General features: G+C 44.7%; 3 protein-coding genes, 1 long non-coding RNA gene and 1 other non-coding gene across 6 annotated transcripts; 3 read left to right on the forward strand and 2 right to left on the reverse strand.

Moving 5' to 3' along the window:
- Positions 1-16,388: 16,388 nt before the first annotated feature.
- LOC122235255 (transcription factor SPT20 homolog) lies at positions 16,389-19,805 on the reverse strand. Its single transcript, XM_042973933.1, has one exon. It carries the CDS (start codon positions 19,578-19,580, stop codon positions 16,389-16,391), a length of 3,192 nt encoding a protein of 1,063 aa, XP_042829867.1. The 5' UTR covers positions 19,581-19,805.
- Positions 19,806-34,880: 15,075 nt separating this feature from the next.
- Positions 34,881-38,285, forward strand: LOC102964465 (transcription factor SPT20 homolog). Its single transcript, XM_042973934.1, has one exon. The coding sequence runs from the start codon at positions 35,106-35,108 to the stop codon at positions 38,283-38,285; it is 3,180 nt and encodes a 1,059-aa protein (XP_042829868.1). The 5' UTR covers positions 34,881-35,105.
- Positions 38,286-45,800: 7,515 nt separating this feature from the next.
- Positions 45,801-114,949, forward strand: LOC102948645. Its single transcript, XR_445809.3, has 5 exons — positions 45,801-45,895; positions 110,907-111,039; positions 111,968-112,200; positions 113,375-113,526; positions 114,523-114,949. It is a non-coding gene; the product is annotated as an uncharacterized LOC102948645 (long non-coding RNA).
- LOC122235610 lies at positions 102,928-103,014 on the reverse strand. The gene has a single exon (XR_006213651.1). It is a non-coding gene; the product is annotated as a small nucleolar RNA SNORD35 (small nucleolar RNA).
- Positions 114,950-122,739: 7,790 nt separating the features above from the next.
- PDK3 (pyruvate dehydrogenase kinase 3) lies at positions 122,740-189,265 on the forward strand. Of its 2 annotated transcripts, none has more exons than XM_042975333.1 (12): positions 122,740-123,506; positions 145,590-145,731; positions 149,499-149,570; positions 153,408-153,592; positions 155,238-155,327; positions 169,448-169,525; positions 177,210-177,286; positions 178,591-178,692; positions 179,073-179,183; positions 182,387-182,500; positions 183,794-183,925; positions 189,029-189,265. In XM_042975333.1, exons 1-12 carry the CDS (start codon positions 123,401-123,403, stop codon positions 189,047-189,049), a joined length of 1,230 nt encoding a protein of 409 aa, XP_042831267.1. In that variant the 5' UTR covers positions 122,740-123,400; the 3' UTR covers positions 189,050-189,265. The 2 variants fall into 2 exon arrangements, with proteins under 2 accessions (XP_042831267.1, XP_042831266.1); XM_042975332.1 differs by having other exon boundaries at positions 122,741-123,506; positions 183,794-183,933.
- The last annotated feature ends 15,581 nt before the right edge of the window (positions 189,266-204,846 follow it).

A 204,846-nucleotide genomic window follows, 5' to 3' on the forward strand; every position in this document is an offset into this window, starting at 1 on the left:
TAATAAAGGGACTCAGAAACTTGGTGGGAGATGCAGACACGTGCCCAAGGTCACGTAGCTAGTGACCGGAAGACCCAAGGCTAGAGTCCGTATCTCCATAGCTTTCCTCTTGTTTGGAACGAGTTGCCCTGAATTTTTGTAGACTATTAATCATTTTCATAATTACCATTTTGGAGCAACGTGTTTTTATTATTTTGGACTTTTTTCCACTTTACTGAGATACAAACCTCTGTGTGGCCCAAAAAAGTTCAGTTTGCACAAAAACATAATCACGGTTTAAGGCTTTAAAAAAGTTCTTCCTTGGCAGTCCTATTAACCATTAGGCAAGAAATTAGAGACACAAACCTGCTGTCTGCTTAGTTCAGCTCTTCACAAGTGTTTCACTTAGGAATATGTGTTTCCATCCCAGAAATGATTAGTAGATGGTTAAATTACAAGAGGAGGGAGAATTCACATTTTGAATGAAAGGGTATATAATGAGGGATTGTGAAGTGGAAGAAAATTGCTCACGGAGAGAGAGGATTTTGAAACTGATCTAGCTATCTGTGTACATTACCAGTTTCAGTCGTTACATTTTGGGGTCCTTTTCAGTTCTGGCCAGTCTTAACCTCCTGAATACTTAATCTTCTACTGTCCAGAGTTTTGCTGGAGTTATACTGCTAAAATTAGACGTACAGGTATCCCCTGCCTTTCAAAACTTTGTCTTATGACACTTCTCTGTTAGGAAAGACCTACAGTAGTACCTGTTTTCCCCAACTGAAAGAAATCCAAAGAGGATTTTAGCTTTTATGGGAAAAAAGTGGAAAGTGAAAAGAGCGTTGGGCATTTATTTGCCAGTGAGCCTGACGGAGGCAGCTTGCACTGCGAGCAGCGAGGACGGCGCCACCCAGCTCCTTCCCCGCGCGGGGGTGGGGGGGCCTCCACTGGGCATCTCGCCATCAAGATCTGAGCTTTGCGCTGGGTCTGTGAGCATGTGTGCGTTATCTTGATTTATTTTGTGTGTATCCATCAGCAAGCTGCAAGATGTGTCCTAAGGAATCAGAAAAGCCTAAGAGGTTATTTTTGGGGTCTGAGAAAGCTAAAAAAAATTCATATAAATTAATAATTACTTCCTCGATTTACGCCATTTCGAGTTAGAAAAGGTTTCATCGGAACGCTCTACTTTCAGATAGTGGGGGGAACCTGTACACTGTCCAGATGGTTTCCCAGGAAGGTGTGCAGCCAACAGGTGGCATAGGAGGAGCCTAGAGCTCATCTGTCTTGCTTCTTTGTTTTATTCCTTTTCTCATTACTGGGCCCAGGGTGCATCTGATCTGTGGGCTCCAGTAAGTGGGGCCACGCACTTACTGAGGGCCTTCACCCCTAAGGACAGAAGATTCTGTGGCCTGGGAGAGCCAGGCAGAACTCTGGCTTATTACTCAAAGAAGCTCTAAGGGGCCACGGGCATCCTCTAGGTAGAGCAGGCAACCTGAGTTAGGTGTAGGGTTTTTCACCACATCAGTATGAGATGGCCTCTTTGAGACTTGATCCTACTTCGTGTGGTGACCGCAGAAATCACCGAAAACTCCCAGGAACAAAATGCTGGATTCCAACCCCCCCCCCCCATTTATTCATTCACCTCTCGCATGTCAAGCAAATGCTTCACATCTGCCAGGCAGGGGACGCCTGTGGGAGCCGCCCAGTCATTGTGGCAACTCCATACACCTGGCACGGTGAGGGGCTCACGGGCAACCGTCGGCCGTGAGGATGGGCTGGTGGGTCAAGACTCTCCTTTTCTGGGTCTCAGGCAGGCTGTTCTGAGGTGGATCCCGTACAGGCCGTCGGGCCCCAGTGTGGATGAGCCGCCACGCCTGCTGAAAGGGTAATTTTCCACAGGGAACGTGCTATCACCAAAGGAGCTGCATTTGGACGGAAGGGAAGCTAAGACTGGATGAAGAAAAACCGGATGAGGGCAAGGGCATAACTGAAACGTGCGTGCCATCAAAAGACGCTGGCAGACACAAAGCAGAAGCAGCCTGTCCCAAACACGGAGGAGGAGATGCCCCGGATCTCCTGGTGCGTCCACGAATGACCGAAATCACTTCCTTGGTGACTGATCCTGCTGTGAGCGGGCAGAATGCCCTAATTTGTGTGGACCCGACTCTACCGATGTACATCCCACAGGCTGACCTAGTCTGCCCTTGGCCGCAAGGAGGCCCTGCGATAGTGAAAAACAGCCCTGCTGGCAGCCGGGTCAATGATATTCTCACCTGAAGCTACATAGCTGTCATGGAGAATAATGTCCAGAGAAGGCCACTCTGTGACTGCTGGTGGAAGTAGACAGAGACGAGGCCACTCCTCAAGCAGGAAAATGATTAACAACCCCCCACCTCAGAGTGACGAGGTTCACTACCGTGCCTTTACCAATGATGACTCTAGCCCCTTATTAATTTTCCCACCTCTCAGATAAAAATGAAGGTCACCCAATTACTGCATTGCTTCTGCCTCTTGAGGACATGGAATTCAGAACATGTCCTCATTTCCTTAAACTCTGCTTAGAATCCAACACCTCTGGGTGGCTCAGTCGGTTAAGCTTCTGACTTCGGCTCAGGTCATGATCTTGCGTTCGTGGCTTCGAGCCCCACTGACAGCTCAGAGCCTGGAACCTGCTTGGGATTCTGTGTCTCCCGCCCTCCCTGCCCCTCCCCTGCTCACGCTCTGTCTCTCAAAAAAATAAAACATTAAAAAGAATCCTTCAACACCTGAAATCCTGCAACAGCCCCTCCTGCTCCTTCCCGCAGTGCCCCACGGGGCCTGGACTGAATCCTTACTGGCCACGGCAAAGCCACCTGGAGCTGCCTGGTTTTGACTACAGGTGTGTTCCTGCTGGTCTTCCCTCGGTAGGCACCTCCGTGGGCCTCTCCGCTTGTTGCCAGCTGTTAGCATTGGAAGACACTCGAAGGAAAAGACGACAAATGCCACCATTTGCAAATGTCTGCTCTTTTTTCTTCTCTCTCCCTTTTTATCTGACATAAATCCTGCCTTTGCCTTTGTTGGATAGAACTGACCTGTGTCGTGGCTTCTTTGTATACGTGCAAAGTAGCGTGCTGGTAGTGCCCTCATATGCGTCCATGAGTCAGTTCATACTGGCGTAGACCGTTCCTGAAGATGTGGCAGTGACGGTGGGGTCTCCCCTGTGGCTCCGTGTAGTTGCTACCTTCCGTACCACAGCACACACCTCTTTGCAATGCCCCTGCGCTGTTGCTGCCAACTCGGGCTCCAGCATTCCAGGGAGCTGCCTCACCCTCTTCTCCTCTTTGCAGCCCCTCCAGAAAACCAGAAGAATCCCCAACCCCCCAGACTCCAAAATGGCCTCAAAAAAAAGCCTCCTACTTGATGAGGCAGAGCAGCTTCTCTCTCATTCAGGTTTCTACCTTTGCTTCTTTGCAGATCTAAAGGCTTGTTTATGAATGAGAAATGGAAACTAACCCAAATATCCAATAATAGAATAGTTAGGTATAGTGCATCAGCCACATAGACTATCTTCCCGCTGTGAAAAGAGGCCATTAAGGCAACCTAGAAACAAGGAAAATTGTTTATGAAACAGTGACTTATGAAAACGAAGCATAGTACGATGGATGGTGAACAGCATGATTACGAGGCCACGATCATCTGTATGGAGCTCAGGGTCTACACTGGGTACCAGGCAGGATTTATACTAAGTACAACGTGATGGCCTGAGCGGTAGGCCTGTCCAGGCTCTATTAAATGAGGGACAAAGGAGCCTGGTGGAGAGGATCAGGGCTTTGGACTAGGGTAGGTGAGCAAGGCACCTGCACAAAATCTAACAGAGTGCCAAGCGAACAAACTTCAGTCATCAAGACAAAAATGACTTAATGTAATATTTAAAAACAATCAGAATTAAGGCAAAAAAACCATGGTGAACACAGTGTCAAAATCCTAACTGCTCTTGTGTGACCTGGAGAGTGCGTGCCTCACTGCCTCACCTCGTCCCAGCCCTGGTAAGGACAATGACTAGCCATGTAGGGCCACTGGCCCCCTCCCACCTCCAGGACTGAACACTCAGAATAAGGGCCACTCCTTACCCCCAAAGGAGGGAGAATCCAGATGCACACTTGGTTAGGTAATGGCTGGTCAGGGGAGAGGTGTTTCCATGTAGTGGAATGTCAAATAGATCTTCCGGGGCCTTGGGCAGGGACAAGAAGACACAGCACATGAAAGCGCCCCGCCATGCAAATCTCCATAAAGAACTACTCCATTCAAGTAACCTCGTTGAGTGACCCTTGGAGATTCTTCGAGTCTGAAACGGAGGCGTGTCTATGAGTCAGAAGCCGCAAAGGACATCGCTACAGCAGCCTGCGTCTCTGGGGTTTCACTGTCCTTGTAAAAGCAGAGGCCGAAGGAGGCGCATTAGGTTTGTGCGAAAACGTGTACAGGACAAAGCGGAACCCGATCAGCTGGAAGTCAGGCGTTTGGAGATGATATTTCTGTACATTCTGCAGGTTGGCGGTGGGGGCTGATCTAGAGAGAGACAGTTTGGTCATTGTTGTACACCTATTGAACAGGCAGCCTGGGGCGGCCGGTGAAAAATCAGATTCTGTATGTAGATATGCAATGAGTAGTGGGTAATGGCCCTAAACAAAAATCACCATGGCAGAAAGAATGAGTATGAGTCGTACGGAATCCTGGAAAGTTTTTCTTAGCGCTTTTATGGGATCTGTTCCATTGATGAAAGAGAAAATGAAGAAATATCACATCCACAAAGTTACCTATGTAGAACCTGGCCCAAACTTAAATGACAATGTCTCACATGGTCATCTGAGCAGGAAATAATGTGCGGTTTTATCAAGGCCAAGGTCATGGCTTTCCTAATGGTGTTCTTACTGGAAAATGGTAGGTCAGTCAGGTTTCTATGAAGGTACAATGCCTGTAGGATGAGGCTTAAAATAGCATTCTGCCTTGAAATTTAAAACACACTAAGAGCAATAAACTATGGCCGGTGATTCTAATGTGTAGCCAAGACTGAGAGCCTAGGAGGCCAGTGTTGTCCAACAGAACTTTCTGCAATGATGGAAATGTTCTACCTGCGCTGCCTGATAGAGTAGAGTGACTCTTGAGCACTGGACTATGGCTAGTGTGCGTGAATTTTGAATGTTGTTCACTTTGAAGTTCAAATTGAACCGTCAATAGCAGCACGTGCCTCATGTGCACAGCTCTCCGTGCAGTGGTGTTCAAAGTTCGGCTGGCATCACAGCCACCTGAGGAACTTGGTAAGAACATAAGGGTCCAGGCTGCATCCCACTTCGACAAGCCTGAGACTCTGTGTTCGTTATTAGCTTGCCAAGAGACTTTCCACAGCAGCACTTGGCAAACTTGGGGATCTTGGCAAAATGCACATTCTGATTCAGTAGATCTGGGATGAGGCCCGAGAATCTGAACTTCTAACCAGCTCTCACAGGTGCCAGTGCTGCTGGTTGGGAGACCATACTTTAGTTGGATGGCTCTAGATTTTAATTCTCCTTGCTTCTTTTTAGGGTAAATTCTGGAGTGGATGCTGTTACCCGTTTTTGAACGTTTTTAAAAAATTATTTATTTAAAAAAATGTTTATTTCTTTATTTTGAGAGAGAGAGAGAGAGAGAGAGAAAGCAAGAAGGAAAGGGACAGAGAGAGAGGGAGAGAGAGAGAATCCCAAGCAGGTTCTACAGTGTCAGTGCAGAGCCGGATGTGGGGCTCGATCTCACAAGCTGTGAGATCATGACCTGAGCCGAAGTTGGATGCCCAACTGACTGAGCCACGCAGGCGCCCCAATCATTTTACTTTTTTTTTTTTCAATATATGAAATTTATCCAATCATTTTACTTTTGATGTTGCTTCTGTTCCTTCCCTTTTTCTGTTTTTATTAAGTTTTATTAAGTTGCTATTTGGTCTATTTTTTGCCCTTGCTAATTTGGACATTCCATTGTATTTTTCCATTCTTTAAAAAAATTTGTTTATTCATTTTGAGAGAGAGAGAGAAAGCATGAGCAGGGGAGGGGCAGAGAGAGAGGGAGAGAGAGGATCCCATGCAGACTCTGCACTGTCAGCGCAGAGCCTGACTCGGGGCTCGAACTTACTAACTGTGAGATCATGACCTGAGCCAAGATCAAGAGTCAGACACTTAACCAATTGAGCCACCCAGGTGCCCCATACTTTTCCATTCTTTTTTAAAATCTTTTTGAGAGAGAGAGATACAGAGAGAGAGAGACACAGAGAGACAGGGGGGCACAGAATCTGAAGCAGCCTCCAGGCTCTAAGCTGTCAGCACATGAGATCGTGACCTGAGCTGAAGATGGACATTCAACTGGCTGAGCCACCCAGGTGCCCCTACTTTTCCATTCTTTTAATGGCAGTTTATTCTCTGGCATGCTTAATTCCATATTTTGTTACCGTTATTTGACATGAGACCTCTAACTCTTCTTACCAAGACAGTTTACTCTTCCTTGCATCATCTACCCCAATAAGATGAGGTCGTCACATTATTTTAGCTTCCCTCCCCCTCTGGCTCTAGCTGAGGAATTTAAAATGCTCTTTCTCTCCTCTACCTCCATGTTCACCACATCAACGCCTAGGTGTCTATGAAATAGTTTAGCTCTAGACTATTATTAAAATTACCATTGCAGCAAGTTCTTTCAAGAATCCTTATGTGAAAAAAAAGAATCCTTATCTCGTACTCATAGTACATATTCCAAGATGTTCATTTATGGTTGATTTAGATGAAAGCACACATTACTTATTCTCGGGAACCCAATCATTATCCATTTAAACTTTAGTACTTAAGGCTTCTGTTTTTGTTCAATCATTGTTTGGTTAGAATGATTTAAGTATGTCTCTCAAACAGGTCTTGTGGCTATTCATATATTTTAATTCTTAAAAAATGAAAAAAAATTGTTTACCTTAATGGATAAATAAAATGCTAGCTGGGTATGGAGTTCTGGGGTGGCAGTCCTGTACTCTCAGAAGTCTCTAGATGTTATGTCAACATCTTCTATCTTCTAGGACTTCCAATGTTGTATAAGAGTAGTCCAATATTCATCCTATTTTCTTCTCTTTAAAAAAATTTTTTAACGTTTATTCACTCTTTTTTTTTTAAATTTTTTTAACGTTTATTTATTTTTGAGACAGAGAGAGACAGAGCATGAACGGAGGAGGGTCAGAGAGAGGGAGACACAGAATCTGAAACAGGCTCCAGGCTCTGAGCTGTCAGCACAGAGCCCGACATGGGGCTCGAACTCACGGACCGTGAGATCATGACCTGAGCCGGAGTCGGCTGCCCAACCGACTGAGCCACCCAGGCGCCCCAGCGTTTATTCACTCTTGAGAGAGAGAGAGAGAGGGAGAGAGAGAGAGAGACATAGCACGAGTGGGGGAGGGGCAGAGAGCGAGGGAGACACAGAATCCGAAGCAGGCTCCAGGCTCTGAGCTGTCAGCCCAGGGCCTGATGAGGGGCTCGAACCCACAGATGGTGAGAGCATGACGTGAGCCGAAGTCAGACGCTCAACTGAATGAGCCACCCAGGCACCCCTCATCTTATTTTCTATTTATAGAAAACATACTCTTTCTTAGCGGAAACTTAAGATTTATTTTTTATTCTTGAGATTTAGAATTTCACCAAGGTATGCCTCTGTATGTATATCAGCTAGCATCACAATAATGCTATGTAACAAACTACCGCAAAAATCCCATCTGCATTAAACACGGAGCATTTATCGGTCACTGTCACTTCGACAAATCTATGCTGGGCTTGACACTAAGATTCAGATTGATTCCAGGTCCACTTGATGTAGTTCTCGTCCTTGAATCAGGAGCCTCCCAAAGCTTGCTCTCCTTGGGGCACAAAGCAGAAGGACAGGAGGATGTGAAAATAAAGGAACCCTTACTTAAAATGGAGTTAGGAAACTATTTTGGGGATGAGCACTGGGTGTTGTATGTAAGCGATGAATCATGGGAATCTACCCCCCCCCCAAACCAAGAGCACACTGTATACACTGTATGTTAGCCAACTGGGCAATAAATTATATTTAAAAAAAAAAAAAAAGGAGTTAGGAAGCCTGGAAGGTGGGGCGGGGGGCTCTCACGCATGTACCACCCACTACCACCTGCATAACCAGCAGCAGGAAGCAAGGTAAGAATTATCTTGACAAGGGAAGGACATTTTGCACATAGGGTTTTCATGATCTGCTTTTCCGAAAGTTCCCTTCCTGCCTCAGCAGTAGTACTAACCACGATTTGTAGCCAATGAGAAATCGCCACAACCTGAAACTCTTGTTCTCTAGTGAACTTCTGTTTCGAACAACCCTCCCCAATTTCCTCTTAAATCCTAATAAATGGGGTGCCTGACTGGATCAGTCCGAGAAGCACATGAGTCTTGATCTTGGGGTCATGAGTTCAAGCCCCACGTTGGGTGTAGAAACTACATACATACGTCCATACATACATATATACCTACATACACATAAAAAAATTCCAACCACCATTTAAAAAACAACCTAATAAAAGCTGACCTTCCCTTTATCTCCTTGGACTTACCTGTGGCTCCCCAGGGCTTGCATGTCCCAAGCTGCAATTGCTCTGCTATTCCTCAGGAAATTCATTTGATTAGTAAAATAACTGGCTTTTTTATTTTTGAGTTTGAAAATGGTGAGCCCACCAAGCAGGTATAATTCAGGTTTCTGCTTGTATTATATCCACTACCAGTCCATTGGCCCAAGTGAGTCACATAGGCGACCCCAAGTCAGGAGCTAGGGACGCACGATCTGCTCACCCATGTTAAATAAAGGAAAGGGAATCAGCACTTGGTGAACAGTAATTTAATCGATGATAATTGGTAGATTATTTGCTGGGATTGTCATGGAATCTATTGGGAACTTGGTGCACTTTTTCAGTCTGCAAACTTGGGCCTTTGTTTTGTTCAAGGAAATTTTCATTTATTATTTGTTTAATTATGCTTTTCCTCCACCAGTTCCCTCTCCTCGATCACCCGTTTTTGCTTGTTATGTCTCCTAGATCTATCCTCCACGAAGACTCTTATCTTTTCCCTATAAGTTCCATATTTTTGTATTTTTGAGATATTATGGTTTGAGATATTTCCTCCCTTCACTCAGATTACTAAGTATGGCTGCAAGAGTAGCCATCCTCTCTTTTAATTCACCTGATGTATCTTTAAGTTTGAAATCATAGCATCTAGTTTCAGAAAGTTTGCATGTGTGGGAAGATATGTGCATGTAGAGGGTGACCAACTTATCCCAGTTGGCCCAGTACTGTCCTGGTATCAGCCTTGCAGGTCCCATATCCCTGGAGTTGTCTCAGTCCCGGGCAAACTGGGGCACTTGGTCACCCTCATGCTGTATTTGAATCTCTTTAAATCCTAGTTTTATTTTATTTAATTTATTATTTCAAGAGTGAGAGAGAGTGCAAGGGGGAGGGGGCAGAGAGAGAGGAAAGAATCCCCAGCAGGCCCTGCGATGTCAGTGCAGTGCAGAGCCTGACATGGGACTTGAACTCAGGAACGGTGAGACCATGACCTGAGCCAAAATCAAGAGTCAGACGTTTAAACTGACTGAGCCACCCAGGTGCCCCAAGTCTTCTCTAGCAATTGTTTTCGCTGGCTGTCTGTCCTGTTTGATCTTTCTCCTTCTGGCTGCTGGGAACTCTAGAATGTCTTGTTATTTCTCTTTTTTTTTTTATTTTTTTTAATGTTTATTTATTTTTGAGAGAGAGAGAGAGAGCATGAGTGGGGGAGGAGCAGAGAGAGAGAGAGGGAGGCACAGAATCGGAAGCAAGCTCCAGGCTCTGAGCTGTCAGCACAGAGCCCGATGCGGGGCTCGAACTCACCAGCTGTGAGATCATGACCTGAGCTGAAGTCGGACACTCAACCGACTGAGCCACCCAGGCGCCCCAAATGTTATTTATTTCTCTTTATCTACTGTGGTGAGGCCATTTGGGTCTTACTGACATATACCGGGGCTTAAAATGAATTCAGTCATTAGCTTTACTGGGAGAAAGAAAAACTTCCAAGGCCAAGGTAGCAAGAGAAGAGAAGGCATGGGTCCCTTTCCTCCCAATATCCGGTAGAGGAGAGTACCAGTGCCAGCGTCCCTTCCCAGATATATAGCGTGGGTCCACATTCCAGCAGAGGAACCTGCGCCCTTACCGCTCTCCTTCAGAACAATCGTGGGAAAACCACCTTACCAATGAAGGGACACACAAACTCCTTGGGTGCCACACAGGCTGGAGTTGGACACTAGATACTTAAAGAGGTTGGCTGGGAATTCCCGCCGCCAGCACCTGCGGTCTGTTGGGAGACATTTTTCCATGGCTTTCTCTTGTTTCTGCAGGTCTTGTGAGCAGAGGCACAGGCAGCTTTTCTTCTGAACTAACTTTCCAAGGAAGTTTGTATAGTGAACAGCCTTAGGAGATAGAGATCGTGTCTCCATATGGAGCCAAAGTAAAATGTGTTTGTTGACTAGTAGGAGAAGGTTTCTCTTTAGGTCAAAAATGCGGCAGATTGCTTGCAGCCCTCTTTAAAATATTGGTGTTTCCAGGGGCACCTTGGTGGCTCAGTCACTTAAGCATCCGACTCTTGGTTTCGGCTCAGGTCATGATCTCAAAGTTCGTGAGTTCAAGTTCTACACTGACAGTGCGGAGCCTGCTTGGGATTCTCTCTCTCTCTCTTTCGCTCTCTCTGCCCTTCCCATGTGCACTCTGTCTCTCTGTCTCTCTTTCTGTCTCTCTCTCAAATAAATAAACGTAACCAAATTTTAAATATTAATATTTCCAAAGCTTGGTTCCTCCCCAGTGACACACAGCCACTGTGCATGCAGCACCCACATGGGCCCACCTCTGTGTTGCCCCAGTGGGATGCGTAGGGCAAGAGAACCAATGCAAACATGAAGCTCATGCTGCCTGTTGTGCTACGAATGTTGCAATCCTTCATCTCTGTCCGACCCACCGTTCTCGTGATTTCTGCCAGCACCCACAAGATGAAAGCAGACTCACTTGTTAGCGTGCGGGCAGGTGGATTCTCGTGCCCCTCGCAGTCCTCCCTGGAGCCTGTTAGAAGTGCCGTCCTGCCCAGTCAGGAAGCCCAGTTCGGTGGAAGCTTCCTCCACTCTGCTCCAGCCTCAGCGGACTCACGGTCCCGGAAAGGCAGAATGAGGTCACTTTGGGATAAGTGTGCTTGCTCATTTCAATACAGCAGGTAACTCGCAACTACAGGGAGGTCAATAATGTGTGTCCTCTATATGGAGGACGTCCCGCCCTATGAAAGGGACGTTTTCTAAGTATGATTTATAAGTGTTTTCCTATGGAAGGAATTTTATAAACAGCATTTGTACATAGTCCTAGTTACTCCCAGACTGACCCTGCAAATGTATTAAGCAGCTTCAATGTGGTTAAGATCATGGGTTCTGGAGCCAGGCTGTCTAGGTTCAAATCCTGGGCCCTCCATCAGCTGCATCAGTCACAGCATCCTCTCTCTCAGCTGTCTCACTTGAAAATGGAGTTAATGGAGGAGAGGGGGGCACCTGGGTGGCTCAGTAGGTTAAGCGTCCAACTTCAGCTCCGGTCATGATCTCCTGGTTCGTGAGTTTGAACCCCGCATCGGGCTCTTGCTGTCAGCACCGGAGCCTGCCTTGGATCCTCTGTTCCCTCCACTCTCTCTCTGCACCTCACCCGCTCGCGCTGTCTCAAAAATAAATAAACATTTAAAAAACAAAGAAAAAAAAAAGAAAATGGAGTTCACAACACTGACCACCAATAGGGTCATTTTGAGGATTAAATGAGTAATGCCTGCCTTGCAAGCAGCTCCTTTCTAGCCTGCCGTCATAACCATTCAGTAATCTGGCCACTATGTACAATTTAACCTCAGCCTTGCTCTGCCCACTCACTTCTCCCGGGATGTCCCTACTCCCATGGCGCAGTAGTATGACACTTGCTTGGCCCAGATCTCAATGACATCTTCTAATATATGAGTGTCACTTACAAAGAGAATATATCGGTGTCTGGCTGTCTTGACTCCTGAATCGCTCTCTCTTTCAGATGGTTCCAAACTATGGTAGAAATGTCAGTTATTAGCTCCCCTCGAACACCAACATATAGTTAAGTGACAGGCTGTAATCTGTCATTTCATCCATATGCCTTGGGGTCTCTCCAGCCATATGGTGAGCCCACTGTGGATGGGTCTATGTCTTGCTCTCAGCGAGGCAGTGGAGACGGCAGTTTGGGAGAGGACATGGTCTCTTACCCCAAGAGGCTTGGGTCCAAATCTGGGCTTTGACGGTTCATAGGTGGGTGAAGAACTTTAGCTACCAATGCCTTATTTTCTCATCCATATTTGCACCTTCCTTACATGGTCCTCTCAAGGGCTGAGTGAGTTAAAATGTACAACAGAACAGTGCCTAGCCTAGCATGTAGTGAGGAGAGAGGGGGAGAAATCCTGTATTTTATAGCCTAGGTGCTTTTCAAGATGCACTTAAAGCAGCTAAGTACATTTTCCCTGAAGCTGAAGTACTGAAGTTCTGGAGATGAAAGATGATTTCCTGGAAAAAATATTTACCTGAAACACTGCTAAGACTCTATCAAGGTTGTCCTCATCCTTTCCGGTAAGAAGAAACGCAGCTTTCTCTAATGAACAGGTGGCCATGGTGCTACCGTAGGTGGCAACACACAAAACCAAAGACAAGACTGGTATCGGCTGGAAGGTGGGGAGAAGTGGGAACAGGACCCTGGAGACAACCTGTCCAGTAAGGAACCTAACATGTGTGTGGCACTTGGAAGAAAACAGAAGCTTCTTAGAATTGGATATTTTCCCCAAGATTTTCTCAAAATAGAAATCGAGAATGGGAGGACAGATTTTTAACTTGCCACTTACACAAAAGTACAATTCTCAGTGCAGAAGTCCATGTGCCTGGACTTCAGGGGCTGAGCAATACTTTTCCATCTAATCGTATCTCCATCATCTCATGGTCTGTGTTCTGCCCTCTGACTTGTGATAGGGTGTGAAGCCACTAAAATCTTGAGCCTTCTCTTTCCCAATCTCTTATTGTGTACTTATCTTTGTATGTTTAACATTCATTATTCTATTGAGACTTTATCATATTGGGAACATAGCTTACATTGCTAAAGGACAAAATGATCTGAGAGTGAATAGGACCTAGATTCTGTAGAGGTGTTTTCCTTTTCCTTGGTGTCTCTGTTCTCCCCATCCCAGCTGGGGCCCTAAGACGGTACAAGGCACACGGGAAGTCCTCCTTACAGAGTTCTGTGAATAAATACATACCCTGGGATTTTACTTGAGAAGTGCTTACCCTTGCATCAAATTGCAGCGGCATCAAACTACCAACCTTGGAGGGGATGATTAGAAAGAAATAACATAGACCACCAACGGTAATCTGATACAAAGCTGAATTTATTTGCTTGCCTAGGAGGGGACTGCCACATTACTCAACCACAAGCTCAGCTATGTCTCCGTGTAGTACAGCTGAACCTTGAACAACATAGATTTGAACTTTGCAGGTCCATTATATGCATATTTCTTCCATAGATAAGTACTGGGCTGTAAATGTACTTTCTCTTCCTTATAATTTTCTTAATAGCATTATTTCTCTAGCTTACTTTATTGTAAGAATACAGTCTATAACGCATATAACGTACAAAATATATTACTCGACTGTTTAAGTGATCGGTAAGGTGTTTGGTCAACAGTAGGCTATTAGGGATTAAGTTTTTGGTTACGCAAAAGCTACACACAGATTTTTGACTTCGTGGGGAATCGGCGCCCCTAACCCCCACACGGTTCAAGGGTCACCACTACAAAAAGGGCCAGATAGAGGGCAAAAGGAAACAAGTACATCGAGTCAGGTGAGATTCTGAGCACGGGTGTCTAGCTGGTTCCCAAGGCCTAGCACACACTCTCCTGAGCAAGTTCACTTCTTCAAAGCGCAGCCACCACACCCAAAGATGTCCACGATGGGTTACACAAAGCTCTCGTGGGCTCCCTGTCACTCACGTGGCACATCTGACTTGTTTGCTTGAAGTTGGCCAAAATCCTCCCTCGCCAGGATCCGTAGCACATTAGTACAGCCGGGTCGATCACGTGGGAGTCACCCACCGGTTACCCGCCTTGTCACTCATCTCTTTTGGAACTGCCAGGCCACATTTCCCTTCTTTCTTAGGGCAAGAGGCAGGGACACATGCGTGTGTACGTAGAAAACAAATTTTATGTGGACAGGTTGCCCTTTGGAAATGGCAAGGGAACAAAACAGACGAAGCTCTCAAACGCCAATGATCCTGGCAACACCGTTCACAACGCCCAAAGGCTGGAAGCAACCTCCGTGTCCATCAGTGGATAACGGAGGAGCTAAATGCGGTCTGTGCTGACAAGGGACTATTATTCAGCCATGAAAGAATGGACGAAGCCCGATCCGTGTCACACCGAAGAGGAACCTTGAACACTAGGCCAAGTGAACGAGGCCAGACAAAAAAGGTCACATACCATTTGACTCCATCATTGGCAAGCATCTAGAACAGGAAAGTCCACAGACCAGAAAGCAGATTGGTGTTTCCGGGGCTGGGGGAGGGGAGGACGGGACCCCCGTGCTAGTGGCTACAGAGATTTCTCAGGGGTGATGAAAACGTTTTGGAAATAGAAGAGGTGGTCGCACGGCAACGTGAAGGCATTCAATGCCACGCGGCCGTAACTTTAAAATGGTTCCTTGTCGCTTCTGTGAATTACACCTCAATAAAAAGAAAGGCGAAAGAGAACGAACTTCGGGGATCTGCTGAGCCCCACTGACACAAGACAGAAGGAACAGACACGAGGGAGCAGGGGCTGCCGAACAAGTGATGATCACCGGGAGGGGACAGGCAGGAATGGGTGGGGGGCCGGGGGGGGGGATTCCACGTCAGAAGTGACCAAGGTAGCAAACGCTTGAAAAGCAAACAAAGAAAACTCATTTTCAAATGTTTAGCTGTTCAATTTCTGCAAATAACCTGGAGTTCTAAAACAAGCAAATGATTTGATAGGGAGAAAGCAAAGACCTCCCACAAGTGCCTTTTCAGGCCCAGTGATTGTACCTGGAGGAGAAGGGCTGAGCTCAGCCTGTGGACCGCCCCCAACACGGGCGCCCCTGAGCCACTCTGCACGTTGGGAGGGCTCCCACATCCTCCATATGAGCCTGACAAGCATCATCTTTTGGTAGTTTTCACAGTTTCTTTCAAAACTAATTCGTAAGGATTGCATTTAATACGCTGCACGCGAACCTTTTTGACACACACCAAACGACGTTCTTCTGAAAGGTGTTTCTCCTATTTAACAGGTCACTTCAGGGGCGGCTGAAGTGGGTGGCTCAGTTGGTTAAGCACCCGACTTCGGCTCAGGTCATGACCTCACAGTTTGGGGGTTCAAGCCCCGCCGTCGGGCTTTGTGCTGACCGCTCAGGGCCTGGAGCCTGCTTCGGATTCTGTGTCTCCCTCTCTCTCGGACTCTCCCCCCACTCGTGCATTCTCTCTCTCTCAAGAACAGATAAACATTAATAGGTCAGTTCAGTACCGATTATGTGCAGTGACACCATTAAAATTTTTTTTTAACGTTCGCTCATTTTTTGAGAGAGAGACAGAGAGATGGGGGCGGGGGGGGGGGGGAGCATGAGCAGGGGAGGGGCAGAGACAGAGGGAGACACAGAATCTGAAGCAGGCTCCGGGCTCCGAGCTCTCAGCACAGAGCCCAATGCGGGGCTCGAACTCACAAATCGCGAGATCATGACCTGAGCTGAAGCCAGACCCTTAACCGACTGAGCCATCCAGGCGCCCCATAAAAACCTATGGCCTTCCCGTCCACGCTACAACGCGTCAAGGGTGAGCCTTGACGGTGACGACGTTACGCTAAGTGAAGTAAGCCAGTCACAGAAGGACACCTCCTGTTCCACGAGTGCACTTTATCCGAAGGCTCTAAAGCAGTCACACTCGCGGACACAGAAAATGATAGCGTGCATGCCTGGGCTGGGGGAGAGGGAAATGGGGAGCTGGTGCTTGACGGGGACAAGAGCGTCGCTTCTGCAGGATGAAAGCAATTCTAGAGACGTGCTGCGCAGCAGTGTGAACGTACTGAGCACTACTGAACCGGGCACTTCGATCACTTTCAGCAAAACGATCCCAGTTTCTTAAATCACTGCCTTGTTTCTGTGCAAAACTCACGAGGTTGTGCTTCTGTACAGAGTTCGTACATCTAAAGGTAAGATGCTGCTGACACATTAAAAAAGCAAAAACCAAAAAACCCCAAACGAAGGAAAACCTCGGAGTTCACCTGGGCCGACGCTCTGGTGTTTTTAAAAAGAGAGGAAATAAGCGAGACTCAGGATCTGGGAGGGGAAGGCGGGCCTCTGTTCCTTTTACCTTCGGACTGGCTTGCGGCCCGCTGGTCCCAAGAAGGCTGAGCCGTCTGGGTGGCTACTGTTGTCACGGCCACCGGGTGCTGCAAGATTCTGTGCTGTTGCGCCTGCTGCTGTGGCCACGGCTGCGAGGCAGGGGACAGCTGCAGCGTGTGCCGAGGGCCGCTCGGCCCGGCTCTTCCCTGGTTCTCTGCAGCACAGCCAAGCAGAGACAACACAGCTGCCTGGGGCTGCAGCAAACTCCCCTGTCCCTGTCCCCGTCCCCGTCCCCGTCCCAGGCGGTTCAGGACAACGGCTTGCTGAGCAGGTGAGGCCGTGTCTGGAGGGGCTGGGCCTCGGGCACCAGGACCCCGTGGCACTGGCTGCCAAGGACCAGAAGCGGAGGCTTGCTGAAGTTGTTCCTGTGGAATCAACTGATAGAGCCGCTGCTCTGGCTGCTGCTGGGCGTTCAAAGGGGGCGAACCTTGCGGAAGCTCCAGCAGAGTCACCGGCTTGAGGCCTGAAGCATTTTTTAAAAAAAACTGAACGCGGACTGGAGACGCAGCCTGTGCTGCAGTGCGCACTGCATTTGGTGGCCGAGCTCCCGAGGGCAGGCTGCCGGGCTGGATTCCCGCAGGATCTGTGGCCCCAGCGGTAGAGCCCTGCCCGGGGCTGGAACCCCTCGCCAAAGCCTGGGCTCCACAGACCGGGCCCGCCAGCTGGATGATGTTGAGGCCAGGGGAGCAGGCCGTGACCTGGGTGGCCAGGCTTCTTTGTGATGAGCCGGTAGTGGGTAGGGTGGCCGCGGGAAGCATGCTAACTTGAGTCACCTGTTTCGAAGAGGGCTTCTGGGAGCTGGCCGTGACCGGGGGGGCCAGGGCTGTCTGTGACGAGCCGGTAGTGGAGAGGGTGGCCGCGGGAAGCATGCTAACTTGAGTCACCTGTTTCGCAGAGGGCTTCTGGGAGCTGGCCGTGACCGGGGGGGCCAGGGCTGTCTGTGACGAGCCGGCAGTGGACGGTGTGGCTGCAGGAAGCATGCTAACTCGAATCACTCTGACAGGGGATTGCTGGGAGTTGGCCGTGACCGGGGGGGCCAGGGTTGTCAGTGATGAGCCGGTAGTGGAGAGGGTGGCCGCAGGAAGTATGCTAACTTGAGTCACCTGTTTCGCAGAGGGTTTCTGGGAGCTGGCCGTGACCGGGGGGGCCAGGGTTGTCTGTGATGAGCCGGCAGTGGAGAGGGTGGCCGCGGGAAGCATGCTAACTTGAGTCACCTGTTTCGCAGAGGGCTTCTGGGAGCTGGCCGTGACCCGGGGGGCCAGGGTTGTCTGTGATGAGCCGGCGGTGGACGGTGTGGCTGCAGGAAGCGGGCTAACTCGAATCACTCTCACAGGGGATTGCTGGGAGTTGGCTGTGACCGGGGGGGCCAGGGTTGTCTGTGATGAGCCGGCGGTGGACGGTGTGGCCGCAGGAAGCGGGCTACCTCGAGTCGCTCCCGCAGAGGACTGCTGGGAGTTGGCCGTGACCGGGGGGGCCAGGGTTCCTTGTGGCGAGCTGCTGCTGGACAGGGCGGCTGCGGGAAACATGCTCACTCGATTCACGTCCACAGACGAATTCTGGGAAAGACTCGGGGGCTGAGGAGCAGGAGCAGGAGCAGGAGCAGGAGCAGGAGCAGGAGCAGGAGCAGGAGCAGGAGCAGGAGCTGGAGATTTAAAGAAGCCGCTTGCCTCCACTGGGGTGAAACTGTTGCCTGACCGAGTCCCTCCTGAGCTCCAGGAAAGTCTGAAGCGTAGAGGTGGATGGCTGACTCCCTTCCCCAGGACTGAAGACCAAACCGACACCGTCTCAGGCTGTGCTGTTTCTTTCCCGGGAGGCGGCTGGCTGAGGCTGGCTGAGCCACTGGAGCCGTGTGACGCGGCGGCGGGACACTTGGCCTTGCGCTGGACCAAGACAGCTGACCGAATGGCTTCCGTCCCAGCATCCGTCTTTGAGCCAGGCCGGACACTGTCTGGATGGTCGTCTGTGGAGGAGTGCGGAGGAGACCCCTGTCCCTCACGTCTGGCTTCTTTGCAGGGCCTTCTTCTTCCAGACAAAGGTGGGTCATCCGGCGGCTGCATGGAAGTCAGCTGCGCTGTCTGAGACTCGCCGCCAGCTTCATAGCCCAATACGGAATCACCTTCTACCTTGTGGGCTGGCCAGGCCGTCGGTGGCGAGCCATCGTATCTGGCGGACTTCTTCCCTCTGGCGTATTTCTGCACGTCCACTCCAGAAGGTACGGCCAAGTCACAGGGTCTCTGTTTCCACATATCGACGCAGTTCCCCGCTTTAGAAATTTTGAGGTCGTGCTGCGGACCTGCTTGCCTTTCTCTGCTTTTCTTGCAAGAGGCCCATACTCTCAGCTCAGGAGGAGGTGGACGATGAGACAGCTCCTGCTGCCGGTTCAGGGAGGGTGCAGAATACCTCTTGAAGCTCCTTTTCATGGGGCCAGTGTTCATCTTTTGCTTGTTATAGAGCAGCCTGTTTGCAGTGCAGGCTACTGATACAGAAGGATCAAGACACAGCGGTTCGGCCGTAGCTAAGATCAGCTGGCTCTCCAGCAAAAGCCTGTCTTCCTGGGTCCAGGTCTGGTCATCGCTGCTCATGGACTGCACGTCGCAGGCTAACGTCTGCATCGTTGGCCGCAGGAGAACATGCCTGCTCGCGTAGCCGGGAGGTTCCCGACTGCACTGCCTGTAGTCCCGTACCTGGGCTATGACACACCCAGAGTGAAAAAAGTTAACCTGAGATTTTTCCAGGAGATCCACCAGAGCAGGAGGTAATTGTTCAGCATCCAAGTATTCGAGCAACTCCCCTTCTTCATAAGGCAGTCGAATGGTCTCCGAATAGGATCCATTTTCGCCCTCGAGCATCAGCGAATATCCCTCCTTTCCTGGGTATAGGTTGACCACTAAGCACGGCAACGACTCTCTCCTCAGGAGCTTCTCCAACAAGTTCACGTTGCTTCTTAATTCCTCCGTAGCCTCAGGCTCTTTCCCGCATTCTTCCACATATAGGTCATAAAGTTTTTCATCCAGAGATGCTCCCCCACTCGCTGAGCCTTTCCTTTTAGGAGGCCTCTGCTGGGCACTGGCAATGACATACTCCGCACGGTCCAGAGCTCGTTCTAAAGCCTGCTGCATCGTGGCACAACAGGGGCCCTAAAGAGAAGGGCAAGCGCAAGTGCAAGCGCCTTGAAGAGCCGGGTGAAGGTCCCGTCTTTCACGTCGAGCTAGAGGTAGAGTCTTGCAGACGCCGCCACTCCACAGTGCAGCCACCAGCCTAACTTCCAAATGGACGGCAAGAAACGCGCGCCGGGAAAGCACCGCACGACATACCTGCGATCTGGGTATCCAAAGCCAACAACACGTGTCGGAGCCGCCACCGCGCGGCTCTGGAGCGGCCGCGGGCTGGGCCGGAAGTGGAGGTGAGCCCCCCCGCCCTCCCCCCGCCCCCCAGCTCCCCCCTCCCTCCCGGAGCAGCCGACTACCCGCTCCTGCGCATGCGCGCTCCCTGCAGGCCGCAGGCGTCAGGCTCAGGCGTCAGGCCTCAAGCCTCATCCTATTGTTGCCTGCGCCTCCGGGCCACGAGGCCCCGCAGCCTGCACTTCCGCTGCTGCCGCAGGGCCGGACCTTTCCTTTCCCCGTAACGCGGAAAGCACGCCACCGAAGCAGAAGCAACGGCCCGACAAATAACCTACTTTCTGCCACGGTTCGAGTCCACGCCAATTCGCGCAGGAATGCGGCTGTCGGGGAAGCGGCGCAAGCTGTGCGCTTCTCTTCTTGGCCAGCGCCTCACCCAGAATTGTGCACGGTTTCTGCGTCTCCCGTCGGGAACGGCAGGGCTGCTCCCGGTGCCCGTCGCCGCTGTGGCACACCCCGCCCCCCACCCCCCACCCCCAACCCCCAACCGCGAGTCCGCGTCCGTAGCTCCTGCCTGCCTACGTGGAGGCTCGCCGAATCTAATCTGGTGCAGGCGTCAGATGTCCTCCTTCCTTGAATCTGCCACTGATCTCCTGCCTGACGGTCGTCAGACGTGCACCTGGCATGCCTTCCTGACACTTAAGTCTTTAACTTGTTACTTCCCCGTGTGTCACAGGAAGGGCGTTTTTACACACGATGCGGTAGGCAAGTCGTATTGTCTGTGAATTGCACTTCAGGATTAAACTATTTGTTGGGAAAGGTGCTTTGCATGTGATGGAGCCGGGGACTGTTGTCCCGGCTGATGGCAGCGCACTTCCGCGATCACCCTCCCTGTGAGACCACCGCCAAGGTCCTAAGGATGGCTTTGGGGTGAGGTGTGCGGGTCGTAGATCGCGGATGGGCCCTTGTTTTCCACTAACGTTGTTGCCTTGAGGTGTGCCGGCCTTTTGGGACAGGTTTTGAAAAGAGTCTCTTGACGTTTGTGTGAGACGTGGCGATAATAGGGGTTCATGGAAAAGCCTCACAAAGGAAAAGAAGACAAGACAGATCGGCGAAAGTCCCGAATTTCACACAACTATGAAATCAACGTGGGTTGGGGCGCCTGGGTGGCTCGGTCAGTTAAACGTCCCACTTCAGCTCAGGTCATGATCTCACTGTTCGTGGGTTCGAGCCCCGCGTCGGGCTCTGTGCTGACGGCTCGCAGCCTGGAGCCTGCTTCGGGTTCTGTGTCTCCCTCTCTCTCTGCCCCTCCCTTGCTCGTGCTCTGTCTCTCTCTCTCTCCCTCAAAAATAAATAAAGATTTTTTAAAAATTAAAAAATAAAATAAAATCAATGTGGATTTTAACCAATGGCAATTATGACAATTACATGAACAGTAGATACATTGTATTGAAAGAGGACTAAAGCCTTTTTCACTCAGAGCTCCTGAAAGATGACCCTGGTTCAGGGACAGACAAGAATACTTTTCTACTTGCATATCAACCATCTTTGGGCAAACGGATACTTGGGGAGCGCCTCAAGGGGGCTTGAAATCAAGTTTAGTCTCTTAACTCTTTTACACATCCTCCCCGTGTCTCTTTTTCCCACCCCCCACCTGCCCGAAATTAGGCTAAGTACCAGACTGGACGGCCAAAGCATAGTTTTCTTTCTTTCTCTTTCTTTCTTTCTTTCTTTCTTTCTTTCTTTCTTTCTTTCTTTCTTTCTTTCTTTCTTTCTTCTTCCTTCCTTCTTTCCTTCCTTCCTTCTTTCCTTTCTTTCTTTCTTTCTTTAAATGTTTATTTATTTATTTTGAGAGAGCGAGACAGAGAGAGAGAGAGACAGAGAGAGAGAAAATCCCAAGCAGCCTCTGCTCTGACAGCACAGAGCCCAACGACACGGGACTCGATCTCACAAATTTGTGAAATCATGACCTGAGGCGAAATCAAGAGTCAGGCGAAATCAAGACCGAAGCTCAGTGGGAGAAGTTGGCCATCCCTTCTCGGTGCTGCAGAGACGCGTGCTCCGTGGTATATCTGGCTGGACGGACAAGCGAAACGGTCCTCCATCCGAGTGAAGCGGCCAGTTTCGTGTGAGTTGTGTGTGTGCCGCAGCGTACGCGCACACTCGCGTCACCTCTAGAGCCACCACGGCCCAAGACGGAGGTTGTGGCCTGCTCCTTACCCGTCATCACGTGAACCCCGAGGCCTCCTGGCCACAGGTGCACTGCTCGAGGTTCTCAGCCTGGCCGCGCGTGTATCCGAGCGTGCGTCAGTTGGCCTGGCAGCGCTTAGCGCGGTTGTGGTTCAGCCATCCCCTTCACTTGCGCCCCCTAATTGCCTGGTCTTGCCACAAGATGGGGGGTTTAAAAAACAATTGCTCTGAGTGCACACTGTCCTTGGAGCCTTCCAAGCGCGTTAATGAGCACACTGGCTGATTATAAGGACTCCGATGGCTGCCCTCCCCTGCAGCCGCCTGACCTAGATGCACACGCTGAGAAAACTCATGGCCAGCCTAAGATATGCTCGTGGAAGAAGAGAGTTCAGTTAATTGCAAGGTAATTGAGCTAATTTACAACTAGCAAACTGGTGTGTGCCATACCCATCGAGGGCTAGCTCTAGATTTTGCCACCTCTCCCCTGCTGCAGCTAGTTAGAGGCACCGGCCAGAGAACAGGGACCTCAGGGAGCACGTGAAGGTGAGGACACGTTGTTTGTTGGCCTCACCTCTGGTTAACCCTCCATCGCCTGCCCTGAGACTTGATGTGTCTTTCCCGTGATCAGGCCCCGAGTCCCATTACAGCAAATCCCTTGGGGATGCTGTAGCTCTGGGAGATCATGTGACTCAAGGCCCCTCCCACAGCCTGTTACAAAGATGGAAAGGCAGCCCTTATTCAGAAGCATCACGACAGGTCTAGGCACCCCTGCAATGGGATTTCCCGGGGTGGGGGCGGGGGGAGACAGATGGGGCTCAGCTCCGAATACAGCATGGGCACGTGGGAACTTGTGGCCAAGGAGCAGGGTGCAGGTCAGTGGGTGGAAAAGGACTAAGAGGAAGCATCGCGGGTATGGGGGATGCTGGCTAAACAGACCCAACAGGATTCTGTACCAAAGACAGGCCAGGGTGATCAGGCATCGCCTGGGGGATGGTGGAGGATGAGAAACGTGATCAGGAATGGAGGTGGGGGGGGGATTCTGGTTAAACGGACTTAGCAGGGTTTTTGCCAACACTGGATTCTACAGGGAAGTGCACAGATGGGCCTGGGAGAAGGTTCAGGGGCCTGACGAAAGTTTGGTCAAGAAAAGAATCTCTGTCACCATCAACTTTTAATTATGGAAAGCTTCCTTATCATAGTAACCAAGTGTTAGATATGCTAGAGGAAGAAGAGAATTGAATTAATTGCAAGACAATTACCCTAATTGCAATAGTAAACCAGTTCATTCCATGCTGAGGTCAAGCATGAATGTTTTTTATTAAGTATCATATACAGAGAGTAAAATTTTCCTTTTTCAGTGTACAGTTCTGGGAGTTTTGAAAAATGTTTTCAATTGTGCAACGCCACTGCAATCAAGATATAGAACTTTTCCATCATGCAAAAAAATAAATTACCTCATGCATATTTGGTGTCAATTCCTCCAGGACCCAGAGGCCATACACTCTGTCTTAATTACTGTAGCTTTATAATGAATTTTGATTCAAGTAGTGAGAAAGCTCCCACTTGGTTCCTTTGCAAAGTAATTTTGGCTACCCTAGTCATTTTGTCTTTCCGTATACATTTTAGAATCCTCTTGTGAATTTCTACAAGTTGGGGGCCTAACCCCCCTAGTTCCCCTAATTATCTGTGCCCTTAAGCAAGTCACTTAACTCTTTTGTGCCCCTATTTTTCATTTATAAGTCAGAATGATGATGATGATGATACTTTGAAGTTTAAGTGGCATAGTCTATGTAAACATTGCCTGGCACATAGTGAGCGCTCAGTAAAGGTTCGTCACTTTTTCCTCACAACCCTCTTATGATTGCCTCAGCACCTTCCTTTTATTCCTTGGGGACAGTGGGGAACTAATGAACAGTTTGAAGAGAAATAGTAACTATTTAGCCTGTTAACTGGAGGTGTGGTGAAGGCAATGGCTAGAACGGGGTGAGATTGGTGACAGAAACAGGTGAGGAAGCGACTGCAATACCATAGTGGCAGCTGATGGTTGGTGTTAGTGAAGATGTCAAAGAAATGCTTGAGTTGAAAAAGACTTGATAAATAATTGTTCATAGGAGTTGAGAATAAGAGTTGAATTTGGCTTGGATTGCGAACTTTAAGAGATTGAGTGGCTTCTGGTGACTTGTATGGTATCATATATAATTCACAATCGTTGTATTTTTGCCAGAATTGTAGGAAGTTGGGGAATGGTGACATTCTTTAAACTTTAAACTGCCATAAGAGCAGGGACTGCTATTTTTGCTCACTACAGCTTACCCAGGGCATAGCACAATGCCTTGTGTATAACTAGGTAGTTGTAGTGGTCAGAGTAATGGTCCCCAAAGACGTCCACATGCTAATCTTTGGAACCAATAAATGTGTTACCTTCCAGGGCGAGGGGGACTTTGCAGGTATGATTAAGCTATGGAGCTTGAGATGGGGAGATTACCCTTGTTCTTCTGGGGGGGGGTCCGATATAATCACAAGGGTCCTCATAAGGGAAGGAGGGAATCAAGAGAGTAAGAGAGCGAGGGAGGCACCAGAAGATGCCTTGCTGCTGGCCTTGAAGATATTCAAATTATTCAAATTATTCAAATACCGAGGAAAGGGCCACGACCCAAGGAACACAGGTGACCTCTAGAAGCTGGAAAAAGCAAGGAAATGGATTCACCCTAAAGTCTCCAAAAAGTAATGCAGCCTTGGGGTGGCTCAGTTGGTTAGGCATCCGACTTCAGCTCAGTCACGATCTTGCGGTTGGTCTGTGAGTTCAAGCCCCGTGTCAGGCTCTGTACTGACAGCTCAGAGCCTGGAGCCTGCTAGGGATTCTGTGTCTCCCTTTCTCTCGGCCCCTCCCCCACTCATTCTCTGTCTCTCAAAAATGAATAAATGTTACAAATTTTTTAAAAATAGAAATTAAAAATAAAAAAAGCAATGCAGCCTTGGCCACACCTGAATTTTTGCATAGTGAGTTCAGTTTCTGACTGCTGACTTCCAGAACTCTAAGATTATAAATTTGTGTTGTTTTAAGCCAGTATGTTTGTGGTAATATGTGCTAGCAGTGCTAGAGAATGAATATCTGCTGTATGTGATGGATGGTGCTGAGAATTAGTGAAGACCTGTATTGCACTGCCCCAGCTCATGGAATCTAAGTTTGCAGAACTCCGTACCTCTCTAACAAAATCTGCTTGTCTGGTATCTGAAATTGTGAGGAATAAAAGATGCACACAAAAGGTGTGTGCAGCCTTTCCCAGAACATCTAATGGCATCCTTCTTTAATTCCATAAAACGTTTTGTTTCCGAAATCTCAGATCTCAGAAACAAATAAGTAAGAGGTTTAGGGTCTCTGGGAATGCAAAACAAACCTAACAAAACAATATGGTGGTAAGAACTCAGGCTCTGAAACCAGACGGGCCTGTTCCATTTTCCTGGGTTTGCTCCAGTTATGTGAGCTTTGATGAGTTTTAAACCCTTTCTGAGTCTCTATTTCTTCAACTATAAAATAGACTTTGAGAGATTAAGGCATGCAAACACTCTTTATACAGTGAGTGCTCAATAAATGTTAGCCATTTTCATTCTCTGAGGTTAACTGGAACTGAGGAGCTGGTAATGTCAGTTTTCGTTAAAAATTTAATTGGCACAAACTCTGTTTACCATCGTGGGATTATCCGTGTCTCTGGTTACACCCAGGGCGGGGAGATGGAGTTGTTCAGGGTCAGCTGTGGATTGAGGGCAGAGAGGAATTGGCAGTGTATGTGCTGGGAAAGTGACCAGGCCAAATGGCCTACGGAAATGGAATATTCCCCCACAGACCATAAGGGAAAATGGGAAGCTAGTGGCCTCCACTTCCTCCATCCGATCATCAGTGGCCTGGAAGAAGCACACTCTGAAAATATCATGAGCAAAATTGGTTGCGTTTGGTTTTAAAAGACAAGCCTTATCTTTCCTCTGAAATGAAAATGTGCTGCTAGAAGCCTTTGGGCTTCCTAACATTTGTATGAAAAATGGCAGATATTGAAGCAAGGACTTTGGGAATGACAGCTTCTGCTTTTTTTCCTATCTCTTATTCTTCCCAAGGTGAAGCACTTATTCAGGTGAGGCTTACAGTTCATTAGAACCTCAAATAGCAGACCCTCAAAACACTAGAAAGAGGAAAATTACAAGAAAATGAACAGGTCCAAAATGTATTCATATCCAGGAGACTTATAATGAAAACAGCATTTAGGATCAAGATCCAGAAGCAAAGCAAGATCAGTGTCATCATTCAAAGACTTAGTTATATCTACTGTACCATAACTGCTGAGGTCAAAAAGCACACTCATGCTACTCCTTAGAAAGATTTGTAAGGACAAGGGCTAAAACCAAAATCTTTTTCATTATCCACAACACTCTAATACCTACACCAGACCATAGATTGCATGGTTTTACAAGAATTACCAAATGTGGCTCAGAAAATAAGAAGTATACTTTGTGCTCAGAAAAGTAGAATTATATTTATATATATGTACGTATATAATTTTATAGCTCAAATTCTAAATTTTTATATGTAAATGTCATTTACTATGTATAAGATATATAAATATGTATGATAAATATAAAGATGTAAAGGAAAATGGTAGGCCTCAGTATACATATAATTTTAGTGTTTATATAATATATTCCTTTATTAAAATTACATGTATTTTCAAACTCACTATCTTACCTTACCTAAAGAAGTTCTTCTAGATTAAGTACCTCTTATTTAGTCATCCTACATTTTGAAAGAGTAAAACACTTAAAAGATTTTTGAAAGAAAAAAATTGTGTCATCAGATCCATTTTAATAAGGCTGACTAATGTTACTAAGTATATAGCACTGTCTAATACCAAATTACAGTCAAAATGCATTACTAAGAAAAGATGATAACCCCGACTATAATTTTAGTTTTGTCAGCTATAAAAGCTAGATATGATTCCTGGCCTACATTTTTCTGGAAATATCGTTCATTATCTGTTCATCTGTCTCAGAGAGTCAATGCCTTGTGCCACCACCATTTTGATACCAATCTGGTCCTAGCAAGGCCGAGGTATAAAGGTGGCATCTCTTAGAAAAACTTCTCACATCCGGTGTGATACTTAAACTCTATGTGTAATCCAAACACTAGCTTCTCCCTGCTCTCCTTAAAAGGGCCTTTTTTCTTTTATTTTTAAAGAAAAGGGGAGTTGTCATCCATCTACTCCAGAGTCATCCACTTGGCACCTCCTTTTCTGCTTTGTGAGTTCCTGCTCTAGGCCACCCCCTGTGGCCATGTCTTCCTCCCTGTGACAATGCTGTCATGGAGCAGGGAAAGGTGATACAGGGTGGGCCACACTCCCTGTAGAGACCTGCCCTCGATTCACCCACAACGGCAGGTGAGAATGTGTTTTAAGACTTTACTGACCAGCTGGGGCTAACCTAATGGCATTATGAGGTAGAAAATACTTTTTAACTAGATGCTAAATATGACTCCTCTCCTAGTCCAAAGGGCATTAAACACTTCATGGAGGAGGGTGGGGTCCTTTTGAGGGCACATCCCAGTTCTCAGCCCTACTCCCGGGCCCACTCTCTTCTGTCCCTTCCAGAGAGAATGTGAGACCCGCTTCTTCAAATATGGTCAGTATACAGCTTTCCTTCCATAGTGGGAGAACTCTACCGTCCGCTCTCAGGGTTGGTGCCATGCTAGGGCAAATCACCTTCTGAGGTGGGTGCTCTTTGAGCCCTGCCCAAGTCCCCTGGGATCCTGTCTACAGTTTCTCCACCCTCTTCCCTTGGCTTCTGTGTGCTTTTGCTTCTAATGGTCTGTACCAGAGACTCTTTTCGGAAGACAATTCTCAGGTTGTTGGAACAGCTTTGAAGAGCTAGAAAGAACCAGGGATAGACAAGGACAGGAGTGTGAAAACCTAGCTCTCTGGCCTTAAATTGGGACAAACTCTGAGGCATAACTCACACTTCAGAGTTCCCCCTCAGGGCTAGGCGGAGGCTGGGTCTGGCTGAGGTCACATCTTCGGCTTCCTCCTCTTCCCTGTCCTGCATCTGTAACCCCTTTACGGTATCACTGGAAGCGCTTAGTTCAAAAAACCACTTGCAGGTGAATCCTCAATTCAGGGCCTTCTACCAGGGAACAGACCTAACGTACCTCTCCACCCATTTTCAGGTATAGTCAAAGGCTCTATAATTCTCTAGCAGTACATTCCCAAAGCCCAGCAGACCAGCCCAGGGGCCCTGGTGTGATATGTCAAATCCTTTTGAGTTCTCTTTCCATCAGAGTGAGGTGAAACTGTGCCCCTTTACGACTCCAGTCCCCAGTGGGTAAATTCTGGGTAAACATTTGTCCCTAGGACAAAAGACACTTCTTAGCAATAGTAGATTTAAATTGTATTATAGAGGACAAACTTTCCCAAAGCCAATGCAACTTGCAAAGAGGTGCTCTACTCAAAATTAGATTATTTAATTAGGCAGAGCTGGTTCGACTTCCCTCCTCTCCCTCCTGCCCAGATACCGGTGGTACATAGGAAATATACAGAGAAAATAAGCCCATTGCATGCCCTACCGGAACAAGCCATCCACCCTGAGGGCCATTTTTATTTTTTTTTTTAACTTAAAAAAATTCTTTTAATGTTTATTTATTTTTGAGAGAGAGAGACTGTACGAGCAGGAGGGGAGCGGAGAGAGGGGGAGACACAGAATCCGAAGCAGGCTCCAGGCTCTGAGCTGTCAACACTGAGCCCAACGCAGGCTCGAACTCACAAACCGTGAGATCATGAACTGAGGCGAAGTCAGATGCTTCACGGACTAAGCCACCCAGGGGCCCCTGAGGGCCATTTTTAGTAGTGCAGAGACTCAGTGGGGGCTCTGAGCTGAATAATTCTCTTTTGTCTGGTCCAGTGGTTCTGAAAATGTGGTGCCAGGACCAGCGGCATCTGGGAACTGGTTAGAAACACAAATGCTCTGGACCCTACCCCGGACCTATTGAATCGGAAGCTCTGGGGATGGAGATGGGCCCAGTGATTTGTGTTTTAACAGGCTCTCCAGGGATTCTGATGCACGCTTTAAGTTGAGAACCACTGCTTTGGTCAAATCAGGCATCTTCTCTCTTTAATCTCTGTAAATATTTTTTCAAATTCTCAGGAGAGATAGTGTGACTGTTACCAAGAGGTTTCAATCCTTGACATAACCATCCCTGTCAAAGAGACAGGGGGAGTAAATCCAGGGGAACTCTGTGAATTAGGAAGCTGCCACGGCATGCGACTGTTGCGTCCACCATTATTCACTGGTCTGGGAGTCACGGACACAGTCATCTGTGAGATACTGGAATACGATCAATGAGGTCTCCATGACAGTGATTTCAAAAAATAGAAATGCAGCAAGTTTCTCTGCTTTAGATTGTTTGGTAGAGCCTAATATTGAGATGAGTACTCCTCTAGTGTGTGTGTGTGTTTTTAACTTTATAAATGTTCATTTATTTTCAAGAGAGAGAGACAGAGACAGAGAGCAAGCGGGGGACAAACAGAGAGGGAGACACAGTATCTGAAGCAGGCTCCAGGCTCTGAGCTGTCAGCACAGGGTTCGATGATGGGCTCGAGCTCCTGGACCATGAGATCATGACCTGAGCCAAAGTCGGATGCTTAACTGACTGAACCACCCAGGTGCCCCATAACTGGAAGTTTGGCCATCTTCCTCCAGTTCCCCATACAATACAATACGATATTCCATTGTATGTATATACACAGCTTCTTTATCCATTCATTCATTGATGGACAAGAAAGGTTTTTCACTGAAATCTTAAATTGATTCTCCCTCACAAAGGAGACGTGTGTGGTAGCTTTTTCCGGTCTCAGAAAAAAAAAATTTAATCATTAAAATCTCTTGTTTTACTGAAAGGAATTTATACTATTTCCTGGGCTCTCTAACCCTTTGTGAAGCTCCAGCTGATGGGAGGACAGGGCATGTTGTGAGGGGAGGTATGTGAAGACTGAAAAGTGAGAGTGTAGAGGGGCCGGGGGAGCAGAAGAAACATGAAGAAAAGGGGAGCTTGTGCTGGGGGCAGGGCATTCTGTACCTTTGCCAAGCAAATACATTGGGGATGGGAAGACAGAGAATGCTATATGCCTGCTTAGAAGGGGTGTTTTAAGTTAAGAACCATTTATTTTAAGAGGCAGAAATGTAAAACTATCATTTCAATCACCTCCTAGGAGTGGAAGCATACAGCTAATTTATAAGTAGAAAAAGTAAGACACATCGAAGGAAACCATAACGTACCACGCCAAAATATGCCACCTTGACATAAGAATTGTTCTGAGCTGAAAGCAGGTAAGAAACTACAAAAGAAGAAATAGTTGTCTGTCCTCCCCACATCCACCTCAAATTAGGGCATAAGTTTCCCTTTGTGGGGGTGTTTCCCCTCCCTCTCCCATTCTAGAGGAGAACAGCCATTACCACTGGAGACAGAAAGTCAGCCCTGAGGTGTACCAGCGGAACAGCCCTTACTAACTAACCCCTATCTTTCACTTGTTGCCCCTATATAGTTACCATCCCACAACTTACTGCTCCCAGAAGCCCAAACTTCTTTTCTTTTGTCTCGTCCCTTTTCCACAAACTCATTTTGTTTTTGTTAAAATGGTATATAAGTTCCTGGGTCTAACTGCCTCCTTGGGATCTTCATTTCTTTTTCGGTGAGGCACCCATATCACGTAGGTAATAAACCTTTCCTCCCGTTAATCTGCCTTTTGCCAGTGTAATTAGCAGGCCACAGACAGAGGGTCTGAGAGAGTAGAGGAAAGGTGTCTCCTTCCCTACAATATTGTTTTGGGTACTAGAGAAGTGGTTTTTCTTCAGGTGTGGGAAAAAACACACTCAAGTTGTTGTTTTAATAAGTTTTGGAGTTTATCTTCCTTTTCTATTTTGTGTGGGTTCATTCTGGGGGGTTTCCTTGATTTTTCCAGTTATTGACTGGGATGATTCAGACCATCCCAGGCTTCCCTGCATACAGCCTTTGGGGGGAACAACGATAAAGGAAATATGAAGACTTTGAGACACAGCTCTAGGTTGAGTTCACTGTTGGACAAGATAGGAAGAACCTGACTAACTCCAGCAGGCTTATGTCCTATGTGACAGAGTCCCCAAACTGTGAAGGAATACTTCAAAGACAACTGAAGCCATGAGGATTTACTCAAATTAGAAACCACACAAGGAAGAACAGCTCACATGGTGACCCTCTTGGACAAAAAGCATGGGTGGTACTTATGGAAGCAAAGCCGGCAAGTTTCCTGAGGGTGGACTGGTTGACTAATACCTAGCTTGTCAGTTCAAGATTGCTTCATTGGAATGAAGCTGCTCAAGGGCCCTTTACTGAATCCCAAGTCTGGTTGTAGTTCTTAGGAACTGTGCTTGCCCTAAGATCTTTTACATACAAATAAGCTCTACGCCCAATGTGGGGCTTGAACTCAAGACATCTAGATCTAGAGACTTATGTTCTACTGACTCAGCCAGACAGGCAGCCAGGATGGCAGAGATTCTTTTCTTGACCAAACTTTCGTCAGGCCCCTGAACCTTCTCCCAGGCCCATCTGTGCACTTCCCTGTAGAATCCAGTGTTGGCAAAAACCCTGCTAAGTCCGTTTAACCAGAATCCCCCCCCCACCTCCATTCCTGATCACGTTTCTCATCCTCCACCATCCCCCAGGCGATGCCTGATCACCCTGGCCTGTCTTTGGTACAGAATCCTGTTGGGTCTGTTTAGCCAGCATCCCCCATACCCGCGATGCTTCCTCTTAGTCCTTTTCCACCCACTGACCTGCACCCTGCTCCTTGGCCACAAGTTCCCACGTGCCCATGCTGTATTCGGAGCTGAGCCCCATCTGTCTCCCCCCGCCCCCACCCCGGGAAATCCCATTGCAGGGGTGCCTAGACCTGTCGTGATGCTTCTGAATAAGGGCTGCCTTTCCATCTTTGTAACAGGCTGTGGGAGGGGCCTTGAGTCACATGATCTCCCAGAGCTACAGCATCCCCAAGGGATTTGCTGTAATGGGACTCGGGGCCTGATCACGGGAAAGACACATCAAGTCTCAGGGCAGGCGATGGAGGGTTAACCAGAGGTGAGGCCAACAAACAACGTGTCCTCACCTTCACGTGCTCCCTGAGGTCCCTGTTCTCTGGCCGGTGCCTCTAACTAGCTGCAGCAGGGGAGAGGTGGCAAAATCTAGAGCTAGCCCTCGATGGGTATGGCACACACCAGTTTGCTAGTTGTAAATTAGCTCAATTACCTTGCAATTAACTGAACTCTCTTCTTCCACGAGCATATCTTAGGCTGGCCATGAGTTTTCTCAGCGTGTGCATCTAGGTCAGGCGGCTGCAGGGGAGGGCAGCCATCGGAGTCCTTATAATCAGCCAGTGTGCTCATTAACGCGCTTGGAAGGCTCCAAGGACAGTGTGCACTCAGAGCAATTGTTTTTTAAACCCCCCATCTTGTGGCAAGACCAGGCAATTAGGGGGCGCAAGTGAAGGGGATGGCTGAACCACAACCGCGCTAAGCGCTGCCAGGCCAACTGACGCACGCTCGGATACACGCGCGGCCAGGCTGAGAACCTCGAGCAGTGCACCTGTGGCCAGGAGGCCTCGGGGTTCACGTGATGACGGGTAAGGAGCAGGCCACAACCTCCGTCTTGGGCCGTGGTGGCTCTAGAGGTGACGCGAGTGTGCGCGTACGCTGCGGCACACACACAACTCACACGAAACTGGCCGCTTCACTCGGATGGAGGACCGTTTCGCTTGTCCGTCCAGCCAGATATACCACGGAGCACGCGTCTCTGCAGCACCGAGAAGGGATGGCCAACTTCTCCCACTGAGCTTCGGTCTTGATTTCGCCTGACTCTTGATTTCGCCTCAGGTCATGATTTCACAAATTTGTGAGATCGAGTCCCGTGTCGTTGGGCTCTGTGCTGTCAGAGCAGAGGCTGCTTGGGATTTTCTCTCTCTCTGTCTCTCTCTCTCTCTGTCTCGCTCTCTCAAAATAAATAAATAAACATTTAAAGAAAGAAAGAAAGAAAGGAAAGAAGGAAGGAAGGAAAGAAGGAAGGAAGAAGAAAGAAAGAAAGAAAGAAAGAAAGAAAGAAAGAAAGAAAGAAAGAAAGAAAGAGAAAGAAAGAAAACTATGCTTTGGCCGTCCAGTCTGGTACTTAGCCTAATTTCGGGCAGGTGGGGGGTGGGAAAAAGAGACACGGGGAGGATGTGTAAAAGAGTTAAGAGACTAAACTTGATTTCAAGCCCCCTTGAGGCGCTCCCCAAGTATCCGTTTGCCCAAAGATGGTTGATATGCAAGTAGAAAAGTATTCTTGTCTGTCCCTGAACCAGGGTCATCTTTCAGGAGCTCTGAGTGAAAAAGGCTTTAGTCCTCTTTCAATACAATGTATCTACTGTTCATGTAATTGTCATAATTGCCATTGGTTAAAATCCACATTGATTTTATTTTATTTTTTAATTTTTAAAAAATCTTTATTTATTTTTGAGGGAGAGAGAGAGAGACAGAGCACGAGCAAGGGAGGGGCAGAGAGAGAGGGAGACACAGAACCCGAAGCAGGCTCCAGGCTGCGAGCCGTCAGCACAGAGCCCGACGCGGGGCTCGAACCCACGAACAGTGAGATCATGACCTGAGCTGAAGTGGGACGTTTAACTGACCGAGCCACCCAGGCGCCCCAACCCACGTTGATTTCATAGTTGTGTGAAATTCGGGACTTTCGCCGATCTGTCTTGTCTTCTTTTCCTTTGTGAGGCTTTTCCATGAACCCCTATTATCGCCACGTCTCACACAAACGTCAAGAGACTCTTTTCAAAACCTGTCCCAAAAGGCCGGCACACCTCAAGGCAACAACGTTAGTGGAAAACAAGGGCCCATCCGCGATCTACGACCCGCACACCTCACCCCAAAGCCATCCTTAGGACCTTGGCGGTGGTCTCACAGGGAGGGTGATCGCGGAAGTGCGCTGCCATCAGCCGGGACAACAGTCCCCGGCTCCATCACATGCAAAGCACCTTTCCCAACAAATAGTTTAATCCTGAAGTGCAATTCACAGACAATACGACTTGCCTACCGCATCGTGTGTAAAAACGCCCTTCCTGTGACACACGGGGAAGTAACAAGTTAAAGACTTAAGTGTCAGGAAGGCATGCCAGGTGCACGTCTGACGACCGTCAGGCAGGAGATCAGTGGCAGATTCAAGGAAGGAGGACATCTGACGCCTGCACCAGATTAGATTCGGCGAGCCTCCACGTAGGCAGGCAGGAGCTACGGACGCGGACTCGCGGTTGGGGGTTGGGGGTGGGGGGTGGGGGGCGGGGTGTGCCACAGCGGCGACGGGCACCGGGAGCAGCCCTGCCGTTCCCGACGGGAGACGCAGAAACCGTGCACAATTCTGGGTGAGGCGCTGGCCAAGAAGAGAAGCGCACAGCTTGCGCCGCTTCCCCGACAGCCGCATTCCTGCGCGAATTGGCGTGGACTCGAACCGTGGCAGAAAGTAGGTTATTTGTCGGGCCGTTGCTTCTGCTTCGGTGGCGTGCTTTCCGCGTTACGGGGAAAGGAAAGGTCCGGCCCTGCGGCAGCAGCGGAAGTGCAGGCTGCGGGGCCTCGTGGCCCGGAGGCGCAGGCAACAATAGGATGAGGCTTGAGGCCTGACGCCTGAGCCTGACGCCTGCGGCCTGCAGGGAGCGCGCATGCGCAGGAGCGGGTAGTCGGCTGCTCCGGGAGGGAGGGGGGAGCTGGGGGGCGGGGGGAGGGCGGGGGGGCTCACCTCCACTTCCGGCCCAGCCCGCGGCCGCTCCAGAGCCGCGCGGTGGCGGCTCCGACACGTGTTGTTGGCTTTGGATACCCAGATCGCAGGTATGTCGTGCGGTGCTTTCCCGGCGCGCGTTTCTTGCCGTCCATTTGGAAGTTAGGCTGGTGGCTGCACTGTGGAGTGGCGGCGTCTGCAAGACTCTACCTCTAGCTCGACGTGAAAGACGGGACCTTCACCCGGCTCTTCAAGGCGCTTGCACTTGCGCTTGCCCTTCTCTTTAGGGCCCCTGTTGTGCCACGATGCAGCAGGCTTTAGAACGAGCTCTGGACCGTGCGGAGTATGTCATTGCCAGTGCCCAGCAGAGGCCTCCTAAAAGGAAAGGCTCAGCGAGTGGGGGAGCATCTCTGGATGAAAAACTTTATGACCTATATGTGGAAGAATGCGGGAAAGAGCCTGAGGCTACGGAGGAATTAAGAAGCAACGTGAACTTGTTGGAGAAGCTCCTGAGGAGAGAGTCGTTGCCGTGCTTAGTGGTCAACCTATACCCAGGAAAGGAGGGATATTCGCTGATGCTCGAGGGCGAAAATGGATCCTATTCGGAGACCATTCGACTGCCTTATGAAGAAGGGGAGTTGCTCGAATACTTGGATGCTGAACAATTACCTCCTGCTCTGGTGGATCTCCTGGAAAAATCTCAGGTTAACTTTTTTCACTCTGGGTGTGTCATAGCCCAGGTACGGGACTACAGGCAGTGCAGTCGGGAACCTCCCGGCTACGCGAGCAGGCATGTTCTCCTGCGGCCAACGATGCAGACGTTAGCCTGCGACGTGCAGTCCATGAGCAGCGATGACCAGACCTGGACCCAGGAAGACAGGCTTTTGCTGGAGAGCCAGCTGATCTTAGCTACGGCCGAACCGCTGTGTCTTGATCCTTCTGTATCAGTAGCCTGCACTGCAAACAGGCTGCTCTATAACAAGCAAAAGATGAACACTGGCCCCATGAAAAGGAGCTTCAAGAGGTATTCTGCACCCTCCCTGAACCGGCAGCAGGAGCTGTCTCATCGTCCACCTCCTCCTGAGCTGAGAGTATGGGCCTCTTGCAAGAAAAGCAGAGAAAGGCAAGCAGGTCCGCAGCACGACCTCAAAATTTCTAAAGCGGGGAACTGCGTCGATATGTGGAAACAGAGACCCTGTGACTTGGCCGTACCTTCTGGAGTGGACGTGCAGAAATACGCCAGAGGGAAGAAGTCCGCCAGATACGATGGCTCGCCACCGACGGCCTGGCCAGCCCACAAGGTAGAAGGTGATTCCGTATTGGGCTATGAAGCTGGCGGCGAGTCTCAGACAGCGCAGCTGACTTCCATGCAGCCGCCGGATGACCCACCTTTGTCTGGAAGAAGAAGGCCCTGCAAAGAAGCCAGACGTGAGGGACAGGGGTCTCCTCCGCACTCCTCCACAGACGACCATCCAGACAGTGTCCGGCCTGGCTCAAAGACGGATGCTGGGACGGAAGCCATTCGGTCAGCTGTCTTGGTCCAGCGCAAGGCCAAGTGTCCCGCCGCCGCGTCACACGGCTCCAGTGGCTCAGCCAGCCTCAGCCAGCCGCCTCCCGGGAAAGAAACAGCACAGCCTGAGACGGTGTCGGTTTGGTCTTCAGTCCTGGGGAAGGGAGTCAGCCATCCACCTCTACGCTTCAGACTTTCCTGGAGCTCAGGAGGGACTCGGTCAGGCAACAGTTTCACCCCAGTGGAGGCAAGCGGCTTCTTTAAATCTCCAGCTCCTGCTCCTGCTCCTGCTCCTGCTCCTGCTCCTGCTCCTGCTCCTGCTCCTCAGCCCCCGAGTCTTTCCCAGAATTCGTCTGTGGACGTGAATCGAGTGAGCATGTTTCCCGCAGCCGCCCTGTCCAGCAGCAGCTCGCCACAAGGAACCCTGGCCCCCCCGGTCACGGCCAACTCCCAGCAGTCCTCTGCGGGAGCGACTCGAGGTAGCCCGCTTCCTGCGGCCACACCGTCCACCGCCGGCTCATCACAGACAACCCTGGCCCCCCCGGTCACAGCCAACTCCCAGCAATCCCCTGTGAGAGTGATTCGAGTTAGCCCGCTTCCTGCAGCCACACCGTCCACCGCCGGCTCATCACAGACAACCCTGGCCCCCCGGGTCACGGCCAGCTCCCAGAAGCCCTCTGCGAAACAGGTGACTCAAGTTAGCATGCTTCCCGCGGCCACCCTCTCCACTGCCGGCTCATCACAGACAACCCTGGCCCCCCCGGTCACGGCCAGCTCCCAGAAACCCTCTGCGAAACAGGTGACTCAAGTTAGCATACTTCCTGCGGCCACCCTCTCCACTACCGGCTCATCACTGACAACCCTGGCCCCCCCGGTCACGGCCAACTCCCAGCAATCCCCTGTCAGAGTGATTCGAGTTAGCATGCTTCCTGCAGCCACACCGTCCACTGCCGGCTCGTCACAGACAGCCCTGGCCCCCCCGGTCACGGCCAGCTCCCAGAAGCCCTCTGCGAAACAGGTGACTCAAGTTAGCATGCTTCCCGCGGCCACCCTCTCCACTACCGGCTCGTCACAGACAGCCCTGGCCCCCCCGGTCACGGCCAGCTCCCAGAAGCCCTCTTCGAAACAGGTGACTCAAGTTAGCATGCTTCCCGCGGCCACCCTACCCACTACCGGCTCATCACAAAGAAGCCTGGCCACCCAGGTCACGGCCTGCTCCCCTGGCCTCAACATCATCCAGCTGGCGGGCCCGGTCTGTGGAGCCCAGGCTTTGGCGAGGGGTTCCAGCCCCGGGCAGGGCTCTACCGCTGGGGCCACAGATCCTGCGGGAATCCAGCCCGGCAGCCTGCCCTCGGGAGCTCGGCCACCAAATGCAGTGCGCACTGCAGCACAGGCTGCGTCTCCAGTCCGCGTTCAGTTTTTTTTAAAAAATGCTTCAGGCCTCAAGCCGGTGACTCTGCTGGAGCTTCCGCAAGGTTCGCCCCCTTTGAACGCCCAGCAGCAGCCAGAGCAGCGGCTCTATCAGTTGATTCCACAGGAACAACTTCAGCAAGCCTCCGCTTCTGGTCCTTGGCAGCCAGTGCCACGGGGTCCTGGTGCCCGAGGCCCAGCCCCTCCAGACACGGCCTCACCTGCTCAGCAAGCCGTTGTCCTGAACCGCCTGGGACGGGGACGGGGACGGGGACAGGGACAGGGGAGTTTGCTGCAGCCCCAGGCAGCTGTGTTGTCTCTGCTTGGCTGTGCTGCAGAGAACCAGGGAAGAGCCGGGCCGAGCGGCCCTCGGCACACGCTGCAGCTGTCCCCTGCCTCGCAGCCGTGGCCACAGCAGCAGGCGCAACAGCACAGAATCTTGCAGCACCCGGTGGCCGTGACAACAGTAGCCACCCAGACGGCTCAGCCTTCTTGGGACCAGCGGGCCGCAAGCCAGTCCGAAGGTAAAAGGAACAGAGGCCCGCCTTCCCCTCCCAGATCCTGAGTCTCGCTTATTTCCTCTCTTTTTAAAAACACCAGAGCGTCGGCCCAGGTGAACTCCGAGGTTTTCCTTCGTTTGGGGTTTTTTGGTTTTTGCTTTTTTAATGTGTCAGCAGCATCTTACCTTTAGATGTACGAACTCTGTACAGAAGCACAACCTCGTGAGTTTTGCACAGAAACAAGGCAGTGATTTAAGAAACTGGGATCGTTTTGCTGAAAGTGATCGAAGTGCCCGGTTCAGTAGTGCTCAGTACGTTCACACTGCTGCGCAGCACGTCTCTAGAATTGCTTTCATCCTGCAGAAGCGACGCTCTTGTCCCCGTCAAGCACCAGCTCCCCATTTCCCTCTCCCCCAGCCCAGGCATGCACGCTATCATTTTCTGTGTCCGCGAGTGTGACTGCTTTAGAGCCTTCGGATAAAGTGCACTCGTGGAACAGGAGGTGTCCTTCTGTGACTGGCTTACTTCACTTAGCGTAACGTCGTCACCGTCAAGGCTCACCCTTGACGCGTTGTAGCGTGGACGGGAAGGCCATAGGTTTTTATGGGGCGCCTGGATGGCTCAGTCGGTTAAGGGTCTGGCTTCAGCTCAGGTCATGATCTCGCGATTTGTGAGTTCGAGCCCCGCATTGGGCTCTGTGCTGAGAGCTCGGAGCCCGGAGCCTGCTTCAGATTCTGTGTCTCCCTCTGTCTCTGCCCCTCCCCTGCTCATGCTCCCCCCCCCCCCCGCCCCCATCTCTCTGTCTCTCTCTCAAAAAATGAGCGAACGTTAAAAAAAAATTTTAATGGTGTCACTGCACATAATCGGTACTGAACTGACCTATTAATGTTTATCTGTTCTTGAGAGAGAGAGAATGCACGAGTGGGGGGAGAGTCCGAGAGAGAGGGAGACACAGAATCCGAAGCAGGCTCCAGGCCCTGAGCGGTCAGCACAAAGCCCGACGGCGGGGCTTGAACCCCCAAACTGTGAGGTCATGACCTGAGCCGAAGTCGGGTGCTTAACCAACTGAGCCACCCACTTCAGCCGCCCCTGAAGTGACCTGTTAAATAGGAGAAACACCTTTCAGAAGAACGTCGTTTGGTGTGTGTCAAAAAGGTTCGCGTGCAGCGTATTAAATGCAATCCTTACGAATTAGTTTTGAAAGAAACTGTGAAAACTACCAAAAGATGATGCTTGTCAGGCTCATATGGAGGATGTGGGAGCCCTCCCAACGTGCAGAGTGGCTCAGGGGCGCCCGTGTTGGGGGCGGTCCACAGGCTGAGCTCAGCCCTTCTCCTCCAGGTACAATCACTGGGCCTGAAAAGGCACTTGTGGGAGGTCTTTGCTTTCTCCCTATCAAATCATTTGCTTGTTTTAGAACTCCAGGTTATTTGCAGAAATTGAACAGCTAAACATTTGAAAATGAGTTTTCTTTGTTTGCTTTTCAAGCGTTTGCTACCTTGGTCACTTCTGACGTGGAATCCCCCCCCCCGGCCCCCCACCCATTCCTGCCTGTCCCCTCCCGGTGATCATCACTTGTTCGGCAGCCCCTGCTCCCTCGTGTCTGTTCCTTCTGTCTTGTGTCAGTGGGGCTCAGCAGATCCCCGAAGTTCGTTCTCTTTCGCCTTTCTTTTTATTGAGGTGTAATTCACAGAAGCGACAAGGAACCATTTTAAAGTTACGGCCGCGTGGCATTGAATGCCTTCACGTTGCCGTGCGACCACCTCTTCTATTTCCAAAACGTTTTCATCACCCCTGAGAAATCTCTGTAGCCACTAGCACGGGGGTCCCGTCCTCCCCTCCCCCAGCCCCGGAAACACCAATCTGCTTTCTGGTCTGTGGACTTTCCTGTTCTAGATGCTTGCCAATGATGGAGTCAAATGGTATGTGACCTTTTTTGTCTGGCCTCGTTCACTTGGCCTAGTGTTCAAGGTTCCTCTTCGGTGTGACACGGATCGGGCTTCGTCCATTCTTTCATGGCTGAATAATAGTCCCTTGTCAGCACAGACCGCATTTAGCTCCTCCGTTATCCACTGATGGACACGGAGGTTGCTTCCAGCCTTTGGGCGTTGTGAACGGTGTTGCCAGGATCATTGGCGTTTGAGAGCTTCGTCTGTTTTGTTCCCTTGCCATTTCCAAAGGGCAACCTGTCCACATAAAATTTGTTTTCTACGTACACACGCATGTGTCCCTGCCTCTTGCCCTAAGAAAGAAGGGAAATGTGGCCTGGCAGTTCCAAAAGAGATGAGTGACAAGGCGGGTAACCGGTGGGTGACTCCCACGTGATCGACCCGGCTGTACTAATGTGCTACGGATCCTGGCGAGGGAGGATTTTGGCCAACTTCAAGCAAACAAGTCAGATGTGCCACGTGAGTGACAGGGAGCCCACGAGAGCTTTGTGTAACCCATCGTGGACATCTTTGGGTGTGGTGGCTGCGCTTTGAAGAAGTGAACTTGCTCAGGAGAGTGTGTGCTAGGCCTTGGGAACCAGCTAGACACCCGTGCTCAGAATCTCACCTGATTCGATGTACTTGTTTCCTTTTGCCCTCTATCTGGCCCTTTTTGTAGTGGTGACCCTTGAACCGTGTGGGGGTTAGGGGCGCCGATTCCCCACGAAGTCAAAAATCTGTGTGTAGCTTTTGCGTAACCAAAAACTTAATCCCTAATAGCCTACTGTTGACCAAACACCTTACCGATCACTTAAACAGTCGAGTAATATATTTTGTACGTTATATGCGTTACAGACTGTATTCTTAGAATAAAGTAAGTAGAAAAAATCAAATGTTAAGGCAATTATTAGGAAGAGAAAATATTGTGTGGCATGTATCAAGTAAAATCTGCATATAAGTGGGCCCATACATTCAAACCCGTGTTGTTCAAGGTTGAACATTTTGCAGGGAGACACCAACTGAACTTGTGCTTGAGCAATGTGATGCTCCCCTCCTGGACAAGCAAATAAATTCAGCTTTGTGTCAAATCACCATTTGGTGGCCTTTATTTCCTTGTAAAGATCCTTCCGTAGGCTGCAACTTCAGCCAGGTTCCCTTTTGAGGATATTAACTGGCTGTGTGTTGTGAAGGACCTTTACATTGATTTGAGTATCTTGAGAGCTTGGAGGCTCTTCCCTCCCCAGGTCAAATTCATCATCTTAGTCTGAAATTAGGTCACGCAGGTTCTGTCTTTATGAGGTCAGGGCCCATCACAGGCCATGGTTGTGTGAAAGTTGGTGGCCTCAGAATGCACAGGGAGCAGAGAAGATGACACAGGAGATGGTCATCCAGGAAAATCCAGGTGAGGCTAGTATAGCAGGACATGTCTGGCAGTTGGGGCCTCTGTCACAGGAAGAACTTTGGCAACAGATTCTATTTTTTGAGGCTCTCTGCAAGTGCAGGGAGGAGTCTGGTTAGGTCACCGCTGTCCAGTAGAAGTATAATTTGGGCCTGATATATAATTTGAAATTTTCTAGTAGTCACATTTTAATATGTAAACAGGAGAAATTGCCCTTAATAATTAATTTTACTTGATAGATGGAAAAGGTTATCATTTCTACATGTAATTAATAATATACTTAATGAGATATTTTACATTGTTTCATTTTTACTAAATCTTCAAAATCCAGACAGTTAAAGCCTTTCTCAAGTCAGATGCTAGATTTTCACCAAAAATACTTGATCTGTACTTAGATTCTACGGTTGAAAATGTAGATTCACCTTCCAAATATACTTAGAAGTTTTCCAATAATTGGGTCAAGGACCAGTTATTAAATTTAAATTAGTAAAAAAAAAATACTTCCTCAGTCTCACTAGCCACGTTTCACGTGGTCAGTTGCCACATCTACCTATGGTGCCAATTTGGTAGGGCAGTTCTAAATTTTTTTTTTTACCGTTTATTTATTTTTGAGACAGAGAGAGACAGAGCATGAACGGGGGAGGGTCAGAGAGAGGGAGACACAGCATGTGAAACAGGCTCCAGGCTCTGAGCAGTCAGCACAGAGCCCGACGCGGGGCTCGAACTCACGGACGCTCAACCGACTGAGCCACCCAGGCGCCCGGGTAGGGCAGTTCTAGAGGGACAAACAGCAGAGCAGATCGTAGAGACTAAGCCTCAGGCATGAACTGGCACCAGTGCTGGAGAAGAGGCAGGAACCAACCATCGGAGCACATGGTTGGAGGGGGGTGACCATTGCTGACTGTGTGTTCCGCCAGAGCTCCCAGAAACGCTCAGGGCTTCTGGTCACCTGGACCTGGAGCCGCGGGGAGAGAACAAGCGACCCCAGCCCTGGGGCAGGGCGGGGTAGCAGAGACCCGGAAAACGGGTCAGCTCTTTCCCAGGGTCTGCCCTGCCAGATTCAAAATGCTAATGAAGGGGGCTGAAACCCTCCCAGCAGTTTATACTCACCCATCCCACCTCTGCCCCTAGAGATCTTGGAACCTTTGGGAATTCGAGGCAGGAGACCCACCCCCTGCTGTTTCACTCTTCTTCCCTGTCCATTTTCTTGATCTCTTGCTCTTCAGCATGGATGAAGTCAGAGCAACCATGACTTGGTAATTGTGGGAGCTGGGGTGATGGGTACATGGAGGCTCACCATATTATTCTCACTACTTTGGCATATATTTGTTTTTTTTAAACTTTTTTTTTTTAACATTTATTTATTTTTGAGAGACAGAGCGCAAGCAGGGGTGGGGCTGAAAGAGGGAGATACAGAATCGGAGGCAGGCTCCAGGCTCGGAGCTGTCAGCACAGAGCCCCGAGATCATGAGATCATGACCTGAGCCGAAGTCGAAAGCTTAACCGTCTGAGCCACTCAGGCGCCCCTACTTTGGCATATGTTTGTGATTGGCTATATATATCCATTTGAACAGTCAAGTTCCTGATGTTCCCACAACCCCATTACACACCTTGCCCCATCCCAACCCTCGTCTTGTGCCAAAGTCCTGCCAGGCCTGGCCCTCGGCTTGCCCTTCCTTCTTTCCCGCTTCACTCTCATAAGCCGCAGGCAGCAAAGGGTGTGCGAGTTAATTGTTAAATTCAGTTCAACAAGTTCCTCATTAGGGACAAATTACCCGAGTTTGAAATCTGCTAATTTTCCAATCAGAGTGAGTGTTTGCACTTGTGATTTGGAAATAATTACCATATGGTAAAAGCAAAACCTATGTGGGGATGAAAGTAAAGGTGAGGGAGGACGGTGGCTTATTCGGGCTTCTTCCCCGGTAACTCGAGTTAGCATATGCAGATTAGCTGCGGTGCCTCTGCGCTTCGGATGGGAAGGCTCACCTGTGGCACTGTTTTGCAAAAGCTGTTTACTTCATGTGCTAATGCTCCTGAAAGGTGACCTTGGCCTTGAAGGGAGAGCGGTGTGGCCTTTAGAGGGCTGAATTGGTTCTGGAAAGAGAAGAGCCTTTTGAATTTAGCTCTTTCATCTAAAAATACATCTATACTTTTGCTTTCATTTGTCATCAGTCTAAAGCTTCTGCTTGAGTTACAAATGGAAACATTTCCTTGGGGGTGGAAGTGGTGGGTCTAAATGTCCTTTGGGTGATTTTGCAATGGATTGTATTGAGGGACAGCACATCTGAAAGCATTTGAAGAACTGTGGGGTAAGAATTGCTGGAGAATACCACCATGCTCTGAAGTGTAGAAATCTGGCCCATCAACTTTCAGTACTTTGGCCCGGTCTCAATTACTAATCTACTTCTCTATTAGTAGTTCAGGGCATTTGGAACCCTGTGGTAAAGAATAGACAAGGTTTCAGGTAAGGTACAAGCCAGTGCGGAAACATTCCTGCTGAGGCTTTGCTTTTCGAATTTGGAGCCCAGAAGAGCTTGTCTCCCCTGAGAAGGCAGCGACCCTGCCCCTTTCTGGTAACGGGAATTGTACAAGTTCTCAGGTTTCCCTTTTCACTTCAGCTGACAGGAAACTCAAAACCAAATGTGAAGCTGGAACCACCACGTTTACATTTATGGTTAGCTCTTCAGCATTCCCTTGCTCTTTAAAATTTTTTTTCTTTCTTTCTATTTTAGTAGTTCTTTTTACCTTTTTTCATAGACTGCTTCAAATTTTTTGTCAAAGGAAACTGGGAAACTAATGCCTCCCTACCATGGCAAACAAATATATAAATACATAGTAGCTTCTCTTTGTTTACATACCCTGCCTCTAATCTTTGAATAACGTTGCCCATTAGCTATTATTATCCCCTGAGGACTGAAGAAACTGAGGGTCAGATAGGCCTGGCCTGAAGCAGTACAAGTAGTAAGTGGCACAGTTGCTATTTTCCGTGTCCTTCTAAATCCATGCCTGTGCCTGGGTGCATGTAACTGATGTGTTGACAGGTCTCAACTCAGTGGTGGACTGTATACATGTAACTCTTGTTTTTTTCCAATCACTGCTTTCAACTGTGTGGCACCAAGCCTCTTTTCCCATTCTTTAATGACACCTTGGACATATCTCATAACTTGGAGGGTTATCTTGGTTGGTAAAGCTGGCCAATCCCAATCCCAATATTATATCTTCTGGTTTTAGGGTCAGAGAAGGGAGACAGAGAACTCCTGTGGATATGGTCCTTTTCCAGGTCTGATGCCATGATCTTGTGAGGTGCCCTGCAGGTCGGCGGGTTGGGGTGGGGGTGGGGGGTCTCTGCCTTGGAGGCCGTGCTGTTTTTCGTCTGGGTTCCTCCTTCCCCGGGGCATCCCTCAGCAAAGGGCAGCTTTGCCTGCTGATTCCCACGCCCTTCTGCCGGTTCTGTCTCCCATCTCCTGGACAGCCCTCTACGTAAGCCCTGTGCTCCTCCACATGGAGCTTTGGGAACTGCTAAGGTCCGTTTCCCAGCTCTGAAGGCTGGGAGTGATGGTCCCATTTTCTTTTCAGGCACATTACGCCTCAGTACTTTTGGAGCTTCTGACGTTTAGATGTTTCTTGACCACCAGGGGGCACCAGACTCCAGGTTCACGCACAACACATCAGTGAGCGTGTTTGTTAAGCCCGGGCAAAAATTCCCTCGCCCAGAGCTCCCAGGGCCGCAGAGTGGGCCTGCGGGTCTGTGCAGCTCAGCGAGGGTCCAGGCAGGAAACCGGGTGCCAACCTGCCTGTCCTGCAGACCTTCCCACTGCCCTCGAGCAGCTCTCTCAGGGCTGTCCCTTACCTGTCTCTCGGTTTGGGAGAGCAGGAGGGCACCGGTACATCTCCTCTCCCCTGGAAAAAGCAGCCTCTCACCAGGAACACTCAGCTCCCCTCCCTGTCCTCCCCGGCCCTGTCGTGTCGACATAGGTTGGTGGGTGGCGAGTGGGGGGTGGAGGTCGCAGGGAGCCGTAATGGGGGCCAGCTGTTCCATTTCTCAGTCTTTTTGTCTGAGAGCACGCGTCTGCTGGGTTGGAAGGCTGGAGCCCCTCCTCAGCATGTAGGCGCACCTGATGCTTCCTGATCGCAGCGTTGGGCTTTAGCAGCTCTGGCACCACCGGACAAGTCCTGTTGCACGCACGCCCACACACGCACGCACACGTACGCGCCTGCACGCACCCACAGCTTCCCGGCCGCCTTTTGTCGTCTCGATCCAGGGTCTCTGGCTTTGCCGTTCCAGTTTCCAATGGGAATGGGCAGAGGTCTATAGCTGGTGGGACAGTTTTTCGAAGGAATGTTTGGGGTGAGTTTTCTAAAGTGTCTGAGACTTGAGTGAGAAGCCCGTGGCGAAGGCGGCGGGGGGGGGGGGGTGGGGGTGGGGGGCGGGGGCAGCTCGGGAAGCTTTCGCCCTCCACCCCTATTACCGCTATGGGGGGCATTCTTTGATATGAAAAAGATGTTCTGGAAGAGTTGTGAAGTGGTACGCAAAAATAGCTTCACAGCAAATCCCTTCATGCCCCGCCCCCACCCAGCAGGCTTACTCTTGGGTTCTAAGCAGCTCTTCACAGAAGTGTTGGAGCTTCTGTGCCAGAGGTGGAGGGGGAAGCGGGTGATTATAAGAAGTGGTATTTGGGGCTATGCATCTTCTTTACACTCTGAGAAACCAGAGTTATTTTGAAATTACTATTTTTGGCGTTGTTTGGAGAGTGTGGCATTTGAAGGTGCAATTATGGGGGCCTATGGTCATCGGTACTGATGAGGTCTAGGGTAAAACCACAGGAGTGGCCTCCTGGTGCAGGTGGTGAACACAATCACTGGAAAAGAGAAGGTCAAGGGAACCAGGGGCCAGACTATTGGCAGGCTCATCTATCTACGTGGCTGGAAATCACCAAGAACTCTTACAGTGTAGTGATGAGCCAGACCCTAGAATCTTCAAGGTGTGCAGGGATGTTGTTGACTTCCCGCAGTGGGGAAGAAGAATGGTTTGGTTTTAGGGGTCAGTTAGACCCAAGATATCCCTTAATACTGGTTGTGGGAGACTTCTTCAGTGTCATCTTTTAAATACTGAGAGCATGCTTACACGCAAGGCCTTTTGCTTCATACTTGGTGGAGTCAGGCACCTGTTCCATCTGCAGTGGGATTAAAGGTTACTCAGGGAAAACAGTTGGTAACTACATGCGGTGATCGATGTTGACTAGACTCACCGCGGTAATCATTTTGCAGTGTATACACATGTCAGATCATTATGTTGTGCACCTAAGAGGAACGTTATGGGTTCTATTTTACCACACATAGCAACCGACTCTGATATCCACGTATCTTAAGAGATAGGTTTCTCTACAAATAACACTCTAAAGGACAGCTTTATAGTAACAGAAAACAAAACAGGATCATGGCCTTTACTCACACCACCATCCTGGCCAGGACGGTGGGACAGAGACTTGAGTAAATGTTCCAGTTCTAAGTTTATGACATGGCACTGGCTTTGTGCCACACAATAGCGTCTGCCTCTCTGTACCTGTAGGAAGGCAACATTTTTTTCTGAGATTTTTCACCAGCAGTTGGGGTGGCAGTTTTAAGATTAAGCATTACAAGTCCAAGAAGCTTAAATCTTAAAATAGAAAAAAGAAAAAGGTCATAGAGAAGTTTAACAAATTAAATATGAAATGGATAACAGGTTGAACCACATGAAATTGGTGATGTTCGACCATTTTTGCCCAATTAAAATGGCAGTTTCATATGATTCAGTTGAGGATCTACAGTTTCAGTCTTGAATGCCCGGTGAGAAATAGGAAGTTAATTTGGTAGGTACTGGGGAGCCACCCCTGGAGGGAAATGCTATGATTGGAGCTGGTTTAACACAGTTGGTCCGGCAGGAATGTGAAGGAGGGACTGGAGGGGGAGAGACTGGATTAAACCTGACTTTCATACCCATTGACTTGAAAGATACCTCTACCTTTGCATCCATAGTACCAAACGATTGAGAAGCTAAATTTGCACTAACCTTCTAAGTTAAAGATGGAGAGTTTAAATGTCTCCCCAGAGATAGGCTTCCGTGGGTGGACGGGCTGTGAGAATGGTTTCTTATGCTCCAGTAGATCCAAATCTTGGCAAACTGTTCTACCAACTTGATTAAAACAACAATAACAACGACAGCAACACTCTCTTACCTACATCAAGGGGGAAAGGAGGCATCTTCGACCCATGGCTCTCCACGATGGCTTTCCCATCGCACAGAGCCCACGCGGCCTGCTGAGACACCCTTCCTGAAATGAATTCTCTTGAGAAACGTAGATTTTGTATCTGCAGATAATACTGTGGATGGAATTTTCAATTTTTAATACTTTTTCGAGGATAAGGCAGACTGACAAAGGAATAAAATCCCATGAGAATAAAATCACAGGGCTTTTTGGGCAAGCTTCCAAGTCACAGAATAGGCAAAATAGCAGGGACTACTCTTCACCGTTTCTCAAACTTTGGTGTGCATCCAGAATCACTGGAGGCCTTGTTAGAACGCGGACCGCTGAGTCTCACCCTCTGGATTTCTGATTCAGTAGACCCGAGTGGGTGGGGCTCGAGAACGTGCACCTCTAACATGTTCTCAGCTGAGGCTGATGCTTCTGGTCCTGGGACCACGCTTCGAGAATGCTGCTGTACTCTGACTGAGGAAAGGTCTGAATGTGCCTGAGGGAGGGGGGCGCTGCTTCCGGAGAAAGAAAGAGAAGCATGAAAGGTTAAAAAAGAAAAAAAGAAGGATAGAATACTCGGGTAACTGCTGTCATCCAGATACATCTGCGTGAGTGAGCCCTGAGAATTAGCATTTCTAGAAAGTTCTCAGATGCTGCCGCTGCTTCTGGGCCAGGGACCACCCACACTTTGAGAACCACAGTCTGTGTGCCAGTTACATGGCAGCCCTCGAGGGTGACTGCCCCATTTTCAGATTTAAACTTGAGCTATTTTTAGAGGAGCCCCTTCAAAAATTTGGGCAGATTCTCTCTGGCAGGTTCTCTGAGACTGTTTCCCAGTCTCAATACCTTTTCTTAGTGAAGTGGGTAGCAGAGACAGAGAAGGACCCCGGGGGAGGGTGGAGGAGGCAGAGAGCAATATGATCACCTAATAATCTCTTCCCAGAGACCCATTGGTTCCCAAATCGCCAGATCTCCAAAGCTAAATATATATCCGTGTGAGTATTTTAAGCAATAGAGAAAATAGAATATCAAAGGTGATGGTCTAGATACAATGCTATTAAGATTTGTTTTTAAACCTGCTGGTTGTTTGTTACATTAAAACCTGCTGAAAGGGAAAAACCGTGATCATTACTCTTTGACCTGGACATTCTTGGAAACAGAAGGGGCCTGGGTTTTACAAGAATCAGTCTGCCTTCTGGAACACCATTTACTTTATAAAAACACCATGTGTGTTTTCTTTGCTATTCCTGGGGAACGAGTGCCAATTTCCAAATCCTTTCCTCTAGTTAAAAATGATGTTATCAAATATCTACTTAATAAGTAACTGTAAAATAATATGTTATTACATCAGGAATGAGCTTGGAGACCTCAAGATGCCAGAGATGAGCTAGTTATGGCAGAGAGTGAGGGCCAGAGTGAATGGAGATATAAAGGCACCTCCATTTGATCACATCTTGAAATTATAGGGTTGTAGGGAAAATATTATCAAGTGTTCCTGAGAACTGGCAGTATTCTAGTTGCTATATATATATTTTTTTGATTTGTTTTTGAAGCAAAGCTTAAGTATAGTCATAAGGAAAGACTCTGGGTCTTTTTTTTTTTCATTTCCTATGATGACTTTAATATGGTAGTCATTCACTGAGGGGATTAAGGGATTAAGTAATGAAGGGGGTAGCGTTTGCCTTAAAATCAACAGCATAGGGGTGCCTGTGTGGCTCGCTCAGTTAAGGGTCTGACTCTTGACTGCAGCTCAGGTTATGATCTCACCATTCATGAGATCGAGCCCCAGGTTGGGCTCTGTGTTGACAGTGCAGAGCCTGCTGGGACTCTCTCTCCCTCTCTCTGCCTCTTCCCCGTTTGTGTGTGTGTCTCTCTCTCTTTCTCAAAACAAATAAGTGAACACTTAAAAAAAGTTTTAAATAAATCAGTAGCATGACCCATAGTACCATTTCTCCCTGTTGCAGTCCTAGTACATAGGACCATGCCCCAAATCCAGAATGATCCTTGACTAAGTTAGGCTTTCTGGACTACTGCTTTCCATCTCACCTCGCAAGAAGATGGATTCAGTTGCAGAGAAATAAGTATGAGTATAGGAATGATAGTACAAGTTTGTCTTTTTAGTCATCAGTTATATTGATTTTCTCAGCCATATTTCTCTGAAAATTGTCTCCAGAAGAACATCAGCCAGGTGCCCTTTCTGGTCAGTATAATGTCAAATCTGCTTCCTCTGGTCATGGGTAGAGACCCTTTCAATCAGACTTTCCATTGGAGGAGTCAAGGTCAATATCACTGAGAATCTGTAAAGTAGGGTTGCCAGATTTAGCAAATAAAAACACAGGACACCCAATTAAATTCGAATTGCAGGTATACAGTCAATAATTTTTTAGTATAACTCTGTTCCACATGTGGCTCTTCAAATTTAAATTAATCACAATTAAATAAAATGTAAAATGTAATCGCCCAGTTTCACTGGCCATGTTGTCAAATGCTGCACGTGGCTAGTGGCTACTGTATTGGACGGTGCAGATTAGCACACTTTACAGAACATCTCCAGCACCAAAGAAAGTTCTGTTGGACAATGCTGCTCTGAGTGAGCCGGGACAATGTTCCAGGAGGCTGCTCCTCAGGCAGATGGTGTCTGGTAGCGGGCCCTCGACATCCCATCTCTTCCTCCTTTACGAACAAAAGTGAAGGTGATCCCCGAAGACCAGAGGGAAAGGGATAGCCCAACCTTGCGCCCCTTAGTGGGGCTGATCACTCAGTACCCGGGCAGAACCAGTTAAATTCTCGGCCTAGCATTGCTCCCGAGAAAAACGGATCCTTCCGATAACAGAGCATTTACCAAGTCTACGTGGGATTTTGTCGTCGCAGTAACTCTGGGTGGTGAGCAGGCCCGGGAGAGAAACGACAACGGGAAGCTGAAACCCACGGCAGAAGGAATTGTCTCCTGCTGCAGTGCAGGTGTCCCACGCTTGGGCAGGCATCACAATCCACCCCCGACCAGGGCTTGCTTCTTCAGATGCAAATTGCTGGGCCCCGCCCCCAAAGTTCCTGATTCGGTTGGTCTGGGCTAGGGCCTAAGAATTTGCATTTCTCACAAATCCCCGGGTCAAAAATGCCAGTCCAGGGACCGCACTTTGTAGACCACTGCTATGGCGTCATGGTCCTACCCCAGCCTAGTGCTACAGTCAGTCAAGGCTTTTCGTTTCTCTGACTTGGCAGACTCCTCGCTCTTTTAGGGCCACCGTGACAAGCTACATCTCTTCGCTCATTTGGATCATTATCACTTTTATCCTTTGAGCGGCTTTTATCCATCTGCTGGTTTGATAATAAATCAGAGTGAAAGCAACACCAGCCGAGTCCAAGTTGATGCTCTCCTCCGTCTTTGCTGTGGCCCTAGTGTGCCCAGATTGTGGTCTGGCCACGCTCACTGGGTAGATCTTTTAAGTGTTCATTTATGTACCCACAAACTAAGCATCAGAAAGGGAAAAAGGAAATAACTGGCCCGGGGTCACAGAGCTAGTGAGAGGTGGAACCGGGTTGCGAAGATTTCCAACCTCAGCTTTGGTACTAACAATGCCTGGAGATTTGTGAAAGTGTTCTGAGGTTGGTGACTTTTTTTTAAATGATAATGGAGTCTGTTATAATTTCAACCGTAAAGGCCTTAGATGTGGACTAGGTGTTTGGGGCAGTTTGTGGAGATCATCTGGACCTGTTTTGGCATCAGTCCCTTGGTTGCTTTATCACCCAGCTGACTACTTAGCCTTACGGTTGGTGGTGTTCACCATTTTACAGCTTTCAGTTATTTTCATTCACTTGTGTAATTTATCATCACGATGGATTATGGGTTAAAGAGAGGAGGCATTATGAATATGATTTAGAATAGAGTGAGCTACTGAACTCTACACTTAAAAATGGCTAAGATGGTGGGGTGCCTGCGTGGCTCAGTCAGGTGAGTGTCCGACTCCGGCTCAGGTCATGATCTCACAGCTTGTGAGTTCGAGGCCCGTGTTGGGCTCTGTGCTGACAGCTCGGAGCCTGGAGCCTGCTTGGGATTCTGTATCTCCCTCCCTCTCTCTCTGCCCCTCCCGTGTTCGTGCTCTGTCTCTGTCTCTCAAAAATAAATAAACATTAAAAAATTTTTTTTAAATGGTTAAGGGGTGCCTGGGTGGCTCAGTCACTTGGGCACTTGGGCATCCAACTTTGGCTCAGGTCATGATCTCTCTCAGTTTGTGAGTTCAAGCCCCGTGTCGGGCTCTGTGCTGACAGCTCAGAGCCTGGAGCCTGCTTCACATTCTGTGTCTCCCTCTCTCTCTGCCCTCCCCCACTCGTGCTCTCTCTCTCTCTCAAAGATAAATAATAAACATTAAAAATATATAAAAAATGGTTAAGATGGTAAAAAACAAATAGAACGATCTAATGAGGGACATAAAAATGATAGTTCTCAATTGTGACCTCAGACCTATAAGGTATATTCATATTATCATTTCTTAATACATCAAGATATCTCTAGCTCTTCTAAACAAAAGTTAAAAGGAGAAATTTGTATCTGATTTTCCTTTTCTTTTATTGGGAATAAAATTATCCAAACCCACAGTGTGTTATTTCTGGAGAAGTACTTGCAAATAGCAGCCAGAAAGTGCTCATGACTCCTCTTTTAGAAACAAACCATGAAAATTACAATAATAAAGTAATTGATTTTTTTAAAGTGCAAAATTCAAGAATTCCAAATACCAGCTCATGGAAGATGTTTGGAGGGCAGTTACACACAGTTAAGTATCAATCTAGATATTAATACACATTTGGTCCCCAAACACAATATTGATATGTCATTTTGAATTTATAGCTAAACCATGCTCTTTCCTGTATACTGAATTGAAAATAAGTAGCATCCCCCGCTTGCTAAATGGGGGAAAGCCAAACTTTGTCCTCATGTATTATGAGTATTATTAAAGGATATATTAAAATAGAAATTATAATACAATCTTTACTAGTATTCAGATCTAAATTCATTTTTAAATTGCTTCCTGTTATATATCATGCTAAAATAACACAGTGATCTAGCATTTTCCTGGAGGCTATGGGATTACACGTTTCTTTCTTTTTTTTTTTTTTTTAGTTTATTTTTTGAGAGAGAGACAGCAGGGAAGGGGCAGAGAGAGAGGGAGAGAGAATCCCAAGCAGGCTCCATGTTGTCAGCACAGAGCCCAACACGGGGCTCGAACTCACGAACTGTGACATCATGAGTCGTGAAATCACGAGCTCCAGAGTCGAATGCTTAACTGACTGAGCCACCCAGGTGCCCTGAGATTACAAATTTCTGTGAATACACTTTATAAGGATCGATACTGGAAGTATGGGATGACCTCTTTGGAGAGAGTAAGGTCGGTTGGTGTGTGTCTGTTTTCTGTTAGGGCTTTTATGCTAACATCATTTCTAGTGCAAGTAACAAATCTAAATCAAGCCAGTTTAAGCAAAAAGAGGGGTTTATTGGCTCAGGAAACTGGCATGTCCAGAAAGTAGAGCTTGTCTCAAGGGCTGGAAGACGTCAAATATATCAGAAGGCTGGGACGCCTGGGTGGCTCAGTTGGTTAGGCGGCAGACTCTCGATTTCGCCTCAGGTCGTGATCTCACAGTTGGTGAGTTTGAGCCCCGCATCGGGCTCTGCACTGACAGCACAGAGCCTGCTTGGGATTGTCTCTCTCCCTCTCTCTGCCCCTCCCTTGCTCGTGTGGGCTGTCTCTCGTGCGCGCTTTCTCTCTCTCTCAAATACTGAGAACAAACTGAGGGTCGATGGGGGGTGGAGAAGGCAGGAAAGTGGGTGATGGGCATTGAGGAGGGCACCTGTTGGGATGAGCCCTGGGTGTTGTATGGAAACCAATTTGGCAATAAATTATATTAAAAATAATAAAAACAGGTGCTAGAAGGAAAGAAAAAAAGCCTCTTCACATTCCTGTGTCCTTTGAGGGCCAGGGACTCAGGGGCAGGTGGGTACCGGCAAACAAAATGGGATGTGCCTGAATGTGCCTGATACACGTTTCCCCACGTGCAGAAGCAAGGCTACAGCCGTGACCTTGTCTGGGAGTCAGACGGGCCAGGAGAGAGGTTCCCCTCACCCACATCCTCCAGCCCACGTCCTAGGCAGCATGTTAGACTTCCTGCGAATCCGGGCAGACGTGAATGGGATTTGAGTAGCAATGTGTAGGAGTCTAGAGAAGCTGGCAAAAGAGAACTAATTTTATTTAGACTTCAAGAGAAAAATCAGCTGTGCCAGCCTCTGAAGTAGCACTCACTCTCCTCTCCAGCAGGACTTTCGACAGTGATGGCGATGCTCTGTATCTGTGCTGGTCCATTCTGGTAGCCACTAGCCACAAATGGCTGTCGAGCACGTGAAATGTGGCTAATGGGACCGAGGACATGACATTTTAATTTAATTCAATCTTAATTTAAATTTAAGTAGCCACGCGTGGCTACAAGCCGCCAACTTAGACAACACAACAATGTCTGCCAAATTATCTTGACTCGCGGCAGAGGACTAGGAGATTTATATAGGGTTAGGTCCTGCTTGTCATCGTGAAGTTAGTCCAGCATATGGGGTTGAGACAAAATCGATCCATATAAAATGCATGGGGAGCAAGACAGGTCAAAGTTAGCCAAACAAATGAACACATGAATAAATACAATGTGATCAGAGGAGGGAGGGATCCAGGTCAGCCACAGATATTAGAACTAGACCGTCTGGATTGATTGCTAGTTCTGCCACTTTCTGGTTGTGTGATTCTGGGCAAGTCGCTTACTATCTGTGTGCTCACTTTCTTTACCATGAAACGGAAATGATAAAATTGCCAATTTTCTGGGTTGCTGTGAGGATGAAATGACATACTATTCGTGGAGTGTTTCAAACAGTATCTGGGATACAGTAAGTGCTAATTAAGTCTTAGCTGTTACCAAAGGGGACAAGAGATGACAGAGGAGGGAAAAGGGCACCAGCTTTCATGATCTCCATGCACGCAGGCACCTTCTTTATTTTTATTTATATAAAATTTTTTAATGTTTATTTATCTTAGAGAGAGAGAGAGAGACAGAGTACGAGTGGGGGAGGGGCAGAGAGAGAGGGAGACACAGAATCCGAAGCAGGCTCCAGGCTCTGAGCTGTCAGCACAGAGCCCAATGCGGGGCTCAAACTCATGGACTGCGAGATCATGACCTGCGTGGATGTCGGACGCTTAACCAACTGAGGCACTCAGGTGCCCCTGTGGGCACCTTCTTTAAATGTAACTGAGGCCCCTTGTGAACAAGTTGGTACTGAGCAGAAATGTTATTTATGGTGTCATTAGCTATTTGCATTCAAAATTTAATCCCAGTGTAGTTAACGTACAGTATCATATTAGTTTTAGGTGTGCGATATAGTGACTCAACAATTCTGTACGTTGCTCAGTGCTCACTGTGACAAGTTCACTGTTAATCCCCATCACCTGTTTTACCCATCCGCCCCCACCCACTTCCCCTCTGGCAGCCGCCAGTGTGTTCTCTGTAGTTAAGGGTCTCTTTTTTCATTTGTCTCTTTTTTCTTTGTTTCTTCAGTTCCACAGAGGAGTGAAATCATGGTTATCTGTCTTTCTTTGACTGACTTACTTCACTTAGCTTTATACTTTCTAGATCCATCTATGTTATTGCAGATGGCAACATTTCATTGTTTTATGGCTGAATAATATTCTATTCTATCTCCATACCACATCATCTTTATCCACTCATCTCTCGATGGACACTTGGGCTGCTTCCATAATTTGGCTCTTGCAAATAATGCTGCAATAAACATAGGAGTGCCTATATCTTCTTGAATTAGTGTTTTCATATTCTTTGGGTAAATACTCAGTAGTGGAATTACTGGATCATGTGGTAATTACATTTTTATTTTTTGAGGAATCTCCATACTGTTTTCCAGGGTGGCTGCACCAGCTTGCATTCCCACCAACAGTGCACAGGGATTCCTTTTTTCTCCACATCTTAGCCAACCCTCGTTGTTTCTTGTTGAGTTTAGCCATTCTGACAGGTGTGAGGTGATAGCTCATTGTGGTTTTGATTTGCATTTCCCCGATGATGAGAGATATTGAGCATCTTTTCATGTGTCTGTCGGCCATCTCAATGTCTTCTTTGGCGAAATGTCTGTCCGTGTCTTCTGCTCATTTTTAATTGGATTATTTTGTTTTTTTGTGTGTTGAGTTATATAAGTTCTTGATATAGTTTAGATACTAACCCTTTATCAGATACATCATTTGGAAATATCTTCCCCCGTTCTGTAGGTTGTCTTTTTGGTTTTGTTGGTTGTTTCCTTTGCTGGGCAGAAGCTTTTTATCTTCATGAAGTCCCAATAGTTCATTTTTGCTTTTGATTCCCTTGCCTCGGGAGACATATCTAGAAAAACATTGCCGTGGCTGATGTCAGAGAAATTACTATCTGTGTTCCCTTCTAGGATTTTTATGGCTTCAGGCCTCACATTTAGGTCTTTCATCCGTTTTAAGTTTATTTTTGTGGGTGGTGTGAGAAAGTGGTTCAATTTCATTCTTTTGCATGTTGCTGTCCAGTTTTCCCAACACCATTTGTTGTAGAGACTGTGCTTTTCCCATTACATCTTCTTGCCTCCTCTGTCGAAGATTAATTGACCATATAATCGTGGGTTTATTTCTGGCCTCCCTATCTTGTTCCATTGATCTATGGGTCTGTTTTTGTGCCAGTACCATACTGTTTTGGTTACTACAGCTTTGTAGTTTATCTTGATATCTGGGGTTATGATACCTCGAGTTACGTTCTCTTTCAACCTAAGCAAGGGGTGATCTTGAGTGAAGTCCTAGCCTCAGAGGAGCTCAGAGGGTAGGTTACACCCCACGAGTTTATCCCAGATGCAAGTAAATCACCTGTGCTTTCAGAAGCCCACACCTGGTAGTCATTGGCTAAGCTCTACTTCGGGGAACCTAAAACCCCAGGCACGTCTGCCCTCCGCACGATGGGCAAAGCACTGTCGGAAGCCAGGAGAGCACGCCGGAACAGTGAAAGGGATGGACTGTTTGGAGGAAGCACCTCCTGTTGTCCACTGAGTGCTATGGCTTTTGCTGAACAAGGGTGAGATATTAAGTCTTTGGGGGTAAACCGATGATGCTGATTGCTGTCTGCTCGCACCTCTGAGCGGCAGATCTCAAACTTCGGACTGTAAAAGGTCCCTTGAGAAATTGTTTCAAATGTAGATTCCCGGACCTCATCTGCAGACATTCTGATTCGGTTGATAGTGCCCAGGCAAGTTCATTTTCAACATGTTCCCCAGGCAATTCAGGTGCAGGGCTCTTTGGGAACCACTGCTTAGGGGCTGGTGGAGGCTGGCAAGAGGGTAGTGAGGGGGAGTGGTCAGGCTGGTCTGTAGGCAGGGTCCCCGGGGGCACTTAATCAGTGCAATCAGGTGTCCACTCAGGAACAGCCATGGAAAAACACGGAAACCACTACACAAGACCCACTTCCTGAGGAGGCGCAGAGTGAGATGGCTAGTCGGGGATTGGGGAAGCTGCACAACAATTGCCCTGACTGGTCATTATGTGAGCCTCGAGGGAAGGGGTGATGTGATTTACACAAGTACAATTAGCAGGTGTCTTAAGCTGAGTTCCCCTCGAAGCCCTGAGACTAGGACTCAGGTGCAAGCGGTTTACCTGGGAGGTGGTGCCGGGAAGCCCCAGCAGGGAAGTGGCGAGGAGCCCCCAATACAGGGTCAGTGATTGGTGTCCGTGAGCAGGTGGCCACTATGCGCCACCGGGCGCTGGGGACATCTGCTGGGGACATCTGGGAGACTGTGTTGCACGGATCTCTGAACTGTCCCACTTGGTAGTGAGAAGCTGGGGTCTTTCGCCGTGAAGTCCCTTTTCTCCGTAGTTGAGGGCTGCCCCTTGGAACTGCTGGCCCCTAGATTTGTGGCGAACACCCTCTGCAGCGGACGAGCCCAGGCGGAGTGATGGACGCTGGCAATGAGAAGCCACCTGCAAGTGCGGGCCTGGTGAGTGCTGAGTCAATCAGGCAGGACACCAAACGCGTCTGCGGTGGGGGCGGGGGGCTGGGAAGTGGTCGTCTCACTGTAAGGACGGGCTCTCACACTCAGTCGCCTGCCACCTGCAGAGTCGCGCTTAGATGGCCCTGCTCCCGTGCAGCCAGGGGGCGGGCTTTGTCCGCGGCGCTGCTCGGTCCCTCCGCTGCAGGCCCTGCTGCCTTCGGTGGGCCTGCTCAGCCTGGCAGGATTTCCAGGCTGACCTCAGCCAGGGAACTGTCAGAGGTCCGGTCCTCCGGTGCATCAGATTCCGGGACCCTTGGGCTGGTGGTGCTCAGAAACTAGTGTCCCCAAGGTAAGGAGGCAAGAGCTTCCCCCCCACCCCCTTGCCGTGTACATTTTCTGTTCACTCCGTGGATGGACCTTGGAGCGCCACCCGGTCCTCAGAAGATGCATCCCTGCCCCTACTGTGCCGGGCTGAGCTCACGGGGAAAGCTGTGAGGTGCAGTCAGCATTTGTGGAGTTCCTTCTGGAACTGCCTTTTCTATCCATTTCTTCCTAGCGTCATCTCTGGTCTTGATCCTTCACCACTGTCTCTTTTGTTTACCTCTCATTACCTCATGGTGCTGATGAAGGCGGGCCCCCTGGTCCACACCGGATCCACCGATCCTTGTCGTCAGTGAGGCGTGATAGGAAACAGGAGAAAATGACAAGGACAATTGGACTTAGTCAAGAAAGGGATCCCCAGGCACGTCCCCAAAGTTTAGGGAAGAAGACTTGTAAAAACGTTAAAGATACGTGGGCATGAGCTCCTGGCCAGAAAGTCCAAGAGATAGAGATGAGCAAGAGAAAACGGGTGCCAAAAAACCTGCTCATGATACTTACCCACAGAGGAAGCTGGAGAAGAGAGAAAATGGGCTGATCTCAGGAACCCATCCAGGCTGCAGAGAGGGCTCTTCTGTAGCCTTCATTTTAAAGGGCTATGTACAAAAACAGAAACCTGGCATCGATAAAGGATAAGCACAAAGCATGCCATAAACGTATCAGAAATCAAAAGACTAGAATAAGCTCAGACTTGAGAATGACACTAATGTGGCCATAAAAAGGCTTTTATGCTATATTTGAGCCAGAAATAAAGTGAGGAAAGGATAGGTCCTCTTGGGGCGAGTGAAATGGTAAAAACAAGTGGCGGGGAGAAAGAACCATACGGCTCCTGGTTTGTTTCCCCCTTTATTATTGTTTACTAACGGGAGCGCTCTTGAAACTGGAAAGGGTAAAAGGCTCTTGGTTAAACCAGAGGTAGGTGCAGAAATAGAAAAGAGTCACTGCGTGTTTGGAACAAGTTCAGGTCAGGCAGTCTGTAGGTGGAAGGGGCTGTTACGGAGGGTGGTGCATTTGGTTTTGTACGTAAAGTTTTCAAAGAACGTTTGTCTCAAAAAAAAAAAAGGAGAGGGCACCTGAGAAACGGTGGATCTGAAAACCATGGCAAATGAAAGCTGTTGGTGCCAGGTGGCTTTAGCCAGGAAATGGGGGAGGGTTGGAAGAAGCACATTCATGCTAGCACCACATGTGTGAAGGGATGCCATTTAGGAAAAACTAGACTGTGCTATGGTAGGGTAGAGAGTGGAATTAAGCCCAGTGGGTTGACATTCCGTATTAAAACTTCGAAATGTTTAGGGGCACCTGGGTGGCTCAGTCGGTTAAGCGTCTGACTTTGGCTCAGGTCATCATCTCACTGTTCCCGAGTTCGAGCCTCGCACTGGGCTCTTTGCTGACAGCTCAGAGCCTGTTTCGGATTCTGTGTGTGTGTGTGTGTGTGTGTCTTTCTCTCTCTGTCCCCCCCCCACTCGCACTCTGTCTCCCTCTCTCTCTCAAAAATAAACAAACATTAAAAAATTAAAAAAACCCCAACTTCCAAATGTCTAGAAGCAATTACCATTGAACATCTGCCCCAAAGCAACGATGTCTCCACAACAGTAAAGTCCAAAGTGAGAGTAACTGAATTTGTCAACGCTGTTGTAGACAGAAGTTTCTTTTAAAAAAATTTTTTTTAACGTTTATTTATTTTTGAGACAGGGAGAGACAGAGCATGGACCGGGGAGGGTCAGAGAGAGGGAGACACAGAATCCGAAGCAGGCTCCAGGCTCTGAGCCATCAGCCCAGAGCCCGACACGGGGCTCGAACACGCAGACCGCGAGATCGTGACCTGAGCCGAAGTCAGCCGCCTAACCGACTGAGCCACCCAGGCGCCCCCAGAAGTTTCTTAATAAAACTATGGGTCCCCTCTACAGGAAAATGCCCATATGTGCCAACAACACACCACTTTCTTTTTTTTTTTTTTTCGGTTGCTGCGTAACTTTCTTTTTTTTTTATTTTTTTATTTTTTTTATTTTTTAATATATGAAATTTACTGTCAAATTGGTTTCCATACAACACCCAGTGCTCATCCCAAAAGGTGCCCTCCTCAATACCCATCACCCACCCTGCCCTCCCTCCCACCCCCCATCAACCCTCAGTTTGTTCTCAGTTTTTAACAGTCTCTTATGCTTTGGCTCTCTCCCACTCTAACCTCTTTTTTTTTTTTTTTTTCTTCCCCTCCCTCATGGGTTTCTGTTACGTTTCTCAGGATCCACATAAGAGTGAAACCATATGGTATCTGTCTTTCTCTGTATGGCTTATTTCACTTAGCATCACACTCTCCAGTTCCATCCACGTGGCTACAAAAGGCCATATTTCATTTTTTCTCATTGCCACGTAGTATTCCATTGTGTATATAAACCACAATTTCTTTATCTATTCATCAGTTGATGGACATTTAGGCTCTTTCCATAATTTGGCTATTGTTGAGAGTGCTGCTATAAACATTGGGGTACAAGTGCCCCTATGCATCAGTACTCCTGTATCCCTTGGATAAATTCCTAGCAGTGCTATTGCTGGGTCATAGGGTAGGTCTATTTTTAATTTTCTGAGGAACCTCCACACTGCTTTCCAGAGGGGCTGCACCAATTTGCATTCCCACCAACAGTGCAAGAGGGTTCCTGTTTCTCCACATCCTCTCCAGCATCTATAGTCTCCTGATTTCTTCATTTTGGCCACTCTGACTGGCGTGAGGTGGTATCTGAATGTGGTTTTGATTTGTATTTCCCTGATAAGGAGGCCAACACACCACTTTCTATGTTCAACTTCGAGGAGTTCACTGCCCCTAAAGCAGGATCATGCTCCTCAGGTTAAGAAGACCACAACTCAAAGGATTCTTCTATTTCTAAAATGTAGTGATTCAAAGTCCTTTCCCTAGAAGCTACATTTTCGCAGATCTCTCCCAGGTAGCCTTTTGTAAATATGTTCATGGCTTCAGACAAAAAAAAAAAAAAGAAAAGAATGGAGTGCTAATTTCATGAAACCAGCTGATTATTCAGGCCAACCCAAGATTTTCTGTTTCCTAAATGCCTGATTTCCACCTTGAGGCAGAACTTTCTCTCAACACCTGTGTGTTTGACACTTAACATAGACGATCCATTGCCAAGTCCCAAAGGTTCAACTTTTTAAATCAGGAAAGGACCGATTCCAAATTGTTTGCCTCTTGATTTCAGCTGTCAGCGTCAGGTCAAAGCAATGTTGTAATACGTAGAAGCACCACCAGATGGCACTCTTGGGAAAGTCTTGCTTCCAGGCTGGTTTCTTAGGTCTGACGTCTGTTCTAAACATAGCCTGGTAAAATGCTTGGGGAAGAGGGGAGAGGATCTGTTAGTGGGGACGAAAAACACCAATGACAGGACAGCCCTTGCGCTTGCCTGAGTTTTGGTATACAGAGGCAAGCCTTGATTACTTTTTTCTACTTCTTAATGATTAGCTTTTAGAGGCTGATGCACAGATTTATGTAATACGTAAGCATTTCTTTCATACACATACATACGTTTTCTGCCTCTTCTGATGCTCCATTTGACTTAAAAGCTGCTCATCATTTGGGGGAAGAACCTGTTCCTCTTTTGGATTATAAACTTGCACATTCATTCTCTTATTGCGTCTGTTCCCTACTTCAATTCCAGTAAGAATATTGAGTTTGCACGGAAGCATCGCAAAAGGCCTTTCTGGGAAGGGAATAGCTTGGTTAGATCAGCTCTCTCTGCTGTGAACACGAGGCCAACTGGAAAGATCAAAGAGAAAGGAGAGGGCAGAAGGCTTGCGTGGAAAGCAGGATTATCCCTGAAACTGACATAGCTGTTCCATCTTCTGTCTTGCTCTTTCCAAATTTTTCTTAAAAAATCATTAAAAAAAAAAAAACATGCTCATGCAACCTTAGGTCTTATGTTTCCCTTTCTTACTTTACTCCTTGGTGTGGTGTTTGCTGCCACTTGATAAGCTTACTTAACTGAGAGAATCATGGCCATTTTAATACAGTTATCTTTGTTGAGAAAGGACCGTCCATTGGTTTGTGGTCTTGAGCAGGCAGCTAGCAGAAATAAGAAGCTCAGAACAGATGCCGTGTTTCTTTGGGGCATGGCTTTGGCCAGCCCTCCTTTCTGTTTTGTACCTGCAAGTGGAAAATCACCACTTTAATGAGCCACATACCCTGTGGGAAAAAAAATGTTTGAAATTACCCAGTAGAGGAAAACCTTCTTTCCAAGATCTGTGAGAGGTAGTGCAGAACCCCACCAAGTTCAAAATGGGAGATTCTTTTCTTCTAACATTTTATTTCAAAGATAATTCTGCTAGAAACCTGGCTTTCTGAGCAAAGAGGCATGAACAGAATCCCAAAATGGTTCAGCTAGGGAAAAGCAGGCATATCATCATTTAGAAGGCGTCTTTCCTGGCCTGGCTCTGCTGGGTGTTACGGGGAACGCAGAGATTAAAGAGACACTGTTCCTCTCCTCTAGGAGCTTCCAACCTAGTGGGAAAGACAAACATACAGAGACCCTATGTTATGCCTGGAATTATACTTGAGTGCCAAAAGCAAAATAAAAATAAAGTACAGCTCTGGCTGGCTGGGCAGGGCTGCAGCAACTGAAAAATCTAAAATGCACACTGTTAGCAAAGTCAAATTGTCCTTTGTCCTTGAAATGTGAGTAACTGGCTGGATGTGGGCTATTTTTCTTCTTTTTTAGACTTTACTGTTCTATGTAAAATTTCTAAAATAAGCATGTTTAGGTGGGTTTTTTTTTTTTTGCCCTCACTATAAAAGCAAGTGGGAGTCTGAAGAGGAAAATGTATACTTATTATTTTTTATTTTTTGCAATACTCTTAGTATGTTAACAAAAGCAAACGCTTATTTGGTGGTTACTATGGTGCCGGGTACTCTTCTAAGTGCTTTTATATATTAACTTGTTTAATTCTCCCAGCCACCCTATAAGAGAGGGACTCTTATTAAACCCACTTTATAGAGGAAGTAATTGAGGCACAGAGAAATTAAGTAGCTTGCCTGGCTTACATCAGGATTTAAGTGGCTGAGCAGGCTGGCTCTAGAGTTTGAGCCACCTAATTTAGTGGACATTATGGAGGAAGAGTTTTCCTCCTAGATTAATTTCTCAAGTAACTGAAGCTTGTCATTCTGTCTCAGGATTGGGCCAGAGAGTGATCCATTCCTGAAGCAGGATGGCACAGGAAAGGAGATGCTAGGATTGGAAAGTCAAATGCAAATGGCTCAGTTACTTGGAGGAATCTCCAAGCGGAGACCAGAGTTTCCAGCTGGTTGCCTTTGCCTGGCTGAAAGAGTTCTGGGCAGTAGTGATTTCTTCTCTAGGAAAGCTGCTGACCCTGGGGAGATAACATGAGGAAGGAGTTGCCGCAGGTGAGTAGAAGACCCTGGAGAAAGGCATTGGGGTTTGGGTTTGGGTTGAGATCAGAGTCATGTAATAGGGCCTGGGGTTAAAGAGCCGGGCAGAGTTTGCTGTTTGGATTACCTTTAGGGGTTTGGGTAACGATTTGAGTTAGGGTTTCTGGTTAGTATTAGAGGTTGGGAGTTAGGGTTAGCTGTTAGGAGTTAGAGTAAGGTGTAGGGTTAGAGATTAGGATTGGGAGTTATGGTTTGTGTTAGAGTCAGGGAAAGCAGTCAACATCCAGCTCTTTTGAGGCTGAAAGCTCTCACCGCTTGCTGGGTCTGAGAGAAGACATGAAAATCTGGGAGGGTGATTCTCAAGAGCAAAGCAAGACCCCACACCCAGGGGAACCTCAGGATTACAGCCTACTAGATGGGGTCTCCTGTATAAGCAGAGCCTGGGCACAAGGCGAAGTCCAGGAACCATAACCAGGATGTGCCCACAGTCAGGTGACCTGCTACAATGGCCACCTTGCAGGATGGGCCCTGGGAACTGAGGGCAGGGTTGAGCTGCAGAGTGAGGTCCAGGGTAAGTTTCTGTGATTTAATTTTTCATAATGACTGTGTTTAACAACTGACCTGCCAAATTCCTGAAAATTTAACAGTCGGCCCTTGCAGGCTGGTGTGTCTGCTATAGCACGCCAGTGGTCTGACCTCCTATCCAATTCTTCGTATACTCACCACAGCTGTCTGTACATCATGGAAGCTTCTAGTCACACTTGAATATCCAGGAGAAATTGGGTTCTTCGACGTCACCCATTTAGAAGGGAAACAGCTAGAAGTATGTCAGTCACCACGTTCTAGTTACGGGCATTGTAGAAACAGGTGTCCTACAGTTTAGTTTGAAAACAAGGAGGCAGATGGATAAAGATGTGTGAGGTATATAGAATATGGAGTATTACTCAACCATAGAAAAGAATGGAATCTTGCCATTTGCAATGACGTGGGTGGCACTAGAGAGTATTATGCTAAGCGAAATAAGTCGGAGATAAATACAACATGATTTCACTCTTATGTGGAATTTAATGAATAAAACAGATGAACATGGTGGGGTGGAAAGAGAGGCAAACCAGAAAACAGGTGAATAACTATAGAGAACCAAGTGAGGGTTGCTGGAGGCGAGGTGGGAGGGGGGAATGGGTTAAATAGATGATAGGTATTAAGAAGGGCACTTGTGATGAGCACCGGGTTTGTATGTAAGTGATGAATCGCTAAATTCTACTCTTGATACTAATATTACACTGTATGTTAATTAACTGGAATTTAAATAAAAACTTGAAAAAGAAAAAAAAATTATAAAAGGAAGCAGAGGGGCCCCTGGGTGGCTCGGTCAGTTAAGTGTTTGACTCTTGATTTCAGCCCAGATCATGATCTCATGGTTTTGTGTGATTGAGCTCTGCTTTGGGCTCTGCACTGATGGTACGGAGCTTGCTTGGGATTCTCTTTCTGTCGCTGCCCCTCCCCAGCTCACTCTCTCTCTCTGTCTCTGTCTCTGTCTCTCTCTCTCTCTCTGTCTCTCTCTCTCAAAATAAATGAATAAACTTAAAAAAAAAAAAAAGGAAGCTGAGAGGGGCGCCTGGGTGGCTCAGTCAGTTGAGCATCTGACTCTTGATTTCGGCTTGGGTCTTGACCTCAGGGTCGTGAGTTCGAGCCCTGTGTTGGGCTTCACACTGGGATGAAGCCTACTTAAAAAAAAAAAGAAAAAGAAAAAGGAAGTAGAGAAATATCCTTAATATTGATCTGTATGTAAATGCATGGGCCTTTTGGCTATGAAGATGATACTCTAGAACAAGTATTTTATCTCATCACGGTGGAGGATGCAGGCTGAAACCTTCCCACGCCCCACTAAATACTTACTGCCAGCTGCTGCCTGTGCCTGCGTGTCCTCATATATCATTCAGCTATTGCCATGATTACGATGTATAATAAAGCACCCCAAAACTCTTCCTCATGCATCTGCAGATTGGCTTATCCAGGCCAGTGATGACTGGGTGTGAATTTAAGATGCAGTTTGAGTCTAGGTCTATTCCAGGTGTTCCTCATCCTCTTTGAACTAGCATGTAGACCTGGGCCGTGTTCTGCTCACAATAATGGCAGAAACACAGGAGAACAAGCCCAACCACACAGGGGCATTTCAGCCTCATTTGCGTTACATTTGCAAACATCCCATTGGCCAAAGCACGCCACATGGCCAAATCCAGTATCAATGGGATGGGGAAATACTCTGCTTCTAGTGAGAGGAATTACAGAGCCTCAAGACAAAGAGTATGATGTGGGAAAGAGTGAAGAATTGAGGACAATAACTGCCATACCACATGTTTACCAAATGGAATCATCCAGGGATCAACTTTTGACCCTGAACTCATTCTTCAAATCTGTTGGCCTAACAAGCCTTGGACTATATAGACAGAGAAGGAAGATAATTGCTATTTTAATATACAATACCACAGAAGATATCATCCCTCAAATCTGGTATCTTAGAGCAAACCTTTTCCAGCTTTTTTAGGCTGTACCCTACACATCTGGGAATGTGTGGGAGTAGGCGCTTCCTCATGTCTCCATCATTGGTCATCTGTTCACTGGTCTGGCCAGTTTTTCTGCCCATTTCCCTTGCCATACACCTGTCATCGATCTTTTTCCACCCATGATGGCCACCCCCTCCTCCATGTTATGGGGTGACAGAGACTATCTACTTGACCAAACTTGGATCACTTTCTTCCAGGTTCTTTTTTTGACTAGGCCTTGGCCTTAGGCTTGGTCCTTGGCCTGGTTAGTCAAGTTGTAGCAAGAATCCTGCTGAGTCAATTTACCTAAAACCCGAATCCTTGGTATCTGATCATCCTTGATCTCTGGTCAGATTTCTCAATCTATACTCTTGATATCTTCTTTTATGATCCTTGCCTGCCTTCAGCAAGAATCCTGTTGAGTTGGTCTAGCTAAAATCCTGCCAGCCTTGATGTATCCTCTTAGTAATTTTCCATTCACTGACCTCGCCTTGCTTCTTGGCTATAAATCTCCACTTATCCTTATTGTATTTGGAGTTGAGCCCAATCTGTCTCCTCTCCTGCAAAACCCCCATTGCAATAGGCCCCTTCTTGAGCAGCCTTCCTTACCATCTCCAACAAGTGTCCAAATACTTTTTTCTTAACAGGGGTGAAGGAAGAAAGCAGGAAATTCTAGGTGCTGCAGTGTCACGGTACAGTGGGCACCCAAATGCTTGGAAGACTTGGGTCTGAAATCCATACTTTTTGCTAATTAGTCATATGAATTTGGAGGAAGCTTTTGTGAATTTCAGTTCCCTCATTCGTGGAGTGAGATAATTCTACATATCTCACAGGATGTTGTGTGGTTTAAATGATCAACATTGTTAATACTTAAAATGATGCCTAGCACATGGAAGGCACTTAATAAATGTTTTTAGTTGGAAGACAACATCACCATTTGTCACACATCACAATGGCACAACATACGTTGGATACATTTTGAAATCCAGATTATAACTTCAAAACCTGTAGAGGTACATTAGACTGTAAGCTATTTTCCAGAAAAATGTCCATTGTCTTTCCTGAAGGTCTAAGGCATAAGTCAGTGTCAAGATGACCTTGAACTGCCCTGTGAAGAACTCGTAACTGGTTTTTCTGCACCTGGAGGATATGCAAGGGTTTTTTCATCCCTATCCTGGTGCTCAGCCTCTACATCTTTCTTCCTGTCCACAGCTGGGTTATGTGACTCTACCCATAACACACACACACACACACACACACACACACACACACACACACACCCCTTTTCTACATATGGCTATATCTTCCAAAATGGAAAACATTCTCACCTAAAGCCCAGGCAAGGAGTTCTGGGAGGTTATGACCTTTAAGGCTTAGAATGACTCCTCACTGACAAATCTGAAATGAACCCATCTTCCACTGCCTTGAAGTGTAATTGTGCCTTTTTTTTTTTTTTTTGGTATTTTTATTTAATTTATTTTTTTAATCTACATCCAAGTTAGCATATAGTGCAGCAGTGATTTCAGGAGTAGATTCCTTAGTGCCCCTTACCCATTTAGCCCGTCTCGTCTCCCCCAACCCCTCCAGTAACCCTCTGTTTGTTCTCCATATTTATGAGTCTTCTGTTTTGTCCCCCTCCCTGTTTTTATATTATTTTTGTTTCCCTTCCTTATGTTCATCTGTTTTGTGTCTTAAAGTCCTCCTATGAGTGAAGTCATATGATATTTGTCTTTCTCTGACTGACTAATTTCGCTTAGCATAATACCCTCTAGTTCCAGCCACGTAGTTACAAATGGCAAGATTTCATTCTTTTTGATTGCTGAGTAATACTCCATTGTATATATATACCACATCTTCTTTATCCATTCATCCATCGATGGACATTTGGGCTCTTCCCATACATTGGCTATTGTTGATAGTGCTGCTCTAAACATTGGGGTGCCTGTGCCCCTTCGAAACAGCACACCTGTATCCCTTGGATAAATACCTAGTGGTGCCATTGCTGGGTGGTAGGGTAGTTGTATTTTTAATTTTTTGAGGAACCTCCACACTGTTTTCCAGAGTGGCTGCACCAGTTTGCATTCCCACCAGCAGTGTAAAAGAGATCCTCTTTCTCTGCATCCTCGCCAACATCTGTTGTTGCCTGAGTTGTTAATGTTAGCCGTTCTAACAGGTGTGAGATGGTGTCTCATTGTGGTTTTGATTTGTATTTCGCTGATGATGAGTGATGTTGAGCATTTTTTCATGTGTCGGTTGGCCATCTGGATGTCTTCTTTGGAGAAGTGTCTATTCATGTCTTTTGCCCATTTCTTCACTGGATTATTTGTTTTTTGGGTGTTGAGTTTGATAAGTTCTTTATAGATTTTGGATACTAATGCTTTATCTTGTATGTCGTTTGCAAATATCTTCTCCCATTCTGTCGGTTGCCTTTTAGTTTTGCTGATTGTTTCCTTTGCTATCCAGAAGGTTTTTCATTTTGATAAGGTCCCAATAGTTGACTTTTGATTTTGTTTCCCTTGCGTCCAGAGATGTGTTGAGTAAGAAGTTGCTGTGGCCAAGGTCAGAGAGGTTTTTGCCTGCTTTCTTCTTGAGGATTTTGATGGCTTCCTGTCTTATGTTGAGGTATTTCATCCATTTTGAGTGTTTTTTTTTGTGTGTGTATGGTGTAAGAAAGTGGTCCAGGTTTATTTTTCTGCATGTCGCTGTCCAGTTTTCTGAGCACCACTTGCTGAAGAGACTGTCTTTATTCCATTGGATATTCTTTCCTGCTTTGTCAAAGATTAGTTGGCCATATGTTTGTGGGTGCATTTCTGGGTTCTCTGTTCTGTTCCATTGATCTGAGTGTCTGTTTTTGTGCCATAATTGTGCCTTATTAAAATACATTGACAGTTGACCTGAAGCTGAGGAAGTTTGAAATAATCCTTGTCTCTCCAACTTCACGTGTAATTCAACTCATTGGACACTTACAGGAAATCTTCAAAGACAGAACTAGAGATCCAAAAAGAAGCATAGAGGTGAGAAAGATTGGAGTCCTGAAGAAAGGTCATTGGGCTTTTCAGAGGTGGTAAACCAGTTGGCTGGTGAAAAAACTGCTGAAGAATATTCTGTGAATATTCCTACATTGATGTTTCTACCTGACTCTATTTCCATCCCACCCTTTCCACAAAAAAGAGAGAAGGGTTATAATTGGTTACTTGGTAAATTTTCCTTCTTACTTCTTCACTTAACTCATGATGTACAGAGTTTGAAGGTTGCTGGCAGGGGGATGGGAAAATTAGCATAAGAAGGCCAAGGGCTTTCTGGAAGGGAAGGTACTGTCAGCATCAAGCTTCTTCTTTAGATTTGGAGTTAAATTCTTTTGAAGCGGACCTAAGCGACACAAGGCACACACTGGAGGTGGAGAATGGCAACAAGGATCCTGCGGTGCAGTTACTGTGCAGTGGTGGGCAAGACTAGAGCAGTGGGATGGCTGCAGCTCTGTATCAGAAATGGTATTCTGTACAACCTCTTACACTAACTTTGGCTGTATTTCTTGTGCTGTACTTTTCATCCTGATGACTTACTCATTCCCTAAGTAGAAGCCTGTCCCTCCCACTCCCCTTTGCCCATTTTGCCCATCCCTCCACCACCTTCCCCATTGTATGGTGACAGATTGTAGCTACACTTGTGATGAACATAGCATAATGTGTAGAGTTGTTGACCCACTATGTTGTACACCTGAAGCTAATGTAACATAGTTACATATAATGTAATGTAGTATAGGTGTGTCACCTATACTTTAATAAAAAATGTTTTAAAGAAAAAAATTAGTGGTATTTCTACGTCTACAGTATGGGGTACCAATGAACTTGTCCCAGTGTAGTTCTGGGGACAGGCTTAGCCTGGTAAAGTGAACACATGAATAGGTTCAAAGAGCCCTGGCCCCTGGATTTGTTCTTTTTCATATCACGTAACTTCTTTGTCTACCCTCCTTCTTTGGCAGCTGTAGTGGGGACAAGTGGTCCCATCAACTGCACTGTTCTTCTGACTTGGTGATCTGGTGGCCAACTGGTGGTGATTGCAGTGTTCTCCAATGTCAGGAGGGTTCTGACTCCCACAAAGGCAGACATTTTCAGGCTGAACAGTGAAAATCCCAAAGGATTCTTATCATATGAAGGGATGACAGGAGAGCAGGAATAGATGGACTTCTATGAATCTGGGCAGATAAAGGCTCAAGTATTGCATTCTAGACAGTACTGAGGGGAGGGGAGGTTCACTTGAATTGGAAATCAAAGTCTGATACCCCAGGTATTGAGTAAATACAGGGCAAGAAAAAAATATCAATATGGAAATGTCTTCATTCATATATTCTCAGATGCTAATGGCATATACTCTTACGGTAGAAGTACATATTGAAGTACAGATTTTTGTCTTTTTTGTCATGGCAAGAAACACATAATACACAATTTACCACCTTACCAGTTTTGAAGTGTACAGTTCAATAGAGTTAAATATATTTACATTATTGTGAGATAGCTATCCAGAACTTTTTCATCTTGCAAAACTGAAACTCTATACCCATTAAAAAACAACTCTTCTTGGGATGCCTGGGTGGCTCAATTGGTTAAGTGTTCGAACTTGACTCAGGTCATGATCTCACAGTTTGTGAGTTTGAGCCCTGTGTCAGGCTCTGTGCTGCCAGCTCAGAGCCTGGAGCCTGCTTCGGATTCTGTGTCTCCCTCTCTCTTCCTCTCCCCTGCTCACACTCTGTCTTTCTCTGTCTCTCAAAAATGAACGAACATAAAAAAAAAATCTTTTAAAAAAACATACTTTGAAGAGTCTGTCCTTCCTCCATTGAGTGGTCTTGGCACCTTTGTCAAAGACGATTAGACCATATAAGTTAAAGGTTTATATCTGGGCTCTCTATTCCATTGACATGCCTGTCTTTATCTCAGACCTTACTGTTTTGATTACTGTAGCTTTAAAATATGTTTTGAAATCACGAAATGTGAGTCCTTCATACTTTTTCAAAATTTGTCCTTTTTGAAAATTGTTCTGGCTATTTCAGGTCCCTTGGGCTTTTGTATGAATTTTAGCATTTTTTTCCATTCATGCAAAAAATGATGTTGGGATTTGGGTAGGATTTACACTGAATCTGTAAATCACTTTGGGGAGGATTGACATCTTAACAATATTAAGTCTTCCTATCTATGAACATGGGATGTCTTTACATTTATTTGTGTCTTCTTTCATTTCTTTCATCAGTGTTTTGTCGTTTTCAGTGTATAGGTTTTTCATGTCTTTGGTTGGATTTATTTCTAAGTATTTTATGCTTTTTGGTGCCATTGTAAATGGAATTGTTTGCCTACTTGACTTTTCAGACTGTTAGTGTATAGAAATGCAGCAGTGTTTCTGCATGTTCATTTTGTATACTGCAACTTTTCTGCCTTTGTTTATTAGTTTTAACAGGGTTTTTTTTTGGTATATTGAATCTTCAGGGTTTTGAATTACAGATTTTTTAAAAGGCAGCCTCAGCATAAGACAAAATATTAATGTCTGACTGAAATTATGGGTCTCTAAATAGTTCTTGTGAAAATAAGTTGAAACTTCACTAGAGAGACTTTGTCCAGATTCCAATAAACCTGAAATTCATGGCACCATGTCTTTTCCCCCTCGAGGTAAAAAAGACTGGACTGATTGCATAATAGTTACCATTGTCCGTTATATAATGGAAGGAAGTGGGCAGACTTTTTCACTTATGTCTGTTAAAAGATTCATGCTTGTGACATTTTTGTTTTCAATGACATTTCTATTCCTTTACCCTTCTAGGGAGATTTATGATAACCCCAAATAGTTTTCATCATGCCAGTGCAGATTATAAAACATTGTATTAGGGCTTCTGGAGATTTCTGATTACAGTGAGTGTGTTGTATATGAGGCAGGCATTTCAGCCTCACAATTAAAAAGTTCACAGTAAGAATCAGTGGTACTAGTAAAGGAAAAGGTCTGACTTTGAGGTTCATCTTGTATAGGTCAGTGCCCGGCATATTCTGGTGATGCTCTTAGACATACTGTGGAAGAAACAGCCAGAAACGTATTTGCAAATCTCATTGCAAAGTAGGGATCTCTATCCTTGCTTATAAGCATTCTTCAGCTTAGAGATTATTGGCATTCTCAGTGATAAATGCACATGTGGAAGAAACAAAAATATTCTTACTTTGCTAAAATTTGAAAGAGTCACTTTTAACTTTGAGAAATATATTCTGAGACATTGATTCTGAACCTTTTGGGAATTGTGGCAACATCACTCGGTTAATTTTAAACATACCCCATTCTGACTCCATCAGAATTTTTACTTGCCAACATCAGAATTCACTCCCTCTAGCTTAAGAGGCTTATTCAAAATATTAAGGCGTGTTTAGAGTCTTTGGGAGGGTCAAAGACTCAGACTTGGAGGCTACACAGGTAGAGAGGCAGGCAAAGCTCACAACTGCTTCGTGCACCTGTTCCACAGGAACCTCCCTGCCAGTGTACTCCTGACCTTAGATACACACCATTCAGCTCTGAGTCCATGACACTCAGCTCGGTTTCTCATTATTTTTTTTAAATGCTGAATTTGGATTTGAAAGCCTTACAACGGTCTTTAATATATAATGGTCTATAAAATTTCCTTTATAACGAGTCTGTTTGAGTCAGGCCAGCTCCTCATATTCAAGAGCAGGAATGGAGACCCAAGTAGCTGACGTGGCTTGTGCAAGGTCTTGATTCTCTGGCTAGTATAGAGGGTGAGGGTGAGGGTGAGGGTGAGGGTGAGGAAGGGATCGGTCTGCTCCAGTCTGTCAGGCGTTGAATGAAAGACATTGTTGGTGGGCATTGATACCATTACTGGACTCCCTTCGCTATTTTGTCCTTGGAAACATGAGATTTAGATTCTCTTCCCTACCTTAACCTGTCTATAACCAACTCAGGGACCTTGGGAAAACCATGCAATGTCTGGCTTCAGTATCCTTATCCCTAGTACCCCTGGAAAATCAAGCTTGAGCCTAATAATAAGCTATTATTAGCTTATTTTAATAATAATAATAATAATAATAGTAATAATAATAATAATAATAATAATGAGTGTTCCACTAAGTACCACATGTAGGCTGGCTCATTTAATCCTCATAACCATACTGTGAAGCAGACATTTTCTTTCAGTTTGTTTTATGGATGAGGAAGCTGGGCATAAAGGGGTTTAGAACCTTGCCCAAAGAGGTAAAAATCAGAGCTCCCATTTGAGTAGAGCCCTGACTAACACCAGGACACATGCTCTTAAACCCTGCCTCTCCATCTTGGGGGGAAAAGTCTAGCTTTGATACTCTGTTGTTCTCTGATTCAACCTTGATACCTCAGTGGGAATTGAATACCCTGTTTGTTTCTGGAAGACCTAGAATTGCCCGCCAAAGTGCGTTCTTTCTGGAATTGGCCCACCATGATGTAATGACACTTGGCCCTGTCTAACACGGAACAGTGTGGAGATTAACGAGGTGATTATCAGTAAGGGTTTTGAGCCTGTTTAATAAAAGCTTGATCTTGTGGGCTTCCATACGGGAAAAGAATTATTTTTAATAGGAGTGAGAAACTGATGAGCACTCAATAGCAAGAAGCATTTTGTTTTTAGATGGCGGTCTCTTAAACCATGAGCTATCATTTTGTTTAATGATTTCCAACCTGAATAAGCAGTATAACAAGTGAGCCTCAAAATCAGTTAGTCAACCAAAAGGCAAACATTTTCATAACCAGGAGATAGGGGAGCTTTACAGCCTTTAAACAATATAATCGGAGAACACCCCCTGCCATCTTACCAACTGGCAACATAAAGAACGTGGGTTTTAATCATTACACTGTGATAGCTGGAACAGCCAGCTGATGGGAAGCTCAAATCTACTTGATTCCCAGGGGAAAAAAGTAAGCTTAAAACTATGTGGTGTGTTTCTTTTATTTGTATGTTTTCAAATCTACTGCAGGGGATTAAGAATTCAAACACTATAAACATCACAGTCCAGTTACACCCTCTCCTCAAAATGATACGCTAAGCCCACTGGAAGATACACATAGGGACCATGGAAAGGAAGTTAAGCACAGGGGCCTGGCTTCCAGCTCTCATCATGTTTGAGGGAGCCAACAACACGCGCTTTGGGCTAGGCCTTAGTTCTACTAACACCAATTCCATTCCTCCCTGGGACATTCATTGCTTTAGACATTTTGACGTTCCCCACGCATACCCCAGTCTCTATTAGGTCTCTCCTGCTTTCTGTCTCAAGGCACTTTGAACTTATCCTCATAACCTTACCCATAATTTTCCATCATTACTTGTGTCTGCCTCTCCCACTGTACTGTAAATTCCAGGTGTACCCAACCCCTAATGCAGAGTCTGGCACAGAGTAAGTGCTCAATAAATATTTGTGGATTTGAGTGTTCTTGTGGGGGAAATGGCAAGAATGAGAAAGAATTTTAAAAAATTTTTAATAGGATTTAAAATCTTCTTTCCTCTTTCTGATGTCTTCATAAAAATTCATGTTACCCAGCTAGATTTCAGTTTTAGAAATTTGTGCAGTAGGAGTCCGTATGGCCTCTACAGATGATCTGAGGATGTTATGAATATGTTTCCAGTGGCTCTTTTATCACCACTGCACTCCTTGGCATGGGAGGAGCCTTTAGCAGAGTTGGGATGTCTGTGACGTTTGTCTTCAGTCCTCTGATGCCACTTAGTTCATACCGGAGACCATAAGCACCCAGCACAGTGGCAAAACAGTGAGGTGTAGAGTCAGAAAGGTCTCAGTGCAAATCCTAGCCCCACTTTTGACTGGCTCTTTGGTTTTAGGCTATCATGGCAGCCATGGAAGTGTTCCACTTGGGGCTCTCGCTTTCAGAGCCTGATTTACTGAGGTCCCAACTCTTGCCCCTTCTAGATCCACTGCTGCGTTTGCACCCAGGCTGTGCTTCCCTGCCAATGACTGCGCACATCAGTGTATCTGTACAGGACTTTCCTGGGACATGCAGGACTCTATCGATGAGCCGTCTTGGCTTGAGGACTCCCTGTTGGCCTGACTGAGACTTTCTTACAGCCATGCCACAGCCCAGCACTCTTCCTTTGAACTTCTGCTTCCTTCTGTCTTTCCTCTAGGAGGGCCAGACCAGCATCACCATCTGAAGGCTCGGCCCTGCATTGTCCTGCTCCCTCCCCCTGAATTCTTTCCAGCACCGCCCCCCACCCCGACATCTCTTCTGTATCCAGTACCATCTTGGCATCTGCTTCTCGAAGGGCCCAATGAATTAACACAACTAGTCACTTAATAGCTCTGTGACTCAGTTTCCTCATCTATTAATTGTAGGGTTGCAGTGAAGTTCAATGTAAATAAGTTAAGAAAAGTGTCTGGCATCCTGTCACGCAGAAACGATCATTAGTTCCCGTCATTTGCATTCTATGGTATCCCCTCCTCCTTCCCATTGACACGCTGTCACTATGGACGTATCTTGTAGCTCTTCCCTTCAGGTCCCGAGGTATCATATGGCTAATGACCCCCCCTTCACCTGTGTTAATAATATACTAATGATAACAGTGTTTTAACAGGGGTCCTCTGTGGCATAACCTGTAAGTCATTCTAATAATGGAACAGTGTAAAGAAATCATGAAATGGTGGACTACCTTTGGCACACTTCTAAGTCCCCTTTCTGTCTCTCTTTCTGTTTCTACCCTCTTACTAGTGGGAAGAATAGCCCTCGGCTGTCTCTCCCCTGCCCCTAATAAAGCCTCTTGTCAGGGAGGACATGCCAGTGGAGGCTCCTTGTGTCTACTCTGTATTTAGCTGCCTATTCTTCCTTCCCATAGGATGGGCCTGCCCTGGGAAGCTGGGAGTAGGAGCGAGGAGATTCCCAGTCTCCTTGGCTCTAGTTGCTTTTCCATGCTGCTCTGGAACTTCCTTTTAGCATGGCATTCTCAGTGGCAGTCCCACCCTTCTACATTGGGCCTAAAGCTCTACTTGCACCAAAGTGGTTGACCAAATAGAATAGGGCTTGCTTATCCCTCTAAGCACACATGCTTCAAGCATAGCACGTTAGAAGGATCTGTTTGGTAGACAGGATGGCCTTAGTGTATAGGCAAGTAGTGGGCAAAGTCCACCTTTTCTGGTGCTGGAGACCCCCCACAATGTCTCCTTTGCTGCCCAGACCTCTCTGGGCTGACTGACCCACAGCAACTCGTAAATGGTCTTTTCCTCTAGGACAGACCTGGCATTCATTCATCTTGACTTCTAAACTAAGGCTACACTGAGGGCCTTAGCTTCATTCCTAGCTGATTTGAACTTTCTGAACCTCCCTGAGAACCCCCATCCCCAACCCTTCCTTTCAGTGTCTTCTGTTGCAGTTAGACTTGTTGTAGTTCAGTTACATGTGAGACTTTCAGGCGACGTTTTCAAAAAGAACCACCTTCCTCTCTGTAGCCCAACAGCTCACAAGCTCCTTTATGATGGGCTGAGAGTACCATGCGGTGGCCTTGAAGTGTGCACAAGAAGCTGCCTGCACTGTTTCTCTCCCTTTGGTAGCACATTTGTTCCAAGGCCTTCAGGACCCACATGCATGGGCTCCTTGCCCTGCCTAGACTTTAACAAGTTAAAAGTTTAAAAACAAAGATTGAGACAAAGAGTAAATGCTGTTTATTGTAAAAAGTCAAACCATAAACAAGCCCACATAGCAGACATTGTGGGTGCCCCACCCACATCTCTTGGACCACACCATATCCATGCATGCCAGTGACTTCCTCCTCTCAGCCCCTGTGACTGTGAGCCTGAGGCCTACCCAAGCACAGGGCGGGATGGGGAATAAATGCCCCAGGAGTGGTTCTCAACCAACGGTGGCAGAAGTTGTTCCATCTTCCTTTCCCTTAGGGTGAGACAGCAATAAAGTAGGTTCTATACCAATGTCCGTTGCCTCAGTTGCCCACAGTGACAACCTGTTCACTGACACACGCTGTATTGATTTTCTTCCCTGTCTCATGTCCCCACTCCCCTCCCAGTGTTTCTTGGGTCCATCTCTCAAGCTACTTGTAACTCAAATTCTCATCTCCGCTTCTGCTTCTGGGGGAACCCAACCTAGAACAGCCTATATACTAAAGGATATTTTCAGAAAAAAAGCCTTTCCCATTGCTTATGGCAGCGAGCTCCAAAGTTTTTACTTGTGTACTTTCATTAGTACACACCCGTATTATGTTCATGCTTGTTTATATATGACATACTGTCATTAACCAGTATATTAAGTCGCAGGCTATTACTTGGGCAAGACTTAGATCCATATTTCCAGTAGGTACCTGGATAATTTTGAGTTCTTTGAACAACTTCTTTTCAGGTATGAATAAGTGGTATTTGTTTTGATGTCAAATATGGTAGACAAGGAAGGTTCTGGAAGGAGGAGAAATGCAACATTAGTTACATTGTCAGAAGGAGAAATCTCACATTTTCTGGCTGTTTGATTCTTTTTGCTTTGTTAACGTTATTTCCAACCAGGGCTTCCTTTGTGGGATTCTTCAAAATTATCTGTTTATTTTGTGAGGGTTGGTTTCATTATAACTAGAGACTAAAATGTGTAAACACATTTAATCAGCCAGGAAAAAAAACGTTGAGATGTTGGAATATGTTGAAAGCCAATGACGAGGCTTATCATCTTACCGTCCTCTTAGCTGAGGAACTCCCACTCTGTCTTCAAAATAATTAGGGTATTGTTCTTGTGACTGTCTGACCCACAGACAGGGGGAGGGTGACAGCATCAACCCATATGTTATCCACGAGTTGAGTTTATTTTCTTATTCTTTGAATCAGAAAGAAATCCAGTAGAAGTTATCTTTTCTTCTGCTACCCCAGTGGATCGTCCTGACCACCCCTTGTGACATGTAGCCCTAGTTTGGAGGCCACTGGTATGCTTGCATCCTGTCCTCATTTCTCCACCTCTCCTTCAAGAGCCTTCCTGCCCTGCACCCATCTTCCCATACATGCCTAATCTCTCCAGAACACTCTGTTCCAGTCAGCCTGGCCTCTTCCCTCCTCTAGCCCTTTGTTTGTTTCCAGTCCCAACGTGTGCCTTCTCTCCTGCCCATGTGCATCCATGTTCAGTTCATCTTTTCCATGGGCTTCTGCCCAGCTCTTCCAGCCCACAATGACTTCACTCTGCTCCTAATCCCTGGAACATGTCTAGACTTCTCTGTACTTTTTTTTTTTTTTTTTGAAACATTCCACCTATTTATTTGTCTCTGTAGTTGAACTCTAACAGCTTCCCAGAGGCCAGAGCCACTTGAGCCCAGAGAAGACAGAGAGCTTATTAGAGGTAACATGGTTTTTATTAAGTGGTGCCACGTCCTATATCCCCAAAGCAGCCCATAGCCCTGAAGATCTTCACGGGCTCTTAGCACAGACCTTGCTCTTTGGCTCTCCTGGTGTCTGTCTCCTCTGGTGACTGGCTGGGGAGTATAAACATTAATGGGTCTATGGCACAGAGGCAGTAAGGAAGCCGTGGAGAAATTACTTCTAGCTGAGAGGGCAGAGTGATGCCAGGCTTAGGGTGAGTTAACCCATACTTCTCCCGGATTACAGCTTTTGTTCTGCCTTCCCAGGCTGAGTCAAACACATTTATGACTTTTCTTTAAAAGAAGCCTACATTTATTTTTAAAATTTGATCTCCCAAGGCACGGAATTAACCCCCCCCCCCGTTAAAGCTTTATTAAGATATATTTCCCATACCATTTAATTCATCCATTTAACGTGTACAGTGGTTTTTAGTATATTCACAGAATCTAACCCTGTGATGGTCATTTTTATGTGTCAACTTGGCTAGACTACAGTCCCCAGTTATTCAACTGAACATTAATCTTGGTGCTGCTGTGAAGGTGTTTTATAGATGTGGTTAAAGTCCATAATCACTTGACTTCAAGTAAGGAAGATTATTTTAGATAATCTGGGTGACCCTGGTTCGTTCAGGGGAAAGACCTTACGAGCAGAGCTGAGGCTGCCCAGAAGAGGAGGCAATTCTGCCTGCAGACTGCAGCCTCAGCCCATGCCTCAGAGTCCCAGCCTGCTTTTCCTGTCAGCCAGCCCGATGGGTTCCAGAATCGCCTTGCCAGCCCCCGCAAGTACATAAGGCGTTGCCTTGCACTGAATCTCTTAAAAAAATTTTTTTTGAATGTTTGTTTATTTTTGAGAGAGAGAGAGAGAGGCGCAGAGAGAGAGAGAGAGAGGCAGACAGAGCATCCAAAGTGACGCTCTGCCCTGTGAGAGGAGAGCCCGAAGGGGAGAGCCCGATGTGGGGCTTGAACTCACGAGCCATGAGATCATTACCTGAGCTGAAGTAGAACACTTAACCGACTGAGCCACTCAGGCATCCTGCTAAATCTCTTCACATATATCTCCTGTTGGTTATATGCTTCTGGTTGATCCCTGACTGATAGAAACCCACTTTTAGAATATAAACAAGTTTCCATTCTTGATAGGAGTCTTCTTTTCTTCCCTAGGTTATCTTAAACTGTTCTGTCCATTTGTTGTGTATTCTTATTTATCATTTTAACTATTATTATTTTTTCAAATGGTAAGAGCATTTATTGTGAAGAGGGTTTCTATGGGGTTTCCATAGAAAAATCAGAATTTGTGAATTCTTACAACTATCTGAGTCTTTTTTAAACTTCTAGTATACTTTTTTTAAGGTGTATTTACTTATTTTGAGAGAGCAAGAGATTGCATGAGCAGAGGAGGGGCAGAGAAACACAGAGAGAGAATCCCAAGCAGGCTCTGCTCTGCTAGTGTAGAGCCTGACGTGGGGCTGGAACCCATGAACCATTAGATCATGACTTGAGCCAAAGTCAAGAGTCAGATGCTTCACCAACTGGGCCACCCACGCGCCCCTAGAATTCCAGTATACTTAACATACAGTGTTACATTAGTTTCAGGTGTGCAATATCGTGATTCATCAATTCTATACATGACTCAGTGCTCATCACGCTAAGTGCCCTCTTCATCCCCTTCACTTGTTTCACCCGTCCCCTGCCCACCTCCCCTCTGGCAACCGTCAGTTTATTCTCTATACTTAAGAGTCTGTTTTTTGGTTTCTCTCTTTTTTTTCCCTTTGTTCATTTGTTTCATTTCTTAAAGTGCACATGAGTGAGATCATAGGATATTTGTCCTCCTCTGATTGGCTTATTTTGCTTAGCACTGTTCTCTCTAGCTCCATCCATATTGTTGCACATAGCAAGATTTCTTTCTTTTTATGACCGAGTAATATTCTATTCTGAATAATATTCCGTAAATATCTTCTTTACCCGTTCATCTATCAGTGAACACTTGGGCTGCTTCCATAATTTGGCTATTTTAAATAATGCTGCAATAAACATAGGGGTGCATGTATACCTTTCAATTAGTGTTTTTTATTTTTTGGGTAAATACCCACTAGGGTGATTACTGGATCTTAGGGTAGTTCTCTTTTTAATTTTTCGAAGAACCTCTGTATTGTCTTACACAGTGGCTGCACCATGTTGCATTCCACCAACAGTGCATGAGGGTCCTTGTTCTCTACATCCTCACCAACACTTGTTTCTTATGTTGTTGATTTTTGCCATTCTGTCAGGTGTGAGGTGATATCTCATTGTGGTTTTGATATGCATTTCCCTGATGGTGAGCGATGTTGAGTATCTTTTCACGTGTCTGATGGCCATCTTTATATCTTCTTTTCACATGTTTTCTGCCTATTTTTTAAATGGATTATTTGAGGTTTTTTGTCTTGAGTTGTGTAAGTTCTTTCTATATTTTGGATATTAACCCTTTATTGGATAGGTCATTTGCAAATATCTTCTTCCATTCTATAGGTTATCTTTTAATTTTGTTTGTTGTTTCCTTTGCTCTGCAGAAGCTTTTTATTTTGATGTAGTCCCAATAGTTTATTTTTGCTTCTGTTTCCCTTTCCTCAGAAGACATATCTAGAAAGATGTTGCCATGGCCAGTGTCAGAGAAATTACTGCCTGTCCTCTCTTCTAGGATTTTTATGGTTTCAGGTCTCACATTTAGCTCCTTCATCCATTTTGAGTTTATTTTTGTGTATGGTGTAAGAAAGTGGTCCAGGTTCATTCTTCTGCATGTTGCTATCAAGTTTTCCCAACACCATTTGTCGAAGAGATTGTCTTTTTCCCATTGCATATTCCTGCCTCCTTTGTTGAAGATTAATTGGCAATATAATTGTGGGTTTATTTCTGGACTTTCTATTCTGTTTAGTTGATCTGTGTGTCTGTTTTTCTGCCAGTACCATACTGTTTTGATTGATATGGCTTTGTAATATAACTTGAAGGCCAGAATTTTGATACCTCCTGTTTTGATTTTCTTTTTCAAGATTCCTTTGGCTATTCGGGGACTTTTGTGGTTCCATACAAATTTTAGGATTGTTTGTTCTAATTCTGTGAAAAATGCTGTTGGTATTTTGATAGGGATTGGATTAAATTTGTAGATTGCTTTGAGTTGTATAGCCATTTTAACAATATTTGTTCTTCCAATCCATGATCATGGGATGTCTTTCCATTTCTTTGTGTCATCTTCAATTTCTTTCATCACTGTTCTACAGTTTTGAGAGTACAGGTCTTTTACCTCATTGGTTAAGTTTATTCCTCGGTATTTTATTATTTTTGGTGCAATTGTAAATGGGATTGTTTTTTAATTTCTCTTCCTACTGCTTTATTACTAGTACATAGAAATGCAACAGATTTCTGTACATTGGTTTTGTATCCTGCAACTTTAGTGAATTCACTTATCAGTTCTAGCAGTTTTTAAGTAGAGTGTTTTGGGTTTTCTATATAGAGTATCATGTCTTCTGCAAATAGTGGAAGTTTTACTTCTTCCTTACTGATTTGGATGCCTTTTATTTCTTTTTGTTGTCTCATTGCTGTGGCTAGGACTTCCAATACTATGTTGAATGAAAATGGTGAGAATGGACATCCTTGTCTTGTTCTTGGCCTTAGGAGAAAAGCTCTCAGTTTATCCCCATTGAGTATGATGTTAGCTGTGGGTTTTTCATATAAGGCCTTTATTACATTAAGGTATGTTCCCTCTAAACTGACTTTGTTGAGGGCTTTTATCATGAATATATGTTGTAGTTTGTCACATAATTTTCCTGTATCTTTTGCAATGATTGTATGGTTTTTATCCTTTCTATTATTTTTAAAATTAAAAAAAAAATGTTTATTTTTGAGAGAAAGTGCAAGCATGGGAGGGGCAGAGAGAGAGGAGGAGAGAGGATCCAAAGTGGGCTCTGCACTGACAGCAGCAAACCTGATGTGGGGCTCGAACCCACGAACCATGAGATGCTGACCTGAGCTGAAGTCAGATGGTCAACCTACTGAGCCACCCAGGCACCCCATCCTTTCTCTTATTGTTATGATGTGTCACATTAATTGACTTGCAAATATTGAACCACCCTTGCATCCTGGGAATAAACTTGATTGTGGTGATTGATTTTTTAAATGTATTTTTGGATTTGGTTTACCAATATTTTGTTGAGGAGTTTTATATCTGTGTTCATCAGAGATGTTGGCCATTTAGTGTAATGCTGGCCTCATAGGATGAATTTGGATGTTTTTCTTCCTCTTCTGAGTCTGAGAAGAATAGGTATTAACTCTTCTTTAAATGTTTGGTAGAATTCATCTGTGAAGCCATCTGTTCCTGGATTTTGGTTTATTGGGAGTTTTTTCATAACCGATTCAATTTCATTGCTGGTAATTGGTGTGTTCAGATTTTCTATTTATTCCTGCTTCAGTTTGGTAGGTTATATGTTTCTAGGAACTGATCTTTATTCTAGGTTGCATAGTTTGTTGGCACATAACTTGTCATAATATTTTCTTATAGTCCTTTGTATTTCTGTGGTGTCAGTTGTTATTTCTTCTCTTTCATTTCTTGCTTTCTTTCTTTTTTTTTTTTGTAGAGAGAGAGGGCAAGCAGGGGAGAAGGGCAGAGAGAGAGAGAGAAAGAGAGAGACAGAGACACAGAAAGAGAATCTTAAGCAGGCTCCATGCTCAGCACAGAGCCTGACTTGGGGCTCGAGCCCACAACCCTGGGATCATGACCTGAGCCTAAATCAAGAGTCAGATGCTCAACCGACTGAGCCACCCAGAGGCCCTTCTCCTCTTTCATTTCTGATTTTGTTTATTTGAGACCTCTCTCTCTCTCTCTCTCTCTCTCTCTCGATGACTCTGGCTAGAGGTTGATTAGTTTTTTTGATCTTTTCAAAGAACCGGATCCTGGTTTCATTGATCTGTTCTATTTTTTTTTAATTTTGTATATCATTTATTTCTGCTCTAATCATTATTATTTTCTTGCTTCTGCTGGTTTTGGGTTTTGTTTTTGTTTTGCTGTGTGTTCTTAAGGGTATTTCTACATCCCTCCTGCTCCCAGGACTAAATCTTGGATTTAATGTTGATTGCATATAGGTGCAATCAAAGAAATGTCGACCTCACCAGAACAACTTGTCAGGACAGTATTTGCAAGTTTCACTAGCATATAAATTCCACAGGGGAAAGGATTGCAGTCTGGTCTGCTTATTGAAGGTATCTCAAGAGCCCAGAACTCCCAACACGTAGTAGGTACTCCATAAATATTTATTGAATGATTAAATGCCCACAGTGACATTGTAAGCTCCCTAGAAGGAAGAGAGGGTCTCCATTTACATCTTCCATAAGAGCCTAACAGTGCTAGGTGAATAGAAAGAAGGTGCTTGTGGTAGATTGCAAAAATGGCCACAGATTCTCCCTCTCTCGTAAGAGCTAGAGCCTCCATCTCTTAAATCTAGGCTTAGCTGTGTGAATTGCTTTGGTCAATAGGACATGAACAAATGTGATACAAGCAGAGACTTGAAAATGCTTGGGTATTAGAACTTGGAATTAGAACGTGAACATGATCATGAGCTAGCCTGCTTGTGGGTAAAAGGTTACATGGAGAAGAACCAATGCATCCCATCTGACAGTCTATGAACTACCAAACATGTGAGCCAGACCTTTCTAGATCATCCAGCCACCTGCCAATCTGTAAGGTGAACATAGACACATGAGCCAGCCCAGATCTGAAGGACTGCTCAATTAACCCATTGAATCATGAGCCAAATGAAATGTTTGTGGTTTTATGCAGCCTAAATTGGGGTCATGTATTACACAGCAATACATAATAGATACAGTGCTCAATAAATTCCCAAGTTTAGATAGAGAAAGATCTATCATCTCAGTTCTCAAATATTATGTGCCTGCTGTATGCCAGCTTCTGTTCTTGGCACCAAGACTATGAAGATTAAAACCTGTGGTTCCTGAAAGCCTACTTAAATATGACACCAAAAGCACAAATGACGAAAGAAAAAAGATGTATTGGATTTCATCAAAATTAAAAACTTTTGTGCTTCAAAGGACACCATCAAGAAAGTGAAAAGACAACCCACAGAATTGGAGAAAACATAGGGGCGCCGGGGTGGCTCAGCCGTTAAGCATCTGACTTTGGCTCAGGTCATGATCTTATGGTTCGTGAGTTCAAGTTTCACATCTGGTGAGCTTAAGCCCCACTTAGGGTGAGCTTTAGCCCTGCTTCGGGTGAGCTCGTGCCTCACTTTGGGTGAGCATGAGCCCCGCTTCTCTCTCTCTTTCTGCCCCTGCTGGGATTCTCTCTCTCTCTCTGCCCCTTGCTCACTTGAGCCCTCTCTCCTCTCTCTCTCAAAAATTAATAAATAAAAAATACTTACAAATCAAATATGTGGTAAAGGACTTGTATGTAGAACATGCAAAGAACTCATACAACTCAAGAATAAAAAGTTAAATGATCCAGTTTAAAAATGAGCAAATGATGGGGCGCCTGGGTGGCTCAGTCGGTTGAGCGGTTGACTTCGGCTCAGGTCATGATCTCGCGGTCCGTGAGTTCAAGCCCCGCGTCGGGCTTTGTGCTGACAGCTCAGAACCTGGAGCCTGTTTCGGATTCTGTGTCTCCCTCTCTCTGACCCTCCCCTGTTCATGCTCTGTCTCTCCCTGTCTCAAAAATAAATAAAACGTTAAAAAAAATTAAAAAATCAGCAAATGATTTGAATAGACATTTCTCCCAACAAGTTATACAAATGGCTGATAAACATATGAAAATATGCTCAACATCATTAGTTATTAGGGAAATGCAAATCAAAACCACATGAGGTATCACTTCATTCCTACTAAAATGTCTATGATAAAAAAAGACAATAGCAAGTGTTGGCAAGGATATGGAGAAATTGCAACCTTCATACACTGCTGGGGGAAATGTAAAATGGTGTAGCTGCTTTGGAAAACAGTTTGGCTATTTCCTCAAATGTTTTTTTTTTGTTTATTTAATTTTGAGACAGAGAGAGAGAGAGAGAGAGAGAGAGAGCAAGTGGTGGACGAGCAGAGAGAGAGAGAGGGAGAGAGAGGGAGAGAGAGAGAATCCCGGGTAGGTTCTGCATTGTCAGTGCAGAGCCCGATGCACGGCTTGAACCTATGAACTGTGAGATCATGACTTGAGCTGAAGTCAGATGCTTAACCAACTGAGCCACCCAGTCCCCCGCACTTCCCCAGATGTTAAACTCAGAGTCACCATAGGACCCAATCTGGAGTGTACTCTGACACCAGTCAACCAGTTTTCCAAATCTCTGGACACCAGTTGGATCTCCCAACTGTTCAATTCTGACACTAACTATATGGAGTTATGGTCAGATCCCACATATTGAAGGGTTTAGTCCCACAAGACTGCCCCCGCTTCAGATGCCAGTTGCAAGTTCCAGGTCACTTATACTTCTGACTGACTGTCTATAAATCACAGGTTCCCATGATCCCTTCCTCAGATTCAGTGGTTTTCTAGAATGGCTCACAGAACTCAGAGAAATATTTTATTTATGTTTACCACTTTCTTACAAAGGATACAACTCAGGAACAGCCAGATGAGGGGGATGCAAAGGGCAAGGTATGGACAGCGGGAGAAGGTGTGGGGCATTCTCCCGGCAAGCTCGAGTGTTCACCAACCTGGAAACTCACCATCTCCCCTTCTCATGGCTCAGTGGGTATGGCTGGAAGTTCCAACTCTGATCACTGAGCCTTTCTGATGACCAACCCTATCATATGGCCATCTAGGGGTCCTTCCCTAAGTCACCTCACTAGCATAAACTCAGGTGTGCTTGAAAGGGGCTTGTTAGGAGTAACAACAAAAACACATTCCTATCGCTCAGAAAATTCCAAGGGTTTTGGGAGCTCTGTACCAGGAACCATGGGCAAAGGCCAAATATATTTTTGTATTGTACTACATCCAGCAATTCCACTGTACGTGTACGTATATACCCGGAAGAAGTGAAAACGTGCCTCCACGCAAAAACTTGTATGTGAATGTTTAGAGAAGCATTATTTATAATAGCCAAAAAGTAGAAACAACCCAATGTCCACCAACTGATGAATGGATAAGCAAAACATGATATATCCATACATTTGTCGACAAAATAGATATTATTTGTCGACAAAAAAGAATGACATTCTGATAAATGCTATAATGTGGATGACCCTTGAAAAGATGATGCTAAGAAAAAGAAGTCAGACGCACACAAAACACATATCCTATGATTCCATAGGCAACTTTATAGGGGCAGGAAGTAGATGCGTGATTGCTAGGGGCTAGGGTGATTGGGGAGGGGGGGATAGAGAGTGACCGCTAATGGGTACAGGGTGTCTCTCTGGAGTGATAAAACGTTCTAAAATCACATTGTGATAGGTGCACAACTCCGTGAATACTAAAAAAAAAACAGTGGCTTGTGCACTTTAAATAGGTGAACTGTGTGGAATATGATTCTATCTCAATAAAATTGTTTTTACAAAGTCCAGCAACTTGGCCAAGGGCAAAGAATTACTGGTAAGTAACCGAGTTGGGACTCAAGTCCAGGTCTGGTCCGCACACATCTCTTTCTGTGTAACTTTCTATCTCAGATATGCCTGGTGTATTTATTCATCTCAAAAAATAGTGTGCGTAGAAAAATAGTAATATGTATTACATCTATAAAACATTTTATCATCCACCTTTTTAAAAAGTAATTTTTTCATTTAAATCCAGTACGGTTAACACACGGTGTTGTATTAGTTTCGCGTGTACAATATAGTGATTCCACAGTTCTATAGATGACTCAGTGCTCATCACGACAGGTGTACTCTTAATCCCCATCCCCCATTTCACCCGTTCGCCTCACCTGCCTTCTAGTAACCATCAGTTTGTTCTCTGTAGTTAAGAGTCTGTTTCTTCTCTCTCTCTTTCTCCCTCTCTCTTTCTCCCTTTGCTCGTTTGTTTTGTTTCTTAAATTCCACATGTGAATGAAATCATACGGTATTTGTCTTTCTCTGACTTATTTGTCTTAGCGTTACACTCTCTGCCTCCATCCATGTCATTGCAAATGGCAAGATCTTATTCTGTTTTTATGGAGGAATAATATTCCATTGTGTATGCATACTACCTCTTCTTTATCCATCCATGTATCGATGGACACTTGGGTTGCTTTCATATTTTGGCTATTGTAAATAATGCTGCAGTAAACATAGGGGTGCATATGTCTTTTTGAATTAGAGTTTTCGTATTCTTTGGGTAAACACTCAGTAGTGCAATTACTGGGTCCTATGGTAATTCTGTTTTTAATTTTTTGAGGAACCTCCATACTGTTTTTCACAGTGGCCGCACCAGTTTGCATCCCCACCAACAGTGCACGGGTGTTCCTTTTTCTCCACATCTTCAACGCTTGTTATTTCTTGTGTTGTTGATTTTAGCCATTCTGACAGGTTTGAGGTGATATCTCATTGTGGTTTTGATTTGCATTTCCCTAATCACGAGTGAGCATCTTTTCATGTATTTGTCAGTCATCTTTGTGTCTTCTTTGGAGATATGTCTGGGCCCATCCACCTTTTTTAAAAATGTAAAATGGATTGTGACCATTTTTCCATGTCATGACATAGTCTTCTACAACATAAAATTTAATAGCTACGTAGTATCCCATTGTATGGATGACGCTTAATTTATTCAACCAAGTCCTTACTATTTGGATGGTTTCTAATATAGAGCTCTTATCAAACTCACTGCTGTAAACAGGCTGGTGGGCTCTTTATTTTTGACGGCATCTATGGCCTTTGTCAATGATCAGAGTAGGGTCTCTCTTTTAAAGTTTTTACTAAAGCTCAATGTACATACATCACACATACATATCATAAATGTACAGGTGGACTTGTTTCACAAACTGAACATAGCCGTGTAACCAGCACCCTGCTCAAGAAACAGAACATGACCGTGGGGCGCCTGGGTGGCTCAGTCGGTTAAGTGTCCGACTCTCAGTTTCAGCTCAGGTCATGATCTCGTGGTTTCATGAGTTTGAGCCCCGCGTCGGGCTCTGTGCTGACGATGCGGAGCCTGCTCGAGATTCTCTCTCTCCCTCTCTCTCTGCCCCTCCCTGCTCACACTGTCTTTGTGTCTCTCAAAATAAATAAATAAAACTTAAAAAAAAGAAATAAAACATGACCAGCACTTCAGAAGCTCCCTTCATGCCCTCTGCCCCCCGCATTTTTTTTTCTTTATCAGTTGACTGTCAGGTGGCAATACGTCAAATTGGCAAATCCAACACCCCCGCTTTGGAGGGCCAGTAAAGATGTCACAGATTGCCGCCGAAAGTACACTCACGTCTCTTCTGCTTGTGCCTTGTCTCTCCTGCTTTCATTGCTCTGATATATACCAACCTTAACCCTCAGCCGAGTGTCACCTATACCTAGAGTTTCCACCTTCAGTAGTTGAGTGGGCAGCTGGCAGGTTGGGCTGGCATATGGGTGAATGGCATGGGCAAGCATGTGGTGCCCTCTCCCCACCCTACACACTTGATGAAGCTGGAAAGGAGGGCCTAGGTAGTTCTGAGCAAAGGCCAGATGTTCTGAACCAGTGGCTTTCCAACTTGACTGCATATTGGAATCCCTGGGGGGGGGGCGGTTAAAATGTGATAATGCTTGGGGCCCGCCCCCAAAGATTCTGATTGAATTGGCATGAGATGTGGCCTGGACATGGACGGTTTTTTTTTTTTTTTTTTTTAAATAGCCAAGTGATTCCAGTGTGCAGCCAGAGCTGAGGACCTGTATTCTTTTTTTTTTTTTTTGATGTTTATTTACTTTTGAGAGAGACAGAGACAGAATGTGAGTGGGTTGGGGCAGAGAGAGAAGGAGGCACAGAATCTGAAGCAGGCTGCAGGCTCCGAGCTGTCAGCACAGCCCGACGCGGGGCTCGAACTCACGAGCTGTGAGATCATGACCTGAGCCGAAGTCGGACGCTCAACCGACTGAGCCACCCAGGCGCCCCTGAGGACCTGTATTCTAAACTCGAATTCTTTTTGGCGTTTGTGGGTGTGCCACTCAGTGTCAACATCAGCTGTGGATTAAATGCCGCGTCTCATTGACTCCGTAATATTATTGTAGTTCACATTAGTTTTTCTTTTGGCTCTCCTTAGAGGATTCGTGCAACACTATTTTGACAACACGTCACTCTCTCTATAGATTGAACCGACTCTCTCTAAGATGGTCGTGGGTATACTGGGTCATTCAGCCTGAACCGGAATTAAGATGTCTTAAAACAATAATGAGTTACGGAAGTCACCCCTGAAGCATCTTTGATATGTTTTCTTATGTCTCCTACAGATGATGTGCCTTGGTAAAATAGTGTGCTTACTGGAAGAAATGATGGTCTCAGGTGTGTAAATCACACAGGGGAGATATGCAAAGCCGCGATGTCTGATCCATCCGGCTTGTTCCCTGGCTGTTTTCTGCAGAGGACACAAGCCTTTGGAAGAGCACTTCTCAGTTAGGGAGGACTTCCCTGTATAGGGGCCTGGACAGCATACTCGAAAGATGATTAAAGAGAGTTTCTTCATAAGTTACCTTTAAGAGGGAAAAGGAAATGCCTGGTTTATGAGCCAAAACAAATGGGGGCTAGTAGAGATCAAACACTTAAGGTAGAAAAGGAAGAGAAAGGAGTTTGAGCAAGAAGAGAGATGGGTCTGGGTTAAGTTGGCACTTCCAGGGTGTCAGAGTGGCTGACCCCTCCGTATAGGGAGTGACTGGCTAGCTTACTGTCGGACTTACAGTAGGACCAATTGGTTAGCACGAGCATAGCCTCCCAGGTACCGAGGCATAGGAATTGTGGGCAAGTGTCTTCAGTGTTAGGGTAATAAACAGTAGAAGCAAAAACAGATATGGAAACACCTTCTGATTCCCGGGGAAATGTCAAGCTCTGTTCAACATCACTCTCATAAATGTTTGCATGGGAATGCTGTTCCCAGGAGCCTCATGCTGTCCTGAGGAGTGCTCAGTGGATCCTGGCCAGGAGGTCCGTGCCAGCAGAGATCAGAGCTGCTGATACACTTGGCCACATGATTGCAAAGCAGTGGTGGGTTCTGTCTTGTATTTATACAACCAACAGAAAGAATCTATTTTAGAGAAAACAGGCAAAAAAGAGAGCTGAGGGTAGCAATTTCATCGTCTGCTCTGTAATTTAGTGTAGTATTCTCTGCTGAAGGAGAAAATCATCCCTATGTTAACAGACAGTGGAGGATGAGAGAAGGAAGGATCAAACAATTTGGACACTGGTCCTGGAATTTTCATTGTGTTGGGAAGGGAGGAAAAACTTTTGACTTTTTCTTTTTTCCGTTTTATTTATTTTTAAATGTTTTATTTATTTTGGAAAGAGTGCAAGCTGGGGCAGGGCGGAGAGAGAGGGACAGAGGATCCAAAGCAGGCTCTGTGCTGACAGCAGCAGCAAGCCAGATGTGGGGCTCGAACTCACAAAACGCGAGATCGTGACCTGAGCCAAAGTCGGACGCTCAACAGGCTGAGCCACCCAGGTGCCCCTCTCTTTCCATTTTAACATCGTAGAAACACATTGGCTGTTTGTGGAGTCAGAGGCACAGATTGAGATATAGATGGATAGATAGACAAATAGCAGGGTGGGCAGTGTAATAATAGGTAGGATAAGAGGAAATGAGAGTACTGGCCAAGGACGTGGGCTCTGAAGCCAGACTGCTGCCTGGGATTGAGTCACAGCCATGACTAATATGTGATCTTGGGCAGGTTATGTACCCTCTCTGTGGCCCAGTGTCCTCCTCTGTAAAATGGGGTGATAAGACTACATACCTCATGGAGCCTGGCACCAAGTGAGCCAATAACGGTTTGCTTTTATTTTATCATTATCATTAGTATAACTTACCAGGATATAAAGAGAGAACAGAGGAGAATTATTTACCCCAGCCTGAGGAGGTCAGAGAGAATCACCTACCAGGGGTCGTGGACATGGTGGGCTGGGCTGAGTCTCAGATGATCGGTAGGAATTGGCAAGAGAGGAGGGAGATAACATTCCCATTCCGGCAGAGTGCGGTCTGTGGGTGTGGAACAGGGCATCTGTGAGGAAGGTTTTTATGTGATTTATATTTTTTGAATCACCACTGCTGCCGTATTTGAAACATAGGTGAACACATGTATAGAAGTCACAGTGGTTTTTTCCAGTCCACAGAAAATGACTAGAGTGCAAGAAGGTCCAAGAACATCTTGTGACGTCTCCCCGACTCCCCAGGGTCTGTAGTCTCCCCGTCTCCCCGTCTCCCCAGGGTCTGTAGTCTTCAGCTGGATTTATTGCTGTAATCTGTTGTATCGTAGACCCAGGCCTTGCTTTCCCTCAAGAGGGTGATCCAGACGGAGAGCCACGGAACGTTTTCAAACAGGGGAGCCATGATGGGAATGGTTATTCAACATCTATTTCAGTGAGCCCCCTTTCAGCATGCCTGTTTGTGTAGCTGATGCTAATAAATAAAAAAAACTACATTTCCCAGACTGCTTGGCAGCTATGTAATTTTGGTTCCACCAATCAGGTGTGAGCCGAATTCTGGCCTCCTTCAAGTGGGGAAAGAGGCATGGTAGGAAGCTTCTGTTGCAGGTGTATCTCTCAACAGGTCTGGCGTACCTCTGAAGCCAGTGGTTCCAACAGGGGCTTCCTGAGTCCCCAGATTCTATCTGAGGTTGGCAACCCTGGGGCCAGCTGTTGAAAGGGCAGCTTACTGGTTTGTTTACACAGCCGCCTCCTGAGGGTGGTGGTTTGCTGGCAGGAGAACCCAGTGAGCGCATGTCTGGTGGTGGCTGTATCCTGAACCCAGATCCTGCTTTCTTTCTCCCTTTAGATGGTACAGAGTCAGCCCCCCTCTCTGTGTCTCCTTTCCCCTGCCTGTAGCCCTTTATTAAGGTCGTAAAGTCATGTGGTCTCTAACACAGGTTGGGGAAAGGAATCTCGGCGCTGGGTCTGGGTTACCTTCCCCCCAGAAGGCACCCGGGCTTCTTAGGCAAATTTCCCCACACCCCCCTTTATGCAAATGTGACCGTTTGCCTCCTTTACCTCCCCAGACACCCTGCCACAAAGTAATGCCACTTTGTGGGGGAAAGAGTGATACAGCCTTGGCGGGTAATGCTGATACAGCAGGCCAAATGATGTAGGTTAACAAATGGAGGGTCAGGGGTTTCCAGGTAATTTAGAAAGGAAGCAAGTTGAGGCAGGAATAAGGAGCTGTCCTCTGAAGTGGAAAGAATGATCTTTCAGGATCTTGAAGCAAACACTTAAAGAGAAGGGAGATGAGTAAACTGTAGGACTGACCTGGGGTGGGGTGACCTACACCAGGCCCGGCAAGGTTTCTCCCAGTCCTGGAGACGGTCCCCATGTGCGTTGTGTGGGCCGTGCCCTGCACTCAGTCGGACGCCTGACCAAGGGCACTGAGCAGGAACTGAAATGCAGCCCACGCCCCACTTGCCAAGCAGAGGGCCCAGCACGGGGCTGTGTGCTCCAGGAGGAAGGGGAGGATGCCTTTGAAAAACCACACTGAGGTGTCATAGGAGCAGCCCTAGTTCCAGGTGATGGGACAGGGAGGAGAGGCCCGGATGCTGTCCATGTCAAAGGCTTCCGACACCTGGAAGGGTGTCCCCTCCCTACCCCAAGGCACAGACATCCCGTGTGCAGAGCTCTCTTCCCAGCCCTCCTCCAGCTCTGCCGGAGACAGCAGGTTGCCCTTTTATTACGTAACCGCCCGCAACGGGCAAGGTGGCGTTGACTTTGTTGTTGTTTCCTCTGCCAAGTGTTTTCATGCTGTAAACTGCACATTACTAACTCTACAGTCATTCTTTGGACCTTAAAAATTGCTTAGGAGGGAAGAGGGTGTGGGGAGGAGGGGGAGGAGGAAGACGGGGAGACAAAGTCCTCTTGGATCGCAAACTGTCACTTTCCCTTCTAGAGTGACTAACTGCATTCGGTCTTTTGTGCCTTGCCTGGGGAACACGTTCAACAAGTATAACAGTGAATCAGGTTGTTTAGAGCAGTGCTTTGAAGACTCCAGGCTTTCTGCTGTAACAGCAGTGCGGGCTGTGTGTTCCGTCTGGAACCACATCCACCGCAGACAACAGGTCGGACTGGAATGAGCTGCTTGGGCACCAAGGCCCTCAGCTTGCTGGCACCTGGGAAAACCCTCTAGGGAGCGCGGCCGAGCCGGCACACGGGGATGTGGCGGCAACAGCATGTGGGCAGCCCCCGTGCACTCTGGGCACAAAAAAAAAAAAATGAAAGAACACGGTTTGTAGAAAGTCTGCTTTGCGCAGTTTGAACCGGAAGTGTGAATCGCTAAAACCGCTTTGTAAAAAGCACCAACGCACAGAAGCCCTCGGCTCCCCGGCTCGCCACGGCCGGCGTTTACTGTTTTCGCACGCACCTGCCCAGCTCCCAGCAGTCAACAGTGCTGCTCGGGCCTGAGACTCTCTCTGGACACAGCGCCCTCGCTTCTCAGGCAGGGGGACTCGGAAGTGTGTCTCTGGTCACCCAGGGTTCCCCAGCAGGACTGTGCTGCTTGTCTCCCTTCCCCACTGCCCTACCGATGTCTCCTGAAACCTCCCACCACAGCCGTTGGCACCGAAATCCTCCTGTCAGCGTCCAGGTCTGGGGGACCCCAAACTGAAACATCCTCCTAGCTTTATCCGTTTCGTTAAAATCTGCTCTCCTCCTTTGTTTAAATAGGTTTAACTCTGCTATAAATTTTTCATTCTCAAACTTAACACCAGGCTGGAGTGGCTCCTCCATCCAACCAACTTGTTTGATACAAGGCGTACCCAAGTTTCAAAAGCCCTCGCATGATTCTTAAGGAACTTTGCCACTTCTTTGCTAGACTGGGATGTGTTGTATTACGTACTTGTTCTGGTACCTGAATCATAGGTGAGCTTTCTCTTGGAAAATTTATTTTCTGATAGATTATGTGAGTGGCGTCATGTTTTAAATATATTAGGGGAATTTAGATCTCAAACTAATTCTCTTGTGAGTCCTTTTATAAAACAAACCCAAATTTATGAATTTTCATGTATTTTTCTTTCCTTAAAGTGAACCATACCTACCTTGATTTAAATAAGACTTCACCAGGGCGCCTGGGTGGCTCAGTCGGTTGAGCGTCCGACTTCAGCTCAGGTCACGATCTCGCGATCTCGCGGTCCGCGAGTTCGAGCCCCGCGTCGGGCTCAGGGCTGATGGCTCAGAGCCTGGAGCCTGCTTCCGATTCTGTGTCTCCCTCTGTCTCTGCCCCTCCCCCGTTCATGCTCTGTCTCTCTGTCTCAAAAATAAATAAACGTTAAAAAAAATCTAAAAAAAAAAAATAAATGAGACTTCACCTACAGTCTCCTCCATTTTTTTTAAATTTTTAAGTAATCTCTGCACCCAACATAGGGCTCACATTTACAACCCTGAGATCAAGAGTCATATGCTCTATTGACTGAGCCAGCCAGGCACCACTAGTCTCCCCTGTTTTATTTTATTTCTTTTATTTAAAATATTTTTTTCATGTTTATTCATTTTTCGAGAGACACGGAGCAAGCAAGGGAGGGGCAGAGAGAGGGAGACACAGAATCCGAAGCAGGCTCCAGGCTCTGAGCTGTCAGCACAGAGCACGATGTGGGGCTCGAACCCACGAACTGCGAGATCATGACCTGAGCCGAAGTCGGACGCTTAACCCACTGAGTCACCCAGGGGCCCCTCCCCCCATTTAAATGCTACTTCTGCTAGTGTCATTTACCCTATTTCCAAGGATCTAATACAGAACCATCTGAAATACAATATCGATGGTACAGAGCCTACAGGAAATTAGTTTTGTTCTCCAGCCTCACTTTAGGACTACTGTAATGTGTCTTTTTCTCTGATTAATTTGTGGAGAGATGCTGTATAAATCACTGACTCTGCATTCTTCCATTTTTCCAGCATATTAATCAATTAATATTTGAGGTTGTATGAAGTAAAGAAAGAATGGGACTGTAGTCCTTTCTGAGAAATAAAATATTAGAGCTCATTTCAGCATAAAAGTAATGCAAATACACAGAAAACTAGAATTCAGAAAAGTAGAAGAAAGGCATCAATATTTCTTCTGTATAATGAAACTCAGCATCACATGTTAGTTTATTTTCTATCTTTCTATGTGCAGCTTTTGTGTTTTAATTTTCATCGTGGCATAAGCATGTTCTATGTTATTATCTCTTGTTGGACATCAGATATCTTTTTTTAAATGTTTATTTATTTGGGGGGGGAAGCACAAGTGTGGGGAGGGGCAGAGAGAGAGGGAGACACAGAACCTGAAGCAGGTCCCAGGCTCTGAGCTGTCAGCACAGATCCTGACGCGGGGCTCAAACTCACAAACCGTGAGATCATGACCTGAGCCAAAACCAACAGTCAGACATCTAACTGACCGAGCCACCCCAGCATGCCAAGATGAGTTTCTATACCTCTCCTCTGCATATACTGAGACCCTGCTCTGTGTGGGGCACCTTGAAGGAGCCAAAGATGAGTAAGACACAGCATCTGTCTGCCAGGAGCTTGGCATCTAGAAGAGGAATGCAGAACTGTCGTCCATAAATAACAGCAGTTCATAAGAAAGTTCTACCTAGGGTATTATGAGGGCACAGAGGAACAAGTCTCTGACTCTAGCTAGTGAAGGGTTTTAGGAACATGAGTAAGATTTTTCCAGACAGTGCAGATGAAGAAAATAAAATAAATCAGGGGTATGTGATAGCAATGAGAGGAGGGCAGGAGGGCAGCAGCAGTAGAAAGAGCAGATAGGAGACGCCTCTCTGAAGAGGTGACATTTATTTATTTTTGTCATTTTTTTTAACGTTTATTCATTTCTAAGAGACAGAACAGAGCGTGAGCAGGGGAAGGGCAGAGAGAGAGGGAGACACAGAATCCAAAGCAGGCTCCAGGCTCTGAGCTGTCAGCACAGAGCCCGATGCGGGGCTCGAACTCATGAACTGCAAGATCATGACCTGAGCTGAAGTCGGACACTCAACTGACTGAGCCACCCGGGTGCCCTGAGGTGACATTTAAACTGAGACCTAAGTGACAAGAAGTTTTCAGCCACTCAAGGACCCAGTAGAAGAGTGTTTAAGGCAAAGGAGCAGCAAGCACCAAGGAGATGGGAGTGATCTTGGCTTGTTCAAGGAAGAGCACGGTGGGAACGACACGAGTGAAAGGGAGTGGAGTAAAGTTGACCTCAGGGAATTGGAGAGGAAAGTAAAAGCGGGTCAAATGAAAGGACAGCAGGGCAGCTCCGAGAGCCCAGCAGCTATTGGAGAACATGAATCAGGAGCGGTTCTAACACATAAGATTGTGTGACTTTTTCAACACTGCCTAGGAGCACCGGAAGTAGAGAGGGCAGATGGAGGGATTGATATATGGTTGGAGGTTGCAGAACAAGCGTAGCAAATAGACAGTGGGGTAGAGGAGGGGGGGAATGGAGAGTTTGTAGTGTTGTGTTCTCAAGTCCAGGCTGGATAAGAAAAGAACGGAAGGTGAGAAGGTTGGAAGGTAAGAGTGTGACATACAGGGATAAAACAGAAGGCTGGGGGATTGGAGGCCTCAGAGGGTTTACAGAGCTTATGTGACAGACACAAGGTAGAGAAAAAGCTGGAAGGATAAAGGGTTTTACTCTGAGAGAAGAATACTGGGGTTTAAGAAAGCAGAGTTCACACAGCTTTGGGTGATGTCAAGGTCCATTGCTGAGGTAAAATGGAGGTGATGGTTGCAGAGGTGATCAGAGAAATGTGGTGTAAGATAGGGTCTTATCTTATTTCATCAAATCAAAGCTTTGGTGTGTCAAAGGACACCATCAAGAAAGTGAAAAGACATGGGGCGTCTGGCTGGCTCAGTTGGTAGAGCATGTGACTCTTGATCTCGGGATTGTGAATTCGAGCCCCGTGTTGGATGGAGAGACTACTTAAAAATAAAATCTTTAGGGGCGCCTGGGTGGCTCAGTCGGTTAAGCGTCCGACTTCACCTCAGGTCACGATCTCACGGTCCGCGAGTTTGAGCCCCACGTCCAGCTCTGGGCTGATGGCTCAGAGCCTGGAGCCTGCTTCCAATTCTGTGCCTCCCTCTCTCTCTGCCCCTCCCCCGTTCATGCTCTGTCTCTTTCTGTCTCAAAAATAAATAAATAAAAATTAAAAAAAAATAAATAAAATCTTTAAAGGGGCACGTGGATGACTCAGTCGGTTAGGTGTCCCACTCTTAATTTCAGCTCAGGTCATGATTCCAGGGTCATGGAATCGAGCCCCATGTCAGGCTCCACACTGGTCATGGAGGCTGCTTAAGATTCTCTCTCTTCCTCTTCCTCTGCCCCTCTCCCTTGCTTGCATTCTTATGCTCTCTAAATACATGAATAAAATAAAATAAAATAAAATAAAATCTTTTTAAAGTGAAAAGACAAGCAACAGAATGGGAGAAAATATTTGCTAATAACTTATGTGATGAGACTTGTATAAAAAATGTATAAATAACTGGGGCCCTAGGGTGGCCTAGTCAATTAAACATCTGACTCTTGATTTCGGCTTAGGTCATTATCACATGGTTTGTGAGATTGAGCCCCATGTCGGGCTTTGTGCTGACAGCGCCGAGCCTGCTTGGGATTCTCTCTCTACTTCTCTCTCTGCCCCTCCTCTGCTCGCGCATGGTCTGTCTCAAAATAAATATTTAAGAAAAATGTATAAATAACTCTTACTACTCAATGATAAAAAGATAGGTAACCCACTTAAAAATAGGCAAGGAATCTGAATAGATATTTCTCCAAAGATGACACATGCACATGGTCCATAAGCACACGAAAAGATGCTCAACATCATTAGCCATCAAGGAAATGCAAACCAAAAGTACGATGAGATACCACTTCATACCTACTAGAATGGCTACAATCGAATATTCAGATAATAAACAAGTGTTGGCAAGGATATGGAGAAATTGGAACCCGCACGCATTGCTAGTGGGAATGTAAAATGGTGCAACTGCTTTAGAAAATAGTTTGGCAGTTTCTTAAGATGTTAAAATTAGAGTTACTGTATGACCCAGCAATTTCACGCTTAGGTATATACCCAAGAGAAATGAAAGCATATGCCCATACAAACACTTGTGCCCAAAAACTCATGGTAGCATTACTCAGTAGCCAAAAGTGGCAACAATGCGGACGTCCATCAACTGACAAATGAATAAGTGAAATACGGTATATCCACGCAGTGCAGCGACTTGGATGATCCTTGAAAATGTCACGCTAAGTGAATGGAGACAGTTACTACTTAGAGTTAGTAGTTGCTCAGAGTAGATTGGGGGATGGAAATAAGCATTTTGTTAATGAAATAGAACAGAATAGGCTAGATTAGATTAGACTGGATCGGGTCTTTACATCTTAGCTCAAGTACCATTTTCTCAGGAAGTCTTCCCTAACGAGGCCAAATCCCCCTCTCTTGGAACCTGTCCTTGATAGCACTAAGCACTAAGGTTGGAAGCTGCTGTTAATTCGCAGGATGATTGGATGGACATTGGGATCCCAGGATGTGAATATAAATACATTGCATCTGCCGCACTTAGCCCAGTCGATAGCACGTATAGCAGGTTATTTGTAAGCATCTGTTCAAGGAGGGAAGGAAAGAAGCTGGTCAGCGGGGGCTCAAAGCTGTAGTTGCAAAAAACACAGTAACCTAGCAGGAAAGGAATAAAATGGGGGATGTAGGTAGATGAGGTCTCTAAAATAAAGATCTCTAAGAGAATGTGTTTCAAACTGGGGGGTCACAACACGTTAGTGAATTGTGAGAATGATATACTAACTTGTGGCCAGAATTTTTTAATGAAATGGAATGGGATAGGATAGAAAATATTGGAGAGGCACCTGGCTGGCCGAGTCGGTGGAGCTGGTGACTCTTGATCTCAGGGTCATGAATTCAAGCCCCACATTTGACATGGAGCCTACCTAAAAAAAAAAAAAAAAGAAAAGAAAAGAAAAGAAAAGAAAAAAACATATCAGAGAAAATACCACATACCAAGAGTAAACATTTTCAAGAAACTTTTGTTTGAATTATATAGATTATATATATATATATATATATATATATATATATATATATATATATGGCAGTATCATAGCCAATGAGGTTTATCTGAGGCGTGATTATTGCTATAATATATATTGTATATGTATATACACACATATACATACATACCCATACACATGTGTGTGTTGTGTCATGATTTTACTATGTTCCAATTTTTAAAAATTGAGACACTCCTGCCCATACCCTCTGGTTCAAACATTTATGACTGTAATTCTTTTCTGAAGCTCTGATCATTTTAGCAGCTTGAGAATCACTGAATATAAGGCTTTTGATGATTTGCACAGCATTTTTAAAAAGTCATTTGTTAAGTACAAATTAAACATTAATTTCTCAAGTGTAAATTTAACACTGGTGGAATTTCTTAAGTATAAACATTAATTTGAGCTTTTAAGAACAAGTCAAACAATGGTTGCAATCTTTATTAGAATATTTTTTCAGTCTCTCAAACGTATCAACAAGTATGATTATTTCTAATCGTTTCTGATTAACAAACCGAGGAAGCCAGTGTTGAGTTATGTGGCAAAACGCATGTCCTTGATTTAATTTCTATTACCATGAGTTATTTCAAAACAGTTTAATGCCAAGATTTCTTTCAATGTGTGCAGCACGTCACGTGTGCTTAACATTTCTTTCGTTTGGGAAGCATGTGTGGTGGGCGCACAGGGGCTTTGGAGCCATTCTGGTCTGCAAGGAACCCTGGGTTTGCCACTTACTAGCTGTTTGACATTGGACAGGTTGGTGTGGTAGGATCTTGGCTTCCTTGTCTATAAAACAGAGAAAGTGATTTAGGTGGAAATTACCATTTGTAGAGGTCAAAATTGGTCCACTGTTGGCAATTTCATGTGGCTCAACCTAGTGATTATCTTACGGTGTGGTTGTGAAGATCAAGCAAGACAATATTTGTTTAATACCTGTCACCATGCACATTTAATATTAATATTCCCTTTGATAAAGACAAAAATGTTAGCGTCATTGTTGAATTATCTCTTTAAATTGGCAGCATATACATTGGTCCATTGCACATTATGTACTTATTTAATGTCTGTCTTGCCTTTTTGCAGAAAGAATTTAAGAAGACTGTTTTGCACATAGTTAGTACTGAATAAATATTTGGATACTAGTGAATTGATGTTTCTGTTTAGCTTTGTTTCCTTGGTCATTTATGAGCCATCATTTGGTACTTTGCTAGAATTGGATGAAACGTTAGAGAGCCCAATATGGACTGTTGTCTCCCAAGAGGATGTAAGAAAATCTTGTTTTGTACTTCTGTGACAGGTATTTCTTTCCAGGGAGCCAGCCCCATGCAGTGGTGTCTGGTGAATGTTTAACAGAACTCTCTGGAGTTCAGGGTGTGTGGGTGGTGGTGGTGGACCTGATCTGCAGCGCCGGCCAATTTCTGTGCTGATACTTCCGTCACTGCTGCTTTCAGGCCATGAACTTGACATCGCTGGATGCACAGTTGGGAAGAGATGAGTATAATGAGCTTTCTGAGCTAGAATCAGGTGCTCCAGCCACACTGCTGGCCCCAAGACTCGTGAAACCCACCCTGAGGGCAGTGCTCTCTAGACTGGGACTGACAGTGCGTGCAGGATTTTTGATTTATATTTATGCTGCTAATAAAGAAGTTTCATAATTACTGAGTATTTTTGAAAAACACAACTGAACAGAATGGCTGGAAAAGGGGGACAAAACAATAATTATAATATTTATTATTATCCTACATCTGTATGACACCTTCTCATTAAATTGCTTTTCTTGATGAGACAACCTGCAGGGTTTTTCTCTTTTTTCCTTTTGTCAACCTGTTATTTTAATGACTAAAAGACCAAGTAGGTGTTCCCCCCAAAAAGTGCTATGTAATTTTATATATTGACTCCCTTGATGAGCTAACTGGCTCAGATCTTGGGAAACTCCTTTTTTTGTGGGACTATAAATTTCAACATCTTTTTTTTTTTTAAATGTGAATCACAATTGGGGGAATTGCTAAGGAAACGGATCATTTTATCAGTGATATATTTAAAGATTTTAAAAATGGTTCTGCAGTGGGACTCCCGGGTGGCTCAATCGGTTGAGCGTCCACCTTTCGATTTCTGCTCAGGTCATGATCCCAGCGTCATGGGATCGGCCCCCACTGTCGGGCTCTGCGCTGAGTGTGGAACCCGCTTGGGATTCTCACTCTCCCTCTGCCCCTCTCCCCTGCTCGCGCGTGTTCTCTCTAAAATAAAAACAAATTAATTGAAAAATCCTTCTGCAAATAAAATGTTTTACTCTAAATCAGGGATACTAAATGGGAGGTGGTATCGTCCTGGGGCGGGGATAGATTTTAGAAATAGATGGTGGTAGTTTTTGTTGTTGTTGCAGTGATTGGGGAGCACTGTTGAAATCTAAAGGGTCCGGCCAGAGATGCTAGAATTGGAAATTGTCCCATGTTCTGAATGACCTTCAAATCTTTTTTTTTAAGAGAGAGAGAGAGAGAGAGAGTGCACATGACAGCAGGGGAGAGGCAGAGAGAGAGGGAGAATCTTAAGCAGGCTCCACATTCAGTGTGGAACCTGATGCAGGGGTTGATCTGATGCTGAGATCATGACCTGAGTCGGAATCGAGTCAGACACTTAACCGACTGAGCCACCCAGGCACCGTGACCTTCAGAGATATTCTGCTGAGCTGTCATGTTGATGAAAATAAGCACCCAGGTTTCCAAGATGCAAGCATCTTTTACAAGGATGCTTGCATTTAGTTTTGCTTCGAACCCTCCAAAAGTTGTTCACCATGTTGGGAAGTCTTAGCAACATTGGTGGTAACTGATTTTGCCACTAGGGCACACCTGTGTCAGTCTTTGTCTTGCACCGTCACTCACAGTGATGGTATGACAGTGTAAGCGTTCGGCTCCTCTATTTTGTCTTCTAGCATCGCTGTGCCTGAGTTTACATTTTGAGGTGCATGTTATTTTATTATAAATTACTTATTTTTATTTGTCCTTTCTATCGGCGTTACGTTGATTGTTTTTTACAATTATGCGTAGGGGTATGTGGTATCACCTGTGAGTTTCATTTCAGGTTAGTACAGGAGGGCTACTGAGTATGTGTTATTAAAGGAGTCATTGGGTCTGAGACCCAATAACTAATCTAAGTGGCTAATCCTTAGCATGATATGGCAATGCCATTTCTTTTTCCACGGTCCCAGCATATCTTCCTACCATCTGACATCGCATTCCCTTGGCTTCAAGACTATAAGCAAATTGTTCACCTCTGCCCCAGTCACTACCATTTGTGGTCTAACGTAACAATTTTACCCATTTTCCTTATTTTTCCTTCCTGGCATCAGCTGAGCCATCGGCATTATTGCCACTGCCCACAGTGGCATCCGCCGACCATCATGAGAAAAAGCCATCATCTGCGGAATTTTACCCATTTAAAAAAAAATTTTTTTTTAACGTTTATTTATTTTTGAGACAGAGAGAGACAGAGCACGAACGGGGGAGGGTCAGAGAGAGGGAGACACAGAATCCGAAACAGGCTCCAGGCTCTGAGCTGTCAGCACAGAGCCCGACGCGGGGCTCGAACTCGCAGACCGCGAGATCATGACCCGAGCCGAAGTTGGCCGCTTAACTGACTGAGCCACCCAGGCGCCCCTACCCATTTTCTAGATCAGAGGTGACAGTTTTGCCATTCGTTCTTCAGAACATTTGGTGACCTCTTGGAAAAGGACGTAGTCAAAAAGGCCAGTGGATCAGTTTTTACTGTTGTAAAATGAAGTGAGCCTAAATTTCCTTGAGTTTAGAATTTGCCCGTGAGGAATTCGGAGGCAGGCAGGAGCGAGCACATCTGTTTCGTCTCATGCCTTACGTAGAGGCAATAAACACTCCGGTAAGAAAATAAGCACTTAGTGCTGTGCACACAGTAACAAAAAATAAATGCATACTTTGAGCGGGACCCTAATATGAACCTACAGATCATGTTGTCAACACAGTGAAAATGAAAAACAATGCGTCGTCAGTGAATAAACTCGTAATGAACATGCAGGGCTCACCTTTGGCAAGAACGCAAAGTAGCTGGTGTTTGTTTCCAGCGCTTGTGTCTTCTCTCTTGGGTGCCCTTTTCTTCCCTCAGCACCTCCCACCACAGCGAGCCTAAGGCTCTCGGCCGGTCCTTTTCTGATTTGAAGGAGTCTCCCCGTCAGAAGGAAAGGGGTCTGGTACACCTTTTTTCTTACTAACTCTAGAATCTTTTTAGAGCAGATGGGCTGTCTTCGGAGAGGAGGATAGTGGTTACCTTGGACAGGCAGAAATGACTGGAAAGGAGCTCGAGAGCTTCTGGGGGAGCTGGTAATGTTGTGTTTCTTGTTTTATTGTGGTAAAAGATACATACCGTAAAATTTACCAACTTGGCTGTCTCTAAGCGTACAGTTCAGTAGTGTTAAGTATATTCACATCGTTTTGAAGTAGATCTTTAGAACTTTTTCATCTTGTAAAACTGAAACTCTGTACCCATTAAACAATAACTCCTCATTTCTCCAGTGCCCTTGGTAATTGCCATTCTACTTCCTATTTCTATATATTTGACTACTCTAGATACCTTATATGGGTGGAATCATGCAGTATTTATCCTTTGGTGACTGGTTTATTTCACATAGTATCATGTCCTCAAATTTCCTCCATATTGTAGCACGTGACAGGATTTCCCTTCTAATGTTGTATTTATTTTTTTAATGGCATTTTTCAATGTTTACTTCTTTTTTTATATGAAATGTATTGTCAAATTGGTTTCCATACAATACCCAGGGCTCATCCCAACAGGTGCCCTCCTCAATACCCATCACCCAGCCTCCCCTCCCTCCCACCCCCATCAACCCTCAGTTTATTCTCAGTTTTTAAGAGTCTCTTATGGTTTGGTTCTCTCCCTCTCTAACTTTTTTTTTTCTTCCCCTCCCACATGGTCTTCTGGTAAGTTTCTCAGGATCCACATAAGAGTGAAAACATATGGTATCTGTCTTTCTCTGTATGGCTTATTTCACTTAGCATCACACTCTCCAGTTCCATCCACGTTGCTACAAAAGGCCAGATTTCATTCTTTCTCAATGCCACGTAGTATTCCATTGTGTATATAAACCACAACTTCTTTATCCATTCATCAGTTGACGGGCATTTAGGCTCTTTCCATAATTTGGCTATTGTTGAAAGTGCTGCTGTAAACATTGGGGTACAAGTGCCCCTGTGCATCAGCACTCCTGTATCCCTTGGGTAAATTCCTAGCAGTGCTATTGCTAATGTTGTATTTCTTGATCTGTGTGCTGGTTACCTGAGTACACTCCCTTTGGGAAAATTCATCCAGTTGTGCACTCATTTTTTTTTAAAGTTTATTTATTTATTTTGAGAGAGACAGAGAGCTTGTGAATGGGGGAGGCACAGAGAGAGAGGGAGAAGCTCAAGCAGACTCTGCACTGACAGTGGGGCTCGAACTCGCAAACTGTGAGATCGTGACCTGATGCTTCACCAACTGAGCCACACCGGCGCCCCCAGCTGTGCACTTACTGACTGGACCCACTTCTGTATGCATGTTATACTTCCAAGAAAGACTTTATAAATTAGACGGAGACAAAATTTAAAAATCATTACTACCGCTTCTACTAAGCTATTAGTAACTTGTGTTAATGTTTCCCAGGGACGTTTTGGAAGCACCAGTTAGAGAAGGCAACGCTTAACTCCAAGGGGTATGTGGTGAAGGCAGAACTTCAGAAGAGATGGCTTCACACAGGCCCTATTCAAATCTTCCTTGATGTGTGGCTCTGAGCCCCTTCATACAGAAGGCTGGTACTACCCATCTCAATCCAAAATCACTAAACACTAATACCCCCCCACCACCACCAAACAAGAGCAGAAGGTAAAGAAAAAAAACCCACTGTCCTTAAAGAGGTAAATGAAATTGGGAAGAAAGCCCATTGAAGAAAATTTTAGGAGAAAGAACAAAACAGTGTTGGAAGAGGACAATCAGGTAGGGTTGTCACATTTAGAAAAACAAAAAGCCAAAAAGACAAGTGATCAATACAGGACACCCATTGAAACTTGAATTTCATATAATCAACAAATAGGTTTTTAAAGTAGAAATATGCTCCAAATAGTGCACGGGACATACTTGTACTCAAAATATATTTGTTGGTGAGGCACCTGGGTGGCTCAATCAGTGCAGTGTCTGACGCTTGATTGTGGCTCCATTCATGATCTCAAGGGTTTGTGAAATTGAGCCTGGCATTGGGCTCTTCACTGACAGCGTGGAACCTGTTTGAGATTCTCTCTCTCTGCCCCTCCCCTGCTTGTGTTCTCTCTCTCTCTTTCTCTCTCTCTCAAAATAAATAAAAAACTTTAATATATATGTAAAAATTTGTTGTTTATCTGAAACTCACCTTCCACTGGGCATCCTGTATGTTTTACCTGGCAACCCTAGATACAAGGGAAGGAAGAGGGAGATAAAATCACAGGGAACATGAAAAATGTCTCTTCAATGCAGGGATCCAGCCCAAAGCCAGATTCTCTTACAACTACCTAGCATTGGATAACATTCCCTGTCCTAAATGAGGGAAAGAACTTTGCACTAGGAATCAGTTTAATTTTGCAATGAAGAAAAAATTGGACTTTTCTTAAATCTCTTGCTAGGGGTCCAGAGTTTAATCCAAATCCTTTCACATTTGCTGTTTTGCCGAGAGCTGAGTGACACAAACTGCCTGGGATAATGGTGTGGGGTTGCAGGCAGGAAGGGCAAAGGACTTCGTCAGAAAGACCTAGTGCCTGGTAGTGACTTGTCAGTTTTCATCTGAAGCGGTTTTTGATGTGTATAAATAGGGGTTGCCATTAAAAGTACTGCATCATTACTGGTGGGGAAAAACAAATTCCCGAACACTCCGCCCTCTCTATTCATCAAAGCCAAAGTGTCCAAGATTCACTCAAGGTGAATGAGAGCAGTTGTTCTGGAAGAGTTGGCTTTGTCACACAGTTTCTGATTTGCTCTGAAGCCCTGCGGTTAAACCCTTCTAACTCTGAGTCCGTAAAGGGATAATAAGGCTTGATCAATGTAAGTTCTCAGGCTCATTGTTTAAAAGAAACAATTTTTAAAATTGCAAGTATATAATAATGAGGATTAAATAATTGACAAGATGATTCTAAGCTGAAGTTTCGCAAAGCCCATTTTAATGATTTATTGTAAAATCAGAAGTATAGTTGCGTGTAGTTAAAGGCAAACGTCCTTTAACTTGTTTGTTACTAGACATAGGTAAACTATATGTTCTGTGACCTTTTTAGACCATTAATTGCTTAGTAAGATTTTCTTTCATAGGTTTGAAGTAAACTTTGGCCTCGCTCGGGTGGAATTATCACCAAACTTTAAAACTGTGAAAGACTGAATTTATTACATGGGAGCTATATCTATGACTGTTATCAACTGGAGAGGTAGAATCTTGGTTGATAGTTTTTATGGCTTTATGAAACTGTCGACACCCTGACCTGCATGTCCTCGCACAGTTTCCTTAGGTGTCTATAACCTCAGCTTCCTCATCTACAAAAATGAGGGGGTGGACCAGATGACCTCTACCCTCCAAGCTGTAAGACATTGTGACTAGATTCCACTAAAGGTGTGTCCATCTCAGGGTTAGGTGACTTAGAACAACTTACCTAGAACTTTTCTCAGTAGTGATGTTTATTATTTTAATAGGTAAAGGTAAGTAGAGTACACAACAAGTGTTATCAATTGCTTCCTGTCCTCTTGGAAATCTTTTGTGGGTAAATAATCAGAACTTGGGGGGAAACCAGAATGCCCATAAAGCAATAATATCTAGATGGGACCAAGGATGAATGAGCTGAGATGTGGTTACTACAGGGGGAATAGGTTCCATGAGAGAGAGAGAGAGAGAGAGAGAGAGAGAGAGAGAGAAAGAGAGAGACCTGTCTTTACTTCCCCAGATCGTGCTGGTTGGGAACAAGAGATTCACTCTTAGGACACTCTGCTGCCAGAAGCAACATCTTCTGTTTGATTCCCATAACGGCCAAGGAGAGCACGTAAGGGCAGCTGTGACATAAGACGGGACCACGCCTGAGGCTGAGTGTTTCCACTCACCCCAAGTCTGAGGTGAACAGTCTGTAGGTAGCACCTTGGGGATCAGGCCTTCTCACCTCCAGAATCTTCATACCCGTTAAGTCAAGTGTTTAAGATGCAAATTATTTGGATCACGACACCCTTTTTGCTTCCACACTCACTGTCAAGTATTTGTGTACTTTCTGACAGATTATAAATGTGTCTAAAAATGTTCGGCCACAGCTTCTTGCTGCGACTCTTCCACGTGAGGCAGCTTGTGACCATCCCCTCAGCCATTTTCTCAAGGAAGCAACAGCTTGGAAGGGAGACTCGCAGTCGGGAGGGGAGACTCCGGGGTCAAACAAGGCAAGGTCACGTCAGCTGCTTCGCCGGCTTTATTCTTCCCCATGCTCTGGCTCTGTCTTCCTCACCAAAGGGTCAGAAATCTGGAAGGATATTCTAAGGATCCCTGAGTACTGTGTATACGCAGACACTATGGAATATATGTACATCCTCAAGGACATACTAATCAAAGCTAATTTACAAGGGGATCTAGGAGAAAGAGTGGTAATATGGTCCATATCATGGTGTGTACAGAGTGTGTATGGTAGGTGATAGTTCGTAGCAAAGTTCAGTATTTTTTCCAGAAAACTTGGCAAAAGTTTACCCTCTGAGGCATAGATGCCCATCTGCTTGTCCCCAGAGCTTGTGAATAGGTTATTTCACGTGGCTAAACGGACTTTGCAGATATGATTAAGCTAAGGGTCTTGAGATGGGGAGATGATTCTGGATTATCTGCATGGGCGCAGTGTCATTACAAAGGTTCTGATAGGAGAGAGGCAGGAGAGACGAGAAGGAGACATGATGAGGGAAGCAGAGGTTGGAGTGATGTGAGGCCATGAGCCAAGGAATGCAGGAAGCCTCTAGAAGGCAGAAAAGGCCCAGCCATAGATTCCTCTTTAGAGCTTCCAGAAAGAACACAGCCCTGCTAACTCCTTGATTTTAGGACTCCTGACCTCCAGACGTGTCAGAGAATAAACGTGTGCTGTTTGAAGTCACTCAGTTTGTGGTGATGTGTTACAGCAGCCACAGGAAGCTAATGTAGGAGGATTCAACAGGCTATTTTCAATTCAGTGAGAGTGCTTTGCTTGAAAGCGTTAGGGGTAATGGCAGGCAGGAGTGTTCAGAGTCAGTTACTGTACAGAGTTTATTGGGAGCCCACCATCAGCTAGGAACTGAGACCTCACTTGTGGACAAACTGACATGGGCTCTGCCGATACGGAACTTACGGCCACAGGAGGAAGACCGGCATTAAACCAAAATGGCTATTAATCAACTTCAAGTGTGCAGTGTGCTTTGAAGTACTGCATGGTACGATGCAAATGACTAAAAGGAGAGCTCTTTCTTCTGGATGGTCAGGGAAGGTTTTCCTGAGGATGTGACGTTTAAGGCAGACTCTGACGCTGAAAGAGCCTTTCAGACAATCGGTAGAGCATATCCAAAAGCTGTAGGCAGGCAAAGCATTGTGTTTTAACGAGTTAAGAGAAATCCAGTGCCATTGGAGCCAACAGAATAAGGGCTAGTGCTGTACAAGAGGAGATGGAGGGGTGACTAGGGCTAGGCGAGACAGGGCCTTGTAGGCCGTGGAAGGATCGTGGCATGCCCATATTTATGGTTTTATTTTTATTAAAAAGTTTTTTCCTGATGTTTATTTTTGAGACAGGGCGAGACAGAGCATGAGCAGGGGAGGGGCAGAGAGAGAGAGGGAGACACAGAACCTGAAGCAGGATCCAGGCTCCGAGCTGTCGGCAGGGCTCGAACCCACGAACGCGGCATCCTGACCTGAGCTGAAGTCAGATGCTTGACCGACTGAGCCACCCAGCTGCCCTGAGGTGTTGAAGGATTCTAAGCAGAGTTTAGGAAAATGGGGACATGTTCTGAATTCCAGGTCGTCAGCTGTCAGCACAGAGCCGGATGTGGGGCTCGAACTCATCAAAAGTGACATCGTGACCTGAGTTGAAGTCAGAGGCTCGACCAACTGAGCCACCCAGGCGCCAACGCCCCGCCCCTCCGTATTTATACTCTTAAAGATCACGTAGGCTATAGTGGATGGAAGAATGGATTGAGGTGCAACAGAAGATGGCAAGAGACCAGTTAGAAGGACACTGCAACAGCCCGGGTGAGAAGTAATGGCGGTCCTGGCTAAGATGGTGGCAGTGAGGACGGAGGGAAGCAGAAGGGTTTAAGAGATGGACATATAGGTCAGAGGATCAAAAGAGTTGGCGATCGATGGAGCGCGAGAGGTGACAGAGAGGGAGGTGTTAGGGATGGTGCCTAGGTTCGTACTTAAGCAACCTGGTCAGCAGAACTGCCATTTTCTAAGGAAGGGAACCATGCTGGAAGAGAAGAACTTTGGTGGGAAGAACACGAGTATGACTTTGGACATGTATAACCTGAGGGGGTCACTGAGACATTCATGGGGAAATGTCAAGTAGGCATTTGCATACCCAGGGGCAGGAGATTTAAACTTGGGAGTTAGAATTTCAACGGCAAGTGACGTTCTGGGGACAGCGGAGATTGCCCAAGAAGGGAGAAGCTGGTAAGAGGAGGGCCTCTGGAAGGGCTCTAAGGGACCTCAAAGGAAGCAGAGGAGCAGAGGTCAGAGAAAGAGACGTGGAAATGACTAGAAAGCAAAGGAAAAAACAAGGAGGGTGTGGAGCCAATGAACTGAAAGGAAAAGTGAGTTTTTTTCAGAAAGGACGGAGTGACTGTGAGATCATGAAAAATAGGGACTAAAAAGTATCCCCTGGACATGAAGATCATTGGTCAGTGACCTTAGCATGAATTCGGTGTGGGGGAGGGAAGGGGTCATCTTCTTTAAGTGTTTCTGGCAGACGTTAGTGAGCACAGGGTCTTCAGGAAAAGCTACGTGCTGGTGAGAGGTCGGACAGGAAACTGCTGCCGGGAGTGGCTGAAGGCTGCACGGCCACCACCGCACACGTGCACCAGTACTTTGCCTTCCCAGAAAGACACGTAGGTGGTAGACAGGACTCCAGACCCGCAGGGCCTTAGCCGCATCTCCTTGTACGCTTGTCACCTTTGGCCGGAATCATTCCCTCTTTCTCTCAGCTCTCTGCTCCTTGCTTGCGGCCATCCCTGTCTCCATTCTTGGTTATTCTGAGACTGGACCCGTGAGCTCACCCTCTCATTCTCTCTTCCTTTCATTCTAGTGTTGAAGAGATTCTGTGTCTCCAGGGAGTCGGAGTGACTTGATATCTCAGAGCAGTTCTGCAGTGTGTATGCAGTGGTTCTTCATGGAGCGCGGTGAGTCCTATGAGCAGACAGAGAACAAGAGCATATTAGGTGAGTGACTTGACGGAGAAGCTTGAGGGGAGGATACGGCTAAGTCTTCTTCCGTGTGGAAAGCAGAAAGGCTATTGATAGAGCCAAAGACTGGCTCCAGGTTGGAAGTTCAAATAATCTTGCCGTTCAAAGAGAGAATGCTCTCTTCGGCAGCACCTGTACAAATAACTGTGAGAGAAAGCGTTCCTCTGGTTTTTATTGTCTACTGAAATTCAGCTTACGTATAATTCACATGGAATTCCTTGACCACGACTATGAGGTGTATGTAGGAGCCCAGCCTCCTCCACGTTCGTGCGGCCACAGAGCACAAAAATGGGAACAGGCGTTCCTCAGGTTATACTGCCAGATAAAACTCACTCAAGACCAAAGTGGCTTTGTCGCTGAAACCAGAGCAACAATAGGAATCCTGAGAAGAAACACACACACACACACACACACACACACACACACACACACACAGAGAGAGAGAGAGAGAGAGAGAAAGAATGAAGTCATTTGAGGGAAAGGAATAAAAGAAGAAAAGGGTTATACAAGGAGTTATACAAGGGGAGACAGAATACAGCTCTGACTCACACAATAATTAACTCACTCTGAATAATATCAGAGTTCTGAACTTGGTTTTGAACACGAATATAGCTTTTATTTGTACAGTGGGGGTAGTTGTTCCCCCCTTCACTATTTCCTTTATCCTTCAGGTTAATTATTCCCTCAAGGAACACAAAATTATTTTCTCTTGTTTTCTGGGAAAGTGCTTGTGCTCACTCTTCCCTCAGGATCTGTTGAATAAGTTAGTACCCGATGAAAGATAGTAGCAGGTGACTACATGGGCACTGATGAATAATTGAGTATTTTAGTTAGAGCTCTTCTCGGAGACTCATGATCTTCTTTCTAGAGATCAGCTGAAGTGCAGCCCTCTCATTTTACATAGGAGGAATTGGGCATGGAAAGATGAAGCAATTTTCCCAAATCCACAGAGCTACTTCGTGGCAGATCTAGGCCTGCAACTTTGGGGTCAGGTGTCTCCGAGGCTGTGCTGTCCCGTTCGAATGCATCGAATCAGCCACAGCGCCCATAATTGAGAGCTTCTTCCGGCCGGGAGGGTACCTTCTCCACCTCTCACGACAAATCTTTAAAGGAGGCCTTATCACTCCCATTTCCCAGGTGAGAAAACCAAAGCTCAGAGAGGTTAGCTAACCCGCCTAAGACCACGCTGTCAGTGCTAGTAGAACTGCCTAATCTTGTGGGATGGCCGAGTGGGGATTATCAGCGTCTAGGGCCGATCCGACTCCTCAGGGGGGACAGGTGTTGGGATGCCTGCTGTCACAAGGAATGCCCAAAGGTCCACACCACAAAATATTGACCCAACTCCTCGGCTATGGTGCCTAAAGGTTGAACTTGGAGTCATGGCTAGGAAAGAGCAGAGTCTTGAGGGAATGGAATGCTGAAGAGTTGTATTTTCTTGGGAAGGGGAACTGTGTGGAGCAAAGGAGAGCTTTTCAGGCTGGGTAGGATGATACTTCTTAAGTGGAGACAGCGTAAAGGGAAGGGTTCTCTGGAGAAGGAACAGATACTTCCCAATTCTGAATGGTATCTAGAATGAGGCTGGATCTTTGAGCCCCTGATTGGGCTGAGGCGTTTATGGAAATCGATAGCATGCATTTATAGAACCTGATCAGTATGCTGTGACTGTACTATCTTTGAAGGGGGTCCATCATTACATAGAACTGAATTATAATCCTGGGCTCAAGATATCAGGTCCATGCATGGCTCTCTCTTTAAATAAATACGTAGGTAAAATGAACATCCGTGAACCCAACATCCAAACCACAAACTGGAGCAGTCAATGAAGCTGTCTGACGATACTGAGTTTTGAAGAGGAAGATATGGATTAGCCAAACCTCTTATTCATCCCTAGGAATATAAATTACTGTAATCAGTTTCCATTATTTTATAGTGTTAAACATTCCCTTGGAATCTATAAACCTGGCCAAAAATAACAGCAGCACTGTTTATTTGTAAATTATAGGGCTAAGTAGCAAGTTTTTCTTCCTGCCACATCTGAAAGTTTAGACGAATACACCAATCTTCCTTTTTTGAATGGGAAAGCCTAGCTCTTCAAAAGCACCCATTCTGCAACTTTTTCCAAGTTACGGTTAGCTTGAACAGGAAGGCAATACTGTATTGCTTGTCACTAGTCATATGTTTGTCAAATGGGATCTAGGACTAGGAAGGTGTAGTCTTATTTTTTACTGAGGCTTGTCTGTGCAAAGCGATTGCAGTTTTAGAGAACTCATCTGCTTGCATTTGTTTGGCATCACTCCCTCTGCTTGTATAGGTCTTCAAGTCATGGCAGAGACAAAAGCCTTGGCAACTGGGTAACTCCCTGAACGATAGATAATCCAGTGTTGGATCTCCTGACTCTACCATATATCAATGGATGGCCACGGGCAAGTTGCTGAACTTCTCTGAGCCTCAGGTTTCTCATCTGTAAGTAGGCAAACTCATGTGTGCCTTGTGGGGCTGCTATGTCGATTAAAAGAGGGAACTGCCCCTAACCAGCTAGGCCACAAAGAAGCCCAGCAGCAAGTGTTAATTATGTTTTCTATAGAAACAGGAGTATAAGGGGTACCTGGCAATATATCTCGCACAGCACGTATCTAATAGAAATCTAATGTGATTGGGGCGCCCGGGGGGCTCAGTTGGTTAATTGTCTGACTCTTGATCTTGGCTCAGGTCATGATCTCACAGTTCATGGACCCCCCTCCTCGGCGGTGGGCTCTGTGCTGAGAGTGCTCAGAACCTGCTTGGGATTCTCTGGCTGCCTCTCTGCCCCTTCCCTACTCATGCAGACGCATGCGTTCTCTCTCTCTCTCTCTCAAAATAAATAAACATTAGAAAAAATATAATGTGGTCCCCAAATGTGAGGCACAGATGTAATTTAACATTTTCTGAAAGCTACACTTAAAAATGAACCAAAAAACCCAAATGAAATTAATTTTAATATTATATATGATTTAATCAATGTAACTGATATATCTAACATGTTATCATTTCAACATGTAATCAATATAGAAAATTCTAAATGAGAGTTTGTATTCTTTTTTCTTTTCTCTCTCTCTCTCTTTTTTTTTTTTTGCATACTGAGTTTCTGAAATCCAGTGTGAATTTGACATTTACAATACCTCTCAGCTCGGATCAGCACATTTCAACGGCTCAAGAGCCCCACTTGGCTACTGTTGCTGTTGTACCGGACAGTGCAGCCTTAGCGCTTCTAATGAGATTGGATCTCTTTAGATTTCAAAATCTGGACTTTCAATTCTATTCTAGTGCACATTCCAAACAATGGGAGGCGATTGACCGTATTCCTGTTCCTTTAATATCACTAATTTGTAGTTGCCTCGTAGATGGGACACGGGTCAGATTATCCTAGAGCTGGCGTCCCCAATCTTTTTGTGACAAGTGGCTGTTTTTCTTTTCCTCCAGGCTTTCGGAATAAGTGGAGGGAGAAGAAGGTGAAAAGAGTTGGAACTGACGATAAAACTCCAGCACCCTGGAGAGGGGGCCTTCCTGGAAGATACATAAGTCTCCCTGATGGAAGGAAATCTTAGCGACTTTGGAAACGACTCAAGTTTGCTGTCATGTTCACATGTGGTGGTCGTGACGGTCAGGGCCAGGGGGAGGCTGCACCTTAGTGAACAGCTTGGGTGAATGAGGGCTGTACTGAACTCACCGATGTGAGAAATGCCAAGTTTTCCAGATAATAGGTGGCACCTTAGATGTCAGAGTCCACTACAAATATTAATAGAAACTGATAAGATCATGATTTGGAGAAAAACAGAAGAGCAGTAAGTAGATTGTGACAAGTTGCTGTGTAATTACCTTTCATCTTTTGGGGTAAAGGAGAACTGAATAAAGCCACTCACGTTACCTATTCTGGGCTCACATTTTTGGATCACGTTCCCACCCAGAGACTCCGAGGAATTCCTAAATGTCAATCCAACCATGGTATCACTCAAAACACTCCTTAGTGGTTATCATATTGTTGGCATTTTTCTGTTTCCTTCCAGACTTTTTCTGTGAAGTTTTGTGATCTTTTCATAGCTGAGCTCAAACTTAGTACTAAACTTTGTATCCTGCTTTTACCCACTTATAATGTTTGCATTTTCTGTGTTCTCATATAGACTTCACACCACAAATTTTTCTTAAGTTTATTCATTTTTGAGAGAGAGAGAGAGTGCACATGACACACATGAGCGGGAAAGGAGCAGAAAGAGAGGGAGAGAATCCCAAGCAGGCTCCACGCTGTCAGTGCGGAGCCCAACGTGGGGCTTGAGCCACGAACTGAGAGATCATGACCTGTGCCGATATCAAGAGTCAGATGCCCAACTGACTGAGCCACCCAGGCACCCCTCACACAACAAATTTTTAATGACAGTGTATCGGGCCATTGAGTGGGTGTGCCATGATTTATTGAGCTATTTTTCCATTATTGTCTTTTCCTTCTGGATATTATAGGATGTAACTTTGTTTCATAAATTGGGCACGTGAAACATTACCTTTCTTTATTTTTAAAAAATAAAATTAAATCTGGGTTTGAATTCCCATGTGCAGGGCTGGCAAGACACCCATCAATGGGGAGCTAGTCCCATGTGTATATGTAGGGGTATGTGGAGAATGCCTACTATGACAGCTAGGATACTTTTGACTCAACACAACCCAGATTTACTCAACCTGGCTTAAACCGTAAAGGAGAAGTACTGGCCTGTATACCTGGCAGTTCAGAGGAAGATTCAGGGTTGGTTTGATTTAGTCACCTGATAGCATCATCAAGGACCCTGTTTCTTCTCATTTTTGCTCTGCTTTCTACAAAGTCAGCTTAATCCTGGTCATAAGACGGTTGTCAGCTGATGCTACATGCTCTTTTGCATGTGCTCAGAGGTAAGGAGAAGGTAGAAAGAGAGAAAGAGAGATTCTTTCAGAAGCTTCCTCCAAATAGCAAGCAAGTTTCTTTCACAGAAGCCTCCAGGAAATATCTTCTCCTTTCTCATTGGCCTAAATTGGGTCATGTGTCCATTGAACCCTCCTGGCTATGGCCAAGGGTCAGAATCAAGCTCATTAGTTTTTTTAAATTATTTTTTAAGTTTATTTATTTATTTTGAGAGAGAAAGTGTGCACGTGTGCAAACGGGGGAGGAGCAGAGAGAGAGAGGGAGACAGAGAATCCCAAGCAGGCTCTGTGCTGTCAGCAGAGAGCCCAATGCAGGGCTTGAACCCACAAACTGATATCATGACATGAGTCAAGATCAAGAGTTGGATGCTTAACTGACTGAGGACCCCCCCCCCAAACCAGGCACCCTGCTCATTAATTGTTAGTTTGAACCATATATTTCATTACTACAACCAGAAGAGGCTATTCCCCCCACCCGCAGCACAAATACACTGCACGGGGCAGTAGACAAAAGTGGGGGGAGTTACCAAGAGAAGAAGGAATGAATTTACAGACATTATCAAAATGTCTCTTACATCTTCCAACTTCTGTTTTCGGTCCTGCTGTACAAAAACGGCTAATGAACACCCTCAGACACGGTAGCCCAAAGAAGTCCAGACGTGAAGTCTCCATTTTTTTTTTTTTTTTTTTAGGTCAGAGAAGGTCAGCTACCTCTTTCATTTGCCCCACCAAGAGGTGCAAAAACAAAACACAGACTTAATTTCTCCATAAATTATCCTGCCACATCATTCCTGTGCTTAAAATCTTTTCTGACCTCTTTTTGGAGGAAGAGAAAGACTATTACTAGTAGAATGAAAACCCTCCCTTGTTAGAAATGAAAGGACCAGGATGAATGGACTTGACGGGGACTTGCACCATCCAAAGTAGTTTGTCACAAAAATCATGAATCTGAGCACTTGGGAAAATAGAGCTATTGTTTCAAATCACACACATACTTGAGTAAATATAGAAGTTTAGTAAAACTTTATTAAGTAACCCTTACTAATAGTTCACTCATCTTCACACTTCTTTTTTCCTTTTTTGAAAAAGTTTATTTATGTTGGGAGAGAGAGAAAGATTGTGAGCAGGGGAGGGGCAGAGAGAGAGGGAGACAGAGAATCCCAAGCAGGCCCTGTGCTCTCAGTGTGGAGCTGGACGCGGGGCGCGGATCTCACGAATCGTAACCCGAGCTGAGGTCAAGAGTCAGACGCTTCACTGACTGAGCCACCCAGGCGCCCTTCATCTTCACACTCCTGACTTGCCACCCTTCACATCAAAAGGGGGGGGGCTGGTGAATGTTGGACACAATCAGAATTTCCTTCAATAGGTGAATGAGCAAATAAACTGTGCTACATCCAGACAATGGAATATTATTCAGACCTAAAAAGAAATGAGCTGTCAAGCCAAAAAAACCATGGTTGAACCTTAAATGTGTATTACTAAGTGAAAGAAGCCAATCTGAAAAAGCTACATACTGTATGATTCCAAATGTATGACGTTCTGGGAAAGGTAAAACTATGGAGACAGTAAAACGTTCAATGCTTGGGGCACCTGGATGGCTCAGTCGGTTAGGCATCCACCTTTGGCTCAGGTCATGATCTGGCGGTTCGAGCCCCACATCGGGATCTGTGTTGACAGCTCAGAGCCTGGAGCCTGCTTTGGATTCTGCGTCCCCCTCTCTAGGCACCTTGCATATTCACACTCTGTGTCTCTCTTTTTCTCTCTCTCAAAAAGTAAATAAACATTAAAAAAAAAAAAGATCGATGCTTCCCAGGGGTTAGCAGGGAGGGATTTGTAGGCGGAGCACAGAGGATTTTTAGGGCAGTACATCTGTCCAAACCCATAGAATGTACAACACAGGAGTGAACAGTAAGCTGTGGACTTTGGTTCATAATGACATTTCGATGTAGGTTCACTGATCGTAGCAAATGTGCCAGTATGATGCAGGATGTTGATGGTGGGGGAGGCTGTGTGTGTACGGGAACTCCTTGTAGTTTCCACTCAATTTTGTTGTGAACCTAAAAATGCTTTTAAAAAAATAAAATCTTTGGGGCGCCTGGGTGGCTCAGTCGGTTAAGCGGCCGACTTCGGCTCAGGTCATGATCTCGCGGTCCGTGAGTTTGAGCCCCGCATCGGGCTCTGTGCTGACAGCTCAGAGCCTGGAGCCTGTTTCAGATTCTGTGTCTCCCTCTCTCTGACCCTCCCCCGTTCATGCTCTGTCTCTCTCTGTCTCAAAAATAAATAAACATTAAAAAAAATTTTTTTTTAAATAAAATCTTTTTTTAAAAAATGCAGCCTGGTATTAAGAAAGAACATGCCATTGAGAGTCAGGAGACCGGGATTCAAATTTGGACTGTCATGTACAAGCTGTGTAATCTTAAATTATTTTAACCTTTCAGTGTCTTAGTTCACTCACCCGTAAAATGAGGATACGATTCCTCCATCAGACTTATTGTGAAGAGACAAACACAGGTCCTTTCATAGAGCACACGGCAGGTGCTTAAAATATATTAGTTGAGAGTAAAGAGAAAAGGAGGAGGAAAACACAGGGAGGCCAGGAGGTCATGGCCAAATCAAGTGCTGGTGGAGGCGTTTTATTAACAAGATCCACCGGATAGCGATTGATGATGAGATAATCAGGGGTTATTTTTTTCCCCTCATCTATTCCACTCCACTTCGGCTTTTGGCTTTTGGCTTTATCAAATTATGATTTAATAAAATGTCCATTATTGCATGAATTACTCAGAATACTACCCTTGCCTTTGTCCCCCATGGAGAGCTGATGGGAAGGAATGCAATCTGGGGTTGTTTTGTTGTTCCTGCTGTTGGTTTTCATTTATTTGAAACGTATTTGTTGTGGACGTAGTGAGTGGTACTGACGCTGGACATGGCAATGAAGGAGCGAATAAGTGAGACTTGGGCTCAGCCATCACAGGGCTTGTGTCTAGGGTGGAAGACAGGCACTTAGGAAATTCTAACAGTGTTTTGAGCGTTACAGTGAGAAGCGCAGAGAATCAGGGAACCATATAGCAAGGGGAACAAAGTGCCTACGTGGTCAGGGAAGGCCTCCCTGTTTTCTCAGCGATGCTGCTGCTGAGGTGTGAGGCATTATCCAGAAGGAACACGGAGCTGGGCTAGAGTGCATATGGCGGAACAGTGGTTCTCGCCCTTGAGCATGCATCAGAATCACCTGCGAGGCTTGTAGATGAGTTAACTTTTACTGCATGACAAACGATCCAAAAACTTACCAGCTGGAAACAACAAACATTTATCACAACAATCTGTGAGAGTTTCGGTGGGCCAGGAGTCCAGGAGCCACTTATCCTAGTGGTTGTGGCTCAGGGCCTCTCAACAAGGTTAGAGTCAAGGCACCAGGGGAAGAATCTGCTTTCAAGCTCACTCTCGTGGGCTTCTCCACATGGCTGTCTGTCTCGCATGCCGCATGGCAGGTGGCTTCTGAGAGAGAGACAGACAGGAAGGCAGAGAGAGGAAACCCCAAGAGGGAAGTCACAGCCTTTTTTTTTTTTAATGTTCACTTTATTATTACTTTTGCAATACATGTCCTTTATTTTTTTAAAAACATTTATTTATTTATTTATTTATTTATTTATTTATTTATTTTGAGAGACAGCAAGTGCACGAGCCAGGGGAGGAAGGAGAGAAGAAGAGAGAGAATCCCAAGTAGGCTCTTCACTCAATGAGGAGCCTGATGCGGGGCTTGATCTCACGAACTGTGAGATCATGACATGAGCCAAAATCAAGAGTCAGATGCTTAACCGACTGAGCCACCCAGGCGCCTCTGTAATACATGTCCTTTAAATCTTCAGTAGTTAGTCTATGGTTATAAAATGTTTTTATTAATATATTATATATTTTCTTTGAATATATTTTACATTTTGTAACCAAAAGATACTGCTTGTCACCCATTTTATTGAGATATAATTGACATATAACATTATAAAAGTTTAAGGTGTACAACATCATGATTTGGGATATGTATACATTGCCAAATGATTACCACAATAAATTTAGTTAACACCCATCAACTTACATAGTTACAATGATTTCCCTTTTTATTAGGATCTTTTAAGATGTCTCTTAACTTTCAAAAATCCTAGTTTTAAGATAAAATAAGTTCTGTGGATATAATGTATAATACGATGACTGTAGTTAATACTGTATTATATAATTGGCTTTATTTTTTTCTGTTTCAGATTTACAGCAAAATTGAGAAGATAGTACACAAAGTTCCCATATGCTGTATGCTCCATTTCCCTACTATTGATATCTTGCATTATATGGTACATTCATTACAATTCATGAACAAACATTGATGTATTATTATTGAACACGTTTGGTCCAAATTTATCCTTTATCAGAATTCTGTAGTTTTTATTTAATTTCCTTTTATCTGCTCCAGAATCCTGTACCAGATAGCACATTATATTTAATTGTCACGTCTCCTTAGGCTCCTGTTGATTGTCACAGTTTCTCAGATTTTCCTTGTTTTTAATGACCTTGATAATTTTGAGGAGTATTCGTCAGGTATTTGTAAGAGTGAAGTTGTTTTCGAACCTCATCTTTGAAGTGATATCTTATCACTTCTGGCCATCCTCTGTTTGTTAGAAGTGAATACCAAATCTAGCCCACACTCAAAGGGAGGAGAATTAAACTCTATCTCTCGGGGAAAGGAATATCAAAGAATTTGTGGCCATATCTTTAAAACCCTTGAAGCTTGTTAAATCACAGATTGCTAGGCCCCACCCCCAGAGCTTAACATTCAGTAGGTCTGGGGTGGGGTCCAAGAGTTTGTATTTCTAACAAGTTCCCAGGTGATGTTCCTGCTGCTGGTCCAGGGATTTTACTTTGACAGCCACTGGGAGCAGGCCTGGGCAAACCTTGGTATGTACAAGGAATTGAAAAAAGTTCACTAAGATCTATTTATTTCTTTCAAGATTCTTTTCTTATTACTATAACCAGCCCTGAAATCAACTCACTGGTTTACCTTCTGGATTTTGCCAGTTAACATGAAGCTATTAGCTTGAAAAATGTATTGTTGTATAAAAGCAGTAAAACAGTATCTTATGTTTGTATTAGATATGATTTATTTCATTTGATTGTCACAAATGCCAGGGAGAGAAATCAGGTGTCTCCATCTAGGGCAGAGAAAGGCTAAGTGACTTGTCTAACGCCACACAGCCAGTTAATGATAGAGCCAAGCTCAGGACTGGGTCCTTTGAGCCCTGAACCGGCACAATTTATATTACACCAGACTCTTTCATATTGTTCCCAGCTTCTAGGATTTTGTCACCTTTTGGAGAAGCATTAATAAAACTAGTCACAGGACAAGTGAAGTAATCAAATCAGCAGAATACATAGATTTTGTTCACTGGGAAAGGAAAGAGCGAAAGAAGTGATTTGCAAGCTCAGAAAGGTCAGCAGCGATCTGCTGCTTAGGCTGGGAAACCCTTCCTGTTTACTGACTACCACTACCGGTACCAAGTATACTCTGCCTCTGGGTAGCGCCTGCAAAAGTCCCTGGAAGAATCACAGGCCACGGGCCTTCCTTGTGTCTGCCCACGCACACCGAAAGGATTGCTTAGCTCTGCTGGCAAAGTTCCCAGCTAAAGAGGTTGTTAGTACGTCTCTGTGCGTCTTTGGTTGGAATGGAAAAGACATGGTAGCCTAGATATCATACCACCACCAAGGTGACCAAGATGTATGTGAAAATCTAGAAGTATGGTAAGACCACTGGATGGCCTTGAGTGCGTGTATTACTCTTCCTTAAATTCAGAAAGAAGATGCAACTAGTTGGCAAAGAATTGGGTGCATAAATAACCAATGAAATCACAAAAGTTAAATAGCTACACACCAATAATTTTATTCTATGAGAAAACCAGTCTAATTAGATTAAAAGAGTGGTCTCAGGTACATTTTTCCTTTCCTTAGGGCATATTCTACCTTTCCTTTAGCTCCACATCGACACGTTTCCAAAAATAAAGCAAGTTTTGGTGAAAATGGTTAAACTAGGCAGTACTTCATACGTCCGCATCAGGAAACGGTGATTTCATATACTGAGCCCCGAGTTCAAGTTGACTGGTATGCAGAGAAAAAAATACCCAACACTAGTGTAAGCATAGATTCCTGTCCAAATGTGGTGGTGCTAGTGGTGGTGAAGCATGAAAGAGTCAAGGAGCTGTCCTGTGGTGGTGGTGGTAGGTGAGGGGGTGTGAAAGATAATGCCAATGACCTTACATTTGATCCTTTCCAGTGGTAGTGCTGGTGAAGGTATGAAACAGCCAGTGACCTTATAATTAATCCTGCCCATTGGTGTGAGGTGGAGTATTGGGGAGGGGGGAGGCACGAAACCAAGTGTCAGTGATCTTAAAATTGATACTGTCCAACGGTGGTGGTGATGGCATGAAACAGAGTCAGTGACTTAATTAATCTTGTCCAAAGGTGTTGGCCACAGGTGGGAAGGTGTGTGTGTTGGGGGGGGGGGGAATTGGTGGGAACGAGGAGCGGCAGCCCATGAAACAGAGTCGGTAACCTAACATTCTTGTCCAAAAGTGTTTGAGTGAGACCCGGAAGGGTGGGGAGGTGGAGGTGGAGGGGTGCGGTGGGCTACGAAACAGAGCCCGTGACGTTACAATTAAGCCTGTCCAATGATGGGTGGGGGTGGAGGGGGCATGAAACAACCAGTGAGTTTCATCTGCTCAAAGGTGGTGGTGGGGTGGAAAGCATGTAACAGCCAGTATAGTTAAGTGGTAAACAGAACATGAAAAGTAAAGTGTCAAGCTGCAACGAGAATTCTGAAGTGCAGTCGCCAGCCCGTCCAGGGAAGGCCCCCCCCCCCGCCCCCCGGAAGAGGTCCCTGCGGTTGAGACGGGCCTGGAACGAGGCATAGGATTGGATTCTGGGCGTGGGCTCCAGGCCTCCTCACAGTCCTCTGGCACCTTCGCTACCTTTCGGCAGCGGAGGACTTAGCCGGAGGCGGGGCTCAGCGCCAGGAGCCAGGGTGGGAGGTGCCGGCTTCTGGGAGAACTCAAGCAAAAGAAAGCGAGGGCGGCAGCGGCGAATCAGCGGCCGGCGCGTGCGGCCGCGCGCCCCTCTTGCCCCCCGCGCCCTTCGTGCGCCGCGTACGTGCGGCGGCCGGCTCCGCCCCCGTGGGCGGGCCCTGGAGAAGCCGCGGGCGGCCGGCAGCGGCCCGGGAGCTGCTGCTGCTGCTGCTGCGGCGGCTGCACCCGCGGCGCTGGAGCCGAGGTGGGGACCGGTGTGAGCGCTCGGCAGACGTGTTCGATCCGCGCGGCTCGGCTGCACTGGCTCCTGCGGCTGCCTAGGCGTCTCGGCTGGTTGGTGCACGGCCTCGGCGAGGATGCGGCTGTTCTGGTGGCTGCTGAAGCAGCCGGTGCCTAAGCAGATCGAGCGCTACTCGCGTTTCTCGCCATCGCCGCTCTCCATCAAGCAGTTCCTGGACTTCGGTGAGTGCGGGGCCGCGGGCCCCCACGGTCGCCACGTTCCCCACAGCCCCCGGGACGCGGGGCCGCTGCCTTCCAGGCCCGCCGCGGGTCTCCCCGGCCTCGGGGCAAAGTCCGTGGGAACCGCGGGCGGGGCTCCGGGATGCCCGGGGTTTCTCCCAGGGACTCGGATTTCAGGGCGCCGAGGGGCAGGGCCTGGCGCTCACACACCGGCCAGGGCTTTACCTGAAAACCCAGAAACCGCGTCCGAGGACCCTTATCGGGCGGGACGCCCCAGACCTGCTTCGGTAGCTTCAAATCTACTTGACACAGACCTCACCGCCCTTAAAACTTAGTAGCGGAATGTGGGTGGCTTTTTAATATTTTTGTTAGATTTGTTAGATCCTTTTTGTTGTTGTTGGGTAAGCGCTGTTTAGAAACATCTTGAGGTCGAATACATTATGCAATGGCATTTTGTTCCTTTTTTGCCCTAAGGTGCTCCTGTGTGCCTGGAGCGGCAGGACTCGAACTGTTGTCTTTTTCGTGTTAGGTTAAAGCAGTTAGAGGCCTGGACTGCGAACGCCTTACATGCTGGGGAGGAGGGGACGCGTGGGCTCCTAGCGTCAGAGCAGGGTCTGATACACCCCGGGTCTCAGTGCCAGCACCTTTCATCGCGCCTCTCCTTTTGTGTCCCACCACCTTGTCCCCCCGTCGGGTGGGCTGGTGGGCAGTTCACACGGATGAAGGTGGGAGCGCAGAAGCCCCGGCCCTCACCCTGTCCGAGAGGCCTAGCTGAAATGGGAATAGATGCCACCACCTTATGTTAACCGGATCGTGTTTCCCCAGAGTGGTGCCTTTTCAGCCACGGAGCGAATACTTGCAATCGCTGGAGGCGAGGGAGCTGGTTGTGAGACACCTGACAGTAAAACAAATGTGCGCACCCGGGTGTCCGAATGGAGGTCAGCATCCTTGGAGGGGAATAAAATGGAGCAGCAAACATGCCCTGCGCTCTCAAGGGAAAATAATGGGGCGTCTGTTCATTTAATGAATTTTATGTGAATGTAAAGGGATCGTATCAGGTGGGAATAAAAACTACATGTGCAGAGGAGGTAGAACATACAGGGAGGATCTGGCAGGCAAAATGCGATGTTGTGTGTATACTTAAAAAGTTGGGATAGGAAGAGAGGAATAGGTTAAAGTTGAGGCCAGATTAAATTTTAAGAACCCACTTTGCCAGAGAATGAGGAGGAAAGTCAAAGTTCAATGAGATGTTGACCTTTGCATCTTCAGCTTCCCCCCTAAAAGCTTTTCAGTCGTTCGCTATCTCTGGCCACTTGTGAGAGTTTTAGAGGTTTGAAGCAGCCCCTGACTTCAGGATTTAGAAAGAAGATGCCACCATTGCTATAAATAGCGTGTTTCCCATCCCTACTTTATGGTTTAGAGATGATTCCAAAGATGTCAGCTTCATCGGGGGTGAACCGGGCTAGGTTAATTCACAGTAAAAGGAGCAGAAGGAGTCCAGAAATCCCGAATTTCCTTCTTCCACCCTCAAAGTTAAAATGATAGCTGTTGTGATAGGCTAGCAAAATTTCGGTTGATTTATTCCTATAGCAGCTAGTATCTCCCCGTGTTAAGAGATGTCTCGCAAGAATGTTACTTGAGTAGGAAGACCACAGTGGAGGATAGTGTTAGCGTGGAAAACCCCATGGGACCAGTATCTGGGAATAAATGTTCTAATTTTTTTCTGCCACTATCTCAAGAGGATGGCCTTGGCTAAGTGAGCCTCACTGGGGTTCGTTTTCCTCATGAATGAAACGTGTGGATTGTTTCAGGTAATCTGTAAAACACAACTCCCAAAATATGTGATTGTAGTTTCAAAGGAAAAGGGATGAGCCTTTCAAAAGAAAACGACCAAATCTCTTGATAGATATTTCCCATAAAAGGCTTCTGACCTATTTTGGGAGAGGTGGAGGGATACACTAATCTAGGATAATGGAAGAAGCCTAATAATTGAAGTCTTTTCCTTATAAGGAAGCCCACAGAAGAGCTATATATAATTGTAGTGGAATTTGCTAGAAACTACAAGCCTAGTTTGTCATATCCAGAGACAGGTGGCAGGCAGCCTATGTTTAATGACAACAAGCAGAAGAAGAGAGACCGTCTCAACTTCTACCTTTCTTTTAGTTCTTCTAGCTCTTGATAGTTCTATTTTGGCAAATAATGTAGGAGTTTGAGAATTTAGAACGGATGTGGGGATATTTTTAAGGTGAGAAGGAAGAAGAGTAAAAAGGCTGAATGCCTTCTTATGATTGGTGGAAACTGTGGATAAAGGCCACCTCAAATGCTTAAAGGACCAGCTGGGAAGCAGCAAATGACTACATGAAGCCAGCCAGGTGGGGACTGTGGCAGACTCCCAGGTATGTGCTGGCTCCCAGAGGGGCGGTTGATTGGCACTGATTCAGTATATTTTAAAAGACCTGAGGCTCGGGGTGCCCGGCTGGCTCAGTCTGGGAGTGTGCAACTCTTGATCTTGGGGTCATGACTTCGAGCCATGCTTTAGGTGTAGAGATTACTTAAAAATAAAATCTTTAAAAAAATAGGGGCACCTGGGTGGCTCAGTAGGTTAACCGTCTGACTCTTGATTTTGCTCCAGTCGTGATCTCAAGGTGCATGAGTTCTAGCCCCTCGATGGGCTCTCACTGACAGCACCGAGCCTGCTTGGGGTTCCATCTCTCCCTCATTTCTTCCCCTCCCCTGCATGCGCCTTCTCTCTCTCTCAAAATAAAAAGAACTGAGGCTCAAACAAAGTAGATACGTGGACCGTGTTGACCTCCAGGCCACCACTTGGTGACTTTTATGATTTTTTCCCTGGCTCCTTTACAAACGGGACATACATTTTTGACTGAGTAATCAGACAGGAACCAAAGAAAGTATATACACATGATTCTGTGTTACAGTATTTGTGATAACCATGTTAACAAATAACTTGTAGTTTCTATGGCCACTGAAAGAGCTTTATTTGTTTATGTATTTATTTATTTATTTATTTATTTAAGCACGAGCGGGGGAGAGGGGCAGAGGGAGACAGAATTTTAAGCAGGCTCCATGCTCAGTGTGGAGCCCAACATGGTGCTTGATCCCACGACCCTGGGTCCATGATCTGAGCTGATACCAAGAGTCAGACACTCAACAGACTAAGCCACCCAGGTGCCCCGAAATAGCGTTATTATATTAGTGTATCCACGCTAGTAAAATACGGAGATTATCTTCCTTGTTTAAGAGTGAGGATTAAAACCGGTTGTTACTTCAGAAGGAGTGATTTTATTTTTATTATAAGTTTTTTAATGTTTGTTTATTTTGGAGGGAGAGAGGGAAGGAGGGAGACACAGAATCCGAAGCAGGCTCCAGGCTCCAAGCTGTCGGCATAGAGCCTTACATGGGGCTCGAACTTTCAAGAGTCATGAGATCATGACATGAGCCAAAGTTGGACACCCAGCTTACTGAGCCACCCAGGCACCCCAGTGATTTTATTTTAAAGGAAGGGTTCTCATTCTCGACACTCCTGACATTTTGGGACAGGTCATTGTTGGGAGTGTGTCCTGTGGGTTGTTGGAAGTTGACTAAAGCAGTGTCACTCGCCTCTACCCACTAGATGCCATTAGCCACTAGATGTCACCAGTTGTGACAACCGAATGTCTCCAGACAGCGCCATGCCCTTGAGGGGAGCAAAATCGCCCTTTGTGGAGGACTGCTGCTGAAAGTACTGGGTGTCATGCCTGGGTCCCATACCTCAAACTTCTCATGTCAATGGCCTGCAGGTGGGGTGCATGGCACTGGTATTTTTTGAAGATTCCCAGGCTGTCCTTAAGCATAACCAGCATTGAGAACCACTAATTAGATGACCTTCCGATCTAGAATACCGTTGCCCTTTCATATGTGTGCCATTTTTTCTATGCCCTGTAAAATAATGAGTTTCTTGAACTCAGTCTTTACCTGAAATATGGCCTTCCGCACAGGGAGCAAGTGTAGCAAGCATAGCAAGCATAGCGTTTTAAATGGATTATGAGTTTATAGTGGCAATAGTGCTTTCTAAAGGGTGGGATTTTTTTTTAAAAAACGCGATTTTTCTCTTGATCTGAGATTGGAGTTACATGGTTTCAAATTTAAGAAGTGCTCAGGGCGCCTGGGTGGCTCAGTCCGTTAGGTGTCCGACTTCAGCCTAAGTCATGATCTCGCAGGTCCCGAGTTCGGGCTCCATGTCGGACTCTGTGCTGACAGCTCAGAGCCTGGAGCCTGTTTCCGATTCCGTGTTTCCCTCTCTCTGCTCCTCCCCCACTCACACTCTCTTTCTCTCAAAAATAAACTTTTTTTTTTTTTCAAAAAAAGCGCAACAGGACGTAGACAGAAATGTCACCTTCCTACTTTTGTCCACTAGCCTCCCCATTTATTGCATAAACGGCAACTCGTTATAGTTCTGTCCGTACCTTGCTTTTTAAACTTTATACCTTAGAGATTTCCAATCTTTATCTACAGTACTTCCTTTTTCTTTTTTAGGGCTTCTGAGAGTTTGTTTATATAAGTGTTCTAGAATTCACTAGCCAACTCCCTCTTTATGGCTAATAGGTCTTTCCAGTCTTTGTTGTGACAACCAGTGCTGCGGCAAGTTGTGTGGATCATTCTGTGCATGTACGAGTATGTATAGAGGACATACTCCTAAATGTGGGATTACTACGTCAGAGTGTGTGCGCATTTGAAATCTTCACACACATTGCCAAATTGCTTTCCAGAGAGATTGTTTATCCTCTCGCTAGAAGTTTCTGGAAGTACCACCTATTTTCCTCTGCTTTTACCAAATCGTCTTCAAACTTTTGATGAATGAAAAGTGGTATCTAGTGAGAATTTTTTCTCCTCGAGTAAACAATTTTTTATTTTCGTTTTTTATTATGGAAGGTTTTGAGCATAGACAGAAGTAGCAAGAATTGGCTCTTGAACTCCTGGGTTCATTATATTAGTATCCACGTGCGGTTTGTAGATCCTGCGTGTATGTGCAGTCTGTTAGATTTTCTTATCGGTGACATGCTTGTTTTAGAAAAAAACCTTTTGCTTCTATATTAAGACCAGTTTGTCTCTCGAATGATCTGTCCTTTAAAGATTTGGTAGAACCCCCCTGTGCAACCTTTTAAACCTAGTGTGTTTAGGGACTGTTGCTCTTTCTGTATTTTGTGCTATTGATCTGTATAGATTTTCTTCTAGAGTCCATTTTATATTTCCTTAGAAAATTGTCCTAGTCATTGAGGTTTTAAGTCCATTTGCATAGCTGAGATAGTAGTCTCTTAGCAGTCTTAATTTTCTCTGTGGCTGTTCCTCTATTTTGTATTCCCCCCTCCCCTTTTTGATGAGATTACATGGGAGTTTATGATTGGATTCCTCTATTAGTTTTATGGCTTTTGTTTTCTAGCTCATTAATGTCCGCTTTGACTTTGTTAATGCCCTCTGAGCTCCTCAATATCCTTGGGTTTATTTTGCTCTTCTTTTTTCTTTTCAAGTTGGACATTTGGTTTCTTTTCTCTTTGGCTGTTTATTTTAGTATTTAAGGCTCCAATTAGTCCTCCGAGCACTGCTTAGCTGCTGACATGTACAGTATTTGATCCTCTCTCCTCCCTGCTCTTCTGCAGCTTCAGATTTTTGTTCTTCTGTGAACTAAGAGTTGGTGGACTTTTAAATTTTCGGTACAGGTGCATCCTGTATTTTCATTTTCTTGATAGTTTTGTTGCATTGTGATCAGCAAACGTCTGAATTATTTCTTTAATTTATTGATGTTTACTTTGTAGCCCGTGTATGATCATTTCCTGTGAATGTTCCTTGGGCAGCAAAAAGATGATGTTCTCTTCTCAGGTTACAGAGTTTGATATTCCGTATCTACCATATTAGGTTATTTAAATTTCCTATACCTTTACTTTTTATTTTATCTACTTGATCCGTCATGACCTGAGAGAAGTTCAATTCTCGTAATAGAATTTCGTTTCTCCGTATCTCTCTTCTAGTAGTATTTCCTTTATCTTGTTTGTTGCTTAGACATTCTTAACTGCCATGCCCTCATTGTGAGACGTACCCTTTAGCAATACAGAGTGCTGCCCTTTTACTAGTTTAATGCTTTTAAGTCTGGACTCAACCTTATTTGACATTGAGATCTAGATCCCTATTTTCCTCGTGTTTACATTTTCTGGTAGAGCATTGCTATTTAATTTTGTTTTTTAATTTTTAGTCTTTTATTTTCAGTCTTTCTGAAATGTGGTATAAAGTTAGGTTTTGCTTTGTGAATCAAACTTTTCCTTTTATGTGGTGAAGTTTAACCGATATGTATGTTTGTTGATATGAAAGATCCATCATCTGTAATGATAACCATCTGTAATTTTCTGTTGCTTTCTATTTTTAATACCTTATTTTTTCTGCTGTATTATATATCTTTATCTGCTGTTTTATTATAGTTATTTTAACAGCGAGGTTTGAATTTTTGGTTCCTGTGATTATGTTAGGCCCTCTTTGTCCAGTAAGGTCACCGCTAGCCACTTGAGCCTCGTTAGCACTTGAAATGTGGCGAGTGTGGCAGAGAAACTGAATTGATTTCAATTTCAATTTAAACTTGATGCTCGATGCAGTTAAATGGAAAACTTTTAGCTCTGTTTAGAACAGTTTGGATATGTGAATCTACCTTAACTATAATGATGAAATCTAATTATAGGTCACTTATTTCTGATAGAAATTTAGGTTTTGAATTGAGTTGTGCTAAAAGTATAAGATACACAGTGGATTTCAAAGACTTAATGTAAAAATTGGCAAAATATCTCAATATATTTTTATATCAATTTCATGTAGACATAATATTTTGGATATGTTCGGATTGTTTGGATAGTTTAAATAAACTGTCACAACTTTCACCTGTTTCTTTGTGAGTTAATGTGGCTGGTAGGAAATTTTAAAATACACATGTGGCTCACATTATGTTTCTATTGGACAGTGAGGCTTCAGATAGTATATATTAATTCCTTAGGAGTAATAGAAGTATCACATTTTAGTGTTCAGAATGAACACGTATTGATTTTCTTTTGCAATATAACTTTCACAGTTTTTTTCCTTATGAACCTGTTACTCTTGGGATTTGGGGATTAATTTGTCTTTGAAGGGCAGCTCGTGCTCATGGTGGTTCTTTGTTATATTTGCAAAGGTTTGAGTTCTTTTTTTCCGTTAAGGAGTAGTTAGGAATTCAAACTTCTCTTAGTGATCTAAGGAAAGGAGAACTCAGACTAAGACATACATTAAAGACAGAACCTTCTGAATCTTGAATGAGTTCATAGGAAATGATTCACATTTTCATCTGGACCTGCTTTTCATCTTCCCGTCTCACTCTGGCCACTTCTGTTTCCTTCATTCATCACTTTGATCCCCTTCCTGCAGACTTACTTCCCCTTTTGTTTTATTTTCCAGTTCCTTTGCGCTTGTCTTTTGCACAGCTGCACTGGTATTAAAGGTGTTTGCTCCAGCCTCCTTTTATTTTATTTTATTTTATTTTATTTTATTTTATTTTATTTTATTCTATTCTATTCTATTCTATTCACAACCGTCTCTTTCTAGAGGGCGGCGCTCACCTCTTTGGAACTTCTCACGCTTTCTTCAGCTGTCTGCTGTCTGCAGAGTGGGCGCTCTGTCATTGGTGATTCCTGGCTCCATATAAAGGGTGTGAAACACCCTGTTACTTTAGTCAGTTAGTATATAAGATTAAACTTCCATAGGGGCACCTGGGTGGCTCGGTCGGTTAAGCATCCTGGTCTTGATTTTGGCTCAGGTCATGCCTTACAGTTGGTGAGTTCGAGCCCCGTGTTGGGCTCTGCTGACCGCTTGGAGCCTGCTTGGGATTCTCTCTGCCCACCACCCCCCGCCCCAGCCCTTCCCCCACTCGGTCTCAAAATAAATAAGTAAATATTAAACAAATAAAAACATAAAAACCTTTCATAATGTCCCCACATTTAAATATAGCATCTCCCAAATAAAACCACCAGAAAGCAGGTTGTCTGACAGTCCTGGCTTCTTTTCACAGAAAAGATGTCTGCCACAGTCACACTGGTTCTCTGAACCTAGGAGCCTTTAGTTGTTAGAAGGCACCAGCCAATTTCCTTATTTTTATTGTTCTTGAGGTTTAAGGGCCCAGCCACTTTCTGTTTTCCTTTAGAAAGTATTTTAAGATTCCACTACCTGCTGAAAAGTTGACTTTGGTTTCAAATGACTTGTCTTTGAAAAGTCTTGGTTTTTTAAGTCCTTTTGCTCTTCGAAGCCTGATTACCACTGGAGAGAAGAGTGGTTTTATTTACAGAGGAAATGAAAAGGTTTTTTTTTAATTATCATGTTAGGAAAAAGGAAAAACAATTGCATTGTTTCCGAATGTCTTTATTTTGTACCTGTATGTACATGTACATGATATACCTTTTCTCTAAGCAGGAAGGTTTTTCTGCTGTGAAGAGTTGCCAAGAATTAGACTAACCTGTTTGGAGACAGAAGCCGACTGTTCAGAATTAAAGGGGAAGAGAACGATTTCAGTCAGGGTAAAGATACCTAACTTGGCTTCATGCATCTTGATCAGTATTTAAGTTTAAAGACAGAATTGGCCCTTTGGGTCCTTAGTGATCAGATAGCATTGGATTTCAACATAATCTGGTTTATCAGGCTCTGGGCACTAAAGTTGTGGCTTTGGCTTCGTTGTCTTTGCAGTTTTGTGTGGGACTCTTTGTAGCTTTGAAGGGGCGGCATGGCCACACTTGCTGACCTGTTGGGTGGTTTTCTCCCACTAAGCTTTAGGAAATTCAGGCTATTGGCAAGATTTGAGAAACTTTGGATTTGTTACTGGATGGAATGAGAAAATATTATCGCTTTTCCTTTTTCTTTATATTGTATGGGCGTTACGTTATTTGACTTCGCTGATAAGCTGAGGTCAGAGTTGGGCAAATGCTTTTTGTTTTTGGAATGCCATATTCGAAGATATGTTGAACTATATAGCCTGAGGGCCAGTCCCCTGTTTTGTTTTTTAATTAATAGACTTTAGTTTTAAGAGTAATTTTAAGACCATGGTGAAAGGGAAGGGGAAAACTAGTTACAAAGAGAGAGGGAGGAAAGCATACAATAAGAGACTCTTAAATACAGAGAACAAACTAAGGGTGGATGGGGGGGGTGGGGGAGAGGGGAAAATGGGTGATGGGCATTGAGGAGGGCACTTGTTGGGATGAGCACTGGGTGTTCTGTGTAAGCAATGAACTATGGGAATCTACCCCAAAAACCAAGAGCACACTTTACACACTGGATGTTAGCCAATTTGACAATAAATTATATTAAAAAAAGTAATTTTAGGCTCACTGCAAAATTGAGCAGAAAGTACAGGGAGCGCCCATGCCCAGCCCCTCCCCAATTACAGCCCTTCCACCCCACCATCAACATCCTGCACCAGTGTGGGGACATTTGTTACAACTGATGAACCAACATTGGCCCATCACAGTCCATAGTTTATGTTAGGGTTCCGGTCTTTGTCTTGTACACTCTCTGGGTTTTGACCTCACCTGTTTTTTATAAATAAAGTTTTAGTGGAACATGCCCATGTATTACATATTGTCTGTGACTTCTGTCCCTCCACAAAAGCAAAGTTGGCCATTTGGCCCACAGAGCCACAAATGATTGCTGTGTGGCCCTTTACAGAACGTTTTGTACCTCTCTCTAGTCTAAGCTAATGGCAGCCTGTTAAAGGAGCTTTTGCTGTGATTGCTCTAAAATTTGGATTTAAATGATGATCTGTTTCTCCCAAATGCCAGTGAAAGCGAATACTGTATTGGCTACCTGAAGTGTAACATGAAGTTAGCTAAGACCTTTCCAGGTAATCCATGATTTACCTATGTGGTACGTGCCCCTGGGGGGAGTGACCATGTGAAAGGGAAAGTTTAAGGGTTCTAGTTTCTCCACAGCCCTGCCACAGTGAGGAGTTACGATTTTAATTGTGTAATAGGTAACATAGAAGCTAAGTGTTTTACTTTTTTTCCCTGGTGGTTTATTTTCTGCATTTTGTTGTGTGTAAAGTGCCCTTGACCGCTTACTAACTAGAGTCTGGAGTTTTAATCATTTCCATGAATTCTTGTATCTGTTTGGCATAGTAACCTATTGTACTGTGTAAGTATCATTGCCCATCATGTTCCCTTTTTTGGTAAAGTAATTATCAGAGTATGCAATTGAAGGCATTTGGAAAGAATATCACCTATAATTCTTCCATCCAGTTTTTTGTGATAGTCTTCCAGCTTTTGCCCATACGTTTGCATGTATTATGACTGAATGCTAGTTTCCTTTTTGTTTAGTGCACAGTCTGAGTTTTTTTATACTTAGTCAATTACAGTGCTTTTATCATGGTCAGATTTATCACCTATAGCATTTTGCAAATTGTTACTAAACCCCTCTGGAATTTATTGCCATTTCTGATGGGACTTCTGTAGCTAACTCAGTTTGGCTCTGTTCTGTTTTCTAGTTGCATAGCAACAGTTCTTAAGGCCTGAAATCTTTCGCTGTGTTTCTGTTTTTATCACATGCTAAGTTCACAGAGTAGTTTATATTTGTGGATTCTATTCAGTAGGACAGCTTTTCTGATTTTAACGAAGTAGTATATGTTAACCTTTGCCTCATAATTTGTGTTGAAATTTGGTAAGGACGATTCTTTATTTCCATATTTTTTTAGAAATTCTTGCTGTACCTGCCCACTTATTCTTTTTGATAAATTAGTTAACTTACAGAAAAACGTGTTAAGGGGAGTGTGGGTGGCTTACCTGACATTAATTGAAACTGACCTGGCAGCATTCAGCTAGCCCATTTCACTTTCATGGTATGTGGGGGGATCAGTTTACCTCCATGCTTCCCCTACGGGCAGAGCCAGGTTTGATTGAGGCCCCTGGTGGTATCTTTCATATCCTTCAAGGAGAACCCTATTCCTGGTCAGTGTCTCGTCTTTTCCCAGATTATACTTTCTGCCATAGTGAATGGCACAAAAATTACAGCAAACTATTACATTTACAGATTTATATTTATATTTATATTGTATATACATATACAGGTCCATATTTGTATTGCCTCTGATTGAACAGTTGGGGTGATTATTTCCCTAAGCATCACACAGGCAGTCATTATTTTACTTTCATTCTTGGACATGATACGTGATTCCAGTTGGACCATTTGAGTTGCACCAATGTTGCTTGCTTTCTTACTAGGGCATGGGTGTCAGTATATAATAGTTTCACTGTTGGGAATAAATTACTAAATACCTCTAACATTTTCCTGGAGTGGGAAGTTAAATATTTCCCAATGTCTTCTTGGCCAAAAAACAGTAGGGGCCTTTGAGATGTGTAACATACCTTTCTTTCCCCAGCAAATGGCTAGATTTTTACAGCTCAGAGCATATTCTGGGTTTTATCTGAACGTCTCCTGGGACCTGTCCTAGTAGAATATAGTGTTTCCTTAAACTTGGTAGCAGGTATTCCTTAGTATCTGATTGCCAACTTTGTATAAATTTGGTTAATTTCTCTTCCCATTTGTGATATTAAATAGAAAGCAAAAGGGTAATTGCTATATTACTATACCTATCTATACTGGTCATGTAGTGTGGTCGTGACCCCTTTATTTCTAATCAACTCCTAAGCTACTTGCTCGCAGCGAGTCCCCCTTCTCTAGAAACTGCCCTGTGTACAAAGGGAGCCCACGTCTCTGGTTAGCATTCTGTACAGATTCTCTGCCACGCTATCTCCAACCTGCATACTCCTAGTTCTGCTTCTTAGCTTGGTTTTAGAAACTGTTGGAGAAGGAAATTAAAATGGACTCTGTGTAAACTGAAAAAGATCAAGTAGATTCCAGCAGCATTTTCTGAGTACTTACCAACACTTGGTATAAAATACACTATTGTGGAGTTCTGACAACAGTCATGTCCATGTTACAAATTGGGAAACTGAGGCTCAGGGCCGTTAAGAAAAGTACCCACACATACAGTAGAGCCGGGGACCCATGACCTGCTCGTCGTACCACCCCTCCGTAGCTGAGGAAGTAGGTAAGGATTGTGCGCAGTGTGGAAACAAAACCCACCAGAGGGGAAGGATCGACGAGAACACTGTCGCCGCTTGGCAGGAGTCACCACGTCCTGAAGTACGGCCATCTCCTTCATGAATGTGTTCAGCAGTTTTTATCTTTCCTGTGTAGGATCATCTAAAGGACAAGGAGAAAGAAGATAGTGGTAACGCTGAGAAGTCTCTTAAGACTATGAGGACATCCTCGGTCAGCTTCCTAAGAGGCTGAAACAAATCTCAAACATGAAAATAGAGACTAAAAATAGATGGGTAAACAGCCACTGTCTGAGCCTGAGGAGTTTTTGATTCGCCTTCCCTGGTTGGATTTTTTGTGATTAATGTTAGTCAGTGGTCTTCAGTCCTGCCGCTCACGAGAATAATCTGGGCTGCTCCTAAAACTAGTGGCACCTGCCCCTCTCTGAGGCCAATGAATCAATCCCCAGAGGTTGTGTCTAGGCGCCAGGATCCTGGAGTTACCCACGTGATTGTGATGTGCTGAGAACTGTGTTAGATCCAGTAGACTGTTGGCCTAAGCCTAAGAGCCATGAACCACTTCAGAGGATGGGGTCCGAGATGCTGAAGGTTAGCACTTGAACACCTGGATTTGGAATGAAGTGGAAACAGAAGCTTTGGGAAATTGTCAAGGCATAGTCGCTGCCTTTGGGAAACTTCTAGATAAATGTGAGGCAGGGGGAAATACATAAATGTAGATGTGTTAGTCATCGTTTATGAACCCTATGACTTTGTGGCATGCGTTCCTGCTGTCCCTACCTCTCCCTCGAAGGCTTGTTTCATAGAAGTGGTTTCTGGGAATGTGCACCATGTTAACCCTCTTGTCCTTCATCCACAGCATCCTTAGGGGCTTTCTGGGTGGAGAACACAATTAGAAGAACGCATGTGAAAGGATGTACTCTTTTTCTTGATCTCTGGCTCCTTTCCTTGGCTGCCCCCTCACCGCAGTGCTCTCTGCATACTCGTCTGAGATTTGACATTACTACGCACAGTTGGTGTACGATAAATAACTGAATAGAGATACGAACCAACATCTAACCCTCTCTGGTGCATTCAGTGGGACCTTGAGCTTAGAGATCATCTCTCCAACGTCCCTAATTTTATACATGGCAAAGTACAAGTCCTGAATAAGGAGCGGAGACTTCCCAAATCATCAGGTAGCTGTTGACATGACATCTTGACCAACTCTTCCAAGGTGAACCAGAAATTATTCTTTCCAGGAGGCAAAGGCAAATCACTTGATCTCGCTACACTTCAGTGTATTAAGCTACAGAATCAAAATGCTAGCATCCGACCACAGGCTCGTCGTACCGGTACGGTTGAGAACATGGAGCGCAAGGTGTGGCACGTGGTAGGTGCCCAGTAGATGGTGACTGCTTTCATTACAGGAAGTTAGTGACACAGCACTTCCTGGATGAAATCAGCTTACTGCTAAGAACAAAGGCTGCATAGGGAGCTCTTAACCTTGGATGTTAATTACTTTAAGGTTTGTTAGCTGAAGGTCCCAGCTCTAAAAACTGACCATTTTCCAAGAAACAGCACTTTCAGTTTGTTTGTGCTTGGAGCGTGACTGGCTTTGGATCCTCTTCATTCACTGTAGCGGTTAACTTAACGTTTTGCCTCAGTTAACCTCGAGGATGAGTGCAGTGTGACCTTGACTTAAATGTTCTTGCTTCCAGGACAACAAGGCGTCATGTAATTTACCAGTCCACCATTAGGACTAGATCTTAAACCCCCTCCCGGAATTAGGTTGATAGGAATCTTTGCGGTTGCCATGTTACTCACATGCTCTGGCTGGACCGGGCTCTGTTTGTGGGATCAGTTCCTAACACACCCATGCCTTTTCTCTCCGCTCTGTGGCCTGACACACCATGCTGACGGTTACTGCCGCTCTATTTTCACCTTCCTACCTCCCTTGGGTTCCTCTTCCCCTAACTTAAAAGATGTAATACCTCTGACCAAATATATAGAATGAAGTGATCTGTCATTCTGTAAGAGGAATTGGCCATTACCAGCAAATATTATGTTGCATCCCTGAGTTGTATTTGCTGTAGTAAGTTTATTCTAAAACTTGCCAGGTGTTTTTATTTTCAGTTCTAAGCAGAAAATATTTATTAAACACCTACAGTGTGTTGGATTTTGTGCCAGTGGGCTCTTCAGTCTTCTGAGGAATTCTGAGGAATCCTGGGACCCACAGGACATAGATAGAACTCATTGAATGGGGGAAATGGCAGAGGGGTTGTCCAGGCAGAGGACACAGTGTGGGCCTATGGTGAAACCCGTTTACAACTTGCTTTGGCCTCACTTGGCGTACAGAAGGGCGGGTTTCTCCCGAGTGTGTTTATGGACACATGTCTACCTTCAGAGAGTGAACAGGACTCTAAAGAGAGAGGATGAGGGCATTAGTGGATGTTAGTCACTTTCTCTCAGCACAGACCTGGATGCCCCTCAGGGAAGGGTCCAGTGACCCTCGCCTACCTTAATGACCCTGTCATAGTCAGCCTGTACCCTCCTTCCCTATAAGAACAACCACAATCGTTACATGAAGGTAACACGAGCTTCGCACGTCCGTTGCATATGGTAGCACATTCTGTGTGAGATTTTTGTATTCTTTTTAGAAAATAGAATGGCTCTAGTTACATAGGAAGACCTTTCTGTTAGGAGACTGCTTTTAAAAACAATCTTTTGAATGACTCCATATTTCCCGATGTAAATATACAATGTCGTGATTTATTTTACTCTTCCCTTATTGTTGGATAGGTTGTTCACAGGGTCCCTCCCACACTCTTCATTTGGAAAAATTTCGGACCTTAGGAAAAGTTGTAAGAATACTACAGTTAACATCCATGTCTGGCACCTAGATCCACCAGTTACTTTGCCATATTTGCTTCTTATCTTTCCCCCCTCTGTCTATCCCTCTTCCTGTCTCTTGCCCTGCCCCTCTCTCAACACATGCCTTTTTGGCTGAACCATCTGAGAGTAAGTTGTAGAGAACGTGATTACCCCTAGTTACTTAAGTATGTGTATCCGAAGCATAAGAGTATTCTTATCATCATTGATCTCATAAGAAAACTGAATATTCAAATTTCTCCTCATGGCTGGCGGCTCCAGCACTGGACAGCTCAGGTCCAGAACATACTCAGAAGGCACTGTGGCCAAGGAGAGTGCTGAGCTGGACGCAGCAGGGCCCAGGAGGGGGCTTCGGCCTCAGTAGCGTACCACAGATAGAGGACGGGAGTGACAGATAGGGCTGGCTGGCTGAAAACCGGAGGATGAACTGGAAGTCTGCGAACAGTAGGGTCATCCTTTACCCCAACCATCGGAACATTAGTAGGTAGGTAATTATCTGTAGGGAAAGTAGAGGGTACCAGGGGACTCTTCTCTAATGGCATCGAGTGAACTACTTAAGGAGAATTAGGGATCCTGGTGTGCTGTTAGGGCCCCACCCAGAAGCCCTTAATAACCAGATATTTGCGGTCCTCACTTCATTCGTCTTTGAAGGCTGCTTCACCCTCAAGCATTACTGAACAAGCACAGGTCACCAGATGTCTGAGGGAAGTCCACAGTGAAAAACAAACTAAACTAAATAAATGGCTGCTCAAAAATGACACCAGAAGAAATAAGTTGAGGCAATCAAAGAGTGCTTTTGTTTTTTAAAGAGTGCTTTAAAATGTAATTTGAGGGGCGCCCGGGTGGCTCAGTCGGTTGAGCGTCCGACTTCGGCTCAGGTCATGATCTCGCGGCCCGTGGGTTCGAGCCCCGCGTCGGGCTCTGTGCTGACAGCTCAGGGCCTGGAGCCTGTTTCGGATTCCGTGTCTCCCTCTTTCTCTGACCCTCCCCTGTTCATGCTCTCTCTCTGTCTCAAAAATAAATAAATGTTAAAAAAATTTTAATAAAATGTAATTTGAGAAATCATCCTCTGCACCTCCTCATGATCATAGGGCAAATCCTATTTTCTAAAGATGGCCACACTGATGCTTTCCTACCGTGTGCCCTCACCATCCCTCTCTCAAGAGGAGGAAGGATCTGTCCCCTTCTCCTGGGATCTGGACAAGCTTTGTGACTAGCTGTTTGACTTCCGAGCCTGGATCATAAAAGGCCATGCAGCTTCACCTTGTTCACCGAACCCGTGCAAGAATCCAGCTAACCCAAGGCCGCCATGCTGTGAGCAGGCCGATGGAGAGGCCACCAGATAGTGCTCTGGTAGGCAATCCTAGTTGGCAAGTCATCGGCCCAAGGTTCAGACTTCTAAATGAGGAGCCTTCGGAACTTCCAGGTCCCCCGTCTAGTCACTGCCTCCTCAGCCCCAGCCTTTGAGTTTTCCAGCTGAGGTCCCAGACGAGCTATCCCTCCTGCATCCTGTCTGAATTCCTAACCCATGGCATTGGTGAGCATAATGAAATAGACATTGAGCTGAAAGAAGTAGTGTCACGTCTGGATGTTGTCGGGGCATTGAATTTGCCAGGGAATGCGGTGTGTGTGAAATCCCGTCTTTGGCTCTGATGTTTCTGGCTATTAGTAATAATAACCAAAACACGGTCTGACCTAGAATAGAGGCAGCCTTAATTTTGGTAGACGCCCCAGTCTACATATCTTGATGTCTACACTCAGGAATAAGTTTTCCCAGATAAAGGAAATCTGTGAAACTTCTCAGGCAGTGAAGTACTACTTCTGGACACAGAGTAAATATTTTAAAAGTATAAGTGAAGGACACTTTTCTTTTGAAGGCCAATTAATCATTGTTTAGCCCTGGCAAGTCCAAAAATTAATTGATCATGGTTCTAAAATTCAGTGTTTTCAAAAGATCGAAATCTTATAAATGTAACTGGAGAAAAACCGGAGCTGTCCCTAAGATATTATTTTCTCAGTTACGTTTTCCCCATTTCAGTATGGTTAATGGTAAAAATACATTGCAGACTCATACACGTAATTGACAGTATTTAGAAAAAAACAGCATAACTAGAATGAGCTGATCAATCTGTTGGTTTTTGATGCCTTGCTATAGTTTTCCCTGTTACTGCTCTCCTTTTTCACTCCGTGATTCCATTACTACCTCTCCCAAACCACCCCCCACCCCCCGCAAGTGTTAAAGCTGAAATATGTGGACAAAGCCCACTAGTAATGCAGACAGGGGACTCTCCATTTTGGGGGGCATGTGCTCAACCCTCTGCTTCAATTATAAGAGACATTATCAGGTCACTTTATTAACTGAAGAAATATTTTTTTCTGCTTCCTGTAAATTAATCAGGAAGAGGATTAAAGATTTACCAGACAGAGGCCACGATGGAAACCAGGTATAAAGAATAAGTCTGAACTCTTGCTCTCAGAAGGCTAGTCAAACGCTCCTTTCTTATCGGTAACCGTCACCGAGAGGGCTCCCTGCACTTGCTCAAAAGTCATTTGTGTTTCTGTGTCTGTTCATCCTGTGTCTTGGTGAATGGAAAGTTATTTGGAACCTCTTTAGACAAAGCAAATCATATGTAGTAATTGTCTCCAACTTCTCAATGAAAGGGCAAAGTTTGAAAAACCGAGAACAGAAGAGAATTGAAAGGTCATCATATGAGCATGAGAAACTAAAGAAATACGCACCGGGGCACCTGGGTGGCTCAGTCGGTTAGGCGGCCGACTTCGGCTCAGGTCATGATCTCGCGGTCCGTGAGTTCAAGCCCCGCGTCGGGCTCTGTTCTGACAGCTCAGAGCCTGGAGCCTGTTTCAGATCTGTGTCTCCCTCTCTCTCTGACCCTCCCCCGTTCATGCTCTGTCTCTCTCTGTCTCAAAAATAAATAAATGTTAAAAAAAAATTTAAAAAAAGAAATACACACGAATGTAGTTAAGCTCAGAATCTTCCCTGCCCTTCACCCACTCCCTCATCATCCTTCCAACAGATACTAGGAAAAAATTTAACTGGTAAAATTGAATAAGGCAAAGCATATAGAGAAATGTGGAATAAAAATGGAAAATCAAAATTAAGGAATGTAGGGAAGCCAAGTAAGTGGGGAAAAAATGAAGCTGAATAACTGGAAAGAATAACTGGAAAATACTGGATATGCCAGAAGACTTAGAAAACTTGAGGCCTTCCGAGAGGACATTCAATTACAACCAAAAGGATTTTTTTAGGTTTACTTAAAAAAAAAATTGTCAGAACCCTTTGATTTAATTTAAACTGAATATCCAATATTAATACATGGGATAAAATACTTTCAACTTACATAAGGAAAACCACAGAAAGGTTAAAAAAAATTGGGCCTTTCATATTTATTTTTAGGTTCACTAATTAACTAAAAAAGGCTTACCCCCCTGTATAATTAAGGTACCTGAGTACAAAGAATTAATCTCTAAAGCTAAAGAAGAATGTAGGAGTCAAAACAGATTTTTCAGGTATTGTTTCTTAAAACTACAAACTTCCGAAAGTATTCTCTGTTCTTCCAGTAAATCATTGAGGAGCTGCCGTAGATGAGGTACTCCCATTGGTGCCATGGTTGGGGGGGGGTGTCTAGAGACAAAACATGGTTGTTTCTATGGTGGTTGACAACAGGCTGATCATCCAAGATGGCTAGAATAAAGGCTTCCTGGTATTTGGTTATCTTAGACCATTCCTAGTTGTTGAATTTTCTAGTTTGTGCAGAGTTGACCGATGTATGCGTCAAGGCCTTTTATTTCAAAATAAATAAAAGTGGTAGGTAGGGACACAACATACTTTAATCCCTCTTAATCCCTTTTTAATTATGTAGAATCACCAAATGAGCGGAGGCAACCACACTGAACCAGAATGCAGCCGGGCTCTCGGGGGTTTAGCAAGTATCAGATGATTTGGTCTGGCACCCTGTGGCCTCAGGCTTCTCTGCTTTATCATTGCTGGCATCATTAGTGATGGCTATTTAATGAGCCCCCTCTTCTAAATTTTAAGACGTTGTTAATGTTAAAGGTTAAGCACTTTTTAACCCTTAACGCAGTTCTGTGAAACAGGTACTGTTCTTATTTTACAGCTGGCTACACTGAGGCTTAGAAGAGTCATGTCACCTTCATAGAGCTCCTGAGCCTCAAGTCAGGATTCAAACCCAAGTCTAAGTCTGGCACATGATCTTGGTGTTACTGTTCTGTGGGTCTACAGCCTTTTTTTTTTCTTAAGTTTATTTATTTATTTTCAGAGGGACACAGAGAGAGAGAAAGTGGGGAAGGGGTAGAGAAAGAGAGGAAGAGAGAGAGAGAATCCCAAGCAGGCTCCGTACCACCAGCGCAGAACCTGATGCGGGGCTCGGACTCATGAAACGCGGGATCGTGACCTGAGCTGAAGTTAGAGACTTAACCCGACTGAGCCACCCAGGTGCCCCAAGTCTGCAGTTTTTTATCTGAATTTTCAAGTCCAAAAACCTCTAAAACTTGAAGTTGTTTTCTCATGCCTTTGGTGGCAAAACATGACCTGAACTTATTTGAGGCCATGGTCTCTGTCCTGCTCTCTGTAAATGTTTGCAGATTTCACTGCAGCTGTATTGTGTCTGTATAATAGACCATGTTGCACAATACGTGTACATACTCCTTTTTACCTTCCTAAAATCTGATAACCTTGAAATTCTGAAACCATCTAGCCCTGTGGGTTTCCAGCACAGACAGGGACCTGACCGCCCCTTGCCACCTGCCAGCCTGCCCCCACTTCTCCTGGTCCTTCCCCTTCCCCTTCCCCTTCCCCTTCCCCTGACCCTAGGCTTCCAATTTGCTGCTACTGACGCGGACATGGCAGTTTGAAAATGGAAACTTTTTGTGTCAAGAAACTCAGGTAATTTTTTTAAATCCCAAGTTCATACTGCCACTCACCATTCTGATTCAACCCCCGTGGGCTTCTTCTCTCCTGTTCCCTCACTTCCTTCTCCTCCAGGGAGTACTTCATCATTTCTTTTGTGCTTAAAAAAAAAAAAGGTGTCTTTTCTATTTAACCAGGATGCTAAGTATTTCTCCTAGTGTGTGAAAAGTTAGATGTACCTTTTACCTTAGATAATAACACGTGCTTCATTTTGTGTGCAATTCACTATGATTTAAAAATCAGCATTTTTAGTGCATTTAAAATGATTCGTGTCTAAGAATTACATGAAACATTTTAGGAATGATATATATTACCTGAAGCAAAGCAGCCGGAGTCCTTTTAAATGTTAATCATCTAAAGCCAAATAAGTGTGCATAGAGGAGGTGATGGAAGGTCGTTGCTGGGATACCACGCCCTTCTTCCTTAGTTGGGGGAAAAGTGGAAGACAGAATCATTGATTAAAGATGTACCCAGGGCCTTCATTCAGTATATTCACTTAGAATAACCGAAGTAAGGGATGAATTGTTTAAGACTAATCTTTTACTCTAACTTTTTTTAAAATGGAGAATGGGACTCAGGGGTCAGTAGGAGAAAGAAAGGTTCTGCAGATGACTTTCAAAAGTGGATTCTTTATTTCTAGTCTTATTCAGCGGGAAGAGGAAAGGAATAAACCAGAACTTGGCTGCAAGTGTTAGCAAATCAGATTTACTTCTGGATCTCTGATTTGTGGCCTGTATCATGTTTGGAGGAATGGGAAGAGTTGGAGGAGGGTGGAGGAGAAGGGAAAAGGGGCGATGGGCATTGAGGAGGGCACTTGTTGGAATGAGCACTGGGTGTTGTAAGTGATGAATCACCAGAATCTACCTCCAAAACCAAGAGCACGCTGTATATACTGTACGTTAGCTAACTTGACAATAAATTACATTAAAAAAAAAAAAGAATAAAGGAAGGAAAAAGAAGATTGTTACTTGAGCCTTGCTTGTTTCTCTCTGAGCCTGGTCTCAAGGTTGCCCATCTCTGAACATCCTCCCAGCAGTATGGAGCATCAGGAAGGCCTGTGGAATGTGAAGGAGTTGGGATGGACCCATAAGTATCATGGAGAGTAGGAGAAGGACTAATGTTTATGGCTCACCTGCTCTGTGTCAGGCTCCATACACGTTATCACATTTAGTCTTTACAGAAACTGAATTTTCATCCCCATTTTACAGGTTAAGGCAGCTGAGATTTAGAGTGATTAAGAAGCTTACCCAAGGTTTCCTACCCCCAAAATGGAGGAGTTGGGGCCGAAGCACATTTCTGTCCCCAAAGCTCATGTCCTTTCTGTCATGAACCCCATCCCCCAACCATCATCCAGGTTTACAGCAGGACCTGGGGAGTGGGGGGCAAAACCTACGTGGAACCACTCTGGTCACAGAGCAGCTGGGGAAGTGGTTCATGTTTCCTCATTCTGCTGGCTGGGTACCTTTTCTCTCTCTCTGCCCTAGTTACATAAATTTTATGCACCACCAGCTCAGGGCGACCGACAGAAGACTCTCTGACCTCTGTCTTTGTGGTCGACACTGTGTCGTACCCTCTCGGACTTGCCATAGTAGGTCACTCTGCTTCTGAGTACACCTGTGAGCTGGTATCTCTGGCACGTCCTGAGCCCTGTGTCCCGATCAGAGTACGTCTGTGGCCACTTCCCAGAGTGACAAAGCTCTGGTTCCTGGAGAAACACGTTTGAAGAAAACCTTAGGAATGAGTCAACATGCAGTAGGTGAATATTTGTGGAATGAGTGGATCTGTTGCATTCTGGAAACCCCTGTAAACAGGAGTGGATTTGCATGTTCTCCTGCTTTTGTACTTGGCAGCTTTCCCACAGTGTTTATTTGAAAACAAGTTCAGATTATATCCCAGGTCACTTTTATATTACTGCTGGTAACCCTAGCAATGTATTTGTGTTAGAAAAAAAAAACTGCTTTCAAGGTTGCCTCTTGGAATAAATGTTCTTTTTCTATTCTAATTAAATTTTCTTCAGCTTGCAATTTCAGAGGATAAACATTTAGCTGGAGACCCTAGGATTGTTTAATTTTCTCTTTTTAAGCAGTAACTGTGCCGTCACGAGAGCACTCTGTTATTGCATCTGTTAGATTATAAAATCATGGAACATTTATTATCTCTTAATAGGGAGAGATAATGCGTGTGAGAAGACTTCATATATGTTTCTGCGAAAGGAGCTTCCTGTACGACTGGCTAACACGATGAGAGAAGTTAATCTTCTGCCGGATAACTTGCTTAACCGCCCTTCGGTGGGGTTGGTACAGAGTTGGTGAGTAAATAATGTGGCTTTAGATGGGTCTTCCCATGATGCTCTGGACACTTGGCATTGAGACCATTCTCCCTAAAAGTACACGTATGCCAGTGTAGGAATGAGTCATTTGGGATAGCTGAGTTTTCCAAGCAGTTATATGTGTTTCTTCGTTTGTTTTTGTGACAACTTAAAATTGTCTTAATGAAAATACTTCTCACATGTACTAACCGCTTTCTTCTCAAATCTTATTTTTCTGGTTATAAGTGTAATTGCCCATCGGAACAAAAATTGGTACAGAAAAATATACAGGAATAACAATGCTGTGACCTCTGGGCACTGGTCTGCCATCCTTTGGGTAAGGGAATGTTGCCACTTTGATCAAGTCTCAGCCTTGCTCCTTTTGTTTTCCTGTTGAAGGAGTTTCTTGGAGGCAGTATTTCTTTTCGAGAAAATGAAGTTGTTTAAAGGGGAACCTTGGATTGTAAAAATATCAGTACCTAATGTGCTTCCTTTGCCTTGTGAAAAATAGAAAAAATCTGAGCAAAGTGTGACATCAAGTTTGATCGGGTACAGCTCTGACACTTCAGGCATGGTTACTGAATTGGGACAGTCAAATGTGTCACCAAACCAGTCACTAGGTGAGCAGGGTGAGGTTGGCGAGTGGTAGGGTGTAAGAGCAGGTGGTGTATTTTCAGAAAGGCATCTGCGTATGGTCAAGAAACACTTGCATGTCTCCTGTGTATTATAAAAAGCAAGGTAGAAGTCACCAAGAAAGCTGGACGAGTTAAGGAGGCCAGATAAAAAAGTGTTCTCAAGCCAGTACAGAGGAAGCGCACAGAGGGTGTTGGGGGGGGTGGGGGGGGGTGAAGAGGCTGCTGTGGCTTTGCACTGCCCCTGGGTAGATGGGTGGAGGGGGCAGGGGCAGGGACAGCATTTTAGGGGAAGGGAATGATGGGGACAGATAGAAGGCGAACGGAGCTATTAATTGGTTGGCATTTAAAGGGTTAATGGCAGCCAGGCTACCGAAGGAGAATGGACATTCAGCCGTGATTCCTCAGTAATATTAATTATAATCTGTTCTTAGGGCTAAGCTTGAATTGTCTGAGAAGCAGTATATTGGGTGGGCACCAGTCTCCGTTCCAGACAAGCAGCGGCTCCTCGCTGTGGCAGGCTCGGGGGCCCTGGGGTCCGGGGCGGGTCAGAGAGCTGGCCACGGTGACTTGGCTCTCAAAGTAGGTTGCTTTCCACCCCAGATGCGTAGCTCATTTCCGGATCGACGAGTGTTTGTTTGCGTGAGACTTCTTGATTGCTTCGAGACCATCATCAGAAAATTTTCTCCAGAAAATGTGAATTCACTATCAGGGTCATTGTCGTGGGGATTGTAGGTTGGCTAGATGACCGTCAAGTCCCCTGGGCCTGGTGGCGGAGGCTGACAGTCAAACCTATTGCTTATGTAAAAGCTACTTCACGGGCTTCAAAGTGATTTGCTGGCAAAGTATAGACTCAGATGACCGGGTCAGCTCTTTTTTTTGTCTCCTGTTTGTCTTCCATAGCCATTCCAAACTTATGCATGTCATTTTTAACTTTTTTTTAAATTCAACTTTGAAATAATTCCCAATGTAACAGAAAGGTTTGCAAGACTAGTAGCAAGAATTCCCATATACCTTCGCCCGGATTCACTAATTGTTAACATCTGGCAGCATTTCTTCTGCTCTTCTCATATTCATTCTCTCTCTATGCACGTATGTATATATGTGTGTATGTTTATGGTATATCACACATGTGGTACATATATGGCACACATTATTTTTTTCCCTAAACCATTTGGGTTAACGGTAGACATCATGTCCCTCTACCCCTAAATGCTTTAGTATATATCTCTTTCAGAACAACTCTTAGAAATCCATAGTATGGTTATCAAATTTGGGAACTTAACATTGATGCAGTAATATTTTCTTTTTTTTAATGTTTATTTTTGAGAGAGAGAGAGAGAGAGGGAGAGGGAGACAGAGGATCTGAAGCGGGCTCTGTGCTGACAGCAGAGAGCCCGAAGCAAGGCTTGGACTCATGAACCGTGAGATCATGACCTGAGCCGAAGTCAGATGCTTAACCGACTGAGCCACCCAGGTGCCCCAGTCCAGTGATATTTTCTAATATGGGACAACTTGTTCCCATTTCATGAATTGGCCTAACAGTGCTCTTTTTGTTTTAAGTAACCCTCCCCCCCCCCCCCAATTTAGAATTTAGAAATCTAGTTTAGGATCACACATTGTGCTTAGCTGTTGTTTCCTTTTCCTCTTAATAGTGACTCTTACTTAAAACAGGCTGTGAAGCCCACCTCGTTAGAGCGTGTTCTCCTTGTTCTCTTGAATTGCGGGCTGGGCAGCTCCACGTGATCTTTGGCTCCTCTCTGTTCATGACTTGGCTCTTTAGATGAACTACCCCTCTGGAAAGGATGGGTTACCTCCCTAGAATTCTGCGGGCGTGTTAGATAGAGGGCCTTATTGCGTATGGCTGACTTTGGCCTTTCCGAGAGGTTTGACCTGAAGATTTCAACAGTACCTAACTCATAGCCTGATGTGCCCAGAGGCTTTTAAAAAATATATCTGGAGATGAGCATACTTTTAGTGTCATGCATTGTTACAAAGTTCAAGTGAGGCTGATTAATAAAATATTATTCCTGTTGATGTATTTATGTGCTCCACAGTCAGTTTTTGTTGTTGGAGTACCTCATCGTCTCTCCAAAGCTGGTTAGTAGGATTAGTGGTAATTAATTGTTCGAAATAATTATATTCAGGGATAATTCTTTCCGGGCATGTTCAGATCCAAAGCAGAGATGGTGCACGTCTGAGTAATTGGCATCTCTGAATCCCCTCCAGATCCAGCAGGTTCTGTCTGGATACAGCTGCTCCAGTAATGTGCCTCTCTCAATCCCATTTTTCTCTGTTCTCCAGATATTTATTTTGGACACATTATTTCCTGTACTGACCCCTGATTGAGATATGTAGCTATTTTTAATCCAGAAGCTGTTTCTGAGGACCAGAGAGGCATTCCTTCTCCTCCAATGCAGTATTGATGAGATTGGTTTAACTCTGAGAAGGAACATTTATTTGTAGTTTCCAAGTTCGTAGCGTGTGCTTTGGTGTCACATAGTGTTTCTTACAGTAGATATGTACTTTTTGGCTAATCAAACTGTAGATTTGGTGTACCAGTTAGAATGTGTTTGTGAATAGCAGAAAACCCAACGAAACAATAAATTGGCTCCTGTAGCCAGAAGGATGAGCTTTTGGTGTTGGTTCAATTCAGAGATTCATGAGGTTATCCAGGCCCTGCTTTCCACGGCATTAGCTTTATTTTCAGGCTGGGTTTCCTCCTGGTGACAGAATAGCTACAACATCTCCAGGCTCCACACCCACATGGCACACTGTACAAAAAGCAGAGTGAGGTAATTTCTTTCCCAAAGTCCTGGACCATGTCTTCTCTTTCACTGGCCTGAATTGGGGCGGTATGACCATTCCTGAGCCGGTCCCTGTGTTCAGGGGAATGCCTATTGGACTAGTTAGTCATCAGTGATGAGAAAAATACCATTACCCAGAGAAAAATCAGGCCACCCAGGAGCTTTGCATGGCATCAGCTTCCCCTGCAGCACCTGGGCTACATGGTGGGGAGGGGGAGATAGGGGAGATACCAGAGTGAAAATTTGGGCTGCTGTTAGGACGTGGGAAAGGAGGAATGGATGGCAATGAACACAGTTGGCAATTAACACAGTAACTCATCTTTTTAAGGTATATGCAGAGCTTTCTTGAACTCCTAGAATACGAGAATAAGAGCCCTGAGGATCCACAGGTCTTGGATAAGTAAGTATGGTACCAAACTTACCTGAAAGTACAAACTTCTACGTTAAAAAATGTGTTGGTAAATGGAACTCGTGGCATTAAGAACCAAGAAGTTTAATTTGGACAAAAGCACTAGGTTTGTTAATGGGTAACAACTTGACGTCACATGTTTAATTTGAGTTAAGAATTTAACGTAGCACAAAAGGAATAATGACTTCAACATTGTTTCACGGTCTAGTTCTTACTGCTTTTACTCATGGTGAACTGGCGCAGGCCCCTCACTGTAAATATCGCAGTAAATGTTCCACCTAGTGGTGGTTTTAAGAATGCAGTGGCCTCTATATAGACACGAATTTATCTATTCAGTCCTTTACAGATATTGGTTTTTTTTTTAATTTTCAAGGCGATATAACATTTGAGCTCGGAAAAACTGTAATGCTTTTATTTTGGAGCAGCATAAATGAGTGTGCTTTTAATATAATGACCTGAATTCTGTTCTTGCTATGACGCATGAAGACTGCTGAATTCTCAAATTCTCTTGCAGATGGAAAATGTTTCTGTTTTTTTCATTTTCATTTAACTGAAAAACACTAACCCCAGCTCTGAGTGTGGTTTTCTTTTTTACCCCAAGAGAAATTAAGTATCCCCTTCACATCACTTTCCTCCTGTTTCGCATACACACGAGCGAATACGCAGGGCAGGCCTGTTGTCCTGAAGAATTTCTACGTAGAAGCCTGGTCCGCATAGTTGTGGCACCAAACGCCTTATATAGGCGTTCCGGAAAAAGAACCAAGAAACTTTGTGTTATTCACGCAACCTTAGCTCGAGGCATTGAACCCAGCCCTTTCAATGTACAGCTCAGGGAACTGAAGTCAGAGAAGTGAACTGACTTGCCCCACGTGGTAATATTCGCTAGTAGCAGAACTTGGATCCGTAAGTCATTGTTCCATTTCCTTAGTACATTGTTCTTTACAACGTTCCGTAGTGCCCGAGCCGCCAGTTTGAGCCTTGAGTAGCTAGCTCCAGTTTAGTTGTAAATTAAAATTTAAGGAAGAAGAATCCTGACCTGTTTTATACTTTGCTAGGTGTTTTGTTGATGGATTTGTGACTTGTGGAGGGGAGGCATTGGATTAGAGCTCCAGATGCAGTGTTTTCATTGCTAGAAGCCATTGCTGCCATTTAAGGTATTGAAATTAAATGAATTGAATCTAGAAGCTTCATTTTCTCAGAAGTCATTAGCTAGTAACAGTTTGTCTTGATGCCATTAGGATGACTTCTCTAGCTTCAAATTGTAGGGTATAGATTGGTGGAAGTATATAATATTGCGGCTGTATGTTTCCCGGAATCCTGTCTCAATTTCTGGAACAGGTTATCGGTCAGATGCAACTTACGGACATGAGCCCACTTTGGAAACTGCCAAGTGCTGGATCCATTGTGTGTGAGATCATAATGGTAATCAGTCTCCCTTAGTGAGTTTTGATGGCCTGCCCTGGTTCACACAGCTAGTTAAGATAGTTGGGTTTTCAGAAGCCCGCTGCTCCTGGCGAAGGAAGGAAAGGAAGGTGAGCGAGTGGCTTTACTCATGGTGGTAGCCTTTTCCAGTCTGGGAGAGGTTATACAGGAGTCCCGGGCAGGGAGATCATTTAAGTAAAGTGAAAGCGGCTTAGAGCACAAGGTTACTTCCCATGATGATAAAGTTAAGAAGAGCCCAGGAAGACTGGGGAAGCTTCTGAGAATTGAGCCCTTGAGGCAAGTCTCCTTCCTTCCAGTCAGGTGAGGTGTTTCTCTACTATAATGAAATCTTAAGCTTTAGTGATATTTAATTTCTAAATAGGTTGGAAAGAACGTTACGTAGAGGACAAACTGTCCGTTTTGAAATGTCTTCTGGATAATTATGACCTTTCAGTTTCATGGTTGATTTATTCATCTTTGATGTCTTTGTATGTATGTATTGGTTACAGAAGTATTTCATCACTGAGAAACATGAGACTATTCAGATAAGTAAAAAGAAAGTCACTCCAAATTTCCATTATCATGAGACCACTACTGTTAACATTTTCCTTCCATACTTTTTCCTAGGCATCCATATTTTTATATGTGCACAATGTTTTACAAAAATAACTGTGGGCATTATAGATCTCTATACCATTATTAATGGTTTCAAAATGATCCATCTACAGGTAAGTCATGTGATTTGACCTCCTGTCATTGAGTTTTAGAATGGTTTGTATTTTTCTTGCTACTCTAAACAGGGCTCTAAAAAATAGCTCTTAAATACAGCTGTTGGCCTTGTCCTGTTACTTTCCTGGGATCAGTTCCTGAGAGTGGAATGACTCTCTTTGGTCTTTTGATATATGCTGCTAAATTGCCCCTAGAAATGCATCAGTTATGCTTCCTTGCTCTAGATGACACTGGTTATTGGGGCGCCTGGGTGGCTCGGTCGGTTGAGCATCCGACTTCGTCTCAGGTCATGATCTCGCGGTCTGTGAGTTTGAGCCCCACTTCGGGCTCTGTGCTGACAGCTCCTAGCCTGGAGCCTGCTTCGGATTCTGTGTGTGTGTGTGTCTCTCTCTCTGCCCCTCCCCCACTTATGCTCTGTCTCTCTCTGTCAAAAATAAACAAACATTAGATGACACTGGTTATTATTCACCAGTTTGATAAGCGGAGGATAGTATTTATTGTGTTGTTTTGCCTTTCTGTTACTATTTTGAAGGAGAAGTTACTGGCATTTGCATTTTCTCTGTGGTAAATTTCCCATTGACACCAGATCCCTTGCCTCGTTTTCTGTTGGGGTGCTCATCTTTTCCTTTATTAAGGATAGCAGTAGCTCTTGTAAATGTAGTTTTCCCTGTTTTTTTTTTTTTTTTTTTTTTTGGCCTTTGTAATGTGTATCCCTATAGAATTGCTGAAACTCTACATAGTACTATCATTTATTTCTTCATGGTTTCTACCTATGGTGTTCATCTTGGACCAGCCTTCCTTACCCCAAGCTATGCTATATACTTATTCACCCGATTTTCTTTTATTTTTTCTGTGGTTTCATTCTTTCACATTTAAATCTTTTAACTAAATTTTTGGCTTAAGACTTGAAATTGGGATGTGACGTAAATTGTTAGCCAGCTGTCCCAACTAATTTGATTGTTTCCCTACCGACTTGGAACACCACTTTATAAATATGCTAAGTTTTTATGTACACAGACTTACTTGCCCTTGCGCCTTTTTCCAAGCTTTTTATTTGGTTCCATTGACTTGTCTTTCTATTCTTAGTTACCACTCTTACTACATATTTTCCCCTCTGTATCTTTATAGTAATATACCACAATACTTGTAGGTTTGTTTTAATTGCCTTTGTTCTATCTATATTTTGTCGCTCTGTTTTACTGCTATGAGAAATTCATTTCAAAATTTTACTCTTAAGAAGTTTCGCATTGTTTATTCATGGAAGCTGTTGCTTTGAGACTTTATAATAAATCCTTGTAGATATGGGGAGACTGTCCTCATGTTGTCAGAAGAAATATTAATATGTTCTGCAATTATTCACCAAAAATTTATAGAACCTGTATTATATGTGATTGCTTTTCCAGAAAGTCACTGGGTTACTACAAAGATCTTTGAGCATTTTTTTTTAACTAGAACCTCTTACTTTTTATGTCTTTGAAAGAATTTTGATAGAAAGTTTCACGCAAAAACTTGGGTAATAGTTTAGTTTCTCATGAATATTTCCTTGTAGCCTATAATGATTATGTCTCTACTTAAAAAAATACCAGCACATAGAAAATCCAGAGACAGAGCTGGGAAGTTCATGCATCAGCCCATGAAATATAAAGACTGACCTCTTTTTGTTTCCCTCCTACACAGCTTTCTGCAAGTTCTGATTAAAGTCAGAAATAGACACAATGATGTGGTTCCTACAATGGCACAAGGAGTGATTGAATACAAGGAGAAATTTGGGTTTGATCCGTTCATTAGCAGTAACATCCAGTATTTTCTGGATCGGTTCTATACCAACCGCATCTCTTTCCGCATGCTTATTAACCAGCACAGTAAGTTGTGGTTTTGGTCCACTTTTGAATGGGTACCCAGAGTGATTTCTCCCCAGTGTTTTCCTGTTGCTTGATTTAGAATGTACTGATCTGCATTTTTGTATGTAGAAATTTCATTTCTAGTTTAGTTTCTCCCAAGTAAATCCTGTCTGTTAAAAAGCTATTCTTTAGCATTCTTTGTTAAAAGAGACCCTTGAAATTTGATGCTCATATTAGAGACTGGAACTCTGCTCGCCCTTTAAGCCTCTGCCATTACCTTCCTAGTGAAGGCATCGCACTGCTTGGATGTGTCCCTGGGAGGACGCTCCGAGAGGATGTTTTACTCGGGATGTTACGTGGTCTCCTTGTTGGTTTTAAAAACATTGATCCTGGGAATATTAAATTGGCATTATGACAGCCTGAGGCAATTGATCTTTAATTTCACAGTGATCACTGAAATCAGATTAAGTGAATTGTGAAACCATAATCTCTTGCAGAGTTTTAGTCCCCTCACCAGGATGATAAGCAGATAAGAAAAAAAAAACAAACAAACTAATTCTTGCCACAAAAAACTTTTGGGCTCATTTTCAGCCTTGTTTCTTTGCCTGATTTCATAATTGTTACGGAAAAGCACCTCCATGTCTAGGGTCTAAATCACCCTCTTTGCTGAAGCAGAACATAGGCAGAACATCTTTACTAATTTGTTTGGATAAGTGAATGTTAAATAATTAATACATGTGGGTTGGTCCCAAATGAATATCTTTTAAAAATAGGAATGTATAACAATTTATAGGAAATTTAAATGAAAAAACAACCTAATTACTATTGATTTAAACTACTTACATAATTTGTGACCTACTGTGTCTGTGTACGTGTATATGTACATGTTTTTGGGCCATTGATTAAGCAAGGTTGTACCCCTCTTTCTTCCACTTGATCAGTTGGAACTATAGGTTTTGGCCTAATGCCCTTATTTGTCATTTTTCATAATTTAAAACCTCCCCTGCTTTATTTAAGCATTCGCTTTTGTGGAATCCAAGTTATCTCCAATTTCTGTCCGATTTGAAAATAACTACACCTATAAACATTTGGATTTAGATGACTTTTTTCTTGAGGGCTCCTTTTGGCTTTTATTCAGGAGTAAAATTTCACAGATGTTGTGTGTTGTGAAACTGTTTGAATGTACTTTTAAAAATGAGCAAAAAAAAAAAATACTCGAATGGATACTATTCGTGTAGACTGCTCTGGAGAACAATCTCTGTTACGGAGGCACTTGAGGTGCTCACAGCAAAGATACTTTGCAAGCCTGCACCGACAGGGCAGTCTGCGGTTTCTAAATATGTTGTGAATGTTGGAATCACTGTCTGGAGTGGTATGGAGAAGGTGGGTAAACTTGGCTAAGGATGAAAATAACTTTTTCCTCCATGTCACATTGGGTCAGGGAGAAAAGGGTTGGACAGCTGGCACGTGTCACTGCTTTTGGACCCACTCATAGCACCCGGCGGTCCAGTGGAGCCAATCAGCCACCATTATATGTGTTCTGTCACTTTAAGTCAGTGTGGATGCTAAAATGATTCTTAAAAACAAGACAATCCTTTTACAGCTTGTAAGCCTACAGTTGCCTGCTTTGCTTTTAATCTCTCCCTTCCCTTTTGTGTTTGTTTAGCTCTTCTGTTTGGTGGTGATACTAATCCGGCTCATCCTAAACACATAGGAAGTATCGATCCCACCTGTAATGTGGCTGACGTAGTGAAAGGTAAGGAGGCCACTATCGTGTTAGTGATTGGAGTTCAAATAGGATTGTGGTCTCATTGAGGCAACCCTAGCGTTATGGTGCTAAGTTCTTGGCTCATTCATCGGGCTGGGCCCAAGCCACTTGTGCCAAATATGTGACAGTTCAGGAAAAGATGTATAATTAGCACTGTTCGAAATAGGAGTTTCTACCTCATTGACTGGAGTTTTACGTATAGTTTTATCTTAAACACTGAACTGTTGCGTAGCTTAAGTAGCATTCTAAGTTTGGATTGCTACCAGTACCTGAAACTTCCAGGAAATACAAATCCGTGTTATAAAATTCAGCTGAATTCACAGGTTTGTAACATTTCAACATCCTTTTGATGTGCACCCCAGGTTCGGGCATCTGTGTGGCATGTGAGCTTCATGGGTTCACTGGCCATCCACCCAGACACCCTTCTAGTAGCCTCAGAGTAGAATGGAGCCCTGCAGCCATACATCCTAGGACCCAGGCACTTGTAATTTGAACAGCAGTTTCCTCGTTGTTCATTTAAGATGTACCTCCACAAAGCCTTACTTGTTTTAAGTGACCCACCTGCCTGGACCTTTTCAATTTTTTTTTCAATGTTATGGTTACTCTGTGCAGCCTCAGATCCCCAAACTGCTCCTTCCCAAAGATTATATCTCCTACTGTGGTCCTCCTCTTTTTCCCCTAAACACGCACAAGTTTTCATGGCCACAGTCCTTCCCGTTTTTCATCAAGGAGTTTAGTTGCTCTTTTTCTAAACTGTGTAGCTAAGTGGGAGGCAGAAGAAGGCCTTGTCTTCTTGGCCAAGCTCTCAAGCCCACCTCAAGCAGAGTGACCTTTGCTGTTTGAGCTTAGAGGGACGAGGTAGATGGCCTAACAGGTGCAGCCTCCGCAGTGGGGGAGCAGACCAGACCTTTAGCAGTGATAGGTAAGGAAGATCTGTGCCATTTGCATAGCCTGGGTGTTGCTAAACCCAGGGAGGGGGACCCCAGCATGGTGGCCTTAGTATACCCAAGGATCATTGAGCTGTTCTGGCCTCTGTTTACTTAGGACACATTCATTCAAATGATGTCAGTTATAAGGTGAATATAGGCCCAGCCTCAGCTCCCTAGGAGTCCTATAGGTTGCTCGCTCACAAGATAACCCTGTGGTTGATCATGACCTCTGCAGACCCCAGGGTAGAAGGGGAGCAGGATCGGTCTTGTCCTAGCTTGTGTTCATCAGACCTAGCCCACTGGCTTTTACGAATCAGAAAGCCTGGTTCAGATAGTTGCCCGCTCGTAGAGAAAAAGGCACAAATCCAGAAAGCACAGGAACTTGATTATGTGCTGAATATATGCCTTTTCTTTTGAACTATAAGCATTTGTGTTTTACATTGGTTTTGTGACTCATATTGAATTTAGCGTATGCCCATAAGATGGTCAATAGACATTCCTTGTTTTGACAAATTTTAATCCTTTTGATAATTTACTATTTTAAAACCCACTTTATGGGGCGCCTGGGTGGCTTGGTCGGTTGGGCGTCCGACTTCGGCTCAGGTCATGATCCCATGGTCCGTGAGTTCGAGCCCCGCGTCGGGCTCTGTGCTGACAGCTCAGAGCCTGGAGCCTGTTTCAGATTCTGTGTCTCCCTCTCTTTCTGCTCTTCCCCAGTTCATGCTCTGTCTCTCTCTGTCTCAAAAATAAATAAAAGTTAATAAAAAATAAAAAAATAAAATAAAACCCACTTTATTGAGATAGAATTCTCATACTGTACAATTGACCTATTTAAAGTATACACACGATTCAGTGGTTTTTAGCACAGGTGCAGAGTTGTGAATTCATCACCACAGCCTCACATTTTCATCACGGAAATAAACTCCATGACCATTGGCAATCGTCTCCGTCCGCCCAGCCCTAGGCAGCTACGGGTCTACTTTCTCTCTATAGACTTGCTATTCTGGACACTTTCGTAAGTGGCATCACACAACATGCGGCCTTTTGTGTCTGGCTTCTTTCACTGAGCAGAATGTTTTCAAGGCTCGTCCACATCGCATGTGGGTCAGTACTTTATTCCATCTTACAGCTGAGTAATGGTCCAGTGGAGGCATATACTACATTTTGTTTATTCATCAGTTGATGGACATTTGGGTTAGCTGGGCACCCTTGAACGTGTTAGGTAATCTCTTTGGGCCTCAGTTTCTTCATCTGTAAAATGGTGCTGTTGGTAAGTCATCTTTGTCATAGGGTTAAATGAGTTGATCTAGAGTAGAGAGAGCTCCTAAAGCAGGGCTCTCACCCGGTAGGGACTGTAGGCAGGTTTCCCAGGAGTAGTCCTTGGGCCTCGTACAAGTCATTTGGCTTCTCGTTTATACTGTCAATTATATAATAGGTTGGCACCTTTTACTTTCCTTTCTGGCATAAGCTGTGAAATATTTATAAAAGTCATTTAGGACATGTATAAGACAATTGGACATTTGACATTGAAGAAATACTGTTGTTTTTACATGTGGTATTATGTTGTGATTATGTTTTTTTAAGAGTCCTAGCTTCTAGAAAGGTATCTTTGAAATACCGCACGTGATATAAAATGACATGTGAGTTTTGCTTCAGAATTGCAGCAGAAAAGACTGACATGTGTTGAACACCGCTGAGTGTAGTAATGGGTACGTCAGGGTTCATTATAGTGTGATCTGTACTTTGGCATATGCTGGCCATTATTCACGATCAACTTGTAGAAAACAGACTCATGTTTATCATCTCATTGTTTCTTGGCAGTCTTTCATTAATTTTCAGAGAGATTTAAACCGCGAATCAATACAATTAGATAAGTAACAGACTTCTAGGCAACTGGTAGCACTTCTCAGAGCAGAGGGAGGAAGCGGCGCTAACGTGAGTCAGTTCGTAAGAGAGGATGAGGATGAGCCCGCTGCCCTTGACTCTTCAGGTGAAAAGAACCTGTGGGTTCGCGCCACTTACTGACTGCGCTGCTCTTCCCTGGCCTGTTCCATGCTCCCCGGTCCCGGCCTTCCTCGTACTTCGTTGGTCCCTCTAACTGCGCTGCAAATTTCTCAACGGCTGGAATTGATCGTCTCTGCTTTCGCATCACTCCTAGGGACAGAAGTTTTGCACTGAAAACTAGCTGAAGAGATGTGCAAAGCGGTTCAGTTGATACTTGAAAGACAGAAAGTAGATGTTTATGCTTCCGGTCTACCTCCTGGCTCCACTTCCTTTGTCCTTTGTGGTCATGGTCTGACCGTGGGCCAGACAGGTCCCTTCCCTGCCCCCTCCCGTGCTTACTCACAGCTCTGGCTCCACTCTCTCTCCTGCCCTTCTCCACTTTGTACCCAGTGGCACCACTGCTGTACTGTGAATAAAGCTTACTGTGTACTCATTTAATCATTTCTGCCGCTTGTGGGCATGACTTAGAGCCTGGATTCCTGGCGATGCCAGTGCCTAGGAAAATCATCCCCCGCTACCCTCCATGCCCTTCTGCCACGCGCATTGCCGCTTCCCCCAGCACACGTTCGCTCTCGTGGTCAGGAGGAAGGGCTCGCGTGTTCCTCGCTCCTACTTTATCTTTTAAACCAGATTTTGCATTTTTCGACAGCCTCTTCCCTTAAGGAAGTCAGCAGCGGAGCGTGGTTTCAGATTCTGAAAGTGCAGAAACACATCAAGCTACATTCACACAATCAACTCTTCTGCCACCTTCGTTCCCTTCGCAAATCATGCCTCCTGGTCCCCACGGCACGCTGAGTATGCTCGTGCATACTCTGTAGAATGCTCTTGTGCTCCTTCCACCTGGTGAGGTGGATGCTTACTAAGGGCCACTTACTTGTCCTCAAACCATTGGTATAAGTTTTCCACCTGTTGTGACTCCATAATTTATATAAATATTATGTAAACTGAAGAAATACGAGTAGAAAAAAGATTTCTCTCCATTAAAATCAAGTTGAATGCTTCGGAAAGACTTGATAAAGAAGAGTCTCTTAAAAATGTAATGAAGTGACAGGGAACAGATAACTCTTAGGTTACAGGGCAGCACTGAGGAAAAATCGCAGAAGGAACCTGAACTCACATTGCTTCACAGGTATCTTTACCTTTAGTAGACTTTCAAGGAGTAGGAGTTGGAATTCATACATACATGTGGTGTTACTTACCTGAGAAAGATGACCTAGAGCCCAAAACCGATCCATATGGAACGAAGAGGCTTTGGCCTTCCATGAAAAGGTTGGCGGGGGAGTAATTGTATATTCAAACGTGCAGTCGAACTTAACGTTTATAATAATAGTTCTACTTTAGGGCTTCCCACGTTATCGAGCGTTTTTGTTGGTCATCCAGCTCGTGTTCGCAGTTGGGTCAGTGAAGAGGACTAATGCCATGTTAGCAAAATACTAAAAAGTGCTCATTGAAGGAAGTTCAGAAAAGGAGGGCAGGGGTAAAGAGAATAAAAATGACCCATTTTTGTAACTCAGTGAGAACATTGTTTTATACATTTGAGCTCATACCACATTTACAGATGAGTATGCAGTCACAAATACGGTGAGTGATCCTTGTCTCTACAAGATCCATTGTATTTCTTTCATCTTGTCCAGCGTGAGTGTCCATCACTCATGACCTTCCTGGATGAACTGAACATCTGACAGCATAGCCTCTTCTCTGTCCTCTGTATCAGTGTGGTTGGAGTCCTTCCTATATCTCATCTGCTATACTCATCATCTCTGTATACGAATGGTTTTTCCAGCCCATCGTGTATGGTCTTTATTCCTCACTGGGGTATTGGCCTTAAATCAGGTAGCTTTCCTACTGTGGCGAAACAGACTGGGCAGCCTAGAAGGAAACCTGAAGGTCTCTTCTCCCTGTGGACTAAAGCCAATCTTAACAGTCACCTCCCGTCTCATTCCCTCTGGGCCCTCCTCTCAATTCTCTGAGTGTCAGAACACCTGAGCACAGGCTCTTTCTGGCTCAAAATGAGACAGAGAGAACGAACAAAGCAGAGAGCACCAGCGGTCAAAAGGCCTAGAAGTTTTTCTGGGTTTTCTAGCAAAAAGGCCCCAGAGTCTCTCTAATGATGAGAAGGTCTCAAAGGGCCCACGTGTCACAGCCAGTCCCAGTATTCCTGGGAACTGTCAGAGAGTGGAAGAAAGTTGTGTCTGTGTCTTTGGACTCTTAGCGAAGTCTTACTGCTCCCATCCTCTTTCTCGAGTAGCTGGTATTTTTTTCATTGCCTTTTGGCCTTCTCACATCCTATGAGACTTCTCAGGCTTTTTGGCCTTCTCACATCCTGTCTCAGTCTTGATTATTTTTGTCCTTCTGTTTTGTTTTAGGAAGCTTGATGTAGAGGAAGCAGGGGTTCCGGGTTTTAATGACAGCTCTACTCTTGATTTTCTCAGCTGTGAAGATCCTGCCCGAGTTCAGCACAGTCACATGTGAAGCCCACGTGACCTGGGCGTGCACACACATGCCTCCATATGCGCATGCATTTCACAGCCTTACACAGCTCTAATGAACTAACAATGGTACCATACTTAGGTCTCCTGAGACAGACCACAGGAACTACTTTTATGTAGAAGGGCAGGGACATTTTTATTTTTGACTGGATGGTTGTATAAATGTGTAAACGTGGGGTGCATCTTGCATAACACTGATTGACTGTGCAGAACATTGAAGCATGCCTCCTTGCTGCCTATTTAGCACATTAATATCTACCTTCACCATCTGTAAATTACAGACTCGTGGTAGCAAATGCTGGAATTAGTGTTGTAAAGCTGTTCCTATTATCCTCTGGGAGGTGCCTTCCATTGTGACCCTTTCCTCTTCTTTCTTTGTTAAGAAACCAGAAAATAAAATGAAAAATCCTGTGGTAAGATCATTTTAAAGGTACAGACTTAAATACTTGGTACAAAAGTCAGCTTTCACAGTGATGTTAGTTTGCCTGTGTTGTTGCTACATGCCATTATTGCTTAGCATAATAGCATACAAGTGGTATCTTGAGAGCATGTCATTATTCTGGTTCAGAGATAATGTCTTATGCTCTCACTTAGGGCTCTTGAGGTTGCAGGTAACAGAGGCCCGCTCATGTTAGCACAAGAAACCGATACGTTAAAAGAATCTAGTAGGGGGATGCCTGGGTGGCTCAATCGGTTAAGCCTCTCACTTTGGCTCAGGTCATGATCTCACAGCTCGTGAGTTCGGGCCCCGTGTCAGGCTCTGCGCTGACAGTGCAGAGCCTGCTTGGGATTCTCTCTTTCTGCCTCTCCCCCACTCGTGCTGTCCCTCTCACCCGCTCTCTCTCTCTCTCTCTCTCTCTCTCTCTTCCTCTCTCTCTTCCTCTCTCTCTCTTCCTCTCTCTCTCTCTCTCTCTCTTCCTCTCTCTCTCTTCCTCTCTCTCTCTTCCTCTCTCTCTCTCCCTCTCTCTCTCTCTCTCTCTCTCAAAATGAATAAACTTAAAAAAAAAAAAGAATCTAGTAGTTCCCATGATAATCCGAGGACAGGAAGCACTTCACAGTTGGAGCTACACTGGACCTGGGAAGCAGAAAACAAGGTTGTTTACTGTGTATCTTTGCAACTGAGGCTGCCAAGCCATGGCCCCTCTGCCTTTCTTTTAAATGTTTTTTTTTCTTTAATTTTTTTTAATGTTTGTTTATTTTTGAGAGAGAGAAAGAGACAGAGTGTGAGCAGGGGAGGGGCAGAGAGGGAGGGAGGCACAGAATCCGAAGCGGGCTCCAGGCTCCGAGCTGTCAGCACAGAGCCCGACGTGGGGCTCAAACCCACGAACTGTGGATCATGACCTGAACCGAAGTCGGACGCTTAACCGACTGAGCCACTCAGGCGCCCCGGCCCCTCTGCCTTTCTCTCTTGTCTGTAGCCTTGACGCTTGTTTAGGGCAGCTCGTCTAAGGCATTGGTGGCCACCCCAGGCCCTCTAGGTCAGTCATGATAACTCTCAGCGTGTCCTTGTGTCTCCTGCCCTGCCTGTCTCTATCCTCATTTCTCAAAAAATGAATTTAGTTGGCCCAGTCCATCTTCTTGCCCACGACCACAGATTTGAGGACTGTGACCAACCTGTAGGTTGGTTGCCCTACAGTAGGTGTTCTGTCCCCCACTTGTCTAGTTGGCTGTGGCTGGGAGAGTGGGAGAAGGTCCAGCGCTTTCAAAAACCCTGGTTCCCACTCAGGATGGGTTTTGGGTAGAAGGATGGTAAACATACCTTACTAGAATTGCTTTATAGCTTACAAGGCTTCCTAAGAGCAGCATTATCTATGACTTTGTAATGCTTTATGGTCCTTTATGTTACTCTTCTGGCAGCGGCTTTTTAATCTTGAGCTTGACAGCTTTTTGTATCCTTTTAGACCCAAGTAAGGGACCGTGACACCTTCAGGTTTGTTTTTTCAGCACTCACTCACATTTATCCTTGTTCAGCCTCTTGTAAGCAAATGATTATGTGTATTCGCGATAGAGGTTATTATTTGATAGCAGAATTCTGTGGTGAATTTTGAATAGGAAAGTCTTCTAATAAAAAAGTCTCATGAAATAACTTCCATAATCCATTAAATTTTCCTGTATGCTTTTTAAAAAAAACTAATTCCTTGTTACGTTGAATCTGTTCAACTACTTGCTGTGTGAACCTTTTAAAATTTTTTTGTTTTTTAAATGTTTGTTCTGAGAGAGTGAGAGAGAGCTAGAGAGAGCACGAGTGGGGAAGGGTCAGAGAGAGAGAGAGAGACAGAGACAGAGACAGAGAGAGGCAGAGAGATAGAATCCCAAGCAGGCTCTGCACTGACAGTGGGGCACGACGACCTGGGGCTTGATCCCATGAGCCGTGAGATCACGACCTGAGCTGAAATCAGGAGTCGGATGCTTAACTGACTGAGCCACTCAGGTGCCCCTTAACCCTGCCTACCCTTTTAAATAAAATATATTTAGTCTTGTGTGTTTACAGTTTGGGTTGCCTGGGAAAGTATATATGTGCCACACCCACAGTTTTGTTAGTTACTTTATGATCAATACTTAATTTTCCTTGAAAACAGATATTTTAAAACAATGGATAGCACCTAGGTTCAGTGACAGCAGTAGTGATTTTCTGATACTTCCTTTTAAAGATTGGTGGTAAATACTAGACAAAATATATTGCTGATAAACGTGATTTAGTAAATTATCATACATAAAATTTGGGGTTTATTTTAGAGCAAGTGTGCAGGTTGGGGAGAGGGGCACGGGGAGGAAGGGAGAGAGAGAGGTGGGGGGGATACTCGAGCAGGCTCTACGTCAGCACAGAGCCCGATGTGGGGCTCGATCCCACAACCCAGGGATCATGACCTGAGCTGAAGTTGAGAGTCAGACAGTCAGCCGACTGAGCCACCCCGGTGCCCCTAAAATTTTGGTTTCTAATTAAAAAAAAATAGAAGTCTTATTAGGAACCTTATTGTAAATAGAACTTACATTTTACTCTAGAATAAAGGAAATGGATTAATAAACCAGTAGTTGAATTTTGGTTATGTTGTTTTAAAGCTTTTTCATTTTTACATTAACTTAAACAGATTTTTTTTTTGTTTCTCTATGCATGTGATGTCATGCACCCCCGTACCCCATGATCATTCATGTCCTGAGAGGCAGTGACAGAATTAGCATGACCTAGCTTCGGCTTTCCAGCCACATCTAGCTTCTCTTCACAATTACTTGCTAACTTTTTTTTAAAATGTGGGTTCCCAGGGGTGCCTGGGTGGCTTCGTTAGTTAAATGTCCAATTCTTGATTTTGGCTCAGGTCATGTCTCATGGTTAGTGAGTTCAAGCCCTGCTTGGGATTCTCTCTCTCTCTCCCTCCCTCCCTCTCCCTCCCTCCCTCCCTCCCTCCCTCCCTCTCCCTCCCTCCCTCCCTCCCTCCCTCCCTCCCTCCCTCCCTCCCTCTCCCTCTCCCCCTCCCCCTCCCCCTCCCCCTCCCTCCCTCTCTCCCTCCCTCCCTCTCTCTCCCTCCCTCCCTCTCTCTCCCTCCCTCTCTCCCTTCCTCCCTCTCTCCCTCCCTCCCTCCCTCCCTCCCTCTCTCTCTCCCTCCCTCCCTCCCTCTCTCTCTCCCTCCCTCCCTCCCTCTCTCTCTCCCTCCCTCCCTCCCTCTCTCTCTCCCTCCCTCCCTCCCTCCCTCTCTCCCTCCCTCCCTCCCTCTCTCTCTCTCTCCCTCTCTCTCTCCCTCTCCCTCTCTCTCTCCCTCTCTCTCTCCCTCTCTCTCTCCCTCTCTCTCTCCCTCTCTCTCTCCCTCTCTCTCTCCCTCTCTCTCTCCCTCCCTCTCTCCCTCTCTCCCTCTCTCTCCCTGTCTCTCTCAAAATAAACGTTTAAAAAATAAAAATAAAATATGGATTCCCAGGCCTCAATATGGACCAACTGTATCATAATCTCCAGGGGTTCGTTTATAATGTGTACTTTTTTTTTTTTTAACTTGGTAATGAATTCTGCCTACAGCCAGGTTTGGAAAACACTCTGGACTTCTGGTTCCCAGTCTGACCAAAAAGAACATCTGTCATCAGTGTAATTGACTACACTTTGAGAACTTTCTCATGGGCAGGAGGATTCTTCAACCTAAGGAATGCTTACTAGGCATGTTTGTGTCCATGGTATTATAATGTGTTATGGGAATTTATGAATATGAATATATGATTTTACCATTACTGCCCCACAAATACTTTTGGCTGGCTGGTGTATGTGAATCTTGTTGTAATGTCTTGAGTTTTTCAGGTTCATGATGCATTTCTTTTTTCTTCCTTCCTTCCTTTCTCTTTCTTTCTTTCTTTCTTTCTTTCTTTCTTTCTTTCTTTCTTTCCTTATTTCTTTCTTTTTGTTTTTTTTGTTTTTTTTCTTTAAGTAAGCTCTAGTCCCAACATGGGGCTTGAACTCACGGCCGTGAGATCAAGAGTCGCATGCTCTCCCAACTGACCCAGCCAGGTGCCTCCATAATGCAGTTTTTAATTACAGCATCGATACACTGTAATAAGTAGTAGGGTTTAAAAATCCTTATTCACATGTGGTTTTAGGAACCATACTGGGTCTTTGAGTTTCAAGTTGACTGCTTCTTTCTGGGCTCTGTCATCTTGCCCATGTTATATTTACATAATACCTCTTCTGAATAATGCTGTTATAATTTCATGCTCCTGGCCAAGCTAATGCCATGAGGAACTAGCACATTTAGTGGGACTGGGTTCTTTTCTATCTATAGTGGATGGAAGAACAATGTTTAAACATCTTTAAAGGTGTCCTATACTTGAAGGAGTTGTTTTGTGGAGGTGTGTCGGCTCTGTATGTGGTTAACAAAGCTCCATTTTCAGATTTCATTATTCATTGGTTTAAAGAAAGTGGCCTTGGAGGCTCTCGGTCGGCTCTGTGCTCTCGTGTCACTAGGTGGAGATATAGCATTGTTGAGTGGTGTGGCCAAAGCAAAGAGGGAGTGTTGATTTCTTATCTTTTTATGAAACTACAGATGTTTGATGAGGTTTCTTACACTCTAGGAAAAAACTTGTGAGTTTAGTATAATTCCAAATTTTCATTTTCTTTTATTAGAGTTTAAATTCAATGCTACTTTAACGTGTTTTCACACTGATCAACTCTTCATTTTAAAAATACTTTTCTCCTCTTACTAACATTTCAATTGGCTGTCCCTCATTATTTCATCTTGTCATAGTTATTCCAGTGTCCGTATTTGTGATTCTTTACAGAGGTTTGATTCTAAAAGTTTAGTAATTAGAATTTTTACTCTGAGGTCAAATATTATGTAAAATTTTAATTGGGTAGCAATATGAGGTGAATGAACCAAGCTTTTTGGTCGGAACATACCTGAATCTTTATATTATTTTAGGTTGACAGTGTTAAATTTTAACATACTTAAATTCTGTAGGCGTTATTTCCCCCCTCCCCTTTTCTTCCTTCCTTCCCTCTTTCTCTTACCTCTTGAATCTTAAACAAGTATCCACTCTATGCACAGTATTGATGTGAGGAATATGAAAAAAGCACAAGCCTGTCTCCAAAGAGCTGGTGTCCAGGTGAGAATATTGCAAATGCACCTATGAAGCGTTTTAAAGTAATCTGAGTATCTGATCTTTAGAAATTGTAAAGGTGAACTTTAAAAAAATGTCACTTTGGAAAAGATTCTGGCTGTTCCTCAAATGTTTAAACATTGTGATACCTCGTGATCATGCAGTTTTCCTCTCCTGGGTATATACCCAAGGGAAATGAAAACATATGTTTACAAAAAACACTTGGACGTGAATGTTCATAGCAGCATTATTCATAATAGCCAAAAAGGGGAAACAATCCAGATGTCCCTCAACAAATGAATGAAGAAACAAAATGCGTTTGTGTACAGTGTAACACTGTTCAGCATTGAGAAGGAATAAAGTACTGATAGACGGTGCAACATGGGTGACCCCTGAAAACATTCTGCTCCGCGAAAGAAGCTAGGCACCAAAGGCCACGTATTGTGTGATTCCACTTATGTAAAGTGTCCAGAATAGCAAGTCTATAGACAGAAAGTAGACCCGTGGCTGCCTAGGGCTGGGTGGAGGGAGACGATTGCCAATGGTCATGGAGTTTATTTCCCTGGTGATGAAAATGTGAAGTTGATCATGGGGACGGATGCATAGCACTGAAAATATGCTAAAAACCACGGAATTGTGTATATGCTTTAAATGGGTGACTTATGTGGATATGACAATTGTATCTCAGTAAAGCTGTTTTTTTAATGTTTATTTATTTCTTATTTTGAGAGAGACAGTGCGAGCAGGGAAGGGGCAGAGAGGGGGAGAGAAAGAGAATCCCGAGCAGGCTCCGCACTGTCAGCGCAGAGCCCGACGTGGGGCTCAAACCCATGAAGCATGAGATCGTGACCTGAGCTGAACCCAAGACTCGAACGCTTAACTGACTGAGCCACCTAGGCACCCCTCAGTAAAGCTGTTTTTAAAATAAATTATCAAGGGGCGCCTGGGTGGCTCAGTTGGTTGCGTGTCTGACTGCATCTCAGGTCGAAGTCTCGCGGTCTGTGAGTTCGAGCCCCACGTCAGGCTCCGTGCCCATCGCTCGGAGCCTGTTTCGGATTCCGTGCCTGCCGCTCTGTCTGACTCTCTCCCGTCCGTTGTCTGTGCCAAAAAAAGTAAATAAAGGTTAAAAAAAAATTTTTTTTAAATAAATTATCAAAAGGTTTAAAATTTATCAAAGGAAGGAATATGTATTGACCATCTAATAGGTATATACTAAGTTCTGTATGGGTTACAAACCACGTGGAAAACACAAACCCTGACCTCAGATTGTTTATAGTTCAAGAGAAAAGGCACCCATGCAGTCTATAATAGTGCACTTTTGCTCTCTGAATGTTTTCCATCTTTTGAGATCTAACTGCCTGAATTCTGTTCCAGCTATTTCTTTAATAGCCCAGATCTTCTTACCCTATGTCTTTTGTTTCCTTTTAGAAGTGAACTCTTGTTCCTCAGACTTTGATAAATATCAGCCCCACTGTGTTACCTTTAAGTAACTTAAAGGACCTTTTTAAGCTATGGTAGTGTCCCCGGTAACTTAGAGTGTGTGGCCCATGGAATTCCCTTCTTCCAGCAAATACTCACTGATAATTCATTACAAATAATTGGCACATCTTAAGACTTTGGGCAGTATTATTTTTTAAAAGATTATTTTAAAATCCTTTTTATTTCAGTTCATGAACCAACACTGGTATATTATTATTAACTAAAGCCTGTGGATTACATTCAGCCTCACTCTTTGTGTTGTGCTGTTCTGTTGCCTTTAACAAATGCATAATGTCATACACCCACCATTGCAGTACGTACAGAATAGTTTCACTGCCCTAAACACGCCCCATGCTCTACCTGTTCATCCCTGCCCTTCCTACCTCCCCCTGAACCTCCGAAAACCATCGATCTTTCTGTTGTCTCTATGGTTTTGCCTTTCCCGGAATGTCATTTAGTTTTTATTTTAACTGAAATTTTTTTTCGAAGTATAGTTGACAATGTTACATTAGTTTCAGGTGTACAGCATAGTGATTGAACAATTCTATACATAACTCACTGTTCACCACAGTAAGTGTAGTCACCGTGCAAATCGTACCCACAAAGAGATAGCACCTCACACCAGTCAGAATGGCTAGTGTCAAAACGACAAGAATAACAAGTGTTGGTGAGGATGTGGAGAAAAGGAAACCCTCCTGCACTCTCGGGGGAATGTATTTGGTCCAGGCACTGTGGAACACATTATGGAGGGTCCTCAGAAAACTAAAAATTGAAGTACTGTATGATCCAGTAATTCCACTTGGGGGTTTTTACCCAAGGAAAACAGAAACACTGATTCGAAGATATAGGCACCCCTACATTTATGGCAGCATTACTTACAGTAGCCAAGATACAGAAGCAACCCAAGTGTCCATCTATAGATAAGTGGATGAAGAAAAAGTGGTATCTACGTACAATGGAATATTACTCAGCCATGAAAAATGAGATCTTGCCATTTATGGCTATATGGATGGTCCTAGAGGGTATTGTGTTAAGTGAAATAAGTCAGACAGAGAAAGACAAATACCATATGATTTCATTTACCTATGGAATCTAAGCAACAAAACAAATGAACAAACAGACAGACTCACAAATACGGGGAACAAACTGGTGGTTGCCAGAAGGGCGGGTGGGTGGATAGGTGAAATTGGTGGAGAGGTACGATGTTCCAGTTAGAAAATAAGTAAGTCACGGAGATGAAAAGTACGGCCGAGGGAGTATAGTCAATAATAGTGTAACAACAAATCTCTTATGCTGCAATTTAGTCAGGTTGCATGGTGTTCAAAAGTACAGTTTATAAATTTTCGTGAAAAATACCTTTTAGGAATATTTAAAAGTTAAATAAATGTATGGTTAGTAGACGACTGGCCATATTGTCATTAGTGCAGTATTTTGATACTTTTGTAGTCATTAAAGCTTTAAAGGAAGAGAAATTTTGGTTCAGTCATCATAATTCTATTACAGCCAAAAAAGACTATTTTGTAAAAAAAACAATAATTCTAAATCCATCTGATTAGAAACTGCCCTGATTTTGTTTATTTTATGTATCTGTATGTCTCTCTGCTTGTGTCGAAAGCTAAACTCTTTTTTTTCTTTACAGATGCATATGAAACCGCCAAGATGCTGTGTGAACAGTATTACCTGGTCGCCCCAGAGCTGGAAGTTGAAGAATTTAATGGTAAAAGGAAAATAATTTTAACCTTAAATGCAAGGAAGTTGACTAAAAATCTGATACCTTAGCTACCTTTCAATGAGATCCTAAAAGTACGCTACTTTTTCCTCGTATATCTTTTAAAACTTTTCTATCTCTTAGGTCACCTAGGTATATTGTTGTAAGGAGTTTTTGTACAGGAGTTTGTGATCTGTTAGAACTCAGAGTTCTTGGAACAGAACTGATCAAGGTAGAAGATGCACAAACCTGTAAATAGACAATTCTCAAAATAACAAATGCCAAGCAGTCACTAAACATACGGGAACGCGTTTAACTAGACTAATCAAAGAACAACAAACAAAAATAGAGAAATGTTGTCTTTCAAAGTGGCAGTGATTAAAACGTTGTGATGCTTTGAATTGGTGCCCAGAAAACTACTCTGTCACTCTGTCACCGACACTTACACATTTTGGGTAGAAGTTTAAATTGGTACAGCCTTTCTCAGAAAATGCTACTGGTGTCCTTTCTCTTGGCCTAGTAAATTAAATTTAGTAATGGTCTTATTCTTTGGTCTGGTAAATTAACCATCAGAAAATGCATTCTAAGAAAGTAAGGTGTGCACAGATGTACGTATAAGAATAATGACCACAGTGGTTTTCTTACACAGAAAAGTGAGAAAACAACCCAAGTTTTCCATACTAGAAGATTATTTAAATAATTGTGGTACACTCATAAGATAGAACACTAAGCAGCCATTCAAAATAATGCTTTGAAAGAATATTGAGGGGCACTTGGGTGACATTCAGTTAAGCCTCCGGCTTCGGCTCAGGTCATGATCTCACGGTTTTTGACTTCCAGCCTGGCATTGGGCTGTCTGCTGTCAGCGCAGAGCCTGCTTCAGATCCTCTGTCCCCCTCTCCTTCTGCCCCTTCCCCATGCGTGTTCATGTGTGCTCTCTCTCTCTTTCAAAAAAAATTTTTTTAAAAAAAGAATATTGAATGTATGGGAAAAGATGAGCTTTTTAAACACAGGCTATCAAAGTTTGTAGTAGTGCAAGTTCATTGGAGAATATTTTGGAGGATTTATAGCACCAAAATACAGCAGCTTTCTGGATAGTAGGGTCATGACTGATTGTTAACTTCGTCATAGGATTCTATACTTACTTACATGTTACCTTTATTTGTTAGTTACAAAAGAGACATGCTCGTTGGAAAAATACAAACAATACAGAATGTAGAGTAAAAAGTGAGAGTCCTCTACTGTCTCGGGACTGTACAGAGCTTTGGTTTTTTTTAATGTAAGTGGAGTTGAAACTATACATGTGCTGTCACTTGTGTTTTTCACTTTCGCCTTGAAGATCTTTGTGTTTGTTAATGGCATTTAGAGATTATCCACAGCGTAAACTGCCGTGATTTATTTAATCATTTACTGGTGAGTGAACATTTAGGATTTCTAATTTCCCCATATTCCTTGTAATGAGCGGTGCAGGGTATGTGTGGGTCTGTATCTGGAGGGTGGGAAAATCTGTGAACACGTGGAAGTCTTTGTGTCAGTTGGGTTCCTAGAAGTGGAATGACTGATTCTTAGGGTGTGGGCACTTACAATTAAAGATAAACCCAGTTCCCTCTCAAACGTCTACCAAAAATGTATTTTACTTGCAATGAGGTCAAAATGTGGAAAGACTTGAGGCTGCCGTTTCGGGATATTCGCCCCTCCGTTCTTCCAGAACGTATGCAATCAGAGCTGCTTTCACAGTCTGTTGGGTTCTCCATATTTGTAGTGAATACACTGCCACAGCAGAAGGGACTTTGCTGGAGTATTCCTGAGTAGAAGCATCTCTGTATTCTCTCTCCTCCTCCTTACAGGCTGGGCAAGGTCTGACCTCACTGTACAGATTTCTGTTTGTCAAACATGGGACTTAAATTCGCAGGTGGTAACCAGCTGCTGTTTCGTGTGAATGGCAGCCTCACTCGCTGTAAAGGCCAGAGCAGCGAGCCTGCTTTTGCTGATCCCGGGAGCCAGCCGTGTCCCCCGTTCCTTCTCAGTGAAGCGGTCACACTGGGCAGCACACCTCACCAGGAGAGGAGATTAATGACTGTTTTTAGCACTGTCTCATGCATGAGTTTTGGAGCCGCTCTTCCCATCTTTAAGAGAAATAAATGCTGGTGGTTATAGGCCACCTCTAGCTTCCTGTTGCTTTGGGTAATGTGTTTATGATTGCTCTTTATCATTTCCTGAATGTCAAAGTTCTTTGTGGGCATGGTTAAGGACTTCGCTTTAGCGCTCACAGGTTCTGCGTTAGAGATGCAGGTCAGAGGTCAGTGTTCAACCCCTTAATGGATGTTGTCACTTTATAGAGAGTGGGTGTTTCCCACAGCACGATAGCTGCCTCAGTTTTTCCCGAAGGAAATCTGCCGGATCCAGATTCCCGTGGATTCATTGTTAGAGCCTGCATGAGCTAGCATAGCATCTTCTTTCTCGTTGCTTCCATTACCCACTGGGTGCCCTGAACAGTAGTCGATAACAGCACTGCCCTCTGCCCTGCACTTCAGAGCAGGGGACTGTCACCAACCTGAGAGAGCACTGTTGCTACGTGAGAATTTTGCCATTAGTGTGACCTATCATCTTTTTTTTTTAATCTGAATTTTTGGGTGTTTTTCCTTTCCCAGTGTAGACCGCTGAGAAAGCAGTGAATAGGATGGTGGAGAACATACTTGGTGAACGGCGTCAGGATTTACCACTCATCACTAGACTTCTGGGTATTGAGAGCCAGCTGTAATAAACTTTCTTTATTATCCATTTTGTAACTTAACGGGAGTATTAAAAAGAACAGAATTTTATTTATCTTACATCAGGTTTCAGCTTTCCTTTTTTTAAAAAACATATTTTAAAGTTTATTTATTTTGAGAGAGAGAGCAAGTGAGAGTGGGGGAGGGGCAAAGAGGGAGAGAGAGAATCCCAAGCAGGCTCTGCACTGTCAGCACAGAGCCCGATGCAGAGCTCGAACTCACGAGCCGCGAGATCATGACCTGAGCCGAAATCCAGAGTCAGACGCTTCGCCGACTGAGCCATACAGGCACCCCAGGTTTCGGCTATTTCTGACTTGCCATGAAACCCATGTAGGTTTCTCCAGAGACAGCCATTTCATCACACTTGTTCTCATTTTAGCTTTCTGATTCTCCTGAGAAATTGCTTGCCAAAACATCAGGCAAAGAAACCTCTTTTCTTACCTGTTGTGAATCCTTGTGGTGAGGCAGTATGGCTCAGAGGAAGGATGTGAGCTTTGTAGCTGGCCAGACTGCGGGGACATGGATTCTGACTAGAGATGGGGACTTCCTCATCTGTAAGATCACCTTGTGTGATGATAAAAGGACGCTGTTTCTGGGGCCTTAAATAAAGCACCAGACCCAGACTGGATATTTTTAAAAGGGTGGCTACTGGAAGTCAGGGTTGACTTGGGAAGGCTAAGACTTACTACTTGCATTTCTTCACCATTTCTAGACCAGTCTCTCCTGCCAACAGTTTCATTTATAGCTTTGGGTTTGGTGGGCAACCTAAAAAGTTGACGTCATACCACACGTGTCTTGTTATAAGAGAGTTTACAGAAAAGGTGTGTATCCTGGGATCTTTGATTTCTAGTTTCCCCATATTGGATACTTGCGTGTGTAGTTTTGGTCCAGCGGTTCTGTACAGCAATCAAAAAGCCATTGCTGGTGGCCCTGTTAACACTGTAAAGTTAATTTTTTAGTAACGATACTAGCCAGCATTTATTGACTACTTAGTTGTGGCAGGCTCTGTGTAAACTAGTTACACAGATATGTACTGTGCCCATTTTACATATGGAATACCAAGGCCCAGCTGGTTTAAATACCTATTAATGTATCTGTTACATGCCAGAATCAGGACTTGATCCCAGTATGACTTTGGACCACACCGTGTACTGTTTTTAATAGGCTTACCCATTGACTTTTGGACTTGATTAATCACCTCTAAGTGCCCAGCTACTTATTTTCTCTTAAATGCATTTCTTTCTGCTTAGCCTCTAGTTTTTCATTCTTATAGGAGAGAGAACAATCTGAAAATAAAATCCTTTGTATCCTGTGTTAAGTTTTGTTGCTACTTATTAAATGTTGTTCCAACACATGGTATCTGGGGCAATGACTCTGCAGAATAGAGACTTGGTTATTTCTTGAGTCTTGAGCATGAAAAACCTGGCCCATTTTTTTCCATTGACTTTTAAAAATGTGCCCTTAAATGGAAAATTCATATTGCATTTGTGTCTTATTTTAGAAAGTTAACAAGCATCTATTAAAGGTCCACTACATAAAAGCCATTGGACCCAGGGTTAGGTGAGAGTCATGGACAAAAGCATTGGACATGGTCTTATAAGGAAGGAGAGACATCTAACCTGTTAATGTTCCCAAAGAAAATAAAAGTACAAGTAAGGGAGCAAGCCTACAGATGGCTCCTAAAGAATGTTGATTCAACTGAAAAGAAAAAAAAAATATCAAAGAGTAGATTTGGAAAAAGATTTGGAGTGAAAAGATTGAATTCAGAAGGCTCTTTATATAACTGATCATGCCTTTTGGTACAAGATAGGCTAAGGTTTCAACTTCTTCCTAGGGCTCCATTAAAATGGCAATAAAGGAATACAAAGCAAAACAGCAAAGAAACCAGGGGGGACCATCAGTGGACCACTTATCTCACCTCCTGCCAGGGAGTAAACAGATGGAAGTATGCTGATTATGGGACAGAACAGGAGAAGCCACAAAGGAGAGGCTACAACAAAGGTGGAGGGACTCTGGGAGCAGAGCCGGGAGGTGCAAAGGACTGGAAAAGGAAGCTAAAAGCTAGGGTTTGCTTGAAAGCTGGTCCGAGACAGAGCACGGAGGGGCAGTGGGGAGCACTGGACTTGGGCTGTGCTCTGCCTACAGTCAGAAGCGTTTTCCCTGGGGTGCAAAAATTAAAATCAGAGTACTTTCTTCAAAAATAACCTTGGAAAGGGGTGCCTAGGTGGCTCAGTCGGTTAGGCATCCGACTCTTGATTTCGGCTCACAGATCAAGCCCCGCGTCAGCCTCCGCGCTGGCACCGTGGAGCCTGCTTGGAATTCTCTCTCTCCCTTTCTGCCCCTCCCCTGCTTACGCTCTTTCTCTCTCAAAATAAATAAATACACATTAAAAAAAAAAAAAAAGAAAAACCTTGGAAAAACTGGGGCTATTCATGTACATGTTGTTAGCCCAAAGTAAAGCCCTCTTCATTTGAGCATTTGGGGAACCCTCTGGTCAGAGGCCAGCTTACTGTGTGCCTATCCTAAAGTCATTTGAAAAGCCGTGACTAGGTACGCAGGATGCCGCAAGTCAGCCTTCTCATTTAGGTGACGGCCGAAGGGGCAAATGGACAGCGGCCACCTCAGATGATTAATCCAGTTCCTCATTATTCAACAATATTACAACCAAGGTGTATCAGACCTCAGATGACACCCAGCAGGATAACAAGAACCTGACTAGCATTAAACTTAGCAGCTGCACTGCCATGGCCGGAAGACTACCTCCTTTTCTAAATTCTGAGAGAAAATTATTTTGAACCCAGAATTTTGTACCTAGCCAAACCTTCAATCAAGTGAGTCAGAGGGTGTAAGGTTTGAGAAATGCATTTCCCAAGCACCCCTTTCTGAGGTAGGCGACTTGACTGACTTGAGGGTGTATATAATATGGATATAAAAAATAGTGAAGAACATACTGGAACTTTAATCAAAAACAGTTTGAAGATGATGGCTATGCAGCATGTTTGGAAGACAATTTTAGTTTGAAAAATCATAAAGAATGGAATGGATACCATGTACTAGAACAGGAAGCTGGGAGATCTTACTGATACGGTAAGGAAAGGGAAGCATATGTACCTTGTCCAGTTACCCAAGAGGAAGGGTTGTTAGAAGCTCCAGGGAATAGATGAAACTGTGTAAGAAGGACACAGTCCAAATATTCAGTGACCTCAAAAAGGGTAGCATGATTTTGAGCAGTTGGTGGAGGATTAAGAGAATCCATTTCACCTTAGGGCTGAGAACTTTCTCCTTCATGTGACACATGAAACATGTCATTGGAATCACGGGGGAGGAAATGTGGTTCTACACAGTGTTGTGGCTGCTCTGCAGTGACCAGTATTTACCTACTTAGGATGCTACCAACACTATCAATTTTCAGTTTTTTAAAAAAGAACCTAGAGACAAAGTACAGAAGAGTTAATTAGGGTTACAGAACAGAGTGGTCATATTATCAACCAAAAGACTAAAGCAGAAACAGTAACAAGTGGCTGCCTCCGGGTGCAGACCGGGGGTTGAGATGGGAAAGGGTAGAAGGACTTCTACTTTTTTTTTTTTTTTTTTTTTTTTTTTTTTTTAAGAAAAATCTTAAATTGGGACGCCCGGGTGGCTCAGTGGGTTAAGCGTCCGACTTCAGCTCAGGTCATGATCTCACGGTCTGTGAGTTCGAGCCCCACGTCGGGCTCTGTGCTGACGACTCAGAGCCTCAAGCCTGCTGCGGATTCTCTGTCTCCCTCTCTCTCTGCCCCTCCCCTGCTCGTGCTCTGTCTCAAAAATAAATAAAAACCTTTAAAAATTTTTTTAAATCTTAAATTATGTATTTGACATAGTACTTGCCAAAAAACTGATCATCAAAGAGTTCAGGATTTAGAGTCAGAAGCTCTTGGTTCAGTTGTCTGATTTCAGGCCTCTTCCATTTCAGTAGGCAAGTCACGTAGCCTCTGCAAAGCCTGTGCCCTCGCCCACAATAATACTACCCCTCTGTGAGCCACATAGTAGTGTCAGGAGGGAGAACGCGATTGGCTAATGCAGGCAGAAGCTCTTTGAAAATTGCTAAGAGCCAAACAAATGTTTGCTCTACTTTATATCCCTGTTACTTTATTAGAGGAAGTAGTTAGGTTGAAATTATAACATGGCTGAGTATGTCTGCATTCTCCTTGAGGAAGTTCACATAGGTTCCATCTCCTAAGTGATTTCTGGTCACGAGGAGGAGGAAGGACCCCATTTTGCAGCATCTACTCTATAGCCCATACGCTGTTCTTAGTGCCTGACATGGGATTCAGTATTTCTCGTATTTTCCTCCAGAGATCCTTAATGCAAGGAGAAAAGACTGGGGGTCTCTCAGGGAAGGGGTGGGAGTTTATCTGCTAGCTACTAGTAGAAAAGTTATGTGAACCTTAAATGCTACTCCATAATGTGCCTTGTTTGTTGAAACCGAACAGAATTTAACATTGCTGTTTCGTCCAGTTAGCCAAGAAGATGTGCCCCTTTTCTGCTGTGGCTTCACATTCCTCCTGATCACCACTGGGGTCACCAGTGGGGGTGATGTCCCCGAATTTGAAAAAAAACTGAGAAATATTTAGATGACTTCAATAATACTCAGAATATTATGACATAGGTGATAATATTCCAGTCTTGCTCCAGTTTTAGAGAAATTGAATAATCTGCCCAAGGTCACATAGCTGGTAAGTGAGGGAACAGGATTTCTCCCCAAACTTGTTGGACTTCCAAGCATATGTTTTTGCTCAGCCCTACCTCTGGAGGTGGGAACCTAAATTAGCCTTTTGTGTAGAGTTCTTTTTTATGTACTTGAAAAATAGAATACCAGCGGCTTTCTTGGCTTTCTTGTAGTTTTGGTCCTTACTCATTGATGGTTTTGTCTCTGTTTTCAGCCAAAGCTCCAGACAAACCTATTCAGGTAGTTTATGTGCCCTCTCATCTGTTTCACATGCTGTTTGAGTTGTTCAAGGTAAGTGGAATTTAAAAACATGGAAAAAAGTCTTCATTTTAAATTACTTTGATTCAAGGCATAATGGATTCATTAGATTAGCATAAGAAAAGGTTTTGCATAACCATTTTAAAAATTCTATTTCTGATACCCTGTGGGTTTTATAATTTGTACACTGTGAGATGAAAAATTGCTGTGTACAGTATAGTTTTCGTGAATATTAGTACATATTGATTTTGAAGCTTAATTGTACCTTAGTGATTTTATGTAAAATCCATCCTGTTTTTTCTTATAAGATGAGAGATGCATTTTAGTTTCCAAACCTGGTAGAGGCTTTATTGATGGTAGCCAGATCAAAATAAATACGTGTTTTTGCATATCTGTGTTTGTAAACATTAACCATGTTTGTGCATTAGCATTTGTTTTAGTATTGGGTGATACCGTAACCCTTTTACACATTTGAGTCCATTCAGAAGATCTGATGGAAGCAGAGGGGAAATATGGGGGAGGACTGGACCAAAAGAAACACCAAAAAACAAAAGAACAAAACCTCTTTAGACTCTGCAGCTTAAGCTGTCGCTTTTGTCAATCAGTAGCTCATGGCATTTATAAGAGCAGTATTATAGGCACAAGGTGTTTAAGCTAAAATTTCATTTCTTCCAATGTGTAAAACCCTAAATTGAACACCTGAAAAATCAGTTATGCTGATTTGCTTCCCAAAATTATAATGTTACTGATGTAACATTTTAAGGTTGAGATGGGCATTCAATTGTGAACTTTCTCTTCAACAGCTGTGGCTTTTTCAGAATTTCTTTTTAACTGACATTGCCTTTTTTTTTTCCTCAGCCAAATGATTAATTTTTGTGGGAAACATGAATACTCTCAGGTTTTCCGCCTTCTTTAGAGGAAAGGTGCTCTGTAAATGCAGACTGATAAATAGGATTTAAAGTGCATCAGTGCGCCTCTGTAGCCTCATTACATGTGATAAAAACATCCCTCTTGGTTAAGAGCTGAATAATTTAAATACCCTAAAGTGAAAGCAAGAAGAAAAAAGGAAGAAAAGAAAAAAAAATATTTAGTGTGATGGATGGGAAGGAAACTAGATGAAAATCAAAATAAAGCATCGGGAAAATTTTCCTTGATCCAAACACACATTTAGCTAAGTTCTTTAGAGGAAAAAAAAAAATGGTGTGTAAATCCAACTAATATCTGTCTGCTCCACAAAAGTGGTGTTGTGCAATAAGCAATCCTCTGCTAGTTTCTGTTTTTAAGTCATGGTTTGTGAGTCAGCGGTATGCTTAAAAAAAAAGGTCTTACTATTTCAGAACTCAATGAGGGCGACAGTCGAACTCTATGAAGACAGGAAAGAAGCCTACCCGTCTGTTAAAACCCTTGTTACTCTGGGGAAAGAAGACCTATCCATTAAGGTGACTGCTTTATTTGCACAGATACTTTGTCTAGCTAATTGAATAGTACCTAGACATTGCGGCATCAGAGGGAAGAGAAGAAAACTGACAATGGATGTCATGACAATGTGTGTACCACATTCGATCTTTCGCTTCTTACCTCGTTTAAACTTATCAGAACCCCATTTTTCAGGGAGCTGAACAAGACCTCAGCCCCGAGCCTGTCGGGTCCTATTGTGTTTCCCTGCCCTCTTTGTTTTAGGTTTAGATGAGAGAACCGTATTTCACTGGGGGTTCAAAGCCCTTGTACAGTTTAGAGTTATCTGGTAGGTACTTGAATGAACTTCTTGCCTTGTACTAAGAATGGATTGATTTGTTCTTAAACATTTTGTACGTTACAGATAAGTGACCTAGGTGGTGGCGTCCCACTTCGAAAAATAGACCGTCTTTTTAACTACATGTATTCAACTGCTCCTAGACCTAGCCTGGAGCCTACAAGAGCTGCCCCTCTGGTAAGCATCTCAAACTACTGCTTAAGGAAAGGCCATGAACACGAGGAGGGACTCCCAAGGGAATGGGCTAGAATTCTCCCTGGCTGGTTAAATACGCCTCTTTGAATTCCAATGTTTCCCGCGTGACTTGGAGGAGGGGGCGTTGTATCCCGCTACTACTTACTATCTTTGTGAATCCTTTGGACCTAGATTTCTTCTCTAATTGTGTCTTAGCAACTCTCAGAGCTGAGTACCTCACTTCCTGATAGAGGGAAACAGCATTTCCCTTTGGTTAAGACTGCTGCCAGGCCCCATTTACCACCTGGGGCTACCCTCGGTGAGAGCGGAAGGTTAATAGCAGGCGGGCAAAGTTGCCTTAGAGTGTGTTTGGCTGCCTCGTGCTCCGGACCCCGGGGTGCTGCATGCTGTGGAGACCCAGATCGCCCAGGGCTTTGTAGCCTACCCCACCACATTTGTTTATATAATTAGAATGTTAAATTATGAACACATTATGTTTTTTATATTAAACAACATAAGCAGGAAACATATAGGTGGCGTATGCATTTTCAGAGCCCTTTCTGTCTCAGTCCTACTGAGGCAGTGAGAAAAGCCCCAAGTTACTATGGCAGCATTTAGATCCTGCTCGGGCCACACTTTGTTCCCCTGCTGAGTGTTTCTAATTGACAAACAACAATTGAACCCTTTGTCATTAAACACAGCAACATAGCTATCAGTCTGCAAAATGGTTGAGGGCACAAATTAAGTTTCATTTTCAAGTCCGACCTGACTGATAAGCACATAAGATTATATTTTATTTGTATGAATAAAATCCAACACTTTGTATCATTTATTCGAGACAGAGTTTGTTAACTCAGCATGTTGAAAACAGGAAGTCATTTTTATAGGAGTCAAGAAAATTCATGAAAAAAACAATTTTGAAAGGCATTGTCTTCGCCAGCCTCTGGTCCCTACTGAAAGGAATGTCAAAAGAAAAAAAAAACACTACAAGCAAATCTGGAGGCTTCCCCAGTTGTTTAAAAGGAATATGGGTCGTCTATATCCTCAAATAGCATCTTGAGGATAGCTGTTCTGTCATAGTTTTTTTTTAAAATGAAACTGAACACTTGACGTAGAACTCCAAATAATGTTGCTCTAACCTCCCCTTTTAAAGATGAGAAAATAAGGCTAGTGCCTCGCCCAAGGTGGTTGTGCTCATTACGGCAAGGCTGGCACCGGCCACGTGTGCGTTACCCGCAGGGCACCATGTGGCCTCTCCTTTGAAGAAACGCTTCCACTGGCATCTCTCCCAGTCATAAACTGTCTTCAGCTTTAAAGTGGGCACGTGGATATGTACTTCTAGAAAACATCTTACTCGCTGAGCACCTTACCACGTTACAGCTCTGTGCCTTGACACATGCATTTCTTTTGTGGAAAGGTCCTCCTACCCCACTCCTATTGATCCTTTGACACCCTGGGACAACGTTGGTGAACCTCACCAAATCCAAGTTAGACACCCCTCCTCTGCATTCTCAGGGCCTACCTGTCTCCTCACGCTCATGTTCTCGATCGTTCCCTGGGGGACCCGATATCAGCCTCCGGGCCTTGCTGGAAATGTGGGAGGCAGACTTCCTTGGCCTCTTCCTGGAGTATGCTGGTTTCTTTACTGTGGTGACATCAGTCACCCTCTTGTCCTCAGTACCGGTAATATCCTGCCAGTACTAAAGCCCCCACCTTTTTTTTTTTTAAACTTTTGTGTAGGAGTGTGTGTGTGTGTGTGTGTGTGCGCGCACACGCAGGGGAGGGGCAGAGTCAGGGAAGGGGGAGAGAAAGAATCTTAAGCAGGCTTTACACTCAGCACGAAGCCCAATGTGGAGCTTGATCTCATGACCCTGAGATCATGACCTGAGCCAAAATCAGGAGTCAGATGCTGAAGCGACTGAGCCATCCAGGCACCCCTGCCAGTACTAAAGCCCTTAAATGACAGTACGCTCTGTCATATGCGCCCCTTTGAATCGGGCCCTGCCCTGAGGAAGGAATCTAAGAAAGATGTTTAAAAATGGTAGAATTCCACGTTACCTGGTAAAGTTGCTGCTCTGCAGTGTGACAGCAGCTTCACTGTGTGTACTTGTGCTTAGTTTCAGGCACTGTGTCAAGACTTGACACTTACGGTCTAGTCCTCATAGCAGCTCTGAGGCAAGTTTTTTTATTACATTTTCAGATGAGAAAACAATCTCAGGTTGAGTAAACTGCTCGGAGTGAATTTCCACTCAGGTCTGTCTGAGCCCAAAGCCAGGGCACGTGCTGCTCTAGGAGCGCATTACCCCACTGCCTCCCCCAGTAGCCATGCCACGGGATTTCATCCGAGGGGCCAAAGCTTGGGGCACTGAATCTGCCCCTCCACTCCACAGTTACTGAAATTAGTCTCCATTGTTCTTAATGTCCTTGTCAGTATCTGAAATTTTTTTTTCCCAACAACCTGTTACATTCAAGGTTCTATGATGTAAAGATATAGGACAGTACTGGAATTGTTTTCTCGTCTCTAAACACATGTTGATCTGCCGTATATCAAAATGCTTTACCATTCACAGAACCTTAGGAAGTAGACTCAGGAAATTTTCGTTTCGGTGTGTTAGCCTGGGTACTGGTCGATATGAACTCCTGTGCCAATTTAATTTTCACTCCAAAGAGCAAGAAATTGTGATAATGAAACTTAAGGGTGATGTGGTTTAGTTTTGTTACCAGTTCAACTCCCATTTGATTTGGGATTTGCTTTAAAAATGCTAACAATTTGGGGCGCCTGGGTGGCTCAGCCAGTTGAGTCACCAACTCTTGATTTCGGCTCGGGTCATGATCCCAGGATTGTGGGATCGAGCCCTGTGTCGGGTTCCATGCTGAGTGTAGAGCCTGCTTGAGATTCTCTCTCTGCCCTTCTTCCCCATCTCTAAAATTTAAAAACATGCTACCAATTTGCTTTAAGACACTAAAAAAAAAGCATTAGTCAAAAGTTGAAGCACTTCTAATATCTTCCAAACATAAGAGAAGTGTTTTTGTAGGGTAAAAATAGATTATTTGCCATAAGTGAGCATATACATTAAAGGTTGGGTCTGTAATTTATTTGCATTAAAACTGAATTAAGTATTTCTTTTAATCTTCCAAAGAGTCCTCATACCGAATGGGTTCGCATTTGTACCTGTCTCACTGTATGGATTTTCTTTTCTCCGTAGGCTGGATTTGGTTACGGCTTGCCAATTTCTCGCCTTTACGCCAGATATTTTCAGGGAGATCTGAAACTCTATTCCATGGAAGGGGTCGGTACTGACGCTGTCATTTACCTGAAGGTACTGCATTTCATTAGTTATATGAAGGCATCTTTACGTTTTAAAGCTTTAAGTTCTTACATCTAATGGAGAACAGCACTACAGCATGTCTTATGTTCAGTTCAGATTTACTTTAGTTTTATGGGAAAACCAAGGTATGTCCTGTCATTGATTTTCTGCTCAGGTGTAGCAAAATACGAAATACAGACATGTAAACACATAAATACTGATTTTTAAGACTAAGATTCTTAGTTGTGATTTCTTTTAAAATTGCATAACCATTGAAAGGACTAATGTAAAAGGAGATAGATTTTCCTAAACTGAAGTCTTTGAGTCTCTTGCTTTAAAACTCACTGGCTTTTCCAAAGTTACAAGAATTCAGTAATCATGGTATGGTGATATAAAAGGCTGATCTAATAACAAAGCTTCTGTAACACAGGTGTTCTCATTCATTGGTAGCATCAGACTTTTATTTATTTCCAAACTCTAGAACACTTGAAGTATTTCTTTGAATAGGTAATACAGGCACGTAGTACAGAATTTAGAAGCTACCAAAGGGAAAAGTAAGTCTTTCCCGCCACTGGCTCTGAGCCACCCAGGTCTCTTTCCCAGAGGTAACCATGGTACCAGTTTCTCATGGAGCCTCCTGGAGTTGATTCTGCATTGATAAACATATGGGGGAAATAATTTTTTCCCACACTGATTATTTCCACATTTTGCTCTTTTTTTTTAAGCTTTCCTGTATATCTTGGAGATCTGCTACATCCCTGCATGTAGAGATGGTCATTCTTTTTCACAGCTGCATATGCGCAGTGTGTTATATGTTATACGTGATGTGTTACATACCATAACCTAACCAGGGATTTGGAGTGTTCATCTTATGTGCCACTGCATCTAAATTATGTGATATTTGGCATCACCTTATGTGCTTATGTGTATAAATTTAGTATGTAGGAAACTTCAGTTCTGTGTGGGCCCTCTGGGGAGCAGTCAGCCTGTGAACAGCAGTGCTCAGCCTAGAGACCGTATAGTCAAGGCGCCTGAGTATTTCAAAGCAGTATTAACTGAATAAAATACTTTGTGTTCTGGTTACGTGTACTTTGGTACTGGTTTTGAATGAGTGAACGTTTTTATTCCTTTAAAAAAGCTTTAATTTAATCCTGGCCAATCTATGTCCGCTATCGAAATGTAATTTTAATGTAATTCCAAAAGTACGCCTCAGGGTTTCTAATGTTGTAAATAGTAAAATTTCAGTATCTCATGTGAGAAAAATGACATGTGGACCTTCGGTGTCCGTTTTTGTCTTTCTGTTAGGCACTTTCAAGTGAATCATTTGAGAGACTTCCAGTTTTTAATAAGTCTGCCTGGCGTCACTACAAGACCACACCTGAAGCTGACGACTGGAGCAATCCCAGCAGAGAACCTCGGGATGCTTCAAAATATAAGGCGAAACAGTAATTTCATACTTTAGTTTCTATTATAAAGTGTCTGATTTTTCCCCAGAATGTACCAGCCCGATGATACCTTTAGCCAAATCTTCTTTGTGGTTTTTTCACTGGAAAAGCATAGTCATCTCTAAAGAAGGAAAGGTTGACTGGGTGGCTCAGTCAGTTAAGGGTGCAACTTTGGCTCAGGTCACGATCTCATAGTAGATTCGAGCCCAGGGTCGGGCTCTGTGCTGACAGCTCGGAGCCTGGAGCCTGCTAAGGATTCTGTGTCTCCCTCTCTCTGCCCCTCCCCCACTCATGCTCTGTCTCTGTCTCAAAATAAATAAGCATTAAAATTTGTTTTTCAAGAAAGAAAGGTTGGAGCAGCTTTTTCACACCAGACAGGAAGGACAGCATGAACTGGGTTGCCAGAGTAGCCATTCCGATAGAGGTGCCCATGTTCTAGAAGTTCTTGCTCTGTGGGGGTATTAATAGCAGTGAGCAAGGTTTATCCTGCCATACATTGGATTTTTAAAAAGTAAATTCTGCAGTTTGTCATCATCTATGAAGACTGACAGGAGAGTGTTTAGAGAAAGTCTGTGGGTGGGTTGAATCTGAAAAAAAATAAAATTGTCAAGATAAACAAAATGTGGTTTATCCATACAACGGAAAAGGACGCATACTGTATGATTCCACTTACACTGAGATACCTAGAAAAGTCAGATTTATGGAGACAGAAGGTAGAATGGCGATTGCCAAGGGCAGGGGGAATGAGGAGTCAGTGTTTAATGGTGACAGAGTTTCCGTTGGGAAGATGACAATGTTCTGGAGATGGAGGGTGGTCACAGTTGCACAGAACTCCGAACGTGCTTAATGCCCCTGAACTGTGCTCTTAAAAATAACCGTTTCTTACCATCTTACCAGATAGCCAATTTTACGGATCATTTACCACAATTAAAAAAGGAAAAAATTAAAAAGAGGAAAAAACATCACAGAATAACAGCTTTCACTACTTTATGGTAATAAGGGCAATAATCCAATCTTTGGTTTCCAGTTTTTTTTCTTCTGATTACTGTCAAGCTCCCACTAGGCTAGCAACAGTAAGGGCTCTGTTTATTTAAAATAACCTTTTATTAATAGAATAGAAAGCAGTGTGCGTGCATTATAAAAAAAAAAACTTAGAAAATGTAAGTAAGCAAAAAAAAAAAAAAAAAAAAGAGAGAAACCACTGTCTGCTCACAACTCCAAGATAACATCTCTTACAACTTTGTGTGTGTCCTTCCAGATACTTTGCTCTTTGTATATACAGGAAAACCTTACCGAGCGAGTTACTTGCTCTGCGAGTGTTCCACAGGACGAGCAAACATTTCTAATATATTTTAACTTGCAATACGAGTAGTACGTGGTGCCTAACGTCACATGATCACAACTGAGCCAATGGTTCTTGAAATTTGCTTTGATATACAAGTGCTTTGCATTATAAGCATGTTTCCCGAAAGGATTATGCTCATAAACCAAGGTGTTACTGTATATGTATTTTCCCCAAATGAGATTTAATTATTTATACTGTTTTATGACCTGCTTTCATTTCATTTAACCATTTCCACCTTTCCACATCAATAGATTCTCATCTTGAAAATTTCCATGAAGTGTCTAAGCCTGGATCAGTTCCAGGACTGTGTAACAAATTTGAGCAAATCTCAAGTTGTTTTTAATCTAGGGCAGCTTTTTTGTTGTTGCTGCTACTTGTCCTGCAAAAATACCCACCTTCATTTGATTGGTTTCTTCTTTGAAATGTCATTTGGCTTTTTCCCCATTCTCTGTATTTCCTATAAAGTGCCAATTCATCTAAAGATTGACCAGAGCATTAAAAAAAATTTTTTTTTAATGTTCATTTATTTCCGAGAAAGAGAGAGAGTGCGAGTGGGAGAGGGGCAGACGGAGAGGGAGACACAGAATCTGAAGTAGGCTCCAGGCTCCAAGCTGTCAGCACACAGCCCAACATGGGGCTTGAACTCAAAAACCGCAAGATCATGACCTGAGCTGAAGTTGGACGCTTAACCGACTGAGCTGCCCAGGTGGCCCCTCAACAGAGCATTTTTTGCTGGAGTCCCTCATAAGCACTGTTTCAGAATTACATTATGAGGGGACGCCTGGCTGGCTCAGTCAGAAGAGCCTGTGACTCTTGATCTTGGGGTTGTGAGTTCAAGGCCCACATCGAAGTGTAGAGATTACTTAAATAAGTAAGACAGAAAACCCCAGAATTACACTATGATGCCTGTGATCTGTGACTGATCCACCATTAGTGATGTTAACATTGACCATGTTGCAGATGCTGGCTGTCTGGGCCCTCCATGGTAGAGGCGTTTTTACCTTCTCAACTAGAAAGTCTTCTGTGTAGTGTTACTTTGGCCCTGGGCAACCATCACCTAGTGGTTTTTAACACCAGTTGGTAATTTTGGCCTGAATCAGTAGCTTCATTAATGTTTATAAGATGATGAGTTATTTTTGATATCATTCCTTTGACAGTTATTAGCGGACATTCTCCTCTAAAGTTCCTCCTTGTCAACGCAGGCCATTCAGGTATCTCTGGAAGTACAGTTCCTCCTGGAAAGGCAGGATAAGAATTTAAATCTTTCCCTACCAATTTTCAAGGATAGAAGTTGAGTTAAAATCCACCTTAAACGGTGACAAATGATTTTCTGGCTTTCTCCTTTTTGAGTATTATTGTGGATAGTATAGACTTTTCTTCTATATGTTTCAATCAGAACTTAACATACATACACACACATATATAAAGTGCACACATCTTGGGTTTATAGCTTGACACGATTTTACATCGGTATTTCTAGCACCTGAAATTGCCCCTTTCTAATCAGAGTCTTTTCCCTCTACTGTCCCCACCATGTAGCCATTACTCTGACTCTGTCATTTCTTAAACGTAAAACAAAAGGAACATGTAGTGTGTACTCTTTCTGTGTCTGGATTTCTGTGAGGTTCACCCATGTTACTGCACATAGCAGCCATCTTTTTGAAGCTTAAACTGGCACACCTTTGGCCACCGGTAAGATCCTTTGTGTTCCTTGGCTAAAACCCCACGTATCTTTGAAAACTTTTTCTGGCCCAAGATGACATAATGGTGTCATCTTATACCTTCCCTGCCTCCATCCTAGAATCAGCATTTCCCTCAAGGAGCCCTATTTGCTTTTAACGGGTATTAGAGACCCTAATCTGGAAGTTAGGGGTGTATATTATACCTTTTCTAGTTCTCTTTTCTGGACAGAACTATTAAATCATAAGTTCACGTTGATACTTTCAATTTGATTTTAACATTGCAATGTTTCATCCTAATGTATGTTAATTGTGTATATTTCTTCTTAACCCTGAAAACCTTGATTCTTAACACGCAACAGAAAGGTATCTGTATGCAAACACAGTCGATAAAGCTTCGTGGTTTTGTTCAGTTATAGTAGCATTGGTCTTTTATGATGAACGATATAAAGGGTATCTTTACTGATTTTTGTCCCGTGGAAGCACTGTGATGGACCTCTGTACGGGATTGATGGACCAGTCATTCATCTCAGAGATGAAATTTAGAGGAGTTTGGTTTGTGCACGTGAGTGCAGGTATACACATGGGTATTCACACATACATACACATACCGTCCCTGACCAGGATTCAGCTCATTCAGCTTGTACCAACTGGATCAATTTCCCTTGATTTCATTTTCAGTCTCTATGCAGTCAAGTAACATGTTGGGCATCACTGTGACCAGTTAATGCAAGCTATTGCTCTGATAGGGGGAGTTACTTGGGTAGTCCAGAAGCAGGTTTTTTAAAAAGTTTATTTATTTTGAGAGAGAGAGTGCGAGCAGGGAGGGGCAGAGAGAGGGAGAGAGAAAGAACCCCAAGCAGGGAAAGAATCTTCGTGCTGGTAGCACGCAGCCCAACGTGGGGCTCAAACCATGAACTAGGAGATCATGACCTGAGCTGAAACCAAGAGTCAGACACTTAACTGACTGATCCACCCAGGCACCCTCCCAAGCAGTCTTTACAAATAACATGGTCCATTTGCAGTGGAAAAAGATGGCTTTAATTGATTATTTTTTAAATGCAGTTTTAAAACTCTATATTCTATCAGGTTGTATAATAATTAAGTATGTCTTAGTTTCTAATACACTATCAGACAAACAAGTTTTAGCAGAAAGCAGTATTTAAAATTGGAAACTGGTTAGCCTGATGATGCAAATTGTTAAATTATACAAATAGGATGACTGGTGGCGATCTTGGGAAATTATTTAGTATAGGTAGGTAAATTCACTAGGTGAGTGAGAAATTTATCGAAAATTTATTCTGTAATCAGGTTTTTCTTTTTTTGGCTTTTTAAGTTTTTATTTTAATCCCGTTTAGTTAACATGCAGCGTAATATTAGTTTTGGGTGAACAGTACAGTGATTCGGTTCTTCCACATGTCACCCGGTGTTCATCTGATCTAATCAGATTTTTTAAAAAGATTAGAATGTTTTATTTTTATTTTTTTAATGTTTACTTATTTATTTATTTTGAGAGGGTGCGTGGGAGCGGGAGAGGGGCAGAGAGAGAAGAGAATCCCAAGCAGGCTGTGCCGTCCGTGCAGAGCCCGACACGGGGCTCGATCCCACGAACTGTGGGATCACGACCTGAGCTGAAATCAAGAGTCGGACATTTAACTGACTGAGCATCCCAGCCACCTCTAATCAGATTTTTAATTAGGGCTGTACTCAGATATAATTCATATACCCCATAAAATTCACCCTCTTAAAGTGTACGGCTTTCCTGTATTCAAAGTGTGCAACCCTCACTACTAATCTTAGAACATTTCTGCCCTCTCACAAAGAAACCCTGTACCCGTTAGCGCTCATTCATCATTTCTAATCAGGTTTTTAACTGAGAGTAAAGAACTGTTTTAAAATATGTATAAGTAATTAAATGGTCATTCTTTTTCTGTACCAACTCAGAGTAATTCTGAGATAAGGCAAAGGTTTTTGAATTACCACCGTCACTAAATGCTCTGAGTCAATCTTCGTTAAATAGAGAACGTTATACTCAAACTGATCGTGGATATTCCTGTTGTTTTCTTTGTAGGGACAAGATCAAGACCAATAGAACTTTGTAGAGAACGGAATGCATCTGTCCTCTCTGAAGAAAGATCGTCTTCTGCAAGTCAACCAGAGAGAACTCTTTTCCTCCACCAACTTTGAGCAAAGCACATAGTCACTACAGTGCTTGAATGTCTTATTTTCTCTACATGAGCTGGACCTTTTCCAGAGAAACCTTCTGTAGCTGCTCCATATCTTCACTAAAGTAGCACCTTGAGCGATTTTTCATAGTATGTTGCTGTGATTTGGTTGGCGCCTGTCACGAGAGAGCGCAAAGCCTCATCAGCGCTCTGGTGTCCTCATACCTCCCTCCTCATTGTCATAGAGTCGAGTGTGTACTTTGTCCCCAGGATTCTAAGCTCCTTCCTCATTCCAGATGCAGCCAGTCTCTACTGTTGCTCTTTGTGACCAAATACCATGTTTTTCCAAACCACCGACTAAGGCCTGGGTAATCTGGAAGTTGGAGACACCAGCAGAGCGTGTCTTGATAATTCAGTCCCAGGGCCCTTCGTCTCGCATTTGCGTCCTTCCTCACTCTGTGATTTTGACTTTGGCCTTCTTCCATCTGATCTGAGTGAGGTGTGGCACCTTTCACATTAGATCTTACTCTCCGATGCATTGATTTTATTTTAAAATTCATTTGTGTACTTCCCTTCTGTCAATTAAAGCGTTCCAAAAGGTGTCTTGGAATTTTTCACTTAACTGCTTGGTTTCAAAGATCTTAAGTGAAAAACTACCTTCTGGTCCTTACCAAATTTGTAAAGAGCGGGAAGTGGAGTTTTTATGCTCTGTAAAAATTTTGCCAGTCTCATTATCAGATTCCTTTGTAGTTTTCTAAGGAATTGGAGGTCCCTGTGTGATGCACTTTACTAGTTATAAAATAGGCTGTCGAAGGCAAAAGTTCTTTCTCATTTATTTTGAAAAATGCCCTAGGTCTTCATAATTTTCATTTTCACGAATAGTAGCGATTTTTAGAACTGTCGATCTGATTTTCATACTCCTTTCCTTATTGCTGAAAGCTGGACCGGGCAGAGGACTCGGGCCGAGGAGAGGGAGGTCGGGTTGGATGTACCCTCAGCAACGGAAGCCTTCGCACAGTCCAGATCAAGGCCTCGCTTCATACGGCTCCACACGGTGTTTCTCTCCACCGTGATTTCTCCTGTCTTGTGCTTTGGCTTCTGCCTTCTTGTGACGCCCATATCCATGCTCCCATCCAATTTTTAAGCACTGAGTTCACTGATGGAAAAGTTGTAGCTTCTAAAGTACACAGTACAAAGTCCTTTGGTGCCACGGTGGCGTCCGTGCAGGTGCCCTCGCTGTGGCCTCCGTGGGGGTCGCCCCGGGAGGGGAGGGGTCGGGCTCTGAGCAGCTGCACTCGCGTCGTCCTCGGCAGCCCTTTCTCTTCGCTGCACCGAGCCTGATTTTCTTGCATTTCATTGTGTTACCTGAGCTCGTGGTAGTTCCCCTTGGAAAGATCCCTCATCCACCCGTACAAAGGTCTCATCAGGGAACTCCCATAATCCACTAGATAAGAAAAAGACAGACGTGCTTCTGAGAGAGGCGGGACAGGATCGTCCGGATGGAGGCCTGCGGGTTTGAGGACCGAGTCCGTGTCTTGGGGATGGGGCCATTCCGTGTGATCTTTTCCTTGTGTCACAGATGTAAAAATAGGGGCCCTTTCCATCTCAAGTCTCCGACTGTCTTACAAACATTAGGTGGTAGAGCATCATCTTCCAGGGCCTCCATTTCTAACCATGCCCCTTTATACTTTCACATGTGCTGTTCCGCAGGGGGGCGGAGGCCACGGACCGAGGAGTGGTCCCTCCTGCCTTGTCCTGGCAGCGTTTTGCTGTGTGCTTGTGGACATCGTTCTGCCCTCACCAGCTCCCTGTAAGGGTGCAAAAAGGAGAATAACGTTTGGAAAAATCCTGTCGCGTTCTCCCCTTTATAGGTCTTTTTCAAAAGTAAAGATCTCTTTTTGTGTTTTAATGACATGATTGGTAGTCCTTTCTGATGCACTTGCCTATCCGGATGGCTCCTGTAGTCTTGCCTCTCCCTTCTGCCTTCTGCATTAAGAATTGACCTTTGCTCCAGAGCAGCAGCCATAAGAAGAGTTGCAGGAACATCTTGCATTCTCACGGCTGAGGCCCCAGCATTCATTTATTCTTCTTGCTGGCCGTACGTGGCCCTCTGAATCTGAACATGGGTGCATGCCTCTGACTGTGTGCTCGGTTTGTCGAAGCAAATGGTCAAATTGCCACATATAGGTTGTAAAATAAATAGACATAGACCCTTTTTAAGCTGAATTCATTTAGTACTCCCATTCCCTCTGTGTTTCCCTCTCATGTCCTCAGTTTTTAGTATTTGGGGACTATGTCTGCTATTTGGAATAGTTCCTGGCACATCATAGGTGCTTAATAAATATTAGTTGAATCAATGAATGAAAACTGACATTTGCCTTGGGTGGCAGGCAGCATCTTTCTATGTTCTTAAACTATTTTTGTTTCCCAATTAGAAACAATTCAGGTCAGGAGCTGTGGAAGGACTGAATCTCCTTTTTACAGGCCTGAGAACAATAACTTTAAGATGTAGAGAAATGAGAGGTGCCTGGGTGGCTCGGTCGGTTAAGCGACCGAGTTCAGCTCAGGTCGTGATCTCATGGTTCCTCAGTTCAAGCCCCACATCGGGCTCTGTGCAGACACCATGGTCCCTGCCTGGTGGTCTCTCCCTCCCTCTGTCTCTGTCTCTGTCTCTCTCTCTCTCTCTCTCTGCCCCTCCTCCTGTGCGTGTGCACTCTCTCTCAAAATAAATAAACTTAAAAAAAAATAAAATGGAGGGGCACCTGGGTGGCTCAGTCGGTTAAGCGTCCGACTTGGGCGCAGGTCGTGATCTCGCAGTCTGTGAGTTCGAGCCCCGCGTCAGGCTCTGTTGTTGACCGCTCGGAGCCTGGAGCCTGTTTCAGATTCTGTGTCTCCCTCTCTCTCTCTCTGACCCTCCCCCGTTCATGCTCTGTCTCTCTCTGTCTCAAAAATAAATAAAGGTTAAAAAAAATTAAAAAAAGAAAATAAAGTAAAATAAAATAAAATGGAGAGAAATGAAAGAAGAAGGGATGGCTCCACCGGAGCCGTCTGTTGCTTTTTCTGTCTCTGAGGGTCTGATTTTGGCTCTTTAATATAGTGGATTTTTCCATCCAATCAAGTGAGACAGTGTTACAGCCTTGCTTATCGATTCCAAAGAACCGTCACAGAAAGGCTCCCATTTGACCCTTAGAGTGCCGCGAGGCGGACGCTTCAAGTATTGCCTCTGTTTCTCATGTGCGTTCCAAAGCAGTTCACTGGTGTCTCCAGGTGAGTGCAAGAACCAAAGTGAGCAGCTCGGTCTCGTTCCCAGTGCTTTCCGCAGTGCACCGGGTCACTAGCATGATATCTTTTGAGGAATTTCTCGGGTATATTAACACTCAAGGGCAGGATACAAACCAAAATTTTTCTGTAGTGCCAGAGAATTCCATTCAAGAGAGGTTTTCTTTTGTGTGTTTTCATTTTGGCATCGTTAGTGAGAGGAGATCATCGAATGGACTTGGCAGCTTTTACCTCGAAAGACAGGCAACTCAGAGTGTGTAGCTGCAGGTAATTATTAGAGTTATTTAGACTTAATTCCATGTTTCAGTTAACTCAGTGCTCACTGCCAGCCCTCTCATACAAAGACTCCACATCCGGTACTCGATGCTTTTATCTTTTAGTGGACTGGATTACAGCTTTGGTTGGATTTTCTTGCATATTTACCAATATGTTTCTGTTGCCATTCCTTAGGAACAGTAATTTGCCTGGCTCTGAGATTCTTGGATCACATCCTTTTTCCCTCAGTTCTTTAGACACGTTGCTTTATTATCTTCTGCTTTCTGGTGGTGCTGAGAGGCCTGAGTCCAGACAGATTTTTTTTTCGCCTTTTGCAGATGGCCTACTTGTTTGTCCCGGGCACTTGTGATTTCTTGTGTATCCTTGAAATCCATGACTGGATTCGAATCTCAGAATTGACCGTTGTCTGTTGGCTTTGTCTGATCCGTGATGAGTGTTAGACATTGTCATTGGGCCTTACGACATGTCTTAGCAGTGTATTTGTTCTCTTTAATAATTTGCCCCTCTGTTGGTTCTGTGTTATCTGTCCTTCACATTTATCTTTCCTTTGACTGCTTTCATCCCCTCGTCTTTCTTGATGCTGTGATATTTTTCACCTCGGGTCTGATCCTCCATCTTCTGTGGCATTGGCGAGAGGCGTTGCTGCGCGCAACATGAGTTTCACTTCTGTTACGCTTTCTTTTTTTTTTTTAAATCTGTTTCTTAGCTCTGTCAGCTTTTTTTTGTTTTTTCCATTATGTTGTCCTCTCTGACTCCTGGTTTCATTTCTTGGAAGGCTGAACTGTGTTGTCTACAATTTTCTGAAGTTACTTATCTGTTGTATGTGTGTGCTTATCTGTTGTATGGTTCCTTCCTTCCTTTCTTCTGGGTTGTTTGGCTCTTTTATTGTTTCACGGGTATCGTGATGGGTGTCTCTGCTTATTATTTGTCTTGGCATGGGGCCAGTTCTGGCTGCCCAAGAAGAGTGTGGAGAAATCCTCCTCGACTCCTCTTTTCTCAAGTGAGACGTGTTTGAATGGTCACCTTCGCACTAGATGTTGATGGGTTGTAATGGTGGAGGCGGTTGGTGTTTTTCAGTCTGCTACTTGGATACGGGGGAAGAAGGAGTTAAGCAAAGCCTCCTTGGGACATTTTGTCTCCAAGTGCCTTCCGTGGACGCTGCTGAATCCCCTGCCCAGCCGGGGGAAAGGAATTCCCTTTGAGCTTCCCTATTTCCACTAGGTGTCGCCCTAGCAGGAGTGTGGTGGGTTCGTACTTCTGCTCTGCCGGACTGTCCGTAGTCAGCACGTGTGTGGTTGGCTCCCGAGTTCTTATTTCTGTCCCCCACCCACAAATGGAGCACCTGCCATCTCCCTCTCCCCTCCCAGGTTTGCTGGTGGAAACGTGCCCGTGCGGTGCGCGCTCAGCTTCTCCTGACTGCCGCTGTCCCTTGTTTCTCCAAATGAAGAAACGAGTGGTAGAGTCCTTTGGAAACCTCTCCTGAACTGCCCAGCAACTGTGGTCTGCTTGACAAATGCGAGAACGCTCCTTTGATTAGTCTCCAACTTTGTTGTATCTGTCAGATACTCCCCCTGGAGTCCTTGGTATGGGGTGGTGGCTTTTATTAGTTTCATAATGGCCAGCTTCTTTTTCAGTCTTTGGATGTGTGTGTTGAGGGGCAGGAGCCCTGATAGAAACATGTGTTTACTCTGCCATCTTTCCCAGTGGTCCAGGTGCTTAAACATTGACTTTGAAGATAATGTCTTTCGTGGTCATAATGTGTATGAAAGTAAACAGAAGGACCCAATATTGCTAGCAGGAAAGGACCGTTAATAACTTAATCAATACAGGATTTTTGTTGATTGTTCTGTGTGGAAAGATAACTTTTAACTCAGGTGCCTGTTCCATTGATTAGAGAGATCAGTAGCTTCTGGTTTGAAAATAGGGGACGATGTAATGAACTGAAGAAGTTATCAGCCGATGACAGTTATTAATTGGTTCATTAAATATGGTAGACTAGCACATAATCAGAGTTAGCAAGAGAAGCAGAAGCTGTTCTCAGTTAATAGGTTGCTAGTCCAGCTGTCTTGCTGAGGGCATTAACCCTGGTGAAAGCTCGATCGTGACACGGGGTTTCTTACCTGTCTTTTCACTTCATCGCATTTTAAAATTTGGTTCGTGAAGAAATAGGGAGTGAAGTTCTCATCAGGATTATTTTTGTTTTTCATGAATATCCCTTGAGATGGTGTGTAGGTCTGGGGCCTACTACAGAGGCACACGAGTTAATGATTCTAGAGTGCGTTTACAGGTGAACGATGGGGTGGGCGCTCTATTGGGGCTGTTTGTAGGGTCGAAGCCTCCTTGCCTCCGTGGCCAGCATATTCCACTAGGCAGACTTACCTTTGGATCCCAGGATAATGACCAAGGAGCGTGACCGACAGCCTTGCTCTGTGACCAAACTCTACCGTGCAGTGCCTTCCACTAAAGTCAGGGTCTTTGCCCTGTTTCTGTCCTGGTGTGAAAGGGAAAATTGAATATGTGCCTACGCATCAGGGATGAGTGAAAAGAAAGTGGTAGACAGGAGATGTGTAAAGGGAAGCCGTGTTTATTCTTCCATTTCGGCAATGAGTGTCTGCGGGGTGCTAGAAACTGTGCTAAGTGCGGGGCACGTGGCACGGAGCATAGCAAATGGAAATCCCTCCTCATGGACGCCACGTTCTAGTAGGGGAAACAGACAAGACACAAAACAAGGAATGTTTCGGGTACGATGGAGAGATGAATACAGTGGAGAAAATAAATACGGTGGAGAAAAAGAAAGCCGGGGGTGGGGGGAAGTGGGGCAAGTTAGGGGGCTTCAAGCCCTGTAAACGTTGTTTTGGTCAGGGACAGGCGTGTTCCTTCGATGAGGAAGTGTTCGTGATTCCCGAGTTCTTGTCGCCTTTGCATCCATTCCTCTGCCCTGGGAGGGCCGTCTCCTGTGTCTGGCTCTGTGTGGGGCCCTGCAGGGGACCCTGCCCAGGGCCGGAGCAGCCCTCCAGGTACGCACAGCTCCCGAGCCTGTTGCGTCTCCGTGTGTGGCTGACCCAGGAGAGACCCTGGTCAGGTGGGAAGAGCCAGCTTTCACGATCCGCTTTCATTGAATGGTGTGGGCTGTTGTTTCCTCCTAACACAAATGCGATGACAACAGGTTCCAGATGTCTTTTTAGGACTTTAGAAATCATGATTTACATACACTTCTAACGTATGGACGCCGCCGCTAGAGTTAAAATAGCAGCTCGCCAAGAGGAAAGACAACTGGCTGGCTCAGTTGGTAGAGCATGCGTGCGACTCTTGATCTCGAGGTTGTGAGTTCAAGCCCCACGTCGGGTGTAGAGATGACTTAAAAATAAAATCTCGTAAAAAAAAAGGAGAAACCCTCTTTACCATTTCCACACTGGTTTTAGAGGTAGAGGGATTGTCCAAGAAGGCTTCCCTCTCAAGCCCTCAGGTTGGCATTAGCTGTGGTCACCCCTAAAAATGAAAATAAAATGACAGCAGTATCCTAGTCACAGAAGCCTCAAGAAACCTTTGTTTCTGCCTTTCCGTCAGTCTCTAAAATAGGGACATGAATTGCCCATGATCCCAGTGACAGGGTCATTGTGGCCCGAACAAGGGCCGCTACTTGTGTTGTGGCACAAGGTGGCTCTCTAAGAGAGGGCCAATTTGTCACCCTTTAAATGGACTCACCTGCATATAAACAAAAGCACCGTAGGGCCTCACTCCTGAAAGCGTCCCAACAAATGTCCGCTACGGTTGTGGGCCCGCAGTAGGAGAGAGCCCGCCCCTCCGCGCCTCGTACGCCCGGGCCGCGGGGTCACTCGCTGGCACTGCACCCTTTCCCTCCAGCACTGTGGTCGGCAGGGCCGCTTCGCCTCCGGCCTGGAGCGACTTCGGCCTCCGATGGCGGCCACGCAGCTCTCGGAAGCGGCAGGGCTCCAGGGCTCCAGTGCCGTGGTCCGGTGGAGACCGTTGGGAATATTTTGTGTGCGGTTTTTGGAAATGTTAGAGAACTGAGGGGTCGATTGGCGGCAATACTGCATCCAGGAAGCTTCCGGCGCAAAGAGTATGAGAACTTAACCTGCAGAATATTTCTCTGTTCTATAAATCTCTCAGTGACATTTGGATTAATCAAGCATAATTAAATGTAGTTAGATTTTTGTCAGATTGTAGTTCAAAATAATATTCATCTATGGAGAGGGTAATATATTCTGTAGAAATTTTATTAAGCACTTTAGTTAAGCAAACACTGAGGAGAACAAAATCAGCCTCAGGAAGGTTAATTACTAACAAAACAGAAAGTATAGTAGATTATGTAAATCATTTTAATTTTGAATACCATGGTGTGAGCTCTAATTTACATAGAGAGGTATTTTAGATTTGTTTTTCATATTTTCCAAAAGTACAGAGTTGGAATTGCGCTCTTTAAAGGTTCCAGTCGCTGTAGGCTTCCATTCAGTTTGCTGAACTTCTTCGTGTTTTCGTTTCCACAAGTGAGAAACTACAGCCGCGTTCTTTAAAATGCAGCTGATTATCTGTGTATTCCACTAAATTCGTTTCAACCGTAAGAACTGTATTTTCATTTCTGTACCTTTAAAGAGGTCATCTTTTGAAGAGCAGTGTGAGGAGGGAGGTTTGTGAAGCCATCCCGCCGTGCCTGGCCTCTCACTAAATGAAAAGAGATTTTTTTCAAACAGGTAGATTTAGAGAGTTTAGACTGTGCTGATAAATCTTTTTATTTTAAATAATTTCTTTCAGGGGAGAAGTAAAGAGACCAAATCGATGTTTCATGGTCTATTTTTTTGTACTCCGAGGATGACAGTTTCACTACCCTTGCAGGTCTCAGGGAACAGCCTTTGTTAAGAATCCCCACGGAAATCTCTGAAACTGTATCACGGTGTATTTAGATTTGACAGTTCTTGTCTAAATTTCTGGAACTAGAGTTTCAAAAGTATTGTCATCTCAGGAGCACGAGATTACCCAAGAAACTGGAACCTCACCCTTATCACCACTGAGATTCTACGTACTCTGGGCCTTTGCATAGTAAGTGACACCCAAACGTCCTTTGTTTAGTAGCTGTACAAAGGTCTCTCTATCACACTTACTGCGATGTTCGTAGAAAAACCCTGCAGTTTGATTTTGTTTGCTGAGTTTGCTTCTTGGCTTTTCCAGTTTTGTACCGGATTCTGTTTTCCATTGGAATTGAATCCTTTGGGGATAATAGCATTTCATTTAAAAGAACGTTCCATTAAATACCTCTAACTTCTGCCGACCTAAAAGTGGTCTGCTATTTGAATTCACATACCTTTTGCAAATGGGCCAAAATAGTACCAATGTCCAAGAGCGTATACACAGTAAGCGCTGTGTTGCCCTACGGTTAGCAAAGGAAAGAAGCGTCCAGTTCTGGCACGTAGGGCTGGTTTCCCAGCAATTCAGTTCATCTTTGCCTTCCAAACTGGTCAAAAATAGCCAGCTAAGAACGGAATGCATATTATTGACACAACTACTTCATGTTTTAAGATCATCTTAACCTTGAGATTCTTTTTGAGAGCAAAGCAAAGGAATCCTGACATTCAACACGAACTCTGTTTTGTGTCTTCCTATGTGTCAGACGTAAAAAGACAGTTCCAAAAGTTAGATCTGATTGGAAGCCAAAGGCATTCGTTCCTCAGTTAGCCACGCTACATGTAGCTGACAGGAAGAGTTTGTGAAAACAGGCGGGAGGAGTGTAAAATTTCGTATTGTTGTTTATAACGCACCATGGTACCACTTTCTTATAAATTCCACTTTATTTTTGTCCTTTGATCCGTTGTAACCAGGGGAAACGTCAATCAGTATTTTAAAAGGCCCTATATTTACATTAAGAACTGGCTTATGCCTGTATCTGACAAACTGCTGGGGTTGCTCTCCGACGTGTTTAATTAGAACGGATGCTTTAGAATAACTAGAGCCGCAGCCTGTCACTGTGGGGATCTGAAAACGGGAGAATCCTGCCACTGCAGAGGGAGCGGGCCGCATCGCTGTCGGGAGGCAGAGTTTGCCTGGCTGGCCGCGTGGCCGGCGTCAAACGTGAAACAAGAGGCTGTATGTGCTGGCTGTTCCCCAGCCGCCTATGTGACTCTTCCCCGGGGAAAGCATCACACAAAGCGCTCTGGTATCTTGCTTTTCACTTTTAAAAGTTCCTGTTAGAGCTGCCATGTGAATGTGCGCGAGTCATTGTGCATCTAATTAAAATCATTCCTTAGACCGAACCACACTAAGTGCATCTTGACTCTGAGTAGACAGCCAAGGCAAGGTTGAGCTGGAAACTATAAGGTACTGGGTACTTTAAAACTTCAGGCTGACTTCCTTGGTGCCCCCTCCCCCGTTTCCATCTTCCTCGCCATTACAGCGATTACTCTGTTACGCTGCGCTGCGCTAGGTCCGAATGCTACGCTCTGATAAAAAACCCGGCTTGCTCTTGAGCGCGTCCTGAACAACACGACACGTGCTTTGGCGGAATAGAGCATACCGCTTGAGCATTCTGGCCAACCTGATCTCTGCCGAGTTCCTTGGTGTTGAAGCGATTTGAAGTTGCAATTTGCCGCTTCAGGTTCACGGAGACACCACACACCATCTGTTGCTCTGAGTTCACGTCCTCACAAAGCTGCACACAAGCGCTTGCAGCTTAAATATTTTCCAGGTTTAGCACCCGAGTTGCGAATACTTCAGAAATGCTTGAAGAAAATAGGAGAAGTCATTGCGGGGTGAAATATACCATCGTAAACACAGCTAATGCTGCATTTAAATGTAGTTCCTTGCTTGGCCAGTTTGTCATCACGGCTCTTTAACGCACACCAGCGGTGATTAAACTGGAAACTGTAGCTGATTTGACAAGGGAAGAATATTCACTTACACAAAATAAAAGTTCTTTACGAGTCTTGTACCTCCACGTCCAAATCTGACCTGGTTCGTTTTGCGTATCTGTCGATTCTGTCACGGCGATAGATTTACGCGCGTGTCCAGTGCTCACGAGCTGCCCTGGGACTCATAGAGTGCAGCCCAGCCCCCTCGTGTTCTGTGCTGTTCTGTGGCCTGGCTGGTACACGCTGTCACGAGTGGAGGATGACACTGCCTTGAGGCAGTTCGTCACCTCACGTGCTTCGGAGAAAAGTGTTCTGTTGTTGGGATTGTTGGAAAAACACAGCCAGAGGAGTGCGTGGCTTAGATAACGTTCCCTGTGAGTTGCAGAGCCATCTGTGGTGTGTATCACAGCCAAACTAGTCGCGGAGCACGGGGACAGTTCTGTACCACCGCCATCGAACAATAAAACGGTAGTTGTGATTCACTGCGTGTCAGTGTGGTCTTTTCCTGAGCTCTGGCCTGTGGTCTCATCCCTCCCACGCGTGAGCCTTGCCGTCTCGCTTTCTGCAATTCGATACGTGAGCAGCACCAAGCACCTTCGTAAGTTGCTGGGAGTGGACAAGGACCCTTACCTAAATGCTTATGCTCGATCGGAGGAAAAATAGGTTATTTGGATTCTTGGCAGCGGGGAACATCCTGTTGGCAGAATAAAGGAGCTCCTCACAGTGTGTAGTTTTAACGATATTTTTCAAACATGGATCAGGGAAAGGGGACCGTATATTGTCCACGCCCGACACTTTTGGCAGCGAAAAGAGCACTATTAATAATTATACGCTAAAGCATGTAAACACGTGCAAACCAGGACTGTGCTGGGCGAATCGGGCCTAACTGGCCATGGACCACCTACACCAGAATCACACAGAGTGCTGGTTAAAATGCAGATCCCTGGGCTCTCCCTCAGCTCTATTCATTCAGATGCTCGGGGCCGGAGGCCTAGGAATCTGTATTGCAACAAACGCCACAGAGGAATCCTTTAGAAAGTGTAATTTGGGAACCGTTGCCATGTGGAATACGCGGAAGATAAACAACTTGGAATTTGCAATTAAAGGGCTGTTGCTTCCATGGTGTCTTTTGAGGATGTGGCACAGCCCGACACCAGGACCCAGCGCCTCCGAGGTCATTTGGCTGAGGTTACGGGCTTCCTGAATAATGACTAAGCGGTGTGATCTTCGTGCTATCTACCAATGTGTCGTTCTTCTACTAAACAGTCAATGGTGAATGGCTGTCTTTCTAAGACTTGAGAGTACCTACCTGCTGTCTTGTGTATTTGTCGCTAAAAAGCAAACCTAGAAAATTTGAGGCAAGAAACTTGGGTGTAAGTGATTCTTGGGGTTAATATCAGGGAATCCACACATTAGCCTCCATTCTGCGACCAGCAAGTCGTTAACTGCATCTTGGTTTCCTTGTCTATAAAATTAGGGCGTTGGACTATATGGTTCCAAGGTCCTTCCCAGGTCTGATATTTTATGGCACTCTTTAACACCTAAAATAGGAAGCAGGTACCACCAGCTGCCTTCATGCTGTGATACATTTTGCCCAAAGAATACAAAAGCAGTGGCTCTCAGAAGCGATCGTGGTTTTAGTTCCCGTATTTAAAGTATCTGTCTGAATTTTACCAAAAGTCAGCCACTGTGTGAGCCCATCACTCACGACCGGGGGACTAGCATTCTTGTCGCAGTCACTCCTCCCCTGTTTTGAAATCATAAAGTAAGTATGGTTTAGACTCACAAAGAGACCCTCCAACTCAACGTCTATGGTTCTGTGAAGCTGCTGCAGTGCATTGCTCTTGGATGTACGTTTTGACTTCCTTGTCATTTATTTCAGGGTTTTCCAATGACTAATGCGTGTTTGCAAACGATCATGCGATCTCTTCAGATGTTCCTAGTAACACAAGAATGTACTCCGGGAACACGAGTAAATCATAAGGCATCGCGTAGGAGGGGTTGCCCCTGGGAAGGGTGCATGTAGACCACTGCCCGCCAGAGCTCTGTGATGATGGGAATGTTCTCTATCTTTGCTGTCCATTATAGTCGCCCCTGGCCACTTGAACACTTAAAATGTGGCTAGTTCAACTGAGGAACGGAACTGTTTATTTAAATGGGATTTATCAAAATTTAAATGGCTACTTGTGGCTCGAGGCCATCATGTTGGACCTGGCAGCTGTTGAATAGCCATTACATGTCGTTGAATTGTTCTGTTAACACCGAGCACCCGTCTTCACCAGCCACTGGAATGGGTGCTTAACAGCACTTTTGTCATTTCTTAATGTTGGTCTTAAAACGAATCCTTTGCCTACTGCCCACTGATGACACTGTTATCAACATAATAGTCTCTCTTTGGATAAGAAAATGAGATTTAGACCACATTTCTCCTGTCACAGCGGTGTGGCAGATCATTTCTCATCTTTGTTATACGAGCCATTGGTCACAACCTCTGAATCCATTACTCTCCGAGGCTCACTTTGTACCCTGAGTTGAGGTATTAAGTGTAGCCCAGAGGGTCTCAACCTGGGCTTGTTGGAATCGGAGTCCTGGGCCCCACTTCGGATCCATTCTGTCAGATGGCCTCTGGGACATATTCTTAAGAGTCCCCTAGGAGATGCTAACATGGGACGGAGCGGGTTGAAAACCACTGGTAAGTCCAAACCTGCCTAGGAGAATCGTAGGTGGCAAGCAGCGGCCAAGCCCGTCTCCTTGACACAGAGCAGGTCCTAGGGGCCTTGCAGTTGTATTGATGTTCTGTTTAGCAGGTGTTTGGAAAATACTCAGAACAGACAAAAAGGTCTTGATTTGAATTCGGGGCAGCTGAGCAGCCTTGCTGTTTCTTACTGTGCAAGAAACTCTAAGTTAGGCCAATGGTCTTCTCACCGTTCCCCGGCATCGTCGTCTGAACAGCCCTCTCCAGCCCTCAGACAAAATAAACGCGTTAATGCTTTCAGTAACGGTGACGGGTGCAGAGCTTTCCACGGTTCCTTAGTAACAGCTTAATATAATAGTGTAATTATTTCCAAAGTTAGAGATAATTATTGTCACCCTAGCACAGTAACTGGAACAGAGCTTCCTATACGAAAACTGCTCTTTTCCTAGGGCTTCAACTGGCAACAGAATAGCAAGTTTACGGGGGCAGATACTGCCCCGTTATCCAGGTGACAAAGGCCCGTCAGTCACACTGTAATCGAATTTAGGGTGAGGCCTCGAATGCCCATGTCACTCATCAAATAGTTCTGTCCAGATAAGAGAGTTCAAGTCTTCGGGGCGAGGCTCCACACCTGTTGTTAGGACCTTAAAGGAAAGTGTGTGCTGATGCCTTGGGACTTCGGTAGCTCACCTACAGCTGTACTATTCATGGGCCTAAGCGAAGGCACAGCAATCATGAGCCTCCTCCATTCGGCAGTCCTCAAAGAGTGGTTTCTGATAAACAGAAAGTCTATGTTTTTTAAGTTTATTTATTTTTGAGAGAGAGAGGCAGAGGATGGGCAGAGAGAGAGGGAGACACAGAGTCCGAAGCCAGCTCCAGGCTCTGAGCTGTCAGCACAGAGCCCGATGCGGGGCTCGAACCCACAAACCGTGAGATCATGACCTGAGCCGAAGCCGGACGCTTAACCAAGTGAGCCACCCACGTGCCCCGAAAGTCCGCTATTTAAAATCTATTTATTTTCCCCTACTCTGAATAAGATGTGGCAGTCCTTGCACTTGGAGAAAGAGCACCCCACACCCAAAGAGATTAGTAAAATATTGTGAAGTTAGTTGTTCGTAAAAGCACTGTAAAACTCCATTTGGCACAATTAGAAACCTGGACTGTTCAACAAGGGCTCGGGAAAGTCAAAGGTAGGGCCAGTCAGGAGAGGCCATAGTTGAGAGTCAAGCTACCGGGCTTGAGCTGAAATTGGCATGGGGGATGAGACTGTGTCCTCTTGAATCTTTGTGTCCCCAGGACCTAGCAGCTCACTCAAATGTTTATCGAAAGCTCCAGACAGGAGTGCAAATGCTCATGGAAGGCTCCAGTGGGAAAAGAAGTTACTCTAGAAAGGAGTATGGAGTAGTCTGATGCTGGATGGCTGGAAGTGAGTTCTAGCTTAAAGTGGTCGTGGTCAACTTCCAAGGACCAGAAAAAGAAAAAAACACAAGCCAGGTGGAGAATAGGCAGGAAACCGATTCTGCCTAGCAGTCAGAAGCTGTATTCCTGAGCCTGCTACAGTAGGAACGTATCCATTTGATCAAACACTTTGGTTAGCTGCCCTTTTACTCCTTGTCTTCTTGAGACTGCCATGTATGAATTGAAGGATACATACAGAGAATGGGGCGGGGAAACTCTTAAACTTCCTTCTCTATCAGCCATGGCTCCATGTTTGTGAGTCGAGGACCCACCTCCACGTCTCTCCTCACGGACCAATTAGCATGTTCATTTGGGTCAGACATCTCCCATGTTACCTATTCTGTGCTTCTCTTGTGGATATCAAGACTTGGGAGAAACCTTTTAAGCAGGTTCATCATGAGTAGATACAGCAATGTTAAAAAGAGGAACATGAATCTATCTGCATAGGGGTTACTGTTCCTCAGCTCAGGAGCTGGAAAAAGGTTCAAGGGTTGTCTTTAGTCACCTTGTGGCAGACAGCATAATGTCTCCCCAGAGGTGTCTGCATCGTAATCCTCGGCATTTGGGAATATGTTGTATTACGTGGCAACAAGGAATTAAAGTTGCTGACGACCTTCAGATAGGGAGATTTTCTTGCATTATTCAGGTGGGCGAATGTAAACACAAGAGCCCTTATAAAGGCAGAAGGCATGTGGGAGCAGTGTTAACATGAGAAAGACGGCACTGGCCTTGGCTGGCTTTGAAGATGGAAGGAGGCCACGAGCCAAGGAATGCAAGCAGCTTTTAGAAGCTGGAAAGTGCAAGAACACATCCTCCCTAGAGCATCCAGTGTGGCCAACGTCTTAATTTTAGTCCAGTAAGACCCATTTTGGACTTCTGACCTCCAGAGCTGTGTTGTTTTAAGCCGCTGAGTTTGTTCCAGAAGTAGGAAACTAATATATACCTCTTCAGCTTCTTTCAGCTATTGTTGATCCCTGGGTACCAGGTATGGAAACAAAAAATAGAGTCAGTGACTCTCTTGTGTTCATGTTGGTTTGTGGTCAGACCAGTGAATGGCTTCTTGTCAACATCTATCCAGTGGAATGGGACTACCAGGCAAGAAAGACTGGTTCTCTCGTCAAGCTGTGTAATCAGTCATGTCCTGCCACGTGCATGG

This window comes from Panthera tigris, chromosome X, assembly GCF_018350195.1.
Source record: "Panthera tigris isolate Pti1 chromosome X, P.tigris_Pti1_mat1.1, whole genome shotgun sequence".
Classification (NCBI taxonomy): Eukaryota; Metazoa; Chordata; class Mammalia; order Carnivora; family Felidae; genus Panthera; species Panthera tigris.

Bases quoted from the DNA above. Each gene is read 5' to 3' on its own strand.
- LOC122235255 (XM_042973933.1), bottom strand. From the start codon at position 19,580: ATGCAGCAGGCTTTAGAACGAGCTCTGGACCGTGCGGAGTATGTCATT.
- LOC102964465 (XM_042973934.1), top strand. From the start codon at position 35,106: ATGCAGCAGGCTTTAGAACGAGCTCTGGACCGTGCGGAGTATGTCATT.
- PDK3 (XM_042975332.1), top strand. From the start codon at position 123,401: ATGCGGCTGTTCTGGTGGCTGCTGAAGCAGCCGGTGCCTAAGCAGATC. The intron at 145,732-149,498 runs GTGAGTAAATAA...CATCTTTTTAAG, and splicing joins GTGGGGTTGGTACAGAGTTG to GTATATGCAGAGCTTTCTTG. The intron at 169,526-177,209 runs GTAAAAGGAAAA...CTCTGTTTTCAG, and splicing joins GGAAGTTGAAGAATTTAATG to CCAAAGCTCCAGACAAACCT.